This window comes from Patiria miniata, unplaced genomic scaffold, assembly GCF_015706575.1.
Source record: "Patiria miniata isolate m_02_andy unplaced genomic scaffold, ASM1570657v1 HiC_scaffold_20, whole genome shotgun sequence".
Classification (NCBI taxonomy): domain Eukaryota; kingdom Metazoa; phylum Echinodermata; class Asteroidea; order Valvatida; family Asterinidae; genus Patiria; species Patiria miniata.
Genome location: NW_024037059.1, coordinates 38068326 through 38295812, shown reverse-complemented (window position 1 = coordinate 38295812; position 227487 = coordinate 38068326). Strand labels below are relative to the sequence as shown.

The 227487-nt window shown below is 40.3% G+C and overlaps 13 protein-coding genes and 1 long non-coding RNA gene across 26 annotated transcripts; 8 read left to right on the top strand and 6 right to left on the bottom strand.

The window, feature by feature from the left end:
* Positions 1-17064: 17064 nt before the first annotated feature.
* LOC119729032 (stromal membrane-associated protein 1-like) lies at positions 17065-31238 on the bottom strand. Of its 3 annotated transcripts, none has more exons than XM_038201523.1 (10): positions 31004-31238; positions 30048-30181; positions 28668-28753; positions 27916-28000; positions 26920-27024; positions 25082-25250; positions 24130-24372; positions 23157-23572; positions 21658-21735; positions 17065-17655 (listed from the first exon to the last, which is right to left on the bottom strand). In XM_038201523.1, exons 1-10 carry the CDS (start codon positions 31119-31121, stop codon positions 17434-17436), a joined length of 1656 nt encoding a protein of 551 aa, XP_038057451.1. In that variant the 5' UTR covers positions 31122-31238; the 3' UTR covers positions 17065-17433. The 3 variants fall into 3 exon arrangements, with proteins under 3 accessions (XP_038057451.1, XP_038057452.1, XP_038057453.1); XM_038201524.1 differs by having other exon boundaries at positions 27916-27997; XM_038201525.1 differs by lacking the exon at positions 21658-21735.
* Positions 31239-32136: 898 nt separating this feature from the next.
* On the bottom strand, positions 32137-39446 carry LOC119729031 (replication termination factor 2-like). Its single transcript, XM_038201522.1, has 7 exons — positions 39263-39446; positions 37140-37234; positions 35968-36049; positions 35266-35402; positions 34575-34653; positions 34265-34378; positions 32137-33616 (listed from the first exon to the last, which is right to left on the bottom strand). Exons 1-7 carry the CDS (start codon positions 39329-39331, stop codon positions 33209-33211), a joined length of 984 nt encoding a protein of 327 aa, XP_038057450.1. The 5' UTR covers positions 39332-39446; the 3' UTR covers positions 32137-33208.
* A 10558-nt stretch (positions 39447-50004) lies between these two features.
* Positions 50005-52499, top strand: LOC119727231. The gene is made up of 3 exons (XM_038199097.1): positions 50005-50108; positions 51197-51322; positions 51878-52499. Exons 1-3 carry the CDS (start codon positions 50042-50044, stop codon positions 52309-52311), a joined length of 627 nt encoding a protein of 208 aa, XP_038055025.1. The 5' UTR covers positions 50005-50041; the 3' UTR covers positions 52312-52499.
* A 2185-nt stretch (positions 52500-54684) lies between these two features.
* On the top strand, positions 54685-57053 carry LOC119727317. Its single transcript, XM_038199172.1, has 3 exons — positions 54685-55220; positions 55488-55586; positions 56208-57053. The coding sequence occupies exons 1-3, from the start codon at positions 55148-55150 to the stop codon at positions 56522-56524; spliced, it is 489 nt and encodes a 162-aa protein (XP_038055100.1). The 5' UTR covers positions 54685-55147; the 3' UTR covers positions 56525-57053.
* Positions 57054-67340: 10287 nt separating this feature from the next.
* Positions 67341-69254, top strand: LOC119729337. Of its 3 annotated transcripts, none has more exons than XM_038201961.1 (2): positions 67341-67448; positions 68272-69254. In XM_038201961.1, the coding sequence occupies exons 1-2, from the start codon at positions 67436-67438 to the stop codon at positions 69039-69041; spliced, it is 783 nt and encodes a 260-aa protein (XP_038057889.1). In that variant the 5' UTR covers positions 67341-67435; the 3' UTR covers positions 69042-69254. The 3 variants fall into 3 exon arrangements, with proteins under 3 accessions (XP_038057889.1, XP_038057890.1, XP_038057891.1); XM_038201962.1 differs by lacking the exon at positions 67341-67448 and adding an exon at positions 67702-67813; XM_038201963.1 differs by lacking the exon at positions 67341-67448 and adding an exon at positions 67702-67817.
* Positions 69255-70959: 1705 nt separating this feature from the next.
* On the top strand, positions 70960-76626 carry LOC119729028. Its single transcript, XM_038201519.1, has 3 exons — positions 70960-71553; positions 73693-73755; positions 75329-76626. Exons 1-3 carry the CDS (start codon positions 71466-71468, stop codon positions 75679-75681), a joined length of 504 nt encoding a protein of 167 aa, XP_038057447.1. The 5' UTR covers positions 70960-71465; the 3' UTR covers positions 75682-76626.
* Positions 76627-78125: 1499 nt separating this feature from the next.
* On the top strand, positions 78126-91117 carry LOC119729027 (UDP-glucose 4-epimerase-like). Of its 2 annotated transcripts, XM_038201518.1 has the most exons (10): positions 78126-78272; positions 80191-80249; positions 80359-80613; positions 81630-81751; positions 83953-84066; positions 85087-85266; positions 87135-87315; positions 88043-88206; positions 89776-89890; positions 90828-91117. In XM_038201518.1, exons 3-10 carry the CDS (start codon positions 80484-80486, stop codon positions 90878-90880), a joined length of 1059 nt encoding a protein of 352 aa, XP_038057446.1. In that variant the 5' UTR covers positions 78126-78272; positions 80191-80249; positions 80359-80483; the 3' UTR covers positions 90881-91117. The 2 variants fall into 2 exon arrangements, with proteins under 2 accessions (XP_038057446.1, XP_038057445.1); XM_038201517.1 differs by lacking the exon at positions 80191-80249.
* Positions 91118-94006: 2889 nt separating this feature from the next.
* On the bottom strand, positions 94007-135858 carry LOC119729026 (phosphatase and actin regulator 4-like). Of its 5 annotated transcripts, none has more exons than XM_038201511.1 (14): positions 135554-135858; positions 130558-130862; positions 113184-113360; positions 112865-112942; positions 110070-110144; positions 106080-106343; positions 104398-104479; positions 103082-103257; positions 101936-102092; positions 100867-100922; positions 100248-100312; positions 98959-99096; positions 97857-97933; positions 94007-97258 (listed from the first exon to the last, which is right to left on the bottom strand). In XM_038201511.1, exons 2-14 carry the CDS (start codon positions 130655-130657, stop codon positions 97243-97245), a joined length of 1461 nt encoding a protein of 486 aa, XP_038057439.1. In that variant the 5' UTR covers positions 130658-130862; positions 135554-135858; the 3' UTR covers positions 94007-97242. The 5 variants fall into 5 exon arrangements, with proteins under 5 accessions (XP_038057439.1, XP_038057441.1, XP_038057440.1 ...); XM_038201513.1 differs by having other exon boundaries at positions 106080-106340; XM_038201512.1 differs by lacking the exon at positions 135554-135858 and adding an exon at positions 135133-135277.
* A 1960-nt stretch (positions 135859-137818) lies between these two features.
* LOC119729024 (microtubule-associated protein RP/EB family member 1-like) lies at positions 137819-158113 on the top strand. 4 transcript variants are annotated; one of them, XM_038201508.1, is made up of 9 exons: positions 137819-137913; positions 146642-146805; positions 147238-147386; positions 148400-148589; positions 149179-149235; positions 151796-151905; positions 152918-153070; positions 154634-154720; positions 157982-158063. In XM_038201508.1, the coding sequence occupies exons 2-8, from the start codon at positions 146673-146675 to the stop codon at positions 154715-154717; spliced, it is 876 nt and encodes a 291-aa protein (XP_038057436.1). In that variant the 5' UTR covers positions 137819-137913; positions 146642-146672; the 3' UTR covers positions 154718-154720; positions 157982-158063. The 4 variants fall into 4 exon arrangements, with proteins under 4 accessions (XP_038057436.1, XP_038057437.1, XP_038057435.1 ...); XM_038201509.1 differs by lacking the exons at positions 149179-149235; positions 154634-154720 and adding an exon at positions 149391-149402 and having other exon boundaries at positions 157982-158113; XM_038201507.1 differs by lacking the exon at positions 154634-154720 and having other exon boundaries at positions 157982-158113.
* Positions 158114-162261: 4148 nt separating this feature from the next.
* Positions 162262-170372, bottom strand: LOC119729023 (rho GTPase-activating protein gacK-like). The gene is made up of 6 exons (XM_038201506.1): positions 170099-170372; positions 167637-168070; positions 167135-167286; positions 165005-165374; positions 163812-163882; positions 162262-163407 (listed from the first exon to the last, which is right to left on the bottom strand). Exons 1-6 carry the CDS (start codon positions 170161-170163, stop codon positions 163111-163113), a joined length of 1389 nt encoding a protein of 462 aa, XP_038057434.1. The 5' UTR covers positions 170164-170372; the 3' UTR covers positions 162262-163110.
* Positions 170373-180851: 10479 nt separating this feature from the next.
* Positions 180852-183846, bottom strand: LOC119729021. Its single transcript, XR_005271179.1, has 3 exons — positions 183231-183846; positions 182319-182462; positions 180852-181878 (listed from the first exon to the last, which is right to left on the bottom strand). It is a non-coding gene; the product is annotated as an uncharacterized LOC119729021 (long non-coding RNA).
* A 702-nt stretch (positions 183847-184548) lies between these two features.
* Positions 184549-190832, top strand: LOC119729018 (SPRY domain-containing SOCS box protein 3-like). The gene has a single exon (XM_038201502.1). It carries the CDS (start codon positions 184883-184885, stop codon positions 185621-185623), a length of 741 nt encoding a protein of 246 aa, XP_038057430.1. The 5' UTR covers positions 184549-184882; the 3' UTR covers positions 185624-190832.
* Positions 190833-196945: 6113 nt separating this feature from the next.
* On the bottom strand, positions 196946-203869 carry LOC119729017 (eukaryotic translation initiation factor 3 subunit H-B-like). The gene is made up of 7 exons (XM_038201501.1): positions 203765-203869; positions 201841-201997; positions 200838-201005; positions 200048-200147; positions 199290-199436; positions 198509-198644; positions 196946-197520 (listed from the first exon to the last, which is right to left on the bottom strand). The coding sequence occupies exons 1-7, from the start codon at positions 203855-203857 to the stop codon at positions 197296-197298; spliced, it is 1026 nt and encodes a 341-aa protein (XP_038057429.1). The 5' UTR covers positions 203858-203869; the 3' UTR covers positions 196946-197295.
* Positions 203870-204005: 136 nt separating this feature from the next.
* On the top strand, positions 204006-213628 carry LOC119729016 (rRNA-processing protein UTP23 homolog). The gene is made up of 4 exons (XM_038201500.1): positions 204006-204066; positions 204678-204866; positions 205864-206052; positions 212818-213628. The coding sequence occupies exons 2-4, from the start codon at positions 204693-204695 to the stop codon at positions 213208-213210; spliced, it is 756 nt and encodes a 251-aa protein (XP_038057428.1). The 5' UTR covers positions 204006-204066; positions 204678-204692; the 3' UTR covers positions 213211-213628.
* The last annotated feature ends 13859 nt before the right edge of the window (positions 213629-227487 follow it).

Sequence of the window (227487 nt, the reverse complement as noted above, 5' to 3'; positions counted from 1 at the left end):
TTTTTATTCAATATATCTGTCCCTAAATGGAGTTGGAATGTGTTCGAGGGGCCCTTATGAGTCTTTCCAGGAAGTCTGGAGCAATTTAATTTTTTGACCAAAATTGACAAAAATTGCAAGGGGTTAGCCTTACATTTTTAATGAAAATTGGCCAAAACATGAATATCTTTTATTTGATATTGCTGTCCCTCAATGGGGTTGGAATGTGTTCGAGGGGCCCTTAGGAGTCTTTCCAGGAAGTTTGGAGCATATTCATTTTTTGACCAAAATTGACAAAAATTGCAAGGGGTTAGCCTTACATTTTTAATGAAATTTGGCCAAAATATGAATTTTTTTAATTCAATATATATGTCCCTAAATGGAGTTGGAATGTGTTCGAGGGACCCTTAGGAGTCTTTCCAGGAATTCTGGAGCAATTTAATTGTTTGACCAAAATTGACAAAAATTGCAAGGGGTTAGCCTTACATTTTTAATGAAAATTGGCCAAAACATGAATTTTTTTATTCAATATATCTGTCCCTCAATGGAGTTGGAATGTGTTCGAGGGGCCCTTAGGAGTCTTTCCAGGAAGTTAAGAGCATTTTCATTTTTTGACCAAAATTGACAAAAATTGCAAGGGGTTAGCCTTACATTTTTAATGAAAATTGGCCAAAACATGAATATCTTTTATTTGATATTGCTGTCCCTCAATGGAGTTGGAATGTGTTCGAGGGGCCCTTAGGAGTCTTTCCAGGAAGTTTGGAGCATATTCATTTTTTGACCAAAATTGACAATGTTGCAAGGGGTAAGCCTTACATTTTTAATGAAATTTGGCTGAAATATGATTTTTTTTTATTCAATATATCTGTCCCTAAATGGAGTTGGAATGTGTTCGAGGGGCCCTTAGAAGTCTTTCCAGGAAGTTTGGAGCATATTCATTTTTTGACCAAAATTGACAAAAATTGCAAGGGGTAAGCCTTACATTTTTAATGAAATTTGGCCAAAATATGAATTTTTTTATTCAATATATCTGTCCCTAAATGGAGTTGGAATGTGTTCGAGGGGCCCTTATGAGTCTTTCCAGGAAGTTTGGAGCATATTCATTTTTTGACCAAAATTGACAAAAATTGCAAGGGGTAAGCCTTACATTTTTAATGAAATTTGGCCAAAATATGAATTTTTTTATTCAATATATCTGTCCCTAAATGGAGTTGGAATGTGTTCGAGGGGCCCTTATGAGTCTTTCCAGGAAGTCTGGAGCAATTTAATTTTTTGACCAAAATTGACAAAAATTGCAAGGGGTTAGCCTTACATTTTTAATGAAAATTGGCCAAAACATGAATATCTTTTATTTGATATTGCTGTCCCTCAATGGAGTTGGAATGTGTTCGAGGGGCCCTTAGGAGTCTTTCCAGGAAGTTTGGAGCATATTCATTTTTTGACCAAAATTGACAAAAATTGCAAGGGGTTAGCCTTACATTTTTAATGAAATTTGGCCAAAATATGATTTTTTTTAATTCAATATATATGTCCCTAAATGGAGTTGGAATGTGTTCGAGGGGCCCTTAGGAGTCTTTCCAGGAAGTCTGGAGCAATTTAATTTTTTGACCAAAATTGACAAAAATTGCAAGGGGTTAGCCTTACATTTTTAATGAAAATTGGCCAAAACATGAATTTTTTTATTCAATATATCTGTCCCTCAATGGAGTTGGAATGTGTTCGAGGGGCCCTTAGGAGTCTTTCCAGGAAGTTTGGAGCATTTTCATTTTTTGACCAAAATTGACAAAAATTGCAAGGGGTAAGCCTTACATTTTTAATGAAATTTGGCCAAAATATGAATTTTTTTATTCAATATATCTGTCTCTAAATGGAGTTGGAATGTGTTCGAGGGGCCCTTATGAGTCTTTCCAGGAAGTCTGGAGCAATTTAATTTTTTGACCAAAATTGACAAAAATTGCAAGGGGTTAGCCTTACATTTTTAATGAAAATTGGCCAAAACATGAATATCTTTTATTTGATATTGCTGTCCCTCAATGGAGTTGGAATGTGTTCGAGGGGCCCTTAGGAGTCTTTCCAGGAAGTTTGGAGCATATTCATTTTTTGACCAAAATTGACAAAAGTTGCAAGGGGTAAGCCTTACATTTTTAATGAAATTTGGCCGAAATATGAATTTTTTTTATTCAATATATCTGTCCCTAAATGGAGTTGGAATGTGTTCGAGGGGCCCTTAGGAGTCTTTCCAGGAAGTCTGGAGCAATTTATTTTTTTGACCAAAATTGACAAAAATTGCAAGGGGTTAGCCTTACATTTTTAATGAAAATTGGCCAAAACATGAATTTCTTTTATTTGATATTGCTGTCCCCCAATGGAGTTGGAATGTGTTCGAGGGTCTCTTAGGAGTCTTTTCATGAAGTTTGGAGCAATTTCATTTTTTGACCAAAATTGACAAAAATTGCAAGGGGTTAGCCTTACATTTTTAATGAAAATTGGCCAAAACATGAATATCTTTTATTTGATATTGCTGTCCCTCAATGGAGTTGGAATGTGTTCGAGGGGCCCTTAGGAGTCTTTCCAGGAAGTTTGGAGCATATTCATTTTTTGACCAAAATTGACAATGTTGCAAGGGGTAAGCCTTACATTTTTAATGAAATTTGGCCGAAATATGATTTTTTTTTTATTCAATATATCTGTCCCTAAATGGAGTTGGAATGTGTTCGAGGGGCCCTTAGAAGTCTTTCCAGGAAGTTTGGAGCATATTCATTTTTTGACCAAAATTGACAAAAATTGCAAGGGGTAAGCCTTACATTTTTAATGAAATTTGGCCAAAATATGAATTTTTTTATTCAATATATCTGTCCCTAAATGGAGTTGGAATGTGTTCGAGGGGCCCTTATGAGTCTTTCCAGGAAGTCTGGAGCAATTTAATTTTTTGACCAAAATTGACAAAAATTGCAAGGGGTTAGCCTTACATTTTTAATGAAAATTGGCCAAAACATGAATATCTTTTATTTGATATTGCTGTCCCTCAATGGAGTTGGAATGTGTTCGAGGGACCCTTAGGAGTCTTTCCAGGAAGTTTGGAGCATTTTCATTTTTTGACCAAAATTGACAAAAGTTGCAAGGGGTAAGCCTTACATTTTTAATGAAATTTGGCCGAAATATGAATTTTTTTTATTCAATATATCTGTCCCTAAATGGAGTTGGAATGTGTTCGAGGGGCCCTTAGGAGTCTTTCCAGGAAGTCTGGAGCAATTTAATTTTTTGACCAAAATTGACAAAAATTGCAAGGGGTTAGCCTTACATTTTTAATGAAAATTGGCCAAAACATGAATTTCTTTTATTTGATATTGCTGTCCCTCAATGGAGTTGGAATGTGTTCGAGGGTCTCTTAGGAGTCTTTTCATGAAGTTTGGAGCAATTTCATTTTGTGACCAAAATTGACAAAAATTGCAAGGGGTTAGCCTTACATTTTTAATGAAACTTAGCCAAAATATGAATTTCTTTTATTTGATATATCTGTCCCTAAATGGAGTTGGAATGTGTTCGAGGGGCCCTTAGGAGTCTTTCCAGGAAGTCTGGAGCAATTTAATTGTTTGACCAAAATTGACAAAAATTGCAAGGGGTTAGCCTTACATTTTTAATGAAACTTAGCCAAAACATGAATTTCTTTTATTTGATATTGCTGTCCCTCAATGGAGTTGGAATGTGTTCGAGGGGCCCTTAGAAGTCTTTCCAGGAAGTTTGGAGCATATTCATTTTTTGACCAAAATTGACAAAAGTTGCAAGGGGTAAGCCTTACATTTTTAACGAAATTTGGCCGAAATATGAATTTTTTTTATTCAATATATCAGTCCCTAAATGGAGTTGGAATGTGTTCGAGGGGCCCTTAGGAGTCTTTCCAGGAAGTCTGGAGCAATTTAATTTTTTGACCAAAATTGACAAAAATTGCAAGGGGTTAGCCTTACATTTTTAATGAAAATTGGCCAAAACATGAATTTCTTTTAGTTGATATTGCTGTCCCTCAATGGAGTTGGAATGTGTTCGAGGGTCTCTTAGGAGTCTTTTCATGAAGTTTGGAGCAATTTCATTTTTTGACCAAAATTGACAAAAATTGCAAGGGGTTAGCCTTACATTTTTAATGAAACTTAGCCAAAATATGAATTTCTTTTATTTGATATATCTGTCCCTAAATGGAGTTGGAATGTGTTCGAGGGGCCCTTAGGAGTCTTTCCAGGAAGTCTGGAGCAATTTAATTTTTTGACCAAAATTGACAAAAATTGCAAGGGGTTAGCCTTACATTTTTAATGAAAATTGGCCAAAACATGAATTTCTTTTATTTGATATTGCTGTCCCTCAATGGAGTTGGAATGTGTTCGAGGGGCCCTTAGGAGTCTTTCCAGGAAGTTTGGAGCATATTCATTTTGTGACCAAAATTGACAAAAGTTGCAAGGGGTAAGCCTTACATTTTTAATGAAATTTGGCCAAAATATGATTTTTTTTTAAAACGATATATCTGTCCCTAAATCGAATTGAAATGTGTTCGAGGGTCTCTTAGGAGTCTTTTCATGAAGTTTGGAGCAATTTCATTTTTTGACCAAAATTGACAAAAATTGCAATAACATTTTTAATGAAACTTGGCCAAAATATGAATTTCTGTTATTTGATATATCTGTCCCTAAATGGAGTTCGGAATGTGTTCGAGGGGCCCTTAGGAGTCTTTCCTGGAAGTCTGGAGCAATTTAGTTTTGACCAAAATTGACCAAAATTGCAAGGGGTTAGCCTTACATTTATAATGAAATTTGGCCAAAATATGAATTTTTTTATTCAATATATCAGTCTCTAAATGGAGTTGGGATGTGTTCGAAGGGCCCTAAGGAGTCTTTCCAGGAATTTTGGAGCATTTTCATTTTTTGACCAAAATTGACAAAAATTGCAAGGGGTTAGCCTTACATTTTTAATGAAATTTGGCCAAAATATGATTTTTTTTAAAACGATATATCTGTCCCTATATCGAATTGGAATGTGTTCGAGGGTCTCTTAGGAGTCTTTTTATGAATTTTGGAGCAATTTCATTTTTTGACCAAAATTGACAAAAATTGCAAGGGGTTAGCCTTACATTTTTAATGAAATTTGGCCAAAATATGATTTTTTTTATTCAATATATCTGTCCCTAAATGGAGTTGGAATGTGTTCGAGGGGCCCTTAGGAGTCTATCCAGGAAGTTTGGAGCATTTTCATTTTTTGACCAAAATTGCAAGGGGTTAGCCTTACATTTTTAATGAAATTTGGCCAAAATATGATTTTTTTTTAAAACGATATATCTGTCCCTAAATCGAATTGGAATGTGTTCGAGGGTCTCTTAGGAGTCTTTTTATGAATTTTGGAGCAATTTCATTTTTTGACCAAAATTGACAAAAATTGCAAGGGGTTAGCCTTACATTTTTTAATGAAATTTGGCCAAAATATGATTTTTTTTTTATTTAATATATCTGTCCCTAAATGGAGTTGGAATGTGTTCGAGGGGCCCTTAGGAGTCTATCCAGGAAGTTTGGAGCATTTTCATTTTTTGACCAAAATTGACAAAAATTGCAAGGGGTTAGCCTTACATTTTTTATTGAAATTTGGCCAAAATATGAATTTCTTTTATTTCATATATCTGTCCCTAAATGGAGTTGGAATGTGTTCGAGGGGCCCTTAGGAGTCTTTCCAGGAAGTTTCGAGCATTTTCATTTTTTGACCAAAATTGACAAAAATTGCAAGGGGTAAGCCTTACATTTTTAATGAAAATTGGCCAAAATATGATTTTTTTTATTCAATATATCTGTCCCTAAATGGAGTTGGAATGTGTTCGAGGGGCCCTTAGGAGTCTTTCCAGGAAGTCTGGAGCAATTTAATTTTTTGACCAAAATTGACAAAAATTGCAAGGGGTTAGCCTTACATTTTTAATGAAAATTGGCCAAAACATGAATTTCTTTTAGTTGATATTGCTGTCCCTCAATGGAGTTGGAATGTGTTCGAGGGTCTCTTAGGAGTCTTTTTATGAATTTTGGAGCAATTTCATTTTTTGACCAATATTGACAAAAATTGCAAGGGGTTAGCCTTACATTTTTTAATGAAATTTGGCCAAAATATGATTTTTTTTTTATTTAATATATCTGTCCCTAAATGGAGTTGGAATGTGTTCGAGGGGCCCTTAGGAGTCTATCCAGGAAGTTTGGAGCATTTTCATTTTTTGACCAAAATTGACAAAAATTGCAAGGGGTTAGCCTTACATTTTTTATTGAAATTTGGCCAAAATATGAATTTCTTTTATTTCATATATCTGTCCCTAAATGGAGTTGGAATGTGTTCGAGGGGCCCTTAGGAGTCTTTCCAGGAAGTTTCGAGCATTTTCATTTTTTGACCAAAATTGACAAAAATTGCAAGGGGTAAGCCTTACATTTTTAATGAAAATTGGCCAAAATATGATTTTTTTTATTCAATATATCTGTCCCTAAATGGAGTTGGAATGTGTTCGAGGGGCCCTTAGGAGTCTTTCCAGGAAGTCTGGAGCAATTTAATTTTTTGACCAAAATTGACAAAAATTGCAAGGGGTTAGCCTTACATTTTTAATGAAAATTGGCCAAAACATGAATTTCTTTTAGTTGATATTGCTGTCCCTCAATGGAGTTGGAATGTGTTCGAGGGTCTCTTAGGAGTCTTTTTATGAATTTTGGAGCAATTTCATTTTTTGACCAATATTGACAAAAATTGCAAGGGGTTAGCCTTACATTTTTTAATGAAATTTGGCCAAAATATGATTTTTTTTTATTTAATATATCTGTCCCTAAATGGAGTTGGAATGTGTTCGAGGGGCCCTTAGGAGTCTATCCAGGAAGTTTGGAGCATTTTCATTTTTTGACCAAAATTGACAAAAATTGCAAGGGGTAAGCCTTACATTTTTAATGAAATTTGGCCAAAATATGATTTTTTTTATTCAATATATCTGTCCCTAAATGGAGTTGGAATGTGTTCGAGGGGCCCTTAGGAATCTTTCCAGGAAGTTTGGAGCATTTTCATTTTTTGACCAAAATTGACAAAAATTGCAAGGGGTTAGCCTTACATTTTTAATGAAATTTGGCCAAAATATGATTTTTTTTCAAAACGATATATCTGTCCCTAAATCGAATTGGAATGTGTTCGAGGGTCTCTTAGGAGTCTTTTTATGAAGTTTGGAGCATTTTCATTTTTTGACCAAAATTGACAAAAATTGCAAGGGGTAAGCCTTACATTTTTATTGAAATTTGGCCAAAATATGAATTTCTTTTATTTCATATATCTGTCCCTAAATGGAGTTGGAATGTGTTCGAGGGGCCCTTAGGAGTCTTTCCAGGAAGTTTGGAGCATTTTCATTTTTTGACCAAAATTGACAAAAATTGCAAGGGGTAAGCCTTACATTTTTAATGAAAATTGGCCAAAATATGATTTTTTTTATTCAATATATCTGTCCCTAAATGGAGTTGGAATGTGTTCGAGGGGCCCTTAGGAGTCTTTCCAGGAAGTTTTGAGCATTTTCATTTTTTGACCAAAATTGACAAAAATTGCAAGGGGTTAGCCTTACATTTTTAATGAAAATTGGCCAAAACATGAATTTCTTTTAGTTGATATTGCTGTCCCTCAATGGAGTTGGAATGTGTTCGAGGGTCTCTTAGGAGTCTTTTCATGAAGTTTGGAGCAATTTCATTTTTTGACCAAAATTGACAAAAATTGCAAGGGGTTAGCCTTACATTTTTAATGAAAATTGGCCAAAACATGAATTTCTTTTATTTGATATTGCTGTCCCTCAATGGAGTTGGAATGTGTTCGAGGGGCCCTTAGGAGTCTTTCCAGGAAGTTTGGAGCATATTCATTTTGTGACCAAAATTGACAAAAGTTGCAAGGGGTAAGCCTTACATTTTTAATGAAATTTGGCCAAAATATGATTTTTTTTTAAAACGATATATCTGTCCCTAAATCGAATTGAAATGTGTTCGAGGGTCTCTTAGGAGTCTTTTCATGAAGTTTGGAGCAATTTCATTTTTTGACCAAAATTGACAAAAATTGCAATAACATTTTTAATGAAACTTGGCCAAAATATGAATTTCTGTTATTTGATATATCTGTCCCTAAATGGAGTTCGGAATGTGTTCGAGGGGCCCTTAGGAGTCTTTCCTGGAAGTCTGGAGCAATTTAGTTTTGACCAAAATTGACCAAAATTGCAAGGGGTTAGCCTTACATTTATAATGAAATTTGGCCAAAATATGAATTTTTTTATTCAATATATCAGTCTCTAAATGGAGTTGGGATGTGTTCGAAGGGCCCTAAGGAGTCTTTCCAGGAATTTTGGAGCATTTTCATTTTTTGACCAAAATTGACAAAAATTGCAAGGGGTTAGCCTTACATTTTTAATGAAATTTGGCCAAAATATGATTTTTTTTAAAACGATATATCTGTCCCTATATCGAATTGGAATGTGTTCGAGGGTCTCTTAGGAGTCTTTTTATGAATTTTGGAGCAATTTCATTTTTTGACCAAAATTGACAAAAATTGCAAGGGGTTAGCCTTACATTTTTAATGAAATTTGGCCAAAATATGATTTTTTTTATTCAATATATCTGTCCCTAAATGGAGTTGGAATGTGTTCGAGGGGCCCTTAGGAGTCTATCCAGGAAGTTTGGAGCATTTTCATTTTTTGACCAAAATTGCAAGGGGTTAGCCTTACATTTTTAATGAAATTTGGCCAAAATATGATTTTTTTTAAAACGATATATCTGTCCCTAAATCGAATTGGAATGTGTTCGAGGGTCTCTTAGGAGTCTTTTTATGAATTTTGGAGCAATTTCATTTTTTGACCAAAATTGACAAAAATTGCAAGGGGTTAGCCTTACATTTTTTATTGAAATTTGGCCAAAATATGAATTTCTTTTATTTCATATATCTGTCCCTAAATGGAGTTGGAATGTGTTCGAGGGGCCCTTAGGAGTCTTTCCAGGAAGTTTCGAGCATTTTCATTTTTTGACCAAAATTGACAAAAATTGCAAGGGGTAAGCCTTACATTTTTAATGAAAATTGGCCAAAATATGATTTTTTTTATTCAATATATCTGTCCCTAAATGGAGTTGGAATGTGTTCGAGGGGCCCTTAGGAGTCTTTCCAGGAAGTCTGGAGCAATTTAATTTTTTGACCAAAATTGACAAAAATTGCAAGGGGTTAGCCTTACATTTTTAATGAAAATTGGCCAAAACATGAATTTCTTTTAGTTGATATTGCTGTCCCTCAATGGAGTTGGAATGTGTTCGAGGGTCTCTTAGGAGTCTTTTTATGAATTTTGGAGCAATTTCATTTTTTGACCAATATTGACAAAAATTGCAAGGGGTTAGCCTTACATTTTTTAATGAAATTTGGCCAAAATATGATTTTTTTTTTATTTAATATATCTGTCCCTAAATGGAGTTGGAATGTGTTCGAGGGGCCCTTAGGAGTCTATCCAGGAAGTTTGGAGCATTTTCATTTTTTGACCAAAATTGACAAAAATTGCAAGGGGTTAGCCTTACATTTTTTATTGAAATTTGGCCAAAATATGAATTTCTTTTATTTCATATATCTGTCCCTAAATGGAGTTGGAATGTGTTCGAGGGGCCCTTTGGAGTCTTTCCAGGAAGTTTGGAGCATTTTCATTTTTTGACCAAAATTGACAAAAATTGCAAGGGGTAAGCCTTACATTTTTAATGAAAATTGGCCAAAATATGATTTTTTTTATTCAATATATCTGTCCCTAAATGGAGTTGGAATGTGTTCGAGGGGCCCTTAGGAGTCTTTCCAGGAAGTCTGGAGCAATTTAATTTTTTGACCAAAATTGACAAAAATTGCAAGGGGTTAGCCTTACATTTTTAATGAAAATTGGCCAAAACATGAATTTCTTTTAGTTGATATTGCTGTCCCTCAATGGAGTTGGAATGTGTTCGAGGGTCTCTTAGGAGTCTTTTTATGAATTTTGGAGCAATTTCATTTTTTGACCAATATTGACAAAAATTGCAAGGGGTTAGCCTTACATTTTTTAATGAAATTTGGCCAAAATATGATTTTTTTTTTATTTAATATATCTGTCCCTAAATGGAGTTGGAATGTGTTCGAGGGGCCCTTAGGAGTCTATCCAGGAAGTTTGGAGCATTTTCATTTTTTGACCAAAATTGACAAAAATTGCAAGGGGTAAGCCTTACATTTTTAATGAAATTTGGCCAAAATATGATTTTTTTATTCAATATATCTGTCCCTAAATGGAGTTGGAATGTGTTCGAGGGGCCCTTAGGAATCTTTCCAGGAAGTTTGGAGCATTTTCATTTTTTGACCAAAATTGACAAAAATTGCAAGGGGTTAGCCTTACATTTTTAATGAAATTTGGCCAAAATATGATTTTTTTTCAAAACGATATATCTGTCCCTAAATCGAATTGGAATGTGTTCGAGGGTCTCTTAGGAGTCTTTTTATGAAGTTTGGAGCATTTTCATTTTTTGACCAAAATTGACAAAAATTGCAAGGGGTAAGCCTTACATTTTTATTGAAATTTGGCCAAAATATGAATTTCTTTTATTTCATATATCTGTCCCTAAATGGAGTTGGAATGTGTTCGAGGGGCCCTTAGGAGTCTTTCCAGGAAGTTTGGAGCATTTTCATTTTTTGACCAAAATTGACAAAAATTGCAAGGGGTAAGCCTTACATTTTTAATGAAAATTGGCCAAAATATGATTTTTTTTATTCAATATATCTGTCCCTAAATGGAGTTGGAATGTGTTCGAGGGGCCCTTAGGAGTCTTTCCAGGAAGTTTTGAGCATTTTCATTTTTTGACCAAAATTGACAAAAATTGCAAGGGGTTAGCCTTACATTTTTAATGAAATTTGACCAAAAATATGAATCAGCGGTATCGATGCCATCAAAAAAATCATACAACCTTACGGGGCGACACATAATGGTCGCCCCTAGCGGTCGCAACCTCTAGGGGCGACACATAATGGTCGCCCATAGCGATAACAATGCCATCCACAAAAACATACAACCTCTAGGGGCGACATACATGTACGCCGCCCCTAGAGGTTGCAACCGCTACGGGCGACATAATGGTCGCCCCTAGAGTTCGCAACCTCTAGGGGTGACATAATGGTCGCCCCTAGAGTTCGCAACCTCTAGGGGTGACATAATGGTCGCCCCTAGAGTTCGCAACCTCTAGGGGCGACATAATGGTCGCCCCTAGAGTTCGCAACCTCTAGGGGCGACATAATGGTCGCCCCTCGAGGTCGCAACCGCTACGGGCGACATAATGGTCGCCCCTCGAGTTCGCAACCTCTAGGGGTGACATAATGGTCGCCCCTAGAGTTCGCAACCTCTAGGGGTGACATAATGGTCGCCCCTAGAGTTCGCAACCTCTAGGGGTGACATAATGGTCGCCCCTAGAGTTCGCAACCTCTAGGGGCGACATAATGGTCGCCCCTCGAGGTCGCAACCGCTACGGGCGACATAATGGTCGCCCCTAGACGTCGCAACCTCTAGGGGCGACATAATAGTAATAATATATAAGGGCGACATAATATTTGATATATCTGTCCCTAAATGGAGTTGGAATGTGTTCGAGGGTCCCTTGTGAGTGTTTTGAGGAAGTTTGGAGCATTTTCATTTTTTGACCAAAACTGACAAAAATTGCAAGGGGTTAGCCTTACATTTTTAATAAAATTTGTCCAAAATATGATTTTTTTAAACGATATTTGTGTCCCTAAATGGAGTTGGAATGTGTTCGAGGGGTCCTTAGGAGTCTTTCCAGGAAGTTTGGAGCAATTTCATTTTTTGACCAAAATTGACAAAAAATTCAAGGGGTTAGCCTTACATTTTTAATGAAACTTGGCCAAAATATGAATTTCTTTAATTTGATATATCTGTCCTTAAATCGAGTTGGAATGTGTTCGAGGGTCTCTTAGGAGTCTTTTCAGGAAGTTTGGAGCAATTTCATTTTTTTGACCAAAACTGACAAAAATTACAAGGGGTTAGCCTTACATTTTTAATGAAATTTGTCCAAAATATGATTTTTTTAAAAACAATATATCCGTCCCTAAATCGAATTGGAATGTGTTTGAGGGTCCCTTAGGAGTCTTTCTAGGAAGTTTGGAGCAATTAAATTTTCTGACCAAAATTGACAAAAATTGCAAGGGGTTAGCCTTACATTTTTAATGAAACTTGGCCAAAATATGAATTTCTTTTATTTGATATATCTGTCCCTAATTCGAATTGGAATGTGTTTGAGGGTCCCTTAGGAGTCTTTTCAGGAAGTTTGGAGCAATTTTATTTTTTAACCAAAATTGTCAAAAATTGCAAGGGGTTAGCCTTACATTTTTAATGAAACTTGGCCAAATTATGAATTTCTTTTGATATATATGTCCTTAAATCGAGTTGGAATTTGTTCGAGGTGCCCTTAGGAGTCTTTCCAGGAAGTTTGGAGCATTTTCAATTTTCTGACCAAAATTGACAAAACAAACAGTAATACCAAACGTTAACAAAAATAAACAAAACAGTAATACCAAAACACTCTATTTTTTCTTAGTTATGCTTTTTATTCAGTAATTAAAATTCAAGCTTTTCACATTTGACAAAGTAAAAGTGTTACCCACAGTTTCTAGGCCCTATTGGTGAATTGGATAATATACATTTAACTCAACCAGTTAAACCAGTTAAACCAAGTACTTTAAATGAGTTAATTACAACCATTACTATCATAAACCATGATTAACAAATTGAAAACCTTGATCTACTCCCGACAAGAGATGGTGTCTAACGACTATTCCATGTACAAATGAACAAATTTTACAAGTTGTATACGACTGTCCCTGTCCATATATACACACTGAATCCGAACTGGAATGAATTCAAAACATTTTACCACAATTGTGACATATTTTAAACAGGGCACTCTTTCCAACAAATTAGGTACTCACACTAGTCTAAGGATATGCCAATTTCGTTTTTGTCAAAAACACGCTGCAGATTTCTTTGGTGAATAGTTTGGTCAGATATTGCTTAATTAAATTTTTTGACATCCTGCTTTTGTGCGGCCTCGTTTGATTTTCGAAATTTTTCCAACACAAGCCTCGGTTTCATCAGCCTCACTGACCTGTGTATAAAAAAAATTACAAGATGGCCGCCACATATAAAGAGCAAATGTCATGGTCAAAATGTTGGCTAAAAACGATGAAAATCTTGCTTCTTGACAATTAAAAAATTTGAATGCGATCCATGAATTGTCTTGTAGATTACATTGTGCATAATTTTTATGCAACACAAAACTGAATTAAAGGGAATATACAACATTTGCAAACATCAAAAATCAAAACTACCAAATGTTTATGAAACACCTTACTAGGATGTTGGTAAATGACAGTCCAAAGCATCCTGTAAAATTGTGGCACCTGGTGTGAAGTCATTTTATAGAAAACTGCTATTTTGTGTAAATTTCCAACGGTGGTCGGCCGACCACCGTTGGAAAAACCTAACTACTTTTTAACTACAACTATACTGCTCCAAATGTACCATTTTTTCAGTGCAAATTTTGTTTGCTATTCGTTACATGTTCATGAACGGGTGCAGGCCAGCTAGACTGTTACACTTACTTTTATTTTCTGGCATCTATAAATTGATCAATTTCATCTTTAGTGGAGTCAGGGAACCAGACTATTTGAACATATTTGTTTTTCTTGGTTTTTCCAGCATTTTCAAACGCAAAACTTCAAACTTGTCATTGTAACAACATTTGATCAATTATAGTAAACACTCAAATAGTCCATTTCTGAAAATCACAGCAAAAGCCAATGATGTACATTTCCTTTAAGTTGTTTAATTTACTTATGGTGATTTATTATTATTATTTTTTAAGGACTAAAAGTAACGTTTAGGTTTTTTGTTGTCTTGGTCATGTGAGCTCACACGAGATTTCAAGGCTTTTTTGGTATGTTGTGGAATGCAACTACTATCGTGATTACTTTTAACATTTTGCTTACATACATACAGTGTTCAGTTTATCCATCAACAATGATCAAAGCCAGCACAATTTGACAGATAACTACGTTGGGAATTTTGGAGAGGTCAGCCTTGTGGTATCCCAGAAATCAAAGAAAATGTACAAATCTACACAAACTGCATCACAAGCAAATTTCCGTTACTAAGACCTACACACGACAGCTCCGATACTACAGCTTTTGTGTTAATACTGAATTTTTGTCTACAAAACTCAACATAATATACAACCCATTTTTTTAATGGATATAGTCCATCATTTGTAATTTGTGCATTTTGTTCGTTTGAAGCAACAAAAGTGTTCAAACTCTAATGAAGGATACTGAACAACTAACCTGATGAAGTTTCAGCTCAGCTTCAGCTGTATATTCCAAGAAAAACAGCATTCTAGGATCTCAATTTCAAATCAAAAGTTGCTGAATCATGTTTTGAATTGTTTTGAATTGCAGCTATACGCGATGTCGCGCACTGATCCGACGAATTATAGCAACCGCGCGCGCCTGTGCGTCGTGCCAATGCTTGCGCGCGCTGCGCCGAATAACAAAACGAACTACTAATTTAAATTTCCCTACGGTGCATCTTAAGACGCACCGTTGGAAAGGCCTTCTTTCGTTGATTACGTCAAAATGACAGCTTGGCAGAAAGAATAATTTCACAGGGAGTTTAGTTCCCTTACTATCTTTCAACCAAGTATGTTTTTCATCAATAATTATGCCAGTTACTTTTCGGATGGCTGCAAATGATGGACTATAGCTTTAATGGATATATGTGGATCATTGTTCACAGTGTACATAAGTTCACGAGTCGGCCATATTAAATTGAAAACAAGGTAAAGGCGTCATTTGTGGAACTTGCGAGTAGAAATGAAAGCAATGACATAAAGGTAACTACAAATTAATACCAGTCTGATCTGATGTATAATTTAAAACTTGTGATTAAACATACCTAATGTTTTAAGCCACATTTAACAAAAAAAAATTAAAGTGAGGCTTGGAACGCATGCCAATCATGAAATAGTCTGGCGCCATCCCATTCAACCGTTTACAATTTACAAGTAGATTCGGGGAACACGATCGAAAATGGCTTCATCTTGAATGAGGTCTATTGCGTTCAGTTTAAAATGGAATCCCCACGTTTTATTCATACATACTTGTTACCTTTTTCAATGATTCACGTTACAGTTAGCACTACAAGTCAGTGAACAAAAGTAAGTTATAAGTAATGAAAGTAAAATTAAATTTCTGTAGTTAACTTTAAAAATTTGTTATTATTATATACATGTATACATTTTACACCTACGAAGCAGACGAAAACAGCCAACTCTGAAAACATTTGGACAACAACTTCTACAATTTTTACTAAGTCAAAACAAAAGTTTTGTCGTGAATTTTTACCGCATTAAAAATGTCCCTTGAACCACAAAATGAATGAATTTTGTTTATTTGTAATATTCATAAATCACATTTTCACAATTTATGGTAACAGATAAAGGAGGATAATTTTTTATGTTCTGTTAAAAAAAACCTTTTTATACATGAAGTGTGTTTACTAACAGGTCAGCATTACATCAAATGATGCCTTGTTTGGGATCACAAATATCAATTCTATTATCTTGCAATGCTCACCGCAAATGCCTAATTACAAGCGCCAGGCATACATGGCTTATGTTAGCCTGGTTTTCTCAGCTGCAGTCATTTAACGTTATACTTTAGCACAGACCTACTTCGCCCAGGCTAGGCCCCGAATTGCCGTCCCAAATCTCTGATGTTTAACAATGCAAATGTACACTGTATAATCTTTTTGTTTTGGAGAATATTTTTGTCGCTTTCAAATTTGTATTTTACATGCACTGCTGGGATAAGATTTTGGGAATGGCACGTACTTAACTAGATTTAATGTAATTTTTTGCTTCGTATCAACAACAAAATTAAGTTCACAAAAAGTACAACAAAATTAAGTTCACTGATCAACTATGTTTACATTAAAAGACAACTTATAACACAAATGTTACAACTTGTGTATTACAGAGAGCCCCAAGCTCAGTGCGAATGATTTCCGTCCTTTTTAAAGCCTTTTAAAGATTTTAAAGCAATTAAAGAACCAGTGATTTCTCAAGGAACTTATGAATGAAAGCACATGTTCCCACAAAGAAATCAGATCGCATCACTGCAGTTTCGTCCTTGAACGATCCTGGATCTACTTTGTTTTGTTTTCACGTAGCTTATACCTGCTTACTACACTCGGCGCTCTAATGTTGAACACATTTTGAGTAGCTCTTTGAGAGTCTTGATGCAACCAATTGCTTGTGTATACACTAAGCACCTGCTGAAAGTTTATACACGTCATGCACACGATTATTATTCAGGTGCTGTTGAAGTTTAACATGTTGAAAAAATGTTCACAGATTTCACACACCACCTACATGTATGTGTAACTGCGAATGTTAGGCAGGGTCTCTACCGCCCTCGCTAGACTATGCACAAAGCAAATAAAACCAGTTCAAGTGGCATTTTTAGGAAATGTTGTGGACCGTTCAGAAGACACTGTTTGGTTTTGAGTAATATTAGTTATCTTACGAGCGCGAATTGACGCACTACATTTTCCACATTCCATGGGCAAACCTGATGCACAGTACAAATGGAACACGCACGCTATACTCAAATTTTTCGGCGGTTATCCTATTACATGTACATGTGCATGCAGCAGGAATGGCGCGCGCATCTTTACAATCTTGCAATACACAGAGTGCAATGTGGACCGCGGTTTACGGGATAACACCACACTGCTGTTGCCATGGATCGACCAATCAGGATCGAGGATTTGCTCGAAGATAAACTCTGTTGCATTTACCCAAGTTTACCTGCTTACCAAAACCAAACAGCGCCCTCTTATTGTGTCCACTTCACCTCAAAAAGGCTAGTGTAATTGGACCCAGAATTTAGTTTAATACACGTATTCATTTAACTCTATAACAACTACTTTTTAGTTAGCACTTTTGAACTACTTACTAATTATACGGCCATCATTTTACGTCTGTACAATAATACATCAATAATACATATATGTGTTTATATACATGGTTTTGATAATAAATGTACAACTGGGCATGACTGGTGGACTCCGATGCAAGCTTTTAGACTACTCCAAAAAACACCTTAAAATCTGAAAAGGGGTTTGAAATGATGTGCTACATGTCAAAATGCGATTGACCAAAATAAGTTACTACAGCTGTTGAGCCTAATTGCGTGATTTTAAAATCCCATGGAATCGTATATAACCATACCAACCAACAAAGAAATAAAGGGATGCAAAATTGCATCAAAATCCACCAGATTTTTTTTAAACTCGATATTGTCGCTATAAAATTACCACTGATCAGCTTATCATTTCCATAACTGGTTGCTGAGCGTCTGGCCCGATCCGGCCCCTCCCCATCCGCCGCCCATGCCGCCCGCCCCCGCCATGGCAGTTGGTACGGGCTGTTGCTGGGGCATCACCGTGTTGCTCTGCTGCCAGTTGGGCTGCTGCACTTGTCCTTGAGGGGGGTTGGGGTTGGCTCCGGCTCCGCCGCCGCCGACGCGCATGGAATTCATCTGTTGCTGGATCTGGCAAAATTAGATGAAAAATGAAAATTGTTTAACTAAAACTTTATCAAAAATGAATATCTGACTTTTCTTGGCCTCTCTGGATGCAAGTTGCCCGGATGCACATTTATAAAAATTAATTTACATAGTAGAGGCAAATTCTATACATTGACTTCCCAATTAACAGAACATGCATAGAGTAACCTTTTATAATCCTAAGTAAAAACATGAAATATTAAGTTATGTTTAGCACAAAATAATTTAAACTAGCAAAAACATGTACATCGGTACATTGGTATGTACTGTACAACTGTGAAACCCTCAACCAATGGAGCACATGCAACTACTGTCCACACGTTTAAACTAAATCCTTCACTGGCCTATTTAGCCATGTCAGTGTGTTTGCCTTACGCAGAAAGAAGTCCAATCAGTTTTCTTCAAGCATTTGCAAATATAGAGCCTCTGGAGCCAGTGACATACATGTACCAGAGCACACTACAATAGCACTGGACAACATTTGCAGAACCAAACAATAAAATTGCGGTAAAACAGTTCATGCACACAGAGTTTCATCACAAGGATGAAAAAATTTCCACGGCGTTATTTCCATCGTAAAATTGCGTGGTTGTATTGTTTTGTCAAACTGAGGCGCATGCATATCCCGATTGTTGGCCGGTTTAGGCTGGCCCACGTTTAACTTGATCACTACATTTCGAAATTGAATATTCAAATATTTGATCAAGTCCAAGTTGGAATAATCGAACACTAAATTATTCGGAAATGCACAGCCTTATTGTTCATGCAAGGAGCCAGGGAAACAGAGTGTATTTCTTCTTGTACAGGCTTACTTTGATCTGAATAAAACACATTCTACTTGTATTTGTGTCACACAAAATACCCTCCTGCTGTCTGAACAGTCACAGACAGTCAAAAAATCCATCCTCCTCCCCTGCAATGCCTTTATACACGGGCTGGTCACCAACAGTCAGATCATATTTCAAGCAAGCACTGTGACAGGTCAAATTCAGTCAACAGACAAAAGCAAGTAACTGGCACGCACAGCTGGCTTATCGATCTCCTACAGTCAATGCAAAGCTGTATCAAGTTGCATAAACAGTCACAGCCAGTCAATTCTGCTTTAAGTAGCCTGGGAGCTCTTAACTGTTAAAACCAGTCATTTGATTGATTTTGACTGCTAGGACAGCTGTGTTGAATTTGCCAGCAGGAGAGGGAGGGATCACTTTCCAAAGTTGTAAATATTCTAGAACATTTTCTAACATGTTTCCCTTTCATGCAAAATGAATAACATTACGGTATTCAACTTTTATCCAAATATTAAGGAACATGCTCACTGTCGAAAATTTTCTATCTAATTTGTATGAGTTTCAGAAAGAGCCTGGATCCACCACCAATATTGTTGCCATGACGACAATACCTGGAGGTCCAGACCGTGCTGTTGCTGTAACTGCAACTGTTGCTGCAACTGCATCTGTTGCATGTACTCCCATTGTTGGTACTATCATGTGACCACACAAACCAACCAATCGTGTGGTTTGTTAGATAGAGGGAAAGTATTGAGTGTAGGAAACAAAACACAAACCATCAAAAAAAAACAAGGGCACAATAAGCACAATAAGCCAGTTTGGTATCTCGATTAAGTAGTCCAGGTCAAAGGTCATTCGGGATAAAATTGCTGACGTGATGATACGGGATGTTACGCAGGCGCCCATTCTGTTTGTAATTAGCGCACGAGCGTCGTGCGGCCGTCTCCGCGCGCGTTCGTCCGCCTTCGATTATCCCAAATGACCCAGGAACCAAATCATTGTGCGCATGCGTAGTTGAAATACCGAGCTGGCTTATTACAAAAATGGGGATTGTGACAAAAATTTTGCATTAGAACTTAGTGCATGGAATTTAAGAATTAAACATCAGTTTCACAAAACTATGGCCAAGTTCGCGCAAGGACTATAGTTGACCAATGGTTAACTAACGTTTGCCCGAACTCTGTCTAGTCGACGGTGGTTGACTACGCTAGTCGACTATTGGGAACCAGCCTACTGGGGTTGGTTGCTTCGCTGGTAACCAATAGCCACGCGCATTCATAACGCTAGCAGAGAGCCAGGATCCAGAAGTTTTGCGATGACATTTTGACCAGCGTTCGACTAGAGACGTTCGCACGTTGCTATTAGTGCGCAAGCGTAAGGTACGTCACAAATCAACCACTAGTCGACTAATGGTCCTTGCCCGAACTTGGCCTATGTGTGCATGTGTAGTTGAAATACAGAACTGGCTTATTACAAAAATGGGGATTGTGACAAAAATTTAGCATAAAAACTTAGTGCATGGAATTTAAGAATTAAACATCAGTTTCACAAAACTATATTTTGTTCCATCAACTTTTGAATTTGAATATTAAAGGATAACGCATGCAAAGGACAAGGGAGGAATTGTGTTATCTTTCATATTTTAAAATCAGAAACAGGTTTACCAGTGCACGTATGATGTATTGTATGTGAATGTAACAAAGTTGACCCAAACAAGTTGTGAATTCTGAAAAGGCAAAGTTACTTTACGGAAAGGGATAAAAAAGAGTGGAAAGTACATGTAGGAAGGGTGACATGCTAGGGTAGTAGTGCTGTCCAAAATATACCGAATATTCGAATTTAGCTTTTGGCCGGTTTGAATATTCTTAACGAAAAAAACTTTACACGTTCACACACGACTGTGATATTATTTTACTCATAAAGTTGCGTTTTTAATAGTCAGATGCCACTTTTTTGTTGATGATAACTATTTGTCGACACCTATTTATTGCCAATATAGCACTTAATATATGCAACTTTTGACCAGTGCGGAAGGCAGCTGCTGCTGGCGTTGTGTAAAACGTGATCGTAGAATATTCAAATATTCGGTCAAGTGCAGTTTCAAATAATCGAATGCTAAATTATTCGAAAATGGACAACCCTACAAGGGCGGATCCTTAATAAGCGGGCCCCGAACCCTTGCCGTAATTTTTTGGATCCACTTTTTGGTGGACCAAATTTTTTTTTTTGGGCCCTCCCCTCCCCCCCAAAAAAATAATTGTGTTTTAGATCCGCCCTTGCAACCATAAAGGGTAGTGTGAAATGAAATTGGAGATTATGATGTTTACTGTATAATGTAAATGATTTTAAGGAAAGTTACTTGCAAACATAGAGTACAAAACCACCATTACAAACAAATACACAATGATGTGAAATTAACACTTCCTTTTTATGTGCTAAAGAGCACATTATCTTTCACGAACCAAATACAGCAAAATTTGTACATTAAGGCCCAAAAAAAAAAATATTCGGTCTCTGGTCAGACCAAAGTTCCGGAATTGACGCGGGGACGTGGTTTTTTTTTTTTTTGCTTTTTTTTTTTTTCTTCAAGCTTGTATTGTACAGACAAGTTGGGTACTATTTTGCTTTTTAGTGTCCTCATGTACATTGGTGTTCTCCATAATTTGCCTTGGTGCTCTCGATCATTTGCCTTGGTGCAATTTCCCATTCCTTGGTGCTCTTTGGTAAAAAAATTGAGCAGGTGCGGCAATAGAGGGCGCTGTTGGAGCTACCGCGGAACATTTTAGAAAAAAAAAAAATTGACGCGCATGATTAAAATCGACGCGCGCGCTGACCAGAGACTGACTTATTATTCTTTTTTTGGCCTAACCCTAACTCCAGTAGTGAAATTTACTAAGAACAGTACCAAGTCCGCCAAAATCCATCACCGACTCTGCTTTACATAATGCTTCAGGACCAAATCCGCCGAAATTCACCACAGATCCACCACTGATATAGGTGGATTTTGATGGACTTGGTACTCATGGCTTGTCTGCCAAAATCCCCCCAAATGGATGGATTTTGATTGAGTTGGGAAGGTTTAGGGTGAAACACAAAGAACCAACGATACACTGTTCCATCACTGAGACAATCAAAATGAAAGTTGGAAGGAAGGGGATACACCGATGGGAAGGGAACCATTTGAAAAACATGCCCCAACCTGCTGTGTCATCTGCTGCTGCATCATTTGAAACTGCTGCTGCTGCTGCTGTGATGCCTGTTGCTGCTGCTGTTGCTGCTGCATAGTTGCATGGGTATGAGTCAAGCGTTGTGGTTAGTTGCATGTAGGTTAGTTCTTGCTTGTATGCATTACATTGGTTATTGTCTGGGTCGATTATTTTTTAAAAATTATAACAAAAGCTGTAAAAAACTGTTGCTAACCTTAAGCAGAGTGTTTAAAACCGGACAAGCACACATTTATTCCCTGAGTAACTTTCCAAAGTTTTGCTTTTATAGCAATTCAATTGGATTGAAAAGGGATGAATTTGACCACGCCTGTGTCATTTGTGTATGTAAATTAGGAACGCGGCAAAGTTTGCAATGAACTTATGATGTTAATAGGAGGCGGCCATGTTGGATTAGGAAGCTGCCATTGCCAAACAACGGAATAGCTGATAACAGCTGCGGCTACATGACGCAAGCATGAATGTACTATAAACTTCAATACAAAATCTACATTGTCAAAATGCTGTATGGCTTTTTGTACAGTGTACATGTACTTTATTTAGTGAAGATGCATGTGCATATTTTGATGGAAAACATCAAAGTACTCAAACTTGACTTTTGAGAGTAAACAAGGATGCGTGCTGTGGACTAATAAATAGCTAACTTAATCACAGGTTATATGCGTTATAAATAGTGCGATTGGACTTTGAATCTAATTAATAGCTTTTGCTGGTACACGCAGCAATATTTACTGACAGATCAAATTTCACGTCTGTTTCAAATTTCGATTCGACATTCTGAGAAATGTGTTTACAATTTTTATTCTACAACTGTAGCTTTAATTGGTGGAGCTGGATTTATACAGAAAAGTTTGAACATTAAGTTAGGTTTGCTCGCTCCAAAGTAAAATTGATGCGATTAGCAAGGTAAATTGTGGAACAAATAAAAAGACAACAGATTTCTGTTTTCTGAAATAAACCAAGAACGACTTTTTATATGAAATATGGCTTTTTGAGAAGTTTCAAATTTCAGTGAAATTTTCCTCTAAAAGCTGGGCATTTTATCTTTTCCCCAATGTCAAGTAGTTTGCAGTTTTGCAAAGTTGTTTTCATTTTGGGAGCTGGCGTCTATTTTTATTCACGCACAGATATTCAATTGATATCGCAATAGCAGGCTTAAATTTCCTTTTAAAACAATTGTGACATTTTAGTATTAAATGGAAACAAAATAAACCAATATGGTCTTTTTTACTAGTAATAAACACATTTTTTAGTGATTTTTTTGTATGTTATTTTAAATACATAGTTACCACTTAGGGGTTTGCACCAATATAGAGTAAAATAAACACAAGATATCAAATGCTTATCTAAATCAATGATATTAAAAGCAAGCAAAATGGATTAGCAAGCCTAAATCAATGATATCATAGAAAAAACATTAATGGCATTAAAAAATAAAAAGGTAATTATTTCATGTGAGAATGATTTCACTAACCTGCTGAAGATACGCCGATTGTTGCGATGCCTGCCCGGCTCCGTACATCCCTGGCATTCCCATCATGCCTGGATTACCCACCATGCCTTGCTGCTGTCCCACCATGCCTTGCTGCGGTCCCACCATGCCTTGCTGCGGTCCCACCATGCCTTGCTGCTGTCCCATCATGCCTTGCTGCTGTCCCACCATGCCTTGCTGTGGTCCCATCATGCCTTGCTGCGGTGCCACCACGCCCGGGTTGGGCATCATGCCGTAACCCTGCATGTTGCCGGGCTGCGGTTGCTGCTGCTGGTAACCGACCATGCCAGCGTTTTGCTGTTGGGGGACTTGGTAACCGGGCACAGCGGAATTGGCCGGGTAACCGTTGGCAACAAAAGGCTGCTGCTGCTGCTTCTGGGATGGAATGTACACGCCGCCTGCAAAAACGACCAAAGAAATCTCTATTTTTCAGTCCCTACCTCATTTTGGAATTATCTCATGCCCTTAAAACTTATCATCCCTTTGAAATGAGTTTGTTGGAACTATGAAGAAAGTCAAAAACGCAAAACAATTTTAAAGTAAAACAAAGAAACTGCCTGGAGAGGGGTTTGAACCTGCGCCCTCTGTATTGCCGTTCCAGTACTTTATACCAACTGAGCTATCCAGCTGTATGTTGGTGTTTCTCCCTTCCGGTTTATTTGGTAAACAAATGACATACTCATTGTCAAGAAATTTGCCAAGCTTTTAATTTCGTTTTCACAGGAAGCATGAGCCATATGTTACACTTGTTTCAGATGAACCACTGCTTTCTTTGCCAGAAAGAATTAATAGTGAACAAATAATGAACCAATGTAATATTATGACCCAATGATAAATTTTAAGATAGTGAACAAATAATGAACCAATGTTATATAAAGAACCATTGACAAATTTTACGACAGGCTCAGCCTACGTCAGTAGTAGCATGTGAGGAACTCGTCAATGCGTTTCGTACCTGGGACGTTGTAAGCAGGCTGCTGCTGCTGTTGTCCTGACGACGTCGCAAACAGCGCCATGATGGAATCTTTGGTTTTCGTGCCTATTGTCCCGGCCCCTGTGCCCTCCTCGCCAAACAGCGAGGGCTCGGCCGTGCCGCTGTCCGGCGTGCCGTTAGTCGTAGCTGGTTGACTGCCCGTGGGCATGGGGGTCGGGGTGTCCAGACCGAGTAGATCGCTCACGTTGTTGGCGGGGGGCGTGCCTGGGGTCAGGAGTCAAGGGTGAAATCAAATATTAACCTTTAGGCATGGGCGTCGCGAAGGGGGGGGGGCAAGGGGGGGCACCCGCCCCCCCTGGAAAAGCCAAAAAAAAAAAAAAAAAACAGGAAGAAAAAAAAAGAAAAGAAAAAGAGGCGCGAAGACAAAGTGGTGTAAATTTAATGAGTTGGGGGGGGGGTGGCAAAATGTCCCTGCCCCCCTCTAAAACTGATAAATCGAGAATGTGTTGAGAAATACAAGCATTTTTGGGCAAAAATTTTTTTGGCCCCCCTCTAGAAAAAATCCTGGCGACGCCCATGCCTTTAGGCTGAGTAAACAAATACGTGGTTACTCAATCAGGCTTTTTGCAAAAATGAAGAAGGCTGCCTTTTATTCCTCCAAGATTTTCCAAGATGGCAGGTGGATTCTGCCATTCTGTGGAGTCCTTTGCTAATCAAAAATGTGTCCATTTTGGGGCCATCACCCTTTCTACATTGCTACAACTTTGTTGAAAACAAATCAAAAGGAAAATATATTGACAATACGTGAAATGAGTTTGAAAAAGATAAATCCGGTTTTATGCGGTAACCATTTTGATTTGAAATTCAGGATATCACAATGACTTTGGAACCGGACAAGAAGCCACAGCTGGAATGAAGCCAATGTTTGCAAAAACACCCGAAGATTCAATGCAACACTCAAACGTCAACTTACACAATCCCAACAAGTCGTTGGCAGAGGCGACCGTCTTGACCGGTGTGGAGGGCAACGACGTGGGTGGCTGGCCGGCAGCCGCCAGATTGGGTGATGACACCGACATTGATGAAGACATTGAGGTGGCATGAGAGGCATGGAGCCCCGCGGGTAGGGGCCGGGGTACAGACTACAGAGAGAGAAAGAGAGATTGCATGGTACGATTAGAGTTGGGGTGGGGTGGAGCTAGTCTGGTTCCCAGACCAAAAGATTCCGACTATTCCTGATGAATCTTAGGTCAGGTAGCCTCCGGTAATACAATGTATTACAATTTACATCACGTGACTAAAACGGGAGGAATTCCTCCTTTTTCCGAAACTGTCCGAAGTTTGCCGAATTCATTTCGTCGACAATCGGACAGTGTCCGAGTATTTCCGAGTATAATATAGGTTTTATTAACTGCTAATTGCTTATTAAAAACTTAAAAAAACTAGTTGATAATTAATATCCATTGCTTTTATTTAGAAAACTTGAAATTCAACGACCATTTTGCACTCGGATCGTATACGGAGGGGCGAACTTTTTGCTGCGTCATGCACAAGTTTGAATTTGACGACCGTTACCGGCATTTTCCAAAACGCGGCGTGGTCTCAATTCGGCTCCGCCTGCTAACAGTGCTGTTTGGGTGTCCAACTTTGAAGATTCCAGGTTAAAATTAGTCAATGTTTTTTTTACAGAAGTATTAAACTGTATATCATAACTGTATGATATATGAAGCAAGTGATTTATTTTTAAAAAAAGTATCGGAACATTAAAAGCTTTATGTGATAAAGCGAATTCGGAAACGAAGTCGAGCTTTGAAAAAGGGCCGTCAATGTCGTCATGTTTATTTTTAGCCACGGAGGCTGCCTGACCTACAATTTAGACGTGTAGACGTCGGGGGAAATTGTCAGGTCGGGGAACCAGACTAGGGTGGAGCTTGATTAATTCGGGCAATTCACAATGCAGTGCGCCACCAAGAGTTTGCCACGGAGAGTTAATTTTTCCCAGTGCATTGTGGGAGATGGTCGACAAATTCGCAGCGCGGGATATTTGAAATTTTTCGTTTTTCCAGTCAGTAGTTTCATAAGCGTATGATTTGAGTATCTGTTTGCCCTTTTCTTTCCTTTTTATCAACATGGTGTGTTTTTGGAAGGAGGCAGAACGCTATGCCCCAATCTATAATAACTTAGCTTAAGTTGTCTAAACACTCATTCAAATGGGCCATGCTTTGTCGACCGTAAACTTGAAAAATGGACTCTCTATGGCAAACTCTTGGTGGCACACTGCATTGTGAATCGCCCGATTGTGAGTCGGCCGACCAGTGTTGGAAAAATACAGTTTTTCTTGAAAATGTCAGCACACCAGGAGCCACGATTTTAAAGGATGATTTGGACTGTCAGTCCCTAAAGATTCAGTAAGGTATTTCGTGATAATTTGATCATTTCATTTTTTGATGTTTGCAAATGTTGTATCTTCCCTTTAAATGATGACATTTTTGTGTCGGGAGATTTATATCCACTATTCGGTTTTACAAAATGTTCCTTCCTTCCTTCCTTCCGTAAAGTGCAGACTTCTACGATGAGAAGAACAACGCACTGCAGATGGGGGGCGTGCTCCAAGAACAATGAATGCGCTTTACTTGACTGATAGTTGGGACTGTCCCAACTACAGTTGGGGCCATTACCACAGTTGGGACATAACAGTCTCAAACCCAAGAGTGTAAAAAAGCAAGTCTATCCCACTTGGGCCCCCAGATCATGGTGGCCCTGCCCAATTACTAAGTCCGTCCCAAGTTCTGCAAATCCTCCGAAGCTCACCTCTCTGGATTTAGCCAATGCTACCAGGGTCTGCTGCTTGTGTCTCGCTGCACTCGCGCTTTTCTTCTCTTTCTTGTCGACGGCTTCAACATATCCTTGTATCCTCTGAAAAACATTAAAATATAATTGCTGTTCAATTCATTAACTGTAACGGAGCTTTTTAACATTACAATAGACCTTGTGCATTAAGGCGAGACAGAGGGCCATGGTTCTGTATCGCTGCGATAGGTATGAGTATGTTACAAAATTAAAATAACAAAGAATAGTCTATGAGGCACCTGCAAGTACCGCTGGGCGAGTAACTTGATTACTCAAATACTCGCGCATAGTTTATGCTACTCATTCTACTCGTGGTTTTTCATCTACTCGAGTACTCGCGGGAAGAAGCAGGTACTCACGAGTAGCAATTTAGGGTTTAGGGTTCACGGCGTAATACTTCCCCTGCAAACAGGGAATCCCTCCCTGGCCCTCTTCTCTCTCCGAGAAAACACAATTCTAGAATCTCGGTTTCAGTTCAAAAGTTTCCGAATCATATTTTGAATTGCGCCCGAAATCAGCATCCGGGACAGGTTCTGATTCAGCCGATTGCAGCTACCCGATATCACGCACTGAACTGACCTATAATAGCAATCACGTGTGGGTGTGTGTCGTGTCAACGCTTGCGCGCACCCATTCATGGGTTCGCCTATTCAAACCAACTACTTTGGGTAATTTCCAAAAATGTGTCACTTGACGCATCTTTGGAAATGGCCTTCTTTTATTGTTTTCTTCAAAATGACAGCATGCCAGAAAGAATAATTTCACAGGGAGTTTAGTTCCATTACTATCTTGAATAAACCAAGTAAGCTTTCCAACAATAATTTCGTCCGTTACTTTTCTGGATAGCTGCAAAAGTTATACTTAATGTACAGTAGTCATGAATGAACTTGACAGTCTTGGGCTAATGCAAGTTTACTTTTATTATCCGGTTGGCTTCTCAGCTCTTACAAACCTTACCTTAGGGGTTGGACGGACATAATCTTTATCCATGTATTTCTTGTGGTCATATTTGGATCGGATGAAATGTTCCAGAGAACTCCTGCTTACAGGTTGTCAAGGAAAAACGAAAAGACGAAACCACAAAAAATGCATTTTATTTGGAAAAAAAAATCATAAAAATTTACCACCAGAGTGTTTCAATTATTAGAATAATATAAATTGTACTTAAAAACACTAATTTTAAACGCTTCATAAATTTAAAACTAAATGCATGTATCTTTGCTAAGAAATGCCAAAGTGTAGCCCAATCTATCTTTGTGCAGTAATAACGGACAAATCTAAACACATAATGGAATATAAATCCATCCAAATGTTGCAAAACTGGAATGAAGAATTCTTTAAAATACTGCAAAACCACATGTTGGATTTTTATAGAACTTCTTTGATACATGTGAGAAACTGTGTTAGTTTTAGTCTTTAAAAGATTACCAAATTAATTAACTAAATGGAAAAAAAAAATTGCAAGATTTCTTCCTTTATGCCTTATTCCCTAGCATAATTTACTAGGAACCATACCCATCCTGGCAAATTCCAACACCATATGGGAAACTGCACACACATATTTCTGACTTTGATTCTGAAGGTGTGCCCAACCCAATGTAAAAGACTGTCAGTTTAGGGGTACTGTACCCATCCTGACTGATTCCAACAAAACATGCCGTTGGGGTTTGATGGGTTGGAGGAGGGGTTAGGGTTAATATAAAGGATACGAATCTGCTGTTGGTCTTCGGAAGTCTGCAGGCAGGTTCTTCTCATAGACTTTTCGGCCGATGGTGTTACCCCCGCTCTCAACACTCTGTAAATAAAGAAAGGAATAACATTAACAAGGCATGATCATCATTTCTTCATAATATTATGTAGTCAAGAAAGGACCGAATAGATTTAAATAGCATTTTACCAAATAAAATATTGAAAAAAATTTGTGAGCTGTCTTGAGAAGATGGAAAAAAAAGGTCAGTGATGGAAGCTTATATGATATTTTATCTGTATAATGTGAGGTTGTTTGTCAATTTTTTTTTTACATTTGTTTATCTAGCTCCCAGACCTATGTTCTTGAAACTCAATGGTTCTTGAGTCTGCAGTGCTGAATGGTAACACAGTAAACACACAGTAACCAATGAAAACTGACGTCACTCCGCCTCGATCCATACCACGTTTTTGTGGAACGCCTTTTTAAATGCACAATTGGAGAGCTTCCTTGATTTTCTTAAATATTAGCCAGTCAGCTTGTACCAACGGTCGAATATTCAAAGTTCCAATAATGAAATACTAAATTATTCAAAATGCTCCCTGTCCCTCATAAATAACGAAGGACAGGTTATTAAAGGGAATATACATCATTTGCTTTTGCTGTAATTTTCAGAAATGGATGGGATTGGGGGGTTGGAAATATATAGCAAATATAGTTACACTGACTTTTTTGAGGTTTTGGGTTCGAAAATGCTATAAAAACCAAGAAAAACAATCATTTTCCTGTAGTCTGGTTCCCTGACTCCATATAAGAAGAAACAGAGCAGTTTATATACATTGGGGAATTGTAAGGTCAGGGAACCAGTCTAGCTGGCTCGTACCCGTTCATAGGTTTGTAATCGATTGCAAACAAGTGCGATGGTCAATTGGGGCCAGTATTTGAAAAAAAAGCCAGTTTTTTCCAACGCTGATCGGCCGATCAGCGTTGGAAATTGATACAAAAATACCCCTTTTCTTGAAAATGACAGTATACCAGGTGCCATGATTTTACAGGATGCTTTACACTGTCATTCACTAACAGTCCAGCAAGGTATTTCAAAATGATTTGGTAGTTTTATTTTTTGATGTTTGCAAATGTTGTATTTTCCCTTTAAAGACAGCACAATAAAATGCAAAACTCACTTATCATTCACACTGGTGGATGCAAGGGGTGCGAAGGGGTGCGGAGGGGCGCCCCCCCCCCCCCCCCCTCCCCATCCCCCCGGCCCCATTCAAGGTAAACGCTTGGACCGGCAATGTACTTTGAATTTGTCCTTTTGCGTCTTTCAAAGCATAAAACCACCAGGCCCATTTCTTTTTTATTTTGGAAATTGTATTTGCTGCACTATGACGTTACTCACTGCTATCTGTTCTTCTGTCCAAGTGTCCAAGTTGACTGACTTTACTCTAGAGACATGTACGCCCAGGTTGCGATGAATACCGGCGCATCGTATGCACAGAAAGATCCCTAAATTCCATGATGCCCACCTCGGACCTAAAATTTAAAAACATGATGAACGAATTATCATTACATTTCATTGCAAATGAGTAGGCCTGTATGCAGTTCCTATAGTATAATTTTATAAGGGAACAAAATCCACTTTTAAATTATTTGACCACCCAAACTAGTTGGCGACATTAAGAAAATATAGGTATGTCATAGATAAAGGGCAGGGTTTTGAATTTTTGAGGAAATTTGGGGGTACAATGACGATGACAACGACAAAACGCAACACGAAAATAAAGATGGCAATCACCGCACGATGTACCGTGACCACATTTTGCCCCAGTGATGCAAATTTTGTCACTTCAAAAGAGATATTCCCACGTCAACGTTGGGGGGGGGGGGGAACAATTGATTGGCAATGATCGTGATGATTGGCATTGGCACACAAGTTTAACAACAACATGCTTAGTAAAAGGCCAGTAAATTCTTGATAAAAATTATGTTCCCCATTTGAGACTTTTGAGTTGACTAGTACTAGAAGTAGAATGGTACACAAAACACAACCCACGTTTCCCCCCGCCCCCCCCCCCCCCCCCACCACCTGCCTAGCCATGAATAAAAAATGAACAAAATGAGAGAGTGGATTCAATTCAAGTCGATTCCTACATAAATCGACCTAACGTTTGACGTTTTATAATTGAATGTACGGCATTCGGATCCAATTAATTTACTCATTGTATCAGAGACATGTCTAGTCTACAGTCATGATGGTCAATCCAACACCTCCATTGATTTACACACAAAATGCCCCGCCGGCGTGTCCGGCGCAGGTTGTCCGGCGCGGCCATCTTTTTGGTTCATCTATTTTACCTTTCGCGTCACAATCGGCACAATATTTGTTGTCTTCCTCACGCAGCAATTTCGATAAAATCATCTGATATTTATCTTGCACGTTCTTGGCTTTGTCCTTCTGGTTTTTAGAAGACATGTCGACGGTGATTCTGTGAGTAAAATTCCAAGTAAAAGATCGAGTTTTTGATGACAGCGTACACAACTGAATACGGAAACGACACCCACTAAATGCCGTATGTGTTTTGACCCGGAAGTTAATGTGCCAGACCGGCCAAACCCGGAAGTGAGTAAATTGCCTGAACTACTTTTCTTTAAAAAAATTACGAAGACATGTTAGTGTGATTTGACTTGGTAAATTCGAACGTCGTTTTAAAATGTTACTTATATTCCAAATATATTGTGTTATTCGAAATTTGTGATCATTAATTTAATCTCAATTTCGTGGCGACATTTTGCTGAAGGCTAAACCGATCCGCGCGTGACCTTTGTACCGGGTACGTCACCAAATCATTATAAAGTTAAAACAGGTGCATAATACGTCATCATTAGACTCGATTGTGGGCGGCTCAGCCTAGCCCAGCCGGAGATAATCCATTAATAAGCTAGACAATTAGATTATGAACAAATCAACTGTAACTGAAACGGGGAAGGTGGGATCGGGATGGTTAATTTATGTAAGAATCCATGATTAAAACATCGCTCATTTATTGGGTTTTCTTGGGGGGAGGGGTGCGGTGTTTTTATCAGTCTGGCATAAGATTTTTTGCAAATTTAACTTTCCATTTTATTGAGTGACGTCTGTTTCTAAGCCATCTTTACATTACAACCTCCAACAAATGCCAATGCCAATGTAGTTAACAATTAAATCCCATTAATAAAACCCCTTCTACATTTGTGTCAACAACCTTTTACAGTGAAATCTTGATAAGTCAAACCTCAAGGGAACAGGTTCAAACTTTGACTTAAGCAGAATTTTGAGTTAAGCAGGGTTGCATATCATTGTTAAGACAAGTGAAGACAATGGATTATTTGTTGACTTTACAGTTGTTTTGAGTTTGACTGATCGAGATTTCACTGTAGTTACTAAGATTATTTTTTTTAAGTTAGTAACAGTCTTAACAATGGAAAACAAAGACAGCAGAAAAGAACAATATCTTTTTTGTTGTTTATTTATTTACAATTTTTCTACACACTTTGTACAAAAGCTAAATATAGTATGCTAAAAATTGCTATTTAAAGAGGTTTAAGCATGGAGCTATGGAACACAGATGAGTGCAAATGTGCCAAATACCTTTTCCCATTTTCATATCTGACGTCAACCTTCAAATTTCTCCTAAAATTTTCACAAAATTTCAGTGGAAATGCTTTTGCATCAATACCATGGAGGTTGCCAAGATGTTACATAAGAATCCATTCAAGTAGCTCAAGCTTGTCCGTGCAGCCTGATCAGCTTTTAACTATTAAAGCCATACAGGGCCCAAGACCACTCTTTTTATACGGTTGGGCCTACACATTTGATGCCAGCGATGATGTAGTCATAAGGTCGTTAGCTAGACTTTCTTAAATAGGGTATCCAAGTTTTTTGAGAGACTGTCAAAAGGGTGTATGACATACATTCTATAAAGTTGGTGTATGGAATACCGATGAGAAATAGGACAGGTTTATACAAAACCGGTGTGGTGAGAAATTTGGACTCTATGAAATACAGACTCGTTGGATGTATTGTGCATGCCTTAGTGAACATAAAGATCAGTGAATGGTCACTTGTGAGGGTTTGAGTCCATATAAGGTAAAAGACACCAGATTTCATAGGAGTCCAAATTTCATAGGACACTGGTCCAAATTCAAAACAGTACGTCAAAAAGACAACCAACATCTTTTTCGCTCCACAAAAATCTGGTGATTTGCATGCTCAACTTGAATTTAAAGAATGCATACAACATGTGCACGAATGCGGTACCACCCTTATTAAGGTTCTATGATTATGGTTTCATAAAAATTTCATAAAATCATAAAATTTACTTATCCAGCGATGAAATTGTCAATTTCAAATATAGTCTGAAAATTCGATGAAAAGTCTGAAAGATGCATTTCTTTCTATGCTGAAAATGTCTTTCTCTCAGATTCAGAAAGTCTCATTTCAGACAAAAGTCTGAAAATCTCACACCTGCTTACCACAAGTCAATCACAAGGGCCAACTGTTCAACGCGTTTAATGTTATCTTTACTTGGACATAGCATAGTAAGGGTTATAGGTCACCCAATGTGCTTTGTTAATGCCTTTCTGATCTTTGGGTAGGAAGAGAGACTTATAGACGGCACTCTTGGTGTGATCGAAGGGCGTATCTTTGCTGCCATTGGTTGATTTCAAAGATGATGCACTGCCATTGGTCAGTTTGCCGGATGCCGCCTTCTGCCCACTGGCTGGTTTTGAGGACGGTCCTGCCGCCCCATTGGTCGGTTTGGAAGATGCTGGCTGCCCATTGGTCAGTTTGGATGATCCTGGTGTCCCATTGGTCAGTTTCTCTGAGTCCGTTTTGATTTGCTTTGATGTGGATGGTTGGTCGTCGGTAGTGGGTGAGGTCACAGTGCACGGAACCTCTGACTTTCTCTTCTGCGCCTTTTTCGCTTTCTGCAAGGAGACAAAAATCACAAAGATTAAAGTTGAGATCCCTGTGCTCTTCAACAAAGTCAATTCAAAAAAAAAATTGTTTTCATAAATTTTCAAATTATATATTTTATTCCAAAAAAAAGGAAAAAACCTTCTCAAAAGTTTTTTTTTGCATCTAAAACCCTCTGAAAACGAAGGCTGGTTCCGGTCCGTACATTATCGAACCAGCAGAACCCATGAGAACGGAAGTATTGTGGGGCCGCAAGTAATTCGAAATTTGTAAAGTAATAATTCAATAAATGAAAGTGGGCTGATTTTTTTCGGTAGATTTGTCTCATACAAATATGAATTACTTTTGTATCACTACCAAAATAGCAATTGAGAAAAGGAATCAATTTTTCTAGATGAAATTTGAAAATAGCACAGGGAATGCACCTTTTTAAGCTACAGGTAATCATTGTTCTGTTCAACATTTGACACAAAAAAAATTGGTTTTAAAGTTTTCATCGATGACGGCAGTTAAAGCTACCAATGATGCTTCACAAAGTTTAATGAAAGAGGTCAGCGGTCACCAGCACTCTTGGACACTACGCAGTGGAAACGAGTGAATGTTAGGCTAAATAGCGCCCTCATTTGTTCATGCACATCTCCAATACATTGTGTCTTTACCTTCTCAGCCTTTGCTTTCGCCCTCTTGTCCTCCATCTTGGATCGCAGGTCGTCGACCTCTTCGGGGCTTCCGTTTATGATGACGGCATCGTCCACGTCGTATGCAGCACCGCACTGGATGAAGTAAAGGAAGAACACGATGTTATCACTGGTACGCATAAACGTAGTTGGGGTCTAACAAGTCATGCACGAGTTATTCACGAGTTGTCCAGACTCAACTCAAGTTACTGGCTATTGACATAGGCATTCATTCCTTCGTAATTGCCATTCCTTCTCCTAAATGTTTCTTAAGACAGTCCTATAACATTACCTTGTGACAAACATCGGACTTGACTTCCTTCAGAGCTTTCTCCGACAAGACACAGCCGCATTCCCACAGAAAGCAAAACCTGTAAAAAACAATAAAAACATTGATAAGGCCAAAAAAGTCTCTGGTTTCTTGTATGGAGCTTGCCCAAAAAGTGGTGCGGCGACGCGGCTTTTTTTTTTTTTTTTACGTTTTTTTTTCTTCAAATGTCGGCTGATGACTGCAAATGGTGCCCGACTAAACTTAGTGCAAATATATGGGAGTCCAGAGAGGCCACATAAAGCTTAATCTCGATCGTAACCCCATTTAAAAACATGTTAAAATTGTGCAGCAGCAGGATTCCAGTCAAACCAGTGAGTTTGGCGGTTTTGAGACATCATCTTTCATTGGAAAAAAATAATCATTTTGCCGACGCGCATGGCTACGGCGACGCGCGCGCATACCAGAAACCGGAGACTTTTGGTTTTTGGCCTAAGCTCAGCAGACAGTGCAAATCAACTGCAATCTCCACGAGACATGACTGAAGAAATCCTGCCATGAAAAATATCAATCTTAATATCCAACTTATGGTAGATGAAAGGCCCTCAGAAACGACTGGAGTTTTGTAAATTTATGTTCCGAGTCAAACCGAAAACGGTTTCTCAAGAATAGAAAGTTTTCAAGCAAGCAACGGAAGACGACATGTTGTTCTTACTTGTAGTGTCCGTTCATTTGCAGTCCTGTTACCGGGCAGATGTACTGTGTAGTGCCATTTTCAAGATACAAATCTTCCTTCTGCTGTCCACTCTTCTCAAAGGCGGGGTTGGAAGTCATGTTCAACTCCTTCACATCCTGAACAACATAAAGAAAACAGTGACTAATACAACTTTTGAAATAAAAAAACAAACAAACATGCAGTGTACTTGCATGAGAGTAGTGCAACAAGGTGTGGGCACAAAGTGATATAACAGCTTTGTGTTGTATATTTTGCCACCGAGAATGTTGTTTTACAAGATTTAAATCATGGCGTCAGGGAGGTAAAACACTTCAACAATTCCCATTAGACCAATGCGAACATAGTGAGAAGATAGCGTGTGCGTGGTGTGAATACTGTGTGAACAACGTTTGAGCCTGGTGTTAACATTGTATGAATACTGTGTTGACATGGTGTGAACTCAATTGAGTACTAAAGTGTGACGTCATTTAGAACCAGAAACTGTAGTGCAAACGAATGGAATACTCGCGTGTGTTGGTTCACGGGCTGAATCACGCGCTAATGTCTTTTACACACACATTGTGCGCGTGATGTATTCACTTCGGTACTTGATAGAAATGCTAGAACACTGCGAGAACATACAGAAAATACTGTGGGAACACAGTTTGAGAATCCTCCGAACACATCTTGACCGAGACCTACCTTCAGCCCTCTGATGTGCTGTGCAGAGTCACACGTCGACTTATCCAGCAGATATTCCAATAAGGATTCCTTGTTGTACAATCTACAAAGGGGAGTTCAGATTGAACCAAATATCGGTGATTTCAAATGAGAAACAAACATTAAAAAATTCTTACAATTCGGCTCTTTAGAAAGTTACTCCTTTTCTAACATTCCAAAAAGAGAAAAGATTATCCCAGGTACAGAACTGAAAAAGTTAAAGGGCACAAAATTGAATAATAAGAAAGTCTTCGCACTACCAAATCAACCAACATAAGTTTGGTTTACAGGGGTCAGACAAGTCGACCGTTGAGACAACTCGACTCGGGACAAGTCGACCGTTGAGATAACTCGACCGTTGAGACAACTCGACCGTATGTACGATAAATGGAAAGACAAGTCGACCGTTGAGACAAGTCGCCTCGCATGATTTGGGCCTAGTTTCGGGGATAGTACCGGGGATTTTGACGGCGCCGTTTGGGAGTGATGACACATGACTTTTTTGTTGTTGCATATAACAGAGCCGATATAGCGCAGCGTGATTGTCCGTGCACATCGTTCGTTTTTTTCAAGGCCACGTGCACGCATCCCCGGTCAACGTGGCCGTACCGTGCACGGTGGCATCGTTTTTGCCGGGCCTGTGCGCCCACTTATCTCATCCCCGATCAGTCAACGTGGCCGTACCGTGCACGGTGACATCGTTTGTGCCGGGCCTGTGCGCCCATTTGCCGCGCCGGTCGACGTGCCCGTGTGCCGGGCCCGGCCCGGTCCTCGCGGGCGGGCGGGGCCCACCGGCCCGACGCGACGCCCTCTGTACATCGAGTATGCCCGCACCGCACCCGTGATCGGTCTTGCCACAGATTTGTGCAACTTTTTCTGCTCCACGTGTATTCATTTCCATTAAGTCGAGCAGTCTCAACGGTCGAGTTGTCCCGAGTCGAGTTGTCTCAACGGTCGCCCTGTCTCAACGGTCGAGTTGTCTCAACGGTCGACTTGTCCCGAGTCGAGTTGTCTCAACGGTCGACTTGTCTGACATTCTGGTTTACAATGACTGAAGCAGAGAGGAGTCAACAAAAGGGGATTTGTGGGTGGGGTGGGGGGGTGGGAGTGGGGTATGGGAAGGGGTAGGGGGGGGGGATGGTAGGTGCACTTACCTTCCCAGTTCACAAGCCATGATTGGCTGCCGTAGTCGTTCCTGGCTGATTGCACAGTGCAGCCATTTGGCCATTCGTTCCATGTTTTTATCAACCTGTGGGCAAGTCAGACAAAAATGCTAGAAAACGCAAATAAGAAATTTGATCCTCTAAAAAATATGAGTCTGTTAGTGTTACAGGAAATTAATTTTGATTTGCTATGTACACAGATATTTTTCAAAAAAAGTAGGCTATGTTTAACACTTTCATAACAGGATCAAAACTTGCGTGAATTCACTGAAAATCATAAGTGTAGACATGGTCAATGATGGTAGAAAATGTCAGATAAAAGTTGAAAAATGGTTTATCTTGTAATACCTTGTCCTTGGTAATTTGGTTTAATGTTACTCAATTAGACTTTTGAGTTCAAGATTCGACAATCACGTTTTGTTCGACAACATCGATGATGTTGTGCACGTTCGGTCGATGTGCGTCATCGACATTCATGACATTGCCGGTCGATCGCGTTGGCGTTTCGCTAGCTATGCTCGGTCAATCAATCTGCCACCGCACCAGTCGAACACCTTTTCTTTTAAACACTACAGGATTTCTTTTTAAAAATGGAAGTAAAGTCTGAGATATCCTACAGCATCGACCCATCGCGCAACGCGATCGACCTCCTAAGCCCAAACAATGCATATGTCACGCCCCAACTATCGCATCGGTCCCAACTATAGTTGGGCCTGTCCCAACTATAGTTGGGCCTGTCCCAACTGTAGTTCCACAGTTGGGCTGGCCCAACTATAGTTGGGCCTGTCCCAACTATAGTTGGGACGGTCCCAACTGTAAGTTCCATTGTTGGGCTGGCCCATCTATAGTTGGGCCGGCCCATCTATAGTTGGGCCACTCCGATCTTTTTATTTTGCGGTGTCCCAACTATAGTTTACATTGATGTACAACCATAAAACGTTCCCTACAGCTCTGATACACGTCTGACTTTACTAGGGACCACTGAAATTAGCTATTGATGGGGCGAATCTATAGTTGGGCCACCCCAATCTTTTTATTTTGCGGTCCCAACTATAGTGTACATTGTTGTACGATTAAAAAACGAAGTGGCTATCGTTACGGCACTCGTTGTTTAGCGCCCTCTACGATATTTTTTTGATACGCACGCAGGTATATAATTATTTGTTTCCCCACGTTTTGTCGAGCAGTGCGCCAGCTCAGCCGATAGAAAGTAGGATTTTGCACCGCGAGGTTGCGGGTTCGAATCTCAGTTTTGCACTCGAATTTTTTTCCTTTTCTAACCTGAGGCTTTGGAGGATTTTTTTTAAAAGGGAAATAAAGTCCGAATTTCATAAAGTTCAAATTCACTTTTTTCCTTCTAATTTTATATTTTCTTGTCATGTTTTTTTTATAAAAGTTGCCAGGTTGCAGCATGGTTGCAGTCTACCGTAACGATAGAAAATGGGAAATGCGTTACGGCTGCCGTAACAATAGCCACTGCGATTAAAAAACATTCCCTACAACTCTAATACACATCTGACTTTACTGGGGACCAATGAAATGATCTATGGGTGGGGACCATCTGTAGTTGGGCCACCGCAATATTTTTATTTGGCAGTCCCAGTATAGTTTACATTGATGTACGACTATAAAACATTCTCTACAGCTCTGCTTACATGTCCGACTTGGGACCTTTGACAGTAGCTATGGGTGGGGCCCATCTATAGTTGGCCGGCAATGGCAATCTTTGAATTTTGCAAAATGTTGCTGGATAATAAAACCCAGCAGCTGGACAACTCATCCAACTAGGCAGTACCACGTGACCGGCCAGCCTTGCGGCATGCATGCACGACGAATACACGGTGCCAGCGCCGCGGAACATTTAATCCAACAAGATCTATCAAGCATGAAGCATCCGGCGTAACTCCAGTCCTAACTATAGTTGGGCCGACCCAACTGCCGCACTATAGTTGGGACCGATGCGATAGTTGGGGCGTGACACATATGATGACGTTCAGCATGTTCATCACATCATGTCACTCACTGCTCAGTTCGTTTCAACTTGCAGCAGTGTGGCAATATTGCACGACGAAAATATCTGTTTTTGTAAAACCAGTTTCCCCCAGAAATCCTACCTGTTCCGGTTTTTTCTTCAATCTCACGAGTTCATCTCGTCTTGGGATGGTTCCCCCGTCGCATCCCATGTTTGCAGACTGAATTAAATGGGCAAATATTCTCAGAAAACAATCGCAAAGTAATTCATGTAATTTGTGATGCGACGAAACAATTTTGTGGAGTTATTGAACAGCGCCGCCAACGACAGGTGTCTTGAAAAATAAGGGATCCCTCTCCTACTAGCGTCTGGCCTATTAGTAAATCAAATGAGCGATCACTTTCAATAATGTTGCTTCCCGTCTCTCGAAAGTGTTTAACTTCAAGAAAATACGATAAGTACATGATGTTAATGTTACGTGTTTTTTTTAAACAAACACCGAGTTGATCCTGATTTTTTCCCCCATCCCCTCAGTTTCTGGCGGTGTAGGTCTGTTAAAATGAAATAGCGCCCTCTTCAAAGCTGTAAGTAAACCATTGATCTCCATTAGTAACTGAAAAGGTACGATCAACAAAATATAATTATCTTATTTTGAAATCAATTTTAAAAAGAGGATAAATGACCCAATATCTCACTTCTCCCACTGAAGCAAATCCCTCCCATTTTTGTGTGTGTTATATTGAGACCAATATCGTGGGCACAATCAAAAAAGTGACTCAGCATAGTGCGGATAAGTGTTTACATTTTGCTGAAATTCGGTCAAATAAATTTCCTCGGCGGGCGCGACCAGATAATTTCCTAAATTTTCCAAAGTCATGTGTTTTTAATTTGTTTACCCCAGTAAAAATTACTTTCGATTTTTCACGGAAAGAATTGGATGATCCGTCTTCTAGAAATTCTTACATTTTTGCTCCCTGTGGATACCGTCTTGTGCCGCAGCGCCATCTCGCGTCATTTTGTAGGCCTACTTGCAGACGACATTTTCATTTCACGCACGATTCACACAACCACGCCTCCAGCCAGCACTTTTCTGGTGCTGAGAGAGACGGAGGAGCCTCATTAATAAGGAGCACACAAAAATAATGAGAATAGGGACGTCTACTGGAAAACGTGACTAGTGACAAAAATAGTGACAAGAATTTACGCGTCGTGTACTGTGGACTGGAGAAAAAAAATCATTCAATTTTAAACAGATTCGACGGGCAGAAGTGACGGTGAAATCTTAGGTGTAGCGAACAGGATGAAATCGTACAGGTAGGTAGATCTTTCAAGTTCATTGAAGAGGTACAGTAGTATTCCTGCGTTTTTAAAGCAAAGGAAAAACAGTGAGTAGTAATCGATTTTACGAGCAGGCGGGGCAAACTGAATTTTCTTGTGCTTCGTCTATATACCGCGGCTTGAGCAAGGCCTAACAGAGGGCATGGGGTTGGGTTGGAGGATGCGATTGGTGTGGGCGGGGCTGATGGGAGAAAGGAGGGGCCATTGATGAATATAATGTTGCCGCTTTGATTTATTTAAAGGTGGTGCCGTTATTTTTCGACCACTTTAAGGATTAGTGTGTAATATAATAATCTGTAAAGATTTTTTTGGAGAGAGATTTCAACATATTAACTTCTTTTCAAAGGGCATAATGTTTGGATATCGTTATATATATTTTTAATTACAGTCATTTAATCTTTACGTATTTTTTTTAAACAGTATTATGATTTCATATTCAGTAACACCAATAATATTATATGATAATTCCAATTAATTTTTACAAAAGCATCTGAGTGGAATCATAAATTACCAAAATGACGATTATTACATCATGCAAAGGACTAAAAACTATATTGCTTGTGTGAAGTGCTTTAATTATATATATATTTTAAAATCAAGATCACGTAAAAATATCCAAAGCATTATCAATCATTGAAGGTTGTTATAACAACAACGGCATCGTTGCTGACATTTGCAGACGCAAAGCTAGAACATGATTTATGATTCCACTGTGAGATTTCATCACAGCATTTGCCTATGAGTCATCATCGATCTGGCGTGCACAGTGCATCTTCATATATACGGGCTATTTTTAAAACCTTGGCATTCAAAAAGTAACGCATATAGCCGATTCTATCAGACTGAGTCAAGACACATTTTGGAGGATTTTTTTTCCTCCTTTTAAAGTGCCTTGAGGATCGATCATTTTAACAAGGAACAATAAAAGCTGAGTCCGCATCATTGGTGTCATCACTGGTTGGTGCCTGTCTCTCGCCATGGCAACCGTAGGTAAACAATGACGCAGAATAGTCTGCGTCAACGATGCTAATTTTATAGAGGATTAATCCGGGCAATCATGCAGTCTGCGATGCAGACTCAAACGTCTTGGCAATAATTCGATTAAATGTTTGATTCCAAAGTCAGATTTGCGCAGATCAGGACTATTATTATTATTCTTTAAAGGGAATGTACAACATTTGCTTTTGTTGAAATTTTCAGAAATAAATGGATTTGGAGGATTAGTATGTTATCGCAAAAAATGTTAAAATGACTTGTTTCACGTTTTGGGCATGTAGTTGTTAGAAAAACCCAAGAAAACCAATCATGTTCTTGTAGTCTGATTTCCCGACCCCACTTAAGATGAAAAGGAGCAATTTATAGACTTTTGGGAATTGTAAGGTCAGAGAATCAGTCTAGCAGGCTGGTACCCCTTCACTGGTGTGCAATCAATTGCAAAGAAAACAATGAATAACTAATTATGAAAAATTAGAAGCAGGTTTTGAAAAAAGCCATTTTTTTTCCAACGCTGGTCGGCCGACCAGCGTTGGAAAAATACCATTTTTCTTGAGAATGATAGCACACCAGGAGCCACGATTTTACAGGATGCTAAAATTTAGACTGTCATTCCCTAACAATCCAGTAAGGTATTTCATGATAATTTGATCATTTCGTTTTGTGATGTTTGCAAATGTTGTATCTTCCCTTTAAATCATTAAAAAAAAATTATCCAAAACTCAAACCAAAATAAACAACAGAAAACGGATTTATTAACTTTTTTTGTTCAGCATTATCATGAAGATATAGGAAACAGATTTCGTCAATCATGAAAGTCCACGCAGTCGACACCATTTCCGCGGAGTGACCAAGTGAAAATTGAATGAGAATTAGTCATTTGAAAGTATAATCATCAATGCTTGTCAATAATTGCATGCCATAGTCTTGCGGCTTCCCATATTAGTTTGTAAGCTCAATAATGAAGCTAGTCTAACAAGACATCGAGAGAACACGTGTATATATGCATTAGTTTGATCTTAGAGTGCTGTCCAGCGAGTCCCTAGTGTGTAATTTGACACCCAGAGAGCGTTGTCTGATGGCAAATATTGTGTCCGAACTCCGACGAAGATTGATCGTGCAGGATGAGTTGTCCATTTTGGTCGTGGGTAAATCTTCGGCAGTCCTTGAGCTTGTCGCGCTGCGGTTGTTATTTTTGGCCGAGCGCTATATACGCAGTTGAGTCACGGTCAATTGTAATATCGCGCCTATATTCTGCGGGCCTTATTCCTTTCATCGCCATACTTTGCTTCGGTTACAGGCTGACTCATGCAAGAACCCGGTTGCCACGGTGACCAATGCAGAGAGGGATGAAAAGGGTAACAAAAAAATCCTGGAGGATAGGAATTGACACTTGCGATTGTTTGAAATTGTAGATTCCCGGTGGCGAATTCGAAGTGTCCGGATCTGCAGTACTTAAAGGGAAAAAATGGCAAGAAATTAGGTTAAGCTATAGTCGCCCGATGCGATTGTGCACAACTTGGCCCAAAGTGGCAAATTCGTATTGAATAACTGGTAATCCCTCACCAAGGTTGTCTCCGAACGATAGATTTGTACAAGATGGTAGTCCTCTCGGTCGGAAAATGTGGCTGTAAGTACCATTAAATTTACAGAATGTCCGAGGGAGAAAAGGCACTTGTTTTAATATCCAGCAGCTGGACAATGTTGCTGCGTATGGATTACGTTAAAGGGAATATACAACATTTGCAAACATCGAAAAATAAAACTACCAAGTTTTTACGAAATACCTTACTAGGATGTTGGTAAATGACAGTCTAAAGCATCCTGTAAAATTATGGCACCTGATGTGAAGTCATTGTCAAGAAAATTGTATTTTTGTATGCATTTCCAACGGTGGTCGGCCGACCACCGTGGGAAAAACCTAACTATTTTTCAACTACTGCTCCAAATTTACCTTTTTTTTTTAGTCCAAATGTTGTTTGCTATTGGTTACATGTTCATGAACGGGTGCAGGCCAGCTAGACTGGTTCCCTTACCTTACAATTTTCTGGCATCTGTGAATTGATCCATTTTATCTTTAGTGGAGTCAGGGAACCAGACTACTTGAACAGTTTGTTTTTCCAGCATTTTCGAACACAAAATTTCAAACACGTCAGTGTAACAATCTTTGATCTATTATACTAACCCCTCAAATAGTTCATTTCTGAAAATTACAGCAAAAGCCAATGATGTACATTCCCTTTAATTGTTTTGTGCAAAATGTACCGTGCACTGCGCCACTCTGTATTTCTATTTTTCATCAACATTGTTAATTTTTCAGACCCATTTTAATGGCTGGCTGGTAATCATTTTGTTTTAATTTTTATTGTTAAAATATGATCCAAAGGCCGGTTATCCCATTCTGAATAATTTCCAAAGAAGCCCGCTGCGCGAAATAAAAAAAACAACAGTGACATTAAAACATTTAAATGACAGAAAGAAAATTTGAAAGAAAAAAACACCTCCATGGAATAAAATTGCTTAAAGGGTATGTACAGCATTTGCTTTTGCTGCAATTTCCACAAATAAATTGGAGGATTAGCATGTTTTAGCAAATATTGTTAAAATGACTTGTTTCACGTTTTGGGCTTGTAGATGCTGGAAAAACCAACGAAACCAATCATGTTCTTGTAGTCTGGTTCCCTGACCCCACTTAAGATGAAAACGGAGTTATTTATAGACTTTAGGGAATTGTAAGATCATAGAATCAGTCTAGCAGGCTTGTACCCCTGCACAGGTGTGTAATTAATTGCAAAGAAAACGCGGAATATGAAAATTCTGAGCAGATTTTAAAAAAAAAAGCCAGTTTTCTCCAACGCTGGTCGGCCGACCAGCGTTGAAAAAAATCCATTTTTTTCTTGAAAATGACAGCACACCAGGAGCCACGATTTTACAGGATGCTTTAGAATATTCCCAACCAATCCAGTAAGGTATTTTGTAATTTTGATCATTCCGTTTTGTGATGTTTGCAAATGTTGTATCTTCCCTTTAACGTATACATCCTTATTGGCAAGGGTAGCAAATAATATATTTTGCAGTAAAAATAGGCAAAACCCATTTGTGACTTGACTGCTACAACTCAGTGCAAACAAGTTGCAAGCTTTGTCGCGATCCCCTGAGAATTCAGCCACTTATCGCTGATCTGTTTGTACCTCTTCTGCACATCATCCGGTTACGAAAATATGATTCCCTCTTCCATACAAAACTCAGAGCAAAGAGAGAAAATCTTCCAGCACACACCTGATACGAGAGTATAAGGACCTCATCACTTAGACTGTAATGTACCCATAGGCGACGATTAACGCTTCAACGAATCTGCTCCACTGCTCTTTTCGCAAATAGATTATATTTTCCCCCTGTGAACAATGGTTTCAAAATCAAGAAGTGAATTGAAAAAGAGACGTCCTCACTCTCAATGTGTTTTTTTTTCTCACCATTTGCGAAGTAGCTGTCTCTCACGGGAAGCGTTATTGTCAGCTAACTCGACAGGTGATTGGACCGGTTGAGAGCTCTCATCGACTCTGCGGGGAATTGTCGAGTATTTCATTTTCATATTTTTTTTTTGTCCGAGGGTTGTTTACACAAGTCGATCGTTTTCCCGACTGGCTCGGAGCAGACATGATCAGACACGCACTTCGCTCATCCCGAGGTGCGATCTATGTAACGGGTTGTTTTTTTTAATGTGAAGGATAACCAGAACATAATTCATGTCTGTATTCAATAATTTAAGAAAATTCAGTCACATTTGCCACCATAAATTATTTTCCTTTGAATATGAAGATGCATGGTATCTAATATGCGCTCGGGCGGGCGTGCTTTCGAGCGTTGGAAATCAATTAAGCAAGACCACAAAACCTGCAAGGTAGATTTTGGTGCAATTTACGAAATTGACCGTTCGGTTCCGCACAACGTACGTTGCATCGTCTCGCCTTTTCTATCATGCATATGTTTCCCCCTATTTCAGGTAATGACACGATCGATAGTGATAGCCATTAGCATAATGCATTATTAAAGGGGCATTTACAGCCTGAAATCCCCGAAAATGTTAAGATGGATTTTTGATACTTATCCTATTTAAAAGGTCTGGTTGACAGGAAACTAAAAATGTCTAACATACCGTTCCCGAGAATAGACGACAAAAGCCGGTTGTTTATAATTCATCGGACGCAGCGGACATTTTGTGGCATACGCGTACCTATTTCAAGCCGTGTCCATTCAATGTACGCTACACGTTGTGTTTGTGCGTCACAAAATACACACAGCACCAATGCACAAAATGTTGTTTTTCGCACGTCCGCAGAATGCGATATGCTTCATTTTGTGCGGCAGGATTAGCACTCAACAGCTCGATTTTTGAGAGTCAAAATTAATGTGATCCCCGAAATCCGCTCTCACGTGGTTCTCGCAAGAATAACACAAAAACGACCAGTTTTTGAAAGGATGGTTGTGTGGACGTTTATATCCTACTTTTATATGTATTCTTCCTAATTAACATTATTTCGTTTCAAATTGGCCGCATTCGGATGTAATATCCCTTTAACGTTAGCGGGAATTTGAGGCGGACCGAGACGGTACGTACACCAGACTGCTTATGTATATGCATTCCTTATGCTTGAAAAATTCCCCCTTATAAACATAACCACCTGCACGCCAGTCGTGATAAAAAAAAAGAAGTAAAGAAGTAGTGTAGTGGGTAATACTCTGCAATTATAAAAACGAATGCCCTTTGACCTTTGAGCAAAGCCGCCGCGTGCAAATTAATGCTCGGCTACGGCCAGCAGTTGTGTGGATTCAGCCGCTTCAACAGGCGCATGTGTATTGCTGACCCGGCGTAGCCATATCCATTATGTAATTTGGACGCAGCCTGAGAGACCGAGGAACACGTTCATTGACACGCTAAAATCGCTCTAATACAGCGTGACCTCAAACAAATTGTGCAAGCAGATATCGTTAAATTTCTCCAAATGTACCTGACATGAGTATTTCATTTTGATGGAGCACATTAATTATACTCTTGTGTATAATCAGTGGAAATGACATGAAAACCCATTCATGCAAACCAGAGCTGTAACAGATTATAAAAGAATATGTGTTTTTCAACCATTCCATTGGGAATTACACATTGCATGGGAAATTGCTCAACCGGCACTCTGCAATGGGTCTTTTCATTAGTCTGTAAATCACACTGGATCGGGTGAAAGAGACATTACCATGTTTAACTTAGTCTGTTAGCATATATGTATCTCTGGTTTGCATGAATGGATTTTAATAAAATTTTGCTGTGATTATACACAAGAAAACAAACGATATACTCTTAGGCCTAACTAAGATTTTTTTGTTAACAAAATAACTGTAGAGATAGGTTTTAGCAGGGTTCAATGTCGTTGGGTGCTATCGTCTTGAACGCCCTGTGCGTTAGCAAGGGAATTTCACGGTAAGCAGAAATTAACCCCCAGTGGCATTCGTTACAACCCTCCCGGGGAAGTCTCCCGCTGTTACCCCTCAAATCCGATTTAGCTTGTTGTATAACGACATCAACTGCACGGGAAAAAAACGTACAGAGGCCAGATCGATCGAAATTCCAAATTGAGGGTTTCTAGTGTTACGATAGCGCGGAGTGACAGAAGACGAAGACTAATTGCAACGCGCAGGTCAAGGGAGGAATCGTCTATGGGTGGAAGTAGACCAGACGATCGAGTATGTAGTACCACGGGAAATTAAAAGGAATCGTAAACATCGAAATGTCATCCGATGCGGGCGCAACATTAGTTATTAATAATTTCTGTCAGCGCTCAGTGTGTAGAGTTTGGCAAATAGAGGTGCAGTAATTTTATGTGGTTGTGAGAGAGTGCAAAGTCTGATGGCCTACTCCGTGCCCACACAATATTGCAGTAATTCAAATAAGGAATGAGTGATATAGGCCATTATCATGTTTTCCTTCTTCAAATCAATGTAACCAAAGCGAGGCTGGAAGGAAAAAATAGTCTGGTTCCTCTTTGCACAAAAAATGTCATTCAGTATTGTTATTGGATACAGGGAACGTGACTGATATGGTGGCAGCATGATAAAGATATCTCATAAAGGGTAAGGCGATCATTATAACCTTATACATTATGTAGGGACAATGCCTAAGCATTTAGTACATGTTCTAAATAATGGAGTACCATCAATGTAAATGGATGGCAGGCCATCAAGAGAAGAAATTATGGCTTTATGAAAAACAAACATGATGGTTTTGCTGGCATTATCAGACAATTTGTTGGCTTTAAACCAGGAACACACCTTGATTAGTCTGCAATGAGGATAAGAATCAAGGATTGAAAGTTAGAAGTAGAAGTGTCTCCTGCGAACAACAGAAAAGAAAGCAAATTAAGAAGAAGAATTATTCAGATCATACAGCAAAGAGAGAAGAACGCCAAGTATGGATCCTTGAGGTAGGGTATGCGTCACGGTCACTTCAGCATAGAAATTGCCTTGTGGAGACCTTTACAATCTTTCGTTCCCTATTGTACGCACGTCTCCATAAGGAAGGCCTATCCGAACGTGTGGTTTATTATGCAAATGCTGCAGCCGGATGCTGTGTCTCAGAGTCTTGATGTAATTTGTGAGCCAGGCCAGCTGTGGTAATTTGTGACCACACTGCCACCATGAGTTCTGTGTATAGCCTTAAAACAAATTAGGTCTCGCGAGATCATGGTCCGCGCCCTTTATGACGCTATAAAGTTAGCCACCGCTAGAGGGCGCTGTTGGTAACGCAGTTCCGCCCATAGTTCTTTTTGTCTATGGTTCCGCCGCTAATTAAGTCTTGACAAAGGCTTTTTAGAGGACGGCTTTTGACTTAGCTTATCTGCCACAATTGTCACTGCATATTCTTGTAACGTTAGGCTAAATAGACATTCCGGAACGGTGAGGAAAGACATGCTGTCTATTTCAATAAGTTTTGCTATTCACATTGGAAACTACGTCTTGTACCTGTTTTTTTTTCAACATTATGTGAAGGTCTTCCACCTTTTTGCCTCGTAATAATGTCACGGTTGATATGCGTTACACTACGTTTTACCCTTTACGCATTCGTATGCTCGAAAGCCCCCGGGCCGTGCACTGGACTCTGGATTAGGCCAGTCAGATTGCATTGAAACCTCGGTAGACTGTTTGAGGCGAGGCAATAATGGTGTAGATCTAGATGCCTCCATACGTGCCCCGCATGATTCCCAGAAAAGCGCGTGGGAGATATCAAATCTTTGCCACCTGCATGCAACGCGCGGCCAGCTGGCCGTGCGCAAGCCATCAAGCGGAAAGCGTAACAAAGTTACACTCGAAGTGGTGCGAAATGCAAGATTGTTGCTTTCTCGCCAAAAGCTGACCATTCCGAAGTTTCCTATCTTATTCAGGGGTGGGGATAAGTTGCAAAAGATCGGGCATACGCGTAGTTCTTTGAAACTTTTGAAGTGCATTCTTATGAATGAAAGGTTTGCGGAAACACCATGTGGGAATAATTTCTCAGACAAAGTGAATGGTTCCGAAAAGAACCAGAGGTATTAAACTCGACGTTCCGGTCAGTATATGCTCTGACCGTCTTCAGGAGAGTGCTACATCTTGCATTCTCCTGAAGACGGTCGGAGCATACTGACCGGAATGTCGAGTTTATACCTCTGGTTCTTTTCAGAACCATTCTCTTAGTTGAGAAATTATTCGCACATGGTGTTTCCGCAAACCTTTCATTGATTAGTATCTCCACCGTGCAAAGCCTGAAATCTTACTTAAGTGCATTCTTATCATGCCAATTAATCCTTAACTTTGTTATTTTAAAAATCAAATGAAATCTACGAGGTCAAAAAAGGCGAAGACTCGAGAATTCATGTGCCTCCATTGTTGGTGTAAGTAAGGGAAGGGCATGTACCTATAAGTTTGGTGACCAAACTGTAGAGTGATATTCTTGATGACAATTAAAAAATTGGTGTCTTAAAATGATATGAACATGCATGATAACCGAAAAATATACCATTAGAAACACATTCCCATAGACTTGTGCACAAATAATTAATCCGACTTTCCTGACCCCTAGGACCCCCAATTTCTCTTATCCTACCGGGCCCCACGAATTCGGTAATTTTACTAATGGACCATGAGTAATTGATCTAGCCTATTTGTGACCATAAAATTTTGCCTCTTAATAGGAGCTGGGTCATTAGGGAGACATTGAAACGTATCCATAATTCCACATGTCTTCCAAAGCTAAACCTCCTATGCTAAAGAGTCTCCCAAATGGTAATTTACGGTAATAAGTATTACCAAAAGCAGACTTGATCGTTATTATTATGTTCTTCAATTAGGTTTTGCCCTTCACCGACGTATAAACACTGTGTACTCAGTGTGTTATTACCTCCTGAGTATACAGTGAAGGGCAAAACCTAATATGATTTACATCACCCCGACAAAATTCCATCTTATGAATAATTCTTATGTTGTGAAAAAATATTGAACTGACCGTTTTCCCGGGTTTCGTTTCAGGTGAAACACTCTTCGTCTACGGTGGACATCAACTATTGACATGGCGCCCTCTGGACGTATATTTCTCTTCATCGTGCTCGTACTGGTGATACACCTGACCGAACCAAGTGAGTGGCCAATCATGACGTAACGTACCATGACGTCACAAATGACGTCACGCCACTGAGACATTGGACTAACCAGTGAAAGCAAAACTTTGCACTCGTACCTTCAACCGTCTACCGACAAAAGTCTTGCGCGACGATTGATCACTGAAACCAGTTTGACCTGTGGTCAAATGCTTGCTTGGTACTCCATCTTTCATGGAACCAACGAAATAATGTAGTTTAAGGGTCCAGACCAGTGATAAGCCTGCCATAGACCTTAGTGGTAATTACGCGCACTTCCAAAAAATTTAAACTATTCACAACTCTCTGAGGTGTTCAGGGCATGCATCAAATTAAAGCTTATTTCATTATTTGTCATTTCTGTTCAATTTTCTGGGAGTAAACTAATGACTTTTGGAAGAAAATTCTATCCAAAGATGATCACCCCTAAAAGCAGTCCTGAAGCCCATTGCCATTTTGAAAATGGACGCGTACGCTCCATTGCAAAATAGTGCCATGTAAAGGTGCCTAATTTCATCAAAATTTCAAATAAATACGAGCTCGCAGTCCTCTGCACGGCTTCAAACTTCTTCTTTTTTTTTTACAAATCCTCAGGTTTACGGCCCTCAAAATGCTCTTAAACTGGAGAATTTGAGGGCATGCAAATCGTGATTAGGCCGGCGTAGGCAATTTCGGACCGATTTACCGACCTGCACCCTTTAACACCGTCTTCAGGGCCCAATTTCATAGCGCTGGGCCCGCTGCTTAACAGCCGACTTTGTGCTTACCAAGCCTCCATCTATTTCATAGGGACCGTTAAGCAGTATAAGCACAGCAAAAGCAGGCTTAACCTCAGAAGAAAACATTGCTTAAATCAGTGACGTAACAATAGAAATCTCCATGCGCGCGCAACTGTAAGCACAATCACGGCATGAAACAGTGCTTAAGCAGCAGCATGATTTTCTGCTATAGTAAGCACAACTTTTCTGCTTACTGTTAAGCAGTGCTATGAAATTGGGCCCTGAAATAAGATCATGGCTTTGCATGGTGGAGATGTCAAACCTACCATTCACTGCCCTTGTAATGATTTCTTGTCCCTGTAATAACAGAGGATGGTTACAGTGCATTTGCCCGATCAAGAAGTCGGCGGTCATCAACGAGACGGACGACATACTACCGTTCCCACACCACCTATAGCTATACTGGCTACGGCAGTTCTGGCGGATACGGCACAGGTATGGGCATAGAAGTTTTTACTTGAAATCGCTGTGTCCCAATGTCTGCATGAGACCCGTTTCCGCAATGGCAATTGACGAATTTTTGCCGAAGTATGGACGGGTTTGTCCAATTCTTTTATATGCAATCAGCTGCCAACATGAGACTTGAAATTTGCAATAAACTTGTTACAATGTTAAAAAATATACATCTGTATTCTTCTTCTCGTGATAATCTCGGGTTGCATTATTGTTCACCAACTTTCTTAATGTCGTATTGAAGATTTAACGGAGTTTAATTCGAGTCAATGGGGATAAACATTGGAAAAGGAACACCTTTATTGGGTGTCACTTGACTTATCGATGTGACTGATTTCTGATAGTGAAAACTGTAATACAACTGCGCGTGAGACGTTAGGGTCATCATTTCGTTCTGATTGTGAGGGTCCCTTGAATATTTGTTTGCAAGTTCGCTACGTGATAGACCGACATTTGTTTTAGTGGGCAACTACTTCACAACAATTACATTCTCACACCAGTTCCTTCTTTCTCTCTTTCTCTCTCTCTCCACCCAAGGCCTGACCTGGTGGCAGATTTGCCTCATCATAGGTGGCATCCTCTTTGGCTTTCTCGTCTTGTACTGCAGCATCCGAGCCTGCAGGCGGCTGGAACCAGAGTCGGACACGCCGGGCATCCACACCACACGGGACCAGATCCAGCTGCGAGACCACCAGATCATCCAGCACTCCCCAACTACCAACTACCAACCAATTCCCTGCTCGGACGGCCGCGAAATCCCGCCCCCACCGGTCATCATGCACAATCAGCCCGCCCCGGCCCCGTACGGAGTACAGCCGCAGCTGCAGCAGCTGCCGGGGCCGATGGCAACAGCGCCCCCACCGTGCTACGACGACGCGCTGGATATCGCCGAGGAGCCGATCGCTGAGGGCGCTGTCGATCGGTGGGAAGACCAGCCCGAGGTCAACAGAAAAGACTTTGGAGTGATCTAATCATTCTGGACACGCTTCAGACTGTAGAATAGTACTAGATTCACCATCAGTGTTTATCAGTACTCAAAGGAATTGAACAAGTTATATCCTATGGGCCTTGTGCACGGGTTTGCCATTTTTGTCGACTTCCCTGAATGTATTTCATAAATTTTTAACTGTTGAATAAGAAGGCGCCAGACTATTTATGCAGCCTTATTTTACTGGTTTTTTTTAATCTGGCTTAAAACATTAGGGAATGTAGTTTCAAATTTTAAATTATTCATTGAAGCTGACTCGAATTAATTAGTAATCTACTTGCTTTCATTTCTCTTCGCAAGTTCCAGAAAAATGAAGATTTTACCTCACTTTCAATTCAATATGGCCGACTTGTGCATAAGGTCAAGGCCCATGATCATTCCCATGAGGCACTGGATCATCTAGAGTAATATACCTCACCACGCTTCGCGAGGTTACCACGAGGCGCATATTATATACACATGAAGTTCACCACTGATCTTCATTGTAGGCCTAACGAAACCAATGTCTCTCACATGCAGATGTTGAAATTTCTCACATCGCACCTTACGCACGGAGACGATAACTGTCCAGTTTCCATGTACGCAAAGTGAAAATTAATGTTGCACATGACGTCACCGAACTGCACCAGTCTAAAATTGTCCTTGTCGCGATTGGTTTCGGCTTTTTTTTGACACATGTAAAAATAAAAAGGTCGGTTCATATTCGGCATGCAAGGAACGACGCAAACGCAACTTCGCAAAAGTTGATCACATATCAACTCCGGCGACTTTCTGCGAGTGTTTACGTCAAATTCGCTGAATTAGTTGGAGTGGATGCTGATAATTACCCTAGCCGAAGGCGGGAGTAATTATCAGCATCCGGATTCCAACCGGTCTTAAACATAGTGTTTTAAATACCGGCCAAGGACATATTTATTCCCATTCATACAAACCTTTTCGGTCAAAAATCAAACCTTTTTGATCCAAAAGTCAAAATAAGTCAAACATTTTAAATTTCTAACTTTTTTGTCCTTCAATTTTACTTCATGTTTTTCGAAACATTCCTCTAGCTATATTATGGTATGTCCCTCTCATAAACAACTCCTTATAATGGAGATTGGCGCATTGTAATTTTCGTATTTTCCACTAGAAAACACCGAACGTACTTTTTCCTTGCCTTGTTGCTTGCCTATTTAAGGCTTAATGTACTGCTGTATAAATTATGCCAATGCCACTTAGTACTAAATTGTCAGAATAAAGATTTTTTTTCTATGGTTGTTTTTATTACGTGTAAATACACCGCCACATTTACATTTTGTTGAAAACCGTGGTTTTTGTTCGTATAACCAGTCCAACTAGTTGCCAACAAAAGGGTACCAACATGACTGATGGTAAAATGATCGATATGGTTTAGGCACATTAGGTAAGACCCATGGGTTAATTATTGGTATACATGTTATTAGTGGCAAACCCCGTTCCCAGGGTCTACTGTCAACCTCGAGACAATAGCACAGGGAGCGTACAGCTCGACGCTATGGGGAAGAGGTTGAATAATGCCTGCATGCACTGTCGAGGGAAAAGTATCTTCCCTTAAAGAAATCGACGTCTGAGGATGTTTGCATCGTTCCTATAACACTCTTCCACAGAATAAGCGCACATGCAGACTTTAATTATGTTCGAGGATCAGGACCGTTCTCTTCAAAAGGTGTACGTTTATGCACAACAAAGAACGGTTTTCCCTTTGCCTTGCCGTCCTCAGTATGCATGTAGTACACGTACACCGGAGGTGAAACACAGACACAACTTTTGCAGCTATCCCGTAATGATTTCTATCAGTATTTCCGGAAGTTTGGGTTCAGGAAGAGGTCACAATGTTTGCAGTTCCAATAGACCGGCGTGAATGCGGCACAATTATTTTACATGCGACACTTGTGACGTTTTATTCTGAACAATGTGAAGGTCTATATGACCTTCGCCCTCTATAGCATTGATTCGAATAGTAGGACTAGCCTATCACAAGTTGAAATTTTATGTTCAACACTTCAGCTCAAGCTAGTCTGAGAATCGGGCATTCACGTGTGCAGAGACACACGAACGAACGTCTGTTATCCTGGCATGCAAAGTTACGCGACCCCGCGCGCCAGCCAACCGGAGTCGACTTTAGAAAATGAGACGTCATCTCGAACAGAAATGTGGACTAGGCTGTTGATTGGTCAATTTGGCTGCCATGGTTTTGTAATACAACAACGGTTACGGAAGACCCGATAGAAGACGCCCGCTGGATGGTCAGAATCTTGAGGTCAAGAGGCAGTCGTGTTTTGCATAATTAATCGCCCAATCTGCTCGCATATCCTTCATTGCTGCTCCATCCCTTCGATTAAGCTCAAGCCCCCTCCTCTGGCACAAAAATCTCGGAATTCGACACCAGGATCCACAACTGAACAAGGAACTAATACCGGCAACGCAAGAACGTGGGCGGATAAAGCAACAGGACAACGGAAATATGCTCTCCGATTTCAATGGATTTATTTATGTGTCACGAACTCAGTTCACAATTTTCACTTACGCGGAAGTTCAAAATTGCACTTCAATATAAAAGACCAGGATCTCTCAGTCACCCCGTCTGTTTTGGAGAGTTTTTACTAGCCGAAAAATCAATCGACTTTCCAAGTTATAAAACTGCTCACAAGTGTTTTAATTAAGGAGGAGCTAATAACTTCGGACTGTATTCAAGAAATCAACGGAGTCGACGTCAACCTATACAAAAACGTGAACACTTTTGAGGAAGTGTTTTTGTTGGTACATCAAGTTCAAGCTGACAGCAACAATCCACAAACAAAATGGCCTCATGCTATGCTCGGATTGTAGTCGGTCTTCTCGTACTGTTTCTTATTTCGAATTTGCAGGAAACGAGTGAGTATCGGGGTTTTTTTCTAGATAAAAACATTTTTAATGAGAAATATTTACATTTCAAGTATAATTCAATTTTGTGTTTTCGCAAAAAGACCAACCACTTTTGCAGTAGGTTTCTACAAGTCTTGAAGTTTCATTTGCGAGGTCTCTAATTAAGTGATCTGTGTTGATAGTTGACAAGTTTATAATAATCTGCGCATGCTCATTAATGCCATCCTACAAATCCAGCACGTTACATTCACAGCACTTGGTTTGTTTGCTTAAAAGGTGCCGCCAGAGCAAGAGGCGGTTCGAGGTTCAGGTCGCGGAGCTCTGGGACGACAACCCGTAGAACCGTCTACACGTACACCAGTTACTCGCAAGGAGGTTCGAGCTCTTTTGTTTGTTACGCCCAACTATAGCAATGAACCCAACTATAGTTGGGACAGTCCCAAGTACAGCTAGGCCATCCAATTACTGGTCCCGACTATAGTTGGGACTGTCCCAACTACAGTTGGGACGACGCTATAAGTGCGGCGCAACAGGAGACTTGTTTTACTTGTCTATGGAGTATGGACCTTATTCGCAAGGAAGCCATTTTCTATCGTGTTCCCTGAATCTTTTTTATAAATTGCAATCTGTTGAATGGGATGGTGCCAGACTATTTTATGATTGGTGTGCAGCCAAGACTCACTTTCAATTTTTTTTTAAATGTGGCTTAAAGATATTATTATCACACATTTCAAATTATTCATCAGAGCAGACTGGTATTAATTTGTAATGAACATGTATTTCTACTCTCAAGTTCCAAATATGAAGAGTTTACCTCGCTTTCATATAATAATGGCCGACTCGTGAATAAAGCTATTAAGGTTTTTTTCGCATGATTGTTTTCTCAAAGATTTCGTAGGACCTATGATGAATTTCAGTAATCCATTTGTAATTTTTTGAATAAGGAGTTTCATTTTCTTATTTGAGTTTCAATTTTCTGTTCGATCACATTCTCAGGTCTGGCATACTGGAAGATAATCCTGATCGTTTCCGGAGTTCTCTTCGCCATGGCCCTCTTCTTCACCTGTTTCCGCCTGTGGAGCGCATATTCCAGGCGTCGGGAGAGGGATCTCCGGTCACGTGAGGCCCCTCGATTCGAGAACCCGATCTACCGAGTCCATCGGCCTGAGGGGTTCGAAGATGAAACGCCCCCTGGCGGTGAGGATGGCGTCGGCGACGGTTTATCAGACAAGAACATCGCAGCAGCGCCCCCACCGCCGTACGACGAGGCGGTCAAAGCCGATGAGGGCGCTGTTGACGAGAAGTTGGACTAAAATGAGGGCGTAATCACTCGCCCAGCTTCTATTGAACGATTGCAGGAGCTATACGAAGGAACATATTGACAATATTATATGTCGCAGTAGCCAATAAGCCTCCATGACGTCGCACTTTGTTTACATGTGCACTTTTCTATGGAGCCAGTGGGGGTCCACGGTCCAGTGAGCACCATAGGAAAGCACACACGTAAACAAAGTGTGACGTCATTATTACAGAGGCAAATTTCGGACGAGGCCTGTTAGTCTCGCGACCTTCAAAAGGTCACACATATAGCGGCCATTTTGAATTACAGTACAGTAAAATTTGACAGCATATTGACAGTGTTATATTATTTGTTTTGTAAAGAAGTTTTGCATTTCAATCACTGTCAAATTATGCAGCTAAACCAAGGGACAATATTGTACTTCGTGAAAAAAATATTGTACTTCGATAATCTTCGCTCAGCAAATGTAAGTGCTGGAATAAGGCCAAAAAAAAAATAAGTCGGTCTCTGGTCAGCGCGCGTCGATTTTAATCATGCGCGTCAATCTTTTTTTTTCCAAAATGTTCCGCGGTAGCTCCAACAGCGCCCTCTATTGCCGCCCCTCCTCATTTTTTTTTACCAAAGAGCACCAAGGAATGGGAAATTGCACCAAGGCAAATGATCGAGAGCACCAAGGCAAATTATGGAGGAAAATAGTACCCACCTTGTCTGTACAATCCAAGCTTGAAGAAAAAAAAAAAGCCGCGTCCCCGCGTCAATTCCGGAACTTTGGTCTGACCAGAGACCGATTATTTTTTTTGGGGGGGGGGGGTGCCTAATAATGCTACATTATAACTACGGTATACGCGTTTTTGAACATAAAGCATTATTAAAGTCAACATTGATCATTATAATTAAACGGATCAGAACATTATAATTATTGTACTTTATTTTTTTCGAACCCTGATAAAAAGGTACACGAGGAAGTGCCTACCGAATATGAATACCTAAAACGCAACAAATAACTCAGAAAAAAACCAACACTCGACTTTCTATTGAACAAGTTTTGTTCCTGATCCTCGTCATCAAATGCAGGTGTAAAGGGCGCTCCCGGAAGTTTGAAAAAAAAATGCTTCAGTGTAGGGGAGACCTAATACAGTGACCTAACTTTTACTTCGTTTGCTTAAATTATGAGATTTATCAAGACAAATGATAATGGAAACTGAATCTGTTTACTGCAGTTGTTCATATAAGTCAACGGAGTCGACGTCAACCTATACAAAAACGTGAACACTTTTGAGGAAGTGTTTTGGTTGGTACATCAACTTCAGGCTGACAGCAACATACAATCCACAAACAAAATGGCCTCATGCTATGCTCGGATTGTCGTCGGTCTTCTCGTACTGTTTCTTATTTCGAATTTGCAGGAAACGAGTGAGTATCGGGTTTTTTTTCTAGATAAAAACATTTTTAATGAGAAATATTTACATTTGAAGTATAATACAATTTTGTGTTTTCGCAAAAAGACCGACCACTTTTGCAGTAGGTTACTACAAGACTTGAAGTTTCATTTGCGAAGTCTCATTAAGCGATCTGTGTTGATAGTTGACAAGTTAACGACTCCAATAATCTACGCATGCTCATTAATGCCATCTTACAAATCCAGCACGTTACATTCACAGCACTTGGTTTGTTTGCTTTAAAGGTGTCGCCAGAGCAAGAGGCGGTTCGAGGTTCAGGTTGCGTAGCTCTGGGACGACAACCCGTAGAACCGTCTACACGTACACCAGTTACTCGCAAGAAGGTTCGAGCTATTTTGTTTGTTACGCCCAACTATAGCAATGAACCCAACTGTAGTTGGAACAGTCCCAAGTACAGCTCGGCCAACCAATAAGGTCCCGACTATAGTTGGGGCTGTCCCAACTACAGGGCGAGTCACACAAAAAAGCGGAACCTAAACCCCCAAAATTGTATATCATATTCAAAAAAATATGTAGCACCAAAAATAATAATGACTGGAAAGCCAATTTTAAAAGCTACTTTTAAATAAAAAAAATTACTGAAATTGCTCAATCAGTTCAAAGAATACCACCATTTAAACGCAATGATCCTAAAACCTGTCTCGTCCAAAAAATCAATTTATTGTGTGTTTTGACTGTTTGGAACGACAAAGAAAATGACACAGAATACTTGTTTCAACAACTGTCACCAACTGTAGCACACAATATTTTGATTAACAACCCTGGTTAGGCAAACAATATGATTTATAAAATCTACTACTTTAAAGACGGGCCTTCAAAAGGACTTTGTTGCATATTGCTACCGTTTAAACTAAGATTTCATCGCTGGCGATGTTTGAAGAGAATTGTGACGACGATTGTTAAAATCGCATTTTTTGGACGAGACGGGTTTTAGGGTCATTGTGTTTAAATGGTGATATTTTTTGAAACGATTGACCAATTTCAGTAAATTTTTCAATCAAATGAAGCTTATGAAATTGGCTTTCCAGTCATTGTTATTTTTGGTGCTACTTTTTTTTTTTCAATATGAAATATAATTTTTGGGGTTTGGGTTCCGCTTTTTTTGACTCACCCTGTTCAGTTGGGACGACGCTATAAGTGGGGCGCAACAGGATTTTTTTTTAACACTTTGACTGCTGCGCCCGAATATACTCGGGATAGCTTTACACCCCGGCAGGTGCTATGCTCGAGTATACTCGGGATAGCAGTAAACGTTTTGCTGCCCTCTGTTGAACAACATGAATTAATTGTCAATGGAGTATGGACCTTAGCGTGAAAGTTCATCTGTGTTGGAAGTTAGATATTATTTAGAGGTAAACTTTTTATCACTACACTAGAATATTTCGTACCTGTAATTTTCGACCGAAACTCCGGTCTTCATCAGCAGGATGACCCGGATGTTGTATCCTTGACCTTACGGACACGCGATCCCAACACCGCGTCCTAGACTATATGGATCTTATACAAGAGGAAGCCATTTTCTATCGTGTTCCCTGAATCTATTTTGTAAATTGCAAACTGTTGAATGGGAAGGTGCCAGACTATTTTACGACTGTTGTGCAGCCAAGACTCACTTTCATTTTTTTTTTTATGTGGCTTAAAGCATTATAATCACACATTTCAAATTATTCATCAGAGCAGACTGGTATTAATTTGTAATGAACATGTATTCATTGCTTTAATTTCTACTCTCAAGTTCCAAATATGAAGAGTTTACCTCGCTTTCATATAATAATGGCCGACTCGTGAATAAAGCTATAAAGGTTTTTCGCATGATTATTTTCTCAAAGATTTCGTAGGACCTATGATGAATTTCAGTAATTTTCTTATTTGAGTTTCAATTTTCTGTTCGATCACATTCTCAGGTCTGGGATACTGGAAGATAATCCCGATCGTTTCCGGAGTTGTCTTCGCCGTGGTCCTCTTCGTCACCTGTTTCTGCCTGTTGTGCGTATGTTTCGGGCGTCGGGAGGAGGATCTCCGGTCACGTGAGGCCCCTCGATTCCAGAACCCGGTCTACTACCGAGTCCACCGGCCTGAGGGGTTCGAAGATGAAACGCCCCCTGGCGGTGAGGATGGCGTCGGCGACAAGAACATCGCAGCAGCGCCCCTACCGCCGTACGACGAGGCGGTCAAAGCCGATGAGGGCGCTATTGACGAGAAGTTGGACTAAAATGAGGGCGTCAATCACTCGCCCAGCTTCTATTGAACGATTGCAGGAGCTATACGAAGGAACATAATTGACAATATTATATGTCGCAGTAGCCAATAAGCCTCCGTGACGTCGCACTTTGTTTACATGTGCACTTTTCTATGGAGCCAGTGGGGGTCCACGGCCCAATGAGCACGATAGGAAAGCACACACGTAAACAAAGTGTGACGTCATTAGTACAGAGGCAAATTTCGGACACGGCCTGTTAATAGTCTCGCGACCTTCAAAAGGTCACACACACAGCGGCCATTTTGAATTACAGTATACAGTAAAATTTGACAACATATTGACAGTGTTATATAATTTGTTTTGTAAAGAAGTTTTGCATTTCAATCACTGTCCAATCATGCAGCTAAACCAAGTGACAATATTGTACTTCGATAATCTTCGCTCAGCAAATGTAAGTGCTGGAATAATAATGCTACATTATAACTACGGTATGCGCGTTTTTGAACATAAAGCATTATTAAAGTCAACTTTGATCATTATAATTACACGGATCAGAACATTATAATTATTGTACTTAATTTTTTTCGAACCCTGATAAAAGGTACACGGGGAAGTGCCTACCGAATATGAATACCTAAAACGCAACAAATAACTCAGAAAAAAACCCAACACTCGACTTTCTATTGAACAAGTTTTGTTCCTGATCCTCGTCATCAAATGCAGGTGAAAAGGGCGCTCCCGGAAGTTTGAAAAAAAATGCTTCAGTGTAGGGGAGACCTAATACAGTGACCTAACTTTTACTTCGTTTGCTTAAATTATGAGATTGATCTAGACAAATGATAATGGAAAGTGAATCTGTTTACTGCAGTTGTTCATATAATTTTTAAATACAGAATGAGGAACCAGCTCTATCGGAACACTTGGTGAACACTATTGGACGTATACACGATTAATTACCACTAAAACAAAAGACAGTGGGCCTATATTCCGCCCTTCTACGTTCAACAAAAGCACCGAACACAAAATATTTGAAGTTTGCTCTTAGGTTTTTTTTTTAATTCACTGACAAATTGTTCAACGGAAAAGGATCCATTTAACGATTTTGAGGTAAACAAAATGGCGTCGTCTTTTGCTCTGGGCACCCTCTTCATGTTTACACTTCTTGGGAATCTGCAAGAATCGAGTGAGTATTATTTTTTACATGTATTTTACGCTACAGGCTAGATTTAAAATCTTTGCCGAGGGTGAACCATTTCAATTAAACCAATTGCTTTCCAAATGAGCCCTCACTTTAATTATTGCATACAGTTTTTATTTTGTTGTTAAAGAACACCACCATAATACTCATCGTGGACGAATAAGTAGGCCTGTATAATTTCCAAACTTGCAAGGGTATTTTGAGTTACATCCGGCACGGTACATTCTCAGCACGTTCGTAACTTGGTTTGTTTACTGTTCAGGTACATACAGGCGAGGCGGCTCGCGTGGCGGGGGAGACATCGACATTTCATCTGGTAAGTGGGTACTGAGCACTGATCTCTATCCGGTTCGTTAGTGAAAACGTCATACACGCGCGCGCACCACTGATTACTAGCGCCCATTGGCTACAAACGCTCGAGCTGCGTTAACTTCCGGTTCCAATCATGCAGAAAGTGCTGGAGGTGACGTCACACTAACGAACTGGATAAAGACTGGATAGCGGATATCCATATACCAGTCACACAGTAGAATTTGCATATTGACCAATTCGCCCCCGGTCTCACGAAGATGGCCGCGTATTATATATTACAAACGTTCTACGCGTATATAGCGCGCGCGCTGTATCAAGAGTTGACGCGCATTTTGGTCACGTACACGTATTATGACGTTCTAAAAAGGACACATTTCCGCAGTGATTATTATTTCCAAAACGCCGAAAAAGGAACTGCGGCATTAAAAAAAAAAGTGAACCACGACATTAGAAAAATTGTAAACCGTGGTCAGTGGTGGTGGTTAAAATATAAACCAAGTGAACCGCGATGTTACAAAAGTAATCATGCTGTCTATAAAGACGGCAACTTGTCCTTTGTAGATCACCACAGCCGGTCTCACCGGTCTCACCAACGTCTTTCTCACTACCCGAAAACTCATCCCCACCCGCCAAAACATCAACCACAAAAAAACGACATCTTTACGACGTCGTTTTACGATAGTTATAGTTATAGTCGTGTGTACAACATCGGCCATGACCAAAAAATGACGTCTTATGCCAAAAAAGTCTCCGGTTTCTGGTATGGTGCTTGCCCAAAAAGTGGTGCGGCGACTCGCCTTTTTTTTTTACCTGTTTTTTTTTGCTTCAAATGTCGGCCGATGACTGCAAATGGTGCCCGACTAAACTTAGTGCAAATATAATGGGAGTCCAGAGAGGCCACACAAAGCTTATTCTCGATCATAACCCCATCTAAAAACACGTTAAAACTGTGCAGCAGCAGGATTCCAGTCAAACCAGTGAGTTTATCGGTTTTGAGACATCGTCTTTTATTGAAAAAAAAAACTTTTTCATTTTGCCGACGCCTATGGCTACGGCGACGCGCGCATACCAGAAACCGGAGACTTTTTTGGGCCTTATATAAGCCTTTTAGTCGTCAGAAAAAAACGTCTTTTTAGTCGTTGTTTGGTTTTACATGTACGACCAAAATAAGACCAAAATAAGAAGTCAACATTTTACGTCCACAAGACGTCTTAAAGACGTCTTGTGCCCACTGGGACTTGCGACCCATAATTATGAAACGCTAAATTCTAGCCATCTTTGAACGCCCATGTTAATTAATAATTGAGTATTAATACGCTCCGTTACAATACTGTTTCCTTCATAATTGTTTATTTTTTAATGTAAATTTTGTTGTTTGGTTAAGTCTGTTGTCGTTATTCAAACAATTATTTTTACATGCTTGAATGATTTCTATAAAAGATGGCCATGCACTGGCGTAAAATGGGGGACGGGGACCGGCGGGGGCACCCCGGCCCTCTTTTCGCAAAATAAAATGGGAAGGGGAAAACTTGAAAGAATTGTTTTCAACTATATAAAAAAAACAATTAAGTGCATCTTCCAACAAAGAAATTAAAACCACAATTCCCTTCTGAAGTCAAGTTGTTACAGTCAGCTAGGGTTTGGGTTATAGCTTTAAAGCTGAACAGTTTTTGTTTGTTGGTTGGCTTTTTCCTTCATTTTGTCACAGACGATTCAAGTTTGGATTGATCCTGTTCATCGGTGGAGCTATTTTCGGTGCTGTGTTCTGTTGCTGTGCCTGTTACCGCCTGTTTCGCTTCATGGGTGCCTGCGGGGGTCGAGATCCCGAGTCAGTGGCGCCGCGCTACGAAGTGCGTCGGGCCAACATCATCGTGCCTGCTGCTGCTGAGACGCCGCTCCAAACGGAGGCAATGTTGAAAGCGCCCCCATCGTCCGAAGATGGTCCAGAGGTCAAAGAGGGCACCCTTGACGAGTAGGACGCAGATGCGCATGACAAATAGGGGTGCGGTGCACCCCAGTACATAAATTCCCATAGACTACAGTGATAAATTTACTCAGAACTCTCACATAGATGTTCAGGCTGCACAGAAAAATGATGATCAACATATCATCGTTCACTTTCTTTCAGATTTGTGGTGAGTTGACCGTTGACTTTTCGAGAAATTCTCACCCAAAGAAGACCACCCCTAAAACGAGTGATATTTTCCAAAATGGAAAAGTAGCCATCTTGAAATAGGATCCCTCCACAACATATATAGCGCCTCTTTCGGGCCCAATTGCATAAACAATGCTCAGAATTTGAAGCCCAAAGTCAAGTCCGGGCCGGCCAGAGGCGCATTGCCATTATCGCTTCAATTCCCCAATACCATAATGACTCTCAAAACTCCCTTATATAGAAGAATTTGAGTGTATAACTTTTATTCATTAGCTCGGCGGAGGGATTTTCGGCCTATTTACTGGGGTTCACCCCGACTTGTCTATTTAAGATGTCTATTGCGCATGACCGTGCTCCCGGTGCCCCCCCCCCCCTTAATGCCGGCTCGCAAGTCATCGTCTATCTAACTCGCACTCTATATACTGCAAGTTCGGATGTTCTGTTTGCCTTTTTAAGTGCATAATTTCCACCGCGCTCGACTTGTACTGATGAAACCAAGCAATGTAAAAAAAAAATTGATTTGAAATGGAAGACATTTTTGTTATAAAAGATTTTGGTGTTTAGAGTAGAAGAAAAATAAATGTAGGAATAAAAATACCTCGTGTCTCATTTGCCATTTTCTGTTGTTCTCCAGTACAGTCCTTAACATATCCCCATTTTGTACATTTTAATCAACATTTGGCGGAAACCACAAGTGATATACAATGCAGTGGGCCAACAAGACTGAAAATAAGAGGTCCGACTTTTTATCTCGCAAAAAAGGTCGACATTTTGCACGGTGCCGTGAGAGTTTTTCTGGTCGCATGTAGAGGGCCAGCCGCGTGTCCTTTTTTGCACCTATCTCACTGACTGGCTGACTCATTGCTGAGGGATGAGACTGTCAAATGTGCCACAGGCTGATTGAAGCTGCAAAGAGCCTGGGCAGTGCTCTCGTATAGGGTTGCCCCGTAACGTCAGTGAATGGGATAAACCCAGCCCACTGTGTAGAACGGTGCCCAATTTAATGGCTCTGCTAACCACAGAATTCCGTGCTTACGCTCACCATGCTGTGCTAAACGGGCTAGCACGGCAATAATCTGCAGCAGGGCCCAATTTCATAGAGCTGCTTCAGCAGAAAATTTGCTTAAGCACGAAAAAACATTGCTTAGTAAAATTAGGTTACCGGCCAAAACTCCATGTGATGTACCTTGCTTGTGACTGGTATTTAGCAGTTGTTTACTTAGCATAACAATCGCATGGAGTTTTGGCCGGTAACCTGATTTTATTAAGCAACACGTTTTTGTGCTTAAGCAAATTTTGTGCTTAAGCAGCTCTATGAAATTGGCCCCAGCTAATTAACCCGGTAAGCCCAGGATCCTTAATTACGGGATGTACGCATGCGCACAAGCCAACATTCCTCGCTCGGTGAAATACGCTTACCGTAAGCACGGACTTTTCTGCTACATTAAGCAGCTAGCTAGGGATTTTTCACTAATTGTAAGCGGCAGAGCCATGGCCCAGATGCATGGATAGACTTCCAGGGAACAGTGATACTTCTGAATCAAGAGCCCACAAAATTACAAATGTATTGAACACATGTATAATTTTGTGGGCTCTGGGATCTGCAGGCTTGCCTTTGGCTTGTTAACATTTAGATGAATTTATTTACGCGGCTTCCAATGCGTATGGATTTGTTTTGGTACTTATTTGATGCCACATGCAAACGACGGACACTTTTGACTATAACCGCAGCAGTTCCGGACTGTGACGGTTGGTGGCGCTCTATATTGTGAAACGCTGGGGAAGGGGAACAGGCTCAACCTCGTTCCCATGGTGTTCCCGCGGTTGGAGGTTGGAGGCTTACAGGCTCCAATTGAACTTACCTTTAATCGACCTTTGACAAATTTACTCTCAATTGGCAAGGACGTTTATAAAGAGCATCAAGGAAGCCGGAACGGACGTACATTAGTATGAAATTACCCTTCTCCTGCTAAGGCAGAGAGGGAATCCTTAGCCTGGCTCATCTTGAAATTAACCCTGTTAATTACCATCTAAACTTTTTGGGAGACAAAACAACCAGGCTAGTATGACTAAGAGGTAAGCTTGTGCTTGTGACTGTATCATTGCCCACCTAGCCTGGTGAGCCAAACATAAAGTCACAGCTGAACTGCATCCTATATTATCAATAGAAAAAAACAGAGTGACAAAACCGTGTGGATGCCACGCTACGTATTTCAAGTTATACGAATTTCGTTCTAAATACATAAAGTAACGTGTGTAACTTTTCAACAAAACTCAACTCTAACTAGGAAGCAGACTCCCCCACCAAGTTTTGATTGATTGCAAAATCGTCACCATAATCAGTCTAGAGGAAAACTTATTTGAAGTAACGTTCTACTTCCGAAATTCTTCTCAGTCGAGCTGAAGATAGATATGCAACATTTCCTGAACTCTGAAGAAAGCAGGGTGATTTTACATCATGGCGGATTCTGAACATTGTAAAAGGGAATACTTTGGGAGCGTTTGCTAGAGCCCAAAACATCTGAACTTCATACGACAATCATCTTTCTACTATATCCTGCATTTCACAGTTCACCTATATTGTCATCGGTAAGTTTAAGTTTCGATTGTCTCAGAATTAAACAACTGTTTATCAAACGAAACTGAAATGACACGCAAACATCAGCTCAGTTACACTAATACTGTTGTTGACTTGTTGAACTGCATTATTATAAGGCCTCGAATCACGTGCCTCCCGTTTTAACCCTAAAAGGGACGGGGCCGGAATCTGCCCCCCTCAACTTTTCCGCAATAGCTTTGAAAAAAAATCTTCGGGACCCGGGCTGTTATGACTTTTTAGCCTCGAGCCTTGCGCATCATTTGATACCAAAAACCTAAAAATCCGACCGTGGGTAGCCGCGCAGCGAAAAAACATTCCGGCGCTACGCGCACGCGCCGTGAAAACTGAATTTTCCCATATACGTAGTGTACACAGAGCAGAATTCCACAATTCCACAACCCTTTAACCTACACTCATGAAATTTCGGATGTTTATGATGAGTTGCCTGATGCATGTACCGAGTTTCAAAATTTTTCGTCACTCGCTGGCCGAGATCTTAGGGGGGAGGGGTCGGAATCCGCCCCCCCCCCGGCTGAGAGATGGTCAAAAAACCCGGCTCTTTTAGGGTTAATCTTTCATTTCCACTATATTTCCCCTTAATAACGTACTTAATGTATATAGTGATTGTATTCTTGTTGAAACGAATGATGGCATTTGTAATACCACCCAGAGGTTAATGGTTACATGAGCAGTTTGAATTAAAGATTTCTTTTCTGTAACGGTTAGAGAAAAGATTTCTTTGATAGCCACGATAATACACAAAACGCAGTTCAATTATTAAACACGAGAGCCTTTCATTGAAACAGAACTCCGGTCATTTAGAGATAAAGAAAACGCTTAGAAACAATTGATTTCCATAATCATAATTGTATCGATTTTTGTTCCTTTTTAATTTGACAGTCATTCTAGATAGTGCTTGGAGTACTGCGATTGAGCTGCTTAACAGACGAACTTGCAGACACCATTTGGCACCGCTTAAGTACGTGTTTGTTCTCGGAAGATGCCGTGGCACAGTACGTAAGAAATTATTTAATTCTAAGCTATGGTCCATAAGCTGCTCCGGCCCGTTTTGGCGCCAAAACAAGGCACCTTAAGACAAAAACTAAAACAGATCCAGACACGGCAAAGGCTTGTGCATGTATTAACCATCTGATTTTGAAATGACGCATCGCCCACACCGACATGTGACCAGATATGACGTCATCGCGGAGCAGCCTGGTATCCGGACCCCTTAATTTTCCACAGCATTATTCATCCACCCGGGCACCGCAAGCGGTACACTTTTTGATCAACTAAGTTGTAACATGTGAGTTTCAAGACGTTGTCCTGTATGACTTGGAAAAGAGGATCCCTTTTTTATCTGACGCAATGAAGAATGGTAGGTACGTTCAACTGGATTTTCAATTTATCTCGTGAGTAGTACACTCTTGAGGTTATTGCCTTTGTTTGGTTTTAAAATCTGAATCAGTTGTGAACTAGCCCATCACAAGTCAAAATACACAAGTCAATTGCGTGCAAGATCATAGTTAAAAGGGATGAACATTGGCAAAGGATTCATTTATTTATATAGCTTCGGACGACCTAAAGACTAAAGTACTTGAATTCACCGTGAGGACTTGGCTTGAGCGAACTCTGTGATTCGCTTTGTTGTAGACATATTGGTTGTTGCGAATGCTTGACAGACTGACGTACGTATACTGCCTGGTTACAAACAATGATACACACTTTAGAGTTAAAGTTGGTTTAGTTGACTGAAATTGATAAACATCAAATTGATATCCGTTTAACCATTGGTATCTGAGAGTTGTGATGAGTAATATTTTGGTCTTTCATCAGATTTATCGGAGTTCATTCCCTGGATTCTTGCCATCTTCTTCGTCTTGTTTCTGATCGCCTGCTGCTCCTGGCTCTATCGATGCATCCAGAAATGCGACGATCAGTGCCCGGGCCTCCTCCCCGCCAGGAGTCCCTACAACCCGAACTCGCCCATGACGCCCTTCCAGAGCGCCAGGCACACGCGCAATAACTGCGAGGCCACGAGGCGGTTGACCACCCAGCGCGCCACCAACGAGGAGAATGAGCCATCCGGGAGCCAGCAGTGTATCCTAGGCCTATCGTCGTCCTCAGTGGTGCATTACCACGGCCAGAAAGCGCCCCCTTACGTCTCCTTTGCCGACCGGCCGCCGCCGCCATCTTATGAGGAAGCCTGTAGCTCATCATCGACAACCGCTGTTGCGAATACTGCGAATAGCGAGAACCCAGGACAAACAGTGGCGAGTATCGATACCACGAATGCGAATGACACCGATGGTACGCCAACAACAGCAACGGTGACCGCTACGGACAGTGTTGAAGTAGCAGACGGCGAGACAGTACCAGCATCGATTCCGAATAACGCTGATCATGACAATCGACCGAATGACATAGTCGATGTTGTCAACGAGTCGGTTGCCATTGACAACCCTCAGGATGAGCCACTTATAAACGATGATGATGACGATGACGATGAATTGCACGATGTCGTTATCGAAGCCACGACCCCCAGCCAACCCACGGCTGTGAGTGAGGAAGTGACACGACGTGAAAGTAGCAATGTTCTACTTTAGCCTTAGCCTATATTTAGATATATCAGGGCAGCCTCGACTCCATGGGCGCGTGCGCGTTCCTTTACTAAAATCGTGCAAGGCATGATGGGAACCAACATGGCGCGGCAAGATCGTACCCATGGAAACGAGGTTGGTATCAGGACCCAATTTCACGCTCTGCTTACCGTAAGCAAAAAACTTTGCTAACTATACAAACGATTAGCGTATTCATGGCACATACGAAAGGAATTTTAGCATGTGGCAAGTGCACATCCAATGTGCATTAGTTAAGTTTCAGTGAACTTAACTAAGCACTATAGGGATTTCTGCATTGGATGGTGTCATAAAAGCCAAATCCCGCGGTTGTTAGAGCCATGAAATTGGGTTCAAATTTTAGCATGAAACACATTTACTTACAAATAGACTATCGCTTAAAATTGTGAGTATTCATCCACCTATCGTGCAATATTTGTCTTCATATCGTGCCTGCCATTAAGAAAGTAGAAATATTGTCTCACATTCCTAGTCCAACTGTATGTCAGTGTGGTAGAGGGCGCTATCAACAAGATGAATTCAATCCAGGCCGCGTAATTTTTTTTCCTAGGAGGGTTAGGGGCAATGTCATGAATAATTCAGTTTTTCCTTTGAATCATTGCAAGACTTAGGTTCTCGTTCTATTTTCCCCTTAATTTAAAATTATCTCAGTGATAAATTTGGAGAAGAAAAATAGCTGATGAAAATGAGCAGCGACGACGTGGATTCGAACCAGGGCTCTTTGTATCCATAGCTCATCTCGCTATCCACTAGGCTACTGTGTGGTAGCTCGACGACAACCGTTCTTTAAAATGCTTTAATGTATTGTAACTAGTTGAGTAACTAACAACAATGCTGTTGATGTCATTGTCCGTTCTCATGGATAAACATGAATTATTCATGACATTGCCCCTAACCCTCCTAGGAATAAAAATTACGCATCCAGGCCTGGGAAGTTCGGTAGCGCTACCCATACTGCAGAAAATTCAGAACATACCTCGCGGGCATACCAGCTTGGCTACGGCAATTGGTAAAGATACGGACTACAACTTGGCTCACAGCTCTATATCATCTCAAAATAGAGTACGAAAAACTATTTAGCAGAAAAGGTACAACTTCTTGTCTTTGACGCTTCAGAAATTATTACTTGGCTGATGAGGACTGGGTTAAGTCTATCACGCAGGCCGCCTTGTCGAAACAGAAACGATAGAATTTAATAGTATTTCCTGTGTGACGCGGTTTTTAATGACACCTTAACATAAACTTCCTCACCCATCCTTCGTTTATAACTGGTAAGGTCGACGATTATCCAATTTGTGTGAAATAGGGGCAAAACAATACGGAACGACATCACACGCAAGGGGTGAGAAGAGGGTGTCAAGCCTTTGACAACTTGGAACATTTCTGTGATGTGTTTACATGTGCATGGCAGAATTTCCGCGAATTTTTTTTCTTTGCTGGATTTGAAAAATCAAATCCAGTGTTTGGGCCTTTTCATTCTCAGAGGGTTAAACTCAAGGTGATCAAATTCGGAGGACACAATTACTTGTAACACTGACTCAAAAGCTAAGTGCGCATGCCCGTTGAAATCAAATAAAAGTCGCGCCAAGTGAGTTGAAAGTAGTGGACTGGACAAAACAAGTGTATGCGAGTGCATGTACGCTCTGGTCGTGTGATGGCAAGAAGTCTTGCATGAAAGTCTTGCATGAAATCGATCAAAACGATCCCTGCCAGAGCTTTAAAATGGGACGCCGAAAAATGCGACGCCGATGGCACATATGGAACACCATACTTTTGGTCAGTTTTCGGGGACAGACCAGACAGACAGACAAACAGACAGACACCACGACCACCAAGTGACATGCAGAAGCTCCTGCCAGAGATTAATAAATATTTCACGTCTGCTTGCTTAAGCACGCGCTCCCAGAATTTGTAAAGGCCGACTAGTGTTAAGAGATACATAGCTCTAGTCGTCGTGGTCCTGAATAGCATAAAAACAAACCACGGTGACGTCGCGTGCTGGTACACAGAGTACGATTCAGTGATCACCTTGCATGATCACGCAGTTTTGGGCTTCTATTTTTGTTCGATTGTTTGATGTGTTTTGTTGTCCCGCCTTCGGGAAAAGGTCATCCGCTGTATAGGTCTTGTGTAAGCTGCGCACCCGGAAACCGACCATACATAACTACAGGCGTTCCAAAGCAATGACAACCATTTTTGTGTCCCCTGCAGAATCACCAACTGCTTGTTCCAACTGTATAATTTGAATTCCCGTTTTACACAAGTGGTTGGGTGTATGCATCATCGACAAGGTAACCGATAATATCCGCTGATAATAAAAACCCATGACTTTGTGAAAGTGAAGTTTAGTGTCGGACATTGTGTGGGACATTTTCCTCGCGAAGTTCAGCCATGGAGTTTGTCGACTGGAAGAGAGGCATTCTGTTCCTGTTTATGCTGTGTATTTTCCTGCTCGTAAATGCACCGACCGCAGATGCACGTAAGTCCGCACTACTTTAAAAACTTTTACTTCGAACTTGGGAAAGAATTCCATATCTGGACATCACTTGACACCCTGTGCACAAACCCTATGAAACTTGTCTGAAAAAGTCCAAGTGTTTTTTTTTCTTCAGTAAATACTTCAATATTTTATCTGCTAAATTTGACTTTTTAGAACATGTTATCGCTTTCTGATGGTTGATAGGTCATTTCAGGGAAATTTAAGTGATGGCCATATATGGAATTCTTTCCAAAACTTCATTTTTTTGGTGTGATTAGACGAAGTAGATAAAACCCTGCAGACTGCACATGTGTGCTAAATGTTGAATCATTAAACGTCATTAGTGACGCTGAAATGGGTAAAGTCCATTCAAAAAGTGAAGTTTTTGTGAAATTATTCCATATGTTCCCTTTGACTATAGTGGGAAGAAAAACCCCTATATTGAAGGCTCGGGTCACATATGAGCGACAGTAATTCTCGAAATTGGCTGAAACTGCATAGTCATGAACGCAAGGGCTTAAAGGCTCAACAGGAATAGAAACAGATAAGTGCCACACGACGTTATGAAGTTATGGTTAATAGCTAAGGTGTAAATATATTTCGTTTCAGTATTTACTGTGCTTGTTCCGCGCCGACGAAAAAAAACCCCACTCCTTTCTCTCTGTGACGTCACCGACAGACTAACACATTGTTCCCTATGTTCAGAGCTGTGTACACATTTGTAGGTTTTTTTCTTCAACAAGCGGGGATTTTCACAACTTTCCACGATCACGTGTGCTAGATGACGTCATGATCAACACCCTGATTAAGTGCCCGAATACAAAAACCCCGAGGTACATTATTATGAACATGAAATGTGCCTTGTTTGTAATTATGTGAATAAAATAAGGCTATTTAAAAACCAACCAAAGCCCTGGAAATTCCCTTAAAAACATGGCACTACACAGACTGGAAATGCCTTTGTATCCATTCAACTTGAATGGATACAAAGCATTAACGAGGAATATTCTACTAGGAAAATTTCAATCGCGTGTGGCCCTTTAACAAAAGACCAACGAGGAAACGTTACCATTGCGCGTTTTGCTCACTGGAATAACATAATATAGTTTCTGTTTATGATTAATATACGACGAGGAGGAATAGTTAACAGCAGTGCCTGACGATATAGGCATACTACAGTAACATAATTGACGTCATATTGTGATATCGCCCTCATTTACATGTTACATAAATTCCCAGTTGTCAATAGGCTTGTTTCCAGTCCATTTAGGGCGTATTCTAAACCGGCGGTTCCAGAGTGACCCGCAAACCCTGTGTTCTCGGGTTGCCGATTACGAGGAGTGCAGCTGGGCAATAATTCAAGATGGCAGCCGCCGTATTAAAACGCCGATTGAAAAGAAGGAATAATTAATGATAACGAAAATAATCTAAATCCCGGAACAGCTATAGATATTGGCAAAGACAAACACGCCCTAGAACCAGGTACAAATTTATTTTTGTATCATTACTTCTCCTGCACTAAATGAGTGCTTTCAATTTTATGCAAAAACAAATTAACGCAAGTTGCGGTAGGGGCCTAAGTCCGCCATCTTTGTTCGTGACGTTCTTCATCTACTCGCCAATAAGTGGGGAGTGAGAATCCTATTCGCGTGTTGGCTCTCGTCATTTGGAACCCCGTTCTCGTGTCCATTCAACACGAGAACGGGGTTTCGAATACGCCCTCATTAGTGTCCGGTTGCGTTTTATTTTAGTTCTACAATATTAACCTGTAATCAGCTATCGTCAAAAGACGGAGTGACAACGCGTTTATTGAAAGATAGCCTAAACCCATTGTGTTCCCATTTTTTCCTTTTAATTTCGAGAGAGGGTTTCGTAAAATTATTGTACTTTGATGTTCAGCTAATTCGGTGTTTTAAAGTAAAAACATTTGATAGTTAATAAAAATATGCCACCAAAAACAATTGACGATGCCCCCACGTGAAACCATCACTACCCAGCCCAAGTCCAAAAAGGACCAAACCAACTATCATCTCAAAAGAGAGTTAACAAATGAGCAGTGACTTATTTCATATTAATTTTAATGTCGTTTTTGAATCGGTGGAAAGTTTTTGAGAAACCGTGTTAATTTTATTTCCGCAGGAAGGCGCAGACAGACGCATCGACGCACGAACAATGAGGACTCACCGAGTGCCATGTCGCCAGGTAAGGAATTGAATACCAGTCATGTAGGCCTACATGTTTTTTTCGTTTTGGATGATTGTGCGCAATTCCCGGCTGATTTCAAATAGTGTCACTTAGACACAAAGCAGGCGCGGATCAAGAGGGGGGGTTGGGGGGGGTCAACCCCCCCCCCCAGCTCTGTCAAAAAAATATATATATATCATACAAATTCAAAAAAAAAAAAAATATCATACAAATTCCAAACAAATAAGTCGAACCCCCCCCCCCCCCTGTGACACCCCCCAAAAATGATACTGGTATAATGTCCGCCTGTTCAGAATACGGTACGGTGAAATATGGTACCAGCCCCCTCCCCCCCCCCCCCCACCCCCCAGTTTTTGATTTTACGGACGCCAAGTGTCCGGAGAAAAAAACCTGTGTACATTTTCAGATTTTTTTTGCTGATGAAAACCCCCCCCTGCAAAAATTCCTGGATTCGCCCCTGCAAAGTTAGCGAGTGCGGAAAATAGTTTGTTTGGCAGCCAAGTTCCCAGATATCCGGTTGTTACTGATAACTGTTAAAGGGAAGATAGAAAACTGTTTTCTTTTTCAAAAAGTTATTCCTTATTTTTAATTTTTAGTTATTCTGCCTTTTCTTTGCAATTGATTACACACCTGTGAAGGGGTACACGCCTGCTAGACTGATTCTCTGACCTTTCCCTAAAGGGTATTAATTGCTCCGTGTCATCTTAAGTGGGGCCAGGGAACCAGACTACAAGAACATGATAGGTTTTCTTGGTTTTTTCCCAGCATCTACAAGCCCAAAACGTGAAACAAGTCCATTTAACAACATTTTCTATAACATATATATATATGTCTTTCCCTATATTTCTGAAAATTGCAGCAAAAGCAAATGTTGTACATTCCCTTTCAAAACAAGGATGTTAAAACGTAGTTCACTTAAGCTGTTCTGATTTAAAGCTTTCTCTCTTTTTTCTTTCAAGCTATACTTATGTTAGTTTAAAGTTAAATTTATGAACAGTGATTTCAAATTCGGTCCGGATCTGGAAAATGCTCACGGACCAAATTCACCTGCAGGGCTATAGGGTTGGTCAATCAGTTTTAGCCTTGGCACAAGCCTGGTTATGCAAGTTGTTGACTACATTGGGAAGTGTGGACAAGTACACCAATAGATATATGGAATAAAACTTCCTGCTTCTCAGCTTTCGATATCAGTTGGTACGGTAACTGTGTCAGCCGCTCCAAGGCAGAATGTAAGAAAAGAGTCATTGCATTATCGGCCCATTGCACGCTGCTTTGAAAAAGAGGCTCCTTTTTGTAAAGTTATTATTCCTTGAATGTATTGTGCTAGAAGTGTTTGCAACGACGCGAAAGAGTCTTTGTTTTTAATACATACAAAGTGCAAGTGCATGTAGCCTGAGGTTCGCTGCCTAGGTTTTGTTCCAACTTTTATGGCGACCTGCCAAGAAGGAATCAACGTAGCACTTGTATTCCAAGCTTGCTGTTCATTGTCATGTTCACAATTTATTGGGTGTTAGTAGTATATGTATGAGTAGACATTTTATTATTTTGTTGTGTGTGATTTTCTGTTTAGGTTTCACGCACTACTTTGTGATAGTCGTCATCGTCTTCGGGGCCGTCTTGGTCTTCCTTTGCCTCCTCATCAATAGCCTCCGCTGCATCGTCAACATACTCAGCCGACGGAACCACAAGCAAACCGAACGGCAGATGAGGCACAGGACTGCTGGGCGCAGACACCAGCGGGCCGGGCACCAGGCGGACCTGATCGACCAATCAGAGCTGTGCCCGCCGCCGTCTTACGCCGAGATCGTCGGGGAGACGACTGCGCCCCCACCGGCCTACTCCTCGCTGCATGTGGGGGGTGCTGGGTGGGACAGCCCGCCCTCAGCGGATGACTGGGCACGCGCAGAAGAACATACAATTTAAATGGGGGGGGGGGGGGGGGGGGGGTCGGGGAGGGTGTGCTTCAGTCATTTAGGATGTGGTATATTGATTTGTATGGTCGATGTAAACAGTATCTTGAAAAGTGTTTAGCAATTCCAATACTGACTTCATACCAGATATTATGTTAATCTCCGGTAAAAGAAGTGTATTATAGTTTGAATAGTATTTTAACATAACCAAGATGTACGTTTCACCTTAGCCCCTAGTCTGAGTATCACCCGTTATCCACGGAGCCAAGTCTCCTGTATAACGTCTGATATAATCTAAGCATGCGTGACGTCATTTCATTTCGAAATCAGGACTAAGATTGTGATTGGTCAATTTCGATGCCGCGTTTTTGTAATACAACAACCTGTACAAAAAAAGGCTACTCATCGTGGGCGTAAATGTTTACGCACGCGGGGAGCTCGAATTACACGCGTATAGAGGGCGCCTGCTGATTGGTCAGATTCTCATACGCAGTCTAGTTGCATAATTAATCGCCGAATCTGTTTACGTATAATAGACCATGGTCGTCTTCGCCAGGGCCAGGGTCTGCTACACAGACTATTTATAGCCCCATGATACGTGCATATTTTCTTGTAAAAACAAAGTACCAATTTCAAAGCGTTTTCGTTTATGGGAACCGACGGCAGGCTAACTGTCAATGATTCTCGAACTTCTCGGTTAATTCATTTCTAAGATTGAAACAAACGAGGAATACTGGAGTAACAACAGAACCCTCTTATACAATGTACATACAACTCATACTATTATTGTGAATACCCAGTTTAAATATAGAGGAGTATTCTGAAGGTTGGAGTAAGGATCGCATTTTAGGGAGGCACTGCGATAAGATACTTATAATGTCAAATGTTTTTTTAAAAATAATTTTGTACAATATTAAAAAGAATCCTTTCTTATATTTTGCTTTATTGTAGCAAATTATTTCATTGTGCAGTTGTCCAATGGATTATGAGGATATTTTTTAAAAACAAAATAGGACGGCAGCCGTACATACATGTACATTATTATAATGTTAACCAAATAGGTGCAGCCCTGTAAAATAAGGCCCCAAATTGCCTATACGCGCACGCCGGCCAAATCACAATTTGCATGCCCTCAAATTCTCTTCCCAAAGTCAACGCCCATGGACAAATTTTATAACACAGTCTGTTGTTTGGGAAATAACCCGAGCCTTGTAAGTTCGGCCAGTGATCGGTCTTGATGTGTTACATAAGAAGATTCAATTTCGTGAGAACCCGTCAAACAACTGAAAGTTGTCAAACAATGAAGCTGTAACAATTTGAATGAGAGTCAATGTGGATTGTCGCGTGTAAACACTACATTGTTGCGATCATATTGTTCGACGACGCCTCATGATATTAGAGCTCCTAGTGTTACACATCTTTGAAAATCAGTGCACGGAATTTCAATTTAATACATCTTGTATTTTTTTGAGTTTTCGCTCGAAAAACAAGTTTGTTCTTTTTTTGTTCAATAATGCAGCCTCCGTGTTGGTGCTTTGTGGAGACCACTATTTATGTGGCGAGCCCTCTATTGAACGAAACTTAAAGTAGGCACGTGCGCACGTTGTCTTCGTGGTGAGAGACCCTAGTATTATTTAGCGCGCCCTTTCTCGACATTAAAATTTGAATCTCTTTTAAGTAACACATCAAGACCGATCACTGGCCGAACTTAAACCTTAATACAGCTGGGCCTGGTAGGCTCGGGTTATTGCCAACGAGTGTGTTGTAAAAATAATTTTGTCCATGGGCGATGACTTTCTTTTTTCATTCTTTTTGTATTTTTCGCATTTAAAATACCATATTTGTTTCTGTCATATTCTTATGGTTTCCCATAAAATTAAATCTCATAATGTTACACAGTCATCCTGAAAAATCACTGGACGAAATTTCAATTTTGAAATTCAGAAGAAACTCGTTTTTACAACAACTCAACAACAACTCAAGAAATACTAGATGTATTTATTTAAAATGTCACTAACGCCTTGGAGATCTAGAGAGGTAAGTATTTTAAAAAAAAATGAATACAAATGTGGAAGTACGTGTTATTGTCAACTAGGTTTATGGGAGTCGATTTACAGGTCTGAAACCTGTAAATCGCAATATGACCATGGAGGTAGGGGATCCGTTTTCAAGATGGCTACCTTTCACTTTGGGAAACAGCCCTAGATTTAGGGGTCGTCTTCTTTGGGTGAGAATTTCTCGAAAAGTCATCGGTCAACCCATCAAAAATTGAAAAGAAAATGAAAGATGGCATGTTGATCATCATTTTTCTGTGAAGCCTGAACACCTGTTGTTCGTGGGCATTTATCACTATTGTTTATGGGAATTTGTTTGATTGGGTGCGCCACTATTATAAGTCGACTTTGGCGGAAAGGAACAGCGCCACCTTGTGTCAGTTGATTTGCACACGTACACTGCACACGTGGCCGGCTGGACAGTGTTGACCAAAGATCTTATAGCGCCGCTTGCGGCGCTATACGGCGCTGTAGGATCTTTGGTGTTGACGTCGTCGGCAATCGCAAGTTACCGGAGATTTTGGGTCGTTTTGTGCCTTCCAATCGCTGTGTAAGTATAGGATATGTTTTTGTTTCACATTTGCATCCGTCGGGGAAAGAATTCCATAGCATAATGGGACAGGTTGGCTGGTCTAGGTGCTGAGGTTCACTGGGAACCGGACCTTTGCCTTAAATTTAAGCAATCATCTTCATGTGACAATACACTAGGCGTAGGCCTACTGGCCTAATTGATTACCGCCTTACCGGTATAGGATTAGGAAGTGTATATTGTTGATGTACCCTAACGTGGCGCGGCCCCTAACGTGGCGCACTTTGATTTTTCGCCTGTAGCGCCTAGCAAGAGCAAAAGTTTTAACTGAAATTTCACAGAAAGTGAAATTTCATCAAGTTCTAAACACTCCCGTTCATAAATTGCGAGTTTATTTACCCGCTACAAAGTTAAAAGAAAAATTTATTTTGGCGTGATTTTCCGATTTTATTTTCAAGTGTAAAGTGAAACCTTTGAAAATGCCCCGAAAAATAAGAAAATAATTTTCTGACAAACATGTGGCTGGGTATGTAAGTAGAAATAATAATGATTAATCAGAATTTATCAAGTTTACATCAATTCTTAAATGTTAATTTGGAATTTTCCGAGATTTATTTAAGAGCGCCATGTTAGGGAACACTCCGCCAATTTGTGCCCAATTTCCGGATGCCACCGTTTTTTTAATTTTGGCTTAAATTTTATGAAACCGAAATTGTTCACGGAGGTTAAATAGCAAGCATTAATAAGGTAAAAGTACCAGTATTTCACTGAATGAATTTGAGGTTTGTCAACAAATAGGTTTGGCAACACTACACGAGGAAAGTTGGGTAAGCTTCGAAGTGCGCCACGTTAGGGAACACGAGTATATATTGCCGGCGGTAATCCCTATCAACAGAGGGCGCTGTACTCTCTAAGATAGGGCTGAATAATAAGATATATTAAATTACCACCAATGGTTGTGTAATACCTGTTGCCTAGTGGATAAGCAACGGATATCATGAGCGGGATGATCCGGGTTCGATCCCCGCTGGCGACATTTTAAAGTTTTTTTTCCCCATCCCAAAAAATAAGAATATTCTTCTTTTATTATTTTAACATCAAACATTTTATTGTAGAGTATTACATTTTCTTTTTCAGATTTGTGGCTCTGGAGGACTTTTTTTAAAGGGAAATGGGCCTAAAGTCCAAAATTGTAAAATGGTCTGATCATGGAGGAATAAGAACACATGGTCTAATTCCCATCTTGTGAATACGAAGTTACAACGGTAATGTTGGCATGGAGCCAGACTAAATTTTGTCACCGGAAGATCTCTAAGTAAAAAAAACAGTAACTGCGCATGTTCAGTGCATATCCGGCAAGCTAACATTTACTTAATGTTTGCCGTCTCCGGCTAAACATCCACTGCCTTGATTATAATGTTGTATGAACGGTAAATAAGGCAATACTTATTACTACAACATATGCATGTATATTCATGGAGGAAGTGTATATAGTGTATTTCGAGTAATTATGGGGAATTTGGCAGACTTTTGATGAATCCGACAGATTTTTGAATTGCATATAGCAGAACTTGGCCACGACCTTAGGGTCACCCTGAACACCCCTGGGAGAGGGGGGGGGGGCTGTTTAGTCTTTCAGAGTATATAAATCATCAGTGCAACGACCCCCCACCAAACTTTTTCTCCAGTGTATGCCTAGCCTTTCGCCAAGGCCATTGTGGCTTAACTTGCCTGCATTAGATTTATGCCTGATTTATGCCTGATTCTCGCTTCATTGCTCCAGGGTTCTACGTTGGACAATGTATGGGGTGATCTTTAGAAATTTGATGTGGTTTAACGCAACACCGGCCACTTGTTGTGTCCGGTTGGCTTCAGGAGAAAAATAGGAATTTTTTTGACGATTTGTTGTGTTGGAGTGAATTTTTCCTTTTTTTCCCAGGGAAGCTTTGGACTGTGACAACTTGCTCTGGAGGTTTGGTTTTGGTTTTAGGTATTAAGGTAAAACTACACATTGTATCGATGTGAATGAAAACATGCAAGTTTTGACAGTTTTCTGTAAAGTTTTCACTTTTGAATTGTCTTTAACTTCAAATTTCTTACATTTCAGGACATTGCTGCAGTTTTTTTGTCTTCCAAGTCTCGGCTAGCTCCAGTGCCTGGACCAGAAAAGTGCCAGACAGTGTAGATCGCGTCAATTCACCCAAACCACAGAGCGCTTGGTAAATTATCAAGATGGCGGATAACACCAGCTACGTGTTGGTAACGGGAGGAGCGGGTTACATTGGTAGCCACACCGTGCTGGAGTTGCTGAAGGAGGGGTATAGCATCGTCGTTGTAGACAACCTGTCAAATGCTTCAAAAGGTATCAAGATTACTTTTTTGAACAATATTTTTTGAACAATATTTTTTCACACGGATATTTTGCAAAGCTCTGCAGAACTCTGCGGAACACAGTTTAAAATATTGATAAAATATCGTTTAAATAAGGGAATAAATGTGTGCTCCGGAGGTTTTTATCACTCTGTTTAATACCGCTTAGAGTCTGGGTGCTGATAATTACCCGAGCCGGAGGCGAGGGTAATTATCAGCACCCAGACTCTAAGCGGTATTAAACAGAGTGATAAATACCGACCGAGCACACATTTATTCCTTTTCATAAATACCTTATCCGTAAAAAAAAATCAGATAATTCGTTCAAAAAATCCCGATTTTGTTCAACAAGTTCACTTCATGCTTTTTGAAACATCCCTCTAGCAAAATAATGGAGTGTTCAGCTGGCGAGTAAGATGTAAACAACCCTTTTATGGAGATTGACGCGCGCGTAGCATGTTCTGCGCGATGTCACGCAGAACGCACCTGGGGCGTTGCGTTTTGAATTTAGAACTATAAAATTCTGACTCGCATGTAGTGTTGCGCATGCCTACGTGAGGATTGTGAACGTTCAACCAATGAAACGGTAAGAGGCACTGGATTTTTAGGAGTCCACATTTTATTGTGACACTGGAAAAGTGTTTAAGACCAGCTAGCCATGTCTTTATCATCCGTTTAAGACCAGCCATGTGACGGGCTCTCGACCAATAGGAATAGCTAAACTGTCTGAGGTATTTATGAATAGCAATTTATTTAGCTCTCTGAAAATATCAGATCCCCAAAACCAATGTTAAATCAATGTTCGGTCAACAAAATTCATACAAAAATACAAAGAGAAAACTAGAAAGACCTGAGCTGACGCCATTTTGACAAGTATAATCTTTATTCTTATTGCAAACTGAAGAATTTTGTCCTCTAGGACAAGACATCACACTTTATTGAAAGAACTGCATTGATCCATCGTTCACCCTTTGAACTTTGCCATTTGACCTGGTCTTTCTTCATCAGGTGAGAACAGCCTCCCCGAACCCTTGCACAGGGTACAGAAGATTGTCGGCAGCGACAAGAAAATGATCTTCTACGAAGTGGACCTGCTGGATAAGGAGGGCCTAAGGAACATTTTCAAGAAGGTATCACAAATTTTCAAATTTCATCCCCAACCAGGGGTGTCAATCGCTTTTCAAAAGTGGGGGAACATACCTTGATCAGAACTGATGCGAGCGTGAAGCGCGAAGCCCTTGAGGCGTGGTGTTCGGGGCCCGCTTAAGGGCCCCTAAACAAATTTGGATTCTAGATGCTATGTGGTGCGATCTGAGGCATTTTCTGACCACTTTAACCAATATTTTCTGAGCAAAAGATACATTGTAGTACATAATACTATTAATAGGGCCCTGTAAATGAGACACGTGTTCAAAAATCTTTTTTACCTCTTGTATCATTTTTAATTAACCTCGTTTTTTAAAATCGCTCCTGGTAAAAAGAGGGGGGGGGGGGCAAAATAGCTACCTATTCAAAAGTGGGAGGGGGGGGGGCAACTGCCCCTCTGCCCCCCTGGTTCCGCCGCCGGTGGCTATGACGATGGTGGCAAAGTTGATTATGTTTGCCAGGATTTTTTTCATTCGATCTTTCAATAGGGGCAAACGTCCATACCTTTTCCCTGAAGGTTTTTCTTTTCATTTAGAAGCTTCATTGACGTTGCTAGCATTCCACACATTCCCAACCTAATAGGAGTGGGACGGTCTTTCATTGAAACTAGTCATGCTTTACGCCAATTCCAGTGTAGTTTCGTTTTAATAAAAAGGCTATCAAGTTTTACCCTCTGCAAGTTTTTCCTCATAAAAACTAGACCGATAAAAGTAGACCGATAAATCCTTGCCTAGCCCCAAACTTGCCATCTACCGATCATAAACATAAAGATGCGTTTGGTCTGTTAGTCTTTTATATTTGCCATTCCCTGTAACAAACAAATAACACTGCAGATATATCGAGAGCTACATGTACATCGTTTAGGCCTATGGGAATATTTTTATGAACAGAAACTCATCCGCTTCCAGTGGAACCATTTTGTTTGAACTTGAACCAAAAAACATCCTTTCGGGTTTTATAAGTTAAAGTATATACTTCAGTATATTTCATCACAGTGCATCGAGAATCCAACATTTTCAGGGGCCTTAAAGCAGGCCCCTGGCCCTGTGGCCCCACGCCATAAGGGCTCGGAAAATAAAACAAAACATATACGACAGAATTTACTAAATGTAAGAAAGCAGCCTTGCAACAATAATATTTACATGCGATGTCATACATAATGATACAATTCTTTTTCCAGAATTAAATGGAACAAAAAATATGGAGATAAAATGCAGGGTTCTCGACTTTTCAGTACAGTAGAAACGTTATATGAGCAACAGTATATTCTAAACAAAAAACTGAAATAAATTGTCTTTATAATCTCAAAAAAAAAACTTTTGCTAAAAAAGTCATATGAAAGAGGCCAGGAATCGCCTCAGAGTGCACCACAGAGCATCCATATTCCAAAACTTTTAGGGGCCCTTTAAGCCACGCCGTAAGGGCTTTGCGCTCCGCGTTCGCATTAATTTTGTCCGTCCTTTAGAAACTCCAGCACCCCCTGGCAAAAGTTTGTTCCAGCGGGCTTGCCTACTAACGGAAATTTCCAGAAATGCGTCGCTTGACACATTGTTGGAACTTGGCCTTTTATTGTTTTTTTTCTTCAAATGACAGCATGCCAGAAAGAATGTCACAGGTAGTGCCATTACTATCTGTGAACCAAGTATGCTTCCAAACAATAATTTGGTCAGCTACTTTTTGGATAGCTGCAAAATGATCTACTCTACCTAACCCACCTCACTCCTCCAAAATCCTCCTGGCGGTTTTGGAGGATTCTAGAGGATTGAGGATGAATGGTGATTGAATCAAATGAGGATTCTGGAGGATTGAGGATGAATGGTGATTGAAGCACATGAGGATTTTGGAGGATTGAGGATGAATGGTGAATGAAGCAAAAGAGGATTTTGGAGGACTGAGGATGAATGCATTTTGAGGCAGGACTGTCTGATGATTTTGAAGGATTTGGCGTTGGTTATCCTTCATTTAAACACGAGTGCAAAGTTTTGGGATGAGGAGGATTTTGGAGGATTGAGGATGAATGCATTTTGAGGCAGGACTGTCTGACAATTTTGAAAAATTTAGGCGGAGTTGAACAATGTTGGAGGATTTTGGAGGATTGAGGATGGGTGTAAGCAACAAGGGCCTAGGGGGTTAGGGTTAACAGATTTTATAATTGAGACATATTTTTTTTCTTTCTTTCCCCTAGCACAAGATCCAATCTGTGGTTCACTTAGCCGCCAAGAAAGCCGTCGGTGAGTCCGTGGAGAAGCCACTGCTTTACTACAGCGTCAACATCACTGGAACCCTCAACCTTCTGAACGTGAGAGCATTTACAGCCTGAATATTCATATTTCATAATGTTTTTTTCCCAGGCAGTGTTTGAGTGAGGCTTTAGGCTGTGAATAAATATACCTTTATCATGCTGCCACCATTTCAGTCATGTTCCCTGTATCCAATAACAGTACTGAAGGATAGCATTTTTTTTGCAAGAAGGAACCAGACCATTTTTCCTTCCAGCCTCGCTTTGGTTTCATTGATTTGAGTGGGCGAAAAAAAATCAAATGGCTGCAACATGATAATGGTCTATTGGGGTCCATGTGTGAGGTTGAGTGAGATCTTTACACAAACTCTGGCAGAGCACTCCAATTAAAGTGCTGGTGGATAGCTTTAATTCAGTTAAAGTCAAAACCTCTTACATTTTCCCCAATGCAAAATTTCATTACAAAGCATATTCCAACTGATGGAGGGGTGGCCTAATTTGACCAAAGCAAGGTAGAGGTTGGCTTCAACCCTTGGGCCAGCCTGTCAGTTAATCCCCCTGCCTATCAAATTGTTCACCTATGGCTGATTGTTCACAATTGTTACGTGTGGTTGATTTACAAATAGGTATTTTTAGTCAACGTCCAATAAATGGACAATGCCATGGTTGGTTGGTTTTCTCTTGTTTGCTTGACAACAACTGATGACTGGTCTTTCATAATAGATACCAAGTAGAATTTTTGAAAAGCACACTTGACAAAAATCGACTTTTTAAAATTGGTGATTTGAGTCCCCAGCGCAGTTGGCAAATGGAGGCGAGTTCATATTTAAGCATTTCTGTCCCTAGTGGATTGATAGTATGATCCAATTTTTTTGGTAGATAACAACCAAGACACATAGCATTCTTACCATGCATAATAAGAAAATTTATGCCTTCAGGTTTGCTTGAATTTGTAAAAAAAAAGGAGAGTGGAGCATTTTTTTGGGGACACCCTGTATATGCCATAGAGTTATAATTCTTACATGTAAACTATAGAGATTTAATCTTATATATTTGTGTCTGGTTACTGTCGTAATCTAGGTCATGAAAGAATTCAAGGTCAACAATCTGGCATTCTCAAGCTCGGCCACGGTCTACGGCGATCCTCAGAAGCTGCCCCTGGACGAGTCGCACCCCACTGGCGAAGGCCTGACTAATCCCTACGGCCGATCCAAATTCACGGTGGAGATGATCCTGAAGGATCTGTACGATTCCACGAAGGTGAGTGTACTGGGATTAGGTGGGGATAGATAGGATTAGATGAGATTAGATTAGATGGGATAAGATGGGATTAGATGAGATGAGATTTGATCAGATGTGATTAGGTGGGATTAGATTAGATGAGAGTAGCACCGCGTTCCCACTTGAATTGGGAAAAGGTGGATCAAGATCCAGCATTTTGGTGTGATCGTTATCTTACCGCAACGAAACCGCAAGTCGCGTTTCCACTTATGCTTGATCCACCTTTTCGTACGGAAATGTTGGGTCCGAAAGGTCACTGAGTTCGGAATTACGCGCGCTCTGTGGGAGTGCCATTGTTGCATGGTTGCATGCTAGGCCAGGATGGGTCAGTTTTCAAATAGCACTATCTGAATTCACCGACAAAAATTACGCGACTTCACCAACATAAATCACGGATCCGTAGAGGATCCGTGCGTGCATAAATTAACAGGTGAAATCCAACAGAGCCGCTCATTGTGTAACATCACGGCAGAAACCAATGCATCGATAAGGGATTCCCTGGTTCTGAAGCTTCTCATTGGTTAGAAACGGTCACAAGGTGTACTACGACATCAATTTCCAATTTTCTATAATCAATACTTCAGATTTGTCACCTCCGTACGTACCGCGTTATCGGCACTATTCTCATCGCATACTCGTAAGCTTTTCTATGATTCTGTGCCAAAGTGAAGTCTTTTGGTAAGTGCGGACTCAAGAGTCATTTATGGATGGAAAAATAAGTAAAATTTCAGGAATGAAAAAGGTTTGGTAATGGACGAACACGCAACAAAAATAAGGCCTATATAGTGTAGTTTAGGATACCACGTGCGCTTTTGCATGCACGGTGCTAGCCCGTAGTTCAGCGGTTGTTTATTGTGCATGTTGTATACGCTGGAAATGTTCACATGAGCTACACGCCTGAAAACGTGTTTCTTCGTTCATGAGACCGCAACATTTTCGCGCCACTCGTGCACCGGGCGGATGTTAACAGGTCAAATTGCCGGATCAGATCCACCTTTTGCGTTCCCATCTGATCGTGATCCGGCAATTGCCGGATCTGATCCACCAATTGGGGGATCTGTATCCTGGTCCAGAGGTGGATCAGAAAAGGTGGATCTGATCCTGATCCACCTTATAACGGTTAGCGTTCCCACTACACACAATTGCCGGATCTGATCCACCAATTGGGGGATCTGATCCGGCAATTTGCCAAAAGGTGGATCAGATCCCCCAATTGGTGGATCAAGTGGGAACGGGGTCTAGATTAGATGGGATTACATGAGATTACATGGCATTGTATGGGATATGAGGTAAGATGGGATTAGATAGGATTATATGGGATTAGATTGGATTACGCACTGAGCTGGATTACCTGAGATTAAAAGTGGGTTGGGTTCTTAGTTTCTGTGTACCTGTTAGAAAGTGTTGGTTGGATTAAGGGATTTATTGGATTAGGTTTTGAATTCAGTTACAATGATCTGGATTAATTCAGAATAGAGATTTTTTTAGTCTTTGTTTCTGTCAGAAGCTGTGAGGCTGTATTAAGTGATTTATTGGGTTAACTTTGGGATAAAGTTATGCATACCTTGATCTGGATTAACTGGGATTAAAGGAAGATTGGGAATTATAGTAATATAAATGCATGCAGTTGGCCAGGGATTTTTTTGTGAGATTAAAGTCGATCTGATATGAATAATGGATATCATGAGGAATGGATTTTTGTTGTTTTGTGGTTCATCAGGGAAAAGGTTGACATCTATTAAAAACGCTAATTCTGTACTTGAATTTTTTTTTAGTGAATTAGGAGTTTACTGCCTCACAAAAAACAGGGGAATAAAACTTTGTTTCTGCCTTTTTTTTTTTAAAAGGACTGGAATATTATTCTCCTGCGCTACTTCAACCCCATCGGTGCTCACGAGTCGGGTCGAATCGGTGAAGATCCCTGCGGTCCGCCCGCCAACCTGGTGCCTTACGCCATGCAGGTCGCAGTGGGGAAGAGGGACGAACTGAAGGTGTTTGGGGATGACTACGACACGCACGACGGCACAGGTACGATGAAGGGTCAGGTCAGGGGTCAGGGGTCATGGTGGTGAGTCTTGTTATAAGTGACCAGGTCACAGTGGGGAAGAGAGATGAACTTTAAAGTGTTTGGTGATGACTGTAACACGCACGACGGCACAGGTACAATACAGCATCAGTTTGGGGTCAAAGTTCAGAGTGGTGATCCTTGTTGAAGCTATGTGGGTCGCAGTGGTGAATAGAGCTTGAGGACATTTTGCCATAAAAACTAAACTGGAAACCTGTCCTTGTATATGAACCACAGGGACAGCCACACCCTCAAAGCTTCTGAACATGCTGAAACTGCATTGGTTGGCGTGCATTTTGTGAAGATTCTACATTCACTAGTGCTTGAATACGTTCATGTGCATATTGCAGTAGGCCGACCCTGTGTCAAAGGTCATCAGGACAACATTGAACTGGTTGTTCTTTGGGGTTTCTGCCTCCGAACCAACATATTCTATAATGGTTGGCCAAAATTGTCTTGAGTATTTTCATTCTATTTGAAGCCTTTGTTGTACAGACGGAATGGAACAGAGATGAAAATGAAGCTGGTTTTTTTTTTTTTTTAACCACAGTTTCAAAACTCCTGATTCATATTGTGAACAAGATATGTGTCTCCCAGTGCTCAAAAACCTACGTTTTTGTAGCTGCCTTGAATTTTCAGTGGCTTTGTACATTGTACCGACTATGACCTAAATCCTTACACATTTCCTAGGTGTCCGTGATTACATCCACGTGGTGGACCTTGCTCTGGGTCACGTGGCAGCTCTCAAGAAACTAGAAGAGAATTGCGGCTTGAAGATCTACAACCTCGGTACCGGGCAGGGCTACTCTGTGCTGGATGTTGTTAAAGCTCTGGAGAAAGCCTGCGGGAAGAAGGTTAGTATGGCTGCATCTGACTGTGGTATCCTTGTCTGTGGCTTGACCTATTGAGTTACACCGACCCGACCCGACCCGACCTGACCCAATCCAATCCACCCCAACCCAACCTAGCCCAGCCCAGCCCAGCCCAGCCCAGCCAACCCAGCCCAACCCAACCCAACCTAGCCCGAGCCAACCCGACCCAGCCCAGCCCAACCCAACCCAACCCAACCTAACCCAATCAAATTCATTCCACCCCACCCCACCCAATCCAACCCACCCCACTCAACCCCACCCAGTCCAATCCACCACAACCCGGCCCAGCCCAGCCCAGCCCAGCCCAGCCCAGCCCAGCCTAACTCAACCCAACCTAGCCCAACCCAACCCAACCCAGCCCAACCCGACCCAACCCGACCCAACCCGACCCAACCCGACCCAACCCAACCCAACCCAACCCAACCCAACCCAACCCAACCCAACCCAACCCAACCCAACCCTACCCAACCCAACCCAACCTAGCCCGACCCAACCCAACCCAACCCAACCCAGCCCAGCCAAGCACAGCCCAGCCCAGCCTAACCCAACCCAACCCAACCCAACCCAACCCAACCCAGCCCAGCCCAGCCCAGCCCAACCCAACCCAACCCAGCCCAGCCCAGCCCAGCCCAGCCCAACCCAACCCAGCCCAGCCCAGCCCAGCCCAGCCCAGCCCAACCCAGCCCAGCCCAGCCCAGCCCAGCCCAGCCCAACCCAACCCAACCCAGCCCAGCCCAGCCCAGCCCAGCCCAACCCAACCCAGCCCAGCCCAGCCCAGCCCAACCCAACCCAGCCCAGCCCAGCCCAGCCCAACCCAACCCAACCCAACCCAGCCCAGCCCAGCCCAGCCCAGCCCAGCCCAGCCCAGCCCAACCCAACCCAACCCAACCCAGCCCAGCCCAGCCCAGCCCAGCCCAGCCCAACCCAGCCAAACCCAATCCAACCTAGCCCGACCCAACCCAACCCAGCCCAGCCCAACCCAACCCAACCCAACCCAAACCTAACCAAATCAAACCCAACCCACCCCACCCAACCCAATCCAACCCACCCGACCCCAACCCCACCCAACCCCACCCAACCCCACCCAACCCCACCCAACCCCACCCAACCCCACCCCCACCCAGTCCAATCCACCCCAACCCAACCTAGCCCAGCCCAGCCCAGCCCAACAAACCCCAGCCCAACAAAACCCAACCCAGCCCAACAAAACCCAACCCAGCCCAACCTAAATTAGCTGTGCCCAACACAACCAACTCAATCCAACCTAATCCAACTCCTGCACCCTTACTCAACCCAACCCTACCAACTCATAGATTCTTGTTCCGTAACTAACTGTGGGGACTACACACCTGATGTCCCATGGTATTAAGGGGACCGAAGATGCTGTGGGGACAGCAGAAAGTCCCCATATTAAACTCGGTCCTAATTTCCCTAACAATAAAAAACGTCCCCATAACGTGGTGACGACCCACCCACCCTTACACATTCAATCCATTTTCTGCTAACGTTCCCATTTGTTAGAAATGACGCTTTTCTGGATGATAATTTCAGGTCAAGTACAGCATTGTGGGCCGTCGGAGTGGCGACGTAGCTGCCTGCTACTCCGATCCTAGTCTGGCAGAGAAAGAGCTCGGATGGAAGTCAGTTAGAGACTTGTACAAAATGTGTAAGTCTTAATCAATTATCTTACACATCTGGTCAAAGGTCATCTAGGGGTCACATGAGGTCATTGCTCTTTTTGGTTTAGTAAACTGAAAAGTGCTGTTGTATGAAACGTCAAACTTCACTCTCAACCATACTTGGTGGCAATAATCTTTTGGTATGGGGACTTAAGGCCAAAAAAAAAAAGTCTCCGGTTTCTGGTATGGAGCTTGCCCCAAAAGTGGTGCGGCGACGTGTTTTTTTTTTGTTTTTTTTTTACCCAACTTTTTTTTCTCTTCAAATGTCAGCTGATGTTGCAGATGACGCTTCGCTCCCCCTTAAAACTCTCAAAATATCCTTCTCAGTGCAGCTTGAGGTGACCTCAGCAAGGCCATAAGACTTGAGAAGTATATTGAGCTAATTAAAAAGCGTTTACAGGTTCCAGATACACGACCATCGCACCGTCAGTCTGGCTTCCAGACTTACTATTACAAAATTACAACACCGTCTGCAAATGGTGTCCGACTAAATTTAGAGCAAAATATATGGGAGCCCAGAGAGGCCACATAAAGCTTATACTCGATCGTAACCCAATCTAAAACAAGTTAAAATTGTGCAGCAGCAGAATTCCAGTCAAACCAGTGAGGTTGGCAGTTTTGAGACATCATCTTACATTGAAAAAAAAAAAACCTTTTTAATTTTGCCGACGTGCATGGCTACGGCGACGCGAGCGCATACCAGAAACCGGAGGCTTTTTTAGGGGAGCCTAAGATGACCTGAGACATTTAAGGTCCAAGGTCATCTAGGGGTCAAATGAGTCCATCGCTGATTTTGGTTCAGTACTGCCAGCATACAGGGGATCGCGCAAGTTTAACTTGCAGTATTTTTTTCTTGTGGCATCGACATAACAACTGTCATGAAGAATGATTTCCTTTTTTTTGTTTCTTTTTTTTTTTTGGCAGGTGAGGACCACTGGCGTTGGCAATCCGAGAATCCCAGCGGGTACGCATCGTGATGATCAGGTGACCAGGGAAGTCTAGGTGCCAAAGACGCAGAATTGCTGCTGGAAGTTCCTAAACCATAGGTACCACAATGAGCTGGACTATTTGGATCTTGACAGATATTTCTTTTACTATTTGGTTATTTTCGTCTTTATTACAAGAATAAGAAATAGTTTAGCAAGTATATCTTTTAGCTGTGTGTGCTTTGTCAATGGTGTCTTTGTACCCACTGGACACCACTACAGAGTGAGTAAAAAAAAAAGGAAACCAAAATGTCACGACCATTTTTTTTAGGAAAGTTCTGCATGTATCACTTTCAAAATCTAGGATATAAAAGCCCAATTAATAAGCTTTCTTGTAGTACCAGAATCATTCAAATCACTCATGTACTTTTCAAGTTACGGAATTTTAAACACAAACACTGTTTTAAAGTTCTGTCCACGGATCACAAAAAAAAGGTAAGTGTTCGTTCAGCAAAACGAAAACAAATCACGTACATCCCTATGTGAATTGTTTTCGTTTTGTTGAAGAGAACACTCAACTTCTTTGGTGATCTGTGGACAGAACTTTAAAACGGTGTTTGTGTTTAAAATTTCCGTAACTTGAAAAGTACATGATTGCTTTGAAAGATTCGTGTACTAAAAAGAAGGCTTACGAATTGGGAGTTCATATCCTAGATTTTGAAAGTGCTACATAAAGTAATTCACTAAAAAAATAGTCGTGACATTTCGGTTCCCTTTTTTTTTTGACTCGCCCTGTATAGACACTTTTGCGTTCAGCAACAATCGTTGAGGTATTTTTTCATTATGTTAATTCAGTGAACAGACAAGATATTTACTCATGAATATCTCAGGGGAACCAAATCTTGTGCCTTAAACATGGCTGGCATGCAAACGATCTATAGCCAAGTCGATGGCAGACCAAAAGTGCTGGAAAAAGTCGGCCAGTAAAATCTTCCAATTTCATTGTTGCAGTGAACATGTCTGTTTTAACGCCTCTTGAATCTTTCCTGAAATGAAGTTTAGTTATCCTTTTACAGTGTCTTTCTTAGATTTTCATAGTATAGAACAAGTAAGATGAAATTAAAAATAATCGTATAGGTTTTCCCGGCTATTTTAAAACATTTTTCATTGAAATTCACCAACTCTATCATTCAATTTTGTCCGAGAAAAATGTCACACGCTTTTAACTAAACCAATTTAGTCATTTACCATTCAAATTCCAAGTGTGGTCATCCTCTTTAGTCACCGGGTCGCGAAAATGTGTCATTGCAGATCAAATTTGTCTTGGCTGTTGCCGAATGGCAGCATTCAGAGATCGAAGTAGTCTTATATAAATCAATTCGACGCATTTGATTTCCGAATAACAAGGTTTGGCTTAGACGAGACGAAATCGAATATCTCGGGACAAAAACGGGTGCTCATTGTTTGAATTTGCTTGAGCTGAATTTGAAATTGTCTGACAAAAGGCCAAATTAAACATTCAAAGTGCACTAAATTGAATTTGATGAACAAATTAGAAACGGTGAATTTGAATGATAAACGTTTCAAAATAGCCGGGAAGACCTATATTTTTTTATTTTTGGAATGGTGGAGTTGTTTCGAATGATGTAGTCTTCCAGCTTCTTGGTCAGATGTTTTGAAACTTTTTTTTTTTAACATATCAGCATAATCGATACATAGAGTATCTCAGATGAGCCGTTCTTTTTTTTTGGGGGGGGGGGAGGAGTCTATGGCGATTAATTATGCAAAACAACACTGCGTCTTGGTCTCCAGATTCTGACCATTCAGCGGACGCGTTCTATCAGGTCTTCCGTAACCTGTTGTTTACAAAAAAAAACATGGCGGCAAAATGACCAATCAACAGTCCACATTTCAGCACGAAATGATGTCACAGTTTCTAAAGTCTACTCCGATTGGCTGGCCCGCGGAGTCGCACAAATTTGCATCAGACGTTGCGGAGATAGCGTGCGGGCTCCGTTGAACAACGGATGATACTCGGACTAGAGGATAGGGATGTAAAATCATGTTATTCATATCCATAGAACTGGGTTTAGAAATGTAATTGTTGAATTTTAATTTTCTTGTAGTGTGTTCTTGATTTTTTTTCATCTGTACCGTGTTTGTTTTGTCAACGTACCTAGAATGGGGTATTTTATGAGTTCTAAAATATTGCCTAATTTAGAACAGATTATATTTTTGTGGTACTAATAGTGAAAGGAAATGAATAAATAAATAATATACTCGCATATATTCTATGAATTGAATTTCTTGCGTATTTCATTATTTTTGTTATGCATTTGTAGAATGAGGCTCTAAAAGTTGATAATGTTGCAAACTTGCACGTGAATATTCACGTGTGTGTTTGTCTTTCTCTAGAATAAATATTACTAAGTACAATTTGATAAAGTCGATTGGTTCCGTGGTTGCGAACTTCTCTTGATTAATATAAAGACTTTAGCTTTTTTTTATACCGAAAGATAAGTATAAGTTCTGAGCACTCTCTTGTATGAAATTCAAGTAGTCCAGTGGTTAGGACTCTGAACTTGTGATGTAGATGTCCAGGGTTCAAACCCCAGCAGGTCCTTTTTTTAAAATTAAATTAAATTAAAATTTATTCCATGCTGTGAGATAAATATAAGGTCCGAGCACATGTTAGTAAGAAAATCAAGTTGTCCAGTGGTTAGGACTCTCAGCTCTGGACTGCATGGTCCAGGGTTCAAATCCTGGTGAGGGAAATTTTATTTTACTTGGGCATATTAAATATATAAAATTAAAGCAAAACTCTTCTTTAAGCTAGCTCATTTAGCTAGCTTGTTACCCTGCTGGGGCTTGATCCTGTTTGGGGAGCGGTTCTCGGCCACCGGAGCGGTTCTGCCAGGCAGCGACTTAACCTGTTGAGCCACTCGGGTCCCCCCAACAACAAGCGTTCGTTTCTAATATATAAAGATTAGGTTCATACTTAGAAAATTTCACAATATTGCTGGAGAAGCGCTGTATGCTTGAGCATGTTTGTTTCTGGAACGTAAGGAAAAGCACTTGATAGTTCATGGTTCAACTTGGCAAGTTTAAACATACATACAAGAAAATGGTGTATAGAAACAAAACACATAAAATAAAAACACAATGTCAACCATAACATTTTTTTTTACAAAATACCAACACTCATTTTATTCATAATTTGGGTCTCCTTCGGAAACTTGACTTCCTTCACAATTCTTCAAATTTTTTTTTTTTTAATTATCAATCCAAACTCGGGTTAAGAAATTACATTGGTTAAAAAATTTACAGACAAAATTATTTTTAAAAATGGACTTTTTTTCATTAATCAATCAGTTCTTTTAATCAAATTGCTAATAGTTTGGTTTAAATACCAAATTTTCGAGTTGGGGACATAGGCCTGTTTATTTAATGGCGAAGCCTCCATGGGAAGAACCTAGTAAAAACAAAATTTGTAGTGAAAAAAAAAAACTAAAGAGGGCGCTATACAACAAAGCAACATGCAGCTGCTTACGCATTTACATTTTGCCTCCGCAACTGCAAGGGCTCATTTGATTGGTTCCCGGTCCCTCCAATGTATGCTTGACAATGGAACAGGGAACCAGTCAAGAAGGGAGAGCTCTGACCTCACTGGTTCCGGTGTGCTATTACACTATTAAATGCTACGAATGGCTGCATACCAGGGACATGTCGGACAGGGACATGTCGGACAGTGACAGCAATGCTCTGCTGCTTTCATCAATGAGGACTTTATTGTGCACAAAGTCCATAAAACAGTTTCAACCAAAAAGCCACTTCAAAAGCAGTTGGCTACGACTGTCAGGTGCACATGAGTCAATGGCAAGTGGCTGTAGCCGCTTCTATAGGAGTATGTGTAATTTCCAAGCCGTAGCCAGCTAATTTTTGTACAGCCTATTATTAGTAGACTGCATCCTATAGAAGTATACACTTATCTACTCCGTCTTATCTTCAGGGTACCAGACCGATGAATGGCTATTCTTATCCCTGTCTGTCAATTACATGAATTTTTGTCCAATTAAAAAAAAAAAAAAAAATTCTTAAAGAATATCGGTCTCTGTCCATCGTCAAAACAAAACAAAAGAATCCCTTTCCAATCACAGAATACATCAAATATAAATAGCCAGCTACAAAACAACTCATTATTATAACTAAACTTTGGAAGACTATTGGAAAATTAAAACTACGCAGTTTTGTTAAAAATGAGTAATACGATCTTCACAGCATGCTTTTTTTTTTTAGTACGATGCGGTCCAGCAGAGTTGACCTTTGGCACTTAACTACTGCATGATGGGATACATTGGTACAAAATCGGCAAACCCAACAAATATTGCGATCAGAAATTCAGGCAACAAATAACGTTGCATTAGCTTGACATAATTTGCTAAAAAAAAAATTAAAGATCAATTAATATTTCTGGTTCTTTTGCAACACAAGTTTGGCTAGCACATGGCGTTTCTTCACATCTGTACTTTTGACCGTTTTGGACAACACAGATCTTTTACAAGAACTTAAACATCGGCCCTAAAAATGCTTGGATCTTTTGGGCACCTTGTAGGCTCATGTTGATATGCAAATGTAGGTATGTGTACATGTACATTGTAAGCGTTAAAAGCAATTTCAATCCGTTTTGCCAATACGAGGCAAATCTGGACAACCAGTTTCAAATACTGATAAAAAAACCTGCCACTTTGGGTCTATATTATAAACTCAATGTGTATGTGTGGAAAAACCAATGTCAAAACTCAAAACCAGTTGTGTTTGTTTTTGTCTGAACAGATCTCCCATACCAACAGTGCATGTATGTTGTACCATGTGCTACAAAACAGCACAAGTACACCAGTCTAAAATAACACGCTGACTTTAAAACATATTTTGTTATGAACTTTCAAAACAGAGCAAATGATACAGACATAACAAGACAGTCTCATGAAATGACATTAACCAGAACAAAACTTGCGTTTAGTAGCGTTTTACAAATCAGCATTTTCATTGTTTTTTTAAGCTGCTGTCTTCTGCCATTAATACGGATTTAAAAAAAAATGTTTTTTGTAGGTGCCTTATGAAAAATGGAAGCAGAAATAAAGTTCATCTTAAAACACGCTAGCCCTGCAAACCTCTTTAAGATTCTTGAATTAAAAAACAAAAGCAGCCAGGACAGACAAACTACCGAGTAAATTCTTCAATTATTTCCAGACATTAATCAGGGGGAAAAAAACAGGAATCTGTACATTTTGAAAAGTTTTTAAATTTGCACTTGGAGTAAATTGTTCAACTACATTCCACAGTTCTAATTAATATTTATTTCGCGTTATAAAAAAAATCTACTTCTAGTATTTGCACCACACCGTTTAAAAAAAAAAATTTAATCAGCGCACGTGATCAGATATTAACAGAATCAACCTGCTTCAGATGATTAGTTTTTTTAAATTTTTAATAATTAAAAAAAAAAAAAACACAAGCAAAGGTCTTCAGCTAGTATGTTACATTGAAAACCATTCTCTACAAATACTCCGTTGCTATCAATAAATTCTCATTACATGCATAAAAAGGATTACATACAGCTTGTATACATGTAGATGCTTTAAAAAAAGGGCAATGCTTAAATAGAGCGTGTGACCTGCGAGTCAGTGGGGAGAATTTAGTTGGCTTTTTGTAAATTGCCCGCGACAGAAAATGAAAGACGGATCAATGGAACACGTCAAAAATTCAGTTTTGTTTTTTAAAATTTTGTTGCCAGTAAAAGCTGACAGTACAACCAGCTTAACAGCAAATTTTATTTTTTTTTGAATTTTTTCTTAAACCATTAAACTAAAGTAATGATATGATATGCAGCATTCTGCTCTGTAAACACTGTCCAAAGTCGTCTTTGTCTAAGAAGAATCAAAAATGAAACTGAACTTTTCACTTTAAAACACACCGACGTGTCTTCAGCCTAAAACTGTCATCAGGCCCCTATACTGTCACAACCGGTATCGTACTGGCGTATTGCTATGCGAGTCAGGGTACAATACCAAGATGGCTGTACATGGTCACCTTCAAGCATACGTTAAACCATCCGAGTTTTCGCTCTGCGAATTTACATTGCATTGTTAATAAAACATTACTTGAAATACAATTTTAAGGTGAAAGTTTCAATCCGTTCCCCAGTTTAATTAATTCCTGTAAAATTAAGAAAGATTTTTTTTTTTCTCTTCGCCTTGACGTTCTTTGAAAAAGATCACCATGTCAGGTCACAGGTCACGCTACGAAGAATCAAAGACTGCTTCAGTAAAATCCACACCTACAGGTAAATTACAATATTGTACAAAGTCTGTACAGGGCGGCTGAAGAGGAGACTAGCCCGCAAAGTGCTGATGTCAGGGTCGGTGAAATCTGTGGAGGAAGAAACCCCAAGATCGTCAGAGGAAAACAGACCCAGAAATTTTTGTTGGCAATGAGAACCTTTTCTTCCATTTTAATTTACGCCAAAATTGATATCCGATAATAACATGTATATCAACAAAGCAACGGGGGGCAACGGGGGCCATGCCCACCCCCAAACGAACCCCAATTTTAATTTTTTTTTTAAAGTGATGACACAATAAAGGCAGGCACTGCATACACCACCATCTTTTCCTCAAAAAAAATTGGTTAAAGTGGTCAGAAAGTGCCTCAGATCGCACCACAGAGCATCTAGAATCCAACATTTTTCGGGCCCCCAAAAAATTGTGTTCTGGATCCGCCCTTGCTTGGAGGCGGGTGGGTTTCCAAAAATGGAAACAAAAAAAATTGCTGTTATAAACGCTTCTGTTTTGATGCCCTGGCTAGAATGACATTATGGGCACGTTTTCTATTGCTAGGAAAAAATGTACCGAAAAGTGGGGACTTTTTTACTGTCCCCACAATGTTTCTGGTCCCCACAAATCCCCGTTGTCCAACTGTTGTAGGGTCCCCACAACTTAGGAACAAGTATGTGCGCCTGGCCACTTACCTGGTGTATTTCCTACTTTCTTCATGGACACTCATTTCTTCGCTCTTGAAATCGTTCAGCTCCTTACGAATGGATGCCTGGAGAGGACAGAGGCGAGAGGAGGGGTAGGTGGGAGGAGGGAAGCAAGGGAGAGACTTAGTCCTGTTTTCCGCCCTCCACTTTTTAGGGGAGTGAAGAGTCTACGGGGAGTGTACAGTCGCCGGTGCCACATGCGATTGGACATGTTGGATCCACAGAATTTTATGCAATTTTCATTGTCCCTTTTTTATTTGTTTGAAGTTTTTGAAATGCAATTACACAGGGTTCGACCTTAACTCTTTTTTTTCATTAGCCAGCCGGGCTACCGAAACAAAACTCTTAACTAGCCTGCGGGCGCTTTAACCAGCCAGCATGTTTTTCTGACTCGTAAAACAACATTGTTCATATATGTTAAACATGTATCCTGAGGCAATGTTGTCATTGTTTTTAATACACAGATCTAATAATTTAACCCTAAACAGTTTAATAACATAAATTGATACAGGTTTGCTTACTGATTATTTTAATGATATATTTCTTCCTGTCCTTTCATCTTTGCCGTAGCCCAATAACTTTTGACTTGCCAGCCGGGCTACTCAAGGAATAGTTTGACTAGCCCGCCGCTGTTTTGACTAGCATTTGGCTAGCGGGCTACCGCTAAAGTCGAACCCTGAATTACAGCAAATGTTCAAATTCAGCGAAGCTTTACTTGTAGGACACCTCAGTTTCTGGGTCGTTCTATAAATTCAGAGTCCAAAGTGTGACATTTTTCCTGTCCCTGTTACCTTGGTACTTTGTAATTTGCCATTCAAGTATCATTAAGAATGACTTCAGACGATTTATTTAATTTGTTGGGTAGGTAGTTTGCAATTCATAATCACTCTTGGAGGACGACTGCATTAAGGAGTGCATCAGAATTATAAAATCATAGATGTCAGATGTAACAAGGACGGGAGAAAAACTGCAAATTTATAGAATGACACACATGGCAAAAGTACTACAGTGGTCAGAGTTCAAAATAACCACCTTATTTCTGTATCGGCAAAGTAAGTTGTGTGGGGGATTTCGTGTGATTGACTCTTACCTTGTCTTGCGGCGTGAGTTTTGTCCAGGGCTTCTCGGCTTTACGGTCGTAGTCGAAAGCCTCCATCACCTCCACGTACTCATTGAATTTGATGATGTTGCGCTGGCGCAGCTCCTCGACGGTTGGACGGAAACTCAGCTGTGGTGGAAAAGTGAACAACCAGTCAGGAATTACATCACTTCATGTTTTTTTGTTCCATGTAAACCCTAACCTAAGTGGACATGTGACAGTTCAACGATTGGCTTAGGCCAAAAAAAAAAGTCTCCGGTTTCTGGTATGCGCGCGCGTCGCCGTAGCCATGCGCGTCGGCAAAATGAAAAAGGTTTTTTTCAATGAAAGATGATGTCTCAAAACCACCAAACTCACTTGTTTGACTAGAATCCTGCTGCTGCACAATTTTAACGTGTTTTTAGATTGGGTTATGATCGAGAATAAGCTTTATGTGGCCTCTCTGGATTCCCATATATTTGCACTAAGTTTAGTCGTGCACCATTTGCAGTCATCAGCCGACATTTGAAGTAAAAAAGTCAGGTAAAAAAAAAAAAAGCCGCGTCGCCGCACCACTTTTTGGGCAAGCTCCATACCAGAAACCGGAGACTTTTTTTTTTTGGCCTTATCGGTTTGGAGAGCCAGTGCAGTTTTCATCCAAACTCATGCCAAGGTCCGTGTAAATAAATAAATAAATCAATAAATTGTAATGCTTATATAGCACTTTCCATTGCGTCAACAATCTCAAAGCACTTTTACAATTATTCCCCCGTTATCAAGCCACGAGACCACGCGGCAGCCGATATCAGCACACATTCGGTCCTCTGCCCTCACAGGTACCTATTCATACTCCTGGGTGGAGAGAGGCAATAAGCGCTACACGGAAATGTGCGCCATCTTGTTCACGGGGCAAACAGAACATGCGTTGCTAGACGCGGGCGCATTTTGGAATGACCTTGGAAGCGCTAAAGTTTTCGGTTGACGATGCGTACCCAGCAACGCGTGTAAATTTGCCCCGTAAGCACGATTGCGCATATTACCATGAAAGTGCTTATTGCAGTTAAGTGTCTTGCCCAAGGGCACAAACACCCATGCTCCTGGCAGGGTTAGAACCCACCCACCATCGTACATGTAACTCCACAGTGTCGAAAATTGGAATATTCAAAATTCAGGGGGGTTTTCGAAGAAGAAAAATAGACGGTTGGGGTTAATGTTATTTCAGACGAAAAATTAAGCTTTTTCAGACAATGCATGGTGAATTTCAACAACAATCTTGGGGATTCGTTGCCATGGGGACTGACCTTCCTGACTAGATTCCTCCTTTTCTCTTCCATTAGGTCTTTATCAGTCCTATGCGTGGCCTCAGCTGGAGAAGAAAAAAAAAAAATTAACTTTACATGTATCTGAATCAAAATTTCATAGCTGTTTTTAACCAAAAGAAAGTTACATGCTTATGATTGTCCTGTAAGCGCAGATATTCTGGGTGAGATTGCGGGGAAAATGAGAAAAAAAAAAATCTTGAAATAATCAACGGAGGGTTTGCTGGTCCCAGAGGAACGTAAGGTCTATATGATAAGTTCACTTTTGCAACTTTTTCCAACGATGGTCAGCCGACCATCGTTTGAAATAGAAAAAAAAACTCCACTTTTCTTGAAAATGACAGCACATCAGGTGCCACGATTTCACAGGATGCTTGAGACTATTATTCACTTACAGTCAAGTAAGGTATTTCATAATAATTGGGTAGTTCTGTTTTTCGATGTTGGCAAATGTTGTATATTACCTTTAACTCATGCTTATCTGGGAAATACAAAACTGTTGCCCTATATAAACTTCGCCCAAACGCGTAAAGTCTACCGGTTGTAACAATTAATCACTACGGTCAAGACATGAACTCACTCGCTGAGATGTAATTCTCACCTTTGTATATATTCCTCTGCTCCAGTTCTTCTTGCGTGGGCCTTTGACTGAGACGTCTAAAAAAAACAAAAATGAGGCAGAAAACGATCACTTAGAGCCCAAGAGTATCTTGGCTTAGCCATAACTTCAGCGACAATTTTGTGTGCGTGTGCTTAATTAGCTTGCCGAACCAAAGTAAAGATTGAATATTTTTAAAATCTCATCAATCCCAGAAAATTAGACTTTTTTTTAGAATAGTTCAATGTTCCCAGCACTTTATGAAAACAAAATTCCTTGAGTTTTCCCTGATATTTCCCTGCGAGATTTCCAAATTTTATAAGAAATATTTTCACTTTAAGGAGGTTGCTGGGAAGTCAAGAGGTGGTTGAGCACGGCCAATTGTGACAATCTGGAGAGTTGTGTAATATTCACACCGCATAAACGCTAAAACGCCACCATAGCCAGTCAGTCAATGGCCACAACTTGGACACAAGTGACAACACGCACATAGGCCAAACAGGCGAAAACCGTTCCCTTCTAAGGTCACTATCAAATTCCCAGAGTTTGGCCTGATATGTGGTGTTCTTCCCCGACTCCCTGAGTTTTTCATGACTGTAAAAAAAATGGAAACTCATTTGCAAGGTTTCCCTAATTTCCAGAGTGGCTAGGAACCGTGCTGTTTACAAGATGGCCGGTTTGAAGTTGATACATCAGCGGGTACTCTTGGACAAATATGGGTATTATGGAGTGTCGTGGCCTCTGGTGTTTCAGAGGCAACAGTGGCGTGGGTTCAAGCCTGGGCCCGGACACTTGTGCCCTTAAGCAAGGCACTTAACCATTATTGCTTCGTCCTTCGGATGGGACGTAAAGCTGTAAGTCCTGTGTGTTGTATAAGGCCTAACGCACGTAAAAGAACCCAGTAACACTTATCGCTAAGAGAAGGGGTTTGCCCCGGTGTTTCTGGCCTCCTAGTTATACTCCCTTGTGGAAGTCCTTAGGAGAAGAACCAACCAAGTATCAAGTCCGGGAAACTCATGTCTGACTGTAATTTCATCCAGAGGACGTCTATTACAGGCTAGTTTTCCCTTACCGGACTAGCTTGCTGCCGATGGCATTCATGATCTGTTTCATCTCGTCGTTGCTCTTCTGTGGCAAGATGTTGCGTTCCTGCAGAACCTCTCGGGTCGGCCGGTTGCGCAGGTGGAAGGCCAGGCTGTCGTTGCGCTTGACCCTGGCAACCAGACTCGCTGCAAGTGGTTAAAACATGAATGTTCAAAACTAAATGGTTATGACAAGTGGCATCGAATTGGAAGAATTTTAGGACTACAACGGATTCATAGTTTTACCCTTTCATACTCTGTAGCCAGATTGGTATTACGCTTTACGCTGTAAGACTAACCTACCTTATTTTGAACGTTGCTGTCGGCCAATCAGATTGTACGCATAGACTTTCAGACTAAATATTCATGATTCTTGATCTATGAAGTCTTTTTTTCCAGGAGCTTGTTAGCCAATAGGAGAGTGCGTTACATGTAGTGTTTTGTGCAATAAAAACTAAGGCGACCGTTGTGGCATATATGTGACCGGCTCCACAAAAAAGGGTATTATGTCTCAAAAAAGAGAAATTTAGTTATATACATGTTTGGAAAGCCCACCATGTAAGCTTTCATTTGGTATATAATAGAGCTCCATAGCCCCTCCCGTTCTGGAGATATGACGTATTTGCATATTAATTACTTCCTTGGAGTTCAAATTACACAACTGAGAAAACAGGCTTTGAAATAGCTGGTTTTGTGGTAGAACAACAAAACGATGCACACAAAATGGTTGTTTTTTCCACTTTACTCATCAAAATCAACTCTTCTGTGAATGAAACCTGAAACTGTAGGTATTAAAGATGTCATTCATGACAAAAAATGAAAATCACATTTTGACGAAATGTTCACCCTCTCAATGCTGAGCGGGCCATTGCACAATAATGCTCAGCTCGACGTAATACCCTTTTTCGTGGAGCCGGTCACATATGAGAACCAAATGTCAGGCATTTTTTTTCAGGAGTCAACGCAATCACCAGAGAGCTTCCTGTCAGTGCCTCATGAATGGTAGAGATGTTTTTGTTGGAGTAAGGACAGGTGCGGGCTAGTACTGCCTGTGCGACAGGGCCTACCCAGTGGCAGCCAAAGCCCAGCCTTCGCTCACGGACAGTCTAAACAGTTCCAGAGTCTTCTTCACTTACTATTGCAATCTTCATCCGACTCGCTGTCCTCCTCCCTCGAGTTCTCCTTGTTGTCGTAATCGCTCAGGCTGTCCTCGTCCGAGTCCTCGGCGTGGTTGATGTCACCGTTGCACTGGCCAGCCACGGCGCTCGGATCAGGGGCGTCGCCGTCAGTGTCCGGTATGTTCTGAACGTGACTGGAAAAAGGAAACAAAATACGAAGGATATGTTTTGGACGTGTTTTTCATAAAAATACAATAATAAAAAGATACACATCACTGCCTATGGTGCTCTCATTCTGAAGAAAACGAAATCAGGCCCGTTTCTTAGAAAACAACACTCTGAAGAAAACAAAATCAGGCCCGTTTCTTAGAAAACAACACGACACGCAAACCATTGCAAACATCACCACAAAGCAACCATTGCATTCCGATTGCATGTGATTGTCATGTTTTCTCTGTAAAGTCCAGCCGAAGTGGTTGGCAATATTTACTGCTTGCAACTGGTTCCTGGCTATGTAGGCTAGGCAATTTAAATCAACTCCATTGACCCTTACTCCCTGGGCATTTCTGCTAGGATGTAACCTCAATCCTGCAAAATCCTCCAACTGCCTCCATGTAATAATAGCATATAGCCTCAATCCTCCAAAATCATCCGTTATTTCTTGAATGTTGTCCTTGGAGGGGTGGCCACTACCTCAATCCTGCACAATCCTCCGGCAATCACTGTCAGTATGTTAAGGCACAGCCAGTGACATCCTGGAGCAGTGCAGAGGAATTCAAGTATAATCTAGGCCTAAATTTGTGCACGGCTGAGCAAAAACAACACAAGATCCGGCCCAAGACCTTGACAGAGTGCATACTCTGTAATCACCAACACACTTTTGCCATGTAGCCTCAATCCTGCAGAATCCTCCATTTTGCAAAGAGGATTCTGGAGGATTTGGGAAGATTAGGGTTGACAGCTCTATGACATTAACCCTGTTATCATCTACGCTCAGTATAAACACTCTTGCTTAGGGACAGGACTCAAATCCACAACCTCCTGCTTACTAACGTTGCCGTTGGAAAGGAATTGTCTATATACCCTATGCCAGGCATCAGGGCCCAATTTCACGGTGCTGCTAAGCACAAAAATTTGCTAAGCACAAAAAAAGTCTGGCTTATAAAAGCAGGTTACCAGCCAAAACTCCATGTGATGTATATTGCTCGTGATTAGTATCCAGCTGTTGTTTGCTTAGCATGAAAATCACATGGAGTTTTGAATGGTAACCAGACCTTTATTGTGCTAAGCAAATTGTTGTGCTTAGCAGCGCCGTGAAATTGGGCCCAGCTTACCTGCCGAAGCCCACTCCTCTAGGAGCTTGTTGACCTGCATCAAAGCCCACGCTGCGACCGGTGTGGTTGACTGCTGGTGAACCTGGCAAGGTAACAAGAAGGGGAAAGTGGGAAAATTCAGACTTATCGATTGACCCAAATCAGAGGTGGTGCCATGCACGTATATAGGTGGTCTGCATGCACTCATTGTTCCTTTAAAGGGAATATACATCATTTGCTTTTGCTGTAATTTTCAGAAATGGATGGAATTGGGGGGTTGGAAATATATAGCAAGTGTAGTTACACTGACTTTTTTGAGGTTTTGGGTTCGAAAATGCTACAAAAACCAAGAAAAACAATCATTTTCCTGTAGTCTGGTTCCCTGACTCCATATAAGAAGAAACATAGCAGTTTAAATATATTGGGGAATTGTAAGGTCAGGGAACCAGTCTAGCTGGCTTGTACCCGTTCATAGGTGTGTAATCGATTGCAAACAAGTGCGATGGCCAATTGGGGCCAGTATTTGAAAAAAAGCCAGTTTTTTTCCAACGCTGGTCGGCCGACCAGCGTTGGAAATTGATACAAAAATACCACTTTTCTTGAAAATGACAGTATACCAGGTGCCATGATTTTACAGGATGCTTTACACTGTCATTCACTAACAGTCCAGCAAGGTATTTCAAAATGATTTGGTAGTTTTATTTTTTGATGTTTGCAAATGTTGTATTTTCCCTTTAACCAATAGGTTTTCAAGTAACACACTTCATATTAGGAATAAACCACACATGGAAAATGACTACATGTACATGTATAGATGCGCTGTAATAATTTCAAGGTTGAAGAAAGAAAATGACTGGAGGGGGTTTGAACCTGCGACATTCAGCTTGCCGTTCCGGTGCTCTGCCAACTGAGCCATCCAGTCCCATGTTGGCGGTTCCCCATTTGATGTTGTCAATGTCTCTGTTCAAGGGGTGTAGTCAGAAGCCATAAACCCGTATATGCCAAGCAGCCAGGGATCACGCCCAAATTAAGTCACGATGCTAGCAACATTAGCAGTGCTGCAAGCCTGGGAAATAGGCTTCTGACTAGCGCCCCTTGAACAAAGGCACAGACAAAATAGGATATCGCCAACACAGGGATGGATAGTTAGTTGGTAGAGCACCGGAACGGCTATCCAGAGGTCTCAGGTTCAAACCCTGCTCTAGTCAATAGCTCAGTTGGTAGAGCACCGGAACGGCTATCCGGAGGTCTCAGATTCAAACCCTGCTCTAGTCAATAGCTCAGTTGGTAGAGCACCGGAACGGCTATCCGGAGGTCGCAGGTTCAAACCCTGCTCTAGTCAATAGCTCAGTTGGTAGAGCACCGGAACGGCTATCCAGAGGTCTCAGGTTCAAACCCTGCTCTAGTCAATAGCTCAGTTGGTAGAGCAGCGGAACTGCTATCCGGAGGTCGCAGGTTCAAACCCTGCTCTAGTCAATAGCTCAGTTGGTAGAGCACCAGAACGGCTATCCAGAGGTCCCAGGCTCAAACCCTGCTCCAGCCAATTTATTCGTTTAACTTCAAGACTACTTCAAATTAAGAATTGCTGCTACATGCAAAAGTGGGGGTTGGACCAGGAACCTACAGAATACTGCAATATATAAGTTACATGCATTTGCCCCTCAATATCGTAAAAGTTCTTGATGCATTTTTTGTTGTCTTACCTGCACCGTGAACGTTGCCCATTCGCACCCCTCGCTTGGGTGGGACGGCCGGCGACCGGTTCTTCTTCGGCGGCACGGCCGGGCTGACCCTGCCTGTCTTCTCCGGCAGGGGAGGGGCTACGTCCTCTGGGGAGGTAGGCGCCGGTGGGGTCACCAGGCTGGGCACCGGCTCGCCGGGTACCGGGGCCAGGTCCGGGTCGGCGTTGTTGATCTCCACTTTGGTGACCTCGGTCGACCCGGCGGCTGTTTGGTCCGACATCTCTGCTGATGGTTGGAAAAAGAGAGAATGAATGATCGAATGACCGTTACACTAGTTAAAGCAACGAGCATTGATTTGGAGCACCTGATTTCCATTCAAAAAGTTTGGCAAAGATCAGTCCCAAAAGTAAAGGCAGGTCAACACTATTTTTTTTTTAGTCATGAAACCAAGGATTCCTCAAAAGTGCCCAAGGTAATGTAGCTGGCAAACTGGAGTAACCTGTAGAAAGATGACCATGAAGAAATTACAGTTTTAGAAGTTGGAGGAAAACCCCAGAAGAATAGTCTGAGGAAAACCCCAGAAGAATAGTCTGAGGAAAACTCAAGGAAACAGGTAGTAAACGAAAAAAAGAAAAGAAAACCCACATGTGGACCAGGGCTGGAATCGAACCTGGGCCATATAGGTGGAAGGTGAGGGAAGAACCACTGCCCCAGCCTGACTCCCCATCACTGATCACTAGCAATGACATTGACTAAGATAACACAAAACTGCAACTCGAGAAAGGTACATGTATGTATGTTACCTTAATACTAACACAGCTTGCTTGAAAAGAGAAATCGTAGAATCGAGACAAACCTTCCACAGCGAAGAAATCTCACAGAAAAGGGTCCGTATCTCGCCCGGCAAAGACGACAATCTGAGATCTCTCTCAGCACAGCGCGATGTTATCAACAGGAGGTCTGCCCAAACTACTACGCACAATTCACCGGTACGACTTTTGTTTGATGTTCCAATTTTCCCTTTCGTCTTACACACAGACACACATCCAATCATGTAAAACCGTGCCGGTGACGTACATTGGCGATAATATCTGATCAAGGGATTTCTTTTTTTTTTTTCCCCCTGCCGGTCTCAAAATCTTCCAAGATCTCAACTGACTGTCTTGCTAGCAAGTCTTACGGTACATTGTAAATCGATCCTAGCTTTGCTTCTGATTTCACACCGTCACTTTCTGTACCTTCTACTTTACGTTTGCCCCCCCCCTCCCCCCCCCCCCCCCCCCCCCCCCCCCCAACGAGAAAGAGAGAGAGGCAGAGAAAGATGCACTACCAGAGTCTCAGAGAGTGTCAAATGCCCGGAGTGCAGATCAAGTGATACAGAGTCAGCATCGATGGGGGGTTTAGGGAGCTCAATGTGAGAGCCTATCGGAGGAGACGGTTCGCAGAGAAGAGCGAGTGGAAAGTCTTAAGTTTGATCCAGTCGGTCAAGGGAATAGATGAGATGTCGATCCCTGGTGATTATGACCATGACGACACTTGGTGTCACAATAAGGAAATGACAATAACGACGATGACAAAACAAGGATGATGGCACATCTTGATGACTAAGTCCCAACGAAAGCCCTGATTCATCGCTTCGACAATGAAAATGGTTTGAACTAGTCAGACATGATATTGACCTACAGGAGAAAAATAGAAAACGTGTCCTGCCGACCCCCCCCCCCCAAAAAAAATGTGTAATGTCTACAGCACAGAATGCTGACAAGCAGGACATAAACGGGGGAGGAAGGTATTCACAGTAAACTCAAAAGAGTATACAATGAATGGAACATGTTAACAATGCAAAGTGCCTGCTTAAAATGACTGCTATGAGTTGGGGCCTGACTGTCACATGACAATGCCCTGCGGCCATTACAGTTTGCTCCAGTCAAAAAAACATATTGAAATACACATGCAATTGTATGCTACAATGTACGTACAATGTACTACTACATGTAAATGTACACGTTTGTTTATGGTGTAAATCGAGGATTTTCTTTTGTTCCTCTGCCCTTTTCCTTTGTGTGTACTTGAACTTTTTCACAACAGCTCTCATTGGTTTTGTACACGTTTTCCAACCGAGGAGTCCTCCATTCAGTTTCTGACCTCGATTCACCGATGATGTTGCAATTGTGTGTCCTCGATTTACACCATAAACAAACACAGTTGTACACGTATTACTTCGGTTCACTAAAATTATTTCATTACCAAGAAAAATCCCAGGTTTCATCTAAAATTTCCCATCATTTTTCAAAATCAACAAAAATGTATTACACTATTCCCAACTAATTTCAGAAAACAAACAAACATTTTTGTTTAACTTATCTAAAAATAACATACATCCTCAAGAAATTAATCATTGATCTTTTTTTCAGTTCGTCCACAAAACTTTCAGTCAAAAAGTTTGTCAGACTGGGAGCCTACACTAGGATTAGAGCTGAAAAAATAATATCTTCTCTCAAAAAACTGTGCTCCCAGCAATTCACACAAACTGCATATGCAATACTTTAACCCTAACTCCCTAGGCCTTTTTGCTAGGATGTAGCCTCAGACGTCTGATTCATAAAAAAAAAGGACAGTAGATTGCGAGTTTTGCTCCTTGAGGCGTAAAATAAAAACCGACTTCAACGTTTTCTTGACGACCACTCCGAAGATGACGACAGGGATATGATGAAATCCATCAACATACGACCAGCACGTTTCCCCATCCCGCTAGAGAACACCGATCCCGTAACACAGGCCTCGCTTATATCAAACAAACGCTTCAATTTCAAGTCGTTCAAGCAGGAGAGGAGAGGGGAAAAAAACGAAGCAATTTCTGACGCACTTTTGGGAAACATGGGACACAAAGCGAGCATCGGTTTATAGCGACCCGCGTAGCGGGAGTCTGGGGGGGGGGGGAGAAAGGGATTTGTCGAAAGACTGGGATGGAGTGGTACGATTTTAAAGACTCAATTACATCCGGATGACGCACATGCGTCAACGCGCAATTCGATATTTTAATAGTTACCTAATTTCTTCTCAGAAGTGACGAGCACTCTGCTAATCATGCAAGCTTTACACTTGTGCTTGAAGCATTCATTTTCTAAAAAATTGTATTCTAAAGAAATTCTGCGAACACTTATCTACAATTTCCCGACGGCTGAGTTTTTTGCTTTGTTATCTGATAGGGGGAAAATTTTACCTGTACAGTCTGAAAAAAAAGTGTTTCCTGTTTGAAGAAAATGATACATATCCAGTAAAAACATGCACGCAACTGGGAAATTTATACAAAGAGGGGGATTCATAGCTTTACAAGTTTTTATATCGTGTTTTTCAATATTTTTTCCTGGAGGAAATATTGTATTCAACCTCAAAGCAACTCCTCAACTATACAAAAACTACTTAAGAAACCATGGCAATGTAACAGAATATCTTGACCTATATAACACCTTTGGAAATACAGAGATCTTGACACAGTACTTCAAAGGAGTCTGATTTTGCTTGAAATTTTGCAATAGATTCATTTGTAATTGAGATGTAATTGTCCAAAGTATAAATAATGTTTTCAATCAAGTTCCAACAGTGCAAGGGATGGTCTGCTATTGTTCATCTTGATATTAATGTGAAAATGACGCAAAATAAGGGTAAGAGCACTCCACAATTTTTTAATTATACCGAAAAGCATTTTATAACCTCATCGTCTAAACGTATGTTTAAATTAACAGTCCTTTCAAACCAATCATCAACCTGGGTCCAAAACATAGATGTAATCTCACACCTACAAAATAGATGAATAAGTGGGTTTTTTTTTCACTATTTATTGGCATGAGTGTAAAGTGAAAAACAAGAAAATCAGCTGATCCGAGAACAGTTGTACGCCCACTAAAAGTAGATTTCTTTGGCCATGTAACTATCTATTGATTGCAATTTTATTGCAAGTTATCATGGAATCTCAGGAGAGTGGGGAGAATTTAGTAGGTTTTTTTTTACCTGATGTAGGGACATAATCCTGTCCAGTTGAGGTATCAAATGAATTTGCAGCCTCAGGATTTGTTGCTGTCACATCTAGAAGAGAAAAAAATGCAAGAAATATATTTTTTTAAATTTTTTTTAATTTCTATTTACATTCCCTAGATAGTTGGAGTCGGCTTTGTGAAGAAGCTCACCCTGAATTAAATATATAATCAAATCAATTATTCAAAGAATTTCATGTCCTGGTTGTCGACGTTTTCTGATGATGTGATTTTACTCTTTATCAATATTTCTTAATTTCAACCAAGGCTGACTTAATTTAATTAAAATTACCCATGCTTTCTAATCCTGTCTGAAAAAAAAATGTTGGATTTGATGCGAATTCAAAAAAGGCGTTTAGCACCCCAAAAAAAAAAAGAAAAAAAAAAGCCGTATCACAAATACGTTTGTTACTGTCCAGAGCTGTATCTTGGCTAAAAAAGCCGCGAGATGTGTGCGCTGTCGCCATAATTCATGTACCTGGACCAAGCTAGGGCTGTCTCGACCTCATGTTTGATTACGGGCAAATTGTTCAGAGACTCACGCTTGATTAAAGCTGTCTCCGTTCTGCCGTGCTGCCGCACGTTTTTGTCTCTACCCTCCGGAAGAGAGCTGGGGGGGGGGGGGATGGGAGCTGTCCCGATTTTGCCATCATCGATGAGGAAACGGCTAGTGATGGGTGAGGGAATGCGACGGCCGGCACAAATTTAACCATTGATTTTTATTTGTTGGTCTTTGGCGTCCTCTCCATTTTTTTTCTGCTGTACAGCTTGTGAAGCAGTATTAAAGTGGAGTGCGTCCTTATTTTGTTCATGTACGGGTACATGTGTCATATAGCATTTAAGTTGTAGCGGTGAATAAATAATACCCAAGCTCATGGACCAAATGAAAAAATACACAACAGAGAGAAAGCCAAGACAGATTAAAAAACTGACAAAGGATAAATAATAACTGTAAATATTAAGTTATGAAACAAAATCAGTTTCAGTTTTTTTTCTTCTAAATTTCCAAAAAGTGTTCAGACTAATAGGGTAAAATAGGGGTAAAATTTGCTTTGCCGCCCCCCACCCCCGGAAAAAATCCTGGCGACGCCCATGCTTGTATCCAAACCATTTACTCAAAAATCCATTCATCAAAAATTATTCTAAGATGCTTGCAGCATTTAAGAGTTTACATGCTTTACTGTATGTCCAAATTTGGTTCAAAGCAGGCAGTGCAGTTGATGGGGAGTTTCCCTAGGAGGTTGTAGAATTTCCACTTCAGGTGCAGTTCAAATACATTTAAAGTGGCGTGGTGCAAATGGGTCCCACAGCATGTACATTACGTAGTTGTGTTTGTGATATTTGGAAATGCCCTGCAGCAGACTCGAAATAAGGATAACGGGAAAGAATGTTGCAACCTGACGCTGCTTTTTTCCTTCATATATCATCTCAATGAAGGTCAGTAAGTGCAAAAATGATGATAAGACATGAATCTGGGACTGACAAATATTTCCAATTTTGTTAGGAAATACTTTAAGAAAATTGTCTTGACTCTCCATAGACTTTGTACACAACCGCTGAAGTAGCGTCAGGTTGCAACATTCTTTCCGGATAATGTGCACATGCCATTTACTAGTTTCCTCAAGTGTATACATGTTCATGTGCACATGTACATTGGAGACTTCATGTAAACGCCCTGTAAATGTAGCTTCTATTCCAAAGATTCTACTTTCTCTGTGTGTCAAACTTCGGCAGACGCGAAAACGCAGTGCCTATTTGTGTGGGCGTTTATATTTAAATCAGAAGACTCTGAGTCGGAGGTCATAAGGTCAACCTTGCATTGGCCTTTCTCTGACTCTGCATCTGAGCGGAGAGGCAGTGACACAGCGTTGGACTATAAGGATGCATCCAAATCACTTGGCTGTGGCTTAGCAATAGCACACAGGTCTATGGAAAGTGGTTGCAGCCGCTTCCATAGACGCAAGCGTGATTGCAAGCCGTAGAGCCAAGTAACTCGGACGTGGCCTGATATACATGTAGACCTCCAATCCCACAGATTAAGAACGACAGGTGCGTCTAAGTAGCTAAATCCCTCGCTAACACCCCTACAGGGTTTGCCTTCCGAAGCCTGTACTCAGACAGCGCGGTGCGTAATGCCGAGTGGGAACTTTCTTGCAAGTCAGATCGTAATCACACACAGTGTGTCGGGAGGGCAGCGTTTCGTCAGTCTCCAGCTTAATGCACCGGGCATTTTGGCATCTCACTTTGCTGCACGCTAATTTGCAGTTTGGTGGTTATTTACTCGCTAGTTGCATGATATTAGCATATTGCACGAGGCTGCGGACGTGTACGTGTGCGTGTCTGTTACGCTCCGACAGAGTGCAGCTATGCACTAAAGCATGAACGTGGCTGCACAGACCGTGGCCTTTTTAATCTTGGCAATCTATTATTGAAAAAACATTTATGCATGCTGTCAAGATGTCTTTCCCAGAAAAGATACAATCTGGCTTTTATTTTTTGTTTTCATGGAATGTGATGTTGTGGGAAATACATTATCCGGTACTAAACTGTTTAGGTTTTAGCTCCGCGTTCATATCTGGATCCCAATTCATCTGCTGTTGAACAAAATATATCCCTAGCGAATTTAAGGGCTATGAATATTAAGTTTTTGTCAATCCTGATCAAAAAATTCTCAATAAGAAACAAAGCAAACCGGCACTGCCAAAGTCAAGTATTTGATCAGAACAGCGAGACTACAAAAGAACCTTGTCACCAGGGGTAATATCTGCTCACCTGTATCAGCTGGAGTGGGCACCTCTTGCGTCGGGGAATGAGGTTGAGTTGAGGAATCCGGGACCTCATTACCAAAAGCTAAAATCGAGAAAACAAACGGTAAATAAATGTATGCGTTACAGGTGCAAAAAAATTATTATACCAAGTTAAATTTGATATATAAAAAATTCTCTTCAAGTGCTGAACATCACTGATCTAAAAAAAATGACTGTGTATTTTTTCAATAATTGAATCAAAATAATGCCATTTGGATATTGGTTGGATGATCAAATATTTGAATATTGACACAGTCCAAGACAAAACAGGAGTGTTTCTGTACCTTGGATGGGCTCCTTGCCCGGCTCGGCCTTCTTCTTCCTCTTCCATTTCCAGGGCTTGAAGAAGCGCGGTATCGTGGACTTCTTGGACTTGCGCTCCACGGGCGGCGTCATGGTGCCCTTGACAGCGGGCGTGGCATTGTCCGACGAGTAGGAGACTTGAATGTCGTCCGTCGAACCTGCGAAGAAAAAAAGACACAACGGTTGGAGAAAAGACGGAAAAGAAAACGAGGGCCTCTCAGACAGGAAGTCCAAGAATAGACAGATGATCGGCGGATGGTCGTTATGGCAACAGAGGAGATGGGAAATTGTGCGAGCGGTGGAGTGAGCAATAAATTTCATTACGTGCTAATGTAGCGGCTTGATCAACATGATCATGGGCTCAATGATACCGGATATACGTAAACACACAGCTGTACATGTAGACATTGTTATGAAAAACAATTTTGTTGGTACCGGTGTCATATGAAAATCGGACTCGTAAGAAAATCGGACTCTTTGTCCCTTTTATTGGTTAAACCCTCTCACGTGACCGGTCCCTCTAATTATCTATGCATGAGCATGCGCAATACCACCAATGAGTCCGTATTTCATAAAACCTAAACTCATGCTATTCCAGTCCTAAAGTTATTGGCCGAATAAAAGCCCTGCAGATATCTCAGCAGTAAGAATTATAGGAAAAATGCTCTTATAATCTTGTGAGTGAAGTGCCATGCTGTTATGTTAGTTCTTAAATTAGTTTAGTAAAAAAAAATTAGGAAAAATGTGGGCTTGTGTGAAGTACACACATCCCTGTATTGACTCGGCAGTCAAATGGTCAAGACTCACGAGGCCCCCTCTAATGGAGAAACCATTGTACATGTACCGACCGGTATGCTATTGGACAAAGCAACTGCTCCTTGACAGATTATCTGAACAACAGCTAGCACAATGCTTTCGCCATTGAAGGGGGCCTCCGTGATACAAGTTTAGACAGCATGCCGGAATTGGTCTATACACAGTATAGCCCTAACCTCCCCAACTCCATCAAAATCCATCCCCCCATTTTGGTGGATTTTGGGGGACTTGGTCCTGCAGGCCTGGTTTGACTAAACATTGATGGAGTATGATGGACTTGGGACTGGAGGCCTAAAGCAAAGCATGCATTGGAAGCAGTGTGATTGATGGATTTTGGTGGACTTGGTGCAGTACTTGGTTAAAGACAGTAGGGAGTTAGGGTTAGACGTACAGTATTACAAATAATTCAGCCCATTTGCTAGAGATCCACAATGAACTCAGTGATTAATTCCATTATTATGAGGTTTAGTACCACATATTACATGAACATTTTATAACTTTAGTGATACACGTACATTCTTGAAGCAGAGCTCTAAATTTTTTATTTCTCTAGGCTATAAACCTTATTTGCACAGACTTCCTTCTTTTTTTGGTGGAACTGGCAAATTGCAACATAAAGGCAACATTACTGACGGATGACGAATTCCGATGAACAGCAGTGCAGCACCGAAGGGAGCAATTGGTCTTTCCGACTTCCGCTATGGAATGTAGACTAAGTGAATTTCAAGCTGTTTCTGAGCGTTTGGTCGCAAACATTGTCACATGTCTTGCATGCATTGCGATGCATATTATTATTATTTTTTTTACGGTACATGTACATCGTACATGTATAAACACTTGATTTTTGCTATATTTTATTCCTTATTGTGTAACATGCTGTCTATGAATGTGCAAGATTTGAAGTTACCTGTAAAACCAACAACATGAAAGAGAAAGGTACATGTAGCTGTGCGTGTTCATCTTTTCAAACCGTGGACGAAAAATACCAGAGAACAAAAGAGAACAATATTGTCCTCGATTCCCAGCATTCGTCCGCGATTGGGGTCGTGAACACACGTTTGCGTGGATGAGTTTGTCTTACAGTCACTATGTGGACATGCCAACAAAAGATGTCCACATAATGCAGGTTATGTTGATGTTATGTGGACTAAGCCAGGTCCACATAACGTTTCACCCTCTCTGGAAAACAGGTTTAGGCCTATAAGGAGCATTTTGGGGTTAGGGTTATCATCGCAGGATGAAGAGAAACATTCAAGGAAATCAAAAACAAATTTGGGGTTGAAATAGTTTTTACACTGGTTTAAGTAAAGTTTATTGTACCGAGTTTTCTTAACTACACGAAAACAAACGAATGTCCACATAGCGTTGTAAAACAAACATGGGTGTGTGTGTGAATAGTACATGTGCATCAAGTGAGTTGATCGTGAAAATATATGGGTTTGCGAGATGAGAGGGGGGGGGGGGACGGAGGGGAACATTTCCAAGTCCTCTCCCCACCCTGCAGACCAGAACCCGTCAAAATCACTGACGTAGAGCTCACCACATAGATCTAGACATTAAATTATCTATCACCAAATGATTTACAACTTCCGCACGTGTTCATACGCACGACGGTTTTTCCTCCGAGCGTGCCCCGGGCACGCATCGTCGCCAGAGCACCGCTCAAGAAACATTCCAACGGTTGCCAAGCTTGAGAAAATTAATAATCTTTGAGACGACATCGACATTCGTAGGCCAGGGCATGCAGGGAGCGTGGCAGGGACCCGGGTAATTATACGTTCATGTTAGTTCTGTGGGGTTGCTGGGAAAACGACAGCGACTTGAGCCGGGAGCGACCCAAATAATTAATGAAATCCCCCCCAGAAGCATTAGTGTCAATAAGGGCAGGGAATCTGTTGAGGTGGCAGGGGAAAGACTGGGACTTAAATGGTACGTCCAAATCAAAATAAGCTTCCAATTTTAATAGGGAAATGGGATGACATTTAGAACGGGGAAGGTGAAAAGGTGGAAATCAAGACAGATTAGTTAACCTACATCTACTGAACGTGCACATGTATTCGCATAGACAAACAAGTACTGTGCTGAGACAATGTAATGTATTAATTACATGTATGCATGTGAAATAAACTATCAAGTAAATTTGTAAGTTGTATACTTGTGCTCTGAAGTACATGCGTAATGTTCAATTATTTTAACTTTTAGTTATGGAATGATACAGATAATTACGCAATGTACATTTACGTATTGCATAAAATATAAAAAAAATAATAAATTAATAAGATCTAGTTTTCCTGAGGTAGGATGGCTCTGTAGAGGTGCTAGTCACTTGTTCCATCTTGCCACTCACTGGCTTAATCCTTACGTATTCTGGCATAAAACTCTTTTAAAAAAAAACTTATTGAAATTGTAAATTCTCTGTATTTTTATCTAAGATTCTGTATATCTTGTAATTTTTTTTTATATCAGCCAGTGGAGAAGTGTAATGAAAAAAAATACTTCTGGTATCAATAATTTACTATGTTTGTGGGAAAATATTTGTACTGAATGCATTCTTAGAGCATGTGACATGTCTATAATTGATAACGCTTCATGGTCACTTTCTTGATATTTCTGTGGCTGATTTATTTCACCCTAAAGTTGCATTTTCACCCTTTGCATTTAAAGGGAATATACAACATTTGCTTTTGCTGCAATTTTCAGAAATAAAAGGATTTGGAGGATAAGTATGTTATAGCAAATATTGTTAAACTGACTTGTTTCACGTTTTGGGCTTGGAAAACCAAGACAACCAATCTTGTTCTTGTAGTCTGGTTCCCTGACCCCACTTTAGATGAAACGGAGCAATTTATAGACTGGGGAGAATTGTAAGGTCAGATAATCAGTCTATCAGTCTCACAGGTGTGTAATCAAATGCAAAGAAAACACGTAATAGCTAAATATGACAAATTAGGAGCAGATTTTGAACATATCCAGTTTTCTCCAACGCTGGTCGGCCGACCAGCGTTGGAAAAATACAATTGTTCTTGAAAATGTCAACACACCAGGAGCCACAATTTTACAGGATTCTTTAGACAATCCAGTAAGGTATTTCGTGATAATTTGATCATTTCGTTTTTTTGATGTTTGCAAATGTTGTATCTTCCCTTTAATTGTTGGAGCTTCACACAGTTCGGGTTTTACTACAGGTCTGTAATCCAGAAATGACATGTACCGGTTACAACAATACAAAGGATTTCACACATTGCTAATTAATGCTATACACAACGTGTACAAGTCGTATGTATTCTTGTACATGTACATGTACAATGTATACGTACATGTACAGGATATATAGGGGCCTACTTTGTGCTGTGTTATATTTTCGTAACCCCATCTGTTAGTGAAATATCGCATGCATTAGCATTCAAGACTATCTCAACACTAAACATGTATCAATATCGCATGCATTAGCATTCAAGATAGACTGAACACTTAAACATGTATCAATATCGCATGCAATAAACAGGCCTGTAAATTATCTGCACAACGTTGACAAGGAATAACAAACATTATTGATTTATATATTACAATCACAGCTTGTGTTCAGCATGAGTTGGTGCTGTGTAAGGAGTGGCTAAATGATGTTGAACAGTATACTGGTACATCATATTCCGGTATGGCTGTACATGTACATGTACAGTACATGCACATTTCTGTACATCTGTACAAGTGCACACTACATGTACATGTACATTCAGTGACATTATGTTCTAGCATGGAGCTATCCTTTTTATAGCTCCACAGTTCTATGCTGTACGTGTACATGTACAGGCCTTTCCACATTAGGCCAAAAATAAATATATAGTTCTGCTTCCGGTTTTCCTACCTACCCTATTCTGACAGCCCCTACCCTAATTTTTGTATTGGAAAAATGAGGGAAAAACACCCAAAACCATCACTTTATACCTTTTACCCTTGACTACATGCAGACGCCTCCATATAATTGTACACACACAAAAATTGCCCCCCCCCCCAAAAAAAAAAATCCCTACCTTCCTACCCTATTTTCGAATGCCATGTAATCGGAAGCAGAACTATTTTTTTTTGGCCTTATTGACTCATCTACATGTACATGTACCGGCAGTAGGACTACCGGTACCTGTGTTGAAATCAAATAGGGTCCACCGTAAGCAAAATCACTGCCCATATCAAACACAGTAGACAAGGGCACTGGAGTGCACAAGGCTGGGCTGTAGATTTATGATTTTCGACCCTAGGTAGAGCTTCTCAACCCTGGTCAGGGTTGGACCCGTGTAGAGCGCCGGACCCATGTAGGAGTCGTGTTGGATTCTTGCTTGTGTGAACAGGGTTCCTGAAATCTCCATGATCCCTTACAGAAATTATGGCAAGCTTGTCACAAGCTTGCTCATGACAAGCTTGCTCATGACAAGCTTGCGGACAAGCTTGCGGACAAGCTTGCAGACAAGCTTGTGGACAAGCTTGTAGCAAGCTGCAAGCGTAAGCTTTCTGTGACTGCAAGCTTGCAAGAAACTGATGATTGCATGATGCTTGTTGCAAGCTTGCCTGCTAGCTTGCGGCCTGCGGCAAGCTTACCTGTCAGCTTGTCTGCCAGCTTGTCTGTTACCTTGCCTGCTAGCTTGCGGCAAGCTTGCCGCAAGCTTAATTTTCTGTAAGGGTTAGACCCGGGTCCAACAGGAAGATTTCGGATACTGTAAAAGACCCTATGGATCTACTGTACATTTATATACAACTGATGAAGGAACACCAGCCGTCCAGGCCCTGAAAAGTACGAACAGCTTGCACCTTTTAAAATAAAGATCAAAATATCTGGATCCGGGTCCAACAGGGAGATTTTAAATACTGTAAAAGACACTGTATGGATCTACATGTACATGTACATGTACACCTGCAGGAACGCCAGTCCCCAAAAGTACGAACAGCACCTTTTAAAATATATCTGAGTTTTTTTTTTCTGTAGCCTAACAGACTTTCCCCCCTTAAAACTACACGCACTGTACATGTACATACATGTAATAGATACATAAAATTACTGCTAAAAAATACAAGTATACATGTACTAGTAACCTTGGGAAATGCATTTCCCATTCAATTGAACATACATATGAATATAATGAAATTCTGGGAAATTCAATGAAAAAACTCTAAGGCCAAAAAAAAAAAGTCTCCGGTTTCTGGTATGGAACTTGCCCAAAAAGTGGTGCGGCGACGCGGCTTTTTTTTTTTTTTTAACTGTTTTTTTTTGCTTCAATTGTCGGCTGATGACTGCAAATGGTGCCCAACTAAACGTAGTGCAAATATTATGGGAGACCAGAGAGGCCACATAAAGCTTAATCTCGATCATAACCCCATCTAAAAACACGTTAAAATTGTGCAGCAGCAGGATTCCAGTCAAACCAGTGAGTTTGGCGGTTTTGAGACATCATCTTTCATTGAAAAAAAACCTTTTTCATTTTGCCGACGCGCATGGCTACAGCGACACGCGCGCATACCAGAAACCGGAGACTTTTTTTTTTGGCCTAACTTGATTAATTTTATTTTCCAAAAGGATGCTCTTTTTCATTGAGACCACTGCCTTGGGTACATGTACAATTAATCGTGCGTGTACAAGACGATACACATGCAAAAAACCGTAAACAAGAACCGTCTGGCGTGTATTATTATTAGTATTCCTCCACGACCAATATCATAAAAACCACTTAAGAACCGGTACTTTACTTAATTCATTCCCTGGAAATTGATAAAGTGGAGCCACGGAGGAGAAAGCAATAAATTTACATCACTCCAACTCTCCGCTGTATTTCAATCAAAGTCTCCAAGGATTCGGAGTCTGATAACTCAAGTCTCAAGACGACGTGTCATCATCTTACATGCATTTGCAGCATTTCAGTAATGGGATTGGGACAGTTAATAGGATTTCTCATGTTGTTAACGTTACATTAATGTCCACTGTGTGAAGTATGTACGTGCATGTATGCATGTGACATATTACCTAGCCCGAATGCCTCTGGCCGTACACTATCACAAGCTCTGTAGTACGGCCAGAGCGGCAAACGTCCCCTGGATGCCTGAAACTGATGTTGCGAATTTGCTACCGACTTTGGGCGAGATTGTCTTCTCATCCAGGACAGAGATTTCCAAAGTTAGGGTACCTGCTCATAGAGGAACTCTTTTCCAAAACACGTTCCTTTATCTAAAAATCTTCATCCATCTGGCCAAGAAACGACAATCCATGTCTTCAGCTCCCACAAATATTGGGATTTCAAAATGGCGGACTGGTTTTGCGCCATTTATGTACGTATGCATTTAGGTGGGCGTGCTTGGGCAAGGTTATGAATATGCATTGTACAGTTCATGACCTCGTGTTTGTATGGCCAGCCGCCCCGCGCGCCCCACATTGTCGTATTGTATTCGCAAAGTGACGTGAACATATTGTGCACCGCAAGTCATTTCAAATATTTTTCGCAAAGTTTTGCTCTTATTTTTGGGACTCGAGTCTTATTAGCCTTTGCTCGAGTCAAGTCGAGTCTTCTGGTGAGGGACTCAAGTCGAGTTGAGTCATTTGCTCGCAGTGACTCAAGTCGAGTCAAGTCATTTACCCATATAGGGACTCGAGTCGAGTCGAGTCACCAAAAATTGTGACTCGAGTCGGACTCAAGTCGAGTCACTGACTCGAGTCATTACAACTCTGGCTCATGCAAATGTGATGGCAAATTAGTGATCCCAAAGCAAGAGTAGACGTAAATTTTGGAACAGATGTAACTCTTGGCAAATAATGCCATTAGGGTTTTGGGTTTCCTGTCAAATTCAATTTGCCTTCACATATTATAAAGGGAGGGTAGGCCTATATGACATGAAGCATGGCTTGGCCTTTTTCTATACCACAGATACATACACCGTACATGTACATGTACTGGGTATATTTTCATGTATGTGGCTGAAGAAAGGCTGGCACCTGGCATGCCAGTATTGCATATTCCAGACCAGAAAATTCTGCAGCCAAGCATTGACAACAACCTGCCAGCAATCAATCAATTAGCGATCTGCGAACAGGTGCTACAACATGACCCTAGAACTGGGTCAGCTGCATGTGTTTGTGTGTCCTGGCTAAGGCCAGTACTTCACATTCCTAGGCTGTGACGACTGTCTTTTTTATGGGGCTACACACACCCAGGTTTCTCTGGGAAACATCGCTCATGCTTACATCACCATTTCTTCTTTTGGGCAATTTGGCTACCAGGCCATAAATTAAATTGCAAATTATTTCAACAAAAAAAAGGTTGTAGGAAAAAGCTTTATAAAAATACTTACATGTAGTTCAATTAAATGCTTTGAAGCTGAAGACAAAATACTATTCAGTGTGCAATGTTCATGTACCAGAAAAGAGAATTGTTCTTGTTTGTGTCACACCTCAGAAATTTTGCTTAGAATTAAAATATCTTTAAAATTAATTATGTTTGTACACGACTGACATTTTTGCAAACTTGTACATCCATTAATTGCCCCTAATGAATGAGCCGCTGACATTGTTTTTTTTCTTGGTGCATTTTTTTTGTTGCCTTGTGAGTTTGTGTTCCTTCCTCCATGATCTGAAATACTGAAATACACACACGTGGATGTAGGTACATGTAGGCATCGCGTTATGGGGAAGTTATTTATTGTTAGGCAAATTAGGACCGAGTTATGGGGACTTTCTGCTGTCCCCATACATGGGCGTCGCGAGGGGGGGCAAGGGAGGGCACTTGCCCCCCCCCCCCTGGAAATAGCCAACAACAAAAAAAAATAAAGGAAGGAAAAAAAAGAAAGCAAAAAGAAAAGAAAAAGAGGCGCGAAGACAAAGTGGTGTAAATTTAATGAGTTGGGGGGGGGGGGGCAAAATGTCCCTGCCCCCCTCTAAAACTGATAAATCGAGAATGTGTTGAGAAATACAAGCATTTTTTGGCCAAATTTTTTTTTGCCCCCCTCTAGAAAAAATCCTGGCGACGCCCATGTCCCCATAGCATTTTCGGTCCCCCCAAATACCTCGTAGTGACGAGTGTAAGTCCCCACAACTACGAAACAAGAAGGGGTATACGTACATGTACATATGTGTACCATGTACCGTACATGTACATGTACTATGTAGGCACATTCAACTGTACACATGGTGTTCACACAATGTACTGCAGTTTTGTACAACATGCAAACATTGTAAATGATGTACATTGTCGGTCTGCAGTTGGTCCCCTAAAATCGGCTGCGACATCAACACTTTACCAACAATGCTTTGCATTTCAAATGATAATCAAGGTCACCGATCCACCCACTGCACAAAATAACTAAGGATTGCAATCTGGAACCATGCAGGGTGTCAACATTAGTAATGGGCTGTCTAAATTGATAACCAATGTATTGTAATGGCTTAGTACAGGCACAGACATTGGCCGAACAATTGAGTTTGAAACTCAACAGTCAAGGTGGGTCCATGGTGCGCAGGACTTTGCATAGCACTACAATATAAATGCTGGAGTGCGGCCGACGGTGATAACAATGTTTGTACAATGTACAGTCTTTTGTGTGTTATGAGCATTTACACGTACACGTACTCCATCACAGCCCTAGCTTGCAGCACATCGATATTCCAGTATTATTTATAAAGTATGAGTCACCAGGGGTATACCGAACACATGAGATCATGCATTTCTTACAAGCATTGTTCTCTGGCTGGCATGGTAAATCACATGTCTGCAAGACTATGAACAGGTGCATTTGTGGTTAATTCACTAAGAAATTTTTCAGGAGGAAAGTACATGTACATGTGCTACATACATGTATGGGAGTATTTCACCAGTAAACTTTGAGGACTGAATTTAAATTTTCATGTACGTGTATTCTTGAAACAAATTAAATTTGTTTTTCGCTTAACAAAGTTTCAATTTGTATGTTTTGCTTTTTTTTTAATAGAATGACACACTTTACTGAAGAGGTTGGACAGGTTGTTTTTGTCGACCATCCGCTGTTTCCTTGTATTGCTTGTTTTCGATCACTACTTTATCAGTTTGCAATATTGCATAGATCTCTTATCTATCAATACACAGAACTGAGAGTTTAGACATGTTGAAGATAAGCGTATTAATAACAAGTGATATGACTGGGTGGGATTACAATGTAATACACTATACACTATTTTATGTAGGTACATGTACATGTACATACTTCCAATGAAGTTGAAAACAGATGATAAGGGGTGGTGTTTGATTTCAATGCCCTTTCTTTTGCTTTCACTTTCATGACAGTTTTGATGGCTTTGCACAAACCACATAATAGTAAAAACAAACGACTTTGCAATGGCAAGTACATGTACATGTACCCCATGTGTGCGGCTACATGTTAATTTAACCTGAATCCTTCAAAATCCTCTTTGCAAATTGGAGGAATTTGCAGGGTTGAGGTTACATGGCAAAAGAGTACGCACTGTGTCAAGGTCTTGGGCCAGACCTTGTGTTGTTTATGCTCAGCCATGCATAAATTTAGTCCTTGATTATGCTTGAAATCCTCCGTACTGCTCCAGGATGTCACTGGCCAAGCCTCAACATATTGACAGTCACTGCCGCAGGATTTTGCAGGATTGAGGCAGTGGTCATCCCTCCAAGAACCACATTCAAGAAATAATGGAGGATTGCGCAGGATTGAGGCTACATGCTATTTTTCCATGAGGCCAATAGGAGGATTTTGCAGGATTCAGGTTACATCTTAGCAAAAAGGCCTAGGGAGTTAGGGTTTTAATATACCATGTATACCTGTAGCAACAATACACACATTTACACATGTAGTTGTTTCTTGCACGTCCGCAGAATGCGATGCACTGTACGTGCGGCAGGATTCACAACGAACACTCAACAGCTCGATTTTTGAGAGTCAAAATTTCGAACCCCCGAAAATTTGTTCTCGCATGGTTCTTGCAAGAATAACACAAACAACACCAGTATTTAAAGGATGGTTGTGTGGACGTATATCCTGATTCTAAACGCTCTTTTCCAATGAATATCATTTCGTTAAAAACGCGTTTTGTAGCCCAATTGGGCGCATTCCAGGCCGTTAACGTAATGTCCTTTTAAGCAAGGATCTTGGCACAGTTACATGTATTTACCATAAAGAAAATCTATTTTATATACAAAGTCTACTAAAATGTAGAGAGCAGTAGGGGGCCTACAGTTTGGAACAGTTCACAAATTTAAACATTGGGGCAATTCTTTGGTAACGGAATTACGGAATTTTGTCACTTTGTCAAGGATTATTCTTTCCCAAGAAAATATGTTCTATGCTAGGCACCTAATCTAAACATGGAAAGGGAGCCAAGACCCAATAGAATTGATTGACCGCTAAAAAAAAAAAATTCCCACAAGATTTCCCTTTAAGGGGCGGAGCTTAATATCGGTAACGGAATTACGGACAGAGGACAAGCATATTTGAGTTCTCGCATAAATTAATAAAACTCTCTGAAGTTTGGAAATTTTAAAATTGGACACTACCTGTTATTTGTAGAGTTCAGGGGTGTTGTTAACTACAATGCAGAACAAAGTTGAAAAAATAATCACTCTTTTCATAATTTGCATTTTAATCACGGTAACGGAATTACGCCTGGGCGGTAACGGAATTACGCCATAGGTTTACATGTAATAGGTAAATGCAATACATTAACATTGAATTCAACATAAACTCATCACAATACAAATTTTAGAAGTTTATAAAATGCCACAAGGGGAAAGCTAAGTGAAAATTAGCAGATCAAAATGTTAATGTAGGCCTGAACATGTCTGGACTTCATTTTTTAGGTCAAAGGTCAAGGTCAAATGAAAGCAGTCTGGTGATGGCTGCATTAACTGTTAGCAATGTATATTTTTTTTTACCGAAAATCGAATTTTACTATGAACATTTGTATTATCGTATTTCACTAGTTTATCGTGGAAAATACAATAAAACTGCACTGGTTGGCATCTCTGAGCAAGGAAAGATGTTAAGTTATGCCAAGTAGAACATGTAAAAGTACAAGTACAGTCTGGTACTCAACTTTCATATACTTGTTGTCGAATATATTTTCTGCGGGTACCAGACAATGGCTTTGGCAACACATATTTAAAGGGAATGTACATCATTGGCCTTTGCTGTAATTTTCAGAAGTGAACTATTTGAGGGGTTAGTATAATAGATCAAATATTGTTACACTGACATGTTTGAAGTTTTGTGTTCGAAAATGCTGGAAAAATCAAGAAAAACAAAACTGTTCAAGTAGTCTGGTTCCTTGACTCCACTAAAGGTAAAATTGGTCAATTTATAAATGCCTGAAAATTGGAGGGTAAGGGAACCAGACTAGCTGGTCTGCACCCGTTCATGAACATGTAACAAATACCTGGTAGCAAACAAAATTTGGACTGGAAAGAGTGTAAAGTTGGAGCAGTAGTTGAAAAATAGTTAGGTTTTTCCAACGGTGGTCGGCCGACCACCGTTGGAAATGTATACAAAAATATCATTTTCTTGAAAATTACTTCATACCAGGTGCCATAATTTTACAGGATGCTTAAGACTGTCATTTACCAACATCCTAGTAAGGTATTTCGTAAAAACTTGGTAGTTTTATTTTCTGATGTTTGCAAATGTTGTATATTCCCTTTAAGCATCCAAACAACTATTAGCATTTTTTAAGTAGTAAAAAAGAAAAAGTAAATGTAAAAAATATCAATGGAACACCTGATTATTTTTAATTGTATAATAGCAAATTAAAGAGGGAAATGATTTAACAAGTAATTTAGTATTTAAAGTTATTGTCCAAGGTTACATGCAAATCTCCTATTTAATATGTCATGTACATAATCTGGAATAAATGTGCATACTTTGTGCATGCGTAATTCCGTTACCGTAATTCCGTTACCGTTTCGTAATTCCGTTACCACTTGGAAAAATGCCAAGAAATTACTATTTTAAAGTTTTTATTTTTCATTTATGTTTGTAGTAGGGTCTTTTCTCAACATACATGATTTGAAGAAAAAAAACAAGAAACTTTGTGAAATAAGTAACTTTTGCCATTTTTTCGGTAACGGAATTACGTGCTAATTTTGACATTTTTAAATGAAGGCCTACACTATATATATATATATATATTTATATTTTAATTTTTTTTAATGACCCTGAGTAATGTTAGTAACTTGTAACATCATAAAATAAATCAAATCTTTTCCCTACAATTAAGAAAGTAATACATACACAAAATTTTATTTTTTTACCAAATCTGAACGTTTTTAATCATAAATTGCAAAAATCACTGCTTTTACCAGAAATATGTATTTTTTTTCAATTTCGTTTTTTTAACTGAATTCCCCATTTAATTGAGGTCTGGAAAAAGTACAAAAAAGGTTTAATATGTAAATATTTATTTTTGACATTTTTTGCTCTCCCATGGAGAATTGCCCATTGTACATTTTTTGTCATGCACAGGTACATGTATACAACGTACATGTACATGTTCCTTACGCATACTGTACATGTCAATATACAGTACGTACATGTACACGTCAAAATGCCTGCACACATTAACATGTCGAATTGTTCGTCAACACAGTGTATGCATACAATACACTTGTACTACCTGTACATGTACAATACATGAGGGTACAGCACAGGCACATCATGCATTGTACGCGACACCTCCAGACACCTTTTAACCCTTTGTCTGCCCACACGCTGTTTTGCATGAAATGGCAGGGCAGCCAATGGCTCCCTAATCCTGCCACAAATAAAGAGGGAATTTCCCCCAAAACTTGCAAATACACCTTCTTTATGGGCCTGTTTTATGCGAAGTACAATGTAGATGAACACAATGTAGCACAGCCCTAGATTTTATGATTGTGAAAATCAGGATCCCAGGGGTTCAATGCATATTGTACATCTCGTGAAATGATTTCCCAAAGAAAATGTCATGCAGATCTACATTGTACTTGTATACATTGTGTACGTGTTCTTTTCAAAACAATTTGAAAATTCGTGTCAAATTTTAAGAATGTAAAAGGGTGAGGTCCAAAATTGACGAATAATTTACCGTTCCAGGTTTGTCTGCCAGAAAATATGAATAAACCTCATTTGTATGCACCAAGCCTTTATAAACCATAGGAGTTTAAATAATCTGGAGTTTCAAATGCAATTCAAGCAGAAATGTCATAATGGTTAGCCATTCACCTGTATGTAAACAATTTATATTCGGCACTTTTCTCACAACAACAAAAATGGCAAAAATGCCTACAAACAAGTAAACAAACAAAACTCACACAGGTGTGAGTACACTAGGACTGCATTTCTGAAACTTTGATCTTCCGTCCCATTTTTCATGTCCCCCCCCCCGGAAAAAAAAAGAGGAACAGGAAATATATCCGTGTTCAATATGTAAACCAACAGTGAAACTGCAAAGTTCTTTGCTGTTCAATAAACCAACAGTGGAACAGCAAAGTGAACCGAAAGTGACAATCAGTAACCTTTGCCCATAGAACAATACAGCAAAAATGCAAAAGAAAGCGAAGCAAAAGCAAAAAGTGAATATATTTCAAAGTGTACAAGTACATACATACATGTACACATATGAGTCAATTGTCCAACAAAAGTTCCTTTTTCATTTTTGTTAAAGCTGGTTGTATGTTTTCATTATCCCTAACTCCCTAGCGTCTTTTACTAGGAACTGGACCAAGTCCATCAAAATCCACCAATCACTGTGCGTCCAATACAAAACTGTACATGACATAATGGAATCCACCATTGACGCACTGGTTGACATTCATGGACTTGCTACACATGGCTTTTATCACAATGGCACTTACAGGAAGCTAGGCAAAATCAATCCGATACCCCTAGCACTGCTTCAGGCCATTAGGTCCAAGTCCAACATACTCCATCAATATTTAGTCACGCCAGGCCTTCTGGACCAAGTCCCCAAAATCTACCCAAATAGGGGATGGATTTTGATGGAGTTGGGGTGGTTAGGGTTAAACATGTACACTGTATGAGTATGTAGATCTACAATTTATGCAACATTGGCTAAAACATTTATGCAGTAGCTTTTCTCAAAAGAAGTGAGTAACAGAATGGTATTATTGGTTACAATATGTCTAGTTAAAGGTAGAATGGACCATTTTTCATTTGTGCATTTTGTTCGTTTGAAGCAACAAAAGTGCTCAAAATCTAACTTTAGACGGGTGCTTAAAACAACTAACCCGATGAAGTTTAAGCTCTGTGAACGTGTGTGCTTCATGTCAAAACTTGCACCCACTCACGGATTCGCCCAACTACAAACGGAAATTTCCAAAACTGGGTCACTTGACACATCGTTGGAAATGACCTTCTTTTATTGTTTTCTTCAAATTGACAGCATCCCAGAAGGAATAATTTCACAGGGAGTTTAGTGTCATTACTATCTTTAAACCAAGTAAGTTTTTAACAATAATTTGGTCGGTTACTTTTTGGATAGCTGCAAATGGTCCATTCTACCTTTGATACATGGCACCGTTCCAATAAGCCACTTCAGCATTCCACGTATGCAAATCAAGTCACATTACGAGGGGGGGGGGGGGTGGAGTTAGACAAATGTAAGAAAGTTGTCCAGAAACATAATATCTCTTTGTGTAAACGTGCCCTTGGAATATCGAACTGGCCTATTCGGATCAATTTAAAAAAAAAAAAAAAAAAAAAAAAAATTAAAGTAATCAAAGCACTACTTCGATTAGATGCTGTTAAAAATGGTTGCCATGGAAACAAGAAGCAGGAGATCCACGGGAGGAGGGGCAAGCGAGGCAACGAACTCATGGATTCTAAATTGTCGTATTCCTGAAACAAAAGTTTTGGGACATGAGAATTTTGTGAAACCTCTCATGCCGAGACAAAAAATTGATATAAAATGAGACAAGTACAAAATAAATGTCTCTTCTCAATTTGTGGGGTGAAGTTCCCCACTTTGGTGTCTCGTTTCACCTCCCTTTCTTCCTACCCTGGACTCACCCATGAATGAAGCACGAAGCGCTCAAAAAAAAAAAAAAAAATGGTTTCCAAAAATGATGAGAAACACATTTGACAGCATGATTTGCCTCGAAGCATTTGTGATCAAATTATTAAATCAAATTTCCAACGAGGGCTTCGGTGAAAGATGAATTTAATTCCCTAATGTTTGCTAGGACAAATGTGCACACATCCAAATTTATATAAGTGATGTGCTGCCATTTGTGAAATGATTTTAATCTACGCGTACAATTTATGCATAATCTAACGACAACGAATATTCAACACTGATTGATTAGTGTCTAGTGTCTTTAAGCCATTGGCACGTACGTGTGTCTTTTCAACTCTAAGTTTGGAATTTGGAACATCAATTTAATTGTCTTCTTGGATGGATTTTCAAACTTTCGCTACAATTTTGCCAGTTGTTCAAAGGTTAAAAACTTCAACCCTCAATTGATTCGTACAAAATTGAACTTGAAATTACAATTGTCACACCTAAATTTGCATGTTTCTTGTTCATTATCTTGTATGATATCAACAGACAGAAATGCACTGGACATTTTGACTGAATTTACGAATTTGTCTTAAAAAACAACAACTCAGCATTACACAGCAGACCTCTTGGTTTGCTATGTTCAGCTTTTGTTGGTTGATGTTGTTAGACAATATAGCAAAGGTGCAAGTATATCATTTACACATGTGCAACTGTTATTACATGTATGATTCACGCTGCTATCGACACCAAAGTCGGATTTGAAGGCAGGAAGCCAGCTGATAATAACATTAGCTTCGAGGCTTCATTACGTCGTCGAGCGGGTTTCACAAATGGGTATTTTAATGCCACAAACATGAATCAGATGAATCTGAAATGTCATCGGATGATATTTACGACATACTGTTCACACACGAATTGATTTGCATGATTTGCCGCATGTACGTTAAAATTTTTCACTGTTTTAAGTCCATAAAAAGGCTTGTTCGTACTTGGCACGAAGCAAATGTGACCACATGTATGTATGTGAAGGCATGCAACTGGGAATTGTGCACGAGGAAATTCCAAACCACACAAGACTTTGTACAGTGTTTTTCAATTTGTAATGCCATTCATGAGAAGTAAAAACCGAGGAAATCAGCGGATCTGAGGAAAAGTTGCATGCCTGTATGTATGTGAAATCATGGCAAATAAATCCACTGAAAAATTTGCAAATATTGAACGCATTACCACTATAGTGTAGTTTGCTGCAAATGTTTTGAAATGTCGAATGTGATGTACGCATTTGCTCGAAGTACGCATGTACGAACCAGCCTTGATGAATTCCAGCAACAAACTGAATGCGCAATTAGATTTTGTTACCCAAGAATAAATTTGTGTTATTTTTGTTAGAAACCAAAAAAACAAAAAGGTTAGTTAATGGGAAAAGCAGGCACGCCAGGGAAGGAGGGAAGGGGAGATTTAAGCACACCAAAGGGTGAAGGAAAAAACAAAAACACTCAAAACAAAAAATTTACTCTTGTTTGCAAGGGCTGCCTCTCGTGCCTCTCGTGCCTTCTTCCTACTTCGCGGTCTCCAAGATGCAAAAGACCATCGACTCCGTGACCGTTCCTTCATGACAATAACATGCAGTCAAAGTAGGACGCAAATCCCCCAATTTCTTTTTCAAGACTCCGGTTTTATGTGGTCTGGAATATATGCAAGTGCGACCAAGTCGATGTGGGAACAGTACGTACTGGGGAGGGATTATTCTTGGATGGCGAGCGATTTGTCGTTGTGCTCGGTCGATGCAAATTTTATTTTGCTGTGCTGATTTATGCTTCTGGAAAGAAAAGAACAAAATTCTGGGGTGTTTCATGCAGTGAACCAAAAGAAAATAAACAACTGACAAACACAAAGAAAAGAAAATAATGAATCGAAACAAAAAGATAAATGACACGGGGAAGGTGAATTTTTCTTCTTTAAAGTCAGACTGGTTAACTGCAATGTCATAAATCTTCTGACGTTTTTATCTTCCGTTTCTGGACTAGCACACACCGACAGCCCAACCTCCGTAAATCCTCCAAAATCCGTTGCATGTTTTTTAAGTACAGCCACAACGTTCAGCTGTACAGTGCATGTACACATGGATAAGAGAGCAACACATGTTCAAGTGAGTTTGCAACTTTGCAGACTTTACAAGAGCACATGACAAATCTCTTTGTCGGGTGAAACTCCATGCGTCGGCAGTGTGTTCTGCCTGTCACCGGGAGATTGAGGGATTTAAACATCATGTGAACTGGCGAGACTTTGCCTGTTGCCCATCAGATGGTTTTAAAGCCATCACTACTGCACTGGTGGTATTTTGGAGGATTCGGGAGTTTCGTAAGTAAAGTACTCACTCTGTGAATATATACATGCAAAGAATAACAAGCTAAAAGTAACCACACATTCTGTAAATAAATGTGCCTGCGTGCCGCTAAAATTGTGCAACAAGACCAACATGTGCAATAAAAAAATCACAATCCATCCAAGCAACATGTACAATCATGCAAAATGCATTCTCTGCAGGGCTGTCCAAATTTTGAATAATTAAGTATTCGATTAATCAAAACTGTGCTTGATGGAATATTCAAATATTTGAAACTCGCCCAACAAGTTAACTGTGTGCAGCGCCGATGAAAAGTTGCACACAAAGGGCGCCATTTAAAATTTGAGTGTGGCACGGTGATCGCTATTATGGGCTGCTCGCGTGTTTTGCAGTAAGCTTTTATAAAGTCAAAGGCTTTAACCTGCTTAATTGATGGGAACAATGAACAGTAATCAACAAAAATAATACAGTCGACAAAAAAGTGGCATCTGGCAACAAAACCAGCCATGCAACTAAAAATTTTGAAAAAAAAAAAAAAACATGGAAAAATTCTGTAAACCACACAAGACTTTGAACAGTATTTTTCAGTTTGTAACATTCATGAGAAGTAACAAAAAATGAGGAAATCAGCGGATCCGAGGAAAAGTTGCATGCCTGTAAAGCGACGCAATTTTAGGATCAAAATATATGACAGTCGTGTGTGTACATACATGAGTAGTTTTTTTTTTGAATACTCGAACCGGTAAAAAGATATTTGAATATTCAGTTGAGGATCGAAGATTCAAATATTCGGTGTATTCGGGACAGCTCTATTGCTCTGTGGGAATGAAGGATATTAATAGAGCAAACCAAAATAAAACAAAGCAAATACCTTAAGCACAATCTATGTGGGATACCAGGAAGGAAACAGTCAAAGTCATTTCTTTGGAATAAAACAATATACAAAGGATGTTGCAATATATCCTGTAAACACTCAGGTGACGATAATGGGAAAAACATTGTTGCATTCAGCGTAAATCAGAGAATTGAAAACAGTTAAAAAGCCTAGTCATACTAATACAATACTATTTTTATTTATTTTGTAATTATCCCTTAGACTACCATGCAACTGCATGGATTAATTAAAGGGCTTATACAATGTATTTTTTTTTATGCAATCCTTCAAAATGCACCACTGTTTCCCATTTTACCTTATTTTCAATTTTTGGTTGGCCGTTTTCAAGGGTATTGTGGTGCTTTTTTGGTTTTTATGCTAATGCAAATTTCCATATTCATGACCAAATGAGATGTCATTTCAGCCAGAAACCTCAATGTTACAGCTATCTCAGCACAAAATGTTATTAGAATTTTGGCTTTTTTGCTGTCTCGTAAATTTTCTTTTCTTTGGTGATTTTTTGTTGTGTGAGTTCATGTCAGAAAGCAAACATTTCTCACAAATGTTTTCAATGAGCAAACTTTGTGTTCACAATTTGAACAGAAAATCTGCTGAACTGAACAGCGTCTTCCTGAAATGACATCACAGCAACAGCGCCATCAGTTGTCCAGAAAAGCATGGAACATTTTTAAATGTTTAACCCTAACCCCTAGAGTACTTTTAATAGAAAGTATCCTGAATCCGCCAAAATCCACCTATTGTGTCACGCACAAAAATGTTGGTGTGGGTGACTGCTCGGTATGAAGGTACAATGTATCCTGAATCCATCAAAATCCTGCAGTACCGCTAGGCTTACAATCCTGAATCCATCAAAATCCCCCTGTTTTCAATATGAAGGTATCCTGAATCCGCCAAAATACTCCAAAACAGGTGTAAGGTTTTTGATGGATTCAGGTATGTAAGGGTTAACCCTAACCGCCCTGAATCCTCCAAAATCCTTTTTGCAAATTGGAGGAATTTGCAGGATTGAGGTTACATGGCAAAAGTGCGTTGCTGATTTTGGAGTACGCACTGTGTCAAGGTCTTGGGCCGGACCTTGTGTTGTTTATGCTCAGCCGTGCATAAATTTAGTCCTTGATTATACTTGACATCCTCCGCACTGCTCCAGGATGTCACTGCCTCTGCCTCAGCCTATTGACAGTTATAGCTGGAGGATTTTGCAGGATTCAGGCAGTGGCCATCCCTCCATGGACCATATTCAAGAAATAACGGAGGAATTTGCAGGATTGAGGCTATATGCTATTTTTCCATGAGGCCAATTGGAGGATTTTGCAGGATTGAGGCTACATCCTAGCAAAAAGGCCTAGGGAGTTAGGGTTAAAGACGTGCACTTTTTAATAAAATTAACCAAAAGGGATGTCAAATAGTTTTCATACATTTGAGAGGAGTGGAAAGTTGCACAAAATGTGTTCCTAAGAAAAATTCATTGCATGGGCCCTTTAATATTCTCTACACTGAAAATATTCAGCTGAAAACGTACACCAGTTTGTTAATGTTAGTGTACAGTACATTGCACAATGTACAATTTGTACCTTGCATTCAGTGTACACACGCAAGTACATGTACAATGGTATTTCCGTGAAAATGGAGTGTCAAGATAACTTCGTGTATAAATCAAGGTCTACCAGATCGTTATAGATACAATTAACTGTGCATAATCAATCTGCAAACAGTTACACATTGACTCACTTCTGAACACTCAATATGGCTTCTGATATCAACGACAGCTGTTCAGCTTCAAGTACATGTGCACGATATTGGACAATAAATTAGTATAAAAATAGTAACAATAAAAACACCCCCTCCAAAAAAAACCCCAAACCCACATTCTTTCAGCAACTATGTTTAGCTTCAACTACATGTGCACATACGATATTGGACAATACGGTAACAAATATAAATAAATTAACAAAAAATAAAACCAAAATAAAATAAAATATAATTTAAAAAATAAACAAAAACAAACAAACAATTCTTTCAGCAATTATTTCTGTAATTTCAAAGACTAAATCAGCTGGGAGATTTCAAAGGTATCTGTTTAAACTTCTGTGTGCACGTTTTGCATTTTTTGCACTTTGACAATCCTTTTCAATTGTACCAATGTGTCATGCATAAACTTTCATTTTCGTCTTTACTTTACTAGGTCAAACTTTCAACTTCAAGCAAACCTTCTAAGTTCAAAGTTTGTGATTACGTTTTCACACTGTTTTAGAAAAAAACCCAGTATTTTATGTGCACGGCTTCTGCAACTGCAGAAATGTTTTTCACAATATTTTGTTCCTCTTTATAAGGGTGTATGCACCACAAATGAATTTGTTGAAGAATATTAAAGACGGCTCATTTTCAGACATCACCACAACTTGTTAAAATATTACAATATGATCATAAATCTACACATGATGAACAACTCTGTTTAGGAAAGAGTGTAGTATTGAGACACCACTTCATTGGTTGTGTACAAAGTCTATGGAGAACCGAGTGCATTTTCCAAGTATTTTCTAACAAAATTGGAAATGTTTATCACTCAGTCCCAGATTCATGTCTTTTCAACATTTATGCAATGACCGACCTTCACCGAGACAATCGGGATGTAACATTCTTTCCTATGTCAAGACTACCAGATACCAACGGTCACACATGGGATAAAAAGCTCATTGCTTCCTGCAAAGTTCTAATGACACACAAATGTGTGACAGTACATCTGCACATTAGGAAATTACCAATTGAGTTAGCAGTTAGCACCTGAACTAAAAATAAAAATTAGTAAAAATCCTTGAGCAATTTGTGTCAAAATCTGTTTGGACTTACAAGATCTCCTGACAAGAAGTACCCCAGACGGTAGGCGTTGCCGTATTTCAGCATCACCAGCGGACACACAAGACACTCTTTTAGCAACTGAATCCATAATTCACAGCTCTAAAACTATTGAGATGCTATGTTTTGTTTTTTCTCTTTTCTTTGACACAAGCTTAATACCTTCACCAAGCACCTAACCCCGGAAGGATGCACGAACCGGCCCGGGACATTCCACATAATTAGGGGCGGTTTTGAAAAATCCTACTTTTATTTCCAATAAAAATAATTTGATAAATACAAAAAAAATATCACAATTTAAGCGATTAACAACATCATTAATATAAGTTGAACACTGTCACAAGAATATATGTGCATATTTGAAGTATTACAATATTTTACGGTAAATAAAGCTGAAGTATAAATGTGCACCTACCGCTTTTACGAATGGTATCGTCCATCAGACATGTTGCTTTTCTACACACACAACATACGCCGAGTCTAGGGAAATGACTCAGTGATAACGAAATGTGGGCTCGTTTTTAAAGGTCCACCCACCGCTAAAATTGACCGCAAACGGGACCCTGACGGATCCTAACACCAAAAACAGTTCCACACGTTGCACTTTTCAGTGCTTCGTTCATGGAAATCGGTATATTTCCACGATTCGTTCCGCGTCGGTCGAGAAGTTAAGTATCCCCACACACAACTACGCACACATATATGTACATGATATGCATGCAAAAATAATGCATGTGCAAGTGCGATGACCTTGTAATTAATCCCCCAATGCTCAAGCGTTCTGATTGGTCTACGCAGTTGCATAATCAATATTTTACTACTTAACGCGCCATGTAATTAAGTGCACCTGCCATTAAAACTGTTCAGATTGGTTTCTGAAATAAATATATTGGTATATTCTGCGCTAAAGGAAAGGTATTGATATGAACACATTTGCTCATTGTATGCTAAAACGAGCATATTGCTTGTCTTATAGAAGGCGGGCTTTGCGAAACTAATGTTGGGAGTTTGTAGCAGGGTGGTGGCAGTTCACCGGTACTTGGTAGATCTGGGCCGGGCAGCCAGGCAACGCCCCCCTCCCCCCTGCCCCTTCCTGGAAAAAAAAGGTCGATTTTTTTTAATTTTTTTATTTAGGAGGAGTGAAGTCGAATGCTATTCCTTTAGTGGCCAATTAATTGACTTTTTTTTGCCGACATCAAAGATGTATATCCCAAAAGAGTGTCCGTCTGACTATTTTAAAAATAAAGTCTACAAACCATTAGGTCATTTTTTGAAAATTGTTGGTTGAGCAGATGCTCCTGAGCCTTGGCCTCAACCCCTATGAGTTTCATTTAATTTCAGTCAAGCATCACTGCACAATTATTGTCAAATGATCACAACAATATCTGAGACAAACAAAACTTAGCGTACACATTGGACCGATCCAGTAAGCCCCTCCCATTGCGCACGTGGGCAAATTAACACGTGCTCCTCTCCAATGCCACACTGCATTTTCCTGCCGCGCGCGTCATACGCGCGTGCACGCATGTCGGACTTTTGTGCACGCATGTCGGACATAAATCACGGCTGTGATTGGTCAGAATACCATGGGGGCGGGCGGTGCTTACTGGATCGGTCCATTCCACAGGGTTGTTGTCTAAGGGGCGTGGCTAACTCGCAAACGGCGTAAGGTCAATGCAATAATATTGTGCAGCGATGTGTGACTGAAGTTTAAAATGAAACTAAGGCCGTGTCCGAAACGGGCTTCCAGAGCTACGGCTACGTCTATTGTCAGCGCGTCCCCGCGTATTTTCAATGGGCGCAGACCTAGACCTAGCTCTAGCCAACTGATTCGGATGCAGCCTCATAGGGGTTGAGGCCAAGACTTATCGTGAGTATATCTGCACACCCAAACAATTTCAAAATTGACCTCGTGGTTTTGCATTTATTTTAAGAACAGTCACACGGGACACTTTTTGTGGGACATACTGTACTCGTAATCGGCTTGATGTTTAGTGTGTTAGTGGCACTGAATGCGTGGAGTGAGACTGTAGAGCTAGAGGCGCATTGATTTTAAAACTGTTTGCGATATTGTTTTTGAGAATGATTGCTGAAATGCTTAACCCCCCCCCCCCCCCCCTAAAAACGCAACTCCAGATACGTACATGGGGGCTATAACCCGACCGAACCTTTGAATTGACGCATTGAGCACATTGAGGGCGCACTTCCAAGTTGCCAGTAGACCCAAAGTTTTCCCAACCGTTAAATAATCTTTAAAAACAAATTGAAGGTTAAGGGCGGTTTTACCATGTATATATTGTTCCCAGGCAAGACAAATCAACCAACCATCCAAAGGCCTTTTCATTTTATTGCGGAGTTCCTATGTTGTCTTGCAACATTGATCTATTTTTATTTTTTTTTTATGGCGTGAAATAAAAAATCACCAATGAAAAATTCAATATTGAAATTTGAATCTCCCAACGCATAATTACATCGTTCAATAACTTACTTGCACTCTATCTCTTAATAATATATTCTGCAATTGAGAAATTGAATACATTTTTGATTGTATCATATTTTTAACATTTTATACAAAATTCATTGCATGCGAAGGCGCTCTCTGACTGTCCCGGTGACTTCCTTACATGCAAGTCTATTGGTAGAAACTGATATTCATCAACCAATTGTAGCTGCTGTTTCATTTCTCGCGGCATAATATAAAGGCGCATGCTCAAATTTGACAAGTAATTTGAACTTTCACCCGGACGGCCGCTAGCGAACCGATCGTTTTTTCAGGTATGTTTGTCATTTTTTTCCCAAAGAAAATTGTCTGTTTTAGCCACTTTTGATTTTTTCTAAAAAATAAGAAAGTTTACTTAGTTATGAGAGAGTTCAACCCGTGTCATTTTTCGAAATGTAAAGAGTATTTCATCGCCTTTTTTTGAGGTGCAAAATGCGACTAATTTTACACGAGTCGATTGCATGCAATCGTCTCGTGGAAACTCGTCGAACTCGAAGCAGTTTATCTGCACTGCAGGCTGTTATGGAAATGGTTGGTAAAACCGACACATGGACTTAGTTGCTATTTCAATAAATGACCGAACTGTCATCATGTGTGTTTGTCATGTTTGACACACTCACAGTCAGTAGGCCTAAGTCATGTAAGTCATAATGTAGGCCCTAAGTCAGTCACCATTATTATTTCCCTTTAGTTTTAATTTTAAAAATCCGCTAAAATTAAAGCCGGGGATTAGGCCCTACGAACGAAGATGAAGAACTTAAGAAAATGAAATGTCATGAATGTAGGCCCTAGGCCTAGCGTTACTTAACTAAAAAGAACAATTTGAGTAGAAAACACAAAAAGTAAAGAAAATTATTCAAATTTTTTTTTTGAGCAGCGTGGGAGTGGTTTTGAACCCTGATCCCAACACAGTCATGACAGTCATGACAGTCATGACAATTGACAGTAGTCGAATGTGTTATCTAATCGAGCCACCGAAGCATTCTGGTTGGACGGGTAATGGTGTATAAATGTTATATTCGCAATGGTGATGTTGCAATACCCTAGCTAATGATACATGTAGCATGAGCAGTTGAGAATCGCATGACGGCTGCCGTAATGATACTAGCCACTACGATTTTGTATGCATTTAACTGTCATGATATGTGTTTTTTTAATAACAATGTTTCTGTCCTGCAGCAGTGTAACACATTTTTCAGTGGCTAAAGTAACGGCTGTGCTAACGGAAGTGTGTTTTGGGACCCCTTTCCTGCTGTTAGCCAACCTACCGAGTAGATTTTAAAAGCAATAATCCTGCCATGGAATATGGAGTTAGAGAGAAATTAAATGAGAAAGATTCCCTTATCTGGCCATCACTTCACTTGTCACCCTGTGCACAAACCCTATGAGACTGGTATGAACATTTCTAAGTGTTTTCTTAGTAAATACTTAAAAAGTTTCCCTGCTATTCAAATTTTGACTTTCTTAGGACATTGTCACTTTTCGATGGCTGATACTAGTCGCTAAATGGAAAAATTAGTGATGGTGGCCAGATATGGGAATCTTCCCATTACATGACGAAAATGACGACAAAACACAGCACAAAATGAAGATGGAGAGTGGCCCAGCTCATGTGTGATGCTATTGCTGTGACAAAATTGCATTGATTTCCATGCCATCAACTTGAAAAAATTGGATGATTAACTCAATTTTTTGGTCAAAATACTATTGCATATCTTGAAAGCAATTGGAAATGATGATTGCTGTACATAGGTTGCTGTCATTTTATAAGAGCTAAGAACTGTTTTAGAACTACAGAAATAGAAGGGTCCTAAAGTAAAGTACACTTTTACCAGAATTGCAACATACTGGTTCATGTAGCATTGCAGATCCATAGTAGTTTTGCTTGTTGGGAGTGCTATTGTATGGACATGTCCATACTTGGTACTTATGGTTACTGGTTATCCTCTTTAGAACTCCTCGAGGAAGTCTAACTAAGAGGCTTAGAGAGTGGCAAATTAAAACTAAATCAGGGATTTGAATTGATTGTGGTTTGGGGCATTGATGACATCTTGGGGTAAATTTGTTCCATTTTCTGACAGTTCTTGGTAGGAAGGATTGCATGTAGACATTTGTTCTTGCGGTGATTTCATCAAATTGGCAGTTGTTCCCCCTCCTTTGTCTGTTACGCTTTTGGTTGTAGTGCATATGGTTGAATGTTTACTGTGTTGTTGATGACCTTGTGCAGAAATACTAGTTGGTTTGATTCCCTCCTCTCTTCAAGTGATGTCCAGCCCTAAGGTAGCCAACATGTGCGTTACGCTACTTCTTCTTGAAAAATCCTTGCAGACGAAACGTGCAGCTCGCCTCTGGACTCTTTCAAGCGAAGAGATGTTTTTGGTGACATGAAGGTTCCAAGCAGTGCTCCCATATTTGTCTTAGGTTCTGTTCTCCAAGAAAACGTTTCTATAGTTTCCCAAAAATATACATTGTCTTCCTTTGATTGGGTTTTAAAATCAAGTCATGTTTATAACTGAAGTAGGCGTCATAATTGTTTTAAGGGAAGTAAGGTGTCATTTCTGTACAACAGAATGTTGGCCATTTTACTGCATACAACTGTATGCCTTAATTTGTTCAACTGTACTTTACACAATTAACCCATCCCTAATTGCAAAATTCACAGAGATAGGCATCAGAGCTAGTGTTTCCTAATTAAAGTTGATGCTGTCTATAACTGTCGATGCACTTTCCATTAACATACATGTATAGATGAAGGTCCTACATGTACATGTACATACTGCAGTGCAAAATCTGATGATAACAAGCATGACAAGTGTAGACATTGTACATGTATGTGGCAGTCATACTTCTGTGCTGCTTGTAACTCACACACACACACACCAGTTGCTTTCTAATTTACTGTAATTACATCATTACAAATTATGGTTAAAGGGAATGTACATCATTGGCTTTCGCTGTAATTTTCAGAAATGAACTAGTTGAGGGGTTAGGATAATAGATCAAAATATTGTTACACTGACATGTTTGAAGTGTTGTGTCCAAAAATGCTGGAAAAACCAAGAAAAACAAAAATGTTCAAGTAGTCCGGTTCCCTGACTCCACTAAAGATGAAATGGATCAATTTATTGATGCCAGAAATTGTAAGGTAAAGGAACCAGTCTAGCTGGCCTGCACCCGTTCATGAACATGTAACCAATAGCAAACACAACTTGGACTGAAACAAATGGTAAATTTGGAGCAGTAGTTGAAAAATGGTTAGGTTTTTCCAACGGTGGTCGGCCGACCACTGTTGGAAATGTATACAAAAATACCATTTTCTTGAAAATGACTTCACACCAGGAACCATAATTTTACAGAATGCTTGTGACTGTCATTTACCAAAATACTAGTAAGGTTTTTCGTAAAAACTTGGTAGTTTTATTTTTCGATGTTTGCAAATGTTGTATTTTCCCTTTAAACTGTGAATGACCCTGATTGCATGATATACTCATATGGCATTCAAAAGTATATTGGTTCCTTTGCATGGGCCATAAATTGTTGCTTCGACCAAAAAAAGTGAGTCCATTTAGTGAAATTACTAGCAGAGACTTGGATGACAAAAAAAAAACAAGGCTTTTTCGGATACCTATTTTTTCCTTCAAAAATTCAAATATGACCTAAATGTGCACATTTTTTTCTGTGCTAGTGGCCCACACTTTACACACAGTTGTCCTTTCTCTTTTTTTGCACAGGTGTATTTGATGAAAAGCTGTAGTTGAAATGATATTAACTGTTTCTATAGATTCAATGGTTACAATTTCTATCCCGCGTCCTTTTCATAAAATTTAATTCGCTTCATTCAAAATGCCGAATTACGATCGATTATTTGTTGTGTGCATTTGTCAAGCACTGCCGCACAAAAATCATTGTTCAAAACTGAATGGAACTGCTCACTGCGTAAATTACAGTTTATAATTTGCTTTTAGGAGAAGGTCAGAATGTCCCATGGGGTATGATCCATGGTGCTGCAGCTCGGCATGACCGCTTCAGTCTTCTGCGCAAACACCCGCTCTATAAGATTGTAATTTGATTATTGTGGGGCTTCCCAGTTGAGTCATACCTCGGCCTAGCTGTGAAAAAATGATGAAGTCATGTGTAAGCTTGTACATGGCTCACTGCTACAGTGGTGTGATAATATTCTATGGTCATATGTGACTGTCAGGCGTTCTGGCAAAATAAGAAGGAACTGGGCAGAGGTCGAAATAAGGGTCTGCAGGTATAAGGAAAGAGAATAAAATTCTCCTATAAGGCAAAAAAAAAAAAATATTTGGTCTCTGGTCAGACCGAAGTTCCGGAATTGACGCGGGGACGCGGCTTTTTTTTTTTTTTTCAAGCTTGGATTGTACAGACAAGGTTGGGTACTATTTTGCTTTTTTGGTGTCCTCATGTACATTGGTGTCCTCCATAATTTGCCTTGGTGCTCTCGATCATTTGCCTTGGTACAATTTCCCATTCCTTGGTGCTCTTTGGTAAAACAAATTGAGGAGGTGCGGAAATAGAGGGCGCTGTTGGAGCTACCGCAGAACATTTTGGAAAAAAAAGATCGACGCGCATGATTAAAATCGACGCGCGCGCTGACCAGAGACCGACTTATTTTTTTTTTGCCTAATACTGTTGTGTTGCACTTCAATCAGACATTCCATTGACAAGATATGGCTGTTTAAACTTTGCATTTATCGATATCAAAATAGTAAAATACTGAGAAAAAGGCCTTTAATACTTTTCAAGTTTTGTAGTCATGTAAATGAAAGATGCCAATTGTATTTCCTTAAAAACACTTTTATTCCCCGATTTTTAAACTTTTTCTTTAGTACATAGCAGACATACATGTATCAAAGATGAAAAATATCAATAAATCTGAAAATTGGGAAAAAAAATCATCCCCATTCGGTGTTTTGCTTTTTCTCCACTTTGGCCTGTGCCCAGTTCCATCTCGTTTCTGCCAGAATGCCACACATTATGTGTTTGTGTCGGCTTCAGGGAACAGGGTGATTTTTGTTATAAAATTACCACGTGTATAGACTGCAGTTTGAGACAGTTGAGATGTCACCATCCCGGTGTGCATGCCACATACAGTATGATCTTATGTTTGACCGATGCTCTTGCATTGTGGCAAGATATACTGTAACTAGCATCTTATTGTTTGAACTGGAAGGAATGTTGAACAATGAGTGCGATGGGGAAGCATTCTCCATGTTCTGAGCATGTTGCCATCTCAGTCATGTCATCTACATGTAATTGTGGTCGGATAAGTCTACATTTGTGAACATACATGTATTTCTCCTTTCTCATGTACATGTGTGCATGTTTTTTTTTGTATACTTGTCTGTTATCACATGTTGGTGGTGCAATACAATGTACATGTACATGTACATGTAGGTGCATGCAGACATGGTATTGGTGGAGGTACAACTTACATGTATGTACATGTACATGTATGAACGTACACATGTACATGTACATACATGTACACGTGCCAAATGTACGTTCTGGCATAGAGGAAGTACATGTACATGCATGGTGGTGGACCTTGCAATTCAACAAAGTACAATGATGTTTCATGTAATCAGTACATTTGAGCTCCATGCCTGCCTGCTACCACGGCCCCTGGCTGGCAGCCATATTGACATGTAATGATACAATAAGCATGTAGTGTTCTACATGTATCATTTGGTACTTGTACAGTAGTACAAGCCTGTATGGAATTACATGTGATAAATAAAGCTGTACATACAACAAGTACAAAATACAGTTGTGCAGTACATGTAGTTCAGCATCTCAAAATTCAAAGTGTATTGCATTAGGCCAAAAAAAAAAGTCTCCGGTTTCTGGAATGGAGCTTGCCCAAAAAGTGGTGCGGCGATTTTTTTGCTTCAAATGTCGGCTGATGACTGCAAATGGTGCCCGACTAAACTTAGGCAAATATACAATGTATGGCAGTCCAGAGAGGCCACATAAGGCTTATTCTCGACCATAACCCAATCTAAAAACACGTTAAAATTGTGCAGCAGCAGGATTCCAGTCAAACCAGTGAGTTTGGCGGTTTTGAGACATCATCTTTCATCAAAAAACTTTTTCATTTTGCCGACGTGCATGGCTACGGCGACGCGCGCGCATACCAGAAACCGGAGACTTTTTTTTTTGGCCTTACATGCACATGTGACATGTGTACATGTACATGAACTATTTTTTCTTGGCAACCTTACTCATCTTAAATAATTACAAGATACATGTACTTTTCACTCAAGCAAGAAATTAAAAGAAGCAGTCACTGAAAACACAAATACATCACAACAAAGTTCACTTCAGTGGTAAAATCACGAGCCCTTCCCCCAGACAGTACATGTGTACCCTGTACTACTCCCATGATGCTGTATCATATGTGTCAGCCTGTTTACTATTTGAGATAATTTATTGCATTATTCCCCTCTCATTCCATTCCTCATTATTTTGTTGGCCTGTCCCAATATGAGAGGGTGCTGCAGACATTTCAAGTTGATGATGCCCTTGCCCTGAAGGTTATGTGCATGTATATCTACAGATTATCCTGATGAAATGTGCAATTCAATGATTAATTCCATCCCTATAGTATTGAGATATTTCTGAAGGGCAAATCTGTCATCAGATTGTTTTCATTGCTGAGCTGAATGATCTGATACCATAGCATTGTCCCATGTTGTTTTGTCAATTTTTTTTGTAAGAGATGTGAAGGACACTAGGATTTTAGTTCTAGTAATCTACCCATGTACATGTACATGATGTACATGTACATGTACACGTGCATGTACATGTACACGTGCATGTAACTCGCATACTTATGTACATGTGTGTATGTATCAATTTCATGTATTTACATACATACGTACTGGTAGATACTGCTTGTATTCTTCTATTTTATAAGCAGAGAATTTGTACTGCACAAAGTGCATTGCGATGCACATTCATTTATGGCATGTATTGACACTGACAGCACTAGCAGTCATGTAATGTATTGTACCGGTATATACACATACATTTGTATCTACATGTACATGTACATGTACATGTGTGTCATGGTATCATGTACATTTGTGCCTTTGTCATGTTTGCGGGCCACAAATCACAATGTAATGGAACTTCCTTTCATACTTCTGGTGCAAAAATGTAAATGGAACAGTAATTTACATATGTACTTGAGTTAAATTCAATCAACACAGTCATTCCCTAGTGGTGCACTTGTGCATAGCTTCTCAGTACAGACTAAGTACAGACTGCATGTCAGAAATCGACTTCCATATAGACTTCATTAATAACATCAAGCAATGCGGTGACTCAGCCCTCACACACAGACACACATGCACACAAACACCCACGTTGGAATAATCTAAGACTGCATCCCCCGGCCCATGTGCATGACGTGTGACTCTTCATAATTTATCTCCATCGATTCCCTGATTACACCACACGCGCTAACTTGATTGCGCATACCGCCGTATTTGGACTTTTCACTCCAGAAACGGGCCGCTTGGGCCCAATTTTCTGCACGGTTTGTATGGGATCGTCTGTTATTGATTCGGACGACAAGACTTTGGAGGTGAACGGGCCTATACATGTACATGTGTACATGTACATTGTATATTGTATGTTGTACAATGAATGAAATGTGCACATGTCCATATGTACAGCTGTCAGAATACTCAATAAGAAAAAAAACAAGTTTCTTGATTCTGTTTCGAGGCACATGTACATGTTCATGTCGTTGATTTGTGTTTGAAGCTTTAATCAGGGGTGTGAAATCTCAGCTTTAAAGCTTATTTCAGCTTCTTCTTTTTTTTCTTTTTTTTTTGGATTTCAGCTTTTTCCCTCACTTGCTGTGTACAAAAGTATAGGAGATTTCCAAAATTCAGCTTCTTTACACCTTTTTTCCAGCTATTTTCAGCTATTTTTATAAGTGGTCACTCACACCCCTGTTTAATAGACACAGCATGTACGTGTACATGTGTACAATGTACATGTATGTAAGTCCTACTGCCTACTGCAATGACCAGATTAAAGTACAGACTTTTTCAAATTGTAAATAAGATACTGACACCATACATGCGTGTTTACTTTTCTTTCATACCTCAAGTGTAACCATAACCCACCTCAATCCTCAAAATCCTCCTTAATTCATCCTCGTTTAGGAAACAGGATGAATGGTGCTTAAATACTCATCATTTACATGTAGGATAAAGGATGAATGGTGTTTGAAAAACCACAACGATTTTGGAGGATTGAGGATGAATGGTGTTGAAGCGCAAAAGGATTTTGGAGGATTGAGGATGAATGGTGTTGAAGCACATGAGGATTTTGGAGGATTGAGGATGAATGGTGTTGAAGCACAAAAGGATTTTGGAGGATTGAGGATGAATGGTGTTGAAGCACATGAGGATTTTGGAGGATTGAGGACGAATGGTGTTTGAAGAGGAGGAGGATTTTGGAGGATTGAGGATGAATGCATTTTGAGAGGCAGGACTGTCTGACAATTTTGAAGGATTGAGTCAGTGGGTATCCTTTGTTTGAACATAAGTGCAAAATCTTGGAGGATTGAGGATGGTTCCTAGCAAAAAGGCCCTAGGGGTTTGTGTTGAATAAAGGCAAAAATGTCTGTCAACGTACATGTACCTGTACATGGATGTAGACAGTATTCAATAATGTATGCATGTAGGACATCCAAATTTGCATACAGTTCTAAAATTTGGGGATTCTTAGATCAAGGGGGAAAAAATGGCCCAGACACTTAAACTTTGTTGTGATTGATCTGCGCGACTGACGTACACGCACGTAGATTACTTGTATGTACGGTATGCAGATCTCTGTCAAGTACTTCTTCCACTACCAGGACAGAATAAATTTACAAGTTTTGGCTGCATTGTTTCGTCTTGTTTTTATGTACATTATTATAGGCCTACTGTTTGATTTTTTTTGGGTTTTGTTTTTTTATAGGTAGAATTGTCTCATCAACACATTTATCAAGATGGCCGATTACAGCGTAGTGAACGTTATGAGTACGAACCAGACCACAGACAACCTCAGCCGCGCCGACATGCTGCTGTGGGTCAACCAGTCCCTCAATTTGAAATACACAAAAATTGAAGAAATGTGCTCAGGTAAAGAATTCAATGAAATCGTGTTTCTTGGGTTTTTTTGTTTGGAACGGGGTCAATGAATGGGTATTTCGAAAGAAAAGGATTCACAACATTGAAAATGTTTGGGAACTGACGACTGTTATAAAAATAAAATTGTTGACCTCAAAATCCGTTCAATCCATCATGCAGATTAACAATCGGGTAAATTCAAACAGTGGAGTCTGTGACTAGACTAGTCAGTGTTTGGTACCAAGACTTGCACGCTCCATTAGATGAAGTAGGCCACTATGCTTTCTGTTTAGATTCTGTTGGATCCAGCATTGTGTTAGAGGGAAAAAGTCTGGAGGACTGATAGTCCTACTGCGCTTGATATACATACATCTCATATTACAGGTATTATGACATTTTCAGGACCCATTTAAAACCCATCTTGTTTGACACCTGTTTTGACAGGCGCAGCCTACGCCCAGTTCCTGGACTTGCTCTTCCCCACAGCACTAATCAGCTTGAAAAAGGTCAAGTTCAACTCCAAACTGGAGCACGAATACATCCAAAACTGGAAGTACGTCCAGGGCTGCTTCAAGAAAATCGGCATCGACAAGGTAAGTAAGTGTTCATGTTTGAACCCAACTCTGTAGCCGTACCGGCTCTTGGGAACAATACGCGCTACGCGCACTGCTCAACGGGCGCACCAGCATGCATTTGCACTCTAAATACCGTGCCGTGGAACAAGGATTGTCCTAACTGTTGAATAGTAAATCCCATTTCACCATGGGCGAATGGGACTTGTTGAGCCCTGGCGTGAATGGGAGCAATAATGAATGTCACGTGATGTGAGTTCCACCAATCAAATGACAGGAATCTGTATGTCAGTTATATAAATCGGTGTGTATGCACTCCATGGACGATCTTCAGATGGTGTGTTTTGGCTTTTATTTACACATGATTTTGAATACCCAAATAGCCACACAAAAGCCATATTGCAGCTTTCTATAGATTTGTGCAAAACAAACATGAATGGGCCTAACAGCATACATGTAACATGTAGTTAGCTCTCTAGAAACTCGACATAGATCTTTGCCTGTGATTGACTTAATGGACTTTTTTACATGGACAGCAGATGACAGTTTGTGACCACTATCGAGAGCCCCAGTGGGCAGGACACACTGCATGCGCGTATTGGTTCGTTTGCACACGGCGCAAAGTACGCGCGACATATTTTATTCTTATCGTGAGCATTATTCAATGTGTTCGAATGTCACTCCCCGTGGTCTCCCCAAACTCTCCCTTTGTAACCGTTGAGGGGGTATTTGTGCACAGACTTTCAACGACCTGATTGGGGGGGGGGGGTCAAGATGTGACCCGGGCTTGAATCCTGCACAGGCCGCCATGTGGATTGGGTTTTCAGTCCCTACTGATTTTCATGGGTTTTGACTGGAAAATTCCTCTGGAGTTTTCCTCCCACCTCTAAAACTGCACATTTTCTTCTTCATCATCTTCTGCATGCTACAGCACATGTGCACTTCATAAGAATCCTAAGTTTCACAACCGGAAAGATGTATATAAGAGAATAAAGAAAAATTGAGACGTTTTGGTTGTTGTTTAACCTCCCCAGGTTATACCCATAGACAGACTCATCAAGGGCAGATTTCAGGACAACTTTGAGTTCATCCAGTGGTTCAAGAAGTTCTTTGAGGCCAACTACCAGGGCGGGGAGTACGACCCCATCTCGGCCCGGCAGGGCGTCAAAGTCAGCACGGGGTCGGGGCCCGTCAAGAAAACTGCTCCCACGCAACGAGCAGCACGTGAGTGATCTAGACAGATTCATAGTTGAAAACCCTAGATCCATCACAAAATCTTGTCTGAGAATCAGACGTTCACGTGTGCAGAGCCACACTACAAATGCCTGATATGTCCTTGCATGTAAATTTTATGCAACCCTGTGGGCTTAACCAATCGGAGCCGCCCTTAGAAAATGTGCGGTCATTCTAAGCGGCCAAAGCTGTTGATTGGTCAGTAGCTGTTAGCTGACCTTATCACATTAAGCCAAATGACTTTCTCACATGTCCTTGGGTTACCGGAGACAAAAGAAGGCGCCGACTGAATGGTCAGAATCCGGAGTTCGAGACACGGTGTTGTGTTGCCGTTGCCGAATCAGCTCACAAAGAGCACACAAAATCTGCCAAACAATCAAAACTCGGGGACTGTATCGTACTATTGCTCAACCCGTTTTTGACCATCTTACGACCTGAGTTGTTTTGGTGGGTGTGGGGGTTTGCGGAGAATTTGGTACCCCACGTCAAATATTTTGCCTGATATCTTTTCGAATGAATGCATGTACTTGATGTGTTATTTAATCCTGTGTTGAATTCAATGTTGTGTATATATACAAAGATTTAGACCATGTTGCAGCGGAATCTCCCAAAAAGCTAAAGCCAGTGGTCGCAGTAGGTAAAACAAACTAAGAGTATTTTACGTTGACAAATTTTGTAATAACACCTTTGTCGCCCTTCTGCACTTTTTGGGTTTTTTTCTCCCGGTGCAGAGTCCACTCATACTTGTATATATTTTCATAATTATCTTAATGCTAACCCTGCGATTCGCAGCCGTGGACTATCGTAAGTAGAGATTTTCTGATGTTTATAAAATGAAATCAATGCTGTTATTAATTGATGTTGTGATGTCGCTGACATGTTTTATGTCATTGACATATTTTATGGCACCGATGCACTGCTAAAGTCATCTTTAGTTTGATTTATTAGCAACGACCCAACTTCCAAGTTGAGCTCTGAAAAAAGTGGAAATTCACAATTTTTTGTTCAAACCAGAAACCAGTTGCACCAATTTGATTGTCCAAATACATGGAAATGCAAGGAAAATTTTTGAAAGGTTAACTTTCAAAAAATCATTATTTTGGAAAGAGTAGCTCGATTGATGGTACTTAAAAAGTGAAGTAGTTGAATCTCGAAAAGATGACAAAAATGTCTGATATAAATTAATTTGTATCAGTTAAAGTGGTTTTGTAGCCCAAATGTGCAACTTTAAAATCTGTCAAACATCAGCCAGTCGGTTTTCTCGAAAGAAAAAATGTATTGATACATAAATAACATTCATAAAAAGTGTTAACCTCAGTGTCAGTGTTCAAATATTTGATGAAATCGAAGTTCGAATAATAGAATCTTAAATTATCTGAAACGGCACAGCACTATTTTTAGCACCTGTTCGGTACGGTATCATATTGTTATTGTCATGTTGTCCATAAAAGAACCCAATTTTTGTTTAAACATAACTCCCATCCTAGCACACACGTAGGCTTATATCCCTAACCTGTTCACTGTTGACCCTAACTCCCTGGACTTTTTTGCTTTATCAATTATCAATTATCAATTTTTGTTTGAACATAATTCCCATCCTAGCGCACACATGTAGGTTTATATCCCTAACCTTTACACTGTTAACCCTATCTCCCTGGACATTTTTGCTAGGATGCAACCTCATCCTGCAAAATCCTCCAACTGCCTCCATGTAAAAATTGAATACAGCCTCAATCCTGCAAAATCCTCCGTTATTCCTTGAATGTGGTTTTTGGAGGGGTGACCACTGCATCAATCCTGCAAAATCCTCCAGCAATCACTGTCAATATGTTGAGGCTGAGCCAGTGACATCCTAGAGCAGTGCTGAGGATTTCAAGTATAATCTAGGTCTAAATTTATGCCCAGCTGAGCATAAACAACACAAGGTCCGGCCTAAGACCTTGACGCGATGCATCCTACAAAACTAGCTACACATTTTTGCCATATACCCTAGCCTCAATCCTGCAAAATCCTCCATTTTGCAAAGAGCATTTTTGAGGATTTGGAAAGGTTAAGGTTAATTCACCATGTGTTGTGAGTGTTGTGACTGTTCAACCTAGTTTGCATTTAACTGTAGATGTATAAATTCAACTCACATGTCACCATTCTTCAGTTTTGTGCACATTGTCGTGTCCCCCCCCCCCCCCCCCCCCCCCCCGAATTGTGAAAGTTGATGTTATCGTTTCTCCCACATGTTATTGTTGTGTTATGTGTGTGCACATTTATTACGTGACCTTGTAAAGTCTGCACAGTCGTCATTGTTGTTTGTATTGTCTGCATGTGGGTAAAGCATCCGTGAATAATTTGTACAAAAAATCTAGGCTATGCCTACTTTTATGTCGCACAAGAAAAAGTTTGATGCCATTTCCTCCGTGGCCACATGTCTGTATAATTTTTTTGGGCAAGCACTGAATCAACAAAAGTGAATGAAAAAGAAAATGGAACAATTTTACACTGGTATCCAAAGGTCGGTCATGTTCTTCTGTTTTAGAATATTTAGTCTTAGCACATAGCATTTCCGAATGTAAATATCCCTAACCCTGCTGAATCCAACAGGATCCAACTATATCATATACCCGATGGAGCCTATTGGATTGAGCAGTAAACCCCTTGGTGTACATTCCTCATGCAAAATGATGGATTCAGCAGGCAACTGAACCGCATTATAACGCATTGTTGGACTCCATTGGATTCAGCAGACAACTGAAAATGAGGCACAGTGGATTGAGCAGGAAAGTCCGGTTGGACTCTGTTGGATTTAGCAGGGTAGTCCAGAGGAAGTAGGGTTGGGGGTCAGGGTTGAAATGGTTTTAAAAAAAATGAAGAAGCAGAACAAAGTTTTTGAATAGTTCATAAGAAATGTATTATATCTGACAACCTTCCGATAATCCCCATTGTTAAACGTTACCTAATTGGTTCTTGTACCGCCCCAAACCGCCCTGCCTGTTACTCACTGTACCGCCCCAGCACTGTATGGTTTCATGGATTCATCAGGGAATAAATACAATGTAGTACAATGTAATACAATGTAGTACAATGTAATACAATTTAGTACAATGTAACACAATGTAGTACAATGTAATACAGTGTAACACAATGTAATGCAATGTAATACAACGTATTACAATCATGTCATTCTATTTTTTGCCTTTGATCAGAACCCAGGGCAGCCAGGCCACCAGCCCAGAGGGTGGGCGCCGCGGGAGCGACGAGAAACAACAACCAAGCTGCCAGGGAGAATGTGGAAGTTGCCGAGTTGAAACTCAAGGTCAGCGCTAATGAAAAACACTTCCTGGACTCAAATACGTCGTCGGTGAAGGGCAAAACCTTAATTTGATGGACTCGAATTGTTCTTGCAGAGAAATGATGCATTGGTTATTACAACCAGAAAACCATATCAAGAAAGTAGTTATTACAACCAGCAGGCCATGTCAAGAAAGAAAAAGTCAGGAAATGTGAAGATTTGTTCAAAACTGGAAATTCAACCAAAGAATGCATCTGCCATATTTGATTAAATTGATTTTCCATTTTCTTGCCTTTTTAAAATCTAGATACACCTTCATGTTTTCTACAACTGTATAACACATTTAGTGTTGAAGACATTTCTTTTGATCGATGTACTTTTCAAATTAACCACAAAGGGACACTGACTTGGTGTATTATAAAAAATAATTTTATGTTGAACAACGAAATTGACTGGGATGGGGTTTGAACCTGTGACCTCCGTATTGCAGTTCCGGTGCTCTACCAACTGAGCTATCCAGCCCTATGTTGGGGGTTCCCCATTTTGTCAATGCCTTTGTTCAAGGGGTGCTAGTCAGAAGCCATAAACCCGTATATGCCATGTAGCCAGGGATCACACCCAAAGTCACGATACTAGCAAAATTAAACCCAAACTCCCTAGCATAATTTACTAGGAACCATACCCATCCAGGCAAATTCCAACACCCACATGGGAAATCTTACACACACACACTCTTGGACTTAGTTTCTGAAGGTATGCCAAACCCAATGTAAAAGACCATCAGTTTAGGGGTGCTGTACCCATTCTAACAGATTTCAACAACACCTGCTGTTGGACTTTGATGGGTTGGGTTCGATAAGGGTTAACAATGCTGCAAACCTGGGAAATGGCAAACGGGGATCACTTAGAGAGGATGGCTTTTTATCAAACATTTTTGAAATAAACCACAAAGGGAAACTTAGGTGCATGATGTTTTTCATTAGTGCTTTTCATTTGTGGATTTTATTTCCCTCTGCGTCTCCCTGTTGTCCTCCAGGTGAACGAGACGGAAATTGCGATAGCCAGCTTAGAAAAGGAGAGGGACTTCTACTTTGAGAAGTTGAGGAACATTGAAGTCATCTGCCAAGAGCCCGAAAATAAAGACAACGATGGAATCTCGAGAATACTGGAAATCCTCTACGCTACCGAGGTAGGAAAATCAACTTCTTTTAAACCCTTTTTTTAAGTATGAATCTGCTTTACATCACCGAGAACTTTTTGCCGGGATGGTTCCTGAATCTTCCAAAATCCAGCGCTGAAAGAAACTAGTAGCACAAGTGGGAACGATTATTCCCATCAAATTTCCTTGTCAACAATTAAGCCAGTCCGGTATTTCAACTGCGCATGCGCCAATGATATGGGTCATTCGGGATAATCAAACGCTCATCAAAGGTGCGTGAACGTTCAGGGGGATGGGCGCTCGATGCTCGCGTGTCAATTACGAGCAGAACATCATGTCAGCGATTTTATCCCGACTGACCCTTGGCCTGGACTACTTTATCGAGATACCCAGCTGGCTTCTTCAAGTAGGTTTACACAGGGGTGTGAAATCTCAGCTTTAAAGCTGATTTCAGCTTTTTTTGTTTTGGATTTCAGCTTTTTTCCCTCACTTGCTGTGTACAAAAGTATAGGAGATTTCCAAAGTTCAACTTTTTTGCACCTTTTTCAGCTGTTTTCAGCTATTTTGATCAGAGGTCACTCACACCACTGTTTACAGAACAACACATTTTGTTGACGAGAAGCAGAGTTGTAAATGAGTCAGTCACAACTCATCACAAGTCAATCACAAGTCATCCAGTCTGGGCGCCGTCGATACCAGAATTGATCCAATTATCGACATATCGACCAACTAATAATCGATTTACAAAAAATTCAACGGAATTGCCAGGCACACAGCTACAGGCGTGTATTGGGCTGATGCACTTTGATAAAAAAGCCTGATTACTTACCGATACCATTTTCCCGTATCAAGTTTTCAATCAGCTATCGATATCACATTGATATCCAGTAATTGAGTAATATCGATGTATTGAAGAGGTCTAACTTTGTCTTAAAGTCATGTCACGGGCTTTTCAAGTGATCTATGGCAAAAACACTCTTTTGTTATTGTTCACCCCCTGTGGGCACGTGTGGTCTAGCGGTGGAGCACAGGATTCACGATTGTGGGGTTGTGGGTTCAAGCACCATCGTGGACATGCGTGTTGTGCCCTTGAGTAAGGCGCTTTACCTCAATTACTCCTCTCAACCCAGGTGTTAAATGGGTACCGGCATTATTCAATGCTGGGAAGGTAACAGACTCGCTGTGGAGGAGGTGTGGCGATCCCCCCACAGCAGCATATGAGTCTGGCCCAATCGCTAATAAAAGAGAGATGGGCACTCCGTTCCTGTGAATACAGGTTCGCCCCCTTTACCTTTACCCCCTGTTACTTTTCACTTGACTTGTGACTGATTTGTGGTTGACTTGTGATTGACTTACAGTGATCGACTTTGAATGAATCGATCACAACTCTTCCTACAAAAGTACCTTTTGCTGATTTGTAAGTCTATTCAACATTTTCATAGAATATCTCCCCTCAATTTAACCGCCCATCTCCACGATCAGCCAACCGTCCCCTGTATATCTCTCTCATCGTTTCTTTCCCCCCTCTTCTTTATTTTCCTCTCTCGGCACCGTCTGTTTCTTTTTAACTCCCCCCGGGTTTGTCTCACGTAGGACGGCTTTGCCCCTCCCGAGGACTTTGAGGAAGACACCGTTAGCGATCCGGGCAGCTATGACGATCACATCGAGCAATACTAGGGGGTTAGCTTACTCGTTCCGCCTGTCCAGCTTGCTTGCTTTTTGTCATTTGATTTCATTTCTTCTATTTATTTATTTTTTTTCGATTGGGCTCATAATTCATGCCCTCTGTTCAAACCTAGATGTACCCACCCTTGCCCCCATCCCTATGTAAAACCTTAACATGCGTAAGCATTAAAACAAAGGAAAAAGATACCTCAGGCTTTCCCGAATAAGAATGGAGGTTTTTCCTTATAAAGATAAATTCAAATGTCCTTGAGTTCGGTCCATAAAAATAGCATTGCTACTATCTGCATTTTGGACATAAATGTAAAATCCCTGTGCAAGGATGCATCCGTGACCAAAGAAACCTACAATGTGCACATCTAAAACTTGCTTGTGAAGGACAAAATAAAAGAAGAGAGAAATTTCAGTCAAAAAAACTTCAAATCCAAATGCTGCGTGCGTGTTTTCAAAGAAAATATTTTTAATCTAAAAACCACAAAGTTTTTTTGTAACTTTTTTATGTGGGGCGGTGTCTCAACTTGTTCCGTATTACCCGTCAAAAAGCATCCTCTTTCGTTTCCAAATCCTTTTATCTTCAAGATTTGTTTCTCCTTCAAATGTCTGGATTGATAAGTACTGATTCATTGCTGTCTCCAAAGTCAAATATCATTAGTGTTTTTTTTTGGTTTGCTAATTTTCTTTTCCTTTCTAGAAATACATGTACCACCTTGTCATCACTTCAATAGCCCAGCCCCTTTTGATAAATCCATAATCCCCAAATCCTCAGAATTTAGTCCGATATTGTGAACATTATATAGAAGCTATTTTTGTCTTGCTTAAATCGTGTCAATTGTGTGGTTTTGTGATCATGTACAAGATTTACTTGTAGAAGAGTTTTACTTTTCATACGTGCCAATCGCCGTCATTATAATTTGCAAAAAATTAGAAAAAGTTGTAAAAGTGTGCCATTTGTGAAAAGGTTTTTCTATGTTTACATGTCTTGAGTGTCTCATTGTTAACTGATTGGACCAGTCACCCTCCCTCCAAAAAAATCCCCCACTTTTTGACTGAATTCCTTAGTTTACGAACTCAACACCATGCATCCTCCAATATCAACGGACACTTTTTTTGCCATTCAGCCTCAATCCTCCGAAATCCTCCGAAACCGTCTGGAGGATTGAGGAGGGTTAGGGTTACCAGGTTCATACTTGGCCCGAATGCGAGCACGAATCTGTGAGTGCGACATCATGATAATGCACCTTGCAAGTTTGTAAACAGTTGAACACATTTCAACTCAGGCGAATATTGCAGTGAACGTTTCATGACGTCCATTTTGCTTCGCATTTGCATTCACTTGGAGTAGGAACCGGCCTTTACCAAAGCCCCAGTCACACATCCACGGTTGGAGCTACGAATATCCACGGTTTACCAAGAATCAATCGATCACGATGAACCATCGAGGTTCGTGGAGAAATCGACTTTCTAAAAATGCACTACGGTTTCAGGACGGGTAGCCACGACTGTCATACGGTTTCTCTACGAATACACCACGGTTTGTCAAGAATACAGACGGATTTGTGAAGAATATTGACGGTATTGCTAAGAATAATGACGTTAACGCCACGGTTGTCCGCGATTAAGTCACGGATGACCAAGGTTCTCCTTTGAAAAAAGCATGGATATTTGTAGTACAGCCTTAGCACAACCCTAGCACATCCGGGCACATCCGTAGGACATTAGTAGCCGCTTCGTTGAAATTTCTACCACGAATGAGCTACGAATCTCCAAGAATACGCACGAATAACACTACGAATACATACGGTTGTCCTACGGATGTCCCACGTTTGCACTACGGATTAATTTTCATGACGGTTCACCACGGAAGTTCTGAACAGTTTCAAATGTCCGTAGCCCCTCCACGATTACCGAAGGAAGATGACGGATAACCACGGATGTACTAAGGATGAATACGGTACTCCCACGGTTTGTCGCGAATTTCAAACCGTGGAGATCCGTAGCTCCAAACCGTGAATGTGTGACTGGGCATAAGGCATGTAAGGTGGTGTCACGCTCGCTCTTAAGTCGTACATATTGCACACGATCCTCGTCCTAGTAGGCTTTTTAGATGTGCATGAATGCTTCGAGGCATCTAAGCAAATGTACTTTGTGAGTGACACGGACTAGACCAATATGGCGGCCAGATTGTTTGAAACAATGCAATTTGTTATTCATCTTCATCTACATGTATATGAAGCTTCTTATATTACAAAGCTCCTTTTGGTTGCATGTTTAATTGAATTATTGATTATTTTTAGTTTTTGTTTTACATCCCTCTTCGTACATCTTTAGTTGCGCTTGTTAGTGATTACGTCAATGCTAGCTGTCATTCTGTGGAGTCGGAGTGGGATGGGGAATATCCCACCCAAGCTTTGTGTCATAAAAACGAAACTTTTTTTTTTGAAAATTACATACATGTAGGGTTGGTAATGATACTAGTTTCTCACCAAAAGGTCTGTATCCTTCCGAGGTCACGATAACGATAAGCATCACGATACGTGTACCTTTTGTGCACTGCAGTAATAAGAGATAGGGCGGGTGTTTGAAATGTACGCATTTGTTGCATTCTTCCAAAAATTGTCCAAATGCCGTAAGTGTACACGTTTCCCTATTTTGATGTTTGCAACTATTTGAAACTGCTATAGTCGTTAGAGTTGTTCTCGAATGTCCACTTCAGAGGAACATTTGTAAGTGTTGACAATGGACCGATCCAGTAAGCTCCGCCCAGTGCGCACGTGGGCAAATGAACACGTGCTCCTCTCCAATGCCACGCTGTATTTTCCTTCCGCGCACATCATACGCGCGTGCACGCATGTCAGACTTTAGTGCACGCACGTCGGACATAAATCACGGCTGTGATTGGTCAGAACACAATGGGGCGGTGCTTACTGGATCGGTCCATTGTGGCCCTCGCGTGCAAAACCAGTCTCTTGGACCAATTTTAAAAAAACTGGGATTTTGGGCACATTTCTGAGACAACAAAACTTAGCGTACAAAACCTCCATAGGGTTGTCTAAGGGGCGTGGCTAACTCGCAAACGGCGAGAGGTCAATTATAGGCTGTTATCGGTTTTGTGCCGGAGTGTTGCAATTGCAAGACGCGTTGTCCACACACAACATTGGTGTCTAAAATACCCTGGCTTTTGTCTAAGGCCAACTGGCCAAGCGACAAAGGCGGAAGTCTCCTCAACTCAATCTGTTGTTTTTTGTGTGTCTTCTCCAGGATGGTTTTGAGGCGCCGGAGGGCGAAGGAGGAGAGGAGGAGGAACAGGCGTTTCCGGGAGAGGAAGGCCTCATTGATGATGGTGATGAAGGCCAATATTATTAACTAGTCTAACTTCAGGGGTAAAAAAAAGAACATTAATCTCAACTGTCTCATAGTGTGGTGTCCAGACCCAACTATCAAACTGGGCCTGATTTCATGGCTCTGCTAACAACAGAATTCCGTGCTTACGATCACCATTTTGTGCTAACCGCGCTAGCAGAAAAAAATTCTGTGCTAACCCGGGGCCAATTTCACGGCGCTGCTAAGCACACAATTTTCTGCTAACAGAGCCGCCGTCTATTTCAAGGAGACCGTAAGCATAAGCACAGCAAAAGGCAAGCTTACTTCGGAGGACAAATTTGCTTAACTTAGTGACGTAACAATAGAAATCTCCATGCACCTTCAACCGTCAGCACATCCACGCAGTGAAATAGTGCTTAAGGTTAGCACGTTTTTCTGCTATGCTAAGCACAACTTTGCTGCTAATTGTTAAGCAGCGCCGTGAAATTGGGCCCATGTAAGCACAGAATCCTTAGTTAAAGGGAAGTAGGCCTACGCATGCGCACAAACAAAAATTCCTCGCTAATCTGTGAAATACAAGTATCATAAGCACGGAATTTGTGGCTATAGTAAGCAGGGAATTTTCGCTAACGGTAAGCAGAGCCAAGAAGTTGGACCCTGACCAGTGTCTCAAACTGAGCCCTTGGTCTGAAATGGCTGTTCGGGCTATGGCTAGAAGTGCAGAAGAAAGTGTAAAAAATATGTAGCCGTAGCCTTGAAACAACCAATCCAGACTTAGTCCGAGACCCAAAACAGACACCATGTTTACTTATAGTGAGATCTGGGGCCATTTTTCCACGGAGTTGTTATAATACTTTGAAATGCTGGGGTATTTTTTAAACTCACTATAAAAATGCAAGGGGAATGGTAAGTACATATCAATACAGTTTTTTTTAAGCAGTAATATATGAAACTGCTCTCTGCACCGGAAGAAAATTGTCAAATTTTGTTTTGACTGGATAGCCGCTAATATCATCAAGTCCCTAAAATTGACATTGTAAATATTTAAGTGGGCACTAACGACAAAATTTCAAAGCAAAACACAAAGTGGTCATAATGTAATTGTACAGTATTAAGAGATTGAAAAAAATAATATTCGCTTTCAACTTGCGCCATTAATAACAACAACAACAGTTAATGACACTTGTAGGTAAATGATGCAATCGGTCGTTATCTATTTTAAAAAACAAAACAGCGAATTAATTTTTCAGAGCAATGTTGAAGAAAATAACATTTATTTAACACAACCATTTTCCATCTGTCATGAAGAAATTGCAAGTTGTCACAAAGTAGCATTTTAACTTTTAAAATATAAAAATGGCAACTGCAATAGAGTAATTTGAATACAGAGAAGATTAAGAAACCGTCAAAACTTGAAGATATCTCTGGTCTTTAGATTTAAAAATCTAAAGAAATATGTTAATGCATGTATACATTTGTGGCTTACCTTATAAATGCCGACACTTCATTATGTTTCGTGTTATCTTTAAAGTGTTTAAGATAATAGAATCATAACCATCGTAAACATGTATTTAGAATGCTGGATAATGCCTGCCTGCCTACTTAACTTGAAAATATACAAATATAGCATGGTTTGAGGGTGGATAGTCGATATTAGCTCCCCTCGATATTGGAAGTTAACAAACTATTTGCCTCGGGAACTAGTTTGTCAACTTCCAATACTGAGGGGAGCTAATATCGACTATCGCCCGAAATAAACCATGTTATATTTGTGTTACTATACCTCATACATATACATATTCCGTTGCCGAATTTTCCCGTTGCGGTATACGCACCTCCGCATAAAATCTTCAGAGCAACTTGGCCAGCTCTCCAGAAGAATATTGCTCAACCTCAAAAAAGTTTAGCTTTTTGCAATACAGTAGCTTCTAAGAGTTTCTACCGCATTGTGGACAACTTTTTTAGTTTCATGTGTAGCGAGGGCGATGTTCGCGCGTGCGTACTACACCTCTGAGATAGCCCCACCACGATTGCTTCGTAAAGCGCATGCGCACTATGCATGTGTATTTACCCTGTGCGTGAAAACTCGAGTGCACGCTTCGGTAAACACCAAAAGTAAGGACTGGCACGTGATGGCAAGTGGACCAGTGAGAATTTGGCTCTCGATCATGAATATGTAATGAGGTGTAGTAACACAATTTATTCAACCTCTTAAAAATGAATCATATGATCACAAAGGGACAGCATTGTTCTTAAGTGGTATGGCAGCTCTATTCAATTATTTATCGTTTGTTGTAAACATTAGTTACAGATAACCGAAGAACACATACATTTTTACAATGAAATTTGCAAGTTGTATAATTTTGCATGGCTAAAATTTAATGTTGAATGGAATATTTGATATCGGCCATTCGTTTCCATTGTATTATTTCTTGATGTATTGCTCTTCCAAAGATAGGGGTGGCCATATAACATGTAATGAAAGATGTATTTTCTTTGGAGATGGTTCGTGTTTTTTCCCAGTGCAGTGTCTACTGTAACGCAAGCGTGATTGAAGAAAAGTTGATATTCACCTTCGCTTGTATCCACAGCCCCATACAGAGCGCTGGGAAGGGCTAATCTCTTTGAAAAGATTCTGTGAAGGAACCAGAGGTGTTGCAAAGCATTGTGGGAAACTTGTGGCCTTAATCAATGGACGTACATTCAGCACGCACGTCACGCGCGCACAGAATGGGGACCTGTGTCACAAATTGAAGATATTAGCCCTTCCCAGCGCCCTGTTTTTGATGAAATCAGTGGGTATGAGTGAAATATTCACCTAGTACTGTGGGGGCAACATGTGGCTGGTTCCCATTAACCATTCACCTCATTTCCTATGAAATGTGAAGGTTACCAGGGAACTGACACTCAGACAAAGCATGGTGAACCCTAGATGCCATGTGTGCAGAGATCCGAAATAAAAATCAGTCATCGGTAGACATAGGGTTTGGGTATAGTGGGTTCCTAACATTAATTTCTCAGTACACCACGGGTTTAGTTTTGAATTGTTCACTTAGATAAGCGATCACAACAAAATAATATTGCCCGCATGCTATGCACCAGAAATCCAAATGTTAACGGTTCGACTGTAGATTTGGCGAATCGTATTTTGTACAAAGTTTCGATGTCGTTTGTGTTTTACATCATGACCAGTATCGATAGGTATTTTCAGTGTGGTTTTGAGCTCAACAGTTAGAGGTCCGTGTATGTTAGCTATAAATGGTTTCTCGTGCGATTACAAAATGGAAAAACATGGCAGTTGCAAGATTATAGATGTATTGATGGAACCTGTCGAATTTGACATAAAAAAATAACTTAACCCTCCAAAGAACATAATTATAAAAAAAAGGAATTTTGTTTATGCATTTGTTTTTGTCTTTGTCACATACTGTTAGTTGTACGATACTGGCAAGTTGCTTTGTGTACAGTGCCACGCAATATATATTATTTTCTGTGTATATATATAATTCCACTCAGTAATAAGTTTTCCAGGCCATTTATACCCTGTTGTGTTGGTTTATATCAAGCGTGTTTTGTTTGGTTTCTTACGTTTTGCCAACCATGTTACAGAAAAAGAAAATATCCATGTGATTTTACATTTTGTGCCGAAAAAATGCATGTGTTAAAAAATAATAATTTGTTCGGAGAGAGAGTGGTGTTTCTAGTGTCTTAATTTGTGTCTCTGAAGTGGTTACTGAACTCTTTGTAGTTTACACACGTCATTAATGACGTCATAGCATCGCCTTGGTGAACTTTGACCTTGGATCAACTGATTTGAATATTTACTGCACATGCACAAGCTTTGGTGTTCAGCAAACCACGGCTTCACGTCGGCGTCTTGCGTTATCCTCGTTATTATGATTCTGCGGTCCGATATGAAGCCACAGCTGTAAAGAAAGAAATCCGAGATTTTGGAAATTGCCACGGGCACTCGCGCGTTCTGCGTTTGCGCATACATGTACTCGACATGACCAATCACACACGGAAGTACGCGTCGTACTCCCACATCTCAACCAATCAAATTTCCGATCGGAAGTGCACGGCCGTTTTCTGTTTTCGTGGATATTATGTACGTGAGGGCATAACCGAGTTACTGAGTCCTGAAGCATATTAAAACGAAATTTATATGTATGATTACCATTGCCTAATAAAAAACAAATCATCCCTAAACACAATAATAAACATAAAACAAGGAAAGTTTCCAAATTTATTAAGAACTTGATCTTTTTTTATTTGCTTCAGCCTTACATTTTAAATAAATATACATGAATTCAACTGTTTCAAATTGCTAATTACGAAACGCATGCTGTAGACAAGTTTTCAAGTGTCGACAGTACATATGCAATTGATTTAATAAAATAACTAGCATAGCAATTCAGTAAAAAAAAAGCAATTAAATTTTATTTGTAATAGATAATTTGCGAACTTGTTTATGTTTTTGATTACATTGTTATCATTTATTCCATTGCAAAATAATCGATTTATTTTAGGCCTATACATAAAGGCACTTATAGGGCACCGTTTGTGTGTGAAACTGTGTTAAAAATGTGGCACCAAGCTTTGCCAAAATGCACGATCCTGCGCGTTTCTGAAAAAGCAACCACTTTCACGTTTTGTTGAACGAGCCAGCCCTTGATTAAATAGGTAATTAGTCTATTGGTGCTATCACGTGCTGTTTGAGTGTGCGGCCCGAAACGGTAAGTTTTCAAACTCAAGTTCTGTATTTAACATCAGATAATAGTTTTAATTTTCCAATGAGGCATCGGCCAAAAATAAGTAGCAAATTAGATAAATTAAAACTTTGATTAATAAAAGAAGCGTCCTGCGCCTCCTTGCAATTATCAATTTATATCGCTAGTAGTAGCAAAAAAGTGGAAACCATAAATGTTTTGGAAGATTGTAGATTACGATTTTTTAGAAAATCTGTTTTCTCCCTTTTAAAATACAGTTTACTTTAATCATACGTTAGATGAGGGAATCAAGTTAGTCTTATTTGGCACAGTATGAGGATCTAGAACTTCGGAAAGTCAGGTTCGGAGGAACATTTCCAAGATATCCTTGGCCAGTTGGAACCGTCGCGTCGCCGCCTCGCCCGCGGGTACCGTCAGGCATCTCCCGCCGGCCTCGCCGCCCCCGCGACGAGACACGGTGAAGCCCAGGGACTGGAGGAGGAAACCCGGGCGGCGGTGCACGTCCCAGACGGACCGGACCAGGGCGTGGTCTAGAGACAGGGCGTGGTCTCCGGACTGGGCGTGGTGCCAGGAAGGGGCGTGGTTTGCAGTAGGTGACGAGGTGTCATGAGAGGACTGGATGAGAGGTGTCAACTGCAAGTACACGAAGATTGGAAAAGTGTCCGGTAGGTTATAGTTTTACCTTTTAAAAGGAATTTTTATTGTGTGATATTAACATAAGCTAAAACAAAGTTACAAATGCACACGCGCATACAGCGCGCATGCGCACAAGACTGTGGACGAAAGTAATCGCCCGTATGCGCACAAAATCTTTAGAGGGTGAAGTTAAAATGGAAGTAAAGGCACTTCCATGATTTTTCATTGCTCAGAAAATAATGTATAAACATGTTTCATTTTTTTTTACAGCTGTTTTGTGAGCTGTTTTGAATGTGCGCATGCGTAGTTGGATAGGAATACCAATCTAGCCTTAAGGAATTAATGAATAGACGATAATTATTCTTTTTTTCGCCGTTGTTATTTCTCAAATATCTACTTACAAGGGCAATAATTCGCTCCGTTTCTGTCCTCGACATGTTGGCCGCTGTCTTAATAGCGTTGTAAGGAAGTTCTGAAAACGATAAAGATATTTATGACATCAAATTTAAGACATATCTCTGAAAACTTAAGTGGCATTATTGATTTCGATAAAGATGACGTCATATTGACATTTTATTAGATTAAAGTTCATTACTTTCGAGAAATCCCCTAGAATTCCTCGCTTGGGAAAAAAAAACATGTGCGGGGACAGTACCATTTCAAAATGAGGGTACCCTCAACATGATAAACGTTTCAGTTTTAGAAACTAAATACTGGTTTCAGTTTTAAAAACTTGACGGATAAATATTTCTTACTGCATGACAAGTTTTGTGTTTTCTCTGTTTTGGTGCTGACATAATAGTGCCCGCGTTTTGGACTACTACAACAAAGTATCCCCCACATTAGATTGCGGGTCCGCGTGCAGTGACCTGCGGTCTTATTTTGTTGATAAACAGTTGACAGTCGTGGCCAATTATGAATCATCTTCCCTGAAGTCCATGTACTTTAGGACGCAAAACTTGTTGTCAGTGTCGTGAGTTAAAATGGATAGTTTACAAGTCTAGGTAGTCCGTGACTAGACCGGATACACGCTGTTATACACTGAACGAGACAAGACCGACTTGGCCGCAAAAAGATTGACTGACTCATTCTCTAGCCGCTATAAAGAGACTTGTACATTTCGGATTCTGAATATAGGGACTAGTCGTAGGTTTGGGAAGCAGCCAAAGTTCTTTTTTTCAAGAATTGTTGGGTTATCTTTTTGGTTGTTTACGGAAAGAGAAATCAGCGGAGGAAAATCCCGAAGTGACTCATTCGCCGGGGATCCCTGATTGTTTATTTTTTCATAAATTTCATTAAATTTCAAACCCCAAACCCGGATGACCGGAAAAAAAAATCAGAATTCGATTTAAAACATTGCGTGTATCACAACTGAGTCATAATTTTTGCCAATAATAAGGGGTACTGGTGACGCCTCGAATTAAACAAATTACGTCATGTGACATTACGTTTATAAAACAAAATGCACCAACCAAAATTCACGAAACTTTGCCATTTTCTTTTTAATTATTATAAAATTTCTCTGAAGACATGTGTTACTAAATTTCGTCAGAGGGCTGGACTTTAACATGGAAATGACGGTAGAGTTTCTTACCAAGCAAGCCGGTCAAGACATCGCGGTGTTTCATCAGTCGTCGAGGTGCCAGACCACGTGGTACGATCACGCACAACTCTCCCAATTCGTCCCCAGTATTGCCGTTGTTGTTGTTGTTGTTGTTTGCATTCTCCAAGATTCTGGCCAAGAAGTTGTACTGATGACCAGCATCATCACTGTTGTTGTTGTTGTTGTGGTTGAAGTTGTTGACGTGACTTTGGGAGAATTTGAACCCCACGCAGAGGATGAACTCGATCCAGGTCTTGAGACTGAGTACCGTGGGTCTGGGGACGCGGAGGGAGGCGAGACGGATGGGGTAGGCTTCGGTGTCTGACTCGTGCTGTCGACAAACGCGCAGACCTTCGTTTACCTGAAATCAAAGCCACACAAACTCAAGAACGAACCTGTTTTTAAAACTGAGCAACGTAAATCACGGAGTCTATAGATTCCCCTGCAAACGATTTATGGAAGAAAACTGCACTCTAATTGTTTTTTTTTTTTTTACTTTTATTTTTTTCATTGACGTAATTTACGGGCAACGATTCGATATAAGAAAGGGAGTGTATCTTAACAGCAAGGTTTTTATATTCAACCTGTCCCTTATTGGTCGAGTTTCTCCGCGCGACTAGAAAACCAAGACATTTAGAAAATTAGCTTAAAATCACAATAAATTCATGTTGAAGACAATCGTTGCTGTAAAATTCGCGTAATGATCTACAGCTCTCCAGTGAAACTTCTATAGCTCATTTGTTTTCATCATTTCTTTCACATTATCATTTTTTTTAATCATATCTGAGTTGTGTAAATAGACTGCCTTGTATAAAGTTGCTTTGCACCACAACTGACGCAGAAGCAATGGTTTTGTTGTGGAAAAAACTTGCGTAAAGTAATTTCACCTTTTTTGGAATATTATCTCTTAGATTTTTTACAAAATTTCTAATAAAATTGTTGCGAGTTGTGGCCCGGAAAGTGTTGTCGTGGAAGTCCAACAGCTATCTTACATAAACACATTGCCGGTCACAATACACAGCTGCGATAAGCCTGCCTATAGCATGACACATCGCCACGCCCATACCACGTCCGCCCATTGTGCAGTATTAAACTGGCTTCTCTGTCCTTTCCACTTTCACATGTTGTATAATACACTGCCTAAATACTGTACACGTACAATACATGCACTGAATGCCTACAATTAAAGAGCCATCGTGATCCGTAACGACATTTTATGTATATCCCACAGTAGACATTGACCTTGTGTAATAATCCAGGGAAGTAACATGAAGTTACTTCCCCCTCTCCAATGAGAGGAACAACACCGCGATAAACGACCACATCCTCCCGGGGAAAATTGAGGTAACTCTCCGGTTCCGCCATGACACTTCCCCGCTGCACAGCAGGAACACTGTCGGTGGATATTACCTCCCTTTTGAAGCATGTATGTAGTAAAACTCACAGAGTGGAGCACTTTTGAGTAAATGGTCTGCTGAAATTGATCCCTTCCGAAACCTCAAGTGCTGTACTCAATGAAATTCATGGAGTCAGTTTTAATTTGGGCTTCCGCATCAGAGGATATGCGACCTGGTTACATGAATTCACCACTCGTTAAACCATTAATTTTAAGCTGTCATATTCTTGTGTGAAACGTCCCATTTTTCTGTCACAGTTTTTGTCTTTGCTCGATCAATGTCTTATGTTTGGATTGATTGAGATTCTGTGAGATTATCTTCGTGCAAGATAATAATAGGCGTAAAAACAACCTGTTTCTTAGCGTTAGAACTTCGGCCTGGTGCCCTCTTCCTATACCTATCTCACTTACTGACTGACTGACTGACTCCCCGACTGGGAGCCGGGCAGTGCTATTGTATATGACAACGCCAGTGAATGGGCAAAATCTGGCCAATCGTGCAGACCAGATGCATGAAAATACTTCCTGGTGTATAGCAATTCCGAATCAATTGAATATAATGTTTTGTTTATGCGCTTATAAATAGGGGTCAGCTTTATAGGCCTGCCTTTTGTCTCACGTTTTTTAAGTGTGTGCAATATAGGCCTAAATGGTGTGTCAAACTTGAATTGTGTTAGAGTGATTAGGAATATTAAATTTCAATTTTTGTGACCATGAACACTCACGAGACATTGGAAGTGCGCCACTGTGGATTTGAAGTTCCCTTCCAGCGTGTACTGGATCACCCATCGCACGCACTGCGTCCAACTGCGCAAGCGCGGCTGGATTCTGGTGATGACGTCAGGGGATGACGAAACTGACGTGCTGACGATGGAGTCTAAAAAGAACAACAATTATTATTATTATATTTACTCTCAGATAATTGTAAAGTTAAATCAACAAGGTTGCGTTCAATAACAATATTGTAAACGTTGCTTGTTTTTTTTTTTTTTTTTTTTGGGGGGGGGGCGGTAATTTAATATTAAAACCGAGGTAGAAAGTTAACGTATAATGAACCGATTTGTTACAGTTATGTTGCTGGCAGCGTGTGTTGCTCCGAGAGCCAAATTTCAAGTTTGTATTTGAGAGGACAGTCTCCAATAGAGATTAACACCCGAGTCAGCCATTTTGATTCGATAGTCTCAAAACAGTCCCCCTCCTTCCTCTTTCCAAGGTTTTTTTTCTTACCTGAACTCGCACACCTGTGCCTGAGTCCTGAAAGATTCTCGACACTCCTTGGTGAGCTCAAGGTTGACGATACCGACGACAACCACAGCGAAAGCGCGGAAGATGACGTCGCGCACGAGGTTGCCAAGGGCGGTGATGGCCCGGGCGGAGCCGTGGGGGTAATGTGGGAGGAGGAGGACGACGAAGAGGTGGGCGTGGCAGATGCCGTTGAGTGGGCGGAGGAGGAGGATTCTGACGACGACGTCGATGTGTCGCTGCCCCAGCTCATCCGGTTGACGCTGTGTCGCCGCTCGACGGGTCTTCCGCCGCTGCGGGCGCTGCCACCACTAACGGACTCTTCGTAGGAAGGGGGCGCGTAGAAGTAGGCGGAGCACTCGCTGTAAGAAGGGGGCGGCTCATGGTCGAGGTCTGGAACGGTTTGTGCCAGTGGCCTCCTGTGAAGGCAAGCACACAATCAGGTTACATTGGCATTTTGCAGAATAGTCGGGTCAAACATAAGTCAAGCCAAGTACACATTCAAGTTTACAGTGGTCGAGTGTTCAGACGTCTATACGCTGGTAAGCAGAAGGCTGCTTGGCTTAACCTTTCCTTTGTGGAACATAATCCCTTGTATTTCTTATGCTGATATCCTTTTCAATTTTTCACTTGCTTGCGCTCTCTCTTTATCATACACAGCGCAAATCAACGAAGCACAAGTTTCCCAAAACAGTTCCAAGCGTGAAACTACTTGCACATCGCTTCGCAAGACCTTTCTGTTTTTTTGTGTGTGTTTTTTTTGTTTTTTTTAATAATATAAACCAATTAACATTATAGTTATAATCATTATTCATTCTAGCTGAACGTTATTGGCGTTGCACGCCAACCATGGCGGGTTGACGTTATAGGTTGCATGCCAACGTTCCGTATGCAACGTGGCATTTAGCACCCAATAAAAACATCATTCGTCAATGTCAACCTCCTTAATAAATTCAAGAATGACTTGTGAGTAATGCGTGAACTTTGTTATCCCATTTGGAAGTTGGTCAGCTTTTCCCCTGGACGATTCGGAGGCGGGAAATTGGGTTGGAGCTTGTTCAGCTTCCAATTTCCTTCGTGTCGGCTAAGGTCTCACGAACGTATGAATTTCATCACTGTATCTCAATGTTACGGTGCTCCATGGGTGCCATACCACTTATAGACCGCTTGCAGACGCGTTCGATAATTGTCGCGCGAAGGTGCACGACGCCATGTTGTGGGACAAAATGTGCATGGATAGATATGCGCTTGACCCACAACATGGCGTCGCGCGCCTTCGCGCGTCGATTATCGAACGCGTCTGCAAGCGGTCTATTTAGATACCGAGATAACTTATCAAGTCATGTTGACATACATGTACATGTTGTGGAAAGTCAGGCATGAGTGGTATGGCACTTATGGAGCGGCGTACGGGACAGCATAATAACATAAAATGACCTCCTTTTTTTCGAATAAGAAAGACATTAGGCCTATAGGCTTGTTTCGACGAGCGTTTTTACTTCTTTAACATTTGAGTAAACACTAGCCAGATGATGATACAACGATGATACCATTTTGACCATAGTAACTACGCAATGTATTGGGCAGTCTACAAATAGTGCGGTTTTTATGTGACCACGAAGGAATAAAAATTCCTCCATGTTGTTACTGTCCATGCGTGTTTGCACCTGATCGGAAAGATGTAAAGAACTTCGCCGGTGAGTCACGGTTTGGGATGTTCAGCGATGTTGTCATCTTGTTTTTTACGGTCCAGCTAGTAAGTGGTCAGGGTTTCAGGGTGCGGATAAAGAAGGGGGGACTATAGCTCTCGTTTTGTAACAGGAAAGTAGGAAAAATAAGAGAGAAAAGGGTAGAAACAGGATTTTGCTTGTTGCCGTGGATAACACATGCGCCACTTAAATCGTGATTTTGGGAAAGCCCAATTAACAAATTGCATAACAACATGTTAAAGATGCATGAAATGCAGTGAAGTTAAATAATTAATGTATACGAATGAATGGACAGGATTTAGGCTAAACTCATATTGATATTTTTTGAACATTTTAAAATTATATGACAATCTGTATTTAATATATTGCTACTTTACCCGAAGTAAAAAAAAACAAAAGTAACAGAATGCGAATAGCCCATGCATCATAAAGAAATTTCATAGTCCATGGCCTGTAACTTAAGTTCAATTTTTTTAAAAACAAAATCACACAAATTATTGCAACAGAACATGTAATCGCCTTCGTTGAATATGATGAATTCCGATTCTACAAAACAAATTTGACTTGTTGAAGCTAACTTAGGCACTTCAACCAATGTTTCTGTTAAATTTTGAAACAATGAATATATAGAGTTGGTAGTTTCAGTTTTCCAGACTATGCATTAAATCTTGGCATTCTCTCAAACTTCAAGTTCTCCAACCTTAACCGAAAATGATCCGATTCAGCTTTTCAACTTACCTTTTCTTGTGGCGTAGTGGGAGCCGTAGTCTCGCGTTAAATCGCGTGTTTCCTCGAGGATCCATCCTTAGATAAAAGTTGAATGTAATAGTCTCTGTCACCAACGTTTAGAAATTTTCTTGCTGCACACTTCCAAAGTAAGCTGCCACTTAGTTCCGATTCTAGCCGAGTTCTTGTGCGTGCGTTCCGTGCTTCAGCTCAGTGGGTTGTGAGCTGGACCCCAGTCGCAGCGCGGCTCTTATAGCTAGCTTGGATGACAGACTGTTGACACTGGCTATAAATCAGCCGTGATTATATTACCACACGCACCCATTGTTACTCGTGTGGCGCGTGCGCGGAAGTGTTTGGGTGACAAGCTTACGTTGGCTCTTCGTTTCCCAGAGGGGTTTCGACCTAGGTGTGAAACCTTTTGAGAGTACTTCTGAGAACTCAAAACATACGATTCGCAAAAATGTTTCAAATATTTCTGAAAGTATGAAATCCAATAAAGGAAAAAAAACCAACCAACCTTCAACTGAAATTGGCCACAAATAGTAGAATATGTCACCGTACCCGTGAGCAATACTGTCCTTGTTTAACCATGGTTTAACTTATTTCCGATATGAAAATCATCCAAACAGATCTTGAAGTTTAATGAGCGCGAGTGTTCTGGAAAATACATCTAGGGATGTGAATATCATTAAGGAACACAGATTATGAACAACAGGACCACTTACTGTGTAGTTTCACAGAAGTCTATATGCCCACGCCTGTTAAACCCATTTTGTGGCTGCGATGAGTATTTGGTCAACAACCGATTCAATTAGCCGTGCACATGGTTTAGAAATCATCATGGATGAAGTTTTCATTATTATGAAAAGGGAATTTGATGACCGCGAACAATGGGATCTTTTGACAGAACATTTACACAGGAAGTCAAAATTGCATGTACAAAGAAGATCTCTGTTGGTATTAGAAAATTTCATCAAGAAGTTGTTGCGGTGAATGTGCACCGGACGGGGTCGTGTTTATGGGTTTGCATCACCTTTTTCCGGTGAAGCTTAAAGAGACATTAAATGTGTTGCCGCTGCTAAAACAGCAATAATATTATATGTTTTAAAAGCACTCACAGTCAACTTTACATTTTCTAATAAAATTAATTTCGAAAGAAACCGTGGAACGCCCAACCACACTCGTGCTTCCCACTTTAACCCACGGTCCTTCAAGAGCTTCATCAATATTAAGCTCGATCTGTTTAAATCACTTTCTAAGTCTTATTTCTTGTATTAAGAGTCCTTTTGAAGTTGAACTATATGCACTTCCTGCATGCCTTTTCTTGGTATTATCGAGGCCCACTAAAAAAAAAAATATTTGATCGATATTCTGAGGGATAAGCCTGAATCAGGCTGCCTGTTTTAATCATTTGTGTCTCTATAATGTTTTTGTCTGAACGACTTTTTGAGCAAAGGTTTTGCATTCTATATGCCATTTAATATAATATTGTATATAGACATTTCAAAACACTACGTTATTATTACCCCTGTTCATCTGGCCTACAATACATTCCTATAAGCTCTCTTGGGATGATATACAGCTAGCAAGAAACAGGTAAACATCTTGACTTAGATTTTGTTTTTCATTCATTTGATTTTCACAGCTGCAGCAATGTATGGAAGAATTAATGAACTTCTATTTCATGGTGTGAGCTGGCTGGCAAAATATGGACGGAAGGAAATACAGACGGAAATTGCATCTCCATACCAAACTGTCTTAACTCCAGACGTCTGCCATAAATCACATTCACAACCATGTTTCCTGTCACGTTCACGTGTAGTTCACATTTTGCATGTACAATGTTCTCATGAGCTTGTCCTCCAAAGAACTAAAATTAAATCGATTTCCAACCGAATAACCCAAACGAAGAAGTCATGACTCCCCCCCCCCCCCACCCCACCCGGCAAATCATCCGTGTGCTTTTCCAGCGATTCCGCGCAGTTCTCCTCCATTAACATAATATTTTCGTTACCGATTTCCAGCCAGAATATTATAAATAGTGCTCAGGCTGGCAAATGAAACTTGACCCCCAGTGGAACGCTTTATTTATCTGACTTCTGATTCATATCCTTAAAACCCGGTTAGACACGTGTAGCTCCATCTATTTTCAGCGCATGAGCAAGACTGTGTTTTTCTCCCGAGGTAATTAGTTGTGCCTCACAGAACGAAGGACGTTCAGCTACCTACCCAAGAGGGGTCGATCTTGTACCCGGAACATCATCTTAATTATTGACCTCGAATATACTGTTCCTATTTAGTAGGAATCGCACCCAACACTTACCTAGAACTCAGGGTCAACAGAGGTTTTCTCAAGGTTTAAACCATAAACCAGGTTCCCTACGGTTTTCGTTTGTTTCGTGTGATGAAGGCATTTTGGCGACCACAGTTTGTATTCTTGCTAATTGTAAATCGGAGAACTCAGGAAGTGAAATTTGACCATTCCAGTGTATGCGATGCAGCAATAATATGGGAAGATTGGGACGTTACTAGGGGGGGGGGGACACGTGCCCCCCCCGTAACCCCCCCCCCCCCCCCAGTAACGCCACATTAAAACTCTTAAATTGAACAAAAATATGTAACATTTGGCACCTAGAATAATGTGTGTGCACCCCAGTGGTGCCCCCAGAAGTTTAACCCCTAAATACGCCACCGTTTTCAATAAAAAAAAAAGAACAAATGTCTTACTTTTGAACAAATTAAGGCCTTCAGTTACTTTTACACACTCCTGAAATAGTCCCAAACCCTTTTCCTCAATTATGAACTGAAGACACCGTAGCTCTACTGAATACGGGTACGAGAGCGCCCCACACCGCATATCCGAGAAAGGTCATGGTTTAATCTCTGCGTAAAGTGAGTGCAGGTTTTTAAAACATGTACTTTAAGTTTGAGTTTAGAGTCCTTTTCATTTTTCACACAACGAAGAAAACCCACAAGGCTTGAGAACTTTTCTCATGCATGAGAAAATGTCATCATTTGTAAAAGACCATCAACTCCAAAGACTGACGAGACCGACGTCGATCGCGAATTTATCCCCATGTATAGGAAAGCCAACCACGATAAAAGACAGTGAGAAATTTTGCTAATTGATTTGACAGAAAATAAGTGCTGACGGATCATTTGAGGAACGAAGATGAGTAATCTGGTCCAAGCACAGTCTTACGTTTTGTAGAACCACTTTAGTAATTTTGTCCCAATAGGAGTGGTGTGAAAGGTTACTGTGTCCTCGATCTACTTGTAAACCTTTTCGCAACAGTTGCTGAACTGATTGAACTACCTATATCCCCCTCCACCCCAATCACCCCACCAGATTCAGACAGTATAAGTCTCGATTAATTGTTGTTCCAAAAAAATTGGAATTTACTGCCAAAGGGTCTGCTTCCTGTTAAAGTCCGAGAAACAAACCCCGGACAATCGAAACCTCGAAATCAGGCGACGTTGCGGGAGAGTGTGTATGGTCGTACGATCCACTCCAATGAACAAAATACTGATGAAGAAGTTTGACGAACGATTGACAAAAACACTCCAAGCCTGTATCAATAAAGTTGTTCAAGTTTATGAGCATTGCTAGGTGACAAAAGGGGGTCTGTGGGGTCAGTGTCATGGGTGGAATTTTCGGCTCGGTTCAGGGTACTCGAACGGCAGCACTGTTTGCACAGCTAGCTATCCGTGTTACGAGTACATTGCTCGCGCGTGAGTGACAGTTCGTGTTTGTTTACTCCAGAAATCTGTGTCAAGTCAATGACCTTTCAACCGCGTATTTGCATAATTAATTAACACGCACGTGGGCCGATTTAATCGCAGTATCTGGGTTGATTATGTTCATGTATTGCTGCATGGCAGTTTTGTTTTCAATGGTTGTTCGCGGGCTTTCATACACGTACATGTTTATGTCTATATTATGTCATTCGCTCAACTCATAAAGAAATGATTAGAGGTTTTACAAACCCTGGCCTCGTTCCAGCTTCGGATTTATTTCCCAAATCCAATGTGAATACATGTAGTCTAAACTAATTTGGACTATCATTTTAGTCATTCCCGAAGCAAAACATGTACATAATATTGAGCACAAGGCTTGCACGTTGGGGCCTAAAAATCTCCTGAAGGCGAAGCTGCAGATGAGGCTGAGATTTTGAAAAACATCAATATAGAGATATAATTTCACACTTTATATGGTAGAGAAGTTTTCGATATGCTATTGATTTACTGCACACTTTCTATAACCATAGGAATCGTAAAGTCATTTACTCACATGTGTGTATTTTAACCATTTGGGTATGCTTATAACATACATGTGTACATAAGTATTACGAGTGCTCACAGCATGTGTGCCGATTTTCGCGAGTTTCTGTTAGTTGGAATTCGTTTACGCTTCAGTGATTCTGAAATGAAGTTCGTTTCCGCTGCGGTGAGTTTATTCCGAATACCATAGCGAGCCGTCATGACGAAACTGTCATATTGTAAGGGATATTTTAACCGTACTTAGAATCGGAACAACTTGTTGTAGTTATGGAATACTTAGAAATGACATGAAAGAACTTTGCCCTACATGCAAATCTGCCACCGTACAATGCTTTTCTTCTTGGGATAAATTAAGCCGTAGGTCACCGCTTTTTTAAAAGGTTGTTACTATACTGTGTTGTCAACGTTAAATGATTTGTTTAACTGACGACTTATTATAGTTGAAGCAACATGTCAAAAACTGGACCAACCGCAACGCGGTGACCGATAACAAACTTCTGCTTTTGTTACGTGCTGTCGTTGGTGGCGCTGTTGCGAGTGTCGTTCGCACGGCACAGAGTTCCTGATTGTGTACTTTTGCTTTTGTCGATGTGTGGGCGCGTGGTTGCATTTGAATGTCTTTCCTCCTAATTTGTGTAGACGGGTTCCAAGTAGCGGACCAGATCTGAAATGTTGAATGGCGTAACTGGTTGAATAAGTAACAGGTATGATTCATCATGTTTATGATCACACTGAGTGTCCCGTTTGTTATGCAATGACCACAATACGGACGTAAGCTCCTTTCTCGGTAATCGTACCGCAACAGGTATGTGACCTCGAGGTACAACATCACTTTCCTCACCTCATACTCGGGGAAACCCCCATTTGACCATTACGTCAGTTGTTGTTGGTTCGATGAGTCGTGATGACTCCGAGACTAGACTATTTAGAAGAAAAAACCCCCGAATTAACATGTGTTTAAACATACCCATGAAAATCGGTATACGTTTGACAAAACGTATACCAGCCCTTTTCAAGGGGTGGGTATAAGGATCCAAAATGGGGGTGGGGGAGGGGGATGGACAGGGGGAGGGGGAGGGGGTGGGGTTACTTGTATGGAGGGAGGAATACATGTAGACAGAAATGTATTTTGTATTCTTCGAATAGGAAGTTCCTTGTGGTCGAAACCGATTCCTATACCCCAATGATGTAAGCAACTTGTGAGCAACGCCGTACGGCAACAACTCTCCCCAACACAACGCACAACTGGAGTGAATAGGGGTCTGAAACTCGTGTATTTGCACATTAGCGTCAAATTAGGCCACGGATACAGTTCACTGGAGACTTTACAGACAAAACGATCCCCCAGTTACACCCCTCCCCACTCGACCAATCACGATCCAGCATTCATCCATCAAATGAGGCGCATACCCGCATATCGAACCCCCCCCCAAAAAAACCCCACTATAGGCACCTGTTTTAAGCACCCATTCCCTTCGTTTCTGCCTCTGTATCTATACCATCTCCCCCTGAAAAGACAAAGCTTACTTATGCTTCCGCCCATAGTCTCCCCCTCCCTTCCAAATTCTCATTAACCCTTCCCCAGCACACCATATGCTGTCACCGTACCACACCCGGGAACAATAGGCGCCCCGCGTCGGCGCGTGCCGCTTGCGCGAATGTTTAATTAGACGCCGTTGTTGTTTTCAACAACGGGGTGGATATTTTCACAAGCAAATACTGCGTAGCCCCCCTTTGTTTGGGCCCGGGCTTATCCGATGGGTAGATACTCGAACGGGATCGATAGAATGGGAGCGCCTGGCCACGTGCCGTGGGTGATCATTTCTCACAATACGAAGACGTCTAACTGCTTCATAGGTGTCTTTTTTTTTTTTTGGTGTCGAGTTTCATAATCTTCCTTTGTGTCGTTTTTGGGTGTAATATGACATTAAAATAGGATTAGCTGACTGTGGCCATACCAATAGCTTGAATTTGGGATCAAGATAATTGTATAGAAAATTGAATAAAGAAAGACCCAACCCTCCAACAAAAGTGTTTTGTAGGCCTACTTGTGGAAAGACAGCACAATTTCTTAGAGTTGGAACTTTTTTTCATGCGTATGGTGTTTAGACCAAGAAAAAGCCTTTTGAGAGAGATCAGTTTTGGCCTTTCGTTTGCCCACAATGAAGCAGGCTTTGTGTGAGCAATAATGTTAAGCATCTGACTCATGTTGGCCAAATGATAAAGGTGTGTTTTCCTTCGTCTTAGGTCTTCAACTCGAAACAAAATATTCTGAATTTCACAAGTGAGTTTTCCTTTTTTCTTATGAACAGATCGTTGAATGAATGTGCCACGCACTCACGAGAACAACTCAATGAAATTAGAAAACACGGTAGGTGAACTAAGAAACCTAGGCTAAACAAAATGTCCAAAAACTCATGGTGGGAACCTCCAGTTGATTTTTTGCTAAGAATACCCTCATTTTTTCTTGAAAGTATTCCTTTAGGCTGTAGGTGTTCCTTCACCAAACGAAGATCATTGTCTTAGGTTTATGGGTCGGTCTTACATAGTGAGATCTTACATATGACCGCGGGATACTATTATCGCCATAAGATTTTATGAGGGTATTTTTTAGTCCTGGTCATTCGCTTGAGAAGTAGTGGCTTTGTTCTCTCCAGCAAGTGAGCATTTGACTATGGCCAGTCGGGGTCCAGAGAGGGCAAGCCAGCCCCCACCCCGGCCCATACTGAGCACAAGAGTACGGTCTTGTCTTCCTCTCGCTGCTGCTTGCTGGCGTACCGGCCGCCGGCACGTCACGGCGCGGCGTCTTGTAGCTCTAGACGAGCTGCTCTCAGAAAGGCATCTTCTTTGTTCTTGGCCGGGGAACAAAGAGATGCTGACTCCAAGACGCAGGGCTTTGTCTAAGTGCAAGATTCGTCTTTAAGAAACGAGGATATTTTTTTTTTAACTTTCGTATTTAATGTTATAAGTGTATTTTGTTCTATTTGGGAAAATCCTGCTTCGGATGGTATTTTAGTAGCCTTGGTCTAATTATACTCCATTAAAAAAATGGTTTGCTTGTTAAAATATCTTTTCGTGATTTAAGTATACATTTTTGTCTTGGAAATTGTATTTCATTGTGGCTGTTTTCATTTATGATTGTCACGATGTACTGATGCTGCTCAGTCACTGTGACATAACAGAAATTAGAATTTGTGTTGCTGTGACGTCATGAAAATTATTCTGAATGCTGTCTTGAAAATCGTTGTCGCTGTAACTGATGCATTGTCGCTGTGTCGTCATGACAGTGATTGTGTCTGTATGTCAGTGTAAATAATTGTCGTTGTATCTGAATGACACAAATTGCCATGGTGACCGAGTCAAACTTATTGTCGCTGGGGCTATATAAATCATTGTTTCTGCGACTTCAACTATTTTTTTCTTAGTGGTTACGTTCTCACTCGTTCGTTCTTTGTTCGTTTTTTTTCCCAATCTGTATTTGCATCTTTGAAGGCCAGATTGCTCCATAGGTCATTTTGAACGTGGACACCATTTTTGAACCCTGAATTTGCAAGGAATGACCTATAATCTCAAGATGCTCTTGCAGAAATTAAAAACCGGCAAGTGCCGTTCAAAGTTTCCAATTTGCATTGTGGAGTCCGTCATTGTCTGAAAGGCCACCGACCAGCATGTTGTCAGTATAGGGTCTAATAGGGTTTCCCTTCGCCACAGCGTGCACCGGGCGCTAATGAAGCCCGTCTCTGGTTACTCGCCGGGCCAGGATTTTCATATTTTATTGCTGGTATTTAAAAGAAAATAGTAGAAGATTGGAAAGCAGTGGTGTGAAACCGGTGCGAGTGTACGAGGGACATGGGGCGAGGACGGACAAAGGACGGGCGGCAGGGTTCTGTAGCTACCCACTGCCTCCGCCGTTTCTCACGAGCAACACGCGGATGTTGTGCCGGCTCCGTGGCCGGCAGTCGGGCTGCGGTCTCGCCTGGCGCACGGTCGCAGTGCGCGTTGGGTGTTAAAGCAAATTTAGAGAAAAAAAACACCACATTTTCTTTCAAAACCTCGGTGTCCGCTTTTGTTTTAGAAGGCTTCTCATCAATGAATCTGAAGCCAAAGTGAAGCCGAAATGACAGTCGAAGCCGGTGTTTCGAAAACATCCGCAGACTGTGACCTCGAGTAGAGAAAACAATCGGCAAAATTCCCCTAAGATTTCCAAATGTCCTGAGTATTTTGTCGAGTTCAAAGATTGAAATCTAAATTCAAATGTTAACATGGAGTTTTTTTCCTTGAAACTTTTGCGCCATGTATTTTCAATTTGAGGCATCAGAATAGACTGGTACATGTCTATTAATTTGAGTAGTCTGGTGGCACGACTTTGAGAGAATGTATATAGAAATAAAGATTTGGTACCAGATGTTTATTGATAGACTTGTGCAGCACTCAAGTAGCGTGTGGACTGGGTATTTCATCTATCGTGTCAGTTTTCTTTTATTGAAGGTTTTCGCAACTATTACCGGTTTTGGATGCTCTCAAGTTTGGGTCGATTTCGGAATTTGATAAACACAGACAGACGGGCGAAAGTACATTCGTACAACTAGAGACAAAGAAGAGCAAATCGTGTTTGAAGTTACACACCGAATTGGTACCAGCTAAAAAAATACTTGCCAACCGAAACATGTTAAGGGGAACGAACGATGTTGACAATTCAGGAATAACTACTTGACATAATAGGACAAGAATGAAACTTAGGTTCTTTGTTTCAAAAGTGACCGAACGATCGTGCAAAGACTCTAAAATTTCCCCCATGAAGGTACACGGCAGTTCCACATGCATAGCGCGTACACACAAAAAGGTTCTGTAGGGCGTTAGTGCTGTATTTGTGAACTCCAATGATGCCGGTGACGTCACACAACATGGCGCCGTCCACATACAGAAAAAAACATCGACGTTTCGTCCCAAATAATGTCAAAATTAGACACTTTAGAAATATGTTTTATTATCATAAATGACGGGCTATGACGGGATATGATGTTTTCCTTAGGAAATAAATGAATAAGGGGTATAATTTATATGCTAAGGTGTGTTTTAGGGGAATTTTCGCCAACATTTTTGCAATGCGGGATGAATTTATTCGCGTATCGAAGACTTTTAAAAGCCTTCAATAAAAGCGAAACGCAGTTTTTCAGAAGAAATCTTTATGTTGATACCATTATTCAGTTATGAAAATAGCCAAATCATACTTTTTCTTGGTCGGGTCGACATTTTAAAATAAAATATAGACGTTGAAAGTCAGACTACAATTCCAAAGCTTCGCTGAGAATTCGGGCTGCTGCATCGCTGGTTTACGATATAGTATCCCACTAATACATGCAAACTGGCGCGCGGGTACCAACTGGCCTAGCGCCGCGTGTGTTGTGTACACAAAAGCGCCGTACAACGTGTACACATGTACTGTACATGTACATTGTACATGTGTACGTACGTAAAACCATCGCATTCGGGACGATCGCAAGACATTGAAAAAAAAAATCATAAAATGCAAAACAGATAACATAGAAATAAAGAACCATCTATATCTGTCTTTAGATGAAAACACTCACTGTGGACAAAATAAACACACAATCCGAAATTCACAAATGTTTAGTGTAGAGTGAGTGAGTGTTGTACAGCATATTAAAGCAGCACAATCCAAAACCAAGCATGAATTTGCCATCAGTATAGCTAGACACTCTATCTTCTTAATTTTCTGGGGGAAGTTGCTGACAATTAATTGGATCTATAGCTTAAACAAAACAATAACAAATAGGTTTTTGTTTGGCAATAAACGCATTGTTTATTTCACAACCAATCCATATCATTTTTAAAAAAAAGTTTCATTTACAGAAGTGAAACTTCACAACAGCCATATTTTACAAGTAAATAAAGTGCACATGTAATGCAGGTATGAACTCAACTAGTGAAATCAGGTTTGGCAAGTTATAAAACTATGAAAAGTCTGAAAAATTAAGTAGGGTAGTTGCAGTTGATTCAAGAAAGTGATTCAAAAATTCAACTTTATGAAAGGGCAAATGGATTTAAGCATACCCTCACACCTGAAGACAGTAAAGGTTTTTTTATATTTATTTATTATTAATATTTTGTTGGAGAAAGGAGCTTGCACTGCAGTTCAACTGCACTATTTCATAAGTGGTGGTGATGGCAATTTCAGGTTTCAAATTTTCGCTTAATTAAAATTTCACATACGTACTTCGGTGTACACGTACCTGGATGACCTGCACCCGCAGATTTACAAAGCACTTCATCGCTTCACAATTTGATGCAAACACAGTCCACTGTGAAGTTCTTTTCCAGTGTGAATGCATCATACATCGCCAATTTTGTTAAATATTTTAGAAAAGTTTTCACAAGTACAATCGACGACTCTTTGTTGACTTTTCGACGACTATTTACTGTTCATTGAATAAATACATAACATGAAAATACATGTACATGTACATGCAGTCACCGTTTGTCCTTTGAATACACTACGACGTGTCGCACTTACAGCATATTTTGTGAAATGAATCACAGGATGCGTCATCCTAGGGATACAACGATGCATCGTAGGTTACAATAAGTGTCGTGAAATCAGGTACAGATTGTCATCATCACTACGAACGACACTCTCGCACCCGTGTGTGCGCTGTAAGCGCGCGTGTTTACAGAACCGGGATATTTTGGGTTTTACGAACTGACATCCACCACAGAGCGGCACTTTTAGAGGCAACAAGGCATATTTGTACTATTTTTGTTTTCACGAACTGACACCCAAGCATGATGCGGCAATACATCTATCCGTGTACTTGTGTGATTAAACATGTACAAATTTTTCATTAAAAAGGGATTTAATTGGTTAAAATTAAGATCGGTGTCAGTTCGTGAAACCCAAAATGCATGGGTGCACTCTAAAAGTGTCGCACTGTGGAGGATGTCAGTTCGTGAAACCCAAAATATCCCGAATCTGTAAATACGCACGCGTGCAGCGCACTCATGTGTGCGCAAGTGTCAGTTTGTGGTGACATTGACAAGATATATACCATCTGAAATGGCATTAACGACAAAACAGAAACTGTCCTGATCAATGATTACCTCCAGTTATCTCCTAAATTCCCAAACTTTCTCAATTCCTCCGGCAGTAAGTTATTCATTATGAAATGTTTACGTCAACTATGTTATTCAAGCATCTGGGACAGGGAGGCAGCGAACAGACTACACCTACCACTCCCAATTCAGATCACACTGAAAATACATGTACATGTACTCCTCACCATGGACTATTTAGAAAGGTTCAGAGTGGGGGTTGGGCTGTTTGAATGAACATGGCCATGTCATGGCATGGTCAGGAACTGATACGGAGTTCAATCGCAATGGGTGGGTAGTACAGATCAGATGCGGAGGAATCCAAAGCTCGTCCATTATACGAGGCCATGCATGTCTTTGCCATCTTCAATCCAGAAATAGGAAGAAACTCTTCAAACCTGAAAGCCAACAAGAATATAACAAATGGAACAAAGTTAATGGGATACTTTGAGATGCATGGTGGCAGCAAATACACCAGTCCTTTTCTGGTGTTGACGTCAATTTGAACATGTGCACATTAGGTTAAATGTGACGTAAAAAAAATGAAAAGGACAGGTAAAAGGAAACGTCTCAAAAGTCTTTGTTGAAAATTATTGCCAGGTTATTTTCAAGATTGTTGTCTGTGTCTTATCTTAAACAACTTTGCTGGGATTTTTCTTGCATTGAATATGAGTGTTAAAAACTATAGAAGATAAGAAAGTTTCATATTTTATATTTTTCTATAGGCACAGACATACATGTAAACATGTACATTCATGTACATGATGTATGTACATGCATGTACATGTACATACATGCCATGATCAATTTTTAAGTAAAATAATATCAAGATGCTCACCGATGAAAGTTGTCAATTTTCTGAAGGTATCCTTCGTCAGGGCAGGGTACGTCATCTGCGTGTCATGGTGGAATGCCGTACACTCCGCATAAGAAGAAATGTAGGCCAACCTCCTCCACAGCGTCCGAGAGACAACCAATAGGTCTAGATGGCAAATTAAAGTACACATTCAAGTTCTTGTACAGTTACGTGACTTTTGTGTTTGTACACAACAAGAACAAGAGCATGCATTACATGGGTTTGGAGTAAACTCCGTACCCAACAACCACAAGACTGTTACCGACTTGGTCCCTAACAGACGGGGTCTGACCGTCTGAGACAGCATGGCCAACTCAGTTCCACTTCCAGGTCAACTTGGTCCCAGGTACAAATGTTAAGTCGGTCCAATTTAAACTAAGTCTCAAGTCATTTTCCCAGGTCAAATTTGAAATTAATGAAAAAAATACTCTACAAAGTCATGAAAGTACAATTATAAACAGCTGAACAGTGAGGGCGAAAAGGAAATGATGGCAATGTAACCTACATTTTTGTAGGGCTATGCTATAATTTAGTAAAATGTAAAAATCATATTGAAATTGGAAGATTTCCTTGTTAGGATTATGGAATGCATTGTGATTATTTATTACGAATACGATTTCTGGGTAATTGCAACTAGCAAGGCACACTGGGCAGAAATATTTCTTAGATGAAAGTCTTCTACATACACGAGTCGTTGCGTCGTCCAAAAGTGCGTGCTGTGGGATAGCTCAAGGCGCCTACGCTACGACTGTTTCATGTACGACATTACTGTAATGACTTCCTGTCATGGCGCGGCGTACGTACACAAAATCCTTGTGTCGCGGGCTAAAAACAAGGAGAAACTACAAAAACTACATCTTCTGAGCAGAGTAAATACATAATCTGTAGGCTTACCTTTGAGATTTCCGTCTGAATCTCCGAAATCATGCCACAACATGGCCACGAAGGTCCCCACTCGTCACGCCATGACACTGCATGTACACTTCGTACGTCGCGACTTGACGAATTCCTGTTTTATTCACCCTCAATATTGGCTAAAATCTCACGAAAGCATGTCGACCCGAACCTTTCGTCTATATCAACGTGAACCTAGATAACCCATTTATTGATAGATTGACCAAGTATGCGTCACAAAACTGCATTTTAGTTTAAAAATGATGTTTTCTCGAAGTGGAAATGACGGCACAAAAACGCCAAATCGAACCAGGTCACAAGTCACACGCTGCATAAAAAACACACATTATCAGAATTTGTGCACGCTAGATGGCAACTGTCGACCGTACATAGCTTCATTGATGTTTGTAGAGCCTTATTTGGTAATCTGTTGCATATTCATTTTAATTAACCAATCAATCTTTATATCTTTCGCGGGGTATTTAAATCCACCAACGAAACAAAGGGATCGCTGCGCGTAATGTTTATTTACATCGCGCTAGGATGTCACGTGGTATTACCACTAACTCCATCTCGCCAACAGAGGGCGTACTTTTTTATGCGTGAAACTGCCGTGGGTAAACAAAATGATTGAGTTTAAAATTTAGATGAGTTCAACGTGATAGATCATGGTAACGAATCATTGTCATAATTAAAAAAAAACCCACTAGTTTATACTTGGAAACCGGTAGAAACAAAGAAAGAAAATAGCCTGTGAATGTTGATCCAAGCTTGTTTTAGCTAATGTATGCGATCGTCTCTGGTCCGAAACTTATTTATCCATATTGACCGGCTTTTAGGGTGCTGATGGGCACCGTGCCTCGCCATATGCCACGGGAGGGCGACCCCGTCTTTGTCCCCCTCACAGATCGCTCCGGTCCCTGGTCTCCGTAGTCAGTTCATTATACTACACAGCGACAGGACAAAAGATTCCCAAAGTGAAAATTAAAAGTGAGTCTCGTCGAACCAACACAGAAAAACGGAAGGGCCAACAAATATCGTGAATGGGAAGGGGGGGGGGGGGGAGAGACAAGAGTCCGTATATTGATTATGTTGACAGAAGGGATTGGAGAAATGTAAGGGTTAGAAGATGGGGGATTAAAGTTGTGGATGGATGCGCTGAGAACTACTTGAATATGTAGAGCAGATACAACCCGCACGCGACTAGCCTTAGCGACGACCAATCACAGGCCGTCGTGCCGCCTGGCCACGAGTTCACGGCACGCGAATGCAATTATCTGACACTTGTAATATGCGGGCTGCGGCAAGCTGAGCCCGGCCGCAGCTTTTTTTTTTTTTTACCGTCCGCCCGGCTATAAAAACGCCACATTTGTCGGTGAAAACTCGTCACATCGGTGGTTGCAGTGCCGGGAGAGCATCATGTGAGTTTTTGCAGGCTCTTTGAGGCAAGGCCAGGAGAGTTGAGACCAGCAATGTGCCGGCTTGGGAGTTGGAAACATCGACGCATCAAATCGCACAAATAATCCACTCCGGTTGTTTTGCATGCACGAGTCATAGCGTTGTGTACGGGAAAAACCACCTTGCTATCGTGAGTTGGATACTGGTACCTGCGCACTTATCATAAACACTATATAACTACATCATCATTCAAGATGGCGACCACATCGCCTCTGCTGCACGAAGGATGCGAGGATTTCTGGTCTTGGAGCCAAGCCGACAAATCGCACGAGGTGAAACTCCAAGGAGCCCGGAACGAGACCGCCGTCTTCCACCCCAACTGGTCCAACGGCACGGCCGGGGTCCGGGGCACCCGGGTGCTGAACCGGGGCCGGTTCTACTGGGAGCTGCGGCTCTCGCGACGGGTGTTCGGCACCAGCATGATGTTCGGCATCGGGACCAAGCGGACCCGGCTCCACATCGACGAGTTCATCAACATGTTGGGGGAGAACGAACAGAGCTGGGGGTTGTCCCACAAGGGTCTCCTGTGGCACGGCGGCACCTCCACGCCCTTCACCGACCCCTTCCCTGAAAAACAGCCGACGACTGTTGGGTTGCTCTTCGACGGCATCAAGGGAACTCTGACCTTCTACAAAGACGGGGTGTGCCTCGGGGAAGCCTTCACCGGGCTGAATCGCTACACCTGCGAGCTCTACCCCTTCGTCTGCTCCACCGCGGCAAAAACAGAAATGACCCTGGTCAACATGAGGAGGAGAATGGTTTCCTTGGAGGACAGGTGCTGCGTGACCATAGCAACGCATCTTCGAAGCGAGAGCGAGGCTGGAGGGCTGCTCCTGCCCGCGATCTTGAGGAACAACATTGTGCGTGAGTGTTCCCGTCAGTCTCATGGTAGTGACCCTATGGCCCCCTTAAAAGCCCCGTGCGGTGTGACATGAAATTTCAGCACTGAGAAAGTCTTTCAAGTGAAATCTCAACAATCTTTTGTCCTTTGTAAATAAACTCTTTTCGCTGCCGCTGTCACTTTATATACTACCGCAAAAACCGCTAACAGTAACGACTTTGTGAACAAGAGAACTGCTACACAAAACTCATATTTGACCCAGGTTCGAATTACTGTTTTGCAAATGTTGTTACGCCCAGAACAGCTGAAACTTATCCCTGCACATCGTTTCGAACACACATCAGTCGTCTGTTTCACCGGCAGCCGCCATATTGGCCGTCGGTGACGTCATGTAAGCCGCCGACATCTGTCACTTCGTGCATATTTAATTTGGGAGCTTCACGCAGAGAAAACAATAAACTGACAAAAGAATCGATACCAGAACACGCGTCCAGATGTATGTAGAGATGAATGTTTTTTAACATCAAAACATTTGGAAAAAACCCATAACATTTGGAGGAAAAAAACCCATAAAACTGGTCTCATGTAGGAATTGGGACACGATAAGATAACACGCAAACGGCTGTTCCATGAATTCTTACTCTGTATCTGAAAGCCAAAAAAAAAAATTATGGCTTCATTGGTCCCGTTTCATGAAATGACATTTAGCAGACATAAATTCATGCGTCGGTGAAGGTAGAACATTACAGAACGCAGATGTGCACTGACGCAGTCAATGCGCTCATTTTTTTCTACATCGACAAACAAACACGGAACAGGAACCTCACTACCATTGTTCAACATGGACATGTTTGGCTGCCTGCGATTGATGACATTTTCCTCATTTAAAACCCCTTTTAGAAATTCGTAAACCAGCATCAGAAATGTAGACAGTTCGCCGCATCCTATCAAATTTCAGGAAGACTTATACTGTGTTTTTGATTAGGATTTTTCGACATGGAAAAGTGTGTGCGTACAACAGAGTAATGTTCTTTTGCTGGTATTGTCCACGGCGACGACTACAGTGCATACAAGGCCGGCAATTAGCACTTCTTTGTTCTCGCAACTATCAGCATGGCAACAGACGGCAGGATTCCCATGGCAACAGGAGGGCATCCCGCGACCACGTGACCCACTCACGTCGGCAACGAGTCTTGGAGCGCTCTTTGTTCCTGTGTGCACGGGGCCAGGGAGTTTCATCTGCGGGTCAGAAAAAAAAAACATCGCCAGAAGACCGTGTCGTATGGCCCGGCTGTCGCATCGCAGATAGACACGATTGCTTGATTGGACCTCGGGAAGCGGTGAACAGGAGGGCAGCGCAACCACCACCACAGATCCGCCCGGTTGTAGGCCCCACGAGACCGGCACGCGCGACCCTTCGGGACACGGTGCTGCTGTTGACATCCACGGAGTTTGGGCGGCGCCATTATCGTCATCATTATCACCAGAGCTTGACAAAGTGAGAGGAGGCAGTCTATTGGTTCCTTGGGGGAGGCGCTCATCTTACGTGCTATGTGATTGGTCCAAAGGATAGTCCTCAGTAACGGAGGTAAGGTAATGGCCATTAGTATACAGGAGGACAAAAGAACAGAGCTAGTTCGGCCAGTGTGTATATGCTTCGGCCATCAGTGTGAATGTCAACAAACCATTCGATGGTAAAATCTGCAAACAGTCGTTTATATTTCAAGATGGCAAGCATCTTTTAAGGATGTCAAAATCGTATTAATTCAAGGTGTAAATGTGGAAAAGCAAACCCATTTCCCCCGCAAATTGTATTATGTTTTTCCTAAATCCAGCGCAATGACAATATTACGCAGCATTATGTAAATATGAGACCATTTTTGCATGAGTACTTCATTCTGTTCTTCTAAAAGCTCCTCTGATTTTTCTTCGTCTAATATGTAAGATCTGATTATTTTTGACCGTAACTTTGTTGTGAAAGTCAAAAGTGTTCAACAAACAACTCATATCAATGAACGTAGATTAGAAAACTTAATTAATTCGTGAAAGATTGTCTTTTTTACAAATGTAAATTAATGAATACACTTGCATAAATTTACATACCAATTACGTGTTCTCTGACAACTCATCTTTCTGTTGAGTAGATTTGTTTTTACAAACCTCACACGACCGAAGGGTACAAGACAGAAGTGTTTATTGTAAATAAGTGTTGACGTGTGTGGGCTTTCGGTTCGGGAGAGTTCGTTTATGGCGAAGGCCATAGGCCTACTGAGTTTTTCGTTCGTGTTCGTGTCTGTTTTATGTGTTCGTTTAGAACGAGAACGTTATGTACAGTGTACATAATGTTATGTCTGGGTATACGAGGCAGTGAGTTTGTTTATAACGAACCCTGCACTCAACATGTGTGAGCAATCAACTCATTTCAAGTAGATGTAGTTCTGTAGTTATTCAAATTCCAAAAAAAAAAAATTCAAAAAAATGAAAAGGAAGGGGTTGCTTCGCAAAAAAATATAGAATTTAGTCAAAAAAATAAAAAAATAAAGCATAAAACATGAAGATTATGGAACACTTGTTTCAACTTGGGGCGCCCCTCTTGAATAAAAAAAAAGAAAACAAGTGGCTAGTCAACATTTAGACAAGTTTCAGAAGGCACAGCAGCGTCATGCAATGGTTTTTTTCATGAAACTACATGAAGAATAATTTTTTTGGAGACTTCAAAACAAAACCTTCTCTTGCCTTGAGCTCAAGAGGGCGCATCGGTTGTAAACAAGTGTTACGTCATCATAGACAAACAGTATTATTTCATCAGAAACTATAGTGGTTTTGTTTTTAGAGATTTGAAAACGGAAACTGCCTGTGTATAGTGTGTCTGCTCGACAAAAGTCAGACTTACTTTAACCCGCTCAAACGCTGCCTATAACCGAAGTAGATATTATTACTAGCAACTAGTTAAAGTAGTGGTGTTTATTTGAGGAGTTTGAATAGTTAAGAGACAGATATAGTAGTAGTAAAGACGATGGTAATGATGATGAGACTTGGATTAATCAGTTCAGCAGCTGCCGAGCAACAATGCAATTATCCTGTCAATACTTGGATTTAATAATTTGATATTTTTAAAATTATGAATCTATCAAAAGTGGTCATAAGGATTTGAGTTTTCACTTCAAACCCATTGTTGAAGGTCGCCATGGCGCAGGACTATAAAACTTTCACAAACCTGGATTTAACATACTCATTGGATGATAAACAAACAACCAAAAAAATTTTAAAACAAGAACTAGTCAGATGCGCTGTAAATGTAATTAACTTGACACTGGGCCGGTAATTACAAATATTTCTGAAAACTCGACAGTATATAACAAAAATTCAACTGACCCCAATAGTTATGTAATGTTATACAATATGGCCCTGTCATGGAATGTGCAATGATTAATTATTACCACATACATAGTTAATTACTTTGTCACTGTGTTATGCTAACAAATTCAGTACTAGCCCTTGTGTAGTTCATGTTGCTAACAATTGTGTTCAAAGCAGCTACTGCGTGATTGTCACCATCTACACTGTACTAAACGAATGGTGCTTTGTATTTCACTTTAACTGGGATTATGGCGCAGTATTGAGCTAGTTCGGATGCTTGACTATCGTAAACTGTGGTAAGAGTGGTTTTCGTCACGTTATGTTTTTTTGTGACGTGTTAACTAATTTACTAAACGTTTACACAACAATTACAGTCGACAATAGCCGAGTATTCGAGCTAGCTCTTTGCCGTAGAGTAGAATTTAACTTAAGATATTCATAACTAATGTAAATAGCGATTATGATTACTAGTAATGATAGTTAGTATGAAATACTAATCTATTATTACCAGTTGTGAGGCCGGGAAGGTGCAATATTGAACTAAAATCTTTGTTAATCTATGTGAATTGTGATAATCACATATATTATTGTGCAAGAATACATTCCATGATGTTGTAGCGTCAGTGATAAAATGTAGTGATTTTTTTTTTCTGCGGGTGATTTGTAGTGATATGAAGTGTAGTTTCTCGGCTGTGATTGTAGTGAATAACTTAGTTATCATAACGTAGTTATCATAACTTAGTTATCATAACTTAGTTATCATATCTTCGTCGTTGTGTATACACATTTCACATATACCGCTAAGGTGTGCTATTCTCATTAGATATTTAGAGTTATAGTGTTACGTTATTCGTGTTTATAATTTTTCATTGCTCGTTTGTAATGTGTGAAGTGGTCTATCCCTGGGGTGCATGCGAGCAGATTATGCTTCGAAGCCCCGGATGTACTTCAACCTCGTACAAACTTGCTAAGGAATAATACCTGTCTGTTTTAACATGTCTCTCAGTACGTTTTACTTTTGTATATAGTAATTGATTGATATTTCTCCGAGCTATGGAATCTTGCTATTCTTATGTAGTGCATCTTAGACTTGCTTCCTGCCGAGTACGCAGGCGCAGTCATGTGATCAGCATAGGTGTATTCATATGCGAGTAGATTAGAAAATGAATTAAGCAAAATTGTATTCAATATATTAACAACAACAACAACAACAACAACAACAACAACAACAACAACAACAACAACAACAACAACAACAACAACAACAACAACAACAACAACAACAACAACAACAACAACAACAACAACAACAACAACAACAACAACAACAACAACAACCATTAAAGTAATGTTCGATATGGTGAACACATTCAGCTGGATTAATTGTCTTGTATTCTTAATTCAGTGTAATTTGCATATTCATCATTGTTTCGGTTACACAAAATGTAAAAAAAAAAGTCCTCTGAATTTGACATTTTATGGAAAATTTAACTTAATGTTAATTTATTTTTGAATTGATCTAAAGTAAGATATTTGTGAATGTATTTGGTTCTTTACAATTAACCTATATGTCCATATCACATTATCCACTTATGATGTACATATGTCTTAATGCTGAATAAATTCCGATTTAATTTATTCATGAATTACATTTTAGCATTTAGATACAAATAAGGTTGATGAATTTGTCTTTCTTGTAGCTAATAATTTTTCTGGAAGAAAGCCCCAAGTATTTGTATTCCAAGTAATTTATTAGAAAAAAAATATTTATTGTGATTGATTTCTGATAATGAATATGGGATGTGGTTATTCTGTTGCCATGGTAACTGAGTGACACATTCAAGCATCTGCCGTCATAATTGCCATTCAGAGTAGTAAAGAGTCTAAGCGTTTCGTTCTTTCCTTAATTTATTCACAACGAATAAAAATTGATTTGAGTTTTACGCGTGAGGTCTGTGTCAAGTTTTTGTCTGCGTCGACTCCCTTTGACTCCTGCTATTTTTTAATTTGATTAAATTTTTTATTTATTGTTTTTTTACAGGGGTTGGGTTCGGGGTGAATATTGATATGTGATGTTGAGTTGCTTTCTTTTAATTTGACGTCCCTTCCCCCTGTAATAAAAGCTATTAACCTGATATTTTTTTATCATTTGTTTGTTATAAAAATGAAAGCCAGGCTTCGCATAACAATAAACAAAAATAGCGCCCTCTGTTGTTTAAGAAATGGAAAATGTGTTAAATGCAAGCAAGGAATATTAATTATCAACCGATTAAAAAAATTTTTTTTTAATAAGCGTGGCAAATAAAAACCTATTTTATAACCGGAAATACCCGGGCGCTATCCGAGAGTGTCGACGAAATGCATTCGGCATAGTTCGGACATTTTCGGAAACGGGAGGCATTCCAACCATTTTGGTCTAGTGACATTGCAGACGGGTACCTGACTTCCGATTCATCAGAAATAGTCAAAATCTTTTGCTTTTGGAACCAGGCTAGTGGCGTATAAAGGTTGGGGCCCAAAATGCGGGGAGGGGGGGGGGAAGGATCAGTGCCCCTCCTTTTTTTGGAGGGGTCTCTTAATAAGTTTGGCCATATTTTCACAAGGTGATGTAGAGCTCTCTTATATTTCGAGGAGGGACACCACGGCAGGCCGGCAGGGCACAAGGGTTGGGCAGGCTGTCCGGGGGGGGGGGGGGGGGGGGGGGGGGGGGAGACACGAGTGAATTTAAGAAAAGCAGAAGCAACAAACTTAAATCATGAGGGCGCTATTTATACTCTTATGCTTAGACTGCTGGCGATGTATGTTACGTCCCAACTATGGAGGTTGCCCCAGCTATTGTTGGGACTGTCCTGGGTATGTCATACCCAAGAACAGTTTGGACTGTATTCAAGCCAGCCCGACTAAATCTACAACCTTTCAGCCTTCGTTATACGCGATGTGAAAACAAACACGCACGAACAAGGAGACCTAGGTCTGCAGCTGTCGGATGTTAAAGATCGTAAGTAAAATTCTATTTTGGCCATCTCCAAACTTGTGATTTCTCATCGTTTTTTCTTGCGGAAAACCAAGATAAAATTCTAGCATGACTGTTTCTCGGGGTGAATACGGTCACAAATTATAGTCGAATTGTGTTTTTCGCGTTTAAAAACACTTTTCTTGTTTCTGTCATATTATTTCTAGTGTTTGACGGTTTCTTTTGAAATCATGCTAAACAGTCGTGGTCTCGCATTGTACGGAGACAACGTGCCTAACGATCTAATTTAATTTTCTTTCAATAGAGGGCGCGCCACATAAATAGCGGTAACAACCACTGACAAAAAATCAACACGGATGCCCGGCTCACTTTTGAACAAAAAGAATAGGCTACACTCGTTTTTCGGGAAATAGGAACACTCCTTATTTTATCAATTTCTTCCAAAAGAGGGCGCGGTACATAAACACCGCTCACCGCACGCCGAATTCTGTCTATTCGCGATGTAAACAAAGTTATTGTAACGACGAAAACTCAAGATAAACACATTATTAATCAGGGATTTTCCTTAGCGGTCGCCCGCTCGCCAAATGCGAGTGAAAACAGCGGCGGGCGAGTCAAAACCCTCCTCTCAGTAGTCCGACGGGCGAGTCAGAAAACTGTTAAAAAAAAATAAAATAACGAAGTTTTCCCTACAGTATTTTTCAATCAATCAAAATGAAAAGTTAAGGGTGATACAACACATGAATACTTTTGCCACGCCGACCGAAATAAAAACATCGGTAGTTCGAATTCGTATCACTCCATGTATATTGTATATTCGCAGTGCGCTGTGCATTAAATCCCAACGACGAACATGAGGCGAATCAACGTGTATTTGCCATTACACATTGTGCACACATGCAGCGCACGTGATTTACTTCGTCTGCAGTCAGTCCACACGGTACGAACGTACGTACGTACGTTAACATCGTATTCGTATCATACAACGTGGTGAGGAGAAAACTTTCATGACAGTTTCACTGCCAAAACTTGTGCCCGAACGGATTCTTGGGATGATTTCTTGAACACTATCAAACGAATGTACCGAAAAGATGAGGACAATATGAGATTCGAGGGGCCTATTTTGAATGTAAAGACTAGTGAATGTAAAGTGGACCGTGCTCCGGAAAACGTTATGGATTGACGTGACCAGCGTAAGTTCGTGGGTCGCCCGCCCGCAGCGCTTCTTGGCTAGGCACGCTGATTGCACCATTCTTCGCTAGAAATGCATGGCGCGCGCGAGAGATGTTTTTTTGAAAATACTGGCCTTCTCACTCATTTTCAAACAAGTTAAAACAGTTCAGTTACTAACTTGGTAAACTCCCATTAATACCACGACTGTGTGCAATGTTTTCTTGTTCCTCAAGATAACGCTTTTTTAGTTCGTGTTTTATCAAAACATGTCGGAAATAGAACACCTAAAGCCTTAAGTTCGGAACGAAGCACACTGCGTAAATTTTGATTATAACTTCTCCCCCTATTTGATTCTTGTTAATTAAAGCCTTGCTCTATGTTAAAGCATGGACGATTAAAGAAACATTGACATCACTTAAAAAGGAACTACATGCAATATTATGTACATGATTAAGATAATTGCCGATTGTATTCATATTGCATAATTTATTATCAAAAATGTTATCAAAAATGCTTATGGTGATTTGATTGAAAGTTACTATTATAAAACATGTGGGCTAGTGAAAAAGGTTGCGGGCCAGTGAAAACTCTGGTTTACTGGCCCGGCCGGCCAGTAAAGGAAAAAGTTAAGGAAAACCCCTGTAATGGCAGTCATATTGATCGAAAGAAACTTAATTTTGATTATAGTCAATTATCAAATATTCATTGATTTATGATATGGACCTTTGTCTCTTTTTTAATATCACCGTATAGACCTGCCGGGCAGATGTACAATAAAATATAGAGGATAAAAAAAATCAAAAAGTTATGTGCTAGTCAAGCTTTCAGGGATCGGTCTGAGCCATAACAATGCCCCAGCCGATCCCTTAGTTCTCTTCCGGGGTCTCGGCATCCCCGACCAATACACACTTCCTTCCCTATCCATCCATGTAACCCCGGAGGGCCAGGCACCATGTAAAAGCAAAGAGCTAAGGGAGGAACAGGGCGGCACCCTAAGCCCTGATCCCCCGAGTGGACCACATGCCCTGAACCTGTACGAAGGCGCCAACCTGGAACTCGCGGACAGTACCAGCAGCAGTGCTTACCGATTAAGCTAAGGTACTGTTGGTGTTTTACGACGGGAAATTAAACATCTAATATAATGACTGAACGAGTGCGATTAAAACCAAAAAGACACCGACGGGAATCGAACCCGTGCCCTGCGCGATTCGTGGCGACGAATCTAACCACTAGGCCATTCGGCTTCCTTGGAATTCTTGTCAAAAACTATTTGTCTTAAATAGGCAGAGAAACGTGGAACATTGCTGTGTGCATCTGTTTTGGCTCCATGGACGAAATCAAGTCGACATTTCGGGCAATAATGAGCAAACTGTTGTCATTTGTTTGGAAAATTCCATACGGCTACCTCGTTAATCGTAGGTTTATACGCGTGTGCTAAACATACTCATCGTTACGCAACAATCGGAACAACATTAGGCTATTTCAAAAAAAAAGGAATCAGGTGCGTTCAGGGGCGGATCCAGGAATTTTTGCGGGGGGGGGGGGCGGGGGATGGGGTCCAGGCCCGTCAGATGTTTGTATCCGATTGATACAGACAGGCGGACCGTGTTATGTTATAATAATTATAAATATATTATGGGTGAAAACCGTGGGAGTCCCCAATCCGCAAGCCACCGTCGGACCACCGCGCGCCGACTTCTGTCCATCCGCGATGTAAACAAAGTTATTGTAACGAAGAAAACTCAAGATAAACACATTGCATTGCAATGATATCTTGTCCAATATTTTGCCATGATATTTGACACAAGAATCTCGAAAATTGTCAGAAACCGTGAAAGAATGAATTTAATATAATTTAAGGAAATTGCAGTGTAAGGACAATCCGTATTTTTATCGTCATCAATTTCTTTAAAAAAGAGGGCGTGCTACATAAACACTGTGACCATGACTGTGACCCATCACCGCTATTTATGTAGCGCGCCCTCTTTTCGGAAAGAAAATTAAAGTAGACCGTTCGCGTTACGCACGTTGTCTTAATTACTACTTTGTTTAGCGCCCTTTTTGAACAGAGACTTGTAGTTGACAAAAGTTTGCAGGTAAGAATGCCCTTGCAAAATAGTGAAAAAAGCAAACTTCCAATTCAGTAAAACAGGTTAAGATCGACTTTCATGATCCGCATTGTTTTTTTTTTCGCGTTTAAACACGATATTGTTTCGGTCATTCTATTTTAAATGTTTGACGGTTTCTGACGAAATTGAATCTCCTAATGTTGCACATCAAGACCGATTTCTGGACGAAATTTCAACTTAAATACATCGGGTATTTCTCAGGTTATTGCCCAAACAACGAGTGCGTTATTTTCCCATGAACGTTGACTTTCAGTCGTATTGTATTCTTTCAGTAATATTATTTTGATTGCCGGTACGGTTTGACTGTTTCTCACGAAATTGAGTCTCCTAATGTTAAACATCATGACAAATCATTGAACGAAATTTCAGTTTAATACATCTGATATTTCGTGAGTAATTGCCCCCAAAATACTGAGTGTGCTTTTTGTTAAACAGTAAGTCATCTGTACCCGCCGTACGTGTTGATGCTTTGTCTGTGGCGGTGACTGACCACTTTTTATGTGGCGCGCCCTCTATTGAAAGAAAATTAAAGTAGACCGATTATTAGGCACGTTTGAGCATAGTGCCTGATCTTTAGCAATATGCTGGCTGCTGGTTTTTGTTATTTAAATTAAAGAAAAATGTTGCTTGAATTCAAAAACAATGAAAGCAAGTGTGTGTATTCGCGCCTTTAAATTAAAAGAGAGGGCGATATTCACAAAAAGCAGTGGTGGGAATATTATCGACAGTTGGGGTTCAATATAATCTGAAATTAGCCTAAAAAATCTCTCACTGGGACAAGTTTGAGAAACGGTCACCCCTGGTGACCTCTGACACGGGTCAACTCATTTAAATATCTGCGCATAAATTTCCTCGCATACATGCAGTATTTTATATTTATTGAAAAGGTCAGGCATCCAAGTAAGTCAAGTGCAGGCTGCTATATTTTAAGAATAAACACTAGAAACACTGCTGTGAAGTTTTACATTTTATTCCATTTTTGGTTCATCTGATTTATTTTGCAGGTGAAAACAATAAGTGTGGCATTACACTACATGAAGTACTTCAGCTTTCAAACCCAAAATTTCAAAATCTTCTTAACTTCCAAAATTGTAAGTATGAGTTTGATGATAAGTTAGCACGTACAAAGAATGTTGCATCCATCCTAAAGCCACTTTTTTCCATCATATATGTTTCGTTTCAATGAAGGCCAGTCATGGCAAACAAAATTTGAAAAAAGACATGAATCTGGGACTGAGAAACATTTGGAATTTTGTTAGGAAGTACTTTGAAAATGTTCTTGACTCTCCATGGACTTTGTACACAACCGCTGAAGTGGCGTCTGGATACTAAATTCTATCTGAAAGCAATAACAAGTGCGACCTTACAAGAAGTGCTTCAGCTTTCAAACCCACCGTTGCAACATCTTCTGAACTTCTACAATTGTAAGTATGAGTCTGAAGAAAACTTGTTAAAGCTATAGTCCATCATTTGCAGCTATCCAAAAAGTAACTGACGTAATTATTGTTGAAAACGTGCTTGGTTGAAAGATAGTAAGGGAACTAAACTCCCTGTGAAATTATTCTTTCTGGCAAGTTGTCATTTTGAAGAAATCAGCGAAAGAATGCATTTCCAATGGTGCGTCTTAAGACGCACCGTAGGAAATTTCCGTAAGTAGTTCGTTTTTTTTATTCGGCAAAGCGCGTGCAAGCGTTGGCACTACGCACACGCGGTTGCTATAATTCGTCGAATCAGTGAGCGACATCGCGTAGCTGCATTCGGCTCAGTGAGAACGTGTCTCGGATGCTGAATTCAGGCGCAATTCAAAACATGATTCAGCAACTTTTGATATGAAATCTGATCTTAGAATGCTTCTCGGAATATGCAGCTGAAGCTGAGCTGAAACTTCAGTTAGTTGTTCAGTACCCTTCTTTAGATTTTGAGCACTTTTTTTGTTTCAAACGAACAAAATGCACAAATTACAAATGATGGACTATTTCTTTAAGCCTAGTTTCCACATCGAGGTAAGAAACACAGGGGGGCAATGCAAACAAGACCCAAACTGCAACGCAGACATATGGAAATGTTCTTTCCGGTGATGACTTGTGACTGACTCGATTACAACTATGTCAATTTCCCCCCGTTCCCCCGTTATGTACTACTAGGACCCGGAGTCTGCAGCGCGTCGGCCATGAACAGCTTGCCGAAGCTGGACGCGGCCATCCGGTTGATCTCGGCGGCGTAGTTCTTCATCTGGCCGGCCATCAGCATGCTCTCCAGACGCAGCGGGGGCTGGGGAGCCTTGAAGAGCTTGGACAGGTCCTCCTCGGGAAGCGGGGGCTCGCCACGTTGCTGCCGGGCTGCGTTCTCTTGTTGCTGCGGGGAGACAAGATGGAGGAAAGGTAAGAATTACCGACTCGCAAAGAGGATGTCGTTAAAGCCAAGATTCGACTTTAGCAGTAGCCCGCTAGCCAAAGTTTTAGGACTCGGACTCGAGTCGGACTCGAGTAACATTTTTCGTGACTCGAATGAAAAATGGAAAATGACTCGACCATGACTCCTCGGACTCGAGCTTGGTGACTCGGACTTGAGCTTGGTGTCTCGTGACTCGAGTCACGTATTTTCATCAAAAGAAAAACCCTTTTCTACTCCATAGACAAAACAGGGTGACGCGGAAAATCGTATCCAGAGGGCCACTCATGTCATGTTTCCCTTGACTGTTGCCGTCGTTGGGGGGACCCGAGGGCAGAAGAAGCTAAAATCCTCCTCCATGCTGTTCTGTCAGCGGCCTGCACTAGGAGTTCTGACATGTTCATGTTTGTCCATTCCTTGACATTGTCTACCCAGCTCTTCTGTTGTCGTCCTCGCCTTCGTCCTCCCTGCATGATAGTCTTGCAAAGACTGTTATGCCGCGTGACGTGGCCGAACCACTTCAGCTTCCGTCGCTTCATGGTGGCAAGAAGAGGTTCCTGGGGACCAACAAGACTCTCGGCCTTGTTCCTCACAAACTCATGCACGCCTTAGTGCCAGCACGACCAGCACCAGGAAAACACATTTTGGGTCTAAACAACATGTACACACACAAGGTAAACTATATACACTGGGATTTACTTAATTTACTTGTGACTTGAGACTCGGACTCCAACTCGAGGCTTGTGACTCGAGACTCGAACTCAGACTCGAGGCTTGTGACTCGAGACTCATACTCGATGTTGGTGACTCGACGACAACACTGTCGCTAGCCAAATGCTGGTTCGAATCTGCTACTACAACCAAAGGTTTCACAAGATGGCATTTGCGTCTTATGAATAGCAGACAAATAGGACCGATGAAATTACGATATACCTTTTTTTTAGTAACTTACTCTTTTGTATGTATGTTGCTGTTTGTTTTGTTGTAGCTTCGTCATGGCCCTCTGGTAGTTCATGTACTTGTTGGTTTCTTGGGCTAGATCGTCTACGTGCTCCATCAGCAACTCCAAATTCTTCTCCAACATATTTCTAGAAATTGACATTATAACAGCAACATTAGGTAATATACAAGATGTGCTTTGGCTGTAATTTTCAGAATTCGATGGATTTGGGGGGTTAGTATTTTATAGCAAATACTGTTAAACTGACCTGTTTAAAGTTTTGTTTTCACAGATGCTGGAAAAACCAAGAAAAAAATGCAGTTCTTATAGTCTGGTTCCCTGACCCAACTTCAGACGAAACAAAGGAGTTTATGGACGTTGGGGAATTGTCAGTTCAGGGAACCAGACTAGCTGGCTTGCACCTGTTCACTGATGTGTAACCAAATACAAACAAAATGTGGACTAAGTTTGGTACATTGGGGTCAGTATTTGAAAAAAATTCCTTTTTCTCCCAACGATTGTCGACCAATCATCGTTGGAAATTGATACAAAAATGTCAGTTTTCTTAAAAATGACAGCACACCAGGTGCAACGATTTCATAGGATGCTTGAGACTGTTATGCACTTATAGTCCAGTACGGTATTCATAATAATTTGGTAGTTTTCTTTTTTGATGTTTGCAAATGTTGTATATTATCTTTAACAACTCCTTCAACAGACATACACAGAGTAAAAACAATTCATGTTTTCCTTGAGTCCTTGATTTTTTTTTGGGGGGGGGGGGTTGACTTACCCCGACGATAAAGTCAAGAAGTTGTCGCCAGTAGGGGGCGTCACTTCTTTCAGCTCGCAGATCAGCGTGTTGATGAGGTACGAGTTATGGACGACGATGGGAATCTCTTCGAAGATGTTCTCGTAGCATAAACCTGTCTTTTTGAGGCTGTTGTATAAAAGAGAATAAAGCAAGCCTTTTAATACATTTTGGTCAATTCAGTTATCAGAAAACAGAATATCTACATGGACTTTGTCCATAAGTACCCCCTCTAGAGGGGAACTGAGGTAAAGCATCTGAATTGAAGGACCATTGGAGTGACTGGACGCCATCTTGTCTTATGAACGTTGGTATACGTAGACTGTACAAATGGTGAACGCTGTATATGTGAACAATAAGGATGAGATTGTCAATTTAAAAAAAAACAACTAAAAATTAGATGAAAGATCTTTTCCATGTTAATAATGTTTTTTGCTCAGATTCAAAAGGTCTGATTTCAGACAAAAGTCTCAAACAAATTTCTTGCCTAGAACAAGTGAAGTACCCTTCACAAGTGTGCATTAACTTTGCAAGATGACCACCCCCCCCCCCCTCATCCTCCGAATTCCATCGCTGTGCAAGAGCGTAAAGGGTCATCTTTCGTACTTGAATTTTCGAGGGGGTTTGAGCCCCATGGAACAGTAAGAGGGCTCTACCTTCGCAATCCTGAAATCTCGTGGGGTTATTTAACGATCTGGGAGAGCTAACAATCAGTGTCAGGATTTTACAAGGGAACTTACGCATCTGTGGAGAAGTCATAGTCTTTGTAAGACTCCATGGCATTCCGGGTTAATCTGTAGGCCTTCAGGCTGAGTGTGGACTTCGATGTCTTCAGTGGATCTGTTCAATGCATAATTAATAGTAAAATTATGCAGCTAATCTTTGGAAACTAAATTGTAAAATAGTAACAAGTGAAACAACATCCTACCAGGATTTTTCATTATTCTTCAAAATACATATTCAAAGAGTTGTTATCACGTCATCACAAGTCACCAGGGCCCAATTGCATGGCTTTGCTAACCACAGAATTCCGCGCTTATGAATGATCACCATTTTGTGCTAACCGCGCTAGCAGAATCATTAGGCTAACCCTGTAAGCACAGAATGCTTAGTTACGGGAGGTACGCATCACAAGCCAAAATTCATCGCCAACCCGTGAAATACGCTTACCGTAAACACTGAAATTACTGCTTTAGTAAGCAGGGATTTTTCGCTAACGGTAAGTAGAGCCAAGGAATTGGGCCCCAGTCTCAAGTCAAGTGACGATCTATTGAAATAAACTGAGACAAAGGCATTCCTAGATCACTGTTTATCCCTTGTAACTTGTGACCCAACTCATGATTTGAATTGTAATTGACTTGTGATAAACTTGTAACCGATTTATTCCAACTTAGCTGTAAAGGAATCAGTGCGGTCCGGTAGGCCATCATTTCAAAGCAGGCTCCAGTTCTGTTTTCGATTAGAACAGGATGTTCTCAGTTTTCAAGTTTTTGTGAAACTCTGCTAACAGTAATTGCGAGTGAACCTTACCGTATATGAGAACGACAGATTCCTCGATGGAGTGCTGATAGTTGAACTGCGAGTCCAGCAGGGCCTTGTTGAGGAACGTGCCGTACAGCGTAGACTGGTACCAGCCGACGTGGAGATGATCGATGTTGACATGACGCAGGTTTCTCATCATCTCCATCTGGTACAAGACTGACACCGAGAAATTCAAGCTTAAAGATCATTCATGTATTATGTTTTTGAAATGCTCATTTTGAAACGAATCTGCTTCACACTTTAAATCTCTGTTTGGCCATTTCTAAGGGTATTGTATAAAGGCCTACTTTGGTGTTTGTGCCAAAATGCTCATTAGCAAGTCTTGTGCAACCCCATGGGCTCCGTGCACAAGTACTCCTTCAACGGCCACAAAAGGAGAGTTGGGGGTGACCTAGTCTGGCTCCCGGTCCATCCACTGCGTATTTCGAATGATCCAAAGTTATTGGGGGCAGGGATTAGTCCGGGAGACCATCGCAGGTTAAATTCGAACTTATACGCGCGCCAACGACGCCTGACGCTCACGCGAAGACGCGGTGGCTGAAAGTTTTGGCACATTCGGGAAGTCGTGCGTACTTGGCGCGCGAACCAGTACAGTACGCTCACGCTGTGTCCCGTCCAAGGGCTCTCAAAAGTGGTCAAAACGCGCCCTCTTTTGTTGGTGCACGGAGCCCATATAGAGTAACAGGCTTCTCTCTACAGATATCTGGAGGGCAACCATAGTTCTTGGGGCAGGTTTGTGCTGGTCCCAGAGGGCCAGTCTAGTGTCCTCTTTGTAACTGATGGACTGACTGACTGCCTGTCACTTGTGAACTAAACTGGAAGAGAGCCGGGCAGTGCTATCATATAGGACGACCCAGCAATGCCAATGAATGGGCTAAATCCGGCCTAGACCAGATGCAAGAAGAGACTTCCAGTGAATAGAAAGTGAACAGAATTTGTTTGTGCACACTGGGCCCAGCATTACCAGGCTTGCCTTGTCTTGTTTCCTTACCATCGTCAAAGTTTTCCTCGTCCGCATGTTTAGGGAACGGGAAGCAATTTGTGATCTCTAGCGTGTCATCCTGGACGAGACCAAGGAGAACTCCTTGAACCAACTCCCCAGCACTGCCTCCTTCCTCTTCGCAATGCTTGATGATCTTCAACACAACCTGGGGGAAGAAAAGTAACGAATTCCTTAAAACACTGCTTTTTTTATTGACAGTGTAAAACTGTAATGTGATGTAATTTCAGTCATTCAGTGACACATCAGATTAATCGGACACATGAGGGCGCAATAACTAGTCGCTGCAGCCACAAATCGCCTTCGTGTCTTTGCAGAGAGGTGAGCATGGTAAGGTTTTACCAATGACTGACCCTACAACTATAGCAGTTGAAAATCGCGTTACGGCTGCCATAACGATAGCCACTACGTTTTTTTTTTTTTATCACTGACAAACACTGAAAGTGAATCAGACTGTACAGACAGTCTCAGGGATCATGTAGTGTAGGCACTAGGGAACAAAATAAGGGAACAAAATCCACTTTAAAATGATTAGACCTACCAAACTAGTTCAGTAGTTGGCGACATTCTCAATAAACAGGTATGTCAGAGGGCAGGGTTTTGATTTTTTGACGGAAATTTGGGGGTAAAATGACGATGACTGCGCGGCGACAACACGCAACCCGAAAATAAAAGATGGCGATCACCGCGCGATGTACCATGAACACGCACGGCACACTGAATCACAAGGCACAAACCGCGCAGGAAAATTGTGATTTCTACCCCAAGGAACTGTTCAAAGTTGCAAAACGGGTGTCATTAGAATTGAGAAAATTCTGCTTTTGATTGTAAAGGTGATTTTTGAGCAATAAAAAACATTTTTGACTCTAATTTAATCAAAACAAAACAGGGGCCCCACACTACACGATCGCCACAGTCGCCGGCATAATTAGTATGCTATGACAAAATAGTCAGGTTACCAATTAGACCCGTGAACGTGGCGTTGTATACAACGCCACGTTCTTGTTTCATTTCGAACCTGGCGAAATCGATCCGACATACATAATTCCGTATGGGTGTTGAGTACTCACCTAGAAATCTAAATTTGCCCGTCCGATTGTTTCGGCTGTGTAATTTCGACGAAATTTGCCCATCAGTAAAGACCCATACGAACGTGTAGAAATTAGATTTTAACCTGACCCTGACAAATAACCCCGGACGCGTCTGAGTCGTTTGGACAGATTGACGGCTGTTTCATGTCGCAACCCCGAAAAAAAAAACCCCGCAGACGATTGGCTGCTCGGCTCATCTCGTGTACAGTACGTGTGTGTGCACACACACGCGGGCGCACGTGCGACCGCGTGCGGTGCGGTGAGAGAGGAAAGGACTTGAAACTTGTCTAAAACGATGTCTGTTTTAGCTGCGACAGTAAACAGCCGTCGAATCACACGAAAATCAAACGCAATGGGCATGCGTCAGTTGGGAGAAAATGGCAGCTAGCTAGTAGCAGTAGCGGACGGACTTCATGAACCGGGGCCAGAATTTTCCTCAATTTTCGTCAAATGCAAGTTTTGACGTACAAATAGAATTCAAGACAGCTTCATATGTGAGTACTTATTGCATGGGCAAAATAACGTCCAGTGTGTGTAACGGAGGGAGTCAGAGGGACACGTTCGCCAGGTTCGAAATGACATAAGAACGTGGCGTAGTTTACAAGCCACGTTCACGGGTCTAGTTACCAATAGGCAGTACGTGCAATACGTCTAGGTACAATTCACTTTCTGCAAGAAAAAATTACCGGCACTTCGCCCCATATGGGCCTAATTTATTCCCTTGATGACCACGAACCTTCAAAATAAATCACACATATGAGAGAAAATACATAAACCAAACGCTATGGACATTTTAACGCAACAACTGGCACCGATTCTCTCACCAATCCATCAATTTGTACTCTTGCGACTGGCGCGTCCAATGTGCTTGCGGTGGCCATCTTGGTAAAATTAATAACAGAATGAACAATAATCATATCATTTTACAAGCTATATTTATTAAGATTTTACCCTCAACTCAACGAAAAAAAAAATATTTAATTCTTTTAATTTATCATTAATGTACATAAGTTTAGAATAGTTTTAAATTTTGCCATAAAAATAATATCTTCAAATAGTTTGAAAGTGCCCTATATTATTTTCCAACACGCACGTGTGCTGCTGCGTAAACAGATGAACTCATGCGGTTTGTTTTTCATTGAAGTCTTTTATTGTTAAAACGATGGTTAACTTAAATTACGCAGAACCATTTACCTGATTCTTCTAGCCAGTGTCATTTTAATACTAGTGTTTATATTTCGTCGGCACTACAAAAGGGTTTAAATTTAGTTTCTGCGTTGTACCATCGTCTGGCAATAGCTGGAGTTACCCAGCCCTGAGTTTTATCATTGGGTTGTCTTATAGACAACCCAATGATAAAACTCAGGGCTGGGTAACTCCAGCTAGTCTGGCAAGTACATCATACATGCATGAAGTGCGCCCTCATACGACATTCCGAAACGCTTTCACTAGTACCATGGAGGATGCTAGTACTACAGGACAGTAGTTGATAAACTTTTTGGAAAAAATGTTGTAACCTGACGCCACTTCAGCGGTTGTGTTCAAAGTCTATGGATGGTCAAGACATTTTTCTGAGTATTTCCTAACAAAATTTGAAATGTTTCTCAGTCCCAGATTCATGTCTTATCATTTTTGAAGTGGCGTCGGGTTGCAACATTTTTTCCAACTTTTGTTTGTTTAAAAAAAAAAATATCTTGGAGGACATCTCATTCGATTTTGGCCTAAATTTTCTTTCAGGGCTAAGGGTCAGTCATGAAGATCAAGCGATACAAGCATGCCCGTCGACATCTGGGATTCTACAAAAATGTCTTCAACTTCCGGGAACCACACCTAGTCCTCGTGGACGGAACCTTCACGTGCGTTGCGCTGCGACATCAGACCAACATCAAGGAACAGTTGCCCAAGTACCTAGATGGGGAAGTGCAGGTGAGTACCGTTGCGGATAGCTTCATAAATGTGTCTCAAATATTGGACTTCCTCCTGCATGCTTTTGCGAGCAAAAGAGCAATACTTGCTAAATTTCCTGAAAAGTCCTCCGGCAAGCACTGTCGATATGATGAGGCAGAGGCAGTGACATCCTGGAGCAGTGCGGAGGATTTCAAGTATAATCAAGGACTAAATGTATGCACGGGTGAGCATAAACAACACAATGTCCGGCCCAAGACCTTGACACGGTGCGTCCTCCGAAATTAGCCACACACTTTTGCCATACAGCCTCAATCCTGCAAATTCCTCAATTTTGCCAAGAGGATTTTGGAGGATTTGGGATGGTTAGGGTTAATTAACTTAAAGGGAATATACATCATTTGCTTTTGCTGTAATTTTCAGAAATGGATGGAATTGGGGGGTTGGAAATATAAAGCAAATATAGTTACACTGACTTTTTGGAAGTTTTGGGTTCGAAAATGCTATAAAAACCAAGAAAAACGATCATTTTCCTGTAGTCTGGTTCCCTGACTCCATAAAAGAAGAAACAGAGCAGTTAACATACATTAGGGAATTGTAAGGTCAGGGAACCAGTCTAGCTGGCTCGTACCCGTTCATAGGTTTGTAATCGATTGCAAACAAGTGCAATGGTCAATTGGGGCCAGTATTTGAAAAAAAGCCAGTTGTTTCCAACGCTGATCGGCCGATCAGCGTTGGAAATTGATACAAAAATACCACTTTTCTTGAAAATGACAGTATACCAGATGCCATAATTTTACAGGATGCTTTAGACTGTCATTTACCAACATCCTATTAAGGTATTTCGCAAAAACTTGGTAGTTTTATTTTTCGATGTTTGCAAATGTTGTATATTCCCTTTAATGAGCTCATCAAAATTTTAAGAAAATCATGTACACGTAGGCGTTGATACATTTTTTTTTTTGAGGTAGCTGACTAGCTGATATAAAATATATTTCAATTTATGTCTTGGCAACAGCTCCTGTCAACCAGATGCGCCATTACTGAGACCGAGTCCCTAGGCAAGGAACTCTACGGTGCGGCCAACATCTTAAGACGTTACAAGATGCTGGACTGCCGTCATCGAGACGTGCCGATTGCCGCTGCCGACTGCTTCAAGGCTCTGATTGGTCAGGACAACGGTCATCATTATTACATCGCAACACAGGTTAGTTTTTAGATTTTAAGAATTATTCAGAAGTTCGGTATCTGTAATGTCTTCGTAAAACTGTGGTCTGCTTAGCTGTGGTCTACTGTGGTCTGGGGGAATAAGGGAAGGGGGTAAGGGGAGATAACGACGCCATGGACCATACCACAAGTCCACAACAGTGTTGGAGTAAAGTCCATCACAAGTCGGGTCACAAGAAAATCACAAATCCAGTTGCAAGTCCAGACAGCGTGTCAACTGTCCAGTCACAAGTAACAGGAGATGACAAAGGAATGCCTGTGTCACATTTCATTTGAATAGACCTTTATCATGCTGCCACCATTTCAGTCATGTTCCCTGTATCCATTAACAGTGCTGAATGATAATGTTTGTTGTGCAAAATGGAACCAGACTATTTTTCCTTCCAGCCTCGCTTCGATTACATTGATTTGAATGGGGAAAAAATCAAGATGGCCGTAACATGATAATGATCTATAGCTTGTGACTTGACTTGAGACTGGAAGACTTGTGATGGACTTGTGATGGACTTGTGATGGACTTGTGATGGACTTGTGATGGACTTGTGATGGACTTGTGATGGACTTGTGATGGACTTGTGATGGACTCTGTGATGGACTTGTGATGGACTTGTGATGGACTTGTGATGGACTTGTGATGGACTTGTGAAGGACTTGTGATGGACTTGGGATGGACTTGTGATGGACTTGTGATGGACTTGTGAAGGACTAGTGAAGGACTTGTGATGGACTTGTGATGGACTTGTGAAGGACTTGTGATGGACTTGTGAAGGACTTGTGAAGGACTTGTGATGGACTTGTGATGGACTTGTGATGGACTTGTGATGGACTTGTGATGGACTTGTGATGGACTTGTGATGGACTTGTGATGGACTTGTGATGGACTTGTGATGGACTTGTGATGGACTCTGTGATGGACTTGTGATGGACTTGTGATGGACTTGGGATGGACTTGTGATGGACTTGTGATGGACTAGTGAAGGACTAGTGAAGGACTTGTGATGGACTTGTGATGGACTTGTGAAGGACTTGTGATGGACTTGTGAAGGACTTGTGAAGGACTTGTGATGGACTTGTGATGGACTTGTGATGGACTTGTGAAGGACTTGTGATGGACTTGTGAAGGACTTCTAATGGACTTGTGATGGACTTGTGGACGACTTGTGATAGACTTGTGATGGACTTGTGATGGACTTGTGATGGACTTGTGATAGACTTGTGATGGACTTGTGATGGGCTTGTGATGGACTTGTGATGGACTTGTGATGGACTTGACTCCAACACTGCTCCCCAAATAGCAGTCAACAGTTGTTTTTTTGTACCTTGAAACCCTCCTCAATCCTCCAAAGTCCTCCGGGCAGTTTTGGCGGATTGTGGAGGATTTTGGAGGATTGAGGACGAATGCAACATACAATTTTAGAGGATTGTGGAGGATTGAGGATGAATGCACATTCAGTACAGGCTAATTTTGGAGGATTGAGGATGAATGGTGTTTGAAGCAGAGGAGGATTTTGGAGGATGAATGCATTTTTTAGAGGCAGGACTGTCGTAGGATTTTGAAGGATTGAGGCAGTGGGTATCCTTCATTTGAACACTTGTGGAAACTTTTGGAGGATTTTGGATGGTTCCTAGCGAAAAGGGCCTGGGAGTTAGGGTTGCAAGAACAGTCTTGGGTCTATAAATGCAGTCAGTGGGATAATTAGATAAAGTCATTCGTGTAATTTTTTTTTTTCATATTGAAACTCATCCAGTTATTGATGCCTGTGTCTGTGTTGATATATCACCTACATTTACCTTGTGGATCTATTCTCACTGGGTTTTATCAAGAACTAGGGAGGGAAAGTGCCAATTTCAATTTTCAAAGAATTATCTCCAAAGAATCATCATCATCATTAGCCTAATTCGATCCAATGCTGGACGCAGGCCTCTCCACTATCTTTCCATGCTTTTGTGTCACTGTTAATCTGTTGTGGCGCCCTCTGTTGACCACTTGCACAAATGCAGTTTCTACATTGTTTTTTCTTGCAATGATGTAGCCAGGGAAGTATTATCAGTTAATTAAAAAGGAAACACTTTTTAAATTAGCCTGCTTCTGACTAAAACATGAACATTAGTGACAAGTTAGGGGTGGACTGTCTAATTAAAAGAAGTCGGAAGTACATGTATCATATGTACCAAATTGCACACACCTGGCTATCTGAAATGCAAAGGTTTTTTTATTTGGGCCTGGATATATGATAAAAATGCTGACAGTGTCGCTAATTAGGTCAAGAAAACAACTTGTTTGTCGATGGTATTGCCCTAAAAATTATCCATGTAGTTTGGTAGGAAAGTAATTTCATTTTGTATTTTTTGTTCAATTTTTGTCTGTCAGTCTTGCTTTGTTTACTTTAGGATACCTTTAATGATATTCTGTTTAATTAAACTGTTTTATTGTTTATTAATTTATTGCTCAAATTCAACGATTATTAACACTAGATTACAGAATGGTGTACAAATACCCCCTATCTAAGCTGCCTCTGTCCGTACTTTGAACAGGCGGACATTATACCAGTATCATTTTGGGGGGGTTGGGGGGCGGTGTCAGAGCAGGGGGGGGGGGTTCGTATTATTTTGTAGGAATTTTTATGTAAAAAAGGTTTTTTTTGACAGCTGTTTTTTTTTGGGGGGGGGGACCCCCCTGGTCAGTTGGTACAGGTAAATCTAGAGGTTTAAGGTTCAATTCCCACTTGTGCCGGAATTTCTTTGATCACTCTAAAACCTTTGGAAAATACAATCTTATGTAGACGAATCCTGTCACGTGATAATTGTACACGAGGCCCCCTTCAATTGCGAAAGCACTGTGCAAGCTATTGTGCAAAGCAACTGTCCCATGATGGATTATCTGAACAATAGCTAGCACAATGCTGTTGCCATTGAAGGGGGCCTTCGTGATAGAATTGACAGCAGGCTCGGATTGTTCTATTGTCAGATTTCCATTTGGTAGTACATTTAAAGAATTAAAAAAAAAAATAAAAAAAAAAATTGGAATTTAAGTTTGAGAACAACAATCCTGACCGTGGGAACATGGTGCTTGTGCTCTTGAGCAAGGCACTTTACCATTATTGCTTCGTCCTTCGGATGGGACGTAAAGCCGTAGGTCCTGTGTGTTGTGTAATGCACGTTAAAGACCCCAGTATACACTTGTCGCTAAGAGAACGGGTTTGCCCCGGTGTTTCTGGCAGTGGCAGCAATTATGCGCCGCAGCACCTAGCAAAAAGGTGCTTCATAATTGGTCTCATATGTTCATATACTTCATTTACCGGTCTTTGGTTGCATTCTCCCCCAGCGCTTTGTATCCTTTGGAAAAGGCGCTATATAAATACGGTTATTATTATTATTATTATTATTAATACATGTAATGATTATCCCGCTAGTCGTCCCTGTTGTTGAATCTTCTTTTGTGGTGACAAGAGGGTGCTATTACAAGAATATAAGAAAGAATGACAACTTGGCTTACTGCCTGACAGGCTCACAAAGTCTGTGCGTTTAATGGCCGGCAAGAAGCTCCGTAATTACTCGAGGCTTCTCACTCTGTCCTTGTCCAGTCACCGGCGCTCTGACACTCCTGCCCCTAATTTGATGTTCAGTCACTATAATCAATACACAAGTCCTGTTCTTTTGTGTCCGCTACTTTGGCTTGCGTATCGCCGCGGTTAAAGAGAGAGAGAGAGAGGGAGAGAGAGAAAAAAAGTCTAGCACGGCGCAGCTTGGATAAACATGCAAATTGAATAACGCGCACGGACCTCATGCGATTAGCGTGAGCGTGGAAGGCCAGAGATGGAAGGGGGGGGGGGGGGGTGAGGGGGTGACTTCCGAAACAAAGTGCATCAGCACGGAGGAGCGAAGTCACCAAACTAAACAAGAAAACCTGGGGAAGGTTTTGCGGGAATGACAAGGTTTGGGGGGAAACAACGAAGTTAGTATGGTGATGAGGAACGGGCAATGAATGAAACATGAAGAGGGATTTAGCTGAGTGACAGGTCTTTTTGCTTGAGCGACGATACCCGGGATGTAATACAATTTGCTGTGGTTGTGAGCGAGTCAGGTAGCGTGGTTCGGAGGAAAAAAAATGAGATTCATTATGAGATGGAACAATCCTACCTGCATGCATGTACGTGCACTTTGATTCTCCACCCCTCCCCCCCCCCCCCCCACTCCCAGATCTGCAGAATCCACTAGGATTTTTGTTGTTGAGGATTTTGCTGGATTGAGGAGTATAGAGCCAGTTCACTGTTACTATACTTGAAACCTTGGAGGCTGGAGCTGTATGCAATTCCAGTATAAAAGTATTTGTCAAAAAATATCCACATTTTTCTCTCAAAAACAATCGAACACAATGTTAACATTCTCTAAATCGCCCCCCCCCCAAAAAAAATATTGGACATAACCTTGTTTTTCCCTTCTTTGTAGAAAGTCAATTTTTTTTTTCTTCCTAAAAGCTAAGGGCTGTCTTTATCATATCTTTTTTTTCTTACAGGATTAAAATCACTTAAAACATCAGGAGGAAGACATTTGTTGAAAATTATCATGGGTATTTTTTTTTTTTTTTAGACAATGTTCAGTGAAGCACCATGTTTATATTCTCTGAATCGCAAAAAAAAAATAATTGGACATAATCTTATTTTAACTTACTTTGTACAAAGTCAAATTGTAGTTGATTTTGTTCTTCCCAAAAGTTAAGGGCTGTCCTTATCATAGAATTGTTTTCTCACAGGATTAAAATCACTTAAAACATCAGAATTAAGACAAAAATGTTGAAAATTATCATGGGGATTTTTTTTTTTTTTTTTTTTTAGACAATGTTCAGTGAAGCACCATGTTTATATTCTCTGAATCGCAAAAAAAAAAAATTGGACAAAATCTTGTTTTAACTTACTTTGTACATTGAAGTCAAATTGTAGTTGATTTTTTTCTTCCCAAAAGTTAAGGGCTGTCCTTATCAAAGAATTGTTTTCTCACAGGATGAAAATCACTAAAAATATAAGAAGGGAAGTAGACGAAAATGTTGAAAATTATCATGGAATTTTTTTTTCCCGACAAAAGTGAAGTTGACAATTCAAGGTACAGCGGTAATCGGGTGTATCCACTGTGCACATGACTGCCTCTCAATCCTTCTCAACTCGGTGCGGAAGAATAAAAAATAAACGGCAACTTGGCAGGAAATCATCCGCTGGAAAATATTGGCAGCTTTTTACGGCAGTTTTTTTTTGTATAAAAAATTATCGCCAGCCGTTCCTTTAGGTTGATTCTATCAATTGCGGGAACCCGCCTGTTGTGGCTGGGCTGCTGCTACTGACTATTGGAAATCAATGACAATTATGGCTGCCGGCTGCTGGCTAGCGAGCCCTGAAGTCACCCTCGAGGTCTTGCCTTACCCCCCCCCCCTAAAAAAAAAAAAAAATGGATGACTGTCTGGCTGACTGGTTGGCTTGCCCTCAGGTGGTGATAATTCCTGGGGATATTGTAACAAGCTTGTTCGTTTTTTTTTTTTTTCTTTTTTTTTTCTGTCTTTTTTTTTTTTTTTTTTTTTTGGCACAAGAGGTTTTCTAGAAAGCAGGAGTGGTGATTTCTTGTCTTTGTTTTAAGGGAGGGGGACCTGGACCATTGGAAATTTCAAAAAGGGGGGGGGGGGGGGTGGGGGGGGGGGGGGGGGGGGGAAGATGCGCTCATACCCACCACTCTCAGGGTGCTGTTGGCCCCAGCCTTCCATGAGCTGTCATTGAAAAGAGTCACTAGTGATTGTGGTACACCAACCGCAATGCCTTGCATTTTACGTCCGCATCTGCTTTACAAAGTCTGCATTTGCATTTTGGGCTCCTGATGCGAGAGAAATAACCTTTTTTTATTACCGCTGGTCCTGTCTGGAACCCCATTAACAGGAAAAAAATGTAAAAGATATAATGAGATACCAAATTCAGGCAATCAGGCTCTGTGTTATTTGAAAAGATATTGAAAATGAATGCCACATTTTATTTTCCGGGAAATACTTACGGCATTTAGCAACCAGTGGAATCCCAGAAGATGTGAGGATGTTACCTCTCATCGTATTAGGTGTCTATAGTGTACCTTTACTGGTATGTCATAGCTGCCACTACAGGCAAAAAAATTCATGTTAGTAAGCTGCTCGGTGCAGATTTAAGGCCAAAAAAACCCAGTTCTGCTTCTGATTACATGGCATTTAAATATAGGGGTAGGTAGGTAGGGATTTTTTTTGGCAATTTTGGTACGATCATATGGAGGTGTCTGCATCTAGTAAAGGGTAAAAGGTAGTAATTGCTGGTTTTGTTTTTTTTCCCCTCATTTCCCCCCCCCCCAAAAAAAATTAGGATACGGGCTGTCAAAATAGGGTACATGTAGGTAGGGTAACCGGAAGCAGAACTATTTTATTTTTTTGGCCTAATGTAAGTCAACTACATCTTGCCAGATGTGGTTTTATTATTTTTTAAATTATATCAACTCATGATATACTCATTGCAAAAAACAAATCTAGAGACAATACGCACTTTCATTTAACTATCTGTACGGTTGAAACTGCAATTGTTTGTTCTTCAGATTTGAATTTTGTTCTCGTCGACCGACCGACCCTACTTCAGAGGCCAAAAAATATGAGAACCCTGGAATTTAAAAGGGATGCCCTTATTATTGACTCTTTGATTTCATTACCGGAGAACGGTACTAAAAATCTTTCATTTGCTTCTCGTGCTAGGACCCAGAACTGACTGAGTTTGCGCACAGCGTGCCCGGAACGCCGCTCCTCTACATGAACATGAACGCAATTATCCTGGAAAAGCCCTCCCCGACCTCGCTGGATCACGCCGACAAACTCACCAAACAGAAGATGAAACCGTCGGAACATCAGAAGGAAACCTTGAAGAGACTGAAGGGACCCGTGGACAGGGCAGGGGCGGAGAACAGGAGGAAAAGAAAGCGGGCCAAGGAACCCAACCCGCTGTCCATGAAGAAGAAGAAGAAGATAAAGACTGTCGAAAAGGTTCGAGAGGAGGGGGAGAGGTCAAAGAAGAGGAGTAGAAGGAGGCGGCAGAGGTCAGAGGTCGTCACAAATGTCACCGAACGGTCTGGGCATTCAGAAAGCAGATGACAGTGGTCTAGTGGATGATTTTTTGTATTTAGTTGTTGACTGCTGTGATGTGGGAGATGTGTTTACTTTTACACTTGAGGATGGAATATTATCCTATTGCGGTAGAATCGCGTCAACGCAGCTCGAGAAATATTGTCCGATTACTTGATACATGAATGGACACGGAACGCGCAGAATCTGAGACAAACGCAAGTTAACGTATACAGTAATTCCAAAGGGTTGTCTAAGGGGCGTGGCTAACTCACAAACGGCGATAGGTCAGTCATATTGACAGCAGGCAAATTTGTAGGTACCGTGCATTCTTGAGGTTGTATACAACACGTCCCACATAACAGCAGTCAACATTTGTTTCAGTAAGATTTGAGGCTTTGCATGGTGGAGATACTAAATAATGAAAGGTTTGCGGAAACACCATGTGCGAATCATTTCTCAACTAAGAGAATGGTTCTGGTTCTTTTCAGAACCATTCTCTTAGTTGAGAAATTATTCGCACATGGTGTTTCCGCAAACCATTCATTATTTAACATTTGTTTCGTTATACAGGGTGTGCCAGAATGATCTAGACCTAAACTACAGAAAATCTTTAAAAATATGTAGCAATTATCAAAACAAGTGCAAAATGAGATACATGTATGTTATAGGCTGGTATTTTGGACATATTTGGTGAAAGTTTCATGTATATCCATTGTACCATTTTGAAGAAAAGCGCCAGCAAAGAACACACGCTAAAAACACTCTGACCACGGTTCCATGGTTCAACAAATTTATTGAAATCGCATACTGATGTGAAGCAGTGTAATAACAAATAAAAACCTAGTCATGGTGACTGACTCACTTGAAGTTATTGACACATTTAAAAAAGGCAAAACCAATTCCGTGTGCAGACTGGAAAATGAGCCACTTCAATGAAAATGGCAAAACTCCTCACCACAGCCACTACGTTGAAAAAAATATCAAAATTCCTGTGAAAGACAAGGTAATAACCAATAACCATTCATAGGAAACGCTCAGTTTTTTCTAAATATTGCCACAAAAAAATGGTGAACTGGAAAATGGTCCAGATCGTTCTGACTCGCCCTGTATTGTGCCAATAAGTTGTTAAGATAAATTGAAGAAAAAAAATGCAATTGAATTACAGAATTGTAACTGTTGCATTTTGGAGATTCTTTTTTGTTTTGAATACTCTTCTTTTTTTTTAGATTCGCTGGACATGCTCTTCTTATTTGACCCTCTGTGCTCCACTGCGGTGTACGCACTGCAGTGTTGTGATGCAAGCAATGTGCTAAAGGTGTCGGAGTGAGGTCAGATTATGTCAAAGTCGTTTTCGAAATTCCGCATGTGATTCTTGACAAGTCGAAATCCTAGACAATATAAATTAAACTTAACTAAGCTGACGTGGGGGTTTGTAGATAGACACATTCCTATATATGCACACCATTTTAAATATGTACAGTCGACTCTCGTTAGTACAAACTCTGTTAATACAAAATTCTGGTTATAACAAACATAAAGCCTTAGTCCCGACTGTGCATTTATGTGCACAATGAATGGGACTGATGTTCCTCTTAATACAAAATTCTGATATAACAAACAATTTGGCTAGGTCCGAACGAGTTTTTTGTAACGAGACTCGACTGTAATTGCAGTAATATTCCCAGTGGAATTATAAAGTTCGAAATTAGGCCATGACAAAAAAATCGTGTGTTTCTGGTTACCCCACCCAACCTAGAAATTTCGTGCAGAATCTAAATCTTTTTATGTGGGTTTTTGCGGACATCGTCTTTTAGCATAACAAATTTGATCATTAATATATTTTCGAAGCTTTTGACACTTGTCGTTATTTTTTTTTTTTACTCATGTCCATAAAACGTCTGGAGCCTGCCTCTCTGCGAGACGGAGGCCAGGCTACAGTGTAGTGCCTGAGTTCATTGACCTGTCGTACAAGGACCTGTGGGTTGCAGGTGTACTGTGTTCGTTTAGTCGGCAATAACTCCGGTGCAATTGGAGATTTATAGTAGGCGATTCAAGTAAAACAAGCCCCTTGTATAGAAACGTTTTTGTCGCTTTATTCAAAGTAGCCATGTGAAAAACACTAAATAAATCCTGGCTTCAGTAATTACATTGTAGGCAATCAATTCTTTGTTGTATTTATGCTAACATTTTTAATTTGCCATTTTTTTTTTATTTGGTCAATCACTCTTTCTCCAAACAACGCAGCAATTCTCTTAGGATGTAATATGCAATCGATGTTTAAATACCCACAATTTTGATGTGCTTTCCTTCTCTTAAGGCGTCGTCCCTGCAAGTTTCCAGGATTTTTAATTTTGGGCTACAATGGAAAAAAATGCAAGGGGTTAACCTCACATGTTTAACAAAATTTGGAATCAAACTCTCTTTTTTCAATCAATGCAGAAATTCTATTAGATGCAAAAAACAACACCAGTCTTTATCCAAATACCCTAAATTTCGAGGATTTGGCAAAGTCACAGATTTATTGAAGATGAAATCATTATTTTAATTAACTTTCCCCCAAAATATCAATTTGGAATGTCACAATTTGTAAAAAAAATCGAGGTGAAAAGTGATTAAGGGCCCTTCAGGTGTCTTTCATGCGAATTTTAAGCAAATTCATTTTTCGGCCAAATTGGAAAAGAAAATGCAATTGGTTAACCTTACATTTAAGAAAGAAAAGAGCCAAACATTGATCTTTCTCCAAACAACGCCGAAATTTCCTTGGATACAAGTATTAGTGTTCAAATGCCAAAATATTTTGGCAAAATTAAGATTTTTTTTATGAAAACATTAATAATTTTGAATGATTTTTCCCAAAAAAATTTAACATTTTTGATCAAATTTGGCCAAGAAATGACTCTGCTTAAAACTTCGCAGAAATGACTCTTGATGAAAAGGGAGCATCATTCAATATTTAGACAGCTTTAATTTCGAAGATTTGGGCAAAAATAAGCAATTTTTGATGCAAATATTAATAATTTTGACTGATTTTGCTCGAACATATTGACGCATTATTTCCTTTTAAAGGCAATTTTCTCCCAGAATCGAGTGGGAATGCGTTCAAGGGATTCCTTGGGCATCTTTCCAGAAAGTTCGGAGTGATTTCATTTTTTGGCCAAATTTGAAAAAAGTGCAAGGGGTTAGCCTTACATTTTTGATCAAATTTGGCCAAAAAGTGACTTTTCTTCAAACTTCGCAGAAATGACTCTTGATGAAGAGGGAGCATCATTCAATATACAAACGGCTATAATTTCGAAGATTTGGGCAAAAATAAGCAATTTTTGATGAAAATATTAATAATTTTGACTGATTTTGCTTGAAATATTGACGAATTATTTCCTTTTAAAGGCAATTTTCTCCCAGAATCGAGTGGAAATGCGTTCTAGGGTTCCTTAGTCATCTTTCCAGGAAGTTTGGAGCAATTTCATTTTCTTGCCAAAGTTGAAAAAAGTACAAGGGGTTAGCCTTACATTTTTGATCAAATTTGGCCTAAAAGTGACTTTTCTTCAAACTTCGCAAAAATGACTCTTGATGAAGAGGGAGCATCATTCAATATAGAAACGGCTATAATTTGGAAGATTTGGGCAAAAATAAGCAATATTTGATGAAAATATTAATAATTTTGACTGATTTTGCTTGAAAATATTGACGCATTATTTCCTTTTAAAGGCAATTTTCTCCCAGAATCGAGTGGGAATGCGTTCTAGGGTTCCTTAGGCATCTTTCCAGAAAGTTTGGAGCAATTTCATTTTTTGGCCAAAATTGAAAAAAGTGCAAGGGGTTAGCCTTACATTTTTGATCAAATTTGGCCTAAAAGTGACTTTTCTTCAAACTTCGCAAAAATGACTCTTGATGAAGAGAGAGCATCATTCAATATAGAAACGGCTATAATTTTGAAGATTTGGGCAAAAATAAGCAATTTTTGATGAAAATATTAATAATTTTGACTGATTTTTCTTGAAAATATTGACGCATTATTTCCTTTGAAAGGCAATTTTCTCCCAGAATCGAGTGGAAATGCCTTCTAGGGTTCCTTCGGCATCTTTCCAGAAAGTTTGGAGCAATTTCATTTTTTGGCCAAATTTGAAAAAAGTGCAAGGGGTTAGCCTTACATTTTTGATCAAATTTGGCCAAAAAGTGACTTTTCTTCAAACTTCGCAGAAATGACTCTTGATGAAGAGGGAGCATCATTCAATATAGAAACGGCTATAATTTGGAAGATTTGGGCAAAAATAAGCAATTTTTGATGAAAATATTAATAATTTTGACTGATTTCGCTCGAAAATATTGACGCATTATTTCCTTTTAAAGGGAATATACATCATTTGCTTTTGCTGTAATTTTCAGAAATGGATGGAATTGGGGGGTTGGAAATATAAAGCAAATATAGTTACACTGACTTTTTGGAGGTTTTGGGTTCGAAAATGCTATAAAAACCAAGAAAAACGATCATTTTCCTGTAGTCTGGTTCCCTGACTCCATATAAGAAGAAACAAAGCAGTTTACATACATTGGGGAATTATAAGGTCAGGGAACCAGTCTAGCTGGCTCGTACCCGTTCATAGGTTTGTAATCGATTGCAAACAAGTGCAATGGTCAATTGGGGCCAGTATTTGAAACAAAGCCAGTTGTTTCCAACGCTGATCGGCCGATCAGCGTTGGAAATTGATACAAAAATACCACTTTTCTTGAAAATGACAGTATACCAGGTGCCATAATTTTACAGGATGCTTTAGACTGTCATTTACCAACATCCTATTAAGGTATTTCGCAAAACCTTGGTAGTTTTATTTTTCGATGTTTGCAAATGTTGTATATTCCCTTTAAAGACAATTTTCTTCCAGAATCAAGTGGAAATGCGTTCTAGGGTTCCTGAGGCATCTTTCCAGAAAGTTTGGAGCAATTTCATTTTTTGGCCAAAATTGAAAAAAGTACAAGGGGTTAGCCTTACATTTTTGATCAAATTTGGCCTAAAAGTGACTTTTCTTCAAACTTCGCAAAAATGACTCTTGATGAAGAGAGAGCATCATTCAATATAGAAACGGCTATAATTTTGAAGATTTGGGCAAAAATAAGCAATTTTTGATGAAAATATTAATAATTTTGACTGATTTTTCTTGAAAATATTGACGCATTATTTCCTTTGAAAGGCAATTTTCTCCCAGAATCGAGTGGAAATGCCTTCTAGGGTTCCTTCGGCATCTTTCCAGAAAGTTTGGAGCAATTTCATTTTTTGGCCAAATTTGAAAAAAGTGCAAGGGGTTAGCCTTACATTTTTGATCAAATTTGGCCAAAAAGTGACTTTTCTTCAAACTTCGCAGAAATGACTCTTGATGAAGAGGGAGCATCATTCAATATAGAAACGGCTATAATTTGGAAGATTTGGGCAAAAATAAGCAATTTTTGATGAAAATATTAATAATTTTGACTGATTTCGCTCGAAAATATTGACGCATTATTTCCTTTTAAAGACAATTTTCTTCCAGAATCAAGTGGAAATGCGTTCTAGGGTTCCATAGGCATCTTTCCAGAAAGTTTGGAGCAATTTTATTTTTTGGCCAAAATTGAAAAAAGTACAAGGGGTTAGCCTTACATTTTTGATCAAATTTGGCCTAAAAGTGACTTTTCTTCAAACTTCGCAAAAATGACTCTTGATGAAGAGAGAGCATCATTCAATATAGAAACGGCTATAATTTTGAAGATTTGGGCAAAAATAAGCAATTTTTGATGAAAAAATTAATAATTTTGACTGATTTTTCTTGAAAATATTGACGCATTATTTCCTTTGAAAGGCAATTTTCTCCCAGAATCGAGTGGAAATGCCTTCTAGGGTTCCTTCGGCATCTTTCCAGAAAGTTTGGAGCAATTTCATTTTTTGGCCAAATTTGAAAAAAGTGCAAGGGGTTAGCCTTACATTTTTGATCAAATTTGGCCAAAAAGTGACTTTTCTTCAAACTTCGCAGAAATGACTCTTGATGAAGAGGGAGCATCATTCAATATACAAACGGCTATAATTTCGAAGATTTGGGCAAAAATAAGCAATTTTTGATGAAAATATTAATAATTTTGACTGATTTCGCTCGAAAATATTGACGCATTATTTCCTTTTAAAGGCAATTTTCTCCCAGAATCGAGTGGAAATGCGTTCTAGGGTTCCTTAGTCATCTTTCCAGGAAGTTTGGAGCAATTTCATTTTCTTGCCAAAGTTGAAAAAAGTACAAGGGGTTAGCCTTACATTTTTGATCAAATTTGGCCTAAAAGTGACTTTTCTTCAAACTTCGTAAAAATGACTCTTGATGAAGAGGGAGCATCATTCAATATAGAAACGGCTATAATTTCGAAGATTTGGGCAAAAATAAGCAATTTTTGATGAAAATATTAATAATTTTGACTGATTTCGCTCGAAAATATTGACGCATTATTTCCTTTTAAAGACAATTTTCTCCCAGAATCAAGTGGAAATGCGTTCTAGGGTTCCTGAGGCATCTTTCCAGAAAGTTTCGAGCAATTTCATTTTTTGGCCAAAATTGAAAAAAGTACAAGGGGTTAGCCTTACATTTTTGATCAAATTTGGCCTAAAAGTGACTTTTCTTCAAACTTCGCAAAAATGACTCTTGATGAAGAGAGAGCATCATTCAATATAGAAACGGCTATAATTTTGAAGATTTGGGCAAAAATAAGCAATTTTTGATGAAAATATTAATAATTTTGACTGATTTTTCTTGAAAATATTGACGCATTATTTCCTTTGAAAGGCAATTTTCTCCCAGAATCGAGTGGAAATGCCTTCTAGGGTTCCTTCGGCATCTTTCCAGAAAGTTTGGAGCAATTTCATTTTTTGGCCAAAATTGAAAAAAGTACAAGGGGTTAGCCTTATATTTTTGATCAAATTTGGCCTAAAAGTGACTCTTCTTCAAACTTCGCAGAAATGGCTCTTGATGAAGAGGGAGCATCATTCAATATAGAAACAGCTATAATTGCCAAGATTTGGGCAAAAATAAGCAATTTTTGATGAAAATATTAATAATTTTGACTGATTTTGCTTGAAAATATTGACGCATTATTTCCTTTGAAAGGCAATTTTCTCCCAGAATCGAGTGGGAATGCGTTCTAGGGTTCCATAGGCATCTTTCCAGAAAGTTTGGAGCAATTTCATTTTTTGGCCAAAATTGAAAAAAGTACAAGGGGTTAGCCTTACATTTTTGATCAAATTTGGCCTAAAAGTGACTTTTCTTCAAACTTCGCAAAAATGACTCCTGATGAAGAGGGAGCATCATTCAATATAGAAACAGCTATAATTGCCAAGATTTGGGCAAAAATAAGCAATTTTTGATGAAAATATTAATAATTTTGACTGATTTTGCTTGAAAATATTGACGCATTATTTCCTTTGAAAGGCAATTTTCTCCCAGAATCGAGTGGGAATGCGTTCTAGGGTTCCATAGGCATCTTTCCAGAAAGTTTGGAGCAATTTCATTTTTTGGCCAAAATTGAAAAAAGTACAAGGGGTTAGCCTTACATTTTTGATCAAATTTGGCCTAAAAGTGACTTTTCTTCAAACTTCGCAAAAATGACTCTTGATGAAGAGGGAGCATCATTCAATATAGAAACGGCTATAATTTCGAAGATTTGGGCAAAAATAAGCAATTTTTGATGAAAATATTAATAATTTTGACTGATTTTGCTTGAAAATATTGACGCATTATTTCCTTTGAAAGGCAATTTTCTCCCAGAATCGAGTGGGAATGCGTTCTAGGGTTCCTTAGGCATCTTTCCAGAAAGTTTGGAGCAATTTCATTTTTTGGCCAAATTGAAAAAAGTACAAGGGGTTAGCCTTACATTTTTGATCAAATTTGGCCTAAAAGTGACTTTTCTTCAAACTTCGCAAAAATGACTTCTGATGAAGAGGGAGCATCATTCAATATAGAAACGGCTATAATTTGGAAGATTTGGGCAAAAATAAGCAATTTTTGATGAAAATATTAATAATTTTGACTGATTTCGCTCGAAAATATTGACGCATTATTTCCTTTTAAAGACAATTTTCTCCCAGAATCAAGTGGAAATGCGTTCTAGGGTTCCTTAGGCATCTTTCCAGAAAGTTTGGAGCAATTTCATTTTTTGGCCAAAATTGAAAAAAGTACAAGGGGTAAGCCTTACATTTTTTTATCAAATTTGGCCTAAAAGTGACTTTTCTTCAAACTCCGCAGAAATGACTCTTGATGAAGTGGGAGCATCATTCAATATAGAAACGGCTATAATTTCGAAGATTTGGGCAAAAATAAGCAATTTTTGATGAAAATATTAATAATTTTGACTGATTTTGCTTGAAAATATTGACGCATTATTTCCTTTGAAAGGCAATTTTCTCCCAGAATCGAGTGGGAATGCGTTCTAGGGTTCCTTAGGCATCTTTCCAGAAAGTTTGGAGCAATTTCATTTTTTGGCCAAATTTGAAAAAAGTGCAAGGGGTTAGCCTTACATTTTTGATCAAATTTGGCCAAAAAATGACTTTTCTTCAAACTTCGCAGAAATGACTCTTGATGAAGAGGGAGCATCATTCAATATACAAACGGCTATAATTTCGAAGATTTGGGCAAAAATGATTAATTTTTGATGAAAATATTAATAATTTTGACTGATTTCGCTCGAAAATATTGACGCATTATTTCCTTTTAAAGGCAATTTTCTCCCAGAATCGAGTGGAAATGCCTTCTAGGGTTCCATAGGCATCTTTCCAGAAAGTTTGGAGCAATTTCATTTTTTGGCCAAAATTGAAAAAAGTACAAGGGGTTAGCCTTATATTTTTGATCAAATTTGGCCAAAAAGTGACTTTTCTTCAAACTTCGCAGAAATGACTCTTGATGAAGAGGGAGCATCATTCAATATAGAAACGGCTATAATTGCGAAGATTTGGGCAAAAATAAGCAATTTTTGATGAAAATATTAATAATTTTGACTGATTTCGCTCGAAAATATTGACGAATTATTTCCTTTTAAAGGCAATTTTCTCCCAGAATCGATTGGAAATGCCTTCTAGGGTTCCTGAGGCATCTTTCCAGAAAGTTTGGAGCAATTTCATTTTTTGGCCAAAATTGAAAAAAGTACAAGGGGTTAGCCTTATATTTTTTATCAAATTTGGCCAAAAGTGACTTTTCTTCAAACTTCGCAGAAATGACTCTTGATGAAGAGGGAGCATCATTCAATATAGAAACAGCTACAATTGCCAAGATTTGGGCAAAAATAAGCAATTTTTGATGAAAATATTAATAATTTTGACTGATTTTGCTTGAAAATATTGACGCATTATTTCCTTTGAAAGGCAATTTTCTCCCAGAATCGAGTGGGAATGCGTTCTAGGGTTCCATAGGCATCTTTCCAGAAAGTTTGGAGCAATTTCATTTTTTGGCCAAAATTGAAAAAAGTACAAGGGGTTAGCCTTATATTTTTGATCAAATTTGGCCAAAAAGTGACTTTTCTTCAAACTTCGCAGAAATGACTCTTGATGAAGAGGGAGCATCATTCAATATAGAAACGGCTATAATTTCGAAGATTTGGGCAAAAATGAGCAATTTTTGATGAAAATATTAATAATTTTGACTGATTTTGCTTGAAATATTGACGCATTATTTCCTTTGAAAGGCAATTTTCTCCCAGAATCGAGTGGGAATGCGTTCTAGGGTTCCATAGGCATCTTTCCAGAAAGTTTGGAGCAATTTCATTTTTTGGCCAAAATTGAAAAAAGTACAAGGGGTTAGCCTTATATTTTTTATCAAATTTGGCCAAAAAGTGACTTTTCTTCAAACTTCGCAGAAATGACTCTTGATGAAGAGGGAGCATCATTCAATATAGAAACGGCTATAATTTCGAAGATTTGGGCAAAAATAAGCAATTTTTGATGAAAATATTAATAATTTTGACTGATTTTGCTTGAAATATTGACGCATTATTTCCTTTGAAAGGCAATTTTCTCCCAGAATCGAGTGGGAATGCGTTCTAGGGCTCCTTACGCATCTTTCCAGAAAGTTTGGAGCAATTTCATTTTTTGGCCAAAATTGAAAAAAGTACAAGGGGTTAGTTAGCCTTACATTTTTGATCAAATTTGGCCAAAAAGTGACTTTTCTTCAAACTTAGCAGAAATGACTCTTGATGAAGAGGGAGCATCATTCAATATAGAAACGGCTATAATTTCGAAGATTTGGGCAAAAATGATCAATTTTTGATGAAAATATTAATAATTTTGACTGATTTCGCTCGAAAATATTGACGCATTATTTCCTTTTAAAGGCAATTTTCTCCCAGAATCAAGTGGAAATGCGTTCTAGGGTTCCTTAGGCATCTTTCCAGAAAGTTTGGAGCAATTTCATTTTTTGGCCAAAATTGAAAAAAGTACAAGGGGTAAGCCTTACATTTTTGATCAAATTTGGCCTAAAAGTGACTTTTCTTCAAACTTCGCAGAAATGACTCTTGATGAAGAGGGAGCATCATTCAATATAAAAACGGCTATAATTTGGAAGATTTGGGCAAAAATAAGCAATTTTTGATGAAAATATTAATAATTTTGACTGATTTCGCTCGAAAATATTGACGCATTATTTCCTTTGAAAGGCAATTTTCTCCCAGAATCGAGTGGAAATGCCTTCTAGGGTTCCATAGGCATCTTTCCAGAAAGTTTGGAGTAATTTCATTTTTTGGCCAAAATTGAAAAAAGTACAAGGGGTTAGCCTTATATTTTTGATCAAATTTGGCCAAAAAGTGACTTTTCTTCAAACTTCGCAGAAATGACTCTTGATGAAGAGGGAGCATCATTCAATATAGAAACGGCTATAATTGCGAAGATTTGGGCAAAAATAAGCAATTTTTGATGAAAATATTAATAATTTTGACTGATTTCGCTCGAAAATATTGACGAATTATTTCCTTTTAAAGGCAATTTTCTCCCAGAATCGATTGGAAATGCCTTCTAGGGTTCCTTAGGCATCTTTCCAGAAAGTTTGGAGCAATTTCATTTTTTGGCCAAAATTGAAAAAAGTACAAGGGGTTAGCCTTATATTTTTTATCAAATTTGGCCAAAAGTGACTTTTCTTCAAACTTCGCAGAAATGACTCTTGATGAAGAGGGAGCATCATTCAATATAGAAACAGCTACAATTGCCAAGATTTGGGCAAAAATAAGCAATTTTTGATGAAAATATTAATAATTTTGACTGATTTTGCTTGAAAATATTGACGCATTATTTCCTTTGAAAGGCAATTTTCTCCCAGAATCGAGTGGGAATGCGTTCTAAGGTTCCATAGGCATCTTTCCAGAAAGTTTGGAGCAATTTCATTTTTTGGCCAAAATTGAAAAAAGTACAAGGGGTTAGCCTTATATTTTTGATCAAATTTGGCCAAAAAGTGACTTTTCTTCAAACTTCGCAGAAATGACTCTTGATGAAGAGGGAGCATCATTCAATATAGAAACGGCTATAATTTCGAAGATTTGGGCAAAAATGAGCAATTTTTGATGAAAATATTAATAATTTTGACTGATTTTGCTTGAAAATATTGACGCATTATTTCCTTTGAAAGGCAATTTTCTCCCAGAATCGAGTGGGAATGCGTTCTAGGGCTCCTTACGCATCTTTCCAGAAAGTTTGGAGCAATTTCATTTTTTGGCCAAAATTGAAAAAAGTACAAGGGGTTAGCCTTACATTTTTGATCAAAATTGGCCAAAAAGTGACTTTTCTTCAAACTTAGCAGAAATGACTTTTGATGAAGAGGGAGCATCATTCAATATAGAAACGGCTATAATTTCGAAGATTTGGGCAAAAATGATCAATTTTTGATGAAAATATTAATAATTTTGACTGATTTCGCTCGAAAATATTGACGCATTATTTCCTTTTAAAGGCAATTTTCTCCCAGAATCAAGTGGAAATGCGTTCTAGGGTTCCTTAGGCATCTTTCCAGAAAGTTTGGAGCAATTTCATTTTTTGGCCAAAATTGAAAAAAGTACAAGGGGTAAGCCTTACATTTTTGATCAAATTTGGCCTAAAAGTGACTTTTCTTCAAACTTCGCAGAAATGACTCTTGATGAAGAGGGAGCATCATTCAATATAAAAACGGCTATAATTTGGAAGATTTGGGCAAAAATAAGCAATTTTTGATGAAAATATTAATAATTTTGACTGATTTTGCTTGAAATATTGACGAATTATTTCCTTTGAAAGGCAATTTTCTCCCAGAATCGAGTGGGAATGCGTTCTAGGGTTCCTTAGGCATCTTTCCAGAAAGTTTGGAGCAATTTCATTTTTTGGCCAAATTTGAAAAAAGTGCAAGGGGTTAGCCTTACATTTTTGATCAAATTTGGCCAAAAAATGACTTTTCTTCAAACTTCGCAGAAATGACTCTTGATGAAGAGGGAGCATCATTCAATATACAAACGGCTATAATTTCGAAGATTTGGGCAAAAATGATCAATTTTTGATGAAAATATTAATAATTTTGACTGATTTCGCTCGAAAATATTGACGCATTATTTCCTTTTAAAGGCAATTTTCTCCCAGAATCGAGTGGGAATGCGTTCTAGGGTTCCTTCGGCATCTTTCCAGAAAGTTTGGAGCAATTTTATTTTTTGGCCAAAATTGAAAAAAGTACAAGGGGTTAGCCTTATATTTTTGATCAAATTTGGCCAAAAAGTGACTTTTCTTCAAACTTCGCAGAAATGACTCTTGATGAAGAGGGAGCATCATTCAATATAGAAACAGCTATAATTGCGAAGATTTGGGCAAAAATAAGCAATTTTTGATGAAAATATTAATAATTTTGACTGATTTCGCTCGAAAATATTGACGAATTATTTCCTTTTAAAGGCAATTTTCTCCCAGAATCGATTGGAAATGCCTTCTAGGGTTCCTTAGGCATCTTTCCAGAAAGTTTGGAGCAATGTCATTTTTTGGCCAAAATTGAAAAAAGTACAAGGGGTTAGCCTTATATTTTTGATCAAATTTGGCCAAAAAGTGACTTTTCTTCAAACTTCGCAGAAATGACTCTTGATGAAGAGGGAGCATCATTCAATATAGAAACAGCTATAATTGCAAAGATTTGGGCAAAAATAAGCAATTTTTGATGAAAATATTAATAATTTTGACTGATTTCGCTCGAAAATATTGACGCATTATTTCCTTTTAAAGACAATTTTCTCCCAGAATCGAGTGGAAATGCGTTCTTGTGTTCCTTAGGCATCTTTCCAGAAAGTTTGGAGCAATTTCATTTTTTGGCCAAAATTGAAAAAAGTACAAGGGGTTACATTTTTGATCAAATTTGGCCAAAAAGTGACTTTTCTTCAAACTTCGCAAAAATGACTCTTGATGAAGAGGGAGCATCATTCAATATAGAAACGGCTATAATTTGGAAGATTTGGGCAAAAATAAGCAATTTTTGATGAAAATATTAATAATTTTGACTGATTTCGCTCGAAAATATTGACGCATTATTTCCTTTTCAAGAATTTTTTTTCCCAGAATCGAGTGGAAATGCGTTCTAGGGTTCCTTAGGCATCTTCCCAGAAAGTTTGGAGCAATTTCATTTTTTGGCCAAAATTGAAAAAAGTACAAGGGGTAAGCCTTACATTTTTGACCAAATTTGGCCAAAAAGTGACTTTTCTTCAAACTTCGCAGAAATGACTCTTGATGAAGAGGGAGCATCATTCAATATAGAAACGGCTATAATTGCGAAGATTTGGGCAAAAATAAGCAATTTTTGATGAAAATATTAATAATTTTGACTGATTTCGCTCGAAAATATTGACGCATTATTTCCTTTTAAAGGCAATTTTCTCCCAGAATCGAGTGGAAATGTGTTCTAGGGCTCCTTACGCATCTTTCCAGAAAGTTTGGAGCAATTTCATTTTTTGGCCAAAATTGAAAAAAGTACAAGGGGTTAGCCTAACATCTTTGATCAAATTTGGCCAAAAAATGACTTTTCTTCAAACTTCGCAGAAATAACTCTTGATGAAAGGGGAGTATTATTCAATATTGAGACAGCTATAATTTCGAAGATTTGGGCAAAAAATGATCAATTTTTGATGAAAATATTAATAATTTTGACTGATTTTGCCCCAAAATGTTGACGCATTATTTCCATTTTAAAGGCAATTTTCTCACAAAATCGAGTGGGAATGCGTTCTAGGGTTCCTTTAATAGGCATCTTTCCAGAAAATTTGGAGCAATTTCATTTTTTGGCCAAAGTTGAAAAGTACAAGGGGTTAGCCTTACATCTTTGA

Bases quoted from the DNA above. Each gene is read 5' to 3' on its own strand.
- LOC119729032 (XM_038201523.1), bottom strand. From the start codon at position 31,121: ATGTCTTCTAAAAACCAGAAGGACAAAGCCAAGAACGTGCAAGATAAA. The intron at 25,251-26,919 runs GTGAGCTTCGGA...CTCTCTCTGTAG, and splicing joins CATTGGCTAAATCCAGAGAG to TCTGTACCCCGGCCCCTACC. The intron at 21,736-23,156 runs GTTAGTGAAATC...GCAACTATGCAG, and splicing joins AATCGGCGTATCTTCAGCAG to CAGCAACAGCAGCAGCAACA.
- LOC119729031 (XM_038201522.1), bottom strand. From the start codon at position 39,331: ATGGGATGCGACGGGGGAACCATCCCAAGACGAGATGAACTCGTGAGA. The intron at 34,654-35,265 runs GTAAGAACAACA...TGTTTTTTACAG, and splicing joins CAAATGAACGGACACTACAA to GTTTTGCTTTCTGTGGGAAT. The intron at 34,379-34,574 runs GTAATGTTATAG...TACTTCATCCAG, and splicing joins AGTCCGATGTTTGTCACAAG to TGCGGTGCTGCATACGACGT.
- LOC119727231 (XM_038199097.1), top strand. From the start codon at position 50,042: ATGGCGCCCTCTGGACGTATATTTCTCTTCATCGTGCTCGTACTGGTG. The intron at 50,109-51,196 runs GTGAGTGGCCAA...CTGTAATAACAG, and splicing joins GATACACCTGACCGAACCAA to AGGATGGTTACAGTGCATTT. The intron at 51,323-51,877 runs GTATGGGCATAG...TCTCCACCCAAG, and splicing joins TTCTGGCGGATACGGCACAG to GCCTGACCTGGTGGCAGATT.
- LOC119727317 (XM_038199172.1), top strand. From the start codon at position 55,148: ATGGCCTCATGCTATGCTCGGATTGTAGTCGGTCTTCTCGTACTGTTT. The intron at 55,221-55,487 runs GTGAGTATCGGG...TTTGCTTAAAAG, and splicing joins TTCGAATTTGCAGGAAACGA to GTGCCGCCAGAGCAAGAGGC. The intron at 55,587-56,207 runs GTTCGAGCTCTT...TCACATTCTCAG, and splicing joins CACCAGTTACTCGCAAGGAG to GTCTGGCATACTGGAAGATA.
- LOC119729028 (XM_038201519.1), top strand. From the start codon at position 71,466: ATGGAGTTTGTCGACTGGAAGAGAGGCATTCTGTTCCTGTTTATGCTG. The intron at 71,554-73,692 runs GTAAGTCCGCAC...TTATTTCCGCAG, and splicing joins TGCACCGACCGCAGATGCAC to GAAGGCGCAGACAGACGCAT. The intron at 73,756-75,328 runs GTAAGGAATTGA...TTTTCTGTTTAG, and splicing joins ACCGAGTGCCATGTCGCCAG to GTTTCACGCACTACTTTGTG.
- LOC119729027 (XM_038201517.1), top strand. From the start codon at position 80,484: ATGGCGGATAACACCAGCTACGTGTTGGTAACGGGAGGAGCGGGTTAC. The intron at 80,614-81,629 runs GTATCAAGATTA...TTTCTTCATCAG, and splicing joins CCTGTCAAATGCTTCAAAAG to GTGAGAACAGCCTCCCCGAA. The intron at 89,891-90,827 runs GTAAGTCTTAAT...TTTTTTTGGCAG, and splicing joins TAGAGACTTGTACAAAATGT to GTGAGGACCACTGGCGTTGG.
- LOC119729026 (XM_038201511.1), bottom strand. From the start codon at position 130,657: ATGAAGGAACGGTCACGGAGTCGATGGTCTTTTGCATCTTGGAGACCG. The intron at 112,943-113,183 runs GTACAGAAACAC...TCTCGATTTTAG, and splicing joins GGGCAAGGAGCCCATCCAAG to CTTTTGGTAATGAGGTCCCG. The intron at 106,344-110,069 runs GTAAAAAAAAAC...TCCAACCATCAG, and splicing joins GGATTATGTCCCTACATCAG to CAGAGATGTCGGACCAAACA.
- LOC119729024 (XM_038201507.1), top strand. From the start codon at position 146,673: ATGGCCGATTACAGCGTAGTGAACGTTATGAGTACGAACCAGACCACA. The intron at 146,806-147,237 runs GTAAAGAATTCA...CTGTTTTGACAG, and splicing joins AATTGAAGAAATGTGCTCAG to GCGCAGCCTACGCCCAGTTC. The intron at 148,590-149,178 runs GTGAGTGATCTA...ATATATACAAAG, and splicing joins TCCCACGCAACGAGCAGCAC to ATTTAGACCATGTTGCAGCG.
- LOC119729023 (XM_038201506.1), bottom strand. From the start codon at position 170,163: ATGGATCCTCGAGGAAACACGCGATTTAACGCGAGACTACGGCTCCCA. The intron at 167,287-167,636 runs GTAAGAAAAAAA...TGTTCTTTTTAG, and splicing joins GCACAGGTGTGCGAGTTCAG to ACTCCATCGTCAGCACGTCA. The intron at 163,883-165,004 runs GTAAGAAACTCT...TATCGTTTTCAG, and splicing joins TGTCTTGACCGGCTTGCTTG to AACTTCCTTACAACGCTATT.
- LOC119729018 (XM_038201502.1), top strand. From the start codon at position 184,883: ATGGCGACCACATCGCCTCTGCTGCACGAAGGATGCGAGGATTTCTGG.
- LOC119729017 (XM_038201501.1), bottom strand. From the start codon at position 203,857: ATGATTATTGTTCATTCTGTTATTAATTTTACCAAGATGGCCACCGCA. The intron at 201,998-203,764 runs GTGAGAGAATCG...TTCTTCCCCCAG, and splicing joins GAGTACAAATTGATGGATTG to GTTGTGTTGAAGATCATCAA. The intron at 197,521-198,508 runs GTAAGTTACTAA...GTCTCCCCGCAG, and splicing joins AGCAACATACATACAAAAGA to CAACAAGAGAACGCAGCCCG.
- LOC119729016 (XM_038201500.1), top strand. From the start codon at position 204,693: ATGAAGATCAAGCGATACAAGCATGCCCGTCGACATCTGGGATTCTAC. The intron at 204,867-205,863 runs GTGAGTACCGTT...TCTTGGCAACAG, and splicing joins ACCTAGATGGGGAAGTGCAG to CTCCTGTCAACCAGATGCGC. The intron at 206,053-212,817 runs GTTAGTTTTTAG...TTCTCGTGCTAG, and splicing joins ATTATTACATCGCAACACAG to GACCCAGAACTGACTGAGTT.